The sequence below is a fragment of the Microcaecilia unicolor genome, chromosome 9, assembly GCF_901765095.1.
Source record: "Microcaecilia unicolor chromosome 9, aMicUni1.1, whole genome shotgun sequence".
Lineage (NCBI taxonomy): Eukaryota > Metazoa > Chordata > Amphibia > Gymnophiona > Siphonopidae > Microcaecilia > Microcaecilia unicolor.
Genome location: NC_044039.1, coordinates 87,398,626 through 87,653,383, shown reverse-complemented (window position 1 = coordinate 87,653,383; position 254,758 = coordinate 87,398,626). Strand labels below are relative to the sequence as shown.

Genomic DNA, 254,758 nt, shown 5'->3' with positions numbered 1-254,758 from the left:
TTTAACCAGATATACCTTACATAACTAGTTAAGTGCTAACATTATTTGTTTGCTAGGTTTCTGAATATTGACCCCAAAAATGTTTTACACCCCAACCAAACAGGTTTCAAAAGACATTACAGTAGAGAAGCTAATAGGCATACTTATTTATTTTCAAACTCATTTGGATCAAAAGCTAATACTGCCCGTGCTTCACCCAAACTTCACCCTTATGTACACAGGTTGCATAAACATACGTGCCTTCTTATGGTAATTGTATAAAAGCCCTCTGAGGCATGAAAACTCTTTTATAAAATTATGTCCATAGAAAAGCTTAAAGACAGTACTTTTCACAGAAAATCACTGCAGTGTTTGGCTGTTAAATGGTTATCAATAGAAATCAAACAAAATAAAACATGGAAAAGAAAATAAGATGATACCTTTTTTATTGGACATAACTTAATACATTTCTTGATTAGCTTTCGAAGGTTGCCCTTCTTCGTCAGATCGGAAATAAGCAAATGTGTTAGCAGATAGTATATATAAGAGAAACATCAAAGCATTACTTTGACAGTCTGACAGAGTGGGAGGGTGGGGGTATGCATGGGGACATCAAAGCATTTCATTGATATTCTAACAGAATGGGTGTTGGTAGGTGAGAGGAGAGTAATAAACAGAGAAATACAGCTTTATGGTTTATAATGGGTTAGAAAACCCAGATCCTTATTAAGTCCTGTTTGTTGGGTGTCAAAATATTCAATCATTCTTACTTCAAAGGTCTTACGTTCCTGTATTGTTTTAAAATTACCTTTCAGTATTCTTACTGTGAAATCACTGGTGCAGTGTTCTGATCTTGTGAAGTGTTGGCCCACAGGGGTGGGGGCTTGACTGGCACCGGCTATTTTCATGTGATGTCTGTGCAGATTGAATCTTGTCTTAAGCATCTGGCCTGTTTCTCCAATATAGCATCCTTCATTACATTTTTTACACTGAATGATATATACCACATTGGAAGATGAGCATGTAAAATAGTCCTTTATGTTGAATATTTTTCCTTTGTGAATGACTGTGGGGTCTTGTGAAATGTTTTGGCATAGTTTGCAGCTGGCTGTGTTACACGTAAACGTGTTTTTTTCTTTTTCTGTCTGTGTTGGAAGTTTACTTCTGATCAGCTTGTGTTTTAAATTTGGTGGCTGTCAGAAGGCCAGCACTGGTGGGGATGGGAATATCTCTTTCAGTAATTCATCTTCCTGGAGTAGTGGCTGTAGGTCTCTTATGATTTTCCACAGTTTCTCCAGCTCTGGGTTGTATGTCACTACAAGGGGAATTCTGTCTGTGGCTTTTTTTTCTTCGTACTGTAGCAGATTTTCCCTGGGTGTTTTGAGGGAGGAAGCAATATTACATTTTGAGGGAGGAAGCTGTTAAATGGAAAATGATTTGGAAAAACTGAAAAAAAAATACTTTTTTGAACTTTAAATGTTTATTTCAGACAACCAAGGAACATATCAAGCAATATAGAATTTGCTAACATTTATCCATTCAACTGACCGCCAAAATTAAAACCCTTGGTGTAAGTAATCCCTTCTGCCTTTGAGACTTCATTACATAACCAGACCCTTTACCTTAAAAATAACCTCCATTCCTGCAAAACCCAACCCTCTTCCTGCCTTCACCCTCTCATTCTCTCCCCTCCCCCCAAAGCCCTTAACACCATACCTCCCCTCCCCTTCTATGTATCTTTGACAGGAATAGAATAGTAGCTGATACCCATTATATATTAATTCCTAGCCAGTATTTCCTTTTCACATATATTCTATGTAGAGATACCATTTATTGTCAAACCGTTCTCTTATAAATCATGGCTGTCAACGTGTCATATTGCATTATTTATTCATATTGCATTATTTTCCCTACCTTTGCTCACCACTCCTATATTTGGGGACCTTTAAAGCTCTTCTAATTTCTTGCCTCTAATACCCTCGCTGCTAGGAGCAGTGTCCCAATCAAAGCCAAATCCTTTCACCCCTCCCTCCAGGTTATCATCCTGATTCTGTTAACCCGTAAGAGAAAGTACGCTGGGTCAAGTTGAATAATAATTTGCTCTATCATGTCTCCGATGCACCCTTTCCCAGTATTTTTGAATCTTTCCACATTCCCACCATAAGTGAATAAAGGATCCCCTCTCAACGCACCACATTCAGAATATTTTGATTAATTTCCATTCGATTAGCCTCTTGCATAATAAAGAACCTAAGCTGAAAGAACTGAAAAAGGGGAATGTTAGCCCCCTCCTCCTCCAGCTGCCCCTGTGACTTCATAACCCCATACGGGTTGCCACGATTTGGGTTTCTGCCAGGTACTTATGACCTGGCTTGGCCACTGTTTGGAAACTGGATACTGGGCTAGATTGACCATTGGTCTGACCCAGTATGGCTACTCTTATGTTCAAAAACATTGATAAATTATATAATTCCCCTTTGTGCTTATGCTACCCTAAGTAAGTCGCAAAACTCTCCAGGGGCAACTGAAAGAAAATTTTTAATACATGCCCACTTCCTTCCTGGCTTTCTATATAATTATTTATTTGGTTTTCAAAAATACACAATATAATGTGACCATACAAATCACATTAAATCCATAAGTGAAAAAAAAAACATTTCATTTATCATATAAGGAAACAACGAGAACACTTTTCTGTCCACATAAAAAGAAAAAAGAAATTGGTTCCAAGATTTAGGAAATTAATCAAAATAAAAGGAAAAAAATAACTAAATTAATACAAAGCCGCTACCTCTCTCTCTCATACTCCAGCCTGTTATGTGGGAGGGCATATAACATTCATTTCACCTCTAGCATCTAGGAAATCTTTAAGCTGTTTAGGGTCCACAAATTGAAATTGTTTACCTTCTAACATTAAATTACAAATACAGGGAAAACGTAATACAAAATTTGCTTTAATGGCCTCTACTCTGGGACGCATTTCCAAAAAGGCCCTGCGTTTCAGTTGTGTTGGCCTAGATAAATCTGGAAAAATCCTAACTTTAGAACCCATAAACACGCTATCTAAGTGTCTCAGGGAAAGTCTTAACACTGCATTCCGGTCTGGTTCCAACGCAAAGGTAACCAGCATAGTTGTCCTGTGTGTAATTACTTCTAGGGAACTTTCCAGGAAGGAAGTAAGATTCATTTCTGCCTCCGTCCTTCGTTTAGGTAATTCTCCCATTATGGCTTTAGTGTTCCAGATGTAATAGGCCCGAGTTATAGGAGGCAGTGAGTCTTTATCCATTCCCAGTATATCCATCATATATTTTTTCATCATATCCACTGGGGAGATCAAAGGTGATTTAGGAAAATTGAGTAACCGAAGGTTAAGTCTACGAACTTGATTTTCTAAATATTCTAGGCGTTTGTGTAGAAAATTGCTATCTTTAACCAAAGTGGATTCCAAAATCCCCATTTCTTGAATTTTAGTGTCCAAGCTTCCAATCTCACAGGATTGCTGTGCAGTTACTTGTGCCTGTATCAGAGCGGCTTCAGAAAGAGTTCTAATATCATTAGTATTTTCTTGCAGCATTTTTTGCATAGAGGAGTGAGTGTCATGAACCATATCCCACAGTGACTCAAGCGTCACATTTGAGGGTTTAATTATTTCACCTGTTGTTACCAAGGTGTGGGACGGGGGCTCAGTTCGTAACAGTTTATTCACAATATGTTGTGGTAATACCTTTAAGGCCAAATCGGCCGAAGACGTCTGTTCCTGTGTCCCAGTCCGATTAACTGCAGTCCTACCCTCCAACAGTTGCGGATTAAACACTCCGGTACCCGTTTCTGTTAGGGCTGCTGAGAATATCTCACTCCCTGGTTGTGGTGGAGCCCTGCGTTCCACGGGGCTCAAGGAAGCCCCGTCTCCGCTTCCCATCGACGTCAATACGTCGGGGTATACAGAAGGAGTCGATGTGCAGAGAGGTCCCGGTAGCGCCGTTTGAAATTGCAAGGTAGTCTGCTTCAATCCCGAAGCCGGTCCAGGAGTCGAGGGACCCTCCTTTACCTTTCCCCTTCGCTTCCCCATTAAAACAGGGAGTCGTGGGTCTCGGAAGAGCAGCTAAACACAGCAAACAAACGGAGCCACTACAAGTGCGACCGTTCAGAGCGCCATCTTGGATCCTCTCACCTCCTTCCTGGCTTTCTTGTGAGTCTTTTCTACTCCCTCAATGAGGGGGCCAAAATCAGGTTCTCGCCCATCACGCTCCCGTGGCCTTCTTTGCATCTTGTCTCTACTTGCTATCATCAATTCAAATATTGAATAACAAGAAATATAGCTACATTCTAGCCACATTCCATCCATCCCAAAGGACCCCCTCTAGTCATCTATAAAGGAATCTAATAGCTTTAAGTACTTTTCCCTCCTAATATCTACTTGTTCCCTCCTATTATCTCCCTCCCCTTTTCATGTCGCCAGCCATTGCCATGCTATTTGGACCTTTTTTTTCCACACACACACTCATATGCTTGTTTAGCACTAACAACTATTTCTTTGCTATTAAGGGACACATATATAGCACAGCACCATTTTAGAAGAGCAATACGACCCATCCAGCTCCTAACTAAGTTATTCCACCTATGTAATTTCATCATCATGCATTGGAATGAGGGAGAATGGTTACACTCAAATAGTTATTGCGCTCGGTCTAAATGTTAACCGCTAAATAGTGTAGCCTCCTATTTTCCACCTTAAAAGGTATATGATGTTCTCTCTCTCCTAAGAACATTCCCCCAACAGTAAAGCCTCCATCTTCTCCATATTCACCTTAAATCCTGATACCATAAGGAAGTGTTCTAATTTTTTTTAGGAGAAGAGGAATCGACAACTGAGGATTTTTCATGAAAATCATGGTATCATCTGCATGCATAGAAAGTTTGTGCTCTTCTCCTCCCATCCTAATAGGGCAAATCTAGGGGTTCGAAATGCCAGGGACTCAGTTGCTAAGGCAAACAAAAGTGGCGACAAATACAGTACAAATGGTATTTTTTGTTCACCAGAATTACTACCCTCACTTCTTCAAGGTATAAGCAGAAAAGAATTCTCTCCCACATTAATCTCTCTTCAATCTCTGATGGTATGTGTTTAATCATGAGGAACTAGAACTTGTGCAGAGTGCCAGACTGAAGTTGACAAGCACAGGTGACACAGCTTGCGAGACTGGGAGAATGGGCGTGCAAGTGGCAGATGAAGTTCAATGTTGACAAGTGCAAAGTGATGCATGTGGGTAAGAGGAACCCGAATTATAGCTACGTCTTGCAAGGTTCCGCGTTAGGAGTTACGGATCAAGAAAGGGATCTGGGTGTCGTCGTCGATGATACGCTGAAACCTTCTGCTCAGTGTGCTGCTGCGGCTAGGAAAGCGAATAGAATGTTGGGTGTTATTAGGAAGGGTATGGAGTCCAGGTGTGCGGATGTTATAATGCCGTTGTATCGCTCCATGGTGCGACCGCACCTGGAGTATTGTGTTCAGTACTGGTCTCCGTATCTCAAAAAAGATATAGTAGAATTGGAAAAGGTACAGCGAAGGGTGACGAAAATGATAGTGGGGATGGGACGACTTTCCTATGAAGAGAGGCTGAGAAGGCTAGGGCTTTTCAGCTTGGAGAAGAGACGGCTGAGGGGAGATATGATAGAAGTGTATAAAATAATGAGTGGAATGGATCGGGTGGATGTGAAGCGACTGTTCACGCTATCCAAAAATACTAGGACTAGAGGGCATGAGTTGAAGCTACAGTGTGGTAAATTTAAAACGAATCGGAGAAAATTTTTCTTCACCCAACGTGTAATTAGACTCTGGAATTCGTTGCCGGAGAACGTGGTACGGGCGGTTAGCTTGACGGAGTTTAAAAGGGGTTAGATAGATTCCTAAAGGACAAGTCCATAGACCGCTATTAAATGGACTTGGAAAAATTCCGCATTTTTAGGTATAACTTGTCTGGAATGTTTTTACGTTTGGGGAGCGTGCCAGGTGCCCTTGACCTGGATTGGCCACTGTCGGTGACAGGATGCTGGGCTAGATGGACCTTTGGTCTTTCCCAGTATGGCACTACTTATGTACTTATGTAGCTTCAGTGGAGAAGACTTGCTTAGTGCACTTGGGTGGGTGGTTTTCAACTGGGGGGAGGGGTCTAAAAGATATTATAGTATAGGTTGTCAGGTGGGGGAAGGGGGTATGAGTGGTGTCAAGGGACTGAATGATAGAGGGGGATATGCTTGTAGACCTGGGTGAGTGGGTAGGGAAATTAATAGTGGTAAGTTGTGTGTGGTTTATTGGGGAAGATGAATGGATGTTCTGGGTTCAAGTGAGGGGTAATATCTTGGTGATGGGGGAGAGCCAGAAAGCATACAGTCAGTATGGAAGCCTCTTTAACATGTACAAAACACAGGCAATGGGGTTGGGATGGGATGGGTTAGATGGGATAGCGAGGGTGGCTAAGGGTAGAAAGGAGGGGATCACCGGAGCCGGTGGGGGGAAGAGGGGGTTGGTGGTTGGGAGGCGAGGATAGTAGTGGGCAGACTTATACAGTCTGTGCCAGAGCCAGTGGTGGGAGGCAGGACTGGTGGTTGGGAGGCAGGGAATAGTGCTGGGCAGACTTATACAGTCTGTGCCCTGAAAAAGACAGGTACAAATCAAGGTAAGGTTACACATATGAGTTTATCTTGTTGGGCAGACTGAATGGACCGTGCAGGTCTTTTTCTGCCGTCATCTACTATGTTACTATGTTTACATTCTGCTGTACACATAGCACCTGGAACACAGGGGGCCTGAGAAGCCCCATTAAGTGTAAGAGAGTCATAACATATCTTAAAAAGCAACAGGTTGATATTGCTGTCTTACAGGAAATATGGTAATATAGAGGAGCATTTTCGATAAGTTGTCTGTTCAAATTGGGATGTTTTGCCTATAACATTTTTTAAAACTGTCTATTTTGACAGCCATTTTTGAACAGGAAAAATGTCTGGTTTTCCTGTTAGAAAATGGGCTATAAGAGAGACATCTTAGCCTGAAAATGTCTAAAAAGAGCCATTTTCGAAAGTGATACGTCCAACTTATGAATGCCAAGAAAACGGGCACAGAAACATGTCTGGCATTATTTTGAGAGAAATGGCCATGTCTCTGCAGAGCAGAGAGGCAGCCTAATGGTCAGTGCAGTGGACTTTAGACATTGGCACCCACGTAACTTCTGTATGATGTATTGTGATCCTGCCAGGGTCAGAAAAAATAAAAAAAAATTCTGTACTTAACTGTACACCAGTACATTCACCTTCCAGCCTGTAGGTGTCTCCTGTATTTAAGTACAGTAGGTATTTGGTTGGTTCTGGAGGGCTCACAATTTCCACCAGAAATGAACTGAGTTTGATATGGACCTGGGTCCCCTATGCACATTCCACTGCACTGACCACTAGGATAATCCAGGGACCTCCTTGCTTGTGTATGCCCATAATACATGCAGCTGTCAGACAGCCTGGTATCCACTGTCACTTTCACTTCTTAGGGGGTGGGAGGGGGGTCAGTAACCAGTGGTTATCTGGTCAGTCAGAGCACTTTTTTGTAACTTGGACAGGATTGAATCAGGTCTAGACAAACACGCCCTTTTTGGCCTTGGACATTTCTTCCTGTTCCATTATCGCTGAAAGATGTCCAAATTTTCAGCCCACCTAAGTCCCGCTCTTCTCGTATCTCCGACATGCCCCCCTGCTATTTGGACGAACTTAGTGAAAAACGTCCAAATTTTGCCTTTTGAAAATCACAATTTGGACGTTTTCAGCAGATGGACATTTTTTGGACGTTTTGAGATGTCCATTTGATTTGAAAATAAGTGCCATACTGCTATATGTATAGGGCTCTATCTATAGCACTGCTATACGTATAGGGCTAGATTCTGTTTATGACTCCTAAAAAAAAATATGCGCCCCCCAAAAATAAAATATGTCTAGGTGTATTCTATAAACTATGCCAAAAGTTACACAGTTTATTGAATATGCCTAAATTTAGGCGTAGTTTATAGAATACGCCTGGCGCCCATTTCCTGTGACTATATTTAGTCACGGCCATTTAATTAAAACCTGGTATAAATGCTGATGCCTTATTTATGTGCGGAATGAGCATATTCTATAAAATTCATGTAAATACTAGAATCTACACGCAACATTATCATGTTATCCAAGATCTTTCTGTAATACTAAATGTCTATTTTCTTATATATTTCCACCATTCATGATGTATTGTAAGCCACATTGAGCCTGCAAAGAGGTGGGAAAATGTGGGATACCAATGCAATAAATAAAAATCACTGTATAGAATACTCTTAGAAAGTTGTGTGCATGAATTCTAATTAAAGCCAATTAGTGGCAATAATTTCTTAAGTGGCAATTATTGGTGCTGATTGGTTTGTTAAGTCAGTTAAGTTGCATGCACAAAACAGTACAACCAGATTGGCACCATTAACTTAGGTTGCACTATATAGAATTTGGGGGATAGTGCTACATGCTTTGTTCTGCCACTGGAGGCCCTACTAGATGTCTTTCCTTGCAGGCACTGCATGGCCAGCTTCCATGCTGAAGGGACCTCATGGCACCATTTACAACTTACCTAAGGGCTGGCCATGCAGGTGTTTGCCTGTTTGAGGCATTTTCTGTATCATAGGCACCCTTTATGCAAATTCTGAAATGCTGCTTTCACATTCAGTCATTTTGGGTCATCGGATGTTTATCTCCTGTATGTTTATGATGGAGTTAAGCTGTCATGGCAGCGGGGGGAGGGGGTGTGTGAAGATGGGTGGATTTTTGCAATACATTTATATGTACTGCTATGGTAGATTTTCATCGAGGCATCTATATTCCCACTTCCATGACATATCAAAAAGGTGCTACACATATTTACTTATATAAATTTTAGTGCCTAATTTATAGAATTGCCCCAGTAATGTAGATCATAATTGGAATGTAGTTAGGAAGGAATACAATTTGAGTTCAATGCATGTATTAGTGTATTAAGTTTTTTGTTTTTCCTTTGTTTGTCTCTCTCAGGGGCAGGAGTGTGGAGGGAGCACCCTACTGGAAGCTTAACCTGGAATAGGGAGCTGGAGGAAATCATCGGGCAGAGTGTATGGCTAGAAGCCTTCGAACCCAAAACAGTATGTGATGAAACTGGGAAGTCTGAAAGGAACACGCTGCACTTGAGCCTGGAAATAAATGTGAGCCACTGCTCTGATCACAATTTGAGTTGTATCAGGCCTCCTCCAAAACTGTTTACAGATCCCATTCTGTGTACTAATTACACCCACACCAGATAGATTTTCAAAATGACACAAAGTTAAGCAGATTTTCAGCCATATTTTGTGGACTGTATTGTCTGAAAATCATCCTCAATCTAAGTAGCTAAAATTAGGTTATCCCCTTATTAATGGGGGGAGGGATCCTGATCCATCAATAGAGACTCTCTGTTAGAGGGCCTCCCTGTGCCTGGGTACCTGGGCCAGAGATTCCCTAGACCAGCTAGCCCTGGAGGGGAGGGAAGAAGGACGGGGGGGAGGGGTCAGGGGAATCTGGGGCCCACCAGGGAATTTGTGGGGTGGGTAGAGGACAGGGGTGATGATCAGGGAATGCAGCTGCCTGGTCTCCATTCCTGACAGTGAATAAACCAGTCCCTGCTCCTGCACCGACAGGAAGGGAGACATTTTACTCATAATACAGCGGTGTGCATGTTTTGTTTTGTTTTCTGACACTGCACACTTTTTTAATGCTGCTATAATTTGCATGCCATTACTTTTTTTAAAAATTGTTTTTTGGCATATGTATTTATAATGTACTCCGCAGTTTACACACAGCATTCTAATGTATTACTTACAGTATTAAGGTCTAAGCTGGGGTGAAAACTTTTTTTTTGTATTTAATATTTATGATTTTTAACAATGATCAGGCACATTTTACATTGCTTTAAAGCAATACATTCAAATCTCACACTTCAATAATAATTAGCAATAAAAGAGTCGGTTGGGCCGCTGGACGAAAATGGTGTTAAAGGGGCGATCAAGGAGGACAAAGCCGTAGCGGAGAAATTAAATGAATTCTTTGCTTCGGTCTTCACCGAGGAGGATTTGGGGGGGACACCGGTGCCGGAAAGAATATTTGAAGCGGGGGAGTCGGAGAAACTAAACAAATTCTCTGTAACCTTGGAGGATGTAATGGGTCAGTTCAGCAAGCTGAAGAGTAGTAAATCACCGGGACCTGATGGTATTCATCCCAGAGTATTAATAGAACTAAAAATGAACTTGCGGAGCTACTGTTAGAAATATGCAATCTGTCCCTAAAATCGAGTGTAGTACCGGAAGACTGGAGGGTAGCCAATGTTACTCCGATTTTTAAGAAGGGTTCCAGAGGAGATCCGGGAAATTATAGACCGGTGAGTCTGACGTCGGTGCCGGGCAAGATGGTGGAGGCTATTATTAAGAATAAAATTGCAGAGCATATACAAAAACATGGACTGATGAGACAAAGTCAGCACGGATTTAGTGAAGGGAAGTCTTGCCTCACCAATCTAATGCATTTTTTTGAGGGGGTAAGCAAACATGTGGACAATGGGGAGCCGGTTGATATTGTATATCTGGATTTTCAGAAGGCGTTTGACAAAGTGCCGCACGAAAGACTCCTGAAGAAATTGCAGAGTCATGGAATCGGAGGTAGGGTATTATTATGGATTAAGAACTGGTTGAAAGATAGGAAGCAGAGAGTAGGATTGCGTGGCCAGTATTCTCAGTGGAGGAGGGTAGTTAGTGGGGTCCCGCAGGGGTCTGTGCTGGGTCCGTTGCTTTTTAATGTATTTATAAATGACCTAGAGATGGGAATAACTAGTGAGGTAATTAAATTCGCCGATGACACAAAATTATTCAGGGTCGTCAAGTCGCAGGAGGAATGTGAACGATTACAGGAGGACCTTGCGAGACTGGGAGAATGGGCGTGCAAGTGGCAGATGAAGTTCAATGTTGACAAGTGCAAAGTGATGCATGTGGGTAAGAGGAACCCGAATTATAGCTACGTCTTGCAAGGTTCCGCGTTAGGAGTTACGGATCAAGAAAGGGATCTGGGTGTCGTCGTCGATGATACGCTGAAACCTTCTGCTCAGTGTGCTGCTGCGGCTAGGAAAGCGAATAGAATGTTGGGTGTTATTAGGAAGGGTATGGAGTCCAGGTGTGCGGATGTTATAATGCCGTTGTATCGCTCCATGGTGCGACCGCACCTGGAGTATTGTGTTCAGTACTGGTCTCCGTATCTCAAAAAAGATATAGTAGAATTGGAAAAGGTACAGCGAAGGGTGACGAAAATGATAGTGGGGATGGGACGACTTTCCTATGAAGAGAGGCTGAGAAGGCTAGGCTTTTCAGCTTGGAGAAGAGACGGCTGAGGGGAGATATGATAGAAGTGTATAAAATAATGAGTGGAATGGATCGGGTGGATGTGAAGCGACTGTTCACGCTATCCAAAAATACTAGGACTAGAGGGCATGAGTTGAAGCTACAGTGTGGTAAATTTAAAACGAATCGGAGAAAATTTTTCTTCACCCAACGTGTAATTAGACTCTGGAATTCGTTGCCGGAGAACGTGGTACGGGCGGTTAGCTTGACGGAGTTTAAAAAGGGGTTAGATAGATTCCTAAAGGACAAGTCCATAGACCGCTATTAAATGGACTTGGAAAAATTCCGCATTTTTAGGTATAACTTGTCTGGAATGTTTTTACGTTTGGGGAGCGTGCCAGGTGCCCTTGACCTGGATTGGCCACTGTCGGTGACAGGATGCTGGGCTAGATGGACCTTTGGTCTTTCCCAGTATGGCACTACTTATGTACTTATGTACTAAGAAAGAAAAAATAAACTAGCCAGTCTGACTTCTTAGTCCACAATTATGAAAGGGGATGATCTACTAAAACAAGAAACCAGATCCAAAAAGAAAAAGGATAAAAGGAAATTGACAGTTCCGGGTGACCTGTCCCTTACTGCAGATTTAAGTTGTTGAACTCAAAGCAGCAATTCCCTCTCCCCCCCCCCCCCCCCCCCCCCCCCATAAACACTCTTCAGCTCCTTTCAGTTTTTCTTCAAAGGGAGGGATCCTGCTGCAATAGGGTGACAACTCCTCTGACCCCCTCTTGAAGTCCTAAAGTGCATCCCTCCTTTCCTAAAATTTGCAAAACCAGGAATAGATGCAGGGATTGTTGCTGCCTGCAGTTCCAGCAGGGCATTTACAGTGATGCAGCTTTGGCAGTTTTGATTCTTTTATTTGCTGCATTGTTAACAAAGGGAGAACCTGATTCTGAATGTAGATTGGTCCCTTCTTTGAGAGTGTGGTGAATGAATGAATAAGTGCTGGTAGGCTTTCTGGGCTACTGGCAATCTTGTAAATACCTCATTGGAGTTGGGAGGAGGAAACATGGCCCACTCCTCATCCCAGCTCTGCTGCAGGGGTTTGTATTTCTGAAGGGTGAGGAAATGGAGGTCAGAGGAATTGATGCCTAGTTCCCCTGGGTCTTAGGCCCCTGCATTAACCATTAAGCTGCTCCTCCACTCCCAGTGAGGAAAGCCACAACACCAGTTGAATTTCAGTGACAACAGCACACTTGAGCTCTGTTGGGACAAAGAAAATGCCAGGAAGTAGGCTGGAGCCATAGTTTGTGAGAGAAACTGAGAGAGGGACTTACTGGGAGGGGGGTGGCCTAAGGGAATGTTGGGGGGGGGGGAGGGGCAAGAAGCACAGGCTATTTTTTGTGGCAGCAGATACATTTGGTCATGAATGGATACGTTCTATGTATAGGCATATCAGAGTGCATTGTTACTTTGGTTCCATCCTCCGTCTAATCCCTTCAAGGTAGTTGGTCTGTCTCTGCTGCGGGTACAGTGCCTGGCCCTTTTCTTCAATTCTGTGTAGAAAGGGAGAGGTATAGTTAAAAGGAGACATGTAGGAGGCTATTAGAGCCAAAAGAGCATCTTTTAAACAGCAGCATATGCACCAGCAAGTTAAATGTGAAGCATTGATAAAGAAGGATAAAAGAAGCTTGTCGTAGAGTCAAAAATTCATAACAAAGATTTTTTTTAAGTATCTTAGAAACAGAAAGCCCGTGAGAGTCAGTTGGACTACTGGATAATCAAGGAGTAAAAGGAGCACTCAGGGAGAACAAGGCTGTAAGGGAGAGACTCCTCCCTTACAGCCTTAGACGGAGGATGGAACCAAAGTAACAATGCACTCTGATATGCCTACACATAGAACGTATCCATTCATGACCAAATGTATCTGCTGCCACAAAAAATAGCCTGTGCTTCCTTCCCGTCCACATTAATTGATTTGATTTGCTTACTTTATTTATTTTTTGTCTATTAGATTGTAAGCTCTTTGAGCAGGGACTGTCTTTCTTCTATGTTTGTGCAGCGCTGCGTATGCCTTGTAGCGCTATAGAAATGCTAAATAGTAGTAGTAGTAGAGACTAAATGAATTCTTTGCTTCGGTCTGTACTGAAGAAGAGGTAAGGGAGCTACGAGATAAAGGAACTGAAACATATCTCGGTGAATCTGGAAGATGTACTAAGCCAAATCAACATGCTAAAGAACCTCAAATCACCTGGACTAGATGATGTACACCTCAGGGTACAAGAAATAAATCAAAAATAAAATTGCAGATCTACTGTTGATAATCTATAATCTGTCATTGGAATCATCCACAGTAGACATAAGACATAAGCATCACCACACTGGGACAGACCAAAGGTCCATCAAGCCCAGCACCCTGTCTCAGTGGCCCATCCAGGTCACAATCACCCGACAAGATCCACAGAGCAAAGCATTTTGTACTGCTTGTCCCAGGAATAGTGGATTTTTCCCTATGTCCATTTATAACATTCTATGGCCTTTTCCTTCAGGAAGCCGTCCAAACCTTTCTTAAACTCTGCTAAGCTAACCGCTTTAACCTCATTCTCTGGCAACGAATTCCAACCACATTCTCCGGCAACGAATTCCAGAGTCAAATTACGCGCTGAGTAAAGAAAAATTTCCTCTTATTTGTTTTAAACTTACTGCACTCCAGCTTCATCACATGCCCCCTTGTCCTAGTATTTTTGGAAAGTGTAAACAGACGCTCCACATCTATCTGTTCAACTCCATTCATTATTTTATATACCTCTATCATATCACCCCTCAGCCGCCTTTTCTCCAAGTTGAAGAGTCCCAGCCACTTTAGCCTTTCCTTATAGGAAAGTTATCCCATCCCCTTAATCATCTTTGTCGCCCTTCTCTGCACCGTTTCTAATTCCACTATATCATTTTTGAGGTGCGGCGACCAGAATTGAACATACTACTCTAGTACCTGAAGATTGGAAGATGGCTGATGCAATGCTAATTTTTAAAAAGGGTTCCAGGAGTGATATGGGACTACAGACTGGTAAGCCTGATGTCGGTGTCAGGCAAAATGGTGGAAACTATTATAAAGGGCAAAATTACTGAACACACAGAAATTCATGGCTTTTAATGGGACAGATTCAACATGGATTCAGCCAAGGTAAGTCTTGCCTCACCAGTTTGCAATGTTTTTTCAAAAGCGTGAATAGGCATGTGGATAAAGGTAAGCCAGTTGATTATAGTGTTTCTAGAGTTTCAGAAAACTTTTGATAAAGTCCCTCATGAGAGACTACTGAGAAAATTATGAGATAGGAGGCAATGTTGTGGATTGGGAACTGGTTAAAAAAATAGAGTATGGTTAAATGGCCAGTTCTCTAAATGGAAGAAGATAAATTTTGGAGGGCCACAAGGATCTGTACTGGGTCTGATGCTTTTTAACATATTTATAAATGATCTGGAAATGGGAACGATGAGTGAGGTGATCAGATCAGCAGATGACATAAATATTTTTAAACTTGTTAAATCGCATGTGGACTGTAAGAAATTACAGGAGGACCTTGCCTTGGGAGACTGGACATTGAAATAGCAGATGAAATTTAATGTGGAGAAGCACATTGGGAAGAATAACCCGAGGAAAAGGATTTAGGTGTCATTGTGGACAATATACCTATCAATACACCGATCGTCTACTCAGTGTGGCAGCAGCCAAAAGGCAAAAAGAATGTTAGCAATTATTAGAAAAGAGAGAGAAAAACAGACTGTATGTTGCTGTATGGGCATTGTGTGCAATTCTGGTCACCACATCTCAGAAAGATATAGTGGAACTGGAAAGGTACAGGGAAGGACAAACCAAAATGATTAAGGGGATGGAACAACTGTCATATGAGGAAAGAATAAAGAGGTTAGGGCTCTTCAGCTTGGAGAAGAGATAGCTGAGGGGATATAGTTATTTATTTATTTATTTGTGGCATTTATACCCCGCTCTTTCCCGCTCAATAGCAGGTTCAGTGCGGCTTACAGAGTATGGTACATAGTATCATAGAGATAATACAAAATATGGTACAACGTTACAAGGAGATAATACAAAGTATGGTACAAAGTATCATGGAGATAACACATTTATAAAGAGTGGGACAGTAGTGTGCGATGTGGGGAAGGATTGGAGTGTGGGCATTGTCTGTGGTAGACTTCTATAAAATCCAGAGTGGAATAGGTAAATGTGAATCGATTTTATAACTTTTTTAAAAAGTACAAAGACCAGGGGACATGGTGAAGTTACATAGTAGCACATTTAAAACAAATAGAAAGTATGTTATCACCCGGTTAAGCTCTGAAATACTTTGCTGGAGCAAGTGGTAAAAACAGTTTTAAAAAGGTTTGGACAAATTCTTGGAGGAAAAGTCTATAGACCATTATTAAGGTGTACCTGCAGAAAGTCACCGCTTAATCCTGGGGGTAAGTATCATGGAAACTTGCTATATTTTGTGACTGTCAGGAACTGGTGACCTAGATTGGCCACTATTGGAAAAGGGATACTGGGCTTGATGGACACTTGTTCTGTCTGTTAGGGCAACTCTTATGTTCATACAGTACTTTACATGTTGGCCCATATATTGTCTGCAAATTCCACCCCCCCCCCCCCCCATTTCTATACCATTCCTACAAACTACCATGTGTATAGCCCTGCAGTGTGGGGGCTAATTTTATACAGGACACTTGAATGAAAAGTCCAAAAAAGCATTCGCTTTAAAAGTGGACTTCTAAAATGACCCCTGATGGTGCATAAATGCTCTCACACAAATTTACACTTGCTTTGATGAAGGTGAACGTGTGTGCCTGGGCTCACATATTTTAACATGTTTTGTAAACTAAGCAGATACATTGCAACTCTTGTCCCTGTTCCACCCAAACTACGCCCCTGGGAACACCTAGAATCAGTATGCATATGAGGATGCACCACTTTGTTGGTATGCGTATTTAGGAACAGTTTAAAGTACTTTTTACCATGTGTAAAATCAGTGTTATGTTTCCATACCACTTTCTGTACTAGCTTCTTGTAGTGCTTCGTAGTTCAGTTTCTTTTTCTCCCCTTTTCACCGCCCTGTATGTAATCAGAGTGAGGTATTTACTTTAGGAATACACACAGTGTATACTAATTGTTAAGTTTCTAGCTTTTGTTTACCCTACCTCCCATTTGCTACACAGTTGTACAGTAATAGGGTGTGGTGAATACTCCCTGCTCTGCAAATACCTGTTTGCAGATTTCAGGAAGAGCAGCTGAGACTGATTTAGATTAGTAATTTGAAACCCTGCTGCTTGGTTTTTCATTCTTGGCAACCAGACCTGACATTTGCATTCCAGGAGAAACCTGCAGCAGAACGGAAGTACAGGGCAGTGTTACTGTGTATTATGCTCCCAGGACTTTGGAGTTCCAGGCCATCACAGCAGTGCCGGACAGTTCCATGTACCTGTGTGCCACTGCTCGACCACAGCTTTTGCTCCTTGCCTTATTGCTGCTCCTGTGTATTGGGATATTAAAAAAAAAAAAAGTTTGTTCCAGACAAACTCTGTGGACTTTTCTGCTGATTCATAGTCACAGCTTCAGGACTGAAGTACAGTAAGTGGAATTTTATGGATTTTGTTTTGTTTTTAACGTGCGGCTAAGTTCTGTACCTGTTCATCTCTCAGCATCAGAGGAAGAGACAGAACCCAGCAGGATGAGCACAGTCTGGGAAGGCCTTGCTCCACAGAGCACTACATGTTAGTCTGTGTATGGCTTTTTTTTCCTTATAAAAGGCCTTTTTGTGTTGCAGCTGCTGGGAAAACTTTACCAATCCTGAATATACAGTCTTTGAGGTTTGTGCAGCTGGAACTGTGAAATATGACACCATCATTATAAAGTTTAGCTGGCTACATTAAGCAAATGGAGAAAGTGAGTTTCTCTAAATTCCTGTATAGAGAAGAGACCAGATAATTAAAACAATATTCCTCAAAGATTGTTTCCAAGTCTGGTAACAGTACACTAGAAACACACATGGAAACAAATGAATCTTCTGATGATGGGAGTCTGAAACCCCTGAGTCCAGAGGCCATATCATCTCTCTTTAGTAAATTCTCCATGAAGATGGTTTTTGGACTGAATGACAAACTGGAAGCATCAAAGAAAGAAGATGCTGTGCTAACAGCTGTCAGAGCCCTTGAAATGGAGAACCACGATTCTGGTAAGAGCCAAGAGGTTGCCCGGAATCACCTCAGGGAATCGCTTTTAAAGCCAGAAACACAATATGAGGAAGACAAAGAACATAAATCAGGTTCCTCAAATGCAAACCCTTTGGATTTACAAACTGACAAGTTAGAAAATTTACACATTGATAAAGGAAATTATGTCTTAGCAGATCTGGAGAATTTAGAAACAAAAACACCAAAGGATGTGTGTCTGGGGGAAATGGAAACTGTGTATGCAAACTGCACAGAGCACATGCAGGACTGGCAAACCAGTGTTGGCAGTGATGCAGAAGTCTCTCCGACATCTAGTACTGGAGAGGTAGAGGAACAAGAGGCTCCCCTTGTTCAAAGTACTTTGGTTCACACAACAAATGACACAGACTCAGACAGTGAAAGTCCAGTGCACTTTGTGAGCAGAAATGTAGCCAGTGTCTCTGCATCTGAGCCTGAAACGGTATTGTCTGCATCTATAAATGATGATCCCAAAAGGGAGGCAGAGATGGAAGTGCAGGAGAGCTGTAAGACGAGCACTAATATTACCAACGATGCTGAAACAGAAGTGACCTCAACTACTCCACAATCTCCTACAGTCACATGGGATTCAGAGGGGGTACAAGGATGTCTTGTTGACCATAGTGATTACTCTGAAGGAGACCCCTTAACTTCATCATCAGAGAAGTCATTTCAGCTTCCAGCCTTCTTCAGTGGACTAAAAGTGCACAAAAAGGGACCCATGTCAAATAAAGATACCACAGAGAGAGACAGCAACCTTGCCCAGTTGAACCTAACTCAGCCCATTCAAAAATTAAAAACAGACCCTGAGAGCCCATCGAAAAAGAAGGCAGCTGACCCCAAATCTGGCTCCAGTTTTCTGGAGCAGCTTTCCCAGCTCTTAAACTTTGACCTCCCAAAAAATGAAGAAAAAGTGACTTCCCCTGATGAACCTGAGGTCCAAGAAGATGAGAACAAAAACCAGGATAATGACCTGATGAATGAGACAGAGGTTACATCTTCATCTGAAGGCAACAAGCCAACTTCTGCCGAGACAGCACTAGATGCTTTCAAGTCATTATTCACAAGGCCTTCAAGGAAAGCACCAGTTCTCAACTCTGTTGATCTAGAGACACTGAAGCGCAAACGCCGATTTGAGAGAGAATCTCTGAAAGCCATCTTTGAGAGGTCAAAGTCCCATCCAGCCAGTAGTGACTCAGGGTTGTCAGAGACCAGATTGGTATGTTAAACTCCTCTTATATTTGTCATCTTTCTTTTTTCTTTCTTTATTTAAATTTATTTACTGCCTTTTTGAAGAAATTCACCCAGTGCAGCAAGTATAACCGTACATAAATAACAAACATTTAGAGCAGTAAAAATAGTCAAATAACAGTAGTTTATGGTTTATTAAAATTTGCTATACCGCCAAGGCTAACTGGCAGATCTAAGTGGTTTACAATAATCAAAAGAAAAAGGAACCACCAGAAACAGGAAAGTAACCGCAATATTAATTGACAAGAAGGGAAGGGAAATGGGACTTGATATACCGCCTTTCTGTGGTATTTTTGCAACTACATTCAAAGCGGTTTACATATATACAGGTACTTATTTTGTACCTGGGGCAATGGAGGGTTAAGTGACTTGCCCACAGTCATAAGGAGCTGCAGTGGGAATCGAACCCAGTTCCCCAGGATCAAAGTCCGCTGCACTAACCACTAGGCTACTCCTCCAGAGAGGAATAGCAATCACACCAAGTCATACCTAAAAACAGTGAAAGGGAAGGAGTATGGGATGGGACAAAGGCAGATACTGCAGGATGGGGGAGCAAAGATAGGAGGGAAAGGGGCTAGGGAAATAGCAGGATAACAGTGCCCAACCACAATAACTGTGTTCTATGGTGAGTCAAAGGCCTGAGTAAAAAAAAAAAACAGGCCGTGAATCCAGATTATAGCACAGTATGCTCCTTACACAGTCAACACAATACACATTAAAACGTCTTAAGAGACAGCATAGGAGGTGAGTGGAGATGGAACATTTAGACGGATATAATAGAGTAACAGGTGTTGAAGATTAAGGTAACTGATGTAAAAGAAAATTGCAAGTAGAGTCAAAAAAGGTGCATGAAAATGATCTCAGAGTGTATGTGATAAGCAGGTCCTGCTACATTATGTGCATCTGGTATTAGTTCTTCTGTCTAGTTAGTTGCTTCTTTCATTAAAAGCTTGGGAGAAGTAGAGATAGCCTTGTGTTAGGCAATGCTTTTCTGGGAGCGCATTCTAGAGTGTGGGGGCAACTCTGAAGACTCGTTTGTGGGTAACACATCTGGTGATTTCTTTTGGAGAGGGGGTGGTTAGGGATAAGTCCCTTGGGACGACAATAGCTCTGAGATGTCACTTTGAGCCAGTGACACCTCACTGCCAAACAGGACAATTCTTAATTCACCCTAATGAGTCATAAAACAGGCAGCAGAAAGAAGTAACTTTGCAAAGAATTCCTAAAACCTTCACTTCCAACTCCTAGCAAATAATATAGGATCAGATATTCAGTGGACTGGGAGGGGATATTCAGCAGCATTGAAGCGGGCAATGCTGTTGAATATTTCTTCTGATCTCCATGGCACTATTTTATTAGATATCAAAAATTTAGAGTTGAGCAGGGATATATACAATAACACAACACCTGCTGATTACCATTAGATAACAAGAAACAACAGCACTCACAAATAACTATAAAAGTGGAAGATAGTGTTTCGGTGCGAAACACCCCAAACAGGACTAATCATAAGGGCTACAGCAGTTATAATCACTGGCAACATAACCACTATCTTGTTAATGCCAGGGCGGAGCTGGAAAGTATGTGGGCACCAGCCTTATTCGGTGCCAGTGCCCATATACCTAACTGGGTAGATAAGCCTGCACAAAAAAGCAGTCTTATCTTTGCCGGTTAGGGATGCAGGTACCAGTTCTGACTGGAACCTACATAACTTCTCAGACCGTAGATGAACTTCCCAAAAATCACTAAAAAACAACCTTTTCAGTAAGGCATACCACAACGTTCCATCCTAAATACCAGACAACGAAACGTATACTAGAATTGGACATAATCGAACTCTCTATACCTGACTGCTTCATCTACTTTCACTAATGATGAACTTTAACGCAATACCACTTTATTTCTCATTCCAAAAATAAATTCTCTATACTTGACTGCTTAATCTACTGTCACTTATGAACTTTAACTCAATACCAATTTGTATTCATGCCGGAAATGGCGATCGCCATTATGAAATATTGTAAGCCACATTGAGCCTGCAAATAGGTGGGAAAATGTTGGATACAAATGCAACAAATAATAAATAAATACTCAATGTCAGTGCCTAGATATGGCCCGGCATTGAATATCTAGGTCTAATTCAGCCTACAGCTGTCATCAGCTTTAAAACCTCTCACTGTTATGGTCAGTGGCATATTTAAACTAGGTGCGTCAGTGGCGTTACCACCCCGTTAGACCCACCCCCAGCCTTAAAATCCTCTCCGCTTTAGTCTTCAGCTGGGCAGCCGACCTGCCCTTCCCAAACAGGAAGTTGCATCAGAAGGGGCGGTTCAGGGAGGAAGTCAAGGAGCAAACCACAGGCAGCCTATGAGCGCCACCGCTGGTACCTGGGTGAAAACTAAAGCCAAGAAGATTTTAAGGTATTGCGGGGGGAGGGGGGAGATGTGCCCCCTGTAAAAAGTTCCTGGCTACGCTATTGGCTATGGCTGAATATTTCCCGGATAGTTTTTGAAATTGTTGTTCTGCCAACCAAAGCATTTTATTTGGACCCTTGTGCACACTCTGAAACTCGTAACATTCAGTTACTTCCATACAGCAGCTGTTTATTCAATACAGTGCTGCTGGTAGCCTTATATATGAGCAGTACTAAGGGGTGCTATTTACTGTTTCTTTTTTCCCTATAAACACAAAAGGTGTAGCTCTGTAACAGGGTATGTGCCTTTATAAAATGTACATGTACACTGCAACTCCTGTGCTCCACCTAAATTTAACACCCCCAGGAATACCTATGCCTAGCAAATGTATAAGTATGTACAATCTCAGTATTTATACATGCAGCCTTGTAGGTTTTTTTTCACATGTAAAACTGGCTTTATCTGAGCAATATTCAGCCTGTGGTGGTCAGCAGTATTAAAGTCCCTGAAAGCCGTGGGCTTCACTTGACTCAGATATTCAATATTAGGCCGTGACCTGGGACTGGCATTTGGCATTGAATATCCAGATCATTAGCAGACCCAGAATTTATGCGGATGGCACTGCTGGTATCTGCATACTCAAAGATAGGATTGCTTTTTGTGCGGTTCTTTCTGCCCAATTAGGTATGCTGCCACTGGCACTGAATGTCAGTGGAATCTGCATATATTCTGGGTCTGTCCTCGGATCGCCCCAGTTCTTATTTTCATATGAAATCTTTATTGGATATTTTAATTGTAAACATCTCTGATCTGAAGAAGATGAGTGGTACATCAAGGTTTTTAAATAAACATAAATGTAACCAGACAGTGTTGCAGCGGTCAGAGGGTATATTTAGCAGTGCTGTCCAGTTAAGACCCACTGAATATGCCCACCTCATTCCGCTGATCGGGGTTTGTGGATGCTGGCTTAAACCCATTTGAATATCTACCATTGCCAGATAAATTAGCCCCTAATATTCAATGCCAACCCTTTTCCAGCACCAGCATAAAATATCCAGGGCTGTCCGGATATATAATGGCCACCAGCTGTTATGTGGCTTCCCTCCGATATTCAGCTGGTAGTACTGTGGCTCCACGACAGCCTTTTTGTTGAGGCAGCTGCTAGGGATAGGAGCAAGTAGGGTTCGCTCCTGCCTTTTCACTCCTCGCTGGACCACCAGGGATCTTAGGTAGCCCCAAGTAGGCCTATTGTGACCAGGGGGTTGGGGGAGGGGGATCAGAAGAGCTGTTCTACATTGGATGGGAGGGGGATTAGAAGGGGGCAGCCTCAAGCCTTCACTGCTACTACCCGGAGGATAACTTGGCACCAGCCAATATTCAGACTGGTACCAGTACCCTCACCACATAAAATTAAGACAGCCTTTTTTTCTGTCCCAACTTCATGCAGTTACCTAGATGGTTAGCGGTCACTGCATACGTTGGCTGGATTAATATTCAAACTTAGAAAGTTTGGTAGTGTCTCCTCTCATATGGCTAATTTACATTGGCTTCCATTTCAGGAAAGAATTCTATTTAAATTGGCTTGTTTGATGTTTCAGATTCTTCACAGTTTTGTACCATTATCCCGGTTTTCTGTAAGACTGCACGGTTCTTTTATCCTTTGTTTTCTTTAAAGGTGTGCATTTTTTTAAGATGGCAAATATTTTGTTTTCATCACTTGTAATTCCTTTTTGGAATTCCTTTTCTTCTGTTATTAGATTGGAGACAAATTATTATGCTTTTCAAAAAAAGCTGAAAACTTATTTGTTTGGTAGATTACGATTATCATAAACATTGTTTGTTCTTTTACCTTATTAAGATGTATTTCTGCAGCCCTCGTTCTGTAAACTGCATTGAACCTTTTTTGTAGGGCAGTGGTTCCCAAACCTGGTCCTGGACGCACCCCAGCCAGTCAGTTTTTCTTGACATCCACAATGAATATTCGTGATAGAGATTTGCATGCACTACCTCCACTGTATTCAAATCTATCTCATGAATATGTATTGTGGATACTGAAAACCTCCACCATTTTTTCTATAATGAAATATTTCCTTGGATTACTCCTGAGTCTATGCCCTTTCACGTTCATCCTATGCCTTCCCATTCCAGAGCTTCCTTTCAAATGAAAGACACTTGACTCCTGTACATTTATGCCACAGAGGTATTTAAATGTCTATAACATATCTTCCCCTCCCGCCCTTCTTCCAGATTATACATACTGAGATTTTTAAGTCTGCCCCCATACACTTTACAATGAAGACCATTGATCATTTCAGTAGCTGCCCTCTGAACCAACACCATCCTATGCATATCTTTGATAGATATTTCACATTTGAACCTCAGATGTAACTTTTGAGATTATTATGGAAACTCAGACTGATCAGGTCTAGCTTCACTCCTGATGTTTTTAGAATGATTTTACAAACAGTGGTATTAATTCATGTTGACTATTGTAACATCATGTACATGGGTTGTAAAGAAATCATCTTAAAGGAACTTCAGACATTATTAAACACTGAGAGTGCCACACCATTGCTGTTGAAGTTATGCTGGTTGAATTGCATATTACTTTTAAATTATACTCCTTCATTTTCCTAATTCTGCATGGTTATGCCCCTAGCTATATTCTTCTGCTTGTTGATTTGTCAGAAACTCAAGACCAGAATCCAGGGAATTTTTAATCTTTCATTATAAAAATCTAGGAACATTGTTTGTTTATTTAGCTGAAGATATTTTCGGCAACCTTTTCATATCAGGCTGCAAATAGATGGAATGAGTTACACCAAACTATAAGATACCAGACAAATTTTGGAAATTATAGAAGACTCATTTATATAGTAAGTACATGGATATTAAATAATGTAGCTTGGTTTATTACAGTCAATTTTGTAACTTCCTGGGAATGCCCAGCTTCTTAGCAAGTTAGCCACACTGAACTCAAGAGGTGTCATACTGTAATGTAATCATTTATTGATCTCTTTTCACAACTTTTAGTCTGTGGCACACAAAAGCTATTTTCCAGTCGCTAGGGACAATTCCCCCTTCAAAAGATATAGAAACCATATTTAATAAGTAGGGAATAAATATGGAGTCAAATTTTTTTTTATCAATCATCACTGAATACAGAGTGGTTGTAATATTAAAAGTCTTTAAAGCATTATGTATTACAGCATTAATGGGATGATTGAATGCAGCTAATATGCTACATGGTAAATGACAAGCAAAGCAGTTATCAGCTGTAGTTGTTAACTTTAAAAACTCAGTATGATCTTGTGTTCCAAGAAGATGATTGGCAACAATTTTGATACTAATGATAACACTATTGAAAGCTGAAGTGCTTGAACTTTCTTGAAAGAATAAGAAGCTAAAGTGTCAATCAAAAGTACAGAACGTTCGCTATTTTGTTCAATATTTTCTGTTAATGAGTATAAAATGTTATACAATTTTGCTGAACGAGGAGCTGCAACTATCAAATTAGAAAGTAAGCTTTTTTTTTAGCTGATAGAAGTGTAGATCTATATAAGCGTGCTGTCTGTTTAAAAGACACCAGTGATTCTGACATTCAGTTCCTTCTCCATTTCCATTCCTTACATAAGTATTGCCATACTGACACAGACCAAAGGTCCATCAAGCCCAGCATCCTGTTTCCAACAGTGGCCAATCCACGTCACAAATACCTGGCAAGATCCCGAAAAAGTTCAATACATTTTATGCTGCTTATCCCAGAAATAATAAAAAAAATATAACAAAAAATGGCAACCCTCCACCTCTTTTAACTTGAACCATACACAACAAACTGCCGGTGGAGCAGCTCACACTGATTTATTCTTTGATAAGGGGATGTCTCATACTATCACACAGGCACTTCTTTTTTGTGCTTCTTTAAAGCCTCAGTTTTAGTGACTATGTTATAATCATCGACTACCCCCAACCACTGATAGTGCTGTCAACCAACTCAAAATAAGTGTTCAACAATAAATTAATCCATGTTATAGCAAATAATTCTTCTTTAGTTTATATCAATTTTTTATAAATTTATATGCACTATCATTTGTACCTTATATGCAGAGCTTAAACTAGTGCAGAAACAATGTTTAAACTTGTCATGCAGGAACAATGTTTTGACTTACCTGGCTGAAAACCCCATGCTGCTTTATTGTCTGTAGCTCATGCTGTGGATTCAGCCCTCCTGCATTACTTAGATCTCACTTGTCAGCAGTCCATTAAACAGCTGGTAAATGTCTTGTCCAGGACCTGTTTCTCGGTGCCTCGCTTTGTCAAGGGAACTTGCATATACTTCACCAGCGACTGCAGACAAAGAGTATGAGACATCCCCTTATCAAAGAATAAATAAGTGTGAGCTGCTCCACCGGCAGTTTGTTGCGTATTCCAGAAATAAGCAGTGTTTTTCCCCAAGCCAATTTAATAATGGTTTATGGACTTTTCCTTTAGGAAGCTGTCCAGACCTTTGTTTAAATCCCGCTAAGCTAATGGCTTTTACCACATTCTCTGGCAACGAATTCCAGAGTTTAATTACACATTGAGTGAAGAAACATTTTCTCCGATTCACATTAAATTTACTACTTTGTAGCTTCATCACATGTGCCCTAGTCCTAATATTTTTGGAAAGAGTAAACAAATCATTCACGTCTACCTGTTCCACTCCACTCATTATTTTATATACCTCTATCATATCTTGCCTCAGCCATTTTTTCTCCACGCTGAAGAGCCCTAGATGCTTCAGCCTTTCCTCATAGGGAAGTCATCCCATCCCCTTTATCATTTTCGTTGCCCTTCTCTGTACCTTTTCTATTTCCACTATATCTTTTTTGAGATGCGATGACCAGAATTGAACACAATATTCAATCCTTGTCCCTGTATCGCTCCATGGTGCAATCACACATTGAGTATTGTGTTCAGTTCTGGTCACTGTATCTCAAAAAAATATAGCAGGGATCTGTACTGGGAACGGTACTATTTAACATATTTATAAATGATATGGAAATCGGAATGATGAGTGAGGTGATCAAATTTGCAGATGATACAAAACTATTCAAGGCTGTTAAAACACGTGTGGACCGTGAAATATTGCAGGAAGACCTTAGGAAATTGGAAGACTGGGCGTCCAAATAGCAGATGAAATTTAATGTGGACAGAGGCAAGGTGATGTACATTGGAAAGAATAATCCGAATCGCAGTTACCTGATGCTAGGGTCAGCACTCAAGAAAAAGATCTGGGTGTCGTTGTAGATAATGCGCTGAAATCTTCTGCTCAGTGTGTGGCGGCGGCCAAAAAAGCAAACAGGATGCTAGGAATTATTAGGAAAGGGATGCTGAATAAGACCGAAAATATTATAATGCCTTTGTATCGCTCCATGGTGCATCCGCACCTTGAGTATTGCGTTCAGTTCTGGTCTCCGTATCTCAAAAAAGTTATAGCGGAATTAGAAAAGGTTCAAAAAAGAGTGACCAAAATGATTAAGGGGGTGGAATTTTTCTTGTATGAGGAAAGGCTAAAGAGGTTAGGACTCTTCAGCTTGGAAAAGAGACAGATGAGGGGAGATACGATTTGAGGTCTACAAAATCCTGAGTGGTGTAGAACGAGTAGAAGTAAATCAATTTTTTTACTCGTTCCAAAAGTACAAAGAGTAGGGTACACTCAAGGAAGTTACATGGAAATACTTTTAAAACAGATTGGAGGAAATATTTTTTTACTCAACGAATAGTTGTTACTCTGGAATTCTTTGCCAGAGGATGTAACAGTGGTTAGCTTATCTGGGTAAAAAAAAAAAGTTTGGACAAGTTCCTGGATGAAAAGTCCATAGTCTGCTATTGAGACAGACATGGGGAAGCAACTGCTTGCCCTGGGATTTGTAGCATGAAATGTTGCCACAATTTGGATTTCTGCCAGGTACTTGTGACCTGGATTGGCCACTGTTGGAAACAGGATACTGGGCTAGATGGACCGTTGGTCTGACCCAGTATGGCTATTCTTATGTTCTCAGTTGTTGTGTAAACCAAGGTTCTTTCTTTTCTTCGATATAGCATTATGCTTCCATAGATGGAAGCTTATCTAGCATGGACTTTAAAGAGTCATTCCAAGTTGAAATTTTAGGGGTCAAGATTTTGCCGGCAGGAGTGAGTGTTTTGCTGTCTGCCACCAGCATTACATATGGATATTCAGTGCTGGACCATGTCTGGGCTTTGGCACTGAATATCCAGTTTCTGCGGTACTGACTAACACATTGCCGGTTGTCGATATTTAGGACTTAACTGACCATGTGTTGCCACATAAAGGGGTCCTTTTACGAAGCTGCATCAAAAGAGGGCCTGCGCTGGCATTGGTGCATGTGCTTTTACCACCACCCATTGAGGTGTGGCAGTAAGGGCTCCCATGCTAACCCTGCGGTAACTGGACAGCATGCGGCACTGCCCGATTACCACCAGATACACCGGCGCTACAAAAATTAAAATGGTGCACGCAGGGGGTGGGAATTACTGCCGGTCTTCTGCGGTAGCCCAGCGGTACTTCCATTTTAGTGAGTGGTAAGCCCATGTTGGGCTTACCGCCGCTTTGTAAAAGACACACTGTGTTTTATGTGGCCCCATGCATGCGGTTGCCCTGGCTGGTTAAGTGCTGAATATCGACACTTAGCTAGCCAAGTGCCGACTGCATCCCTGGAATGCCCTCAAATAACCAGCTTTCATTTAGACACGAACCACTAATTTTCAGTGGTGATAACCAGTTTTGCTGCTGAAAATTAGCAGAGAGCCCCCCCGAACAAGCAACTTAACTAGTCAGCTGTTCTCTCTTGCTGGTTAAATTGTTTTGCATATCCACCAGTTCATGGGAGCCAACTTTTCAAAATTATTGAGGGTGCTAAGTCCAGTGGAAATAACCTATCCCTGGACACATACAAGGAATTTTCTCAATATTGGGGATGCTCAAGCACCCACAGCACCAGCTCCTATGCACCAGTTAGCCTCTAAAAGGACAGCAGAAAAATGATGATCTAGGTTCAGAGTTTCTGCTAGCATCTCATGTATGATAAGATTTATAGCTCTTTTATTAGTTTATTTTAAAAATGTAGAACCCGCACCACCTACCATTCTGGGTGCTGCAGTTGGAAGGGCCAGGGGTGGCCGGGTGGGGGGGGGGAGCAACACTTGCCTCTCTCTCCTCCCTCCCTTCATGCGGGCACGCTAGGCATACCTTTGCTGGCAACCAATAAATGGACTGCCACCACTCCCAACATCTTGCTCTGAGCAGCATGCTGAAACTTCTCACACATGCTGGAGAAGTCCCAGCCTGCTGCTCAGAGCTGGAAACAAGGAACTGGGAGCAGCAGCAGTCTACTTACTTGGCTGGCAGGGCTCAGCATCCCCACCAGCAAAGTAAAAGAAAATTCAGCAGGGGGCCCAAGTCCACATTTTGGGAGCCAGTTGTTAAAGTAGCCATGGAGGGCCCTACTTTAACAACCGGCTCCCAAAATTCTTAAAAACTTAACAACCGGTTCTTGCGAGCCTGTGAGAACCTGCTCCAGCACACCACTGCAGATGTGTTTCTCTTTTTTCAGCTGGATTAAAAGGGATTCTGATTCAGTTAGATGGGTGATGGCAATTCTGCATAGATTGATTTTGTCCCAGGTCAGAATTGCTACCCTTCCACCCCATCTCCTTGTATTTTGTTGATGTTGGATGTTGAAACCTGTTAGGCATAGCTGAGACAGTGGTAGTCCCCCAGTTTCATCTAGCAAAGTCTCAGTTATTCCTAAAATGTCTAGATGTTGTTCACAGATGAAATCATGGATCATTGGAGATTTCTTGGTAGCTGATTTGGCATTGACCAGGCCTATGGTTTAAAAGGGTGATCTGTGTCTCCTGGGGTAGGTTGAGTATGATAGTGTGATGATTGGGTTCTAGGCAGGATTTTGACCTCTGGCATTTTTGTCTTCTCTTTAGTTGGAGGGGATTATATGTTCCATTTCCCCACACTATTGGGATCGCCAAAATCTCTTGGACTACTGGGCCAAAGCACATTCTTATGTATTTTTTTCTTTGTTTTTGTTTAAGCCATCTAGATTTGGAGATGGTGTAGGGTAAAAGATTTTATAAATCTTTGCTATGCCTTTTTGGCCTTATAGGCAAAAATGGAACTCAAAAACCATTTTGTATTTAAAATTTCCTTTTAATGGGGTCTCCAGTATTGCACAAGTATGTTCAATAACAGGCAAATTAAAACAATAAGACAGATTGTCCATAGAATCAAGGTAAAGTAGTTGCAAAAGAAGTCATACAGATTATATAGGGGTTCTTTTACTAAGCCGCGTAGGCTCCTACGTGTGTCAATTTTGAATTACCGCCCCAATTTCATTCTTTACACGCATCCACTATATTTTATTTTCCGGTGCGTGGTGCTAAGCGGGCAGTAATCAGCATTGTATGCATGTAAACCATGACTGCCCGGTCAATGCATGAGACCTTACCGCTAGGTCAGTGGGTAGCGGTGAGGTCTCATGCTGAAACGCACGCCAATTTTTATTTTGTCGCACGTCCATTTTTGACCCCCCCAAAAAAAGATCTTTTTTTGCAGGTGCGCTGAAAAATGGACCTGCGTGCGTCCAATACACACATCTACACCAGCGCAGGCCAATTTTTGGCGCACCCTAATAAAAGGACCCCATAGTCTCCTTTGGTCAATATCACACACTTCCAACTGCAACATCATTCACCTTTCTGTCCAGGCTAAGTAGATGAACTCTCTCCTTACTCTATCTCCTCACTGCTTGCTACTCTATAGCCCTTATTTCCTTTTATCAGATGTGTTGTATCTCTGGAGCAACTTTTAGCCCAGTGTCTCCTCTCTCTCTTAGTTGACAAGACAGTATTTCTGTGCTCATATCCTTCTAGTGGTCCCACTACCTCTGGCCCAGGACTCTATATTCCCCAAGTGATATGGTTCCATTGTGTAAACAGGTTAAAGATAGGACCCAAGGTGAATGGTTATCTCTTGTCACACAAGATGTTAGCACTCAGCTTCCAGAATTCATCCCTCGTCTGGAACTGTCTGCTGTCAGCAGCTTCACTCTTCTGAATCTTCCTGACAGAGGATCAGGATCCAGTCTCCTCATGACCAGATTCCTCTTCCTTTGGGCATCTTGTGCCTCGATGTTGGGGGGGGGGGGGGGCAGGAGCCTGAAAATTTAGTATATATGGGAATGCTCTGCTCCTTTGTGCACCAGGGAATACCTATGAATCAAGCTGGTAACCTACAGTATGTGCTTCTTTTGATTTCCTTCATCATTTCCCCTTAGACCCTGGAACAGCGAGTTACGATTCTGTGGGCTGCCTGGGTGAGGTAGCGCACCTGCTGTAGTGCTCCTTATTCAAGCTCAAATGTTATTGGGTCATTTTTCTCAAAATAGACTTTCTACTATTCAGATTTGATTGGTACCTTCTCTGGAGCGGGAACCCACAATGTTCCTCCTGCAACTGCATAGGAAGGCACATTTGGTGTCCTGCTACATCTGTGTTTAAAGGAAGGATATAGTCCTCATGGAACTGCCCCGGAACTGTGTTTGAAAAGCATTTCTGATTTTCAAGTGGATTTTAAATAAAACACACAGGGAGGGAGAGACAGAGGAGGGGTTCTCCTGAAGTTCCTGCAGATACCAGAAAGTGACCCCTGCTCAAAGATATTGGGATCAGCTGTAAAAGTTTAGAAAATTGTTCATCAGCTTGAAAGCATCTGACACCTCTTACCTCCTGGAGACAAACCCAAGTACAGGGATTTTTGCTTGATATCAAAATAGCATAAACATAATGTTTTGGAAAGATTGAATTAAGGGGGCTTTGTGTCGGTGTTTTGAGATCTTGTTTTAAACATAAGGGTGTTGTGTTTTGTAGAGGCACTGTTCACATTTTTCTGGATGTAGCAAAGACAATTCAGGTGTGTAAAGACAAATTTTTTTTCCAAAATTTCCTTGTAAAAGTATGATTTCCTTATCTGGTAAACACTGTGTTTTTCTTGACCCTGCGCTGCTTGAGATGGTCTAACTGGACTAGAAAGTAAGGTTTCCATTTCAGGTCGATTACTGCCAATTTAGGGGTATTACCAATGCTAATGTAGTGGAGGATAATTATTTTTGTTCTCTGCTTAAAATTTCTTTTATTTTTGTTTCACACATTTCTAGCCCACCTATTAATTAGGCAGATTATTATAGCAAAACACATAATCCGAAGAACAAATAAGAACAAGCAGTCTGTACTGCAGATTCCTGAAACAATTAGGATAATCAGGTCAAAACAGTTCATGATCCAGTCCTGGCCTTGCCATGTTTAAAGATAATCTCATTCCACTCAGCTAATAACAACAAATTCAGATTTGCCTAGTTGGTGAGTGCTTAGAAACACTCTTAAGGGTTAGCAGTAAGAATTTGTGTGGTACTTTCTCGTAGCAGGTAAGAGCTACGGGTTAGTTTTGAAATGCATTAGCTTTCTAAGACTTCTAGTCATATTACTGGCAGTGTAGTTTTCTGGACTTAGTCTCTTATTTCTTTTTATTATTAGCAAGAGCAGAGTATTTTGGACTCAGAGGACCGGACTCCTGGAAAACTACAGGCTGTCTGGCCACCACCAAAGCCAAAGGATGAAGAGGAAAAAGTGGGACTAAAGTACACTGAGGCAGGTAAGAAATATAGTTCAAAGATCCTTAGAATATTAGTAATGCTTTAATGATTCTGTTGGGAATTAGCAGCGTTTACATAATTGTTCTGTATCTCTACTGGGCATTATTTGTGTACATTTATATGCTGCTTATCTATAAAAAGTGATCTTCGGAAATACGAAGGCCATAAATACATAAAACGTATCCCATGTACACCTTATTAAAAAAATCAAAGGAAACAATAAAATTATAAACATATAACATATCTAATATATTTTAAAAATTAAACAGATTTTTTTCTAAAGCAGTTGATTTTTTGAAGCTTGGTTTATGTACAATCAGCCAATGGTTATATGCTAATAGGTTTAAGTTGAATATGCAGACGACCCAGATAATGCTTTTGATGAGTCATCCAGTTGATGGTTTTCCAGAGTCTTACATGATATCATTGACAATGTTCAGGTTTGTTTTGTGAAAAAAGTTAGATTGTTAGGAGTGTTGTTGGACCCAGCACTTTCAATGCAAGAGTATGTTCGTAAAATAATCACTACTGTACTTTGTAGATTGAAAGTAATAAGGCAAGAAGTATTAACATCTAGTAACTTTCTAAAGGTGATACAAAGTGTTGTGATACCCCATTGCAATGGGCTATTGTTAGGAATACCAAAGAGAGTTGTTGTTTGTTTCTTTTTTAATCACTCCAATCAGCACAAAATGCAGTGGTGAGATTTTTATTTGGGGTATCCAAGTTTGATCATATTACTCCTTTGTTCATTGCTCTGCATTGGCTACCCATTGAATATCTTGTTCATTTTAAGATCTTGTTACTCATATTTAAAATGCTGTGTAATTTAGTATCTTCTGGGTTAGCCTCATCACTGCATCTTTATCAGCCTTCACATTTTGCACTCCTCATTTTCTCTAAACCTGGAAATTCCTTCGTTTCGTATAGTTTACTTAGACAAATACCGCAACTCGATTTTTTTTTAAATATATAAAGGGACCACAGTTGTGGAACAAACTGCTTAATAATGGTCGATGTTTGCAAAATCTACAGATTTTAAGGCTGCATTAAAAACATTACTGTTCCAGGAGGCTTATGGAATAATGAATTGAGATAGATTAGATATAAAGGTGATTGTTAAATGAACGATGTCAGAGCACAGATTGGACTGCATTATATGATGGGTTTTTGCAATAGATGAGAGCTGTTTGTTGAAACTATTTTAAGTAATTGTTTTGTTTACTGTTGTAGTTTGCTTTTAATATGTATGCAATGGATTATGTACGTATTTAGTAATCCACCTAGAATTTGCAAGATAGAGCAGAAAATAAATGCTATTAAATAAATAAAGCAAAAGCCATAAACAACTGCAAACAAGCCAACAAATAAAACTGAAGCTATGGGCATTTCATCTTAGTAATTCTAATTATCAGAGATATAAAATGGGTCAACAAAACAATTAAAAGTAGGAACCATCACTATAAAACATTCATAAACCCTTTGAACTCTTGGGGGGTGGGGGGAAGGGGGAGTGTCTTCACCAACGCTGATAACAGCTTAAGAAGAGTATAGGCGCATTTCGGTCAAATAATTACCCTAATCATTGGCTATAGGCAACATCTAGAGGCTTATTATGCCTAAGTGGCCCTAAGACTCTTTGTAACAGACAAATTTATTGGTAATATAAAAAATGTATGGATATTGGTAATGCAAAGCAATTGGCAGTTCTTAGTAGCAAAACTTCTCAGTGAGGTGGCAATAGCAGTACAACTTGTAGTTATTCCTGATACAACCTTAGTACAGTAGATTGCGGTTAATCAGGGAAGCCACCTATTTGGTCCAAATCCAGAAAAGCATAAGCATATTTTTAAGGTGGAAAAATGTGTTTATTTGGGACACTACACCATTTAATTGGGCCAGTAGCATCCGCATTTGCACTCTAATCTGTTATTTTCCAGGCCAGTGCAAATGTTTCTGTCCTCCTCCCCCCCCCCCCCCCCTTCCCATACCATTACTGTGTCCTACTCCCAATTCAGACATGGGGTTTGTGCTCTACAGTAATTTTCCACAGTATTACTCACCATATCCATCTCTGTGCAGTCAGCTGATCAGGTGATGTGCATAGAAGGTGGAGCCACCTGGCGTTCCCTTTTTATATCCCAAAACAACCACTTCCTTCCTTTAGCGTCACTTCCTTCCATGCGGTCTTTAATTTCCACTTCACAGAGTAATGTGCAAACCAGATTCAATTCCCATTGTATCCCTTTGTGATTCTGGGCGTTTGTTTTTTGGGGGCAGCCGCTTAATCAGGACAAAGTACCGTGGTCCCGATATGTCTGAATTAATTAGAATCTATTATATTCCCTAATGAACAAACAGTTACCTAAGGAACCATATGCCAAAGGTCCTGAATCACACTTGGAACTTAACAAGGTTTTCTATCTGATCTTGGACCATAAGAAGGAAACCATTGCCCTAACCCGAGTTGTGGGATGCACAGGGAAGAGTCCTTAGCTCCCTCGGTGTGACAGGTCTCACTTGTCCCTCTTGGACTCCAAGCCAATGTTTTACAACTGGCTCTTGGATCAGCCATAGCAGATTGCTCAAGATGTGTAGATAGGATGCCTGTACTCTGCATTATCTGTGTTCTTGGTGGAAGGCTAGCTCGGCAATGATGCTGGGATACTTGATGTATGCCATTCTTAGAAACTTAGTGTAACTGGGACGCTACCCTGTACTGGCTATTATTCAGTACAGCACAATCTTGTAGTTCAGGTAAGGTGTATTTCTGAGCAAATGAACTACATCTTAGATGCCAGAGTAGCGCTCATCCGAGAAAAGTGTCTGAGTCCAAATGCTCTCAGCTAAAGAGTTTCTTTGGTCTTGCATCTCTGCACAGCTTGGCATAGTTTAGCTCAGTTTAGGTAGCTTAGGCTAAAGTCTTTCGCTCTGTCTGGCCTCTCATCTCTGTGTAGGATGGCATAGCCTGGCCTTCCCAGAGCTACTAAACCCCTTATTCCAGCAAGAGTCCATAATTATATGCCAGACATCTAATCCTGCATAAAACAGTTCTCAGAACCAATCAAGCACAGGTGACCACATGAAAAAGGTTATGAGCAATGACTGAAGTTAGAACTAGTATGGAAGAAAAGTAATCAAATTAAAGATAAGCAAACTTGGAAACTTCAAAAAAATTGTTATAAAAATCTTATAAAAACTAAGAGGCAGTACTACTGAGCTAGATAAGTTAGATGTAAAAATGCTATTTAGAGTTGTGATACAACAGAGGTAACACAGATGTGGCTAGATAGTCTGTCCTCTCTCATCCACTGCGGCCCTGTAGCACCGTCTCGCTCCTTCCCCCCGTGCACCTCTGCCGGGCCCACGCTAATAAACTACCATGGGATACACGTGGGACCCAGCTGTCTGCAGCACCACTAGTGCTTTCTGCACCAGTCCCAGAAGTTGACGTCAGAGGAAGCAGACTTGATGCAGAAAGAACTAGTGGTGGTGCAGAGAGCTGGTTCCCACACATCTCCCATAGTAGTTTATTAGCAAGAACACAGCAGAGGTGTAATGGGAGAGAGAGAGCAAAGCTGTGATGCAGGGCCATGGTGGAGGGGAGAGGGAGCGGGCTGTCAGGCTGGGACGCAGCTGAGCCTGACAACAACAAAGTAGGAGGCAGCTGAGCCTGACAACAAGAAAGTAATAGCCAATCAGCAGCTGTTCTGGGCAGGTCTAGAGGGTGGGGATAGGGTTTCCAGGTGATGTCAGACGTAGGCTTGCATCTACATAAGTGTTGCCATACTGGGACAGACCAAAGGTCCATCAAGCCCAGCATCCTGTTTCCAACAGTGGCCAAATCCAGGTCACAAATACCTGGCAACATCCCAAAAAAGTACAAAACATTTTATAATGCTTATCCCAGAAGTAGTGGATTTTCCCCAAGTCCATTTTCCTTTAGGAAGCCGTCCAAACCTTTTTTAAAACTCAGCTAAGCTAACCGATTTACCACATTCTCTGGTAATGAATTCCAGAGTTTAATTACACATTGAATGAAGAAAACCTTTCTCCGATTCATTTTAAATTTATTACATTGTAGCTTCATCGCATACCCCCTAGACCTAGTATTTTTGGAAAGCGTAAACAGACGCTTCACTTCTACCGTTCATCTCCATTCATTATTTTATAGACCACTATCATATCTCCCCTCAGCCGCCTTTTCGCCAAGTTGAAGAGCCCTAGCCACTTTAGCCTTTCCTCATAGGGAAGTCGTCCCGTCCCCTTTATCATTTTCGTTGCCCTTCTCTGCACCATTTCTAATTACACAATATCTTTTTTGAGATGCGGCGACCAGAATGGAACACAATATTCGAGGTGTGGTCGCACCATGGAGCGATACAAAGGCATTATAATGTCCTCATTTTTGTTTTCCATTCCTTTCCTAATAATACCTAACATTCTATTTGCTTTCTTAGCCGCAGCAGCACACTGAGCAGAAAGTTTCAATGTATCATCGACGACACCTAGATCCCTTTCTTGGTCTGTGACTTCTAAAGTGGAACCTTGCATGACGTAGCTATAATTCGGGTTCCTCTTTCCCACTTGCATCACTTTGCACTTGCTCACATTAAACGTCATCTGCCATTTAGACGCCCAGTCTCCCAGTCTCGTAAGGTCCTCTTGTAATTTTTCACAATCCTCCTGCGATTTAACGACTTTGAATAAGTTTGTGTCATCAGCAAATTTAATTACCTCACTAGTTACTCCCATCTGTAGGTCATTTATAAATATGTTAAAAAGCAGCGGTTTCAGCACAGACCCCTGGGGAACCCCAATAACTACCCTTCTCCATTGAGCATACTGACCGTTTAACCCTACTCTCTGTTTGCTATCTTTTAACCAGTTTTTAATCCACAGTAGAGCACTACCTCCTATCCCATGACTCTCCAATTTCCTCTGGAGTCTTTCATGAGTACTTTGTCAAACACCTTCTGAAAATCCAGATACACAATATCAACCGGCTCCCCTTTATCCACATGTTTGTTCACCCTTTCAAAGAAATGTAGTAGATTAGTGAGGCAAGATTTCCCTTCACTAAATCCATGTTGACTTTGACTCATTAATCCATGCTTTTGAATATGCTCTGTAATTTTATTCTTTATAATAGTCTCTACCATTTTGCCTGGCATCAACATCAGGCTCACCGGCCTATAATTTCCCAGATCTCGTCTGGAACCTTTTTTAAAAATCGGCATTACATTGGCCACCCTCCAATCGTCCGGCACCATGCTCGATTTTAAGGATAAATTACATATTACTAACAATAACTCCGCAAGTTCATTTTTAAGTTCTATCAGTACTCTGGGATGAATACCATCTGGTCCAGGAGATTTGCTACTCTTCAGTTTGAGCTACTACTGAAAAAAGTGTGAGCAAAATCCAAATAAATAATAATAGAAAACATGGAGAGAAAGGTGACCAAAATAATAAAGGAAATGTCACAACTGTGCTCTGAAGACAGGTAAGACATTAGGGCTCTTCAGCTTGAAGAAAAGACAGCTGAGAGAAGATACCAAATCCTGAGTGAAATGGAATGGGTAAACTTGAATCACTTGTTTACTCTTTCAAAAAGTACAAGGTAGGGGATACTCCATGAAGTTACTATGTAGTACATTTAAAACAAATAAGAGAAAATATGTTTTCACTCAATTCATAATTAAACTCTGAGATTCACTGTGAGAGTATGTGGTAAAAGCAGTTAGTGGAGCTGTGTGTTTTTTTTTTTAGAGTTTGGTTAAGTTCCTGAAGGAAAAAGCTTGTAAACTAGTATTAATGTAGACTGGGGATAAACTGCAAGAAGTCTTGATACTGCTGCAGAGCTGCCAAGTTACCCATTTCATGTGGGAGAAGTTTTGGCTGGTCCTAGATTTCTGCCAACCTCATCCCGGTGTGCACTGATTTAAATGGATTGAATCATGGACTACTAATACTACACTGCTTTGGGATGTATGTTTAAAACCAGAACCAACGCAAAAGTCTCCCGTCTGGAATGGGTAACCTGGCAGCTCTGCTTGCTGGGTATTTGTGACCTGAATTGGTACTTCTAGAAACAGGATACTGATTTGAAGGACCTTTGGTCTGATCCAGAATGGTAATGTTCATATTATATATTTTTTAGTTTAAATATTGATTGTTTCATTTAGTGTGAGCCACAGTATTACAATGAAAAGACCAAGTACAGTTAAAGGCTATTCCATAGCATCCCACAGATCAATCCAGAGACTTGTGGGTTATGTCCCTCTACCAGCAGATGGAGATAGAGAGAACTTCAGAGGTTTACTATATGTGGTCATGTGCAGTCACCTTAACTTCAGTATTCTTGGGAGATCCAAGATGGCGTCGTAGCGTTTTACTGCACCAGACGCGTTCAGACACTCTCCTCAACTACTGCTGTGAACGGCTCCAGACCTCCGTGGATAATGGGGAAAGGAGAGGAAAGGTGCGGGAGAACCCCTCGACCCCCACCGGGACCTACCTTCATCAGCAGACAACTTTGGAGCAGTTCGGACTGACATCCAGTCCCAGGCAAGCTTCTTCTCCTGCAGTCAGAGCCAACGTGTTAGCGCTGGCCAACATTGTCGATGGAGTCTCTTTGAGCCCCAACCTACGTACGGCTCCCCCACAACCAGGAAGGAACAGCATGGAGTCAAGTCCTGCAGCTCAATCTCCCAATGTAGAGGAGACAAACGCACAGGGAGGGAACTTGCCCATGCGGGGAGAATCGATTAGGAACAGTCAGCTGGATGAACAAATTGCAGCACAGACATTGCCATCACAGATAGTGAGTACATTAAACCAGTCTTTAAAGGCTCCCCTTCCTGCTTTTTCTTTGGGGCTTTTGGCAAACCAGCTGTAATGACAATGGAGTCACTCTAGGACTTGACATTTAACTTACAGTCTTCTTTACAACTATTGATAACCAAAAATATTAGTGAAATTAAGGTATTGTCTGAAGCAGTCCTTATCCAGGCACAGGCAACTGCTCAGTAAACCTCAGAAGTGAAACTTCTAGATGAAAAAATTCAAAAACTGGAATCTTTTAGCCAAGTCTCAGTTAGGGACAGAAATTTTACATTTCGTAGATAGGAATTCTTAGAGAATCAATCTAGGAGATTAAATCTGAGGCTGACCAATTTTCCCAAATCACCTTTGATTACACCGATAGAAATGGTTAAAAAATATTTGGTGGAAATTTTAGGAATGTCTGAGGACTCATTACCTCCGATAACTCGGGCACAGTATTTGCAGAGTTATGTAAAACCTTCATCTGGAATTTCTCAACCCCAAGTAGGAGATAATATGAACCTCACTAGAGGTTATTACCCAGAGGACAACTGTGGTGGTTTCCTTTGCATTGGAGATGGATCGAGATGCTGTGTTGAAACTTTCTTTTCGTCATTTAGATTCCCTCTTCAGAGCATGGCAGTACAGTTTGTTTAGTTAGTCAGGCTTAGGGCTGTTGACTCCATGTTTCTGTGAGAAATGTTACATTTTGAGGCTAGTGCAGGCCTCTCAGGTTTCTCTCTGTTTCCATGGTAATTGTGCACCCTCTGTGCTGCCCTGATGGCATTTGCTCTGTGTATACTGTTTACATCAAACTAGTTTTATTCAGGAGGGTGGCTGGCCTTTCAGCCTGAAGGTTACAGGTTCAAGGCTGGTTTTATCAATCCTATTAGAAACTGTGGGCTCAGCTAGGTTTCCAGTGTGGCATATTTTATTTCATTCTCTCTTATTGCTTGCCTGGCCAAGTAGTTCTTACATGACTGGAACAGTTATCCAAACTCTACAGTACTAAAGATTGCCCTTCTCTCTCTCTCTCTCTCTCTCTCTCTCTCTCTCTCTCTCTCTCTCTCTCTCTCTCTCTTTGCACACTGATACTGGCCACACCTTTGCATACTAGCCTCAGCTACCCCGGTACCTCTAATTGCTTCTATGGTATTTTTGGCATCTTTTCATGGTATGGGGTACCTAAATTTCATGAGGAGTGGTCCAGGAGCTAGTTCAGTGTACAGGTAGCTTAATAGTTGTTGCAATCAGCTGAGAGTAAGCACAGAGCTCTAGGGGTGCTGCTTCACAACCCACTGCAGCTTTGCTATCTGTAGTGCGCAATGGTGCAACAGCCTTATTCTGCTACACCATCTGTCTCTGGTTCTCAGCCGCACTTGTTAGCTCCAATGTGCAGCAGTTATAGTGCATAGTCACACCAGCTAATTCTTGTCTCTATCTGCAAGAAGTTAGTGCTGGCTTAGGCATCAGACCACTGATGTGGCTTCCAAGTCACATTTGGCAACCTGCCTTTTGGAAGTAATCTTGGGACTGGGGAAGATCTAGGGCAGATGGGTAAAGACCTGAGGGACTTCCAAGTCTCGGAGATTGCCAGGGGAGGAGTTTAAGGATGATTTTTAATCCGCTTGGTTTTGTCGTAGGTTTTGTGGGGGCCAGGAAAACCACTTTCAGTTTTCCACTTCCACTATGATAAGCCACCTGGTTGCTGGTAGAATGAGCTCTGTTTCAACTCCAGGTCATCCTATCTATGCCTGCTGCATCTTCCAATGTGATGGAATCTCAGTTTACTCCTCAGGCAGGACTCCTGTACTGGTTTCAGGAAGAGTGGACCAAGATTACCTCAGCTCAGATGTGTCTTAGTTTTTCTATTGCACAGTTACAACCTGGACTTCAATACAGATTTTTCTTGGAGTCTATATGCAAGCTCAAACACTGTCAGGCAGTTCTTGCCACCTTGCCAACGTTTCTTCCTTTAGGCACAGTCGAGTCTGTCCCCAGTTGCAATTGGGGAATGGGAAGTTCCCTTAGCTTTGTAGTTCCAACCAGGGAGCTTCCTTCCAGCTGAGTTTGGACATCATAAGAGTCTAGGGTGTTTACGGTTCAGCTTTTCACAATGGGAACCTTGCAGTGTGTAATAGTTCTGGTGGGGAGAGTTTCTAGCCTCCCTGGACCTCAAGGAAGCTTACTTTCATATTCCCAGTGCTCCTTGCTGCAGAGGGATCTTAGCGATTTATGACCATGTCATTCAGCCTTTCCATGTTGCTGAGGACATTTTTGCAAGGTCATGGTGGCAGCTTTCCTTCGTGAGGATGGATTGCACGTTCATCCATACCTCATGACTGACTGATTTGCGGCTCTATCAGGAGACTCTGCAAACTTCATCCAAGATACCTACTCGTCTCCAGTCCTTAGGATTGGTAATCAGTGTCACCAAGAGTCAGTTGTTTCCCTCACAAATCTTGGCTTATCGGGGAGTGCCCTTCCATAGGCTTGGGAAGTCCTTTCTTTCTTTTGCTCCTCAGCAACAAGTGCCAACCCATGTCAGGTTTTACTTTCTGTACTAGGTCCAGGATATGGGAATAGGTTCAAGTTATGGGCACAATGTTCTCTTTTTTGGATATTCCCCCATGGGCCTGAGTCCGTATCAGACCACTTCAGGGGTTCCTTCTCTGCTTTGGTCCCCATCAAGCCAACTTAGTCTCAATGGGTGATTTCAACACAGCTTTCTGCTGATATTTCTGTCTCCCTGAATGTGGCTATCTGCAGCTTGTAGGCTGCTAGGCTGTGCCATAGCTGGCGGCAACAGATTTTGGATCCCTTCCAGAAGGCAGACAGTCAACCACCTCCTCACTTGCCAGATGTAGAGTCGAGGCCGGCTTATTTGCCAGTTTTCTTCTATGATTTGTTTTGGGCGTCAAATAAACAGACATTTTTGGCAGTCACACCCTGCCATTTGATGTGGTTGCGCTGCTGGGTGGTGAATACAGCTTCTAACAATGGCTGGTTCAGCTCACTTTTCAGGGCAACTATTGTTTGAGGACTCCATGAAGTTGGTGGAAGACCTGGGTGACTTATAGACTCAGCGTCTTCCTGAGGACATGTCTACAAGTTCTTTTCGGTTGGGTCAGGCTCGCCTTTATCTTCGACACCAGGGCTATCGTCCTGGGCAGCCTAGTTTTCTTTAGCAATCCAGTCCAGGCAGGTTCTTGGAACTCCCAACTTCATCCGTTTGAGATCCTCTGGATTTCTACTGGTGACGGGCGCACACTACTGTCTTTTCTGCATACGGTGGTTTCTGCCTTCCATCCCTTTCCACCTTTTTCCCTTCCCACTTCTCGGATGTTCACCATATACTCCTATATTATTTGGAAGTGACCAGCGAGTTCCATTGGTCAACTGTTTGCGTCTTGCTTTGCTCAGGACCATAGGAAGGGTACCATAAGAAGGCTCGCCATTTTTAGATTGGCAGATGTGGGCATATGATGTCAGGAAGAGCAGACCTTTTGTAGAATAGGCGTCAGTTTGAAGCCGAAGAGCTGTTCCGCATGTGCCATTTTATTCAAAATCCTTTTAGGGGAGCAGCTGCTCCCCTTGCACCCCACCTAGCTACGTCTCTGCATAGTGGGGCAATGCCTGGGATGACCCACTGAGCAGAAGTGACTTCCTACATAGCCTTATGCACTGCTAAAGACTGTAGCGGTCTTCTAGTGCTCACGATTTTAAGATTAGCAGATGTAGTGGTGGCGGGATCAGAAGCAGACATATTCAGAACTTGGAGAGCCTTAGGTATCTAGGAAGGTGGCGACTCCTTACGAAGCACCCTCACTGCGGTAGGATCATCAGATTCCTGACCTGCTGAACAGAAATGCCTCCCGGCATACCCTCATATTATGGTCTGGCTGGTCTCAAGAAAGGGAATCTAGTTTCAAGTGCTCCAGTGGCCATTGGCTGAGAGAGACAATTTCTTCAGCTGGCCTCTGTATGGGACAGTCTGTCCCATTGCAGGTGGCAGCGCTTTCTTCCAGAGCGCAGTTGACTTCCTTTTCCGTGTCCCATCTGGCTTTCGTGACTGCCCTTTGCAGTTCAGCCACTTGGCCCTCTGACCTTCCGTGGATTGCTTTTGCAGATCGCCCACTTGATCTGCTGTCCTTCCCTTGCCAGGCTTTGCAGGCTTGGCGTGGCAGTGCTAGGCATTCCAGATTTGACGTGGCAGCGCATGTAACCACGGCCTGTGGATTATTGCTCCAGACTGCTGAGGTTGTAGTACCCCGCCCCCACTTGAGGACTGCTTTGGTACATCACACAAGTCTCTGGATTGATCTGTGGGACGCTATGGATGGTAAAATTAGTTCTTACCTGATAATTTTATTTCCATTAGTCCCAACAGATCAATCCAGAGGCCCACCCTTTGTTGTTCTGGGTTGAGTGTTTTCTTCTAGTTGCCTCGGTTTCATCAGATTCCTTCATTTGATTTTTGGCTACAAAAAAAAAGGCAAAACAAATCAAAGCATAAAGTAAACCTTCTGTTACCCTCCCGCAGGAGTGGTTGAGGAGCTTGCATGGGCTTTATGCAGGCAGGAGAGGACTTCCTCTTTCGTCTTCCACTGCTTTGGTATCGACAGTACTGAAGTTACGGTAACTGCACATGACCACATGTAGTAAACCTCTGAAGTTCTCTCTATCTCCACCTGCTGGTAGAGGGACATAACCCACAGGTCTCTGGATTGATCTGTTGGGACTAATGGAAAGAAAATTATCAGGTAAGAACTAATTTTACCCTGGAGGTTTAGCAAAATATGTATATAGTGTGATAAGGAACTGGCAGTTCACTTGTCAGGCAGAAGGGATGGGTTGAAATTTATACTGCTTTTGTTTGCACTTCAAGAGAAAAGAAACCTGGAGGCGGTATTTTCCTTTAAGAAGCAGGAACTTCCATTCCCAGAAGGCACTTGGGAAAGAGGTCATCAGGATCAGTATCACAAAGTGATACTGTTAAGGAAGTAAACTCCAGGGTAATATCAAAAATTTCTTCAGAAAGGGTGGAGGATGCATAGGAAAGCCTCCCTTTAAAGATGGTAGGCCAGGAGATCACGTGATGAGTTGAAGAGAGCAGACGTGTTGCAGCTCTCCTCTGAGACCTCGCCCTCCCACCTGCACCCGGCAGCGAGGGCCACGGTTCCAAATCACCACCCCAAGAGGAGGAGAGTGAAAGGGACTTTATGGACCAGTTTGTCACTCGATCAGAGTCCAGCATGCCTCCAAAAAGCGGAAAGAAAGAGGAGAAGACTAGAACGCTCGATTCCAAGATGGCCGCGAACCCGACACCAGAAAAAACCCCTGCGGAGTTTACTGAGGCACAGCTGCAGCAACTGACTGTGGTGGTCAAATCAGCAATGGAACCACAACTTCACCAACTATAGCAACTCTCAGGGCAGCTCACCGCTTTTGAATCGCTATTAGCGGAAACTACAAAGCAAACGGGTGAATTAGAACAGCGAATGTCGGCGGTGGAGGATGAGGAGGCCGGAATATTGTCGAGGTTGACGGAACTCACAGAGCTGGTGCAGAAACACTCACAGCTTGTAGACGACTTGGAAAATCGATCGAGGCGAGACAATTTGCGGATTATCGGGTTCCCGGAATCCACTCCGGAACACCACTTACCAGAAGTACTAGAGAAGTGGCTAAAGTCGGAATTTGCCCTGTCGGATAGTGTTGAGCCACTGTGCCTTGAAAGAGCCCATCGTGTGGGACGCAAGACAGGCCCAAATCAGAGACCAAGAGTAATTATGATAAAAGTACACAATTACATCCATAAAGTGGAAATTTTACGTGGGATGCGGCAGAAAAGAGACTCTCTAGTCTTTGAAGGTACTCCTGTTAAAATATTTCAAGACTTTTCCGCTGCACTACAAGAACGACGCCGAGCATTTGGGCCTACTTGTAAATCTTTAGCTCTCACTAAACAAAGATTTGCCTTGATATATTCTGCGATCCTAAAAGTATATCACCAGGAGAAATGGCAGACTTACAGAGCACCACAGGAGGTCCCAGCAGAATTACTTAGATCCCTTCCTCCTTGAGGCTGAAACTTGGACAACCAGAGAAATCTGGGTGACAAAGAGCTCTAATTGTTGGAGTAGTGAGTATTCTAGTGGAACGGGCCAATGTAATTAAGGTTAAACAAATTGCTGTTTTGGAGTGCCGGGTAGTGGGGGAGAGGGGAGGTCATCATCATTGATTTCCATAAGAATTATAGTTGGGTTAATAGTTAGTAACAGGTTGAATAAGGGATTAGGTCAGGGAAGGGGGGAGGGGGGCTGGGTTGGGAAGGGTGTTAGGTTGAGATACATGATTTATGCACATTGTACGGGACTTACTGGGCTCACATGGGACATCTATAAATAATGGGGGATATACACATAAGGTGGCGAATTGGATCACGGGGTTCCTTGGGCGAGGCTGGGCGCCCGAGGAATGGTGTCAACCCTTTAGAATCAGCGATGGAAAAGTTCCACAAATGTAGCAGTTAAGTCCATCCGCTTCTCCACGTGGAACGTGGGAGGTATTTCAACCCCGATTAAAAGAGCAAAAATCTTATCAGCCCTAAATAGGCATAAAACAGATGTGGGTTGCTTACAAGAAACTAGACTCTCGGTGGCAGAACATGCAAAGTTAAAACGCCAGTGGGTGGGGGAAGTACACTCATCCGCATCTGGAGACCGTAAAGGTGGGGTGGCCATATTAATTCGGAAAGGGCTCGCGGCCAAGTCAGAGGTAATTGCAGTGGACCAGGACGGGCGCTATATTCTGATTCGGGTATGGATACAAGACAGGGAATTTGTGATATTGGGTTTATATGGCCCAAATACATATGATCCAAAATTTTTTGCCCAGTTGGTCCAAGTGTGTATGCCCTACCTCTCGAAGCAGCTCATGGTGATGGGCAACTTTAATCTGGTGGCTCAACCACAATATGATTGTTCTAACCCTCGCTCGGCATATAGAGGAGGTCCGAGATCACATGCCCTATCTCACTTCATGCAAACATTAAATTTGGTGGACGCATGGCGTGGTTTCCATCCAACAGAACGAGACTACACCCATGAATCTCGTGCCCACGGGACTTTCTCCCGACTAGATTATATATTGGTTTCTCATACCACCTTCCCATGGGTGTTGAATGTGGAAATTGGCCCGGAGGAGATCTCGGACCACTCCATTGTGTGGATGGATGTGGAATCCTCAGGGTTCTATCAGCAGGAGAGGAGGTGGAGATTTCCAGTTCACCTGTCTCAAGATAAAGATTTTAGATCATATTTAGCTCAGAAATGGGAGGATTATTCCAATAATAATGATCAACATAAAGATCAACCAGACTTATTTTGGGCAACTGCCAAAGCAGTGCTGCGAGGCGATATTATAGCCTATGCCTCAGCACATAACAAGAAAATTGCCTCAGCAATATTAAAGCTAGAAAAAGACCTAAATAGAGCCAAAAAGCAACATCTTAAACACTCTACTGCATCCACAAAGGAACAACTTCACACAGTCCAGGTGGCCCTTAATTCCTTGTTGCACCAAAGAGCCCGACGTTCCATGGCATATCAAAAATATAAATTTCAACGATATGGGGATCGGTCGGGGGCCTTTTTAACGAGGTTGACTCAATCCGGGGGACTGCGGAAACCCATAGTTACCCTTAGAGACCATAAGGGAAAACTCCATAATAAGAGTGAGGAGATAGCTGGAATCCTCAAGAACTTCTTTAGCTCCCTATATGAGTCGTCTCAGACAGTGGGCAGCAAAGAGACCATTCAATTTCTGGACCAGGTAGGCCTACCACACTTGACAGAAGAGGAGCAGGGTGATCTAGAACGTCCCTTAAATCTTAAAGAAATGCAAGATGTGATCAAATCTTTACCTGTTGGATCAGCACCAGGGCCAGACGGATACTCCGGGGAGTTTTATAAGCTGTTACCCCCTTCCTTCTACCCTAGGATACACAAATTTTATGAACAGATCATTGGGGAGGGTACATTTCCATCATACTTTAATAAGGCATTTATTACGTTAATTCATAAACCAGGCCGTCCGGAGGATCAGGCTAACTCTTATAGACCTATCTCCTTAATTAATGTCGATCTCAAGATCCTAGCCAAAATTATAGCTAATCGACTATCAAACATTCTACCCAGATTGGTTGGAGAGGAGCAGGTGGGCTTTGTCAAAACCAGACAAGCGGCTAGTAATGTTCGTAGATTATTACTGGCTATGGCATCTAGCCAACAACACCAAATTCCAACTTGTATGTATTCCCTCGACGCTGAAAAAGCATTTGATAAGATCGAATGGGAATACATATTTACTGTATTGACACACATAGGGATTGGTGGGTGGATTTTTGGGGCCATAAGAGCTCTGTACTCAGACCCGGAAGCAGCAGTGCTAATTAATGGAGTACAGTCCCAATCTTTTCACATAAAAAAGGGTACTAGACAGGGTTGCCCTCTTTCACCATCACTCTTCATATTGGCTATGGAACCCCTGCTGAGGGCCATCAAACACTCGGGAGAGATCCCAGGGGTGCGAGTAGGGGGAGAAACAATTAAGGCCTTGTCCTTCGCAGATGACCTCATGATTATTACCACACAGCCGCAGACTACTCTGGGAAAGTTGCTGGATATGATTCAAGAATTTGGGAGAATGTCAGGTTTTATCTTAAATGTGCATAAATCGGTAGGCCTCAGGGTTTTTCCCACAACTAAGGGCGCACAGGAATTGGGCACTCCTTTATCATGGGCGGAGAATAGAATTAAATACCTGGGTATGTATATAACTCAGGATATGACAAGACTATATCATGAGAATGTAACTCCTTTGATGGAGATGACTTGTCACAGGTTGAAGCTGTGGACAGATTACCCTCTGTCCCTACTAGGAAGAATAGCATTGTACAATATCCTGCTGGTGCCGAAGTGGATTTACATCTTCCAGACGCTGCCTCTCTTCCTCAGGCCTGAAGACGAGAAGAAATTGAATAAGCACCTACAATGTTTCTTATGGAGGAAAAAGCGGGCCCGACTATCCATTAAGTCTCTGTGTGTCCCGGTGGAGCATGGAGGGCTAGGACTGTTGAGCATTCGTTATCTCACTATAGCCAGTAGCATGAGACATATTTCAGACTGGTTTCGGTCAACATCGGTATTCTCGGCTACTCAAATGGAGATGACTCTCACCCGGGATACTCATTTTAGTTGCCTGCTCCATGTGGGAGGAGGTCCATTACCACCCATATTAACAGACTCATATATCCTCCCCACGGCAAAAGCAACCTGGAGGTGGATCTGTCGTCACCATCAGTTTTCAGCAAGAACAACTCCATTTATGGCTATTTGTGGTAATCCAAGCTTTCCACCAGGGAATATCTATCCTGCTTTTGCCAGATGGCGGAGGAACGGGCTAATCTATTTAGTCCATGTACTAACAGAAGAGGGTCAGATGCGGTCGTTTGAGGAGTTACAAAATCAATTCAGACTACTACCCTCGGATCGTTTCCATTATTACCAACTGAGACACTACGTCCATAGCATTCCATGGACAACGCTAACAGAAGATGTGCAGGAAGAGCTGTCCTCCGCCTTTTCTCTGCAATCACAAACAAAAGTGCCAATGCGGATACATCACAGACATATTAGAGACTCAGTACAGGAACCCAACTATTTGGCACTGGCAGCGTCTTGGAGTGAGGAGCTGTCGGTGTCAGTGTCAAGACCAGCTCTCCAAGACTTTGTTCGCAGTATCCAGAGTTCCTGGTGTCGTATCAAGAGATGGATTATAAGTTTATAATGAGGATACATATGTCACCTCGAAGGGCATTCCATGCAGGAGTGTCCCCGGACGGAGCATGCCCTAAGTGTCTGGCCCAGGGCGCTACTCTGGGCCATATGTTTTGGTCCTGTCCCAAGATAACAGCCTTCTGGACTAATTTATTAAAGTATACTTCGACACTGTGGCACACATCATGGAAACGCACTCCCCTTTTATTATTTGGAAAACCATTACTGACCACTCCCATACCAGCAGGATATAAAGGATTTGTACGCAGAGCAACTACAATAGCGAAAGCAGTCATATTGAAAGAATGGATTTCCTCCAAAAGTCCTACCATCCAACAATGGCGCAGTAAAATGATTGACTATATGAGGTTTGAGTGGAGAGAGGCTAAGTCTGACTCCAGGTTTTCAGAATCTGCCTTCTTTCGTGTTTGGACACCCTTTTGGCAAACGCTCACGCCAGCCGGAAAAGGTCACCTTATGAACATGTGAAGCCCTGTGAGAAATTAATGTATATGTTTGCTAACAAGTATCTCACTATCAAGGGAAGGAGGGAGGGGGGAGGTAGGGAGGGAGAAAATGTGAGCAATTTCCTTTCATTTGGCAGAGTTGGCAGCTATATGAAAGATTTAAATGTTCCCAACATAAGTTGCAATGGTTGTTACAACGAGTTCAAATTTTGTATAATGCTTTATTTTTACACTTACTCGGTTGTAATTGATTATCTGACTCACAATAAACAGAAATTGAAATTTAAAAAAAAAGATGGTAGGCCAACAAATTTGGCACAATTCAAGAAAACTTGGGAAAATAGAGAAGATACTTAGCTGGTGGGAAGTGGGAGTAAAATTAAAGCTCAAGTCAAGTCTGGAATTGCAGTGGCAAGGCAGAATGGACAACAACAGGATGAGGCTTCTGGTCATTACCTGCTGTCACTCTGCTTTTTTCTTGATTGAGTTATCTGAAGAGCCAAGATAAGGACTGATAGCATCCAGACAATCATAGTTTGTCAGAGAATGTGAACAGTAAAGGGAGAAATAATGATCTAAGAGTATTAGAAATGGAATTTGCAAGGCTTGGATCTCACTGAGGGCTATAGCTAGAAAAAAAGTATCTCCTTCTTTCTAATTGCTCTTCTTTCCTGAATAGAATACCAGGCGGCCATACTGCACCTGAAGAGAGAACAGAAGGAGGAAATTGAGAAGCTGAAGGTACATACTCTGTTAATGCATTGTGATTACTGTCTTTTGCTGTTGCCTCTGCAATCTTCTTCTTGGGAAGATCTCTGTCACGTTTTAAAATGGAAAAATTAAGATACATTTTAAAATTGTTTTAAATTTCTACAAGAAATGGTTTTTCCATCTTGCTATCATTACTTCAGATGATCAACAGTGACTGACAGCAGATAAAGTTGTCATGTCATTGAATTACATCTTCATAACAATGTGTGACTGTCTTTCCCAGCCCTTCTACTAGAATGAACATAGTAACATAGTAACATAGTAGATGACGGCAGAAAAAGACCTGCACGGTCCATCTAGTCTGCCCACGATAAACTCATGTGTATACCTTACCTTGATTTGTACCTGTCTTTTTCAGGGCACAGACCATATAAGTCTGTGCAGCAGTATTTCCCGCCTCCCAACCACCAGTCCCGCCTCCCATCACCGGCTCCGGCACAGACCCCGTATAAGTCTGCCCTCCCCCATCCTAGCCTCTCAACCACCAACCCCTCTTCCCCCCGCCACCCAATTTCAGCTAAGCTTCTGTGGATCCATTCCTTCTGCACAGGATTCCTTTATGCCTGTCCCACGCATGCTTGAATTCCGTTACCGTTTCATCTCCACCACCTCCCGCGGGAGGGCATTCCAAGCGTTCACCACCCTCTCCGTGAAGAAATACTTCCTGACATCTTTCCTGAGTCTGCCCCCCTTCAATCTCATTTCATGTCCTCTCGTACTACCGCCTTCCCCTCTCCGGAAAAGATTCGTTTGCGGATTAATACCTTTCAAATATTTGAACGTCTGTATCATATCACCCCTGTTCCTCCTTTCCTCCAGAGTATACATGTTCAGGTCAGCAAGTCTCTCTTCATACGTCTTGGAACGCAACTCCCATACCATCCTTGTAGCTTTTCTTTGTACCGCTTCCATTTTTTTAACATCCTTCGCAAGGTATGGCCTCCAAAACTGAACACAATACTCCAGGTGGGGCCTCACCAACGTCTTATACAGGGGCATTAAAACCTCCTTTTTTCTGCTGGTCACACCTCTCTCTATACAGCCTAGCAACCTTCTCGCTACGGCCACCGCCTTGTTGCACTGTTTCATAGGCTTTAGGTCCTCAGATACTATCACCCCAAGATCCCTCTCCCCGTCCGTGACTATCAGGCTCTCCCCACCTAACACATACGCCTCCCTTGGATTTCTACTCCCTAAGTGCATCACTTTGCATTTCTTCGCATTGAATTTTAATTGCCAAACGTTAGACCATTGTTCCAGCTTCTTCAGATCTTTTTTCATGTTTTCCACTCCCTCCAGGGTGTCCACTCTGTTGCAAATCTTGGTGTCATCCGCAAAAAGGCAAACTTTACCTTGTAACCCTTCGGCAATGTCACTCACAAATATATTGAACAGAATGGGCCCCAGCACCGATCCCTGAGGCACTCCACTACTCACCTTTCCCTCCTCCGAGCGAACTCCATTCACTACCACCCTCTGGCGTCTGCCCGTCAACCAGTTCCTAATCCAGTTCACCACTTCGGGTCCTATCTTCAGCCCTTCTAGTTTATTCAAGAGCCTCCTGTGGGGAACCGTGTCAAAAGCCTTGCTGAAATCTAAGTAGATGACGTCCATAGCACGTCCTTGATTTAATTCTCCCGTCACCCAGTCAAAGAATTCAATGAGATTCGTTTGGCACGACTTCCCTTTGGTGAAACCATGTTGTCTTGGATCTTGCAACTTATTGGCTTCCAGGAAATTCACTATCCTTTCCTTCAGCATGGCTTCCATTACTTTTCCAATAACCGAAGTGAGGCTTACTGGCCTGTAGTTTCCAGCTTCTTCCCTATCCCCACTTTTGTGAAGAGGGACCACCTCCGCCATTCTCCAATCCCTTGGAACCTCTCCCGTCTCCAAGGATTTATTAAACAAATCTTTAAGAGGACCCGCCAGAACCTCTCTGAGCTCCCTCAGTATTCTGGGGTGGATCCCGTCCGGCCCCATGGCTTTGTCCACCTTTAGCTTTCCAAGTTGTTCATATACACTCTCTTCCGTGAACGGTGCTCTATCCACTTCGTTTTCAGGTGTACTTTTGCCAGTCCCTCTCGGTCCTTCCCCAGGATTTTCTTCAGTAAAAACAGAACAAAAGTATCCATTTAGCAAATTGGCTTTTTCTTCATCATTTTCTACATAGCGTTTTGCTGTATCTTTTAGTCTCACAATCCCCTTTTTAGTCTTTCTCCTTTCACTAATATACCTGAAGAAGTTTTTGTCTCCCCTCCGTACATTTCTAGCCATTTGTTCTTCCGCTTGCGCCTTCGCCAGACGTACCTCTCTCTTGGCTTCTTTCAGTTTCATCCGGTATTCCTCCCTGTGTTCCTCAGGAGTGACTGGCGGAGATGTTTTGGGATCAGTGTCTCTAAATGGATTTTTCTTGCATGTAGTATAACATACATGAACTTCACTCTTTAATACAATACTTTCTATGGCTTTACAATTACTAGTTGTAATTCACAATGTACTATTTCACATTCAAAAAATGAAGGGGGCAATCAGATCTATCTATACATGCCCAGCTTCTTAAATTTTTTTTTTTGTTACATTTGTACCCCGCGCTTTCTCACTCATGGCAGGCTCAATGCGGCTTACATGGGGCAATGGAGGGTTAAGTGACTTGCACAGAGTCACAAGGAGCTGCCTGTGCCGGGAATCGAACTCAGTTCCCCAGGACCAAAGTCCACCACCCTAACCACTAGGCCACTCCTCCACTTCATGTCCTTAATATTACACTTTTAACAGTCAGCAAGATCAATGAAGTTATTGTAGGATCCAGGGGCATAGCCAGACCTTGGCGGGAGGGGGGTCCAGAGCCCAAGGTGGAAGGGCACATTTTAGCCCGCCTCCCCCACCGCCGACCCTCCCCCGCCACTTTCACCGCCACTGCAAGGTACCTTTGCTGGTGGGGGTCCCCAACCCCCGCCAGCATTAGTCTTCTTCAGCTCCAGTCTCCGGCGCGTTCGCTGATCTGTGCTGTGAGTCCTGACGTCCAGCACGTTCCTTTAAGTGAAACTGCTCAGTTTCACTTAAAGGAACGTGCAGGATGTGCTGGACGTCAGGACTCACAGCACAGATCAGCGAACATTCCGGAGACCGGCGCTAAGAAGGCTAAGGCTGGCGGGGTTGGGGACCCCCGCTAGCAAAGGTACCTTGCGGGGGGGGGGGGGTCGAAAGTGGGGGGGGGTGTCAAAAGTAGAGGGGGCCAGGACTAAATCTGTGGGGGTCCATGCCCCCGTGGCCCCACCTAGCTACGCCCCTGGTAGGATCTATCAGATACATGTGCACACATCCATTTTGGCTGAAAAATTTGAGCCAAGCACTCAATAGGAAGGGTACGTAATCCTCATTAATCCATCCTTACAGAACTTATTTATGCTGGTTGCCGCAATTCCAATCTGAAAAAACTCCAGACTGCACAAAACATGGCTTATAATAGGCAAATCATGCTTTGATCGTGCTCAACCTCTTCGTTTTAACCGACACTGGCTCCCCATTGCAGACCCGTATTACCTTCAAAATCTGCTCATTGACTCACAAAATACTATATGGGGAGGCCCCTGCCTACATGTCAGATTTGATAGATCTACCTTAATCTACATTATCCAAGCTGCAAGTCTGTAAAATATAAACTGCTCTTTTCTCATCTTCTTTCTCCTACGTCAGCCCAAAATCTTGGAACGCTTTACCTAGGCAACTAAAAGTGATTGACGACCACCAGCTATTCAAGAAATCCTTAAAAACATTTTTATTCGAGATAGCTTATCCCCCACTTAATGCTAAGCCTTCACCTTCCTCATGTTGACTATACCCGTTTAGCCACCGACTACTTCCACCTAGTAAAGTATCCTTGTATTATCCTCTTGTTCATTCCAGACCTTCTCACTTTTGTGTCACTACCCTCTATGCATTGTAATCCTTTGCAATTTTGTAAGCCACATTGTGCTCGCTATAGTGGGAAAATGTGGAGTATAAATGTACCAAATAAATAAACTTAGTTTTAGTCCATTTTTATTCACAACATTATTGTAATTTTTATCAACAATTTTTTATCAGAGTTAAAAGAGCTTTTTTTTTTTCAATATATTAAGTACTTAGCTTTTAGCTTAGCTTCTCCATTCTTTCAAAAAGAGAATCAGTAGTGGAGACCAGCTGTCACCGACACAAATTTATGCTTTGCTCATCGCTGTTTCAAGGTAGCCTCCTAAAGGAAAGCATATCCAAAATATAAATCATTTGTTTTCAATTTAAACGTGCATCCAACAAAAAATTCTTTACTGACCAGGGTTTCTCACTGCAACGGCTTCTAAGATGGCCGCTGCGTTTTTCTAAACTTCCTTATATACTACTAATGTCCTCATGTGATATGGTGAGCACAAATCCAAGACCCAGGAATTAAGCTAAGTATCTGCCAATAGGCTAAACTGTCAAATTAATGTCATCTATTCGATTTTTCAATTTAATCCTCTCGGTTCCTAGTGTTTAAAGTGAATATCCAAAATTATTCTCTATAGTTAAGGGTTTTTTTCAAGGTTACCACCCTCCCACCCTTCTGCTATATGATCTATAATTCACCGTCTGAGATCTGATAGCTGATGCTGGTGTTGGATCCAGTGCTGTATCAGCGGGGCCTCCATTTTATTAGTTGAAATCCTGGATTTATGCTCTGTGAGACGTATTTTTACCACTCTTATACTTCTCCCTACATAGATCTTGTTGCAGGGACATTGAATAATATACATTACCATTTTAGTTGTGCAATCAGAATTCATAAAAGATTTAATTTTATAATGGGACTGGGGATCTTCCCATACAGGTCCAACTAAAGAATTCAAGCACCATTGGCAGTGTCCATAGATGTTATGAGATGGAGAATCATAGTAACATAGTAGATGACGGCAGAAAAAGACCTGCACGGTCCATCCAGTCTGCCCAACAAGACAACTCATGTGTGCTACTTTTGTGTATATAAGTCTGCCCAGCACTAGCCCCGCCTCCCAACCACCGGCTCTGGCATAGACCGTATAAGTCTGCCCAGCACTATCCCCGCCTCCCACCACCGGCTCTGGCACAGACCGTATAAGTCTGCCCAGCGCTATCCCTGCCTCCCAACCTCCAGTCCCGCCTCCCACCACTGGCTCTGGCACAGACCGTATAAGTCTGCCCCGCACTATCCCCGCCTCCCAACCTCTAGCCCCGCCTCCCACTACCGGCTCTGCTATCCAATCTCGGTTAAGCTCCTGAGGATCCTTTCCTTCTGAACAGGATTCATATTATTATAATGTTTTTTCCATGATACTAGTTCCCTAATATTTTTAACTCTAGTAAAGGCTATAAGCGGTTTCTCATTAAAAATTTCCTCCATTTGAAGGATATGCCAATGGGACATGATGATTTGTACAATGTATTTAGATAAAGAAGAATATGGTAATACGCAGACCAATTGCTCTTTTTCATCATGATTTCTATAGTTCAGCAATTCTCGCTGAGAAATTCTAGCACGTAAATATGCTTTATGTTTTATCATAGGATATCCGCGTTCCAAAAATCTATTAGTTAGACATTTAGCATGATATTTAAAATCTTCTAATGAAGAGCAAATCCTCCTTAATCACAAGAATTGTCCCACCGGTAAATTACTTCTTAAGTGGTATGGATGGAAACTGTCAAAATGTAAATAATTATTGCGATCTGTCTCCTTACGATATAGGGACATGGAGATTGTTCCTTCCAATTTTTCAATATGAATGTCCAGAAAATTAATATATTGTTGATGACAAGTCACTGGAAAAAGGTACCCTCGTACCAAAAATAGTTACATTTAATCATGAGATTAGCTATTTCTATCAAAAAAGTAGTGGAATTACGAGGAGTTGGTGTTCTCTCCTTTAAAATATTCTCAATAATGAGGAGGGCAGCTTCTTGGGGGATATTCGTATATAAGGCGATAACATCAAGTGTAACAAACCATGCTCCATTCGGGATTTCATGTATTTCACTCAAGAGGCTCAACATATGAGAGGAGTCCTGAACAAAAGATGTAACATTTTTCACTGCAGGTTGAAGAAAAAAATCTATGAATCTTGATAACGGTTCAAGTATGGAACATGCTGTAGATACGATGGGTCTGCCCGGGTGGTGATTCAAATCCTTATGTATTTTGGGTAAAAAATATGTATAAGGTGTACACGGGTGTCAAGTGAACAGCAGGCTACCAAAGAAGGCAGCCCAGTGTTCGTGTGCTCTTTAATATTCTAGGCCAGTGGCTGTAGGAATAAGTAAATGGCCAGATGCCAACTTAGTAATACAACCTATCATGCAAAGCAGAACACTTAAGAATAGCAACAGTGAGTGAGCAAGAATGAACCCAGTCTGTTCTTTGCAAAGTCAATTAGTGAATATTATTATCAGTATTACTGATTCAAAATTTATATGCAGTCTTTTGTGATTGGCTGCATTAGCTGATCGATACTGACTGAATCAATCAGGTAAATATTCTCTACATGGATTTCAGATATAATTGAAGTATGCAAAAAGTCTCCAACTTGGCTGAACAATGTTCATTCTTCAAGGATTTCTTGGGTTTCCAAGCTAGAAACTTCAAGCTAGGTTGGCCTAGGCCTTTGCTGTCCATGTTTATTCAGGTTAGGTGCTGTGATGCACATAAAAAAGGTAGTCTGGGCAATATGCCCCAGGATACCACATAAACAAGTCTACGCTTATTTACAGGCTAGGCACTATCCCTCTTATTCTATATAGCACGCCAAAAGTTATTTATTTATTTTAAAAACTTGTATACCACTTACAGCTAAGTGGTTTCCATAAAATAACATTCATAATAAAATAAACACACACACAATGTTAAATAAACAGCAATAACCTTATATCATCACGCCACAGCCAGATACTACTACTACTACTATTTAGCATATCTATAGCGCTACAAAGCGTACGCAGCGCTGCACAAACAGATAAAAAAACAGTCACAAACAATTGGGTCTTCAGAAGTTTTTTAAACTGTGTAAAGCTACTACAGTGGTGAAGCTGACCAGATAGTGCATTCCACAGGGAGATTCCTGCTGGAACAAAAACTGTAGCTCGTACTGTATATCCGCATGGCAAAATCGCACCACTTCATCAGTAGAAAGCCTAGTGGTTAGTGCAGCAGACTTTGATCCTGGGGAATTGGGTTTGATTCCCACTGCTGCTTCTTGTGATCTAGGGCAAGTCACTTAACCCTCCATTGCCTCAGGTACAAACTTAGATTGTGAGCCCTCCTGGAACAGAGAAATATCCAGTGTACCTGAATGTAACTCACCTTGAGCTACTACTGAAAAAGGTGTGATCAAAATCTAAATAAATAAATAAAATGTATTCATACAATACAATTAAGTCTCGTATACTGCAAATACTGTGAAGTTCAATGCGGTTCACAATACAAGATAGCCGAACAGAATTCAGGAATTACAAATTAATAGAAAATAACAAGGAGATCATAGTTTACATAAATATTTCTTTAAAAGATGCCTTCGGGTATTTATTAAATAAGAACTGACTTTTCTTAATGAAATCAGAAGAGAATTCCAGTGTGTGACTAAATATGGAAGTGTAACATTATAGGGCTGGCCAGACTTATACGGTCTGTGCACTGAAGAGGACAGTACAAATAAAAAAAAAGTAGCACATATGAATTTATCTTCTTGGGCAGACTGGATGGACCGTGCAGGTCTTTTTCTGCCGTCATCTACTATGTTACTATGTTTTTAGAACGATATGGTTTTGGATCTGGAAAAAAAAACCATAAGCATTCCTGTTGGATTTGCAAACCACTTGTTCTGAAGAAAAAAGAATACTACTAAGGTATGATGGAGCAAGGCCCAGAAAGATTTTATAGGCTATAGTATGATGAAATATTTTGATACCCACCAGACAGAACTTAGCAAAGATTTGGGCTTTCTGTCCCACTATAAACTGTAAAATTCTACTGCTTTGTCACTCTCATCTGCCATACATCTCTCTCTGTCTCTCATCCACCCAGTTCTCCCTATTTCTCACCTAACCTACCCCTCCCTTTTCCTGCAAGACTGTCATTGGAATGTTTCTGTGTTTCACTTTATATTCTGATATTTGTCAACATTTTCTTATTTCCAATCTGAAGAAGAAGGGTTACCTTCAAAAGCTAATCAAAAGATGTATTAAGCTAGTCCAATAAAAAAGGTATCATCTTATTTTCTTTTCTGTGTTTTGATTTATTTCTATTTATTACGTTTAAAAGTGGACTAACATGGCTACCACACCACTTTACTCATAGGCTATAGTACAAATCTTAAATTCAATTCGGGCAGCAACAGGAGTCCAATGCAAGGATATTAGCATTGGTGTAACTCTTTCATAAGAATGAGCTGAGAAAATAAGCCTAGCAGCAGTTTTCTGAACTGTTTGTAATCTAGTTAAATGCAGTCTTGTGCTACCCACAAAGAATAGATTACAGTAATTCAATTATGAAGTTAGCAAATTATGAACAACCAGTCTAAAAACTTGAGGATCTAAAAAGGTTTTAATCCTATGTAATTTTCTTATTAAAAGAGAGGATTTCTTAACCAGTGATGATATTTGTGAACCTGATGTAAGTTGACTTAAACAGCACACCTAATATTTTCAATTAAGACTCAAAATTCAATTGTAAACCATGAAAACAAAGGAGAGCATCATTCCAAATATGGTCCACTTGGCCAAGTAACAGAAACTTAGTTTTGTTCAGTTTTAAAAAGTGATCAGCTATTCATTTTTCAAGTAACTTTATACATTTTGCTATATGACACAGTGTATCTGTGGGTGTACTATCCACAGGTATTAATATAGTGATATCATCCACATAAGAGAAAAAACCTTAAAACCAGCAGACGCTTTGTAATAGCCCAATGAGCTCATCAAAACATTGAACGTAATGGGAGACAACGGGGATCCCTTGGGACACCACATTGTAACTTCCAAGCAGAGGAAAGTGTTTTTTGGAAGTTTACCATGTAGGACTTTGAACTTAAAAAGCCCTCAAGCCTCTGCAAAACCTTGTCCTCTATTTCAGTATCACTTAACATTTTTGATATGAGGCTATGATCTACTAGATCAAAGGCACATGATAGGTCAAATTGCAGCAGCACAGCCCTTTGACCTCTGCCTAATATAGATCTTCCCTGGGTCAGAATAGCTCCAATAACTAATTCTGTGCTGTAATGTTTACGAAAGCCAGATTGTGAGGCATGTAAAATATTTATTTATTGGGATTTATTAACCATCTTTATGAAGAGATTCACTCAAGGCGATATATAGTAGTATGGAATTTATCCAAGTAAGATTTTAATTGAGACGTTACTAAACCCTTCACAACCTTAGTAAACAATGGGATAGACACAATGAGTCTATAGTTAGAAACCTCTTGCACACCCACTACAGAATTCTTGATAATAGGCGTAAGCAATATATTATCACTGTTAGATGGAAAAGTGCCCTCTTTGAAATGATCTTCTAGCCATTGTTTCAAAAAAAATGAACAGAAATTCAGGAGCCTCCCTCATGACATTTGGAGGACAACTGTCCAATAGGCAGTAGGACAAGCTGTATTTTTTTTTAAATAAAGTTCTTAGTTCTATTTCATTAATCATTTCAAAATTTGTCCAGAATCTAGCCACAGAGCACCCCAACTAACAGATATAAACTGTTCATAGTCAAAGGACAGAACCCTCAAATCTATTGGATCTGATATTATTTACATTGTTCTGAAAAAAAAGTAGCTAGATTATCAGCTATTGGTAATTCCGTACTTTTAATTGAAGCCAGATTTGATGTTTCCTTGAAATGATGTACCAATTTAAAACGTTTTGCTTCATTCAGTATGTCATTACCTACCAAATTTGAATAATAAGCGTTCTTTTTTGACATGTGGTGGGGGGGGGGTGAGATTCTGGTAGGGAGTAGGTAAGGGAATATGTTAAGGGGTTACAGCTGCCCATACAGGGGAAGCTGATTTTGTTGGGGGATTTAAAAGGGATTGGACAGGGAGATAGATGAGGTAGAAGCCTTTGTCAGGGGGCATTGATGTTTCTGTTTTTCTATGTTAAATAGCACCAGTTCAAGTACAGATCCCTGAAACACACCATTATTTACTTTCCTTTATTGGGAGAAATGGCTATTTAACCCTACCCTCTATTTTCTATCTTTTAATCTGTTCACAATCCACAACAGAATATTCTCCTATCCCATGACTTTTTTTTAATTTTCTCAAGAGCCTCTCAAAGTCTTTCTGAAGATCTAGATACACTACATCAACAGCCTTACCTGTATCCACATGTTTATTAACTCCTTCAAAAAAAGGAATCAAATTGGTGAAGCAAAATATCCCTTGACTGAATCCATGTTAACTCTGGCCCATTAAACCATGTTTGTCTATATGTTCAGCAAAGATGTGTTTTAGTTCCTTCGTATCACCATTCTTAAAAAAAACATTTCTGGCACAGGCAGGTGGGTCTCTTATATCTTATTCAGTAAAGACCTAAGCAAATAATCCTATATAATAATTTGCACCTCCGTCTGGATGCCTGGGTTCATAACACACTTCCCATTGGTCCGCCCTGGGGATGACGTCACAGGGCAGACCAATGGGAAGTGAGAGGGAAGCCAGCATCAGCCAGCATCAGCCAGCGGAGGTGAGTTTCAGCCCCCTGCCCTCTGAGTTCCAGGCCCCCCTCCCCTTCCAGTTGCAGGACACCACCCTCCCTCCCTCCACTCCTGTCTGAGTTCTACGCCCCCCCTCCTCCGAGTTCCACGGCCCCGCACCTCCCTCCCTCCCTCCCTCTCTCTCTCCCCTCCGACTGCAACCACGACCTGTCCTCCGGCAGCCCCTCACCTTCCTGTGTGCCGGCTGTAATTTAAAAATTCTTACCTCGGGGTCTGGCGTCAGCAGTGAAGGCGAGCAGCGCTTCAGACTCCCTTCCCATCTGTCCCAGCTCTGGTCCCGCCCTTCCACAAACAGGAAATGAGGGCGGGACCAGAGGCAGAGCTGAAACAGAAGGGAAAGCACTTCTGCAAACAGGAAATGAGGGCAGGACCAGAGGGAGAGCTGAAAACAGAAGAGAGAGGCAGTCTGAAGCGCCGTGCCATGCCTGCTCGACTTCACTGTTGCTGGCGGACCACGAGGTAAGAAGTTTTAAATAACAGCCGGCACTTACGAAGGCGAGGGGCAGGCGTACATGTCATGATTCCACTCGGAGGGCAGAGAGAGGGAGGGAGGTGCGGGGGTGTGGAACTCGGACGACAGGGGGGGCATGGAACTTGGAGGGGAGGAGAGGGAAGGAGGGGGGTAACAAGTTTTAAATAACAGCCGGCACTTACGAAGGCGAGGGGCAGGCGGACACGTTGTGTTTCCACTCGGAGGGCAGAGAGAGAGAGGGAGGGAGGTGCGGGTGTGTGGAACTCGGACGAGAGGGGGGGGGGGTCCTGGAACTCCAGCAGGAAGAGGGGTCCTGGAACTCGACCGGGTGGGCGGGTCCTGCAACTCGAAGGGGAGGGGGGCCTGGAAAGTGGAGGACAGGGAGGGAGGGACATACGGGGCATGGAACTCGGAGGGGAAGGGGGCTGGAACTCGGAGGACAGAGAGGGACGAATGCGCAGGGGTGTGGAACTCCAAAGACAGCATGGAACTCCGAGGACAGGGAGGGGGGCCTGGAATTCACATGAGAGGGAGGGAGGGAGGGAGGAGGCCATACTGCAACTGCGAGGAAAACCTTGCTAGTGCCCGTTTCATTTCTGTCTGAAACGGGCCTTTTTTACTAGTTAATTCAGTAAATACCAAAGCAAATAATTAATTGTCTATCTGGGAGGTGGTGGAGATGAAAACGGTAATGGAATTCAAACATGCGTGGGATAAACACAAAGGAATCCTGTTAGAAGGAATGGACCTATGGAATCTTAGCGGACATTGGGTGGCAACACCGGTATTTGGAAAATAAAACTGGTGCAGAGCGGACTTCTATGGTATGTGCCCTGAGAAAGGCAGGGACAAATCAAACTCGGATATACGTATATAAAATGAGTTTATCTTGTTGGGCAGACTGGATGGACCATTCAGGTCTTTATCTGCCTTTATTTACTATCTGCTGTGGCCTTGTGCTCCCTGAGAGCCCCTTTTATTCCTTGATGTTCAATGGTCCCAGTAATTCCCTCACATTCTTTCTGCTTCTGATATATCTGAAAAAGTTATTATCGTGAATTTTGCCTCTTTGGCAAGTTTCTCTTCAAATTCTCTTTTAGCCTTCTTTGCCAATGCTTTGCATCTAACTTGCCAGTGCTTATTCTGCTTCTTGTTTTCTTCATTCAGATCCTTTTTCCATTTTTTTAAAGATGTTCTTTTGGCTTTAATAGCCTCAGGTCCATTCCCCTGCCCCAGGTCCAGAGCTCTCCCCATGTACACAGGAATGCCCTTCCACTCTTAAATATCAGTTAACTCACTCCTCACATCCGCTGTGCAGCACACCATTGCCTCTCTGCTGTTATAGGCCATGCCTGCAGCTTCTGGCAGCAGTGCATTAACATCCAAACATGTTGTATTCCTGCCTCCCTCTCTCACTATTAAGCTGAAATTGTCCTCACTGTCCATTACATTACAGAAACATCCCCTAAAAAGGATAAACACTGATTGAGTTAGTCCCATCCAGTCTTATAGTGCATACTTTCAATTCCATGCATCAACTCCCCCCCCCCCCCCCCCCCCCCTGTTCTTATTCAGGCCATCAAGGTACATTTGTGCTTCACTCCTAGTGTTCTCTGTGAGTATCTTCCTGTCCTTCTGGACCAGCAAATGAGCTGGTTACATCAAAGCAAAATGGACCCCTTTCTGGTAGAGTGCCAGAAATTGCTGTCATCTCTTCCTCTGGGCCACCACCTTCACTGAATAATTGTTTAAAAGAAGGATCTCTGTCCTTCATATTCCAGGCACTTCTCCTTATGATAAGCCCTGAGGAGCCTCTTTGTCAGCCAGCACAAATAATGTGCAGTCGCTAGTAATAGCCTTTACTTGGCCTCCCCACTGAGTCCCAATGCATTGCATGCATTCTGTGACAATCCATACCTTGGGACCTAAATCCCAGGCAGTCCAGGAACAATTTTGCAAAAATGTCATAGAGCCCCCAGTCCATCATATGCTCTGGAAAGCCCACTGTGCATAGGTTGTTTCTGACAACTTCTATTCTCTCTCTCCTCAGTTTACTCCAATAGGGTAGCATTATCTTTTTGAAGAACCCCAACCTGTACAGCCAGCCTACTACCTTTTTGTTCTTGTGCAAATATCCTTTCCTCCATGTTTGTGATACATTAGGCTTATATCTTTATATGCTCCTGGATCTCATCTGTAAATGACAATAAGATTGTCCACCAGTGCTACCAAAACACTCCTCAGTATCTCCTGCACAAGGGAACCTGTCATTAGCAGTCCCTCGTTCTCTGTGCTTGCTGCCAATTTTCCTCCTTTTGCTTTATCTCTGTTGCTGACCACCTGGGGTGCTTTCTTGCTGATGCCTGAGCTCTGCAGGCAAACCTTCCTTACACTAGTCTTCAAGCTGTTGATGTGCTTCTGAGACCCAAATCGCTTACCATGGGTAACCTATGTTTGTTGAATGCAATAATAGGGGTTTGTGTTGTGGAACAGATACTTTACCAGACATTTATGCAGTTATATTCAGGTGGTGTTGTGGAAGTCCTGGTGCCACTCATCAGCTCGGCCTCACAGCACCATGTGACCCTATGTGTTCTTAATCAGCATAGGGTATGCCACAAAGAGAATAATTTAGTATTGGTGCAGGATAGACCAAAGGTGAGTTATAATTCAGTCTTCAGTTTTCCTCGATTTTCCACTTCTAACACACAAAATAACACCAAATTATGAGGAAATGTCATGTAATTAGCACTGCTTGGCATTTACATACCAAGTACCCTTTATCACTATTAATACTAAAATGAATTTTGCTGCTGCAGTGTTTAGTCCATCAGTTTGTAGCCATATCACTTTCCATCTCTTTGCAACAGATAATATTTTTATGCAATGTTTTCCTTAATCCCTGCTTCTTTCTTCTTTCAGGCCCAGTTTGAACTTGAGATTTTCAGTGTGCGAGGGGAACAGGCTGTCCGTACGTCCTCACTGGAAGAAGAGATTCATAAGCTAAAAAGTATATTAGAAAACCGTCTCAATGCATGTGGCAATCAGGTCCATGATGCATGTGTCTCCACTGAAGATGACAACCCACCCAAAACCTTCAGGAATGTCTGCATACAAACTGATCGTGAAACCTTCATCAGACCATGTGAAGAGGAGAATAAGACTGCAAAGAACACTCAAACTATTCCCAAAAAACTAAACCTTGCTTCTTTAAACCAGAGTGCAAGCTCCTTGGTGGACAGTAAGGAGATGGGATTCCCAGTATCACAACCAGGCTCTGTCCCACCACCACCTCCACCTCCACCACCCCTACCACACTTTGCAGCTACTTCTGCCCCTCCTCCTCCTCCCCCTCCCCCTCTACCACCACCACTTCCAGGTTCTGGGCCATCCCTGCCACCACCACCGCCACCTCCCCTGTTTTCTGGTGCTGGACCTCCACATGCATTTCCACCACCTGGATTCCTCTTCAGCAATAGCACAGGACCTCGAAAGCCTGCTGTTGAGCCCAGCTGCCCGATGAAACCTTTATATTGGACCAGGATCCAAGTGAAAAACAGCAGGTGATTATCTGAATTTGTTTTATGCCCTGCTCTGGTATGTGATCTATGTGTCTATTATTTTCTTGTGTGGTAAAGCTAATAGACATAAAACTAATAGACGTTCATGAGCTTATCTGAGCTACAGACAGTCATAAAGGAGATATCTGTAGTTGATTTTTATTTAAAAGTCCAAAGGTTCAGCAAAATTTGGGATGTTAAATAATATACGTTCTATTTTCCACCAATTACCTATAAGGTAATAAGAATAAGAATATGTAAGAAAAGGGGGAATTAAATACTATATTTGTTGAATTACATTAACCTGCACTGCAAGGTTTAAAGACATGTGCTCAGAACATAAAGACCACATATTTAACTTTAAAATGTTTATTTACAATACAGGTAATAATGTTACAAGAGAGAGGCAGTTTTTAAGAATCTTTCACAAATGAAATGTGCTTTTCAAGATTAAAAGGTCTGAATTATAAATGGTAACTCACTTCGATAGAGGCTGCTGGGTGGAGTGATGGAGATCCTTGCTGAAATAGAAGTCTTTTCTTGCAGAGTTGTTGTTGTTGCCTGGAGAAAATCATCAGGGTATGTGTGAAGTCCAGCAGAGAGGCAGGAGGCAGATCCCCAGAGAGAGAGCTGGGCATTTTCCAGGCTTTTTATATTTTCTTGCTGGACCCTAGGCTAAAGTGGGGTGTCTGAGAACTGGCTTCATCTGGTTTTGAGATGGGGCATGGTAACTGGTCACATGTTTAATGACATCATAAGACTTTCTGTCTGGACATCTGCTGTGATATACACATCCATAAGGCATCTGACAGGATTCTTTGTCGCTGAGAGTAGGTGGGCTTCTTTTGTCAGATTAGATAGCTAGATGGGCTTTTCAGTCTGACTCATTGTCTGAAAATAGGTGGAGTTTCACTGTCTCTGTGATTACTGTCCATCTTCAGAGTTCTGTTCTTTGGAGATGTGTTGATGGGCTTAGGTATCCACCCAGCTAGTTTTTGTTATCAGTAGTTTCCAGGGGGAAAGGGGGGAAGATGAAAGCCAGACCAGTTTATCTGATTCTGGACCAATAAGTCTTTGCAGCTGTGTTTTTTTATATATATATATTTGTATCTAATCCAGCAAAATCAATAACTCTGATAATTAAACTCATCTCATGCTACAGGGATGCACATACTCACCCCTGAAAAAGAGGCCACAAGCACTACATATTTATGGCTGATACTATCTATGCCATGATTAAGATTCTATAAAGCCATTAGATGACTTTCACCAAAACACTGTGTGACGACCTTTTGTAGAATGAGTGCAACCCTGTAAAAGTGAATAGAAGGATTTCTGTTGACAAATAGGACAGAAACAAAAACAGGAAGAAACCTCTATATTAGGTAAACCGTGAACAAAATCAGAGGTAATCAGCAGAAGTAGTGGAAGGAACCCAGTGGTCACAAAAACAAGCTTTATTATAGCAAAGACCCAACATGGCCAAATCTTCTTGCATCTGAGGTCCCAACACTTTGCACTTTCTGATTGAGGCATTGGTAATGCAGCAAGCAACTTTTTATCCACCTGTCAGAGCTCATAGCATAAGAATTATGAAGGCAAAGCCTGTATTCTCATGACAAATAGGATAGATTCTAGCACACAACTGGGTGACATCATTGTATGGTACCAGGACAGAATAGGTCTCCAAAGCTCAGAACTAATTCTAAAGTTCTGAGAATATATAGACCTTCCTGTACACAGTGGTTTCCTCACTTTGTGTTGTTTTTTTGTTGTGCTCTGCTGAATGGAAACAAAAACAAAGCTCTCTCAGTGAGGATTCTCCTTTCATTTGTGTTCCAACGTTATTTTTCTCTGTAATTAAAAAAGAGAGAGAGAGAGAGAAATTAATCAAGGCTTTATTTCGTCAGCTTTTCTAGTTCCCTGTGGAAGGATGTTGCAGATAGTTAGGGTTCCTCTCCTGCCCTCAGTTTAGTAGAAAGACCCAGAGCTTTGACACACACTCCAGATTACTCATTTGTCCAGCTACAGAGCATAACCATGCTAAGTGTAAGCATTATAGAAGGATATTTCCGCAAGCTCAAAAATATTCTCTCTATAGCCTTTGCAATCATTATGAGGCGAAACAAAAGTTTTCTGCACAGTCTACTAGATCTTTTTCTATAGATGTTGCATATGCCAAAAATACTTGGTTTGGTTTTTAATCTCATTCACTTCATCTTCAATTATGGAATAATTTGCCGCCTTTCTTAGCAACCCACTTTGCTTAGTGTCTGTATAGGCAAGTGCCTAGGGTAAGTCCAGTGGAGTAGGGTCAAGGTACACGATCACATTTAGTGGTTGGCATTGAGGTGTAGGACTCGCTGGTGCTGAGAGGCTGAACAAGCAGATCAGGCTTTTCACAGTTCTCCACACAAATAACTCAGCCGATTCCAATGTACATTATCCGAACCAGACTATAACATGTGGCCAAGAAATTAGTTATGATACCACATGGCACTCTGTTTTCTCAGTCCAAGGACCTGAGCTTTGGAACAAACTACTAACACACCTTTGTCTCTCATCTTCCCTGCAGCAATTTAAAATGGTCCTTAAGACCTTCTTATTTGCAGAGACACCTTTGACTAATCCTGTCCATGTTACTTGTATGAGGGCTCCAGCCACTGACCTGAACTACACAATCCCCTCCCAACTTGTGTTTCCCGCCCCACTTTCCTATTAAACCATGTATTTCATTCCCCCCTTCCTCACAGTCTGTCACTCTGTTTTTCACCCCTCTCCAATTGTTCTTTATCGTAAACTGCCTAGATATTATTTTGATGGGCAGGATATAAGCCCTTAATAAACTTGAAACTATATGTAGTCTCTCCTTCTGTCTCTCCAGTAGCAATTAGAATGTTTCATTCCTTGATCCTACCATGGGGTAGTAGAGGCAGAACAGTTCACAATGTACTCTCTTAGAATTATCAGTGCTGTTTGCAAACACTTGACACTTACAGTTAGCAGGCAGTTGAATAGAGACACGGTGGCTCTGCTGAAAGATGTTATCTCAAAAGACCCTTTGGATGTACCATGAACTGTTGATGAAATCCTGCTGGAGCTGGGGCTGGCTCAAGGGATTGTGGTGCCCTGAGCGACTTTTATATTGGTGTCTCTACTATTGCAATCTGGTATTTCCCCCGCTCTCTCAACCCCACCTACTGGTAATAAAGGGCACCAAAATCCCAAATCCTAGTCTGGCCTTTCCTCCCCCCCCCCCCCCCCCCCCCCCCCACCATGCCTCCAGGGGGAAGGGAAGAGATGAAAGACCAGGATTTTTGTGCCCTTTATCACCGGCACCCTAAGCCAGTGCCTCACCTGATCCATAGGCTGAGCCAGTCCTGCCAGGGGTGATAAAGATGTTATCCTTTTCAGTTCTTGAAATCCCTTAGGTCATGAATGTTGATCCCAGCTCTTATTTGAAAGGCACAGCAGAGCCCAATCACTCCTAAATGATGGAGCATCTTTGAAGAGAAGATAGAAGGAATTGGGGAACCCTCTATTGCAGACAGGTCATGGCACCTGCACATTTCAAACTGTCTCGCTATTAGGCTAGATACTTTGCTGGCAACACAGCTGGAAATCTCTCCCTATCTTTTAGGTTGGACAGGAAGGATCGGACCCAAAGCAGTTATACTCCTAATTGGCGTGAGAGGGATTGTGGACAGGGCATTTGGGTGGCATAGTAAGGCAGCTCAGAAATTCACTTTCTCTTTCTTTTGAGTCTTTAGTTTCAAGGGTTCCCTAATTTTCTTGTAATGTGCAAGACAGCAACTTCTAGTTCTGGTTCATTCACTTCTCTGTCACTTAAGCTATTGCCTTTGTGCCAATCTGGGTGACTTGAGATACTAATATCTGTCACAGAGATGCCAAGTACCCAGTTCCAAGATGGAGATTTTTTGACCAGTCCTGGTTTTGAACTTGTATCCGAAATCAGTGTAGTAGTGCCTGATCTTGTCCATTGAAATCAATTCTGCAAGTCCCATAATGCACCAAGATGGGATGGTCAAAAATCCAGGACTGTCCAAAAATCTACATTACTGAAGCTTGGCAAGAAGGTCTCCCTCACAGACTAAGGATCAGAGACAGCAGATATAGACCCAAGACACTATTACTAGACAGAACGCTTACGTTACAATCAGGAGGGTCTCTGCTGCCATCAGAACCTTCCCACAGATCATAATGGACACTTGTATTGTTCTACAACGTTTCTGCAGGTTCTATAGTTTTCCTGAAACTTCTACCCTTCTCTGGAAAAGCAGGAAGTCAGAAAATTTGTTCAAAGGGCATAGCTTGCCTGTCTGACTGTTGGTGGTGATAGAAGGAATTATGCTGTTGGTGGATTACAACCTTGAACATTATAGTAACAGCCTGAGGACACTGGCAATACTGATGATAATAACAGCATTGAGGATTCATGAAGTCATCACTGCTGAATTTCTCATGATGTTACACATTAATCACCATTATACATTGTAACAGTGGGGTTTCAATGAAATGTACTTAAAAAACCTGCTGGCAGGCATCTGTATCAGAAGCCATCAAGAGTGTCACATGCACATCAAAAGAGCAAGAGTAATGCAGGCCACTATCAGAAGAACAGTGCAGAATGAACATCCCAAGGTACAGGAAGAGGATAAAGCAGCACCAAAATTAGTAGGAACATTCCAAGGCAATATGTGTTAGTCTTTACAAAAGTACTGTCAGAAAAACGCTATGCTTGACTGTTGGTTATACCAGAGTATAGAACATCACTGTGAAGACAGAACTCTTTAACCAAAATCTTCTTTAACACATAGTAACATAATAGATGGCGGCAGAAAAAGACCTGCACGGTCCATCCAGTCTGCCCAACAAGATAAACTCATATGTGCTACTTTTTGTGTATACCCTACTTTGATTTGTACCTGTCCTCTTCAGGGCATAGACCGTATAAGTCTGCCCAGCACTATCCCCGCCTCACCAGCCCCGCCTGCCACCACCGGCTCTGGCACAGACCATATAAGTCTGCCCAGCACTGTCCCCACCTCCCAACCACCAGTCCCGCCTCCCACCACCGGCTCTGGCACAGACCGTATAAGTCTGCCCAGCACTATCCCTGCATCCCACCACCGGCTCTGACACAGACCGTGTAAGTCTGCCCAGCATTATCCCCGCCTCCCAACCACCAGTCCCGCCTCCCACAACCGGCTCTGGCACAGACCGTATAAGTCTGCTCAGCACTATCCCCACCTCCCAACCACCAGCCCTGCCTCCCACCACCAGCTCTGCTACCCAATCTCGGCTATCTCTCAGAGAACTCCTCTGGCTCCACGTCCCCAGGAGAGGTCCGTATCAGACTCCACAAAGTATTCCACCTGATCTACTACAGCAACTTCACTATCGGGATACCCTATCTTCCCTGTTTTGGTGATATCTTTGAATGATACCTTATCTCGAACCATGCACTTTTGAGAAGCTGTCGGCCTTTCCCCAGTTTCTAGTTTAAAAGCTGCTCTATTTCCTTTTTAAATGCCGATGCCAGCAGCCAGAATAGGCTCCCCCTTCCCCAGAATGTTGCCCAGTTCCTAACAAATCTAAAACCCTCCTCCCCGAACCATTGTCTCATCCACACACACAGAGACTCCGGAGCTCTGCCTGTCTCTTGGGCCCTGCGCGTGGAACGGGTAAGCACTTCAGAAAATGCTACCCTAGAGGTTCTGGATTTGAGCTTTCTACCTAAGAACCTAAATTTGACTTCCAGAACCTCTCTCCCACATTTTCCTATGTCATTGGTACCTACATGTACCAAGACAGCAGGTCACAAAATCAAACAAAAGAAATGAAGTGTTGAACAAGAGTTTCTGCCCAGCAGGGCCGCCGAGAGACTGGACCTGGCCCGGGGCAAGGCCGCCCCCAGGGCCCCGCCCTCCTCCGTCCGTCACCGGGCCGGGCCCCCTGCATTGAAATCACAGCCCAGCAGGGCCGCCGAGAGACTGGACCTGGCCGGGGCAAGGCCGCCCCCAGGGCCCCGCCCTCCTCCGTCCGTCACCGGGCCGGGCCCCCTGCATTGAAATCACAGCGCCTCTCACCTCCGTGTGAAAGCACTGCAGGCAGCAGGGCAGCAGATCGCCTCCCTTCGGGCCTCCTTCCCTCCCTCTGTCCCGCCCGAAGCGAGGCAATCTGCTGCCTGCAGCGCTTTCACACGGAGGTGAGAGGCGCTGTGATTTCAGTGCAGGGGGCCCGGCCCGGTGGCAGACGGTCGACAACGGAGGACGAGTGGGACTCTGCCGCCGGGCCCCCACCCTGCCCCCCCCCCCCTCGGCTGCTATGTTGCCCAGCAGCCTGAGTCTGTTGTCAACCAACTCACTCTGTACACAAAGAGGAGCCGGGAGATCTCAGCACCAAGCTGAGAGTAGATGTTGTAAATATTTTTAAAGTGGTGAAAATTTGATGATGTTTCAAAGGTTTTGAAAGGCTTATGCAGGTACAGTGTTAGATTACAGTCATAAAGAAGTACGCTGCAGACAGATTGTCCATGTTCGAAGGAGTTGGGGGAGGCTAACTATCCAGCAAGCCTAGAGGACAAGCTAGCCAATAGGGAGAGTCCCATAAGACACAGGGAACTGGGACTTGTGCTCAGGAAGAGCCTATCACAGAGATCTACAGAATGACAAGAGTTATAGTCCTATGCTATTTAAAGACAAAGGGACTGAACCTGTCTATAAGCTATATCCAGTATAGACACATAAACAACAAGCAACCTGCCACCATGCAAATGGGGGCAGAACAATATGAGATGAATAATACAGCACCAGCATTGTGTGAAAACCCTGGGTTCATCTCTTCTCAGGCATTCCCAACAGTATAATCCTTGCAGGTCTCTTTAGAGTTCAATCCAAGGCCTTACAACTATTCAGTCCAGGTTTTCTGCCTTTATTCATACCCAAAACACAGCAACAGTTCTTAGCAAACAAAAGTTATTAGACTAGAGTTCCTTTACCTTGACATGGCTACAAGGTGTGCACAGTTTGGCATTTATGCTTCAAAACAGTCTTACAGCTTTAAGCCCCTCCACTCTTGTGGGGCTGTCACTGCACCTCCCACATCACAGATCCATTTCCACTTTGATCTCCCACCTCTGCCCTTTACCACTACCTTGTTTTGTCTTTTATTAAGCTTCCCATTCCATTTCTTTTTCTCCTGCAGAGTGCAGCACTCCCTCCTCCAAATATAGCCTCAGCGTCCTGAAGGAGCTCATCGCCCTGCTCCTGTCTCCTCCTCTCCAACAGTTCAGTTTTCAGTCTCGTCTGCTTTCAGCTGCTCTGGGGATAGCCCTTTCCCCCAGCTTCCCTTTGGAGGAGGCATGACATAATTGGGCTTCATCCCTCTCATGCCCCCTTGTGTACCTGGCAGAGTAACTTGGTACCTGGTTAAAAAAAAAAGCCTCGAAAGAAAGGGCCAAACACACAAAAAAAAAAGACAAAAAAAGCCCCTGACAAAATAGCCCCTAGCTAATCAGCCCCTGACAAACAGGGCCTGCCCACAATTTGGCCCCCTGTTAACAGCCCCCCCCCCCCCCCACCAAGAATTTTACCTGTTCTGTTCCTGCAACTGTGTGTCTTCCTATCTCCACGTAGGCAGGACACAACAGAGAGAATGCTTCCAGGGCCAGCCAAAGCAGCTTGTTGACGCTGACAGTGGCCCACGGGAACGTTGGAGGATTGCCGAGGGGAAGGGTGAAAGAGATACTGGACCGTGGAGGGTAGGCAGGAGGAAGAGGGAGACATGCTAGACTATGTTGGAAGGTGGGTGGGAAGGAAGGGTAGGAGAAGCATTTCTAGACCAGTGGCCAATCCAGGTCATAAATGCCTGGCAAGATCCCAAAAAAGTACAAAATATTTTATACTGCTCATCCCAGAAATAGTGGATTTTCCCTAAGTCCATTTAATAATGGTCTATGGACTTTTCCTTTAGGAAGCCGTCCAAACCTTTTTTTTAAACTCCGCTAAGCTAACCGCCTTTACCACATTCTCTGGTAACGAATTCCAGAGTTTAATTACACGTTGAATGAAGAAAAATTTTCTCCGATTCGTTTTAAATTTATTACATTGTAGCTTCATCGCATGCCCCCTAGTCCTAGTATTTTTGGAAAGCGTAAACAGACGCTTCACATCTACCCGTTCCACTCCACTCATTATTTTATAGACCTCTATCATATCTCCCCTCAGCCGCCTTTTCTCCATGCTGAAGAGCCCTAGCTGCTTTAGCCTTTCCTCATAGGGAAGTCGTCCCAGCCCTTTTATCATTTTCGTCGCCCTTCTCTGCACCTTTTCTAATTCCACTGTATCGTTTTTGCGATTTGGCAACCAGAATTGAACACAATATTCGAGGTGCAGTCGCACCATGGAGCGATACAAAGGCATTATAACATTCTCATTTTTGTTTTCCATTCCTTTCCTAATAATACCTAACATTCTATTTGCTTTCTTAGCCACAGCAGCACACTGAGCAGAAGCTTGATGCTCTGGAAGAGGCTGATATTATTTGATGGAAAGCTAAATGTTGCTTTTCCATGACCTATAAACAGATAAAAGATATATTCCGTGTGAGAAAAATTGTGAGAATAAAAAGTGTGAAAATATTTTGTTATTGTACTTGTGAATTGAACAAGTAGACAAACTGTGAAAATTTGAAACTCCTTCAGAGGACTTCTCTGCTTTTTGAAACATTTTAGCAAACTATAAAGGTAAAAGTGGGGAGTCAGGAAAACATAACTAGTTATGTTGTAGGTTTATAGATAGGGGTGCTACTTATTTTTATTTAACCTAGCTATTTAAATAATAAATATAACAAGGTGACCAGAAATGAGGAACACTGTCTCTTACCACACAAACAAAGAGAATAGTTTTATTTATTTCTTTTTTTTTTTTCCTTGTAGTTATTTTTAGCTAGTGTAGTAGATATCAGAAGACAAAAAAAAATCTTCAAGCAATATTCAGGAAAACTTCAACACAAGGCCGCATTTTGATTGGGGTATACCTGTTGCAGGGTTGTCTTAGATTCTCTACAGGGAGAGCTGTTCCAGCAGTTGGTAACAGAACCCACACGAGGTGGAGCCATACTGGACCTGATGCTCACAAATGGGGAGAGTGTTTCTGATGTTACAGTGGGTAATCATTTGGCATCTAGTGATCACCAGAAGGAGTGGTTCAAAATTAAGACATGTTGTGAGGTTTTAATCAAAACTGAAGGTTTTAGACTTCAAAAAACTAATTTTGTCAAGATGGGGGAATACCTAAAAGAGCTGCTAACTGGATGAGAACGGCTTGGGGAAGTAGAAAAGCAGTGGTCAAAACTGAAAAGAGCTATATTAGGGGCAACAAACCTTTTTGTTAGGAAAGTAAACAAACGTAGAGGAAAAGAAGGCCGCTTTGGTTCTCTAAAGTAGAAGCTGAAAAGGTAAGAGAAAAGAGGCTAGCCTTCATAAATTATAAGGTATCACAGAAAGAAGACAACAGGCTAAGAGCAGCTGGTAAAGAAATCAGGCAAGCAAAAATGCATATGGAAGAAGAAATGGCCAATAAGGTAAAATTTGGAAACAAGACATTCTTTAGATATGTAAGTGATAGGAAGAATGGCAAAAGTGGCATTGTGAGGCTCAAAGATGAAGGGGAACAATATGTAGAGGCTGATAAGAAAAAATCAGAATTGCTCAATAAGTATTTATTTCTGTTCTGTGTTCACAGATGAAGAGCCTGGAGTAGGACCATAGAAGACAAATGCCAATAAGAAAGAATGTGTGGTAGAGCCTGACAAAATTTCAGAAGACTGTGTTCTTCTGGAGGTAGCTAGTTAAACTAAAGGTAGACACTGCGATGAGGCTGGATGGGATACATCTGAGGAAAGTTTTTGGTGGCTCCGCTGGCTGAACTTTTCATTGCTTCTCTAGAGTCAGGGAATAGTGCCGGAGGACTAGAGAAGGGTGGAGGTGGTCCCTCGCCACAAAAGTAGAAGTAAGGAGGAGGTTGGGAATTACAGGCCGCTCAGTCTTATCTCAATAGTGAGTAAATTAATAGAAATTTTTCCAAAATTGAGGATAGAGAGGTTTCTGGTAGCAAATGGATTTCAGGACCCGAGGAGGCAGCACAGTTTTAGTAAGGAAGGTCTTATCAGACTAATCTGATTATCTTCTTTGATTGGTTGATCTAACAGTTGGATTTATGGGGAGCACTAAATGTGGTGTACTTAGATTTCAGTAAAGCCTTTGATTGGTGATAAATTGAAGGAAGACCTTAGGAAATTGGAAGACTGGGCATCCAGAAGGCACATGAAATTTAATGTGGACAAATGCAAAGTAATGCACATTGGTAAGAATAACCCAAATTCTCCAAGGACAAGCAGGCTTACTATTCTCACAAGTGGATAAATGCATCCCATGTCACCCAGGTCAGCAAAATGCCTTAGAAAAAGAATGAGAGCTTTCGGAGCGTGACAAGCGCTATACGCATGTGCGAGTGCCTTCCCGCCCGCAGCATGGCCATGTCTTTCAGTTTCATTTTGTCCATGCGAGAAGCAGTGGCTTTATTTTGCTTGCTCCTCATGTCCAGGAGAGAGCTATTTTTGTGCTTTTTGGCGGTGTTTCCTACCCACTTTCCTTCTTTCTCTTTATTTTCTTCAATTTGTTTAAAAAAAAAAAAGTCCCTTACGGTCCCTAGCTTTTTTTTTTTTTTTTTACCCGCGTTTGTTTCTTTTCTTTTTTGGGGCAGACCAGGATTAGGCCTGCTGTTGGGTCTCCTTTTTGTGCTGCCTTTCCCTTTTTTAGGCACCATCGCTACTTTTCATTTCACCAATGCCATTTTTCCTTCCATGTCATCAAAGACTCCCAGTGGCTTCAAAAGTTGTGCCCAGTGCAACTGGACCATCTCAGGAAAAGACACCCATTCTTGGAGGAAGGGAAGGGATTCTGTTCTCTAGGTACTTTCTTGTTTAGAAAAAGACAGGGGGGATGCATCCCATTCTAGACCTAAGGGCCCTGAACAAATTCCTAGTCCAAGAAAAGTTCAGGATGGTTTCCCTGGACACCCTTCTTCCCATGATTCAGGAAAATGATTAGCTATGCGCTCTGGACTTTAAGGATGCATATACACACATCCCGATACTTCCAGCCCACAGGAAGTATATTTGGTTTCAGCTAGGAACACATCACTTTCAGTACTGCGTGTTTCCTTTTAGCCTCGTATAATCTTCCAGGGTCTTTACTAAGTGCCTAGCAGTAGTCACAGCATCGCTATGCAGACTGGGAGTTCATGTGTTCCCTTATCTCGATGATTGGCTGGTTAAAAGCACCTCCAAGGACAGTGCTCGGAAGTCCATGCGGATGACTGTTCAGGTGCTGGAACTACTAGGGTTCATGATCAACTACCCCAAGTCTCACCTCCATCCTGTTCAACAATTGGAATTCATAGGAGCCCTGCTCAATACGAAGAATGCCTGAGCTTACATCCACGGGGCGCGTGTGGACAATCTTTTTTCACTAGCGTCCAAGGTTCAAACATCACAGCAGGTCACAGTTCGACAAATGTTGAGATTGTTGGGCCACATGACTTCCACAGTATATGTTACACCCATGGCACGTCTACTACACATGAGATCTGCTCAATGGACCCTGGCTTCTCAGTGGTATCAAGCCACAGGAAGTCTTGAAGATGTCCTCCAAGTATCCCTGGAGCTTGTGCACTCTCTTCGATGGTGGACAATTCGTTCCAATTTGAGCTTGGGACTTCCATTTCCTCGGCCGCAAAAAGTGCTGATGATGGATGCATCTCTCCTAGGTTGGGGAGCTCATGTAGATGGACTTCACACTCAAGGAGTTTGGTCCCTCCAGGAAATGAATCTTCAGATCAATCTCCTGGAGCTCCAAACAATGTGGAACGCTCTAAAGGCTTTCAGAGATCGGCTGTCCCATCAAATTATTCTCATTCAGACAATCAGATTGCCATGTATTAAACCAACAAGCAGGGGGGCACCAGATCTCGCCTTCTGTGTCAGGAAGCTGTCCAGATGTGGCATTGGGCTTGCCAACACGGCATGTTTCTCCAAGCCACTTATCTGGCGGGCGTAAACGACGACCTGGTTGACAGGCTGTGCAGGATAATGCAACCTCAAAAGTGGTCTCTAAATATGGGCAGAGCCCACAAGATCTTCCAATTGTGGGGCACCCCCTCGATGGATGTTTTTGCCACACAGGTCAAACAAAAGGTCCCTCAGTTCTGTTCCAGGCTTCAGGCCCACAACAGAATAGCATCAGATGCCTCCTCCTACATTGGGGAACAGGCCTTCTGTGTACGTATCCTCCGATACCTCTAGTGGGAAAGACTTTGTTGAAACTCCAGTAAGACCACGGAACCATGATTCTGATCACGCCCTACTGGACTTGGTAGATATGGTTCCCTCTTCTTTTGGAATTATTCTCTGAAGAACCATGGAGATTGAAGTGTTTTCCGACCCTCATCACACAAAACGAGGGGTCACTTCTTCATCTCAACCTCCAGTCTCTGGCTCTTGCGGTCTGGATGTTGAGAGTCTAGAATTTGCTTCCTTGGGTCTTTCGGAGGATGTCTCCCATGTTTTGCTGGCTTTCAGGAAGGATTCCACTAAGAGGTATTACTCTTTTAAATGGAGGAGGTTTGCCATCTGGTGTGACAGCAAGGCTATAGATCCCCTTTCTTGTCCTACACAGACCCTACTTGAATACCTTCTACACTTGTCAGAGTCTGGTCTCAAGACCAACTCCATAAGGGTTCAACTTAATGCAATTAGTGCTTATCATCAGCGTGTAGAAGGTAAGCCTATCTCTGGACAGCCTTTAGTTCTTCGCTTCATGAGAGGTTTGCTTTTGTCAAAGCCCCCTGTCAGACCTCCACCAGTGTCCTTCTCACCCAGCTGATGAAATCTTCTTTTGAGCCACTGAATTCCTGCCATCTGAAGTACTTGACCTGGATGGTTGTTTTCTTGGTGGCTGTTACTTCAGCTCGTAGAGTCAGTGAGCTTCAGGCCTTAGTAGTGGATGCACCTTATACTAAGTTTAATCACAGCAGAGTAGTCCTCCGCATGCACCCTAAGTTCTTGCCGAAGGTGGTGTCAGAGTTCCATCTGAACCAGTTGATTGTCTTGCCAGCGTTCTTTCCCCGACCTCATGCTCATCCTGGTGAAAGCAGCTTCCACACATCTTGGACTGCAAGAGAGTGTTGGCCTTTTACATGGAGTGGATGAAGCCCCACCGACATTCCGCCCAGTTGTTTGTTTCTTTTGATCCCAACAGGATGGGGGTCACCATCAGGAAACACACCATTGCATATCCTTCGTGTCACCATCAGGAAACACACCATTGCATCTCCTTCGCTTGTGTCCAGGCTGGGCTGATTTTGGAGGGTCATGTCACAGCTCATAATGTTGGAGCCATGGCTGCTTCAGTAGCCCACTTGAAGTCAGCTTCCATTGAAGAGATTTGCAAGGCTGCAACATGATTTTCAGTCCACACGTTCACATCTCACTACTGCCTTGAGCAACCATGATAAGAAAAGCCTGCAGATTTTTAAATATTCATTTTCCATTTCTTTGTGGTTTTGTGGATGATTTTGCTGTTTGCTGTTCAGCCGATTTTTGGTAGATAAGACCATTCCTGGGTAGACCGTAGTCTTCATCTTTTTCCACTTGTAGCCACCTGACTGTGAATGGATGGAGCCCTAACTGTTTAGGAATGGTCTTGTAACCCTGTCCAAACAGATGATCGTCAACTATTCTTTCGTAGGTCTTCTGCAATTTCTTGTTTTTATAGCATAATGTATTCCCACTAACTTTTATGGTGGAGACCAAATTTAAAAACCTTTTTAGACTTTTATGTAGGCAAAATGCCAGTACTTATTCATGTAGATTTTCTCTGCAGGGTGGTTCATTTGTTAGTTGATTATTTATGCACCTGAATCTATTTATCTAACTGTGCTTAGAAAACTATGGGTTTGCTTACTGTTTCACTTACTGATTCAGAATTATTTTTATTATTCATAATTTGTATATTATTGTCTCAGTAAATACAAATTGTTTAATATTATTTCTGTGATTGGATAAGACAGTTTTAATTAAACAAGGGTATCTTGGTAAGAACCACCAAGTCTCAATATTAGACTTGAAGTTCACAAACATTTTCTCAGCATTGTAGGTCTTCAGGCTGACTGTAAGTAAGATACAGGAGATAAGATATGTGGTGAAGCTATTATATGGATGCTTTGGTATATTATTCTACAACCACAAACATCTACACCCTCTCATGGGGAGGTCTTCTCATTGCTCAGTCTGTTCCTACAGGATATGCAAAAAAAAAAAAACAAAGAGCCCTCACAACCATAGGTCCAAGATCAGATGGAGGACATCCCACCACTGCTAGATCACTCCTCACCTGTATTGCCACTATGCTGAGACCATTATTCTCTGGTTCCTCCATTACCTCTTACTAGGAGGACAGCATTAATTAGTTTTCCCCGACCAGCACATCCTGTGATCCACCCTCACCAAAAGCATCTGAGTCATCCCTGGAATACTGCCATCCCTGGAATACTTACAGCCTGATTCACCTCCAGAGAATATCATGTTCTACTCAACAAAACCAATCAGTTATACCCTCTTACCATCAAATCTGTTTTGAACACAATTTGCAATTCTATTTTCAATGTAACTGGACTTACACTGTAGAACTCACTACCAGCCTATTTGCATCTGGAGCCTCCTTAATGTTTAAAAGGGTCTCAAAATATTCCTTTTCACCAGTGCCTCTGGAAGCTGAGTAACCCAAAGAAAAGAGAGAGCAGGTGTGGCAGTCTGGGCTGAAGAACACACAATTTTTCCTTTATGATTTTCTGTCTTACATAATTTGTAACTTTTACTTCCTCCTTTGTATCTGTCTCTTATTGTAAACCACTGCTATTTGGCGGTATAGCAAGTATAATTAAACTTGAAATTGGCCAAGCCATGGTAATTAGGTTCAGTAGCGCAGAGAATGAGAGCTTATATGTTTAAAACTGGTTTTTATGCTAGCTAGAGAGCTTGGTTGATAGTTTATCCTTGCCAAGAATTATTTTATTTATTAATTTTTTGAGCATTTCATATACCACATACAAAGTTCCAGTTATTAACAAATCAAATCAGAGATGAATGCAATACATTTTCAAATAAGGACAATACATAATAGGAAGGGCAGCATAGAACAGCAACAAAGATATCATAAACAAGAGTACAGTGGAGCATCAATAGCATGCGGTACATGGGAGGCAAGGACCTTGAACCACTTATTATTGGTGCATGTATAAATGAATCATCATGCCTACTCAAATTGCGGAGACTTGAGGATACCTTTTTTTTTTAACGCAGTGGCAGGGGTAGACTGACTCCCTCCCTCAGCCCTCTCCTCTGGTCCAAGGTCCAGCACTCTCTACCTTAAATCCTTTCTCTGCCCAGGTTTTGGCAGTGGCAGTGATTCACATGGGGGTCTGCCCAAGCTTGGAGATGCTCTCTGCGGTGCCCTTCACTCTTCTGACCTAACTTCCTGCTTCTGCAAGGGCAAGGCACACCACAGAGCTTGGGCAGATGGCCTGTGTGAATTGCTGTTGCTGCTGAAGACCTGTCAAAGAGAGAATTTAAAGTAGGGAGCGCGTATTAACAAGCCCCATGTACAAAACTGGGAGACATGTTGCCTCGCGCATTATCCAGACCCGTGCAATAATGGGTCGCATAGAAATAGTGTTTCGCTGTAACATTATTGAATACATGAGGGACTGTGCATCTGCTTAGCATAAATGAGATCTCCCTGAGACATAAAGACTTATTTTCAAAGCCCTTAGACTTACATGGTTGCATAGTAACTTGACTTTGTAAGCCATCCACAGTCAAATATGCCCTCTTCAAATGACTGGAAGAGAGCAAAGTGAGACAGGGTATACAGTGGGAACCATGACTTAGACCTTGGGCATCATATTCAGAATAGTCATGGGTGTTACAAACCACCCGCCCATTCAGGGAGTGAAATTGCCATTGTGGACTGAGAATTTACTGTAACAGAAGATAACCAACACAATATTATATGCAGTGAGTTGCTCCCATCACCAACACTTGAAAGTATGGTTGGTTGTAAATGCCTATGGTACTGGATAATAGCCTGCATGTCAACCAGCTAGGTTATGTATGTGTTGTGTTTGTTTGTTTTTAGATGGTATAGATGTTTTTATTGTACTATGGGGCTCATTTTCAAAGCACTTAGACTTATAAAGTTGTATAGGTTACTAATCAACTTTATAAAGTGCTTTGAAAATACACTTCTATGTCTCATATTGCCATTTGACTGGATTTGGCAGAATATAAATTGTATAAACAAATAAATAGATACCGAGCCATGTTATAAATGTTCTTTTTGAGACCTTGCCTTTGTTGCCTCTGATTAGTGAACTTGATAAAATTCCTAACCCAGCTCCTCAAGGCTCTTAGTAGATAGTGGAAACATAGAAGGAAGGTGGCCTGCCCCATTCCAGCAATTGTGGCCACTGAGGTTTGAAATGAACTTAAAGCCAGAAAATATGATGAGTTCAGGATCTTGACAATGACTAGGTATGATACGAGACCTGTCTGTCAGAGAACTGAGGTAATCTTCTATATGGCCATAATGACCACTGAGCTCGGTATCTTCAGACTACCTTGTCCTTGAGGAGATTATACAGTATGATGCGTAGATGAAAAATGGACATGGCCCTACCTCGTTAACACATTTTTCCCAGGTTACTTAGTCTGGAAATAAGACAGAGACTGAAAGGATTCAGTGTAGGGGAAAGAGAAGGTAATGGTGAGTGTGTTTGTGTTGAATACATGAGGGCCTGGCTATCCAAGCCCAGCACGCTGACCATGAATTCCCACACTCTCGGATTCATACTGTATCTAGGACAGAGATTCATGCCTGACCATACATGTGCTCAGCCAGCACTAATACATTTTGTGGTGAGATATTGAGAGTAGAGACCATGTGCTGGTCTTGATCTGAGCAAAACTTTCTTGGCATGCCTGATGGATGAGAAACATTGTCTTAGAGAAAGGAGTAATTAATATTTTCTTTCTCAGTAGCTGAGTTCATCATCTGCATACTGTGCTATTATACTGGCATTGTTACATCAAGAAAATGCTCAGCCTTGGAGAAGACTTTTCTTCCAGAACTGAGCCAGGAAGGAGACTTGACTTGCTCTTCTGATCATCCTAGGGAGGGAACAAGTTACACTGTTTGTTTCAGTTTTTCTGGGGTAGGGGGATGTGCATTGCTCATTTGGTCATTGTAGGGAGAGAATAAGTTACACTTTTGATTTTGCTGCAAACTCGTGGAAATCTTTTGAGTTTTAGTAACACTGTTGACCAGATCCTGTGGGATTCTTTTGTTTTCGCTGGCATTTCTAATAGAGTCTTATGGAATTCCCTTGTTTTCACTGACAGTGCTAATCCAAGTTTATGGGTATCCCTAGAAGAACCTAAAATTCATGACACTGAGGAATTTGAGGACTTGTTTTCCAAAGCTGCTTTTCAGGAGAAGAGGAAACCACTGTCAGAGTCATATGAAAAAAAAGTCAAAGCCAAAAAGGTAACTTTATTATTTTTGTATGTCAGAAGTGTGACTAAATAAGAATTGCATTAATGTACAGACTCCTGCAGTTATGAAACAGGATACTTAAAATACTTTCAATCTTACAGTGATCTTCATGTAAACCCACTTGTAGCCACACAGGGAATGCCTGTAGATACACAGCGAGTGTTCATGCATCCCCAGTAAAACAGGAAACATTCACAGACCCACAGTGATGTACCTAGCTTGGTTGCCACCCGGGATGGAGCACTCCCCTCCTCCAAGCATGTTGTTCCCCCCACCCCCCCACCCCCGCCCTCCCTCCTCCAAGCAAGAGGGTGCACTGAGGAGTCGTGCAGCTGTTGCTTCTGCTGGTCCCCTGCCCCAGAACAGGAAGTTGACAACAGAGGGGGCAGGGAACCAGAAGAGTCAACAGCCGCGCAACTGCTCATTGCACCCCCTTGCTGCCCGCATCCGGGGTGGACCTCCTCCACCGCCCCGCCTTGCCCTTGGTATTCTATTGCTTGGAGAAGCATCTGCAGTCACAGAGCAAACCACATAGCAATCCTGAAGCAAGTCCTCACACACAAGCCTGCAGTCTTACAGTAAGCACTTCCAAACCCAACTACAGACTCTCAGCAAATTCTCTCAAATTGTTCATGCTGTGTGTGTGTGTGGGGGGGGGGGGGTTGTTTAGTAATTTTACGAGCAAGATGCCAAGGCTGTCAAAGTGAATAGGCATGTTTATTGGGGGTAATAGTCAGCCCGCGGCAGTAAGCAGCTTGCAAGCCATTTCCAGCCATAGGCTGACCTGATCCCGGATATTCAGTGCAGGGACATTCGCAGCTTCTGGCATTGAATATCCAAGTGTGTGTGCGCTTACTTGGAAGTTAACCGGGTACCGGTCAATATTCAGACCGGTGTCTGGTTAACTCGGAGTATTAAATTATGATAGTTATTTTGCTGTCCTCACTTTATGAGCTTACTTAGCAAGTTAGAGGACTAAATATTGCTGCTAATAATCTAAGTTGGTGTTTTGTCCTATCTCTGCCCCCAGCCCTCTGCTAACCAGCTGGTTAGGCAATTGCAAGTTAGCAGTGATATTCAGCTGCACTATCCAGTTAAGTGCCCTTAAACACTGGCAGCTGTCTAGCTCAGCGGGGTTTAACCAGGAAGGAGCATCTCCTGCCCAATTAAACTCTTTTGAATATCAACCCCATTTTATTTTATATTGGTAACCTATGTGACTTGTGCATTTATAAAATTATCACACAAAAGATGCACACACATTTACACTTGCTGTGAGACAGGAGTACTGTAATTCAAGTGCATGCATGTGTCAACAAGGATAAGCACATATGCATGTATTTTATAATATACTAGTAAAAAAGGCCCGTTTCTGACAGAAATGAAACGGGCGCTAGCAAGGTTTTCCTCGGAGTGTGTATGTTTGAGAGAGAGTGTGTGTGAGAGTGAATTTGTGTGAGAGAGAGAGAGTGAATGTGCGAGTGTGTGTTTGTGACAGAGAGAGAGAGTGAGACTGGGTGCGAGTGTGTGTGTGAGAGAATGAGAGTGTGTGCCAGGGGCCCTCCCTCCCTCCCTCCCAGTTTCAGGGTCATCCCCTCTCTCCCTCCCTCCGAGTTTCAGGGTCCCCCTCCCTCCCTCCCTCCGTCCGAGTTTAGGAACTGTGCAGATAGCGAGTTATGCTAATAGGGAACCAGTTCAGCATTTGCTATTAGGAAATACGGCCTCTCGCTAGTATAAGGAACAGCAAAGTGTAAGGTTTGCTATGTGATAGTCATAACTCATGCAAGGGCATGATGACGATGACCACGCCTAAGCCCCAAAGGTCGTTACTCTCGCAACCAGCAACCTCTTCCAGGAGCAAAGAGCAACAGTTAAACACTGACCTTTCCAAGGAGGTTGGTTTAATGACTTTTCAGTCGAGCAATGGTCACCTTCATGGAGCACCGCTCCTTCTTTCCACCTGCTATTCGTGCTTTCCCTATCTTGCCTGGACCAATCCCTTGAACCCAACTCACTTAAGGGGGCGAGGGCGGCGTAGAGGTGGGTGGGGTTTCCACTCCGGCGGAGGAAGTCCTCTTTTCAACCTTGTCTTCACAGACGCGCAGGCTTGAGATCCGCCTTTGGCACCGCTAGCCAGTTCTTGTTATAGCTACAGCAGCCGTTCACTTATTCGCTATGTCTCTACTTACCGTTGGTAGGGTGGTTACCCGCTTCCTGGCACCTAAGGTAAGAAGTCTCGCGCCCCGCCCCCTCCCAGGTCAGCCCTGCCCCCCAGGGGTGTGGCCACAATGGCAACAGTGGCATCAGCCAGGGCTTCAGAGCCTAGCAGACCAACTCCGAAGAAAGCCACGGACACAGGCAGCCAAACGCATAGAACGTTGGAGGTGAGAATTATTATATAGGATATGATTAAGTTTCAGTCCCACCCTCTTTTTGCCTTTTCTCTGTCCCAGTGTTCTTCTGTGCAAGGTCATTGGCTGCATAGGCGCCCGGTATAAGAGGCTTGGGGAGGCTAAGGAAATGATGTCAGAAGTGTGTTATAAATGGTATTGAATTAAGGTGCATACATACATGGTAACATACATAGTGTATCCATATATGGTAGCATACATGGAACATAATATCTGTGAAACAGATCATGGTATATATATATACCATGTGCATACATACATGATAAAGAAGAATACATTATGGTATTGCAAGAAGGTTCCTGAGTAATAAATTAGTCTGTAACAGACATTAGGTCATTGACTATAGAGAGACCCTATTCGACATAAGGTTTAAAGTGGTAGTGTTTGATCATTAATAGCAAATAGGTTAAGCAGTCATGCGATAAAAGTTCGGTTTTGTATAAATCGTGTATAATGTTATTATTTTGTATTTAAGATGGATGTTTATGGTATGCCTTCTTGAAAAGATCTGTTTTCAGTAGCCTTCGGAAGATGGATAGGTCTTGCATTGTTTTTATGGACTTCGATAGTGCGTTCCATAGCTGCGTGCAGATGTATGAAAAGCTGGTCGCGTATATGGATTTGTATTTTAGCCCGTTACAGTTAAGATAATGGAGATTGAGGAATGTACGTGATGATCTTTTTGCGTTCCTACTAGGCAAGTCTATGAGGTCTGACATGTAGATCGGGGCTTCCCCGTAGACGATTTTGTGGACCAGGGTGCAAACTTTGAACGCAATTCGTTCTTTTAGTGGGAGCCAGTGTAGTTTTTCTCTTAGGGGTTTGGCGCTTTTGTATTTTGCTTTCCCAAATATGAGTCTGGCTGCTGTGTTTTGAGCAGTTTGAAGCTTCTTGATGATTTGTTCTTGCATCCGGCATATATAGCATTGCAGTAGTCTAGATGACTTAGTACCGTTGATTGTACTAGGCTGCGGAATACTTCCCTTGGGAACAAAGGTTTGATTCTTTTAAGTTTCCACATTGAGTAGAACATTTTCTTTGCTGTATTTTTCGCATGGTCTTCGAGTATGAGATTTCGGTCAATTGTGACTCCCAGAATTTTCAAGCTGTCTGAGACCAGGAGTGTGTAGTCTGGGGTGTTTATGGTATTGGGTTTGTTTGTGTTGTATTGTGAGGACAGGATAAGACATTGTGTTTTTTCTGTGTTTAGCTTTAATTGGAATGCGTCCGCCCATGAGTTCATTATTTGGAGGCTGTGTGTGATTTCATTTGTGATTTCGGTTATGTGTTGTTTGAACGGGATGTATCAGGCCGCTATGCTCGCCGCCAAGATTCAATCATACCAGCTGTTCACGAGTGTGCTCTTGAGAGACTCGATACGTCAACTGTCGGGCTTGGTTGAGGCAGTCCCTTCAGAGTTGGCCGAGCCTTTTCGCCAGGTGGTCAGGCAGCAGAAGGCGTGTCGCAGTTTCCTGGCCGGGTACTTTTGATGTGGCATCCAGGATCGCTGCTCAAGGTATAGTGATTCGCAGACTCTCATGGCTGCGAGTCTCTGACCCTGGATCATTCTGTTCAGCAGCGAATGGCGGATGTTCCTTGCCGAGGGGATAGTCTTTTTGGTGAAAAAGTAGAGGATCTAGTTGACCAGATCAAGAAGCACAATGATGCTATGGATTCTCTCTCCCACCGGGCGCCTTCTGCTACTGCCTCCTCATCTAGGAGCTTTTTTGGCGGGAAGAGGAGTGCTCACTACTCCTATTCTAGGCATACACTCCTGCTTCTCGGCAGCCTACCCAGGCTCATTCCCAGCGTGCTCGTTCTCGTCAACAGCGTGCGACTAAGGCCCATTCTGCTTCCCAGCAAAAGCAAGGGACGGGCTTTTGACTGGCTCCAGTTAAGCATAGCCTCAATAAAAGTGTCCGTGCCGGACGACTTGCTAATTGGGGGGAGGTTGATCTTTTTTCACCTAAGGTGGCCTCTCATAACCTCCAACCGGTGGATTCTTCAAATAGTCCGGTTAGGATACACCCTCAATCTGGAAACCTCTGAATTGCCCACCGGGAGCTCAATCTTACAGCTCCTAGCACAAGCAGGTACTTGCAGAGGAACTCTCCGCCCTTCTAAAGGCCAATGCGGTGAAGGACTGGGATTCTATTCCAGGTACTTCTTTGTGCAAAAGAGAATAGGGGGGGATGCGTCCCATCCTAGACCTAAGGGCCTTGAACAAATTTCTAGTCCGGGAAAAGTTTAGGATGGTTTCCCTAGGCACCCTTCTTCCCATAATTCAAGAAGGCGACTGGCTATGCTCCCTTGACTTAAAGGATGCTTACACACACATCTCGATACTCCCAGCTCACAGGAAGTATCTTCGATTTCAGCTGGGAACTCAGCACTTTCAGTACTGTGTTCTGCCCTTTGGTCTGGTGTCTGCGCCCAGAGTGTTCACAAAGTGCCTGGCGGTAGTCACAGTGTCGCTTCGCAGACTGGGAGTGCATGTGTTCCTTTATCTCGATGATTGGCTGGTGTAGAGTACCTTGGAGGCAGGCGCTCTACGGTCCATGCGAATGACTATTCTGGTGCTAGAGCTACTGGGGTTTGTGATCAATTATTCCAAGTCCCATCTCACCCCAGTTCAATAGTTGGAAATCATTGGAGCTCTGTTGAACACAAAGACAGCTGGCTAGCAGATTGCATTTCCTTCACTTATGCCCAAGCTGGGTTGACTCTAGAGAGCCATGTCACGGCTCATAATGTTAGAGCCATGGCTGCGTCAGTGGCTCATTTAAAGTCAGCCTCTATTGAAGAGATTTGCAAGGCTGCAACGTGGTCATCAGTCCACACATTCACATCTCACTACTGCCTTCAGCAGGATACCCGACGCAACAGTGGGTTTGTGCAGTCGGTGCTACAGAATCTGTTTGCGGTTTAGAATCCAACTCCACCCCCCAAACCCTTTTCTGTTCTGTTCCAGACTGCACTCTCAGTTAGTTGCTTATGGTTTCAGGTCAATCTGTGTTATGTCCTCGCCGTTGTGAGGCCCAATTGACCAATGTTCATTGTTTTAAGTGAGCCTGGGTGCTAGGGATACCCCACATGTGAGAACAGGCAGCCTGCTTGTACTCTGAGAAAGCGAAGATACTTACCTGTAGCAGGTATTCTCCGAGGACAGCAGACCCGCCCACCTCCCCTTTGGAGTTGTTGTTGTTTGTTTGCTTAATTTTATGCTTTTTCATTAAACTGAGGTACACACTCGTGCGACGGGCGGGAAATCGTCCGCGCATGCGCGGTGCGTGCGATTCGCACACCAGAACTCTCTGGCAAAACCTTTTGTTTATTTTGCTTGCAAAATTTCCAATTCCTGGGCCACCGCAGACGTCGACCCACGTGTGAGAACAATCAGCCTGCTGTCCTCGGAGAATACCTGCTACAGGAAAGTGTCTTCGCTTTCCAGGGAGATAGGTGTATAGCAGGAGAAAGACAATGATTTTGGTTAATACTGGGTTAGATTGTAGCTGTCTTGGCTTTCTCCTTTTTGAAAAATATAAGCAATTGCAACAGCTTCTGGCAACTGCAACAGAATTTTATTTCCAAATGTGGATGTATCAGGATTATTTCTTCCTTTATTTGAAAAATGTATATATCACCTCTAACCTAGGTGATTTACAAAAATAACATACATAGTAAAAACAAACTCAGGAAAAAAACAATCACATTCCATATATCACAAACAAACTGTCAGCTACTTATACCTCTTTCTCAGTAGATTAAGCAAAGATTGCTCCTACATAAAGGTTTCCACAGACAACTGCATTTTTAATAATTTCTTAACCTAACCCCCATAGTGCTGGGCAGACTTATACGGTCTGTGTCAGAGCCGGTGGTTTGGAGGCGGGGATAGTGCTGGGCAGACTTATACGGTCTGTGCCCTGAAGAGGACAGGTACAAATCAAAGTAGGGTATACACAAAAAGTAGCACATATGAGTTTATCTTGTTGGGCAGACTGGATGGACCATGCAGGTCTTTTTTTGCCGTCATCTACTATGTTACTATGTTATGTCACTGACAGGGCAGAGTCCTGTGGCACACCTCTGTCCACATGCACCTCTTGAGATACTGTCTCCCCACTCTTCTCATGCAACGTATGTCCCAATAAGTAGGACAAAAACTAGCGATATACATCTCCACTTATTCCCAACTGTTGCAATTTCAACAACAACTCCAAATCAACTGAATCAAATGCACTTTTTTCTGTTGTGAGATCTCTTTGGGATCTTGCCAGGTATTTGTGACCTGGATTGGCCACTATTGGAAACAGGATGCTGGGCTTGATGGACCTTTGGTCTGTCCCAGTATGGCAATACTTATGTACTTGTCTCAACTCCATACTTTTGTATTGTGTATTGGAACAGGTTTTCACTTGTTCTTTTACGCTTATTCTCTGTCTCTTTTGTACTGTTTTGATTTTCTATTATTTTTTATGTCATCCAAGTTTTTTTTTTAATTGCAAAATGAACCTGAATTACTGTATCTGCTCTAGTTTTGTACACCATTGCATATAGGCCTAAGTTTTCAAAGTCCCAGGGCATACATACAAAAGAACTTTCTGTAAGGCTCAATGTCTTTATTCTAGGTCATCAAACTACTGGATGGCAAGAGATCACAGGCTGTGGGGATCCTAATCTCCAGTTTACATTTGGATATGAAAGACATCCAGAAAGGTGAATACCTTTGTGATATGATATGATGAACAGGTCTGTATTTAGCTTGTTTTGTTTAATTTATTTTTTAAAAAACTCCAGAAAGGTGAGTACCTGCTTTGCATGTACCACCTCTCCGCTTCCCTCTCTTCCTCTTGGCTTTTATTTATCACTTTTGTCTGAAAATAATAGATGTCACCCTGGAGGAGGTGCATTCTGCTTGTTTAAAATGATGTTCAATTAATTTTAATTGAAATGAGAATCTGGTGTCCTGCAGATTTTCAGGAAAACATACCCAGTTATAATTTTATGCCCAACATGCCACTTGCATATATAAAGTCCAGTTTTCAAATGGCTTAAGCATCTAACTTTGGGATTTTGGTGTATATATCGTGTCCTTTGAACAGGAGCGGACTGAGTGGTTTGGCCCCTGGGCAATGATCACCATTGGGCCTCCCCCAGTCCTGCTGCTGCCTCCCCTCCAATCCTGTTGCCTCCCTCTCCCCCTGCCACTGACCTTTTCCTTTAGTCTTGCAGCTAAATCAGCTATCTGCCGCTGACAATGGAACTTCCCTCTGCAGCGGCCCACACTTGTGGAAAAAGGAAGTGATGTCAGAAGGGCTGGGCTGCAGTAGAGGAAAGTTCCAGCATCAACAGCAGATGGCCAATTTAGCTGCCAGTGCCCCAGCCTGCGAAGGGGGGGGGGGGGATTGGGGACAGGAGAGCAGGAGGGGGAGGAGACGTGGCGTCCCTGTACGTGTCCCAGTTCTGGTTCCAGAGGACAGAGAATGACATCACACATCAGGCATGTAGGAGGGAAGCACTTGGCTTCCCACAGCCCTAGGCCCTTGAGCACTGCCCAATTGCCCGTATGGTCAGTCTGCCCCTGCCTTTGAACATTAATTAGAACATTTATATACCTATTTTTAACAGATTTCTAATAGACACAAGGAAGAAAAGGACTGGCCCACATACAAAGCTGGTGAACCAGACAAGCAAGTTTTATTAGAATGGACCCAACATAGACTGTGTTTCACTACTGCACCTGTGTCAGAGTTTAGTAACATGTTTGATATATCTCTATTTCTAGTAAAAGATCAAAGCAGTTTACAAGGAAAACATTTAAAACCATTGGAGGGAAGGAACGCCAGGTGTTAGATTGTTCAACCGTTGTCACAGTCAAATCGCTTACATTCAGTTTACACAGTTTCCTCAATCCCGTCTGCCGGGTTCTCGGGTCTACAGCATCAGTCCTCATTAGATGTGATATTAAAGGCCAATGAGAAGAAATTAATTTTCAATTAGGTCTTAAACTGAGGGGAAGGAAAGTTCAAATCTTAGGGAGGGTGAAGATCATTCCATAGTTTGGGTGCTATAAATAAAAGAAGGCAGAATGATGTGTGGATTCATAATGTGCAAGTTTTGGGGAGGGAAGAACCAGATGTTGAAAGTCGAATGAGCGCAAGGGCTGCAAGTCTGAATCTAGTTTTAGGTAAAATATGCTGCAACCTGAAAGGGGGGCAGTAGAAGCCTGAAGGAGTTTGACCTTCACCTGGGTCATACTTACAACTGTCCTAGTGAGGAAGCAGCTAGAGAGGCCTGTTTCCACGGCCAGTCCTGCAGGGCGTATAATTACTTAGATCGTTCCATCTATATTACTGTAACCCCGAAGGGTTAAAAACACTTTAATTATCTGGGGGCGCTGGTAGGCCTCGGGTCTGTGCTGTTTTGGCTAGGTCTAGGCGGTGGTGCAGGGGCTGAATGATGATGTTGTAGTGGCATTGGGAACCGGGCAGCAGCAGAGCAGCCACAGAGAGAGAGAGCCGCATGTTGGGAGGAAGCCTCAGGAGTCCAGTGCATGTGGGCGGTGTTTGGCAGCACCGGAGTTTTAGGTTTCTTTTGGAGACAGAGGGGGCCGCATGGGGAAAGAGTCATGGGCGGTCCGGTGTGTGCCGGCATTTCTTTGGGGGCGGAGAGCACTGACATGGAGGTAATGTTGGCATGAAAGCCGGGAGAGCTCTAAGTGCTGCGTCAGCGTCTGATGTCATTGATGACGTCAGGCACTTGTGCATGGGCAAAGGCGCAGGGATCCTGGGTCTTAAAGGATCTGGCCCAATTTTAATAAGCAGAGCCAGTTCCTAAAAGAAGGGGAGGCAGTCTGAGACTGGAGCCGTGAGGAGAAGTGCTCCGGTGCACTCTCCTATCATTTTTTTGTTTTGTGCTAGATGGGCTGGGGAATGTGAACCTACACACGTATCCGAAACAGGCAGGAGGAGAAGAGATGGCACGACCCAGATGCTGGCTCATGGCAGAGCCGTGCAGCAGGTGCATGCTAAGGTATAGAAGAAGATATTTGTGAAACAAGAGAAAAAAAGGTATGAAAATATACTTAGTTTATGCTGTATTGAAGAAGTGTATGTTTTGGAAATGTTTAAGGTGTTGTAGAACTGCATTTGTGTTGTTTGAGTTGATTTGGTGCAGGGGCTCGTGGCATTCAGCTTGAGACCGAGAGTTACATAGGAAAAATTCTAAATGGTAGATTTAGTCAGTTGGGTTTGTGATTAGTTACTGAAAGGACATGTTTAGTGATAATCCGTCCAGAAAAGTTTTTTAAAAATTGCTTTAAACTAGAATAAAATTGTAATTTGAGGCTTGGAATTGTATGTCTGTATGAAGACTGGTTAGTTAATTTCAAAGAGCCCCGCGGTTGATTTTGGCACTAGGTTGACTGAGAGACTGGGCTTGAGGTATCTCACTGAGTTTAAATGATTTAGATATTATCACAAGGACGTAGCCACGGGCGGGCCTGGATGGGCCCAGGCCCAGCCACTTTCCCTCCAGGCCCACTCACCCAACATCCCCTCGCATGTCCTCCCCGCCGGTGCTGATTACCTCTGTCGAAGCGGCCGCATCTTTGAAAGCCCTGCCCGTCTCTAGCCTTCCCTTTGTGAGTTTGTACCCTCAGTCAGTCCCGCCTTCTGACTTCATTTCCGTGAGGGCGGGACTGACTCTGAGGGAACGAACTCTCGAAGGGAAGGCTAAAGACGGGCAGGGCTTTCAAAGACGCAGCCGCTTCGATGGAAGTAATAAAAAAGATTTACATGCAGGGCTTTTCATTTGAGTTTTTTAAGGCAGTGTAGTAGGTATCCGGACCAGTTCTACTGTCAAGTCTGTCTGAAAAGGAAGCGATGGTACCCAACTGAAAGAAAGACCAAGAAAGAAGACTAATTTAAGAAAGCTGGAAGACCTCAGCTACATTGTAATCCAAATTTAAGAGTAATACAAGAAGAATGAAACAAAGGACTTTGAAAGTAATAATACAGACGTTAAAGGAGAGGTGAAAGGGAAATAATAAAGTTATATACTTACCAGCTTCGGCCAAAGTGACTGGTACTATCTGACAAAAAGATTACACAAAGTATCATTCTCATGATATTATTTCAATTCAAATAGCATCAATTTGATTAAGTTATATGTAGAATATTGCTATGCTTATCTGATAAACGTTTCCTTGTGGAAAATTTCAGAATTACTTTGTTCTTTCTGCAAATAGATATTTGAAAAGAACAATAAATGTGTAGTTTTTCTGCTTAACACATTTTCATCTCTGAGTTAAATTTTTTTAGAGGATTTCGTATTCTGTTTACTAGAAATAGAGGTACAGGGTTAGTTTAATACTTGTGTACTTTATCTCTCGTTTAGATTAAACTCATCTGAGGTATACGTATTGAGTAAAGTAAGGTGAGTTTAAACTCTTGAGAATGAGGTCACATGACAGTTAGATCTGTGTCTGAGTTTAAAAACGTACCAGTTGAAGGATTTTTGAAAAAGGTAATATTTAATGAATACACACAAACTGAACTTGCCATATTTAAAATGACCTTGTCTAGTCTCTTCTTCATTGCTAACTGATGATGCCTCTCTTTCTTAAGTAAGCTACTGTGTGTCAATGTGTATTTTTAAAACAATTGTGACTTTGTACAATATGCTAGTGCTTTGTAAGAGTCTTCCTTATGTCTTTGGATAGATTTGAAAACTTCAGTATACATACTATTTTTCATTTGTATTAATTCATTCCTATTGGCCTGCTTTGCCTTGTTATACCCTTCTTAAATACATTTTTTTAGGGTATCCCCTGCTTTGAAATCTAGATAACATCTCTATGGTCTTTTCTTTGAAATCGGCAAAATCACTGCAAAATCTATGAAGATGCAAAAACTGACTATAACAAATTAGCAGTCATCAAGCCATAATTCAGCCTCACCTAACCCTGACCCCAAGGTGGCCCAGACTTTGAGTAGTTAAATTTAACTACTTAGTGAAAACCTATAGCCATTCATACTGGCAAAATTTCAGTCTTTCAGCTGGTTCCTTACTTAGCTGACTAGATTCCTTTGAATATTTATCTCAATCTGAATTAATAAGAATTCACTGCTTTGGATATAAATATATTTTCTAATGTACACCTTTTTACATTGATTTTTTGCAGCTGTGTTAAATTTGGATGATTCCATAGTTGACCTGGAGACACTGGAAGCCCTGTATGAGAATGTAAGTACATCTGCCACTAGAGAGTAGCTAGTCAATTAGATCATTAGATTATCTGACATACCCTCATTTGTATTGGAATTGAAACTGGTTTGGTGGAAAGGAGTCCATCATATCTGCCCACTAGGGCTGTGTAGTTTCTGGAGAATGTATCATAAGCCTGCAGCTGAGAGAATGAAGAACCGCTCTTATCACTGGCATCATCGGAGCGGGCCAGTAGCACTGCAGAAAAGTCAGGAGGTGCTGCAGAAGGTTGGAGAAGAATCAGGTCCCGTTCCAGGCCAGTTAAATGGTTTTGAATATTGGGGAAAAATGTATTTGGATCTGAAAGTTTCTGTAGTTCCTGACTTCTCTAGGGAAACACAACTTAGGAGAAAGGCCTTTTTGGTCCTTAGACCTTAGTTAGTAGCCCTAAGAGAGGGCCCTTTTTCCTACAATATTCGTGTAAATATATTAAGTTTGAGGGTAAAACATATGTGTTTGTGGATCCAATTCATTTAAAGAATTTTGTTGAAACCAGGTCTCGACTGGCCTCATAAGTACAGAAGTATTGCCATACTGGGACAGACTGAAGGTCCATCAAGCCAACATCCTGTTTCCAACAGTGGTCAGTCCAGGTCACAAGTACTGGGCAGGATCCCAAAAAAGTAGAATATATTTTATGCTGCTTATCCTAGAAATAAGCAGAGGATTTTTCCCACATCCATTTTAATAATGGTCTATGGACTTTTCCTTTAGGAAACCATCCAAACCTTTTTTTAAACCCCGCTAAGCTAACTGCTTTTACTACATTCTCTGACAACGAATTCCAGAGTTTAATTCAGGAATGTTTTATATTCTTAACTGTGAGATCCGTGAATGGGCAAAAGACTCGTAGATCATTATGAGAAGGTAAACTTGACTACCTTCTTTGGGACTTTGAGTGGAATCATCAAACTGAACTACATTGGTGCAATCTTTGTGTTGGTTATTGAGTGAGATAGGATTCTGAAAGGTTTTATTGAAAATAGTTTTTTCCTGACATGCCCCCTGCTACTTACAGTAGAAGGGGGGATATTCTTCTTCTCAGACCTAAAATCAATCACTTTCTCTTCTGTCTCTGACAAAGAGCTGAACCAGTATTTTTTAGCATCACCATGTAGAGACTCAAAACTCTAGTTCCAATTGTTCTTTAATGCAAATAATCCGAAAGAAAATACAGTTACAATTAAAATACTCATGTCTGCAGGGGCAGTGACTCTGTTCTTCATTCAGCACCCTCAGACAGGAAAGGCTAGGGAATTCAGCCACACAGGCTTGCTAGCGATAATTGGGATTATACGTTTGGTGAAAATGCAATGCACCTCTGAGGTTTGAAAGGGGCTCAGTAGAAGGATTATAAGTGTAAGTTGCACAGATGAAGATTCTTTTACCTCGGGTACACAATGGGAGGAGACTGCTTACCAGAGCACAGCCAGTAAGAAAAGCTCATGAGACAATGGGGAGCAGATAGCATTTGCTCAAAGGTGACCAATATCAGCAGGACTACCACAGGAAACATAGCAATCCAGTAGTTCACAGCACAAGTGGGTTACAGATATATAACATCATAACATGCTCACCATGGGAAGGAACCTGACTGGAGACCGACCTTGAGACAGCCTGTTGGGTGAAACATGAATTAATGTTGGTGTTATGGGTCTCCTTCTGTGTATATTTCTAAATTAAAGAAAAAAAAGAAGAAAAATTCATTAAAAAAAAGATGTCATTTTGATAAAATGTGGACGTATACTGTTGGTTCAATAACGATTACATATTCTCCCTATTGTCAAATGGCTAAATAGCTGCTTGAGGGTTGAATTATACGATTCTGACAGATCCAATAACATTTTATTATATCTTTTGAATTGTACTTTTGAATATTAGATATTATGGAGTAAGGTTTTAATATGATAGCTACTTTTTTACCTCCTCCTGTTTGAAGAATTATATGTGTAATTTGGATTAGCTTGCCACATTTAAATTGGGGCAGAACACTTTCAGTATAGAATTTGTTTTTCTGAAGTACTACAGGCAATGTATGATCAAATTTTGAGGAAAATTATCCCCATCCCCAATATTCAACCTGCTTCAGTCAGTGGTTTTAAAGCCACAATAGGCTGATATTCAGTGCCAGGGCCATATCTGGGCACCAGCATCAAATATCTGGATTAGCCACCAACCCCAAAGTTATGTTGTGCCAGTCAATATCTGGTGCTGGCACCTGCATAGCCAAGCAGGAAAGAGAGGACTGCCTTTAGTCAAGATTTTCTGTTCACAAATACATGAGATAGACATTCATTCATTGGAAATTCCAGCATGTTTTACAAACTGGAAGGCCCAAATTATCAACGGGAGAAAACAAGGGACATGGATTTCTGTATGGCAGCATTCTTTGCAAATGGCCACACAAGCATCCATACAGAGCAGAGGGGGCAGCCTAGTGGTTAGTACAGTGGACTGTGAACCAAGGGACTTGGGTTCCAATCCCACTTTAACTCTTAATTTGTAATTGTGAGCTCTCCAGGAGCACAACATATCTACTGTATCTGAATGTACACCAATTCTTTAGCCTTTAGGCTTGCAGATGGGTTATATGTTTAGGTATATTAGATATTTGTTTTTCTGGAATGATCACAATTACAAAAACAAACAAAAAAAGAGCTGAGTTGGGATTTGAACCTAGATCCCTTGGTTTACAGTCCCCTCCACTAACCTCTAGGCTACTAGTCAGACGTGCTTCCTGGCTTGTTAAGAATGCCCATAATGTTCAGCAGAACAGTGAAGTTGGCCACGTACGGAACAACAAGGCGGAACTAATCGGAGGAGGAAGCAAAGTTCATTCAGGGACCCGACACGGCCCGTGTTTCGGCAGATGTCTGCGTCAGGGGTCAAAAAAAGTATGTCTGCTATACAGCGCTTCCTGCTTGATGCCATCAATAATAATATGGCAAGTCCAAAGTAATACTCCTCACAATATAAAAGGTGTATGAATGTATTTGCTGAAACACGAGCCCTGTCGGGTCCCTGAATGAACTTTGTTCCTCCTCTTATCGGCTCTGCCTCATTCTGTTTGTGGCCAGCTTCACTGTTCTGCTGCATCTTTGGTTTGTGGTGGTGTTGTTGCCCTCAGGACTGCTAAGAATGCCTATAATACCTGAAACTGTCATAGAGCCTGGTACCCCCTTTCGGTTTTACTTTCAGGGGAGAAGAAGTGGGACAGCTTCCACTGTGTTTCTTGTACTTTCCCATTTTGCCCTAAAGGACCAGTCTATGGTCATTGATGGATTATAGAAAACATGTTGGGACATAAGATATAATAATCAAAGCTATATAATCAGGGAGACCAGTGTGTATTGCTTTATGAATCAACTAGTAAAAAAGGCCCGTTTCTGACTGTAATGAAACGGGCGCTAGCAAGGTTTTCCTCTGAGTGTGTATGTTTGATAGAGTGTGTGTGAGAGTGACTGTGTGATAGGGAGTGAGTGAATGTGTGAGTGTGTGTGTTTGACAGAGAGAGTGAGACAGAGTGTGACAGGGTTGATGCTGCTTTAGTGGGAGTGGGTGGCAGGCGGTTTAGAGTTTGGTCAGCGTTGTTGTGTTGTGTGGGCTGTTTGTAAGAGTGCTGGTAGTTTTTTTTAAGTTTTGAGGAGAGATGCAATGAGTGTGTGCGAGGAACTGAGGGGTGGAGGGGTTACCATTGCTGGGGGGTGGGGTGTCAGTGATTGAGTGTCGAATACATAGAGTGTGAGTACCCATGTATCTATGTCCTGCATCAGTGTGTGTGTGTGAGTTGGGGGTGGGAGAGGGGTGTTAACTGGGATCCTGGTTGGAGGTTGTTTAGCGTTGAGTGAGTGGCGATGTTGTATCCATGTCATGTGTGTGTGTGTGTGAGATTGACAGGGGGAGGGGGGAGGGGGGCTGGGAGGCAAAGGGGGAAAGTGGGAGTGGCCATGTTGTATCCATGTCCTGTGTGTGTGAGATTGACAGGGGGAGGGGGCAAAGGGATCTGGTTTTGGCTGACCTCATGTGTCGGGCAGTGGCGTACCAAGGGGGTGGCGTTGGGGGCGGTCTGCCCCGGGTGCACGCCGCTGGGGGGATGCCGCGCGCCGGTCAGCTACGTTGGTTTCCATGCTCCCTCTGCCCCGGAACAGGTTACTTCCTGTTCCGGGGCAGAGGAAGAATGGAAACCAACGAAGTTGACCGGCCCGCAGCACCCCCCCCCCCCCAGATGCGTGCACCCGGGGGGGAGGTCGCACTGCACCGGGGGGGCGCTGCACCTGGGGGGGGGGGGCGGGGTGCATCGGTGATCCACCCCAGGTGTCAGTGCCCCTAGGAACGCCACTGGTGTCGGGGCTCATTGTGAGGGAAGTGAGATGTGTGTCCATGTTTTTTTTACAGCAGCTTAGCAGTTCTTCTGTTTAGAGATTGACAGGGGGAGGGGTGGGGGGGTTGTAGGGGGGTGGGGTGGTGTGATGGGGGGGAACTGGGATCGTGCATCAGTGTGTATGTGTGTGAGAGGGTTGATGGTGGCAGGGTGTGAAGTGGGATCTGGTTTTGGCTCACCTCATGTGTTTGGGCTAATTCTGAGCCAAGTCAGATGAAAGTCTTTTTTTTTTTTTTTTTTACAGCAAGTTGGGGGTTGGGAAGGGTGGAACTGGGATCGTTCATCAGTGTGTATGTGAGTGAGAGGGTTGATGGTGGAAGGCAGGGGCAGGCTTTGCTAATTGTGAGGCTGCAGTGTATTTCTGTGTTGGTGTGTGTGCCAGTATCAGAGGAGAGTATCAGAGGTGGGGGCAGGGTTTGGAAACTGTGAGGCTGCATCCTTGTATTGCTTTGTGAGACAGATTTTTTTTTTTCAGCCTTACCTTCTTTGTTTGTGCTGGCTGTGGTCGTCTGCCTTCCGTTTACTTGATGGGTTTTTTTTTTTCTATCATTCATCCTGTCTCAGGGGCGTAGCCACGGGTGGGCCTGGGTGGGCCTGGGCCCACCCATTTTGGGCTCAGGCCCACCCAGCAATGGTGCACCTCATAGACGCCAAACCGAAACTTCTGCTTTCCCTCCTCCATCCTCCCAGCCGCTCGCCGGTGCTCCGCAGGCTTTGTTCCCTCCCTGCTCCCTCCGCTGTCATCTCCATCAAGCGGCGCCGGGGCCGTCCGCACGCTGAGTGCTTGCGCTGGCCCCGCCTCTTCAGGAAGATTATCGGAGGTGAGGCTGGCCGGAAGGAAGCGTGCTGACAGACGTGGCTCCGTTGCAGAAATGCAGAGCTGGACTGTGGCGCCGCCCGGAGGGGATGGAAGTGGGGGAGGGCCTGCGCGCTGGCGGGTGACTGGGAGGTGGGAGAGAGCAAAAACCACAGCGGGCGGGTAGCTGGCGGAGGGGGGGAAGGTACAGCATGTCAGCGGGTGGTGGGGAAGGTGCAGCATGTCAGCGCGGGGGGGGGGGGGGGAGACAGGAGCACTGTTGGGATCAGGGAGTGAGGGTGGTGCTAGGTGGGGTGGAGGAATAATTGTTCGATGTGGGGGGAGGGATGGACAGATGCTGGGCAAGGGGAAAGAGAGGGAGAATTGTTGGATATGGGTAGAGTTGGATGGGGAGAGGGAGGGAAAGGCTGCATGGATGGTAGAGAAGAGAAAGGGGAAAATGCTGAACAATGGGGGAGGGGAGAGAGATGGGACAGGAAGATGCTGGTGGTAGGCGGTAAAAGGGATAGGGAGATAGGTTAGAGGGTGAGGATGGGCGAAAGAGGGAACAGATGCTGGGCTGGAAGGGGGGAGGGAGGGAGACAGACACTGGGAATGGTGGAAAGCATGGGGGAGAGGCCCAGGGAGTGGAGATGGCAAGGAAATAAATGAGAGAGCAGTTTTTACAGGCATAGAAATATGGTAATGGTGCGTAGATTGAAGATGGAAAGGAATGATAAGCTGGGAAGGATAGAGATGGGGAATGGGAGAGCTAGTGGGTGAAAGGAAATGGAAATGTGATAGATATCTGAAAAGTAAAAACAAGGAAAAGATTTAGAAAGAGGATGAAATTTGAATGTACAGAGGCAGAAAAGAAAAAAGAAAGAAAGGAAAGAGCTAAAATGGAAAGATCAATATTTCAGAGGCAGGTGTAGTGGGGAAATGAAATGACAGGAGAAAGAAGACAAATGGACAGCCGCTTGAAGAATTAGCAGAAGACAGACAGGAAAGCGGGAAAGAGAAATTGGAACCAACATGATGGAAAAATAAAATGTCCAAAGGTAGAAAAATCATTTTATTTTGAATGTTTTAAATGGAATATGTTAGCTTTGGGAAATGTGCATAGTGGATGTCTTTTTATTGTGTTAAGTAGAAAAGGAAATGCGCTTTTGTTTTTCTCCAGTGTTGCAGTGCATGCTGAGGTTCCCAGTTCAATTTTGTCTACATATTTTTATTTCTAATTTGTGATCCCTTGTTCTGTAATTTGTGAGGGTCTGTCAGTGTGACCGTAATGGCAGATGAAGAGAGTGGAGGGGAGGGGCTTCTTTATTTTCTGCCCTGGTCACCAGCATGGTTAACAGCAGCCCTGACCCTTGCTGTGGCTAGTGGGGATCCCCAAGCCCTGCTAGCTGGGGATCTGTTCCGGGGCTGGCCGGAGCTGCCTTCCACCGAGCTTGGCAGATGGGGGCAGTATCCTGGAGCCTCTGACAACCAAGCATGTATCGGGGTGCTGGCATCAGTGGCTCGAGGAGTTGCTTCTGCCTGCTGGGCTTGGCGGGGAGGAGTTCTGGCCATCTCTGGGGGAGGTCCCCAGATGACGGAGATTGGGGATCCTCATCAGCTAAAGTATTTATATTTTGAGTTGGGAAGTGCTAGGGGAGAGGGGGGAGAGAGAAAATTTTGTGCCCACCCACCTTGTGCTCAGGCCCACCCAAAATTGGTTGTCTGGCTACGCCACTGTCCTGTCTGACTGATTGAGTCGTTATGGGGGGGTGTGGCTTGGTGGGCGACCTTCGACCTTCGTTGTTTCTCCTCGCTGTCCTCTTTAGAGATTGACAGGGGGAGGGTTATAGGGTGTGTGAAGGGGGGAACTGGGATCGTGCTGTGAGACAGAGTTTGTTTTACCTTGTTTCTCTTGGCTGTGCTGCTGTCCGTTCCATTTGCTTCAGCTGGGTTTTTTTTTCTATCACTCATCATGCCTCAGTGAGTGAGTCGTTAGGGAGGGGGTGTGGCTTGGTGGGCGACCTTCTCCAGCTGTCCCTTCCCTTCGTGTCAGCAGGTTTTTTTTTTTGTTTTCGATCACTGAGGCTGCCTCATGCGATTGGTTGAGTGTCATTGCTCCGCCCCCGACATCATAATGTTTGACTCGTGGACGGGGCAGACACTCATGGAGCAAAAAGCGGTCTCAGCAACCTCACTTTAGAATGTTGGGAAAGTGAGGCTTCATTAGAACGTTGGAGGTGCGTTTTATATAGATAGATAGTAAAATTTTAAACTTGATTCTAATTAATGGAAATGCTTCTAAAGTGGAGGATAGTGAGATTTCTGGAATCAAATGGATTACCACTATCCTACGCTTTAGAAGCATTTCCATTAATTTGCTCACCACAGAGGTGTGAATAATCAGCCTGTAGTTCCCATCCCTCTCCTGCTTTTGTGGAGAAAACCACATCTGCCCTTCTCTAATCCCCTGGGACTACTCCAGACTCTAAAGAAACATTGAAAAGGTCATAAGAACATAAGAATTTCCATACTGGGACAGACAGAAGGTCCATCAAGCCCAGCATACTGTTTTTAACAGTATTCAATCCAGGTTTACACGTACCTGGCAAGATCCCAAAACAGTACAATACACTTTTTGCTGCTTATCCTAGAAATAAGAAGTGGATTTTCCCCAAGCCCACCTTAATAATGACTTATGGACTTTTAAGAAGCTATCCAAACCTTTTTTAAATTTCGCTAATCTAACTGCTTTTACTACATTCTCTGACAACAAATTCCAGAGTTTAATTACACGTTGAGTGAAGAAATATTTTCTCCAATTTGTTTTAAATTTACTACTTTGTAGCTTAATTGCATGCCTCCTAGTCTTAGTATTTTTGGAAAAAGTAAACAAGCGATTCACATCTACCTGTTCCACTCCACTCATCATTTTATAGACCTCTATGATATCTCCCCTCAGCCGTCTTTTCTCCAAGCTGAGGAGCCCCCTCCAAGCTGAAGAGGGCAGACAATGGAGCTGCCAGAACTTCCCTGAGTTCTTCAGTCATCTCAGATTTATTCCATCTGGCCCAATTGCTTTCTCTACTTTAATTTGCTGAGATCTTCACAGTCTTCTGAAAATCAATCTGGTTCTACCACAAATTCATTGGTGTTTGTTTTCTGAGGTCCTACTCGTGGCCGTTTATCCGTGAACACAGACATAAATATTAAATAATTCTCCTTTATCTTTAACAGCTTCTATTTGTTGCGCCCCTTCACCCTTGAGCCTCAGAATGCTACTTTGCACTTCCTATTGGCTATTTTTCTTCCATTTGCATCTTTACTTTCCTGACTAAATTTACAGCTTTTCTTAGTTTTTCCAGGTATTGTTGACTGTCTTCCTCATTCTGTGATGTCTTGTAATTTTTGAAAATTAACCTCTTTTCCCTTACCTTTTCATCTACTACATACTTTTTTTAACTTTCCTAACAAAAAGGTTTGTTGCCCTTAAAATAGCTTCCTTCAGTTTTGCCCACTGCCTTTCTACTTCCCCCAGCTGTTACCATTCAGCTAACAACTCCTTGAGGTATTCCCTCATATTGACAAAGTTTTTATCCCCTTGATATTCAGCGCATTTTAATCGATCAGAGCAGCAGCTGACCAGTTAAATAGCACTTAACCAGCTATCTGCCGATATTCAGCAGGGGATAACTGGTTATCCCCGGTGAATATCCCCGGTTAGTGGCTAGCAGATAGCCAGTTATATTGGCCAATATAACCAGCTATCCACTGATTTTTGGCCATGTGAAAACTTGGTATATTTTGGGCCGGTTTAAAGATAAAACAGCCAAGTCTGAATATTGTGACCTAGCTGGATATCTTTAAACTAGCCAAAAATAAACCGGACATTCAATGGCGGTCACCGGAAATGGCCCGGTTTTAAATATCCGGGCTTAGCGCCAACCGTGGGAGTTAGCTGGTCTAACTCCTGTGGTCTTAATATCAGCCCCTACAAAGTCTACAACCTTCAGTCTTGAATACTGAATAAGCCCTCTTCTCCTATCTCTTAATATTGAACCACACCATCCAGTGACCACTAGATTCCAAATGATCACACACTATAACATCATGAACACTCTCCCCATTTGTAAGCATCAGCTGCAGTAAGGCTCCATTCTGTGTGGGTTCCATTACCATCTGCTGGAGCAATTTGCTCTGTAGAGAATTCAAAATGTCCTTACTTCTAGAAGACCCCGCAATAGGGACATCTCGATGAACCTCTGGCATATTGAAATCACCTGTTAGTAGCACTTCCCCTTTCATAGCTATCTTGTGAATTATATCTTTATGCAATTTTTCTGCCAGTGAAGGAAGTCTGTATAACACACCAACATAAATACATCTTCCATTCCTTCTTTCCAGATTAACCCACAGTGCTGCTTCTTCCTGCAATTCTGTCACTTTAATAGTATGCTTAACATACAAATCCACTCCTCCACCCTTTCGTCCTATTCTTTCCTTTGTGAATAGTATTTTTTGTTTGTTCCTATAAGTTTTTATTAAAGAATTGCAAGGCAAAGAAAACAAATCTATGAATGCTGTACAAACTCGATTGACAACCATACAAAGGGGCTATAGCCATACATAGTAGATGATGGCAGATAAAGACCTGTACTTTATCTGCCATCATCTACTATGTTGCTGTGTATGGGGAATAACCACCGGGGAATTCATTGGAGGATAACCAGTTATCCCCTGCTGAATATCAGCAGATGCTGTTCTGACCGGTTAAATAGCGCTGAATATCAGGGGGGATAAGAACTAACTTTGTCAATATGGGGGAATATCTCAAGGAGTTGTTAGCTGGATGGTAATAGCTGGGGGAAGAAGAAAAGCAGTGGTCAGAACTGCATATAAAGACCATTCAGTCTGCCCAACAAGATAAACTCATTACATATGGTATGTGATACTTCAGATGTATACCTGGTCTTGATTTGTCCTTTGTCCTTGCTATTTTCAGGGCATAGACTGTAGAAGTCTGCCCAGCACTGCCCTTGTTCTAAAATTTCTGAATTTAATGTTGAAGCCCCTAAAAAACTCCACTCCAGCCCATCCAAATCTATTTAGCCACAATTAGGGCACAGACCATAGAAGTCTGCCAAGCACTAGTCTTTTTCTCCAACTTCCGAAGCTGAATCTGTCGAGCCACGATCGGAGCGCAGACTGTAAAAGTTTGTCCAGTTCTGGCTTTGCTTCCCAATTGCCAGTGTTGTTTTTGAATCTCCACTAAGCTTCTTTGGATCCATTCCTTCTAAACAGGATTCCTTTGTGTTTATATACATACAAATGTAAACAAATATAAACATACAAATTTTTATCCCCCAAAACCTTCAGGAGGACTGACAGCCTGCATATGAACCCCCTACCCCCACCCCACACACTCCCTTAGACCGATGCATTAAGTCCAATTGTGACCACTCCAGCAGCAGGATCATAACAGCCTTTCTGGTGATCTGTAAGTCTTTCAAGTTCAGTCATTACTTTGACCTGCAAAGACCAGTCCTCCAGAGTAGGGCCTGAAATCTGTTTCCAATGTGCCACTATTTCACACCGGGCTGTGGCAAGGCCCAAACATTTCAATGGCCGCTGCCATTTGAGTCCTTTTGTCGCTCCAGTTCCTAGCAAATAAAACTTAGGACACATCTGGAGTAACTTGCTAACCCTCACGGATAGACTATGCCAGCGTTTCCCAAACTGTGCCACTGCACCCGGATGCACAGCGGCATACTCACAGGAGTGCTGCAGGGCCACAGGGAAGATGGGAGTTCATCCTTCTTAAGGGCACATGCCACAAACACGCTGCAGTTAATCTCGGGGCCCCCCACCACTGGAGTTTGAAGCTGTACAAGGTATATTTCCTTTTTTTTTTTTTTTTTTTGGTGACTGCCTGCTGTATCCAGTGTCACTCCTGCTTTAATGGGTCTGCGCAGCGATTCACACATGCTATTTGCTGCTACCCTGGGGGCAGGAACCAGCAGGCAGCTGAAAACCTGAAACCCCCCCAGAGTTTGAAAGTCCAAATAACATCCAGACCCATCAAACTGGGGGTTTTCAGGTGAATGCAGCACAACAGCAGCAGTGATTCCCACATGCTGCCTGCCACTTCCTGCCTCCTGGGTAGCGGCAGAGTGTGTGACTATATGGAGATATTTGGTCTGTGAGATTTAGGACTAAATTATCTGGTAAACATCTTTCAGAGCCACAAAAGGTCTAAGTTGGTAACCACAGAGAGGAAAGAAATGTGTTTGGATAATTATGTTGCTTTTTATTCACTTTCCAAATTTCTAGTTTTGCAGTGGCCAGTAACTTCAATAGCAGCAGTGTCTTTTCTCAGACTTTCATCGCGTTAACATATACAGAAGTTAGGTTAACAGAGTTACTGTGCGAGTCTGTGGGGGTGGGAAGGAGAGACTCAGAGAGGGGTATAATTGTTGGACAGTTTAATTGTTTGGACCTAACTACTTAATCAGCAGAACTGTTATGTTGTGTAACAGTATTTCTTTTGACTTAGGGGCGTCATGAAAAAATTACTGGCACACTGCCTTGAACCGAGAAAGTTTGGAAACCACTGGGCTATGCAATAATGTTGAATCTGCCCACAAACTCACTCAACATGGAAGAAAGTGCCCCTCTCGCCCTCAGCACCTTTTCTGAACAGTTATTTAAATAGCGAGAGGGCTGACGATAGATATTTGTGCTATACAGTCAGATATGCACAGAAATGTACCTCTGTGAGCATATTAAACATGACTATGGGCTAAACTTACACATGCTAATAGTTTTGCCACAGGTTCCATTTTATGCAGTGGGACCTATTTACAAGTAACACACACACATTAATAGCATTATCACAGTTTACTATGAAGCCTTAAATCTGTGAAAAATGTCCTCTCTGTCCTTCAGTTTCCAGTTGTGAACAATAGCAAACTGTCATTCATACTTCAAATATGCATATCTTTTTCGTCTTAAATGTTTGTAGTTTTACGATTTGTTTTTTCTCACCTCTAATAGCAAGCATGTCAGAAAGATTATTTTTCACTTTAGTGATGGACAGTATATGGTAAGTTACATGTTCCTCTTGTATTGCAGAGGGGCCAGAAAGAAGAACTGGAAATTATAAGGAAGCATTATCAGACCTCAAAGGAAGAGGATTGGAAACATTTGGACAAACCAGAGCAGTAAGAGCTTTAGACCATATCCACACTTCTAATATGTACAGGCATTGCAGGGTAAAAGGGCCAATTTTCAGCTGCCTAAGTGGCTGTATGCTACACGTAGGGACTAGTATTCAGTAATGTAGTTGGTGATAAAATTAACTAAATATTTTTATCCAGTTATTCAGTGGCATACCAAGGGGGGGGGGGGCGGTGGGGGCGGTCCGCCCCGGGTGCACGCCGCTGGGGGGGGGGGGTGCCGCGCGCCTGTCTGCTCCACTCGTTCTTTGCTCCCTCTGCCCCGGAACAGGTTACTTCCTGTTCCGGGGCAGAGGGAGCATGGAACAAGCGAAGCAGACAGGCACGCGGCACCCCCCCCCCCCCCCAGCAGGTAAAAATGCACCCGGGGGGTGTCCTTTCGCTGGGGGGGAGGTGGCTTTTCGCCGGGGGGGGGGCGCATCGGCGATCTGCCCCGGGTGTCAGCCACCCTAGGAACACCACTGCAGTTATTTTGATCCCATATTGGGAGCAATTCTATAAAATAGGCACTAACAGTTATGCGCCTATTCTAGTCATAAATCTTCAAGATCTAGAGACCATTATCATCTACTTTTTCTTTCTTTTACAGGCGTTAGGTACAAGAGATTCCTGGAGAATTCTTTCTGTTATTAGGCTGTGCACTTCTGGTTCTCTCTATCATTAGATTTGCGAGTGTCTCCATCTTATTTTTTTTTCTAACAATTTGAAAACTTATCTATTTAGAATATTTTTGGTCCATCTCTCAAGCTGTTCTCTGGTTTATTCTTTTGTTAATCGCTTTAAACCACTGTTTTGTGGGAGTTAGCAGGATACAACAATCATATTACATTACATAAATGTTTAGAATGATGGCGTTTACATTCTGTAGATACTTGTTTAACTTACATAATGCATAATTGCAAAGGGGCGTAGACATAGGTGGGATTCCAACTTACAGAGTGGAGGAATGGCCTACTGGTTAGAGCACTGGTTTTGACATGCAGAGGTGCCCGGTTCAAATCCCACTGCTGCTCCCTGTGATCTTGGGCAAATCACTTAACCCTCCATTGCATCAGATATAAGCTTAGATTGTGAGCTTTTCAGGGACAGGTACCTGAATGTAATTCACCTTGAGTTACACCTGAAAAAGGTGTGAGCAACATCTAGATAAATAAAAATACATAACTTATAGAATACTGTAAGTTATATACGTATCTTTGACACTTTGGGCACCAACACACCAGCTCTTTGACTGGTGTAGGTGCTCACGCCTAAATTCTGTTCAGTATTTCACCTGTCAAACTACTTTCTATAAAGGAAAGTAGGTGCCTGCATTCCTTTGTAGAACAGGCTTCTACCAGGTGCCACCTTATAGAACTGCCCTGAAATTGTGCCACATTTATTCAGGCAAGTTCTGCTGAATTTATATATTTAATTTGGAAATGCTGCCAATATTCAAAGTGATTTAAGGGGACAAGAAATGCTCCTGCCTGCTTAAATCGCGCTCAGTAGGTTGTCTGCATTATTCAGCGGCAGTGCTGCTGAATGACAGCCCTAACCGGCCATTTTAAAACTGGGCAGGAGAGGGGTGTTCCAGAAGAGAATCAGGGAGGAGCCAAGAGCTATGCAAATGCTGGCAGTATTCATTGCTGGTACCTAGTATGTAGCTAAGTGACCAAATAGGACTGCATAAATAGCAGTCCTAACTTTGGTTGCTTAGGGGGTCTTTTACTAAGCCGTGGTAGCATTTTTAGCGCATGCTAATGATTAGCACGCACTAAACGCTAGAGACGCCCATAGGAATACATGGGCGTATCTAGCGTTTAGCACATGCTAATCATTAGTGCGCGCTAAAAACGCCACCGTGGCTTAGTAAAAGACCCCCTTAGCTAGGCAGGTGCTGGTAATGAATACTAGCTGGCACCTGCAGAGCTGCCGTCGGTGGCCTGCATCTCTCATACCAGCTCCCCTCCCTCCCAACCCCCATCCCCAACTTAGCCACCATTACAGACTCCTTCTCCCCTGTTTCCGATCCCCTCCCCCTACCCACACAGAGAATTCATTAACATTCAGATTAACACACAGAAGCACTTAGCACCTCCTATTTAGGAGGTGGTAAGTGGTCCCATATTAAGTCTGCACTAGCTACACCCACTCTATGCCCATGCCATGCCACCTGATAGCAAAATTCTGAGAAATGTAGTAAAACATGGTTTAACATGCAGAAACAGGCAAACTCCTGCAAACCTTTTAATGCTGTCGAGCGGTAGCCTGTTTCTTAACATTGTTTAGAAAATGGGCCCCTTAATTTGCTTATTGCCAAGTTTAGCTCATTGACTGATTGATTTTATGCTTGCATTTGGTCATTTTGCTATTACTATGCCATTAATAGAATTCTGAGTTGTTTATATCCAAATATATCTGTTGCATACTGCTTGCAGGTGAATCTCTTCTTAAAGGCCATTAATAATTACCAATAAAATAGCAAATTGTTAAGATTTTAAAAAGCATGTGTAGATGGTAAATGGGGGTACTTTTGCAGGATTAATTTTCAAAGTGAAAGCACATGCATAAATTTGTTTTGAATATGTGTGTATGTTATATATGCAACAGCCTGCAAATTTATGCATAATACTATTGTTACCCACTTAGTTAATAAGCGGGCTATAAGACAAATACAAAAAATTAAATAAATTACCCTATTAGGGAGCAATTCTGTAAGCAACATAAAGAACGTAAAACAGCATTTTATATGCTCAGGTAGGCACGTATAAAAATTGCTCAGTGGTATACGCAGGCACAGCAAACAGGAAGGAACCTCTACGAAAAGTAGCACAAACAGGAAGAAAGTAGAGGCTAACCAAAAAAGGACAAACCACCATAGGAGGTGTTGGTTATTCACACTTTATTCAGAGCACCAATAAAAGGACCTGACGCTGGCCGTGTTTCAGCAGATGGGGGGGGGGGGGGGGGGGGAACCGCCTGTCTCAGGGGTTGCAAACAAACTCTAATGATAGAAATATGAGAATACAGCAGTATACCTTGAAAATATGAACAAAATATTACTAAACAGTAAAGTATGAAAATCAATACAGAATATAAAAATGATAAAAATATAAAAATGATACAAATATCTATAAAACCCAGTAGGCTGTATGATAAAACCTAATGCGCATAACTATTGTAGTAAACAACCATATAGTTAAAAGTAAATAAATAAATAAATAAATAGAACAATACACTTTGTACAAACATCTAATGAAAGAGCTGCTCTCTGGAAAAAGGAGGAAACCTACTAATGCTATGAATAAGCAACATCGCCTGTGGTAGTTCGTGCCTTTTGGCCAGCCTCTACTTTTTTCTGTGATATATGCATCTAAATAAGTGCTTAGAAAACAGCCTGTTTTTGTGGGCTACGTGTGCAGGTGTCCCTAGGGCTGGGGAATAGGTGAAGCAATGTTGGGATTGGCACTTACACACATATTTTACTAAATATGCCTGTAAACACAAATTTCTACTAGAACATACAGAACAGGTATAGTTTTGGATAAGCTGTTTGAGACACAACATATGCATCTATATGCTTTCAGAACGTAGGCATCCTAAAGTAAAATTACTCCCTTCCTTTTCGACCAGACCAATGGGTTATGTTCATCAACCAGCAGATGTAGACAGAGAGAAAAAGTAATTCCAAGTGATTCACCCCAAAGGGTATTGTGCAGCCATAGGATCTTCAGTATTCTCACTGTCTCCAAGCGGGTGGTTGGTGGACTGTACAGCTCTTACTTGGGTGCTTTTCAGCCAACTCCTGACCCAGTGTTATCTGATGTCAGTTGAGCAGGGGGTGTCCTCATGGATAGTTTTATCTCCTTTTTAAAGAGTTGGCTGGGGCTTGGGTGGCACTCTGTGGTGCCAGGTCCCTCCCCCCCCCCCCCCTCCTTTATTCTAAGGAGTAATAATGACAAGCTACAGGCTGTGAAAGGATTTTATACTCTGGTAAGACAATATTTTTGTATCCTTAACTTGGTATATATTTTACCTTTAATTTTTGTATTTCTTAGCCATTCTGCCTTGTTTTGTTTTCTACTTAATTTTGAATTGTCGCACCAAGGGCAGGAACTTCCTGCTTAGCGAGTCTCTAATGCTTTCATTTTCATAAGCTCCTTCATCTGAGGATTTAATATGCCTGTATCCTGAAGAGACCTTATTGTTTGATTCCTTTTAGCTGCTGGTGGTTTCACAACTTTTTGTTTACATTTTTCCTCATCCTATTTTTAGCTCATTTACTTCTTTTGTGCTGGTCACTGCCTCTGTTCCCCCCCCCCCCCCTTCAGCCCCCGCACTCCTATTTTGGCTCTGGGCAAATTTCTCAGCTTACTTTCTTTTTCCCAGTTTTGGCTTCACTCAGCTTAAATCTACACCCTAGTTAAGTTTTTATCTGAGTGGAGTTCCCTCTAAGGGTTTGTCCTAACAGACCAATATTTGGTAAGGCACTGTTGGGCCGATGCTCAAAGGTTCACGGTAGTATCAAATTCTACCATGAATCTAGTGCAATAAACTTACTGCAACATGCCCAAAATAATGAACATGCAAACTAATGCTATGTTAAAATTGCAGTATTAATTAGCTGCTCACTATTCTGCGCTAATTTTCCTGTTAATGCCTAAGCACTGATTGGCTCATGCACTAACGGGGGGGAAAAAAAAAGCATGCCAACACAAAAAACTGACCCTGGTCCAAATCTTCCTCCTCCTCCCCCCAAACATCGGGTTCAAATTCCCCCTGCACCTCAAACATCAGGTGACGGCCTTCTGCCTTTAAAATAAAAAATCCCTGGTGGTCCAGTGGACCCCTCCTGGCCTCCCTCACAAAAGTCCCTGGTGGGCCAGTGGACCCCAACCCCCCAAAACAGTAGCCAAAGCCCTGGTGATTCAGTGGGACCCCTGGCCTGACCGAACCCCTTCCCCCCTGAAGTCCACTCTGGTGGCTGTGGCTTAGGCCCAAGCCTAGGCCCACCCTCACCCCATGGCCCCAACATACCTCATAGATATCATGGAGGTAGGAGTAGCCTTCCCTCCTCCCTCCAGACAACGTCATCAAAATTGGATGTACTGGGCAGGCCAATTAGCGCTTAGCAGATAGCTGGTTATATCGCACAATATAACCGGCTATTCACCAATATTCAGCACATTGCTGGCTACGTTTGGTTTCCAAATTAGGCCGCCAAAATAGCAGGCCTATCTTTGGCCAGTTTCAACTAAACTGGCCAGCACTGAATTTTGATTTGGCCAGTTAATTGAAACCAACCAAAAAAACACCTGGGTATTCAGTGCCTGACCGGAAATGGCCCGGCATTGAATATCCAGTTTGAGTACCGACTGCGGGGACCCGGCTTCGTTCCATGGTCTTAATATCTGTCCCAGTGATTTCCCTCAGCCAGATTCCTTCTCTTTTTTTTCAAACCTGAGTCATACAGCTATCATTCTTTCCAAGTACCTGGGCGGTAATGGAGTAGAATAGGATTTTTTTTTCCAGTCACATAGGCTTGTGTCAGAAGTATTCCATTTCTGGACAGGGTTTGCATTTCTCTTGCAATCTCCTGCTTTCACCTCTAGAGGTTTCTAAACTCCATTTCACAGATACCTTATTCTACAGTTCCTTAGTGGTATGCTTATTTATACTACCGTGGCAACCAGCTATATCTATATTCTCTTGTCTACTAGTACTGCACAAATACAGTGCCAGTTCTCTAATTGGTTTTGCCCCTTAGGGTGACCATATAGGATTTTTCCTGTATAACATTGCTGCAGCAATAAACAGTGTTTCACAAAGGCTTCACTGTCTTGCACAGCTGCATCAGTGAATTGTATGGTGTGCCTCTGGCAGCAGACTGACACAGCTGCTGCAGCAGCCCATTGCACAGCACTGCTGAGTGGCTATTCTTCTGTTTGACAGTAGCATTGTCAGCATTCCGTCATATGCCATTGTTTTTCAACAGTGGTTAGCTGCATCTCTCAGTTGCAGGCCAGCACCAGCATGTTCTGTGCTCTTTTTGCTACAGCAGTCTTCCAAGCTACAGCCTAAGTTTAGAGCACTTAGCCGTGACCTGGAGCACTGAACAGAGGTCGCAGGTTCCAGCTTCACACTAGCTCTTTGAAAAGTGACAATAATCACTGCTACTTTGTCAGCATCTTTAGCAGTGCCTTGGTCAGCTATCCTTTCTTTACTGCTACTATCAACTATTTTATCTGGATGTTTTTCTTGAATGGGCAGCTTTCTGTAGTTTAAACAAACAAACAAAAATTCACCTGTATTGATACGTATAATCCTACTCAGAAGTCTTCTTTAGATGCTAATGGTATGTGTATTTTTGTAGATGATTTCATTGTCTGTGCTGTCTACCTGGGTAGTTGCCTATCTTTCATGTCTTCTCAGGCTGAATTGTGTAGTCTTCTTATGACTCAGCTTGCTTCACAAGCTAATATGCCTTTCTTCATAGGCTCAGTAGCTCAACACCTAAATAGCTCTCTCCTCAACCTGATTAGCTCAGTTCCACCTTCAGGCTACTGAAGGACTCGGCTCTCATTTTGACCTCGGTGTTGAAACTCTCCTTTCAGGGTGAGCGGCTCACCTCCCTTGTTGAGCTGTCCATCTCAACTGTCTTGACTCCCTGGGTGATTCGTATTTCCTCTCCAGTATAATAGATAGCTGTCTTTGCAGTATGAATATATCAGCATATTTCTCAGGCTGAATACCACACATACCACATACCACCTTGCATCCAAACCAAAGTTTCAGCGTGCTTGTCTGACATTGCTGTCTGGATGTCTCAACGCCACCTGAAATTAAATATGACCAAAACCAAGCTTCTCATTTTCCTCCCCAAACCCACCTCCCCACTCCCCTCGTTTTCTATTTTTGTTGATGGCTCTCTCATTCTCCCTGTCTCCTCAGCTCGAAACCCTGGGGTCATCTTTGACTCTTCTCTCTCCTTCTCTGCTCATATCCAGCAGATTGCCAAGACCTGTCGTTTCTTTCTTTACAACATCCGTAAAGTCCGCCCCTTTCTTTCCGAGCACTCTACCAAAACCCTCATCCACACCCTTGTCACCTCTCGTTTAGACTACTGCAATCTGCTTCTTGCTGGCCTCCCACTTAGTCACCTCTCCCCTCTCCAGTCAGTTCAAAACTCTGCTGCCCGTCTCATCTTCCGCCAGGGTCGCTTTACTCATACTACCCCTCTCCTCAAGACCCTTCACTGGCTCCCTATCCGTTTTCGCATCCTGTTCAAACTTCTTCTACTAACCTATAAATGTACTCACTCTGCTGCTCCCCAGTATCTCTCCACACTCGTCCTTCCCTACGCCCCTTCCCGTGCACTCCGCTCCATGGATAAATCCTTCTTATCTGTTCCCTTCTCCACTACTGCCAACTCCAGACTTCGCACCTTCTGTCTCGCTGCACCCTACGCCTAGAATAAACTTCCTGAGCCCCTACGTCTTGCCCCATCCTTGGCCACCTTTAAATCTAGACTGAAAGCCCACCTCTTTAACATTGCTTTTGACTCGTAACCACTCGCCTCCACCTACCCTCCTCTCTTCCTTCCCGTTCACATTAATTGATTTGATTTGCTTACTTTATTTTTTGTCTATTAGATTGTAAGCTCTTTGAGCAGGGACTGTCTTTCTTCTATGTTTGTGCAGCGCTGCGTACGCCTTGTAGCGCTATAGAAATGCTAAATAGTAGTAGTAGTAGTATTTCTGAACTGGTCTGGTATAGGACTAAAGGAAAGAAAATTATCATGTAAGACATAATTTTTCCTTCCTTTTCATCCATACCAGACGTCCAGACCAATGGGATGTAGCAAAGCAGTTCCCAATGAGGGAAGGACTCACAATTTTGAAGCCAAAAATATATACTATACCTCTTCCTGAGAGCTTGTAGTTGAGAGACTACAAAGGCCTACAGTAGAGAAAAGAAAGCAACCTTTAGCAGAAATAACAGAGCTAAACTATCCATCCAGAGACAGGATCTGAATGCACTAAGTTAAGATGAAATGAGAAGAATCCAGGTCAGAAAGGGAACTGAATGACTTAGTGAATGGAGAGGAGCTGAGGCAGTCCGCTAGTGAAAGGAGCGGACGCATTCCACCAAAGCAGAAAACTGATATACTTAAGTCTTCTTTTCTAGCTTGGTATATCAGTTTTCTGCTTTGGTGGAATGCTTCTGCTCCTTTCACTAGCGGACTGCCTCAGCTTTAGCTCTGGACTAGTCTGGTATGGACGAAAAGGAAGGAAAAATTGTGTCTTACCTGATAATTTTCTTTCCTTTAGTCCTGTACCAGACTAGTTCAGAAACCCTCCCGGTTTATTCTAATGTGTGATTGGTAATGTCTTTGTTGCCCTTTTCCTTTTGTAGATATCATTGTTTCTGTTTTCAAGTTTCTCTTTTGTGTTCCTTGGCTTGCATCACTTGATTCTGTGATCTCACTGCATGTCAGTAGAGGTTATGCCTGTGTGATTGGAATTGATGCAAATACCACAAATATCTGGTCTTAACTGACAGTATGAATATGAACACCACTGCTTGGCTAATTGAAAAACTGAAGATTGTATGACTGCACAATACCTTTTGGAGCTAATCACTTGGAACTACTTTTTCTTTCTGTTTATATCTGATGGTCGATGGACATAACTCATTGGTCTGGACTGGTCTGGTATAGGACTAAAGGAAATAAAATTATTAGGTAAGACATAATTTTTCTTTAATGTATCATACTATTTTATTGAATTCTTTTCTATGAAACAGATTTCTCTATGAGTTATCCCAGATCCCAAATTTTGCTGAACGCTCCCAATGCATCATCTTTCAGTCTATTTTCTGGGAGGGAATAACCGCTGTGCAGCGGAAAGTGGACATTATCGTTCGGGCATGTAAGGTATGTTCTCTATACAGAAATCCATTAACGCATAAAATCTCACTGTATAACATTACTGACTTGAAACATCATTGTTATCCTAAGATGTCAATATATACAGAGAGCCATTCATCAAAACTTGGTAAATTAAATAGTATTAATTTCATGTCAGTGTAATGTGCATTCACAAAGTACAAATTGTGAAAAAAAGTCAGTAACATACAAGCATTATGCTATCTCAGGCTGAGTTAAGACCAGCATTATGTAAATAGGCCATGTTATTTTCATGTATGTGCAGTAGCACTGTTTCTACTCTTTAAGTATGCATATTGCACATTGCCTCTCCTTTCAGTGCTAAAAGTCAAGAGATGAACTCCTGACTCCAGTGGTAGGTAAGCAAGGATAGAAAAAAGAGTAGACAGTAGCTTGTTTTAAATTCTGAATGCCATGATTTTGGGGATAAATATTTTTCCTGACTTTATTCCCCTGTCTTTTTGTCTGTTGTATTTCTTTGTGAGTGAAAGCTTAGGTGCAAGCTTCTGGCATTTGATCTTGTTGCTCTTTCCATTTTTGCTCTTATTAGAATATGCAAGAAAGGAGCATTTGAGCATGACATTTATGAAATAATAGTGCTAGATGGGCTCAGTGAATTTGCAAGAAAGGTGCAAAAGAAAAGAATGGGTAAGAGAGTGTCTGGCCAACAGGCATAGGGGAGTAGGATTGGGAAGGAGAAGAAACAGGAGCAATCAGATAGTAAAAGAAGGAGGGAAGGAAGTCTGCAGAACTGGCCCCAAAGATGTTGGCAGGAAAACACGCAACAAGACCAGTAGGATAGCAGGTAGAAATCATCTGGCGGTAAACACAAAGACGTCTGTTATATTCCTAGGGTCGTCTCGGCGTTTATCGCCAACTGATTTCTAACCCAAGCTAAAAACGCTACCGTGGCTTGATAAAAGACCCCCTCAATTATTCACTTGGGGGTCAAAGGACAACTGAGAATCAAGTAGTATACCCAAAACTTTAGCCAATTTAGACTCCCCTGCTGTAAGTTAAATGTTTTCTGTTATCTTCAGTGAGCTTTCTTGAGGGATGTTTTTTGTTGTTGTTACATTTGTACCCCGTGCTTGCCCACTCATGGCAGGCTCAATGCGGCTTTAATGGGGCAACGGAGGGTTAAGTGACTTGCCCAGAGTCACAAGGAGCTGCCTGTGCCTGAAGTGGGAATTGACATACAAGACCTCAATGTCTAATGTAGTCAAAATGAAACATGTCCCTTACACTCCTCTGAAATGACCATCATCTCTCTAGAATTATGAATATAAGAAGGTAACTAGGTTCCCCTTGCCTATTTTTGTTAAGAAATTTTTGGCAGTAGCAGTTCCTTAGTTCCTGCTTATGTTATAAAAAATAATTCTAGGGAGATGATGGTCATTTCAGAAGGGTACAAGGGAAATAAGATGCTATAAGTTGCACCCAGAGATCTGAATATGAACTTCTTCATTTTCAAAAGATTTGTCTAGTTAACTTGAGGAGCTAACCAGATCAGTCTTTCAATTTAAAAATTATGGCTTTCTGACTGGTTAAATTTGAACTAGACAGCTCATTGATTAGTTTAAATTTGTTCAGTTAAGCTTGGAACGGATTAGAGGTATATGGAGGTATAGTCTGATAACGCCAATAATTCAATATTTTGTAGTTAGCTTTAAGTGGTGAACCTGAAATGTATAAGTAACATGTCTGTCTTAAGCAGATAAAGATACCTAGTTATAATAACTTTAATCTGCATTATTCAGTGGTGCTGAGTTAACCAGATATCTAGCTCAAAACCTAGTTAAATGTAACTGAATATCTTTTACAGTTAACTATAAAACAATATATTGCTTTTTTTTAGAAACAAATTATTGATGTGGATAAACATTTATTTACTCATGTTACAATTTTGATATTTGCCCCCTATGTGTTCAGTACATTAGAACAGAGCAAAGGGCTAGAATAAGCTGAAACTAAGTGCTGACTGCTTCTGTCACACACTGCCATTGATGTTTCAGGGTTTACAGGATATGAAGAGTGTGAAGGATGTCCTTGGTCTAATCTTGGCTTTTGGTAATTACATGAATGGGGGAAATAGGACGCGTGGCCAGGCTGATGGATATGGTTTAGAGATTCTTCCCAAGCTGAAGGACGTCAAAAGCAGGGTAAGTCACAGGTGTTTTAATATGCTGTAATCAGTAGAAGGAAGGTGAAGAGTTGTATGTATACTCTGAGGGGGTAATTTTATAATGCAGCATATAAACTGGGTAAAACAATTGCAATATAGCTGTAACAATTACATATGTTTATCTCCAAACAACTTTGACCATATCAAAAATCTTTATTAAATATCCAAATACTTATTTAAAACAAATGGGATATATCCACTTGGACTTATTTCAATCTCCCAATTCCTGTACACATTCAACTTATTAATACAATACAGATGGTGTCTCACCCAATCAAAAAATTGTACTTATCTCGTGCAAAAAGCACACAGTATGTTCTCCAAGTACTTCTTACATCCAACTAAATGTCATATACAGTTACCAAGTACACCCATCCAATATAGATAAGTCCTCCAAGATCGGGAATTAAACAACCACCAGATTTCACCTCTAGGTGCTGCAGTACTTCAGTATTTCAATATAGCATGTCAGCCAAAGTAGTTCGGTAGTGGAGTGTTGCATGAATCTCCTTTGAGATAAGTACCTTTTTTTTTGGGTCGGGATTGGGTGAGACCCCAACTATATTGTTGCAGGAATTGATGCATGAATTACCCCTATTGTTAGCAGAATCTGTGGTACTTCAGGAGTCAAACAGCACACACCAGAGTGAGGGAGAAATCTTCTTTATTTGCCAGCAAACATAGTAGGACATCAGCATTAAGTCTCTTCTTCTCTTTCTCAGCTCTCTGTGTCTTTGTGGCTTCTGTCTCAGCTTCTTCTCTTCTGCTGTCTGTCTTCCTTCAGCTCTCTTTCTTCTGTCTGTTCCTTCTGACGTAAGCTGCTTCTACTCCCACTTAAATACCGTGCTATCCCCCTCTCTAGCCCCCCTTACTTTCCAGATGGTAAAGAATAGATTGGTTACCTTGCCTCAGCCAATCATTACTTTAAAAATATCAGTTACATAGGTTTGATATTTCTCAAACTGACCTATGACCTGGGGCCTCTCACGCTAGACATTGTGGCTCCCATCTCTTACATTTTATTATGATTAACTTAGGTTCATTGAGGGGTGAAGGGACATTCTCATATTCCTAATCAACTTCATACTAACTGCTAACTGAACTCTGGCATTCATTAAGGGGTCAAGGGCCAGTCTTACTTAATAGCATACAGCTATAGTCTGTTATTACTTTCAGGACCATTCCTACATTTACCTATAATTAATCAAGACTTTTTCTGACCCTTTTCACCTATCAGCTCCATACATTAAACCAGCCAGGACTGCAGAAAATTCAAACCATATGCTGACCTTTTCACTGCAGCCCTACTCAGAACGTAAGGCAAAGAGTTGAACAAACATTAGATTTAAAAAGGTATTCTACATATTAACTACACAGAATAAACATATTCTAAAATAAGACATATTCTAAAATACACAGAATCAGTATTCCTTATAACAAAATCTACATATCAAGAACTTCTAAAATTATTTAACCAGCTTTAAACTACAGTATGTCTGGCTCATGCTTTGTTCATTCATAATAGTATCCCCTCAAGATTTAATGGTATACAGATGTGTGTGCTAGCATTAGCAATCCATCACTCACAAGGGGTGAAAGAAGTTTCTGTCTCTGACCTTTTTAACCTTTAGCTTAACTAAAGCTAGACTTTCTAAGTAATTAAATCCAGCTTGCATTCCTTCACTTGCAGGATGAAAAGTTGAAATAAAATTTCTTATATATGTATAATTATGCCCATGCTGTCTCATTCCCCCCTTTGAGACTAAAATCAGCTTATGCAGAGATAAGTCTCACAACTCAAACTCTGGAGATTATAGTGATCCTAACTAGGAATAGGCTTGTGAATCACCATTACCCTACTTGTTAAGGTCCGACGGCATACTGCCGAAGCACATGAGGCCAGGAAACAAAACAACAACCCTGCTAAAACTAAGACTATTAGGGAAATGAACAAGGGACGTATCCAGGAGGTCAATGACCACCACCAGGAGGTAAGGTCTAATCCTCCTCGGTAATCCTCCACATTAAGGCTGGCCAACTGTAGGACTTTATCCATAGCATGCCTAACTACATGCGTCCTATTTATGACAATAGTACAGCACTCTGAAGAATTTAGCACTGTGCAGAGGCCACCCTGGGCTGCAAAGAGATAGTCAAGACCCATACGGTTATACCGAGAAACTATACTTAATTCATTAATTTGATCCTGCAATGCATTGACTACCACGTTCAGCTCATGAACTAAAACATGGAGTAGAGACTGAAGTCTCCGGGTAGCCATGCCTAGTTCAGTAATACCCGCTACCGGACCCCCAATTGGAATCCAGGCCGTGGCAGAAAGGGCTACAAGTCTCTTTTTAGTCAGAGGATAAGTAGAGTTAATATACTGGAGGGCTAATTCAATCGCCTCGTCCTCTGTGGCAACGGAGGAAGGTAAGGACAAGGCCTCTCGCTTAGAGCGGTGCGGGGATGGTGGCTTGAGGAGAGGAATAACTTTAGGAAAATAATTCAAGGTTACCAATACACAAAAATCATATGTTGGGGGAAGAATCATGTGGAGGACATTATCACAGAGCCAGTAATGACCAAGGAGAGGGCGAGGAAAGTTCCCAATAAATGTTGGCACAGGATGGACATTAGGATGCCCATAATGCGAGCCCCTATCCCAGGGGGAACTAAGAAGAAATGGAGACTTTGTACACCATAGGTGCCAATCCCCAATTGTGACAGACTGCTCATATGTTGCAACCCTTTCATACCCCGGGGACTTATGAAAGTAGAAAATAGGCCGGGACACTATAGTCTTCTCAGTAGTACGGTTAGGAGCCAGATAATCACCCTGGTCATAATCTGCAGGTATGGTAGTAGGGCACATAGGAGTACCTGGAGAGACTACCCACACAGATTCCCCTTTTTCTGGGAAAACATTAGTATAGTTACAGGGAATGGGAAGAACAGTTGAGATGCTTCTTGTTAAACAAAACACTCCAGAAGCTGGATAGGGAGATGTAAAGACTGGCCTTAGAGAAGATTCAGAGGGGGAGGTAGCATTATAAAAGGACCACCAAGTATAATCCTGGCTCCAAGGGCCTGAACTCGAAAAGTAGGGAGGTATAAGAGCTGGGAGCTGCACAGGGACAGGAACAGCTGGGACATCTGTAGTATAAGGAGAAAATCGGGAACACACAATACAAGGGGAAGTAATCTTTGCCTGGCTAATTAGTTCCTGGACTGAGTGTAACCAAAGGTTAGAGTGAGTTGGGGTATTAGGAAAAAGGAGGCAAGGAGTAGAAAACAACAAAAGCATCCAAACTACTAACATTTTCTTTCTTCCTAATCTAAAACAAATACAGCTAACTAATTAAGCAATAATATTTCAACAATCTGTGCTAATCACAGATTATTCTAATATAATGTTCTCAGTCTTTGAGTTCTTATACCAGTTGGGATAGACCCTCAACTGACAAGGATCAAGCTCTCAAATTCCAAGAAAGCCAGAATCTGGACAGAAAGAGTCTCAGTGTGAAGCCGAAGTTCAGCAGCTCCTGCAGTATGCAGTTGACCCTTCTTTTCAGCTAGTAGATTCTTTGGTTCGGGTCAAGCGCAACTTCAATGGCTCCGCTGGATCACTTTCTGCTCTCCACTGTTTAGGCTCCGTCTGATCCGTGCTGGACTCAGTCTGGTCAGCAGACTTGATTCGAGACCAATGGACCCATGGAGTTATCCCTGCGACCTTCACAGCTGTAGGGGTAGAAAGCAAAACAGTAAAAGGTCCTTTCCATCGGGGCCCCAAAGGCTGGAGCCTCCAGTCTTTCACCCAAACTCTATCCCCTGGCAGGAAGGAATGTACCTGAGCCTGGAAGGGGACAGGGTTTATTTCTCTCACATAAGACTGAAGCTCAGAAATTATCCTGCCCAAGAGGGCTACCTGCTCCTGCACCTGGGCAGACCCTAAAATCCCTATGTCTCCCTTAATTCCCTGCAAAATGGCTGGGGGCTTCCCATACACAATTTCAAAGGGAGAGAGGGCTGTTCCTTTAGTTGGGGTACATCGGAGGCGGAAGAGGGCTAATGGCAGTGCCTGTGGCCATTTCAGTTGGGTTTCCTGACAAATCTATGCTAGGCTATTTTTCAAGGTTCTGTTTGCCCGCTCAACCTGCCCTGAACTCTGGGGACGGTAGGCACAATGCAATTTCCAGGTAATGTGCAATGCGCGGGACAGGGCCTGAAGTGTAGCTTCAACAAAGGCGGGACCATTATCTGAACCTATGGCAAGGGGCAGTCCATACCTGGGGATGACATCCCTAAGGAGGGCTCGAGCTACTTCTGTGGCTTTCTCAGTGACTGTAGGATATGCTTCCACCCACCCAGAGAAAGTACAAACCATGACCAAGAGGTATCGGAGCCTACCGTTCCTGGGCATTTCTGTGAAGTCTATAACTAGAGACTCAAAGGGTGTTAGTCCTCTAGACTGAACTCCTGGTGGAATACGGGGTCCCTGACGAGCATTATTCTGGGCACAGAGAGTACATCGGGCAGAGGCAGTGGCAACCAGACTATCCAATCCTTCCAGCACCACTACTCGACTGAGTAGGCGGGCTAGTGCTGTTTTCCCTAAGTGTGACAGATCATGAGCTTGAGACACTACAGGCCAAGCTAGGTGGCGTGGCACCAGAACTCTGGTATCAGGGAGATGTAACCAGCCATCAGGTCTCCTTACTGCACCTTCCTCTTGAGCCCATTTCTCTTCCATTTGGGTGTACATAGGCGTCCATTCTTGCAATCGAATTTGGAACAGGGGAGTCACAGTACTTGCTAAGGGTCCTCGAGCAGCTTCCTTGGCCACCCGATCAGCATGGCGATTCCCTCGGGCCACTGGAGTATCTATCCTTTGATGTCCCCTGCAGTGAATGACAGCTACCTTCTTAGGGCCTCTAGCAGCTGAAGTATTTCAGGTCCATACTTAACAGGTTGGCCTGCGGCATTTATGAGTCCCTTTTCCTTATACAAAGCTCCATGAGCATGTAGAGTTGTGAAGGCATACTTGGAATCAGTATAAATGTTGGTTACCAGTCCTGCTGCTAGCTCCAGAGCTCGTATGAGGGCCACAAGTTCTGCTTTCTGGGCTGAAGTTCCTTGGGGCAGGGCTCTTGCTTCTATCACCTTGTCCTCTGTCACCACAGCATAGCCTGCCAATCGCTTGGAGTTCTCCACGTAACTGCTTCCATCTGTCAAATAAATTACATCTGGGTCCCTCCAAGGAACATCTTTAAGATCTGGTCGACTGGAGTACACTTCATCCATGGTTTGGATACAGTCATGATCCGGTGGTCCCTCAGATGCTGGCAAAAGAGTGGCAGGATTGAATGTAGCCACTGTTTCCAGGTGTATCCGTGGATTCTCACACAAGCTAGCTTGGTACTTAACCATGCGGTTATTTGTAAACCAGTGGTTGCCCTTATACTCCATGAGGGTGAGAACTGCGTGGGGAACTTTAACAACCAGTTCTTGCCCCAAGGTCAGCTTATCAGCTTCCTGGACCAGTAAGGCTGTTGCTGCAATGGCCCTCATGCAGGCTGGCCATCCTTTAGCCACTCCATCCAGCTGTTTAGACAGGTATGCAACAGGCCTCTGCCAGGATCCCATCATCTGGGTCAGCACGCCCAGAGCAACCCCCTGTCGCTCATGGACATACAATGAGAAAGGTTTCTCCACATCAGGAAGGCCTAACGCAGGGGCTTGGAGTAGGGCTTTCTTTATGGCAATGAAGGATTGTTGAGCAGTAGATCCCCATTCAAATGGTTCCTTGTCACCCCCCTTTGTGGCCTGGTAAAGGGGTTTCGCCATCAATGCAAAATTTGGAATCCAAATTCTGCAGAATCCGGCTGCTCCCAGAAATTCCCTAACTTCCCTTCTGGACTTGGGTTGGGGAATTGCAGCAACTGCTTGCTTCCTACTGACATCCAGTCTCCGACTTCCCTGGGAAATGCAGAAGCCCAGATACTTCACTTCTGACTGACAAAGTTGGGCCTTTGAGCGTGAGACCTTATAGCCTGCATCCAAGAGTAGCTCCAGCAATTCTCTGGTAGCCTCAAAACACTCTTCCTGAGTCACTGCTGCAATCAGGAGGTCATCTACATACTGGAGTAAAACTCGCCTGGAAGGCTCAGATTTAAAAGTCTTAAGGTCTTGCCCTAGGGCTGTCCCAAAAATGGTGGGGGAATTCTTGAACCCCTGTGGCAGGCGGGTCCATGTATATTGAAGCTTCCTTCCTGTTACTGGGTTTTCCCATTGAAAGGCAAAAAGCAGTTGACTGGCGGGGGCCACCCGAATACAAAAGAAGGCATCTTTTAAGTCTAGTGTCGTGAAATGGGTAGCTCCAGAAGGTATCAATCCCAGCAAGACATATGGATTAGGCACTACAGGGTGTAATGAAATAGTGGATTTGTTGACCACTCATAAGTCTTGGACTGGCCGGTAGTCCTCAGTCCCTGGCTTCTGAACTGGCAACAGTGGCGTATTCCATGGAGACTGACAAGGTCGAATAATTCCATGGGATAACAAACGATTCAGATGTGCTTGAATCCCTTCCAGAGCCTTTCGGGGAATTGGGTATTGGCGAAGATGGATTGGCCGGGCACTTGGAAGTAAGTCTACATGAACAGGAGGAATATTTCGGGCCAACCCTGGGGGATTATCTTCTGCCCATACCCCACTGACCTGAAAGCTGTCTGCCAGGGGTAGGTCAACTTGGCCATGCGACTGATGCAGCCACCATTCTTCTTCAAGGGGGCAGCAGAAACTCAATATACCCTTAGGGCTGGATGTCGGGGGCCGGAAGGAGACTGAAGTCTGGCCATCAGAGTCAAAAGAAATTTGGGCCCTAAGCTTGGACAGCAGGTCTCGACCTAACAAAGGGATTGGACAGTCTGGCATATACAGGAATTCATGAGTGACTGTGTGTGAGCCTAATTGGCATCTACGGGTCGTCAGAAAGGGCCTCCGGTTCTGCACCCCCGTGGCTCCCACCACTCGGACAGTTTTTCCAGACACAGGCGCTAATCGCTCCGTCACAACAGAATGTTCAGCTCCTGTATCAATCATGAATGGAATTGAGCGGCTCCCTATAGTTAACTTGACCATAGGTTCCTGGGAGCCCAGTTTGTAGGAACCCGGTCTGTCCTATTCTTCCCATTCTGCCATCTCGGCTATCCCGATGATGTCAGATTCAGGAGGCTCATACCTTCCCTCTCGAACTCGGCCTCGGCTTCCTCGATCTCCTGGTCCCCTTCTCAGTCCCTGGCGCCTCTGGGGGCATTCATCTTTCCAGTGCCCTCTTTCCTTACAGTAGGCACACTGATCCCTCTCCAATCTTGGTCTGGGATTCTCCCCCCTTGGCCGGGATTGATTGAAGGAATCTCGGGGCCTGGCTGGCGGTCCGGGGTCCCACTTTGGCTTCCCATTAGCTAGAGGTCGACCTCGGTTAAGGGTGGAATTAGTAATGGCTGCTGCTAAAAGGTCGGCCTTCTTCTGCATCTTCCGGTCTGCCTCTCGGCGCACCTCCTGATCCCTATTAATGAAAACCTTGGTTGCGATCTCAATTAGCTGGGTGGTATTCATCCCTGCGAATCCCTCCTGACGCTGCAACTTCTTCCGGATATCTGGCATACTCTGGGCCACCAATGCACTATTCACCATTCTCTGGTTTTCTAGTGCCTCAGGGTCAAATGGGGTGTATGTTCTGTAGGCTTCAATTAGTCGCTCTAAAAAGGCCCCAGGGGATTCAGTTGCCCCTTGGAGAATTTCAGAGACCTTTGCCAGATTAATGGGCCTCTTTATGCCTTTCCTCATACCTTCCAGCAAGTCCCGGCAATAGCCAGACAACAGTTCATAATGCTGCTCATTATTTGGATCCCAAGCTGGAGCTGCACGAGGGAACCGAGTTCTAACCCATTCCTCTAGGTCCGGTGTCCTCTCGGGGGCACGCGCTCGCGTGATGGCCTCAGCATTTTGTAAAATCTTCCGCCTCTCCTCAGTTGTGAAGAGGGTCAGGAGAAGTTGTTGACAATCAGTCCAGGTTGGGTTATGGGTGGCCATAATGCTAGCCACTAGGTCCACCACTGCCTGAGGCTTTTCAGTATAAGAGGGGTAATGCGTCTTCCAATTCAGGAGATCGGTGGTTGTGAAGGGTACATACTGGTAGGCCTGTGCCTGCATAACCTGACCCTCATTATTAGGATCCGGTCGAGTGGTGGTTACCTGACGCAGGGGCAGAACTCTCGAGGAGGTGGGAATGGAACCTGAGGCAGAGCTAGGAGCTACCCTCCTATCATGCTCAAAGGTGATTGCAGCAGGTCTAACCCATTCAGTGGAGGCGTGTTGAACCCCTGAGGGATGGGGAGGGGTACTCGTAGACTGAGAGGTGGTCACAGGTGATTCAGTCCATTGAAAGGGATGCCGGGCCCCTAATGAGTGGGTAGGGGTACTAGAAGGAGAGGCTGGGCTGTCGGGAGTTGAGGAGTCAGGGAGTGGAGCCCAAAGCGGGTCTTCAGAGGTTAGCAGGGGAGAATGTGGCAAAGAAGGGTAGAGGCTGGCTGAAAGGTCCACCCTAGGATGTGACGGGGTTTGCACAGAAGAGGAGCTATCCGGAGAAGCCTGTGCTGGAGAAGCTTGGGCTGGGCGGCGTGGATCTCTGGGGGTGGCACGGAACCCCAACAATGGGCCATAAGGTGGTGGCTCAAGATCTGAGGGGTCATCAGAGAGTATGGGTTTTTCGGACAGGGTAGGGGCGGAAGCCACCGATTGGGTGGTAGGCTTCCTGGGGCTCTTTCCCTCTTCCAATTTAGATTTTCTAATCTTTCTTTGAACGCGGCCCAACATGAATTTTACTGGGAATCCCATATAAGTTTTCAACCAAGAGGGAGGGTCAGTCACAAGGCTGTCCCAGGAATCTATATAGGGGAGTTGTTCAGAGTATTCTGGTTCTCCTACAATTATGCTGTAGACCTTCCGGATTACTTCAATATCTAAGCTGCCACTAGAGGGCCACCCCACTCCCATAGATGGCCACTCAACTTCACACAAGGTTCTTAGAGTACTTGAGCTTAAAGTCTGTCCATAATCATTAATTAAAAATCCTTTCTTGAAATTCTTAAGCATACAATCTAGGGGAGTATCAATTTGTCTAGACGATTTCCCTCCCATAATGCTTACAGTTACAACACACAAAAGGGAGGGAGTTTTTGAGAGTGCAGTAAGGGGTCCACACTCTTGAGACACTAGGTAGACAGACAACAATCGCTTCCTTCTGTCACTGGCCAATTGAACTCGCGTTAATTGGAAACGCAGCTATAAGAAGTCCGCACTCATTTAACATTCAAGCATCACACATTCCATACAGAAAATCCCACCCAACAATTTCAAATTTCTCAGATACAGATAAGCTCAAGCGGTTTCGCTTCTAATCTCCACTAGACTAAAAGCTACTAAGGCCTTCGCTGAGAGTTGATCAGACTCCCCTTCCCTCAATTTGTGAGGGGCTGGTTTACAGTTTCCTAGCTAGGATTACAATACAGAATACAGAATACATACCCGGCGAATGTTCCTCAGTCAGTTGGGTGCCGGTTCAGGATCCCACTTCTGACACCAAGAATTGTTGCAGGAATTGATGCATGAATTACCCCTATTGTTAGCAGAATCTGTGGTACTTCAGGAGTCAAACAGCACACACCAGAGTGAGGGAGAAATCTTCTTTATTTGCCAGCAAACATAGTAGGACATCAGCATTAAGTCTCTTCTTCTCTTTCTCAGCTCTCTGTGTCTTTGTGGCTTCTGTCTCAGCTTCTTCTCTTCTGCTGTCTGTCTTCCTTCAGCTCTCTTTCTTCTGTCTGTTCCTTCTGACGTAAGCTGCTTCTACTCCCACTTAAATACCGTGCTATCCCCCTCTCTAGCCCCCCTTACTTTCCAGATGGTAAAGAATAGATTGGTTACCTTGCCTCAGCCAATCATTACTTTAAAAATATCAGTTACATAGGTTTGATATTTCTCAAACTGACCTATGACCTGGGGCCTCTCACGCTAGACATTGTGGCTCCCATCTCTTACATTTTATTATGATTAACTTAGGTTCATTGAGGGGCGAAGGGACATTCTCATATTCCTAATCAACTTCATACTAACTGCTAACTGAACTCTGGCATTCATTAAGGGGTCAAGGGCCAGTCTTACTTAATAGCATACAGCTATAGTCTGTTATTACTTTCAGGACCATTCCTACATTTACCTATAATTAATCAAGACTTTTTCTGACCCTTTTCACCTATCAGCTCCATACATTAAACCAGCCAGGACTGCAGAAAATTCAAACCATATGCTGACCTTTTCACTGCAGCCCTACTCAGAACGTAAGGCAAAGAGTTGAACAAACATTAGATTTAAAAAGGTATTCTACATATTAACTACACAGAATAAACATATTCTAAAATAAGACATATTCTAAAATACACAGAATCAGTATTCCTTATAACAAAATCTACATATCAAGAACTTCTAAAATTATTTAACCAGCTTTAAACTACAGTATGTCTGGCTCATGCTTTGTTCATTCATAATAGTATCCCCTCAAGATTTAATGGTATACAGATGTGTGTGCTAGCATTAGCAATCCATCACTCACAAGGGGTGAAAGAAGTTTCTGTCTCTGACCTTTTTAACCTTTAGCTTAACTAAAGCTAGACTTTCTAAGTAATTAAATCCAGCTTGCATTCCTTCACTTGCAGGATGAAAAGTTGAAATAAAATTTCTTATATATGTATAATTATGCCCATGCTGTCTCAATATGGTGTTAATAAGTTGAATGTTTATGGAGTGGTGAGTCAGATATGTTGTATTAGTTATGTAGGAGTCAGGGTGTATAGGAATTGGGAGGTTGAAATAAGTCTAAGTGGATATATCCCATTTGTTTTAAATAAGTATTTGGATATTGTGAAAATCCTACCCTCCGCCGGAGGGTTTTCGGGATCTTGCCTCCACACAGGCCACTCAGCCGCCCGGCCCACTGCAGTCCACAGGGCAGGGCTCAAAGAAAATAAACTTCAAAAAAGGTAAAAGTCACCACGCTCCTTTATTGTCAGGGATTCACAGTTCAGTAACTTTCAAAAAAACAATCCTGCAGCCCTTCAAAACAATTCTCCTGTTTTCCTCTCAGGGCCCAGGTACAGCAGAAACGCAAAACCAGTTCCCTTCCAACAGCTGCACAAATCAGTTGGAGCCCAGTTAACAGTCCCCACAGATAGGTTCCTCTGTAGTCCAAAACACACCGTTCTGTGGGCCTCAGCCCAAAAAAGAAAAAAAAACAATGTAACTTACTTTCCCCTCCCCCACACAAAAGAAGGTTTGTTTTCCCAACAGTTCAACTCCATAGTGCTTAATGCCTTAGCACTCAGTTCAGACACACAGTCTCTTCACAGAACACAGCCTGAACTCTTTTGGGAAAGAGGAAAGGATCCTACCCATTCAGGGTCACTCTATTACTTCACTGACCCTCCTCCCGCATGATCCTTCCCCTTTCCACTTTCAACCCAGCTCTGGCACCAAGAGTTCACCTGGTTTTTCAGTTTAGTTTTCAAGGCATGAGCCCAAGCAGAAAGGTCCATAGGTTCCCCAGAGTCCGCCTCCTGCTCCTGCTCTCCAGCAGCTTGCCAGTCCATGGACTCATTCTCCTCCACCCTGGTCTGCTGTTCCTCTCTTACTTGATTACGTTCCAGGTGTCCCTCCTTTGCCTTGTCAGAGCCTTCTCCCGGGGAATGCTGGGGCCAATAATCCCTATACCAGGGTTTTCCCCGGGGATGCTGGGAAATGTAGTCCTCCCACCTCCATTTTCTAGGGGTCACTACCTTTTTCCTTCTCTCTCTCTCTCTCTGAGGAATGATTAAAGGTAGGGCTCGGCTCTGTCTCCCTCGGCTCTTGAGCCTCCTTCCTTCTCCCTCCTCCACCTCCATCTGTGCAAACCCCTTATCCTCCCCTTCACAATATTTAATAAAGATTTTTGATGTGGTATGTGGTACTTTTGTACTCGCATACCTCAAGCACAGGAGTACACAAGTTCAGTCCTTGAGAACTGCAAACAGCTTGGTTTTCCAGGATATCCCTAAGAAATATATGCGTTTATCTCCAAACAACTATATATATTTCTTAGGGATATCCTGGAAAACCAAGCTGTTTGCATCTCTCAAGGATTGAACGTGTGTACTCCTGTGCTTGAGGTATGTGAGTACAAAAGTACCTGGTTCTTTGCTCCTAGACAGTTTAATGAGAATTGCTTTCATTATTTATAGGGCATCTTCCATGTGTACAGCTATGTTAAAACAATAGGAAGTAGACTGGCTATCACAGATAGCACAGGAAACAGTGAGATAGGTGCTATGCAATGCAGCAGCTACATGAAAACCCTGAGAATTTACTCTTCCTTCTTACAGGACAGCTCCATGAGCCTCATGGATTATATTGTCAGCTACTACCTGCGCTACTATGATCAGGTCAGAATCTTTTCCTTTTTATCTTACACGGCAAGAATTTCAGGATATTATTCTTTCTGGTTTAAAGGTGAACATCATTTACTTGTGATTAAAAGATGTTGTACTATTTTATGGTTCATAATAATGCAGATTTCCTTAATGTCCCACCAGACCAGTCTAGACACTTGGGTTTATGCTGGCCTACCAGCAGATGGAGACTAAGAAATACTGAGCTGTGATGTCATCACTTAAGAACTCTGTGCAACCTCCTGGCCAGTCAGTATTTCTCCATCTCCAGCAGGTGGTAGGCTTCCCGTGCAACCTCTTCTGGTCTGGTAGGACTTTATTCCCATTTTCTGCTCAGTCATATTAAATAAAAAAGCAACTTAGGCGTGTCTTCTGGCTTCCTAAAAAAAAGAAAAACATTTTAGGGGTGCAGCACCATGGGGTCTCAGGTCCCCACTCTCCATCCCGATCAACCTTTTTCCTTAGACTTTTCTCTGAGTGGAAAACTGAGTTTGATATTCAGCACTTAACCGACTAAGTTTACCAAGTTTCCAAGTTTGTTAGAGATTTACTATCCCGTCCATCAAACAGGGTTGTCTGAGTGCCTTATAATCCAATGGGGATATCTTGAAAACTCCAACTGGTTGGGTGTGCCCTGACGACTGGGTTGAAAACCTCTACTCATTCAGTAGGGGCGACTGACATTGGACTATGGAGGTGTTTTCATTGGTATTTTAGTGACAGCATATGAGGGTTCTGAAGGTGTTCATCTGCGTATTATAGTAACTTCACAAGGGCTGTGCATATGTTCTCATTTGCATTCAGAGAGGACCCATGTAATCTCATGGCATTTCATTTTTATTTTTAAGGAAGCTGGAACTGACAAGAGTGTTTTCCCGTTGCTGGAGCCACAAGACTTCTTTCTGGCCTCTCAAGTAAAATTAGAAGACCTAATGAAAGACCTGAGAAAGCTTCAGAAGGATCTGGAAGGTAATGAGATCCATTCATTGTTTTACTAACATTTGTATCCCTACACAAGCAACAGAAGCTATGGTTGCAGTGCTGCTTGTATCTGTATTTGAGATATCAGATTTTAGAACTATAGTTTTTCCTTGTATCAGTTATTGCAACATTGCTTTGCAGAACTACCTGCAACTATTCTTTAGGCTCTGCAATTAATTCAGAATGTTGTTGCACATGTTCTTTTGAAAAGGACAAGATTTGATCATATTGTGCCATGTTTGCTGGAGTTAAATTGGCTGCCAATTGAGTATAGAGTAAAATATAAAACCATAATAATGGTTTGTAAGTTGATAAAAGCAGCTAGCTTAGCAGGGTTTTAAAAAGGTTTGGATAATTTCCTAAAAGAAAAATCCATAAGCCCTTATTAAATGGACTTGGGAAAATACAGTGCTTACTTCTAGGATAAGTAGCACAAAATCTGTTTTACTTTTGTGGGATCTTGCCAGGTACTTGTGACCTGGATTTGCCACTGTTGGAAACAGGATACTGGGCTTGGTGGACCTTTGGTCTGACCCAGTATGGTAACACTTATGTTCTTATATGTGCACATGTAAATGCCAGTATCCTAGCACCTAAGCGCAGAGATGCGTATACATGGGTGCACAGTTATGCACATGAATTAACAGACATTGCTTAAAAAATGTGTGTAATTGTGTAATCTACAGTGGGGGAAATAAGTATTTGATCCCTTGCTGATTTTGTAAGTTTGCCCACTGACAAAGACATGAGCAGCCCATAATTGAAGGGTAGGTTATTGGTAACAGTGAGAGATAGCACATCACAAATTAAATCCGGAAAATCACATTGTGGAAAGTATATGAATTTATTTGCATTCTGCAGAGGGAAATAAGTATTTGATCCCCCACCAACCAGTAAGAGATCTGGCCCCTACAGACCAGGTAGATGCTCCAAATCAACTCGTTACCTGCATGACAGACAGCTGTCGGCAATGGTCACCTGTATGAAAGACACCTGTCCACAGACTCAGTGAATCAGTCAGACTCTAACCTCTACAAAATGGCCAAGAGCAAGGAGCTGTCTAAGGATGTCAGGGACAAGATCATACACCTGCACAAGGCTGGAATGGGCTACAAAACCATCAGTAAGACGCTGGGCGAGAAGGAGACAACTGTTGGTGCCATAGTAAGAAAATGGAAGAAGTACAAAATGACTGTCAATCGACAAAGATCTGGGGCTCCACGCAAAATCTCACCTCGTGGGGTATCCTTGATCATGAGGAAGGTTAGAAATCAGCCTACAACTACAAGGGGGGAACTTGTCAATGATCTCAAGGCAGCTGGGACCACTGTCACCACGAAAACCATTGGTAACACATTACGACATAACGGATTGCAATCCTGCAGTGCCCGCAAGGTCCCCCTGCTCCGGAAGGCACATGTGACGGCCCGTCTGAAGTTTGCCAGTGAACACCTGGATGATGCCGAGAGTGATTGGGAGAAGGTGCTGTGGTCAGATGAGACAAAAATTGAGCTTTTTGGCATGAACTCAACTCGCCGTGTTTGGAGGAAGAGAAATGCTGCCTATGACCCAAAGAACACCGTCCCCACTGTCAAGCATGGAGGTGGAAATGTTATCTTTTGGGGGTGTTTCTCTGCTAAGGGCACAGGACTACTTCACCGCATCAATGGGAGAATGGATGGGGCCATGTACCGTACAATTCTGAGTGACAACCTCCTTCCCTCCGCCAGGGCCTTAAAAATGGGTCGTGGCTGGGTCTTCCAGCACGACAATGACCCAAAACATACAGCCAAGGCAACAAAGGAGTGGCTCAGGAAGAAGCACATTAGGGTCATGGAGTGGCCTAGCCAGTCACCAGACCTTAATCCCATTGAAAACTTATGGAGGGAGCTGAAGCTGCGAGTTGCCAAGCGACAGCCCAGAACTCTTAATGATTTAGAGATGATCTGCAAAGAGGAGTGGACCAAAATTCCTCCTGACATGTGTGCAAACCTCATCATCAACTACAGAAGACGTCTGACCGCTGTGCTTGCCAACAAGGGTTTTGCCACCAAGTATTAGGTCTTGTTTGCCAGAGGGATCAAATACTTATTTCCCTCTGCAGAATGCAAATAAATTCATATACTTTCCACAATGTGATTTTCCGGATTTAATTTGTGATGTGCTATCTCTCACTGTTACCAATAACCTACCCTTCAATTATGGGCTGCTCATGTCTTTGTCAGTGGGCAAACTTACAAAATCAGCAAGGGATCAAATACTTATTTCCCCCACTGTAGGTGCAAGCATTTACTCTAGTGCTGTGGCTGGTATAAATGGTCATGCCTAAATTATACGTTCATATTCGCACTACTACACTAGTATCCTATAAAGGAAAATGGGCACCTACTTTCATTATAGAGTAGGCTCTAGATAAGCACCTTCTAGGCTCCTAAAAATAGGCACCCTTTTATAGAATTTCCCTCCACGGGGGTAGTTCTCAAAGGAGCCACATAGTTGTAGATGGTGAGATGATGTGTAAGTGGCAGTATTGTAGTCATTTAAACATGTAAATGGCTTCTTTATAGAATAGCATACACAACAAGATTTGATTGCGTGTACTTTGCCAGTGGTCATGTGCATGGTCGGACTTTAGCTGGGGTAGACAGGTATGCACATAAATTACAGAATGCTGTTTGATAATCTGTGAGGAGCATATTTCCTGATCTCACCAGGTACTTGTTAGAAAGTAAACAAATGTTTAGATAGTTTTATGTTTCAATCTTTTAAACACAAGTGACATATCTTCAAATTATTGCATTTACATTTTAAATCACTTTCTTTCTTTCTAAGTTCCCTAACCCACCCCCATTCCCTACCCCCAAGTCCCTTTAACTGAACACCATAACAACATTCCCAAGTAGATAGTTTTATAATTGATACATATTTCAGTTACCTGTTATTGTTTGCTGATTGTACTTTTTCTGTTTCATGGTTCACTTTTTAAGACAATAAACAATTTTCAATTTGTTGATTCTGCCTGTCTGGACTTATAGAGAATCCTGGTGGTTTGTGTGTAGGGTCTGTAATTGCTTTCTGGGAACTATGGGACCACTGAGAATATGGCCTCCAGTATCCTAGAAATCACTGGGGATAATTTGAGAGCAGGAGAATCACCCAGAAGGCAGTTATGACCCAGTCGGTGGGAGGAGGGTGCTAGTGTGGAGCACAAGTGGCAGGTGAAGGCAGACCTGAGGTGTGCTGGGGATAAACCCTCTAAGTGGCAGTGGGATAACCCCAGGCGGGTAGCTAGGCATTTTGTAACACTGATGCTGATCTTAAACTTACCACTCTGCATCTTCAGTTCATATCCTATAGTTCTACCACTTTCTTATCTCTGGAAAGATTTGTTTGTATTTTAATACCTTTCAAGTATTTCATTGCCTATATCATATTTCCCCTCTCCCTCTTTTCTTCAAGTCTCTTTATATATCTTTTGGTATAAACCTTATACCATTTTTATTCCCTTCCTCTGCCCTTCTTCAAGCCTTATGTCCTTCCCAAGATACAGCCTCCAGAACTCTACTTGATACACCAAGTGGGGCCTCGCCAATGACTTGAAAGGAGTTGTTAATATTCTTGTACTTCTGCTAGTAATGCCTCTCACACTGTGGAGCCTAGCATCCTTTGATTTTGGCCACTGTCACATCACATTGTTTCACCACCTTCAGACCCTATAACCCTAAGGTCTCTCTCTCAGTCCATGCATATGAGCCTCTTACCTTCTAATTCATATAGCTCCTTTGGATTTCTACTTCCTAAGTGTATTTACTCTTCACTTCTTCACATTAAATTTCAACTGCCAAACATTAGACCAGCCTTCTAGTTTTTGCAGATCACTTTTCATGTTTTCTACTCCTTCGTGCTCTGTTGCATATCTTACCCATCCACAAAAAGGCAAACTTTTCCTCTAACCTTTTGGCAATGTTAATCACATAGATATTGAATAGAATTGACCTAGTACTGATCCATGAGGCACTCCGCTATACACCCTTCTTTCCTCTGTGTAAATTATATTCACTACCACCCTCTGCTGCCTATCATTTAAGCAATTTCTGATCCAGCTTACCACTTCTGTTCCCATCCCCAGGCCACTCGGTTTATTTATGAGCCTCCTGTAAGGAACAAAAATGAAGGCTTTGTTGACATCCAAGTAAGCCACATCCAGCACTGCCCTCGATCCAGTTCTCTGGTCACCCATTCAAACAATACTATCAGATTCATTTGACAAGATTTACCTTTGATAAAGCCATTTTACCTTGGATCTTGTAATTCTTTGGATTTTAGATACTTGATTACCCTTTTCTTCAGCACCATCTCCATTACCTTACTGACCACCAAGGTAAAGCTCACCAGTCTGTAGTTTCCCACCATTTCTCCATTACCACCTTTGTGAAGAGGGGCCACATCTACTACTTATCATTTCTGTAGCGCTACTAAGTGTACACAGAGCTGTACATTAAACATGTAAGAAATAGTCCCTGTTCAACAGAGCTTACAATCTAATCAAGACAGATAAACAGGACAAATAAAGTATGAGGGAATTGCTGATGGTTGGGAGGCGGGGATAGTGCTGGGCAGACTTATACGGTCTGTGCCCTGAAGTGGACAGGTACAAATCAAGGTAGGGTATACACAAAAAGTAGCACATATGAGTTTATCTTGTTGGGCAGACTGGATGGACCGTGCAGGTCTTTGTCTGCCGTCATCTACTATGTTACTAATGGTGGGAATGATAAAGCAGACATGGGAACTGAGCAAGTGAATAGGAGTTCACTTGCTCAGTTCCCATGTCTGTTTTCTCATTCCCACCTTTTTGAGACTGCTTTTAACTCCTAATAGGAGTTAGAAGTTAAAAGCAGCCTCAAAAAGGTGAGTTTTTAGCTAGATTTAACTACAGCCAGAGACTGAGCTTGACGTATTGACTCGGGAAGTCTATTCCATGCATCTGCTTTTCTCCAATCCTGTGGTACTTCTCCAATTTCCAGGGATCTATTAAACACATCCTTTAGCAGGCCCATCAATACCTCTCTAAAGGGTCCTTTTACCAAGCTGTGGGGAAACGGACCCTGCGCTAGCAGCAGGAGCCATTTAGTATCTTGGGATGTATCTTATCTGGTCCTATCACTGTGTCCACATTCAGTTTTTTAAGTTCTTCATAAACATCATCCCCATAAATATCACTGTCAAACCTTTGTGGACCTTTGCCTGGTTTTTCTTTTGTGCATACCAAACAGAAGTAATTGTTGAGTAATTCCACCCGACCTTCCGCCTTTCACCAATGTACCTGAAAACAAGTCTTGCTAACTCTTGTTACATCTTTAGCCATTGTTTCATCTGCCTTTGCTTTTACTATTCTGATTTTCTTCTCATCTTTACTTGGTACCTTACATTTAAGTGCATTTTCATCCACTTTATTGGACAGACCTGAAATAGGCACCATAATTAGTGCCTTTAGTATGTTTTCCTGTTATAGAAAGTCTCTTTTGTATTATTACATTTTTTTAATTATCAATTATTTAATTTTTAAGCTACAGAGAAGCATATATAAAGTAAACAAAACAAGAAACAAACTTTCAGCCTATTTGTGTGCTCAAACATAAAAATATCTCACTATAGAGATTACTTATTCACAATACTTTATTAACATATTCAGTAAAACAATACAAAATTCAAAAATCTTACATTTCTGCAAGACCATTCAAGTGATGTAGATATTTTATATTTCCTTAAAGATATAGTTAAAGATAATCAATTGGGAACATCAGTCAAACTCTATGTTTTGATTTGTTTGAGAACTAATGAATAACCACGGAAGAATCCTGTCCAATTGACTGACGTGGAAGATAATGGATAGATTTTGTGAAACTCGATCAACAGTCATCGTTTGGTGATGTATTGATTATTGGAGATATCACAGTCATTGAAAACAACAAAGTATTCTACCTTGATTTTTAATTTATTTTCAAAACCTGAAGTGAACCTGAAGAACATTCTTAAGATATTGGAACTGATGATAAATATTAGGATACAGTCTAGGCATGATTGTTAAGGATATGAGATCATATAATATCAAAAGAAGTATATCATGCAGTTGAATATGAATCAGATATATAAATATCTTTAAGGGAATGTAAAAGATCTATATCACTTGAATGGTCTTGTAGAAATGTAAGATTTTGGAATTTTTTATTGTTTTATTGAATATGTGAATAAGTAATTTTGGAATTTAAAGAGAGTCCCTATAGTGAATTTTTGATGTAGATTATCATTAGGAGACTGAATGTTGTTGAAGTCCTTTAGTTGTAATATTTCTCAAACATAAGCAATTAGCTGCAAGAGATGTTTACGACTACCACCCTACAGCCAACTTACCATTCTTCTCTAAGGGGGTCTTTTACTAAGTCGCAGTAGCATTTTAGCTCATGATAGAAGTCAGCTGGCAGTAAACGCTGAGACGCCCATAGGAATGTAATGGAGGTCTCGGCGTTTACCTCCAGTTGATTTGTACCATGAGCTAAAAATGCTTCCACGGCTTAGTAAAAGACCCCCTAAAGTGTCAGAATCTTTAGTTCTGACATGGTTAACAGACAATATTGATACATGTATCCTTCACCCCAATCAAACTGGCTTTTGTGCTTTTTATAATACCGAACAGCCCTTATTGCTATGCTGACTACAATCCAGATTGCACTTTCCCAGAATCTCTCTACCCTATTACTGTCTTATTGATTTTTCTGCAGCATTTGATCTGGTAGATCATGATCTGCTTCTTGGTAGGCTAAGGGACATTGGAATCACAGGAACCGCATGGTCATGGTTTCAGTCCCACTTGATAGATTGCTCCTACCATGTTCTCTGGTGCAATACATCATAGGTGCCGACTCCGTGGGTGCTGTGGGTGCTCGAGCACCCCCAATATTTCATCCACCGGAAGTTCATTCCCTCCCTCCCTCCGAGTTCCAGGGTTGTCGTCCCTCCCTCCGAGTTCCAGGGTCGTCCTCCCTCCCTTCGAGTTCCAGGCCCCCTCCCTCTGAATTTTAAAAGTCATCTTGACTTACCTCGTTGGGGATATAGTGGCCGACAGCAGTGGTAAAAAGCATGCAGGTTCGGCCCTTACTTCAGTTTTCCCTTCTCTCTCTCACTCTCTCAGCTCTGGTCCCGTTACATTTCTGCTACATTTCTTTGAAGGGGTGAATAAACATGGGGATAAAGATGAGCCAGCTGATATTTTGTATCTGGATTTTCAAAAGATATCTACCTGACCTAACTCTCCCTTAGTCTGGCATGAATTAGTTTGCTATCCATTGTAATATCTATCTAATCCATGTAAACTGCACTGAACTCTATTTATTTATTTTAGTGCATTTCTATCCCACATTTTCCCACAAGCGCAGGCTCAATGTGGCATACAGTAGCTCAAGAAAAGTTACAATAAATGAAAGGTAGAAACATAGGATGACAGAGTTAGGTAGAATTCACAGAAAAGACATGGGAAGGAAAAACTGTCCAACAAGAACAATCAGGTAGAAGTCCCACTTCAAACTACAACGGGAGAGTCAAATGGTGGGATTCGTTAATGAATAGACTTTCATAAATAGGAATGTCTTTAAGAACTTCTTAAATAGTTGATGGTCTAATATCCCTTTTAATTGCTTCTACAGTCCGTTCCAAGTCTTGGCACTGGTAAATGGGAAAGACGAAGCAAACATATGTTTGTATCTGACTTTCCTACTGCTAGGATAATGAAGACAGAGAAAGTTGCACGATGTTGACAAAGCATTTCTTGGGGGCAGATCAGTTAGGTCGAGCATGTATTCAGGGGCCTTTCCGTAAACGATCTTGTGCGTTAAAGAGCAGACTTTGAAGATGATGCGATCTTTGACTGGGAGCCAGTGCAGGTCAAAACGCAATGGTTGTGCATGGGCAAAGCGCGATTTGCCTAGTATTAATCTAGCAGCCGTGTTCTGGACTGTCTGGAGTTTTCGTAGTAAATAGTCATGACAACCAGCATATATCCCGCTACAGTAGTCCAGGTGAGAAAGGACCAGCCAGTGAACGAGAGTGCAGAATAGATCTCTAGGTAGCCAATTTCGGATACACTTTAGCCGCCACATTGCATTCTCTTCACGACAGCCTTCACTTGATGGTCCATAAACAGGTGGTTGTCTAGCTTGACACCAAGGATTTTCAGGCTATTTAAGATTGGTAGCTTAAAGTCATTGACATCAAGTGAAGTTGGAATTATTTTATTGTGCTGAGATGAAAGCATGAGACAATGTGTTTTGTCTTTGTTTATCTTAAACTGAAATACTTTTGCCCATGAGGTTAGGATGGAAAAGCTAGCTAATTAGGGGATATTAGCAGTATATAAGACGTCGCTTGAATTGAATTTGACAAAGTACCTCGTGAAAGACCCCTTAGGAAATTAGAAAGTCATAGGATAGGAGTCAGTGTCAAATTGTGGATGAAAAACTGGTTAAAAGATAGAAAACACAGTAGGGTTAAATGGTCAGTATTCTCAATGGAGATGGGTAGATAGTAGGGTTCCCCAGGTTTTGTGCTGGGTTTGCTGCTTTTTATCATATTTATAAATGATCTAGAGATGGGAATAACTAGTGAGGTAATTAAATTTGCCAATGACACAAAGGTATTCAAAGTTGTTAAATCACAAGAGGATTGTAAAAAATTGCAAGAGGACCTTACAAGACTGGGAGACAAATGGCAGATGACATTTAATGTGAGCAAGTGCACCACTGTATGCAGATCTCTCTCATGAATATTCATTGTGGATATCCCAAAAATCTGACTGGCTGAGGTGCCTCCAGGTAACAGAAGAGAGGGTTCAGGAGTTCAAAAACCACAAAAAGTAATAGAAAAAAGCACAGCAGGGCCCTCAAGACTGGAACAATCGAGAATCCTTTTTTTCACAAACACCCAACATGGGCCATGTTTCGGTATAACTGTGCCTGCCTCAGGGGTCCTGGTACTTATTTGCTTTCGAGGCTAACGTGAAAAAGGAAAACAAGCTTCTTAAAATGATGCTGGTACAAGTAAATAGTAGGAATAAAAAATGCCACAGCTTGTCTCTATAATCAAAGCTGCTCCGAGCCTCGGGTGCCTCCAGGCCCAAGTTTGGGAGCCACTGCTTTAGGGGTTGATTTTCAAAATCTATACAAATCTGTATTCACCAGTGCATTCCCTTATTTAGGTACAAAATGGTGGAATTTGCTTCCAAAGGAAATAGGATACATAAACAACTATCTATCCTTTTTAAAAACCTTCCTGTTTAAAAAGGTCCTAGCATTGGATATCACACAGTCTTATACCATATGTTCTTTAAGACAATGCACTTGTCTAAGCATGTTCTTCTGCTACGCAAATATTTTCTTAACCTTGTACATTGTAATGTTCACTTTATATTAACATATATAAGCCTTCAGCAAATGTGAGATATAAAAATAAAACAATTTAACCATCCAGGAGAGGCTCTTGCCCACTTGAATTGCACAGGCTACCCCAACTGTTAATATTTAGTGGCACAAAACCCACTGGTGCTGCTTGGAGTTGAGCAGATGCGGAAGTTATTCGGGCACCACAACCAGGCATGTTAAACCACATTAAAAGATCGAATTGCATTCAAAATCTGCACCTTAACTCATAAAATCATTCATGGAGAGGCCCCATCATATATGTGAGACCTAATTGACTTACCAACACGAAATACCAAAAGTTCATCACGTACTTTCCATATCATCAAGCAGATCAATCCATAGACTGGTGGGTTGTGTCCATCTACCAGCATGTGGAGATAGAGAGCAATCTTTTGCCTCTCGATATGTGGTCATGTGTTACCAGGAAATCCCCAGTATTCTCTCTATCTAGCAGGTGTGTGGTCACACGCAGCAGCTCTGGCTTGGTCTCCACGCCTATTAGGCTTTGTTGAGTACCTGAGGTTGAGGACTCTTCGTGAGCAAGTGCAAACCTGGTGGTGCCAGGTCCCTCCTTTTCTACCCCCTCCCGCTGGCTCCGTTAAAAAAAACGAAAACAAAACATAAGAATCTTGAAGCAGAAAAGATTTTACTTGCAGCTGCTCACTGGGACACAATTCGTTGCAGCTCGGAGCAAGAAGCAGGTAATTTTACATTTTCCTAGCGGGCAGGGGGTTCCCCGAATGTTTCCCTCGTGAATCATGGCGTCAGATGGTAAGGGCACGAATAAGCACTCCCTGGACTGCGATCGCGCGGCTAGTGGGGAGGCGCGGGGATTGGAGGCAGAGAAGCCCTTTTTGGGCACCCTTCCGGACTTTGCTGATTTAGCCGGTTTTTCCTCCGCTGGGGCCTCGGCGGCCTTTCCCGCCTTAGGCGCCCATCCCCCGATGTCCGCCCTTCCGACGTCGGCCGCCCATGCAGCTCGGACGGCCTCTGGTATGACTGCCTTTGAGTTGGGCGGCGGTAAGAAGATGGCGAAGTTTAAGCGCCATGCTTCCCGCGTGGCTCCTTCGTGGAGTGACACGCCGGGCGCCATTTTGGATGCGCAGCGCGCCTCTCCCCCGCTCTATGGAGTGGAGGTTGAGAGTTCCTTTAGGGCTGTGGCCCAGGTTGCAGAGGTGCACAAGCAGGGGCGTTTCTCTCCCGAGTTTATTTTGTTGCTGCATCAGGCCTTTCAACTGCAAAACACTGCTCCTGCTCCCCTGTCAGATATGGGGGAAGAGGCTTCCCTGATCAAGCGCCCTCGGGTGGATCTTCAGGTCTTGGGGGACTCTGTCTCCTACTACTACTATTTAGCATTTCTATAGCGCTACAAGGCATACGCAGCGCTGCACAAACATAGAAGAAAGACAGTCCCTGCTCAAAGAGCTTACAATCCCCGGGTGCACGCCGCTGGGGGGTGTCGGCGCCTCGCTGGTTCCTTGCTCTCTCTGCCCCAGAACAGGTTACTTCCTGTTCCGGGGCAGAGAGAGCAAGGAACCAGCGAGGCGCCGACACCCTCCCAGCGGCGTGCTCTCGGCGGATTGGCCCGCCCACCCGCCCCTCTACCGCCTTCCAGGTATGTTCTCGCGGGCGGGCGGGGGGGTGTTGCACTACGGAGGGGGGAGGGTGCGTCGCACTGCACCCGGGGGGGGGGGGGTGCGCAGCGGCGACCCGCCCCGGGTGTCAGCTGCCCTCGCGACGCCACTGATTGAACATTACACTTTTTCCTACTCCCACTTGTATGTTATGTATTATCATTTTATTTACCCTACCTACCTGTTATTCTTGTACATTAATTGTAACGATATGCTGAACCTCTTACTCTTTTAATGTAAGCCACACTGAGCCTGCAAATAGGTGGGAAAATGTGTGGTACAAATGCAGCAAATAAATAAAACACTGCCTCATTAGCTATCTGGGTCTGGAACTGAATGTTGGCTGTACCCCGATAACTCCAGGCAGCACCAACCACCTGAATATTCAATGCCGGTACCTGGATAGGTGCCGGCACTGAAGATCTCGGCCTAATTCAGCCTGCAGCTGTCAATGCTTAAAAAAACCACACAGCATTTCAGGCTGAATATTGTCCTGTTAGTTTGTAGAAAAATATTCATGTATATGTGCATTATCCAATACAAGGTAGTCTATATTTAGTTACTCAGGACCTGAGATATGGAATCATTTATCACTGGAGTTGAGAGAGGTCTAGCGTTTATTGTTTTGGAAAAAAAATTTAAAACACGGGGCCCGATATTTTAAAGCACTTAATGCCTCTTTTACTAAACCGCGCTAGCGATGCCTGGCACGGCAAATGAGAGGAAACCCATTTAGTTCCTATGGGCTTCCTCTGATTTGCCGCTCCGGAATTGCTAGCGCAGCTTAGTAAAAGAAGCCGTTAGAATATATTCTGTTGGCTGGGTCTAACCAGCAATTTTCAATGGCACTATTCTGATAGCTCTGCTGAAAGTTGATATTATCCTTAAAGTGCAGGGGTGGATAGAGTGGGTGGTAATATTTAGTCCACTATCTAGATTACTTACCTGGGTAACTTAGGACAGCAAATAGGCTTTCCTGACTTATCTAGATAGCAGACTGGATATCACTGCCATCTGGGTACCAGTAGTGGTTGCCCCTTTATCTAGATGGCGGCTGCTTACTATCCAGACAATAGCAGGGATTTTGTTTCTGGAATTTATGATTTACAATTGAGACGTTTCTCTTTTATTGTTATGAATTTGTTATTAATTTACATTGTGTTGTGGTGATTTGTAGGATGATTATTTTTGTTGCATTATTGTATTATTGTTTACGTAAATCCCCGTGATGTCTTGATGGAAAGCAGGTTGTTAAATCCTAATACAACAAACTGAAAGCATACACAGCAGAATAGATCCCCAGAATGAACATGTTCTTTCGGTCATATGTGTACAACTAGAAGGATATCACTTTGATGTTTTATTTACAGCCTGTGAGAAGCAAACAAGCCTGGTATGCAGTGAGTCCCCAGAAGAGCATCTCCAGCCTTTCAAGGATAAAATGGAAACATTTATTCAGAAGGGTAAGCAATTATTCTTTTTAGGGATAGGCACCAACATTGCAAAATGACTGGGGTGCCAAACGCAATACAGTTTGCCTCTCTGGACACAGTTAAGGAGTTGCTTACTATTGGGGTTGCTCTGCACCTCCTAGCACCCAGAGAGGTGTCTTCTATGAATAGGGTTACCAGCTAGCTGTGATGTCAGTCCTTTAGCAATTTGTTTTATATATACTGTGTCCTGAAAAAAGTGAGCTCCCTAATCATTTTGCAATAACAACCATGAACCTGTACTGAATTAATTAAAATTGTACGTGCACAAAGTGACATCTATTTCAAATGATGATGTTTGGTTTCATAGAAATTCACTTTAACGTCACTGAGATGTCAAACTTTAAATAACACTACCCAAAAGTTAGTTTCTAACACAGTTAATGTCAACCTGAAGAGTCCAAATGTTTAAATCTGATCTTTTAGCTCCATATACTTTTTCAACTCTGAGTATTTTAATTAAAACTCGATCTTCTTTTGACATTTTGTTTCTTTATCAACAAGCAATGACATCACGGATTACGGCAGTGACTATGTAAGTAATTAAGTCACATTGGAAACAAAGATTTGTGACAACAGTTTTTTTTTAATTAAAAAGTCTCTGGGATGAGGGATTCCTATGTAATTTGGTGTCAGTGATGCAAATAGATGTCACTTTGTACACGTAAAATTTTAATTAATTTGGTGCAAGTTCAAGGTTGGTATTGCAAAATGTTTTGGGGGCTCACGTTTTTCCAGACACAGTGACATGTCAAAAAGCTGCTTAGCTGTGTAGTGTAAAGATGTGTATCCAGTGTTTGCACTGCATAGCTGAGCAGCTTTCTGACTTTTATCCAGTGTTCAGTCATGTTCTGATTGAGTATAGCCACCTACCAAACTAGGGGGATGATCAGAAGCAAACGCCGGTGCTAGAGGCTGTTAGCGCCATACTAGCACCGGCGTTTGCTACCACCCCATGATCAGAGTCCCCGAGCGCGTGAAACAACAAGCTCGAGGGCTCTGAAAGCAACTAGCCTGCAAATACATGCAAAACAGGGCTAAACATATTCATCCCCAATGATCAGCGACCAGCACACCAAAGATTAGGTTGCTGGCCGCGGCAAACCCTATGCCAGCTCCAAGCTGGCGTTAGGGTTTGCAGACCATTGGGGAGGAATGGTGAGCCCTGTCCAGCGACACGGGGTTGTAGGTCTGGCGGACCTCTGGTCCCCCCGATGATCCCCCTCCCCCATTCAGGGAGGGCTGGAGATCCAGTGAGTCTCCAGCCCCTCCCCCCAACTCCCCTCAACATTTCAAAAAAAGTCTCTGGGCGACCCCCCCCCCCCCCGCGCAAAAAGGCAGCACCCAGTGTATCCTGGGATGCACTGAGTGGGGCTTCACACCATATAAGGGAGAAACTCCCTTATATGGTGTGAAGCCCCGCCCAGCGCATCCCATGATACACTGGGCAGGGCTGGGTACCACCATTTTGTGGCGTCGAAGAAAGAGGAGGAAGGCAGGCTACCTCCCTCCTCCAACCCAAGGTAGGGGGGTGGGGGGAATTCAGACTGGACCACCAGGGACCCTTGCCAATGCTGGTGGGTTGGGGGGGGGCTGGAGATGAGACCCACCGTATCTCCAGCCCTCCCTGAACTGTGTCGGGGGGCGGGGGGACCAGAGGTCTAGCGGACCTCCAGCCTCTTTGTTGCTCGGTGGGGGGGGGGGGGGTTGCTTGCCCACTGGGCCACCAGGGACTTTTTTATTTTTTTTTTTTGAAATGCTGAGGAGAGTAAAGGGGGAGCTGGAGACCCACCGGATCTCCAGCCCTCCCAGAACCTGGGGGGGGGGGGGGAGATTGTCGGTGGAACTGGAGGTCCACCAGACCAGCTTCCATTTTGCCTTGCTTGGGGCAGGGGTAGTTGGGATCTGGTGGTCCCATGGACCTCCAGCCCCTGTGTTTGACAGGTTTAGGCTTTTGATAGCCCAGACCTGTCAAACAAGTGTGGGAGGATTATGCTGAGCGCATGCTCAGGCACAATTCTCCCACACTTCCACCCCATGATCAGAGAGAATTGCGTGCTTAAATTTGCATGCAATTACCTCTGATCATAGGTCTAATAACACCCCGCACTGGTCTAGCGCTATTTTTAGAGCGCTGTTTAGAACAGCACGGGGCTTTTGATCATCTGTCTGTTAGCGCACTCAGGTAAGCTGCCTTGTTGGTATATTCATAAAGCGATCAGTCAGTGTAATAAACATAAGGTTCCTTGTCATCAAGCAGATGAAGCCATTACGTATGGGTTGTGTCCATCAACCAGCAGGGGGAGATAGAGAGCACTCAACTTTTCTCAGTGCCTCATGGCCAGCTAGCTCCACTGCCTCTTCAGTATTCTCTATCTCCCCAAGCAGAGTGGCTGCAGCTTCTTCGAGCTCCATCAAAATCTGCCTGGGGGTGGCTCCTGGCTTGCCTGTTGTTAGCCGGGGTGTTAGAGGCTATAGCAGCTTCAGTTTGAAGGCACATACGTCAGCCCTTTCCCTGCCTTACCCATGCCCCCGTGGATGTGGACATATTAGCTTGCTTTTCCCTGTCCTTTCCCACTCAGTGGATTCAGGCACATTGATTCGTCTTACCCTGCCTTTCCCACTTATCTGAGCCTCCGGAGTGTTTTTATTTACCTCTTTTGCCTCTGCTTTCCTCACAGCGTTAAAAATAAATAAATAATTAAAGTCACGTTGCGCTTTAGCGCAGCGATCTTGGAAAAGAGGTTTTTTTTTCTTGAGATTCTTCTGCAGGACCGGAGCTGTGATACTCGGTCCAGTGAGGTAAGAGTGTTTTCTGACTCCTCCGGGGTGGGCTCGCGATCGGGACGTTTTTGGCGTGAACCGCCATTTTTGAATTTTACCGCCATTTTCAGCGATGGCTGTGAAGACTGTAAAGCGCTGTTCTAAATGTGGCAAGCGCAAATCAGCAACGGGGCTCTGTAATTCGTGCTGTACAGACGGTAGAGCCGACCCGAGCATGGCGAGCGGCGATCTTTCGCGCTCTGAGCTGGCAGCGGACGCCATTTTGGATTTTCCACATGGCGCGGCCTCCGTTGCAACGGAGAGCCCTGAATCCGGGGGGGGGGGGGGTCCTCTGAGTGAGGCTAATAATAGAGCTGATAGCCCTGGGCAGGATCCGGGCGGTCAAGGAGCGGTTTTCTCCCCTGATTTTGCTTTAATGCTGCATAGGGCATACATGCTTAAAAGATCTCTTCCACAGGGATCTTCGGACCCTCTGCCTGCCCCCCCCCCCCCCCCCCGGTGGATCCTGGCCTTTTGGAATTGGCTTTGCCTGTTTCTTATCCTCCTGATAAACGCAGAAGGGCTAATTCCCCTTCTGAGTGTGCCGCACCCCCCTTTTCCCCCCTGTGGTCAGGCTATGAGGATTCTGAGGGGTCTAGCAGAACTTCTTGGGCTGAGGAGCCAGAGTCGGGTGCAGAATTGCCACAGGAGCTTGATGATCCCTCTGCGGTGAGGATTTTCCACCGCGAGGAGCTGCCAGCGCTTATTTCAGATGCCTTACAGCCCTCTCGATTGAAGATCCTGGGAGTGGCACAGCCACTCCAAGGATGGCTAGCACCAGAAAGCCTGCTCGAGCCTTTCCTTTGCATGACTCCATCCAAGAGCTTATTTCGGCTCAATGGGCTGACCCCGAGGGACCTTTGAAGGTTACCAGGGCCATGGGTCAATTATACCCTCTGAGTGAGGAACATTTGGCTCGTTTTGCAATGCCTGAAGTGGATGCCCTGGTCACGGCTGTGACAAAGAGAACTACTCTCCCTGTTGAAGGAGGTCTTGCCCTGAAGGATGTTCAAGACCGCAGGCTTGATTCAGCTCTGAAGCGGTCCTTTGATTTGGCAGGTCTCACTGTTCGGGCATCTGCATGCAGTTGTTATGCTGCTAGAGCCTGCCTGACTTGGTTTCAGCAGGCAGTAGAACAGCCCGGTGATGGAGCAGATACCTTATCTGAAGTGGCTCCGCGGATGGAGTCGGCCTTGTCCTTTTTGGCTGACGCCCTTTATGATATGGTCAGAGCTTCGGCTAAGCAAATGGCTGTAGCAGTGGCGGCTCGCTGCACTCTTTGGCTACGACATTGGGCAGCGGACATGGCCTCTAAGCAAAGGTTGGTGAAGTTGCCCTTTCAAGGCCTTATCCTGTTTGGTGAGGAGCTAGAAAACATTGTTAAAGGCCTGGGGGATTCCAAACCTCAGCGCTTGCCTGAAGATAGGCCGAAGCCTTCCTCTAAGGATCAGGCGGTCCACTCCTCTTACAGACCTCGCTTCCGTGAAGCTAGAAGGTACTGCCCAGGGCGTGCTGCTGGGTTCACTTTGCGTGCCCGCTTTCAGCAGAGAAACTCCTTTCGCTCGGACAAACGTTCCGCAGCTGCCGGTTCAAGGCCTGGAGTTCAGGGGCAACCCTCTCAATGATGGTGCGCCGGCCCTCTCCTCGTTTCCTGTCATCGGAGGAAGAATTTCCCTCTTTTTCGAGGAGTAGGCCAAAATCTCCGCAGATCAGTGGGTCTTGGACCTGATCAGAGACGGATACCAAATAGAATTCGATGCCCCGGTGAGAGACATGTTTGTGGAGTCCCGATGCGGTTCTGCCGCCAAACGGGTGGCGGTAGAGGAGACTCTGCACAGTCCATGCCAGATAGGGGCTGTGACCCCGGTGCCTCCCGCCGAACAAGGTCTAGGCCGCTACTCCATTTACTTTGTGGTGCCACGAAAAGGCGTGTCTTTTCGCCCGATCCTAGACTTAAAAGAGCTAAACAAGTCCTTAAGAGTGCGGCATTTTCACATGGCAACCCTGCACTCCGTCATTGCAGCGGTACAGCCAGGAGAGTTTCTCGCGTCTCTGGACCTGAAAGAAGCTTACTTGCACATACCAATTTGGCCCCCGCACCAGAAGCTTCTGCGGTTTGCGGTGTTGGGACAACATTTCCAGTTTCAGGCCTTGCCTTTTGGCCTCGCCACAGCTCCCCGAACCTTCTCCAAGGTAATGGTGTTAGTAGCTGCCTTTCTCAGGCGAGAGGGTATCCGGGTTCACCCGTACCTAGACGACTGGCTTATCAGAGCAGACTCAGAAAAAGAGAGTCATCTAGCTACAGCCAGAGTGGTTTCAGTCCTTCAATCTCTGGGCTGGGTCGTCAATATGGCCAAAAGTTACCTGAGCCCCTCGCAATCTCTAGAATATTTGGGGGCCAGGTTCGACACAGCCTCGGGCTATGTGTTTCTTCCCGAACAAAGGCGATGCAAGCTTCAGAATCAGGTCCGTCTGCTCCTGAGGATGCCCCACCCGCGGGCTTGGGACATTATCCAGCTGTTGGGATTGATGACGGCCACCTTGGAAGTGGTGCCAAGGGCGAGAGTGCACCTGAGACCTCTACAGTATTCTCTACTTCAACGATGGTCTCCAGTATCTCAGGATTATCAGTGCAGACTTTCTTGGTTCCCTGTGGCCTGCCTCAGTATGGAGTGGTGGCTCTCGGACAGCATGTTGCGGCGGGGAATGCCGCTGGCGCTCCCCGATTGGTGTCTAGTGGTGACAGATGCCAGCCTGAAGGGCTGGGGCGCACATTGCCAGGGGAAGCATGCCCAGGGTCTGTGGACGCCCGACGAGTCGGAGTGGTCTATCAACCGCCTGGAGTTGAAAGTGGTGTTTCTGGCTCTTCTGGCCTTTTAAGTGACCCTGGAAGGATTGGCTGTCCGAGTGATGTCGGACAACACGACAGCAGTGGCCTACATAAATCGACAAGGCGGCACTCAGTGCAGAGCTCTAGCCGCGCAGGCCGAACAAATTTGCCACTGGGCCGAGCTGCATCTACAGTCCCTGTCAGCAGCTCACTTTGCAGGTCAGAGCAACGTGCAAGCCGACTATCTAAGCAGGCATCAGATCGATCCAGCGGAGTGGAAACTAGCAGACGATGTATTCCTGCAGATATGTGCCAAATGGGGCAAGCCAGTGATGGATCTTATGGCGACCAGTTCCAATGCCAAAGTCCCGTGCTTCTTCAGCAGACGGAGGGATCCTCGCGCTGCCGGGTTGGATGCCTTGGCTCAACCCTGGCCCCTGGGCTTGCTGTATGTCTTCCTTCCGTGGCCCTTGATAGGGCGAGTGCTCCTGCGGATTTGGCTGCATCCAGGAGAAGTGTTGCTCATCGCCCCGGATTGGCCCAGGAGGCCTTGGTATGCGGACCTCCGACAGATGCTGTTGGAGGCTCCCTTTCCGTTACCTCTGGTTCCGCACCTGTTGTCACAGGGTCCGGTGGCCATGGAGGAGGCCTGCCGCTTTGGTCTTATGGCATGGCGATTGAGAGGGTGCAATTGAGAGATAAAGGCTACTCAAATAAGGTAATTTTCACTCTCCTGCAGGCCCGTAAGCGCTCCACTTTCATGGCTTATGCCAGGATTTGGCGCCAGTTTGAAGTTCTGGTGTGTTTCAAGAGCGCTTTCTCCGTTGCGGGCTCCTGTCTCGCCGATTCTGGACTTTTTGCAGGATGGTGTACACAAAGGCTTGGCCTATAATTCCCTGCGGGTGCAAGTGGCAGCATTGGCCTCCCTGCGTGGCAAGGTTGAAGGCGTGTCCTTAGCTGCTCATCCAGATGTGGCACGGTTTCTTAGAGGGGTGCTTCGGCTCCGTCCTCCCGTGCGGGCACCTTGTCCAGCTTGGAACCTGGGGTTAGTATTGAAGGCCCTTCAGGGGGCTCCCTTTGAACCGCTTCGGCATGCTTCAGAGAAAGATTTGACACTGAAGGCCGTCTTTTTAGTGGCCATTACCTCGGCGAGACGGGTGTCAGAGCTCCAGGCGCTGTCCTGTAGAGACCCTTTTCTGCAATTCTCAGGGTCAGGGGTCACGGTTCGGACCGTGCCTTCCTTCATGCCTAAGGTGGTTTCAGCGTCTCACCTAAACTAGCCTGTTTTTCTTCCCTCCTTTGTTGAGGAGGAGTTTCCAGGTTCATTTGGGCAGTTGCACCTTTTGGATGTGCGCAGGACTCTGTTGCAGTATCTGCGAATTACAAATTCTTTCAGGACCTCTGATCATCTTTTTGTGCTGTTTGCAGGTCCTCGCAAAGGGTCTTCAGCGTCTAAAGCCACTATTGCCCGTTGGCTCAAAGAAGCTATCTTTTCAGCATATCTGCTGTCTGGCCGGGCTCCACCTGAAGCCTTTAAGGCACATTCCACAAGAGCGATTTCCTCTTCCTGGGCGGAAACTGGAGCACTATCTCTTCATGAGATTTGCAGTGCTGCAACATGGGGCTTCTAAGCTCTCTTTCGCCTGACATTACAGGCTGGATGTGGCTGCCAGGAGGGATGCGCGTTTTGGAGCACAGGTGCTAGCGCGTGGTGTGGCTTGTTCACACCCTATTTAGGGATTGCTTTGTTAGATCCCATACGTAATGGCTTCATCTGCCTGATGACAAGGAAGGGAAAATTAGGTTCTTACCATGATAATTTTCTTTCCTTTAGTCATAGCAGATGAAACCATGAGCCCTCCCTGTATGATTGTCTGTATTGCAGTGATTCTGATTTTAGGTGCTGTTCTTGTTTCCTGAAGTTATATTCCTTCCTTGGGGAGTCGGAAAACAGTCTTCAGGATTCTTGTTCCAGTTATAGGAGGATGTTCATTCCCTCCAGTTCATGTTTTGGGAGGATGAGTTTATTCCCTCCAGGAGGATGCAAGTATTCCCTCCGTTTATACGAAGTGGAGGACGAGTTTATTCCCTCCAGGAGGATGAGTTCATTCCCTCCTTTTTTAAGTTTATGCCCTTGTTAAGGGGCCATTGTTCGCTGTGAGGAAAGTTCATGTTATTCCCATTGCGGTTTGCCATACTGCTTTGGAAGCTTCAAATACTGAAGAGGCAGTGGAGCTAGCTGGCCATGAGGCACTGGGAAAAGTTGAGTGCTCTCTATCTCCCCCTGTTGGTTGATGGACACAACCCATACATAATGGCTTCATCTGCTATGACTAAAGGAAAGAAAATTATCATGGTAAGAACCTAATTTTCCCATTCACCCTATGCCTGCAGAAATTCCTACAACCTTAAGAAATAATTCTTTCATTTTCTAAATTCTGTTTTACAGTTTTCTATCATGTCCACTGGCGTTTTATGTTTTTGTAAAATGTATAAAGTTACTGCAGTGACTGGATTTATCATGACTCCTCATGCTTCTTCTTTTTCTCTGAGGCAGTGCTCTATCTTGCCTTAAGAGCTAGATTTATTAAAGAGTCTTACTGTGTTAGCATGCCATACAGCAGTTAACATGCATTATTAGTAAATAGGTCCTATTGCATAAAATAGGACCTGCAGTAGATAACATCCATGAATGCATTTGAACATGCAATAATATAGTAGTAGCACCTTTTACAACACCTAGCATGGTTATTGATTTCCTGGTGCAAGTATCATAATGACAAATCAATGATTTCTTCATGTCCTACATGTCTCTTTAGCTCTCCATTTTCTACTCCTGGGCAAATTCTACACAACTGTGCATTACAGAATTTGTGCAGGATTTCCCCAGGGCACAAAATTTATCTTGCCCCACTCAGAATTTGCCTTGAGGAGTGAAGGTGACTACCTGGTTCAAGTGCAGCAGCTGCACACGCTTATCTACACCATATAGCGCTTCTAGCTTGCAATCAGCATGGTGCAGGAAACCCTGTGCTGCTCTCACAAGACTTGAGAACAAGAATTTTAAGGACCATGTTGATGACCTGTTGGCACAGCCTCGACATGCAGGAAAGCCGTGGCTGCAGCTCTATTTCATAGTAACATAACAACAACAACAACAACAATCATTTCTAAAGCGCTACTAGGGTTACGCAGCGCTGTACAATTCAAACATAGAAGGACAGTCCCTGCTCAAAGAGCTTACAATCTAAACGACAAGAGAACAAACTAAGGACAAGTGAACAATCTAGAGGACGAGTGAACAGTTAATCTGATAGGGTGGATAGATTGGGGTATTTTATATTTCTCGAGCGGTTAGGCGCCGAAGGCAGCATTGAAGAGGTGAGTTTTAAGCAGAGATTTGAAGATGGGTAGGGAGGGGGCCTGGCGTATGGGTAAAGGAAGATTATTCCAGGCGTAGGGTGAGGCAAGGCAGAATGAGCGGAGCCTGGAGTTGGCAGTAGTGGAGAAGGGTACTGAGAGAAGGGCTTTGTCCTGTGAGCGGAGGTTGCGGGCGGGAACATAGGGGGAGATGAGGGTGGAGAGGTAGTGAGGAGCCGCGGCCTGAGTGCATTTATAGGTAAGGAGGAGGAGCTTGAATTGTATGCGATATCTGATCGGAAGCCAATAAAGTGATTTGAGGAGAGGGGTGGTGTGAGTATAACGGTTTTGGTGGAATATAAGACGTGCAGCAGCGTTCTGAATGGATTGAAGGGGGGATAGATGGCAGAGTGGGAGGCCGGTGAGGAGTAAGTTGCAGTAATCGAGGCGAGAGGTAATGAGAGCGTGGACGAGAGTTCTGGTGGTATGCTCAGAGAGGAAAGGGCGAATTTTGCTGATATTGAGGAGGAAGAAGCGACAGGTCTTGGCAGTCTGTAGATGACGGCAGAAAAAGACCTGCACGGTCCATCCAGTCTGCCCAACAAGACAAACTCACATGTGCTACTTTTTGTGTATAACTTACCTTGATTTGTACCTGTCCTTTTCAGGGCACAAACCATATAAGTCTGCCCAGCACTATCCCCGCCTCCCATCACCGGTTCTGGCACAGACCGTATAAGTCTGCCCAGCACTATCCCCGCCTCCAAACCACCAGTCCCGCCTCCCACCACCGGCTCTGGCACAGATCGTATAAGTCTGCCCAGCACCATCTCCGTCTCCCGTCACCGGCTTTGCCACCCAATCTCGTCTAAGCTCTTTAGGATCCATTCCTTCTGAGCAGGATTCCTTTATGTTTATCCCACGCATGTTTGAATTCCGTTACCGTTTTCGTTTCCACCACCTCCCACGGGAGAGCATTCTAAGCATCCACTACTCTCTCCGTGAAAAAATACTTCCTGACATTTTTCTTGAGTCTGCCCCCCTTGTCACACTGTTTCGTCGCCTTCAAATCCTCAGATACTATCACCCCAAGATCCCTCTCCCCATCCGTACCTATCAGACTCTCCCCGCCTAACACATACGTCTCCCATGGATTTCTACTCCCTAAGTGCATCACTTTGCATTTCTTCGCATTGAATTTTAATTGCCAAACCTTAGACCATTCTTCTTGCTTCCGTAGGTCCTTTTTCATGTTTTCCACTCCCTCCGGGGTGTCCACTCTGTTACAGATCTTAGTATCATCCGCAAATAGGCAAACTTTACCTTCTAACTCTTCAGCAATGTCACTCACAAATATATTGAACAGAATCGGCCCCAGCACCGATCCTTGAGGCACTCCACTACTCACCTTTCGCTCCTCCGAGCGAATTCCATTCACCACCACCCTCTGGCGTCTGTCCGTCAACCAGTTCCTAATCCAGTTCACCACTTCGGGTCCTATCTTCAGCCCATCCAGTTTATTTAAGAGCCTCCTGTGGGGAACCGTGTCAAAAGCTTTGCTGAAATCTAAGTAGATTACGTCCATAGCTCGTCCCTGATTCAATTCTCCTGTCACCCAATCAAAGAATTCAATGAGATTCGTTTGGCACGATTTCCCTTTGGTAAAACCATGTTGTCTCAGATCTTGCAACTTATTGGCTTCCAGGAAATTCACTATCCTTTCCTTCAGCATCGCTTCCATTACTTTTCCAATAACCGAAGTGAGGCTTACCGGCCTATAGTTTCCAGCTTCTTCCCTATCACGACTTTTGTGAAGAGGGACCACATCCGCTGTTCTCCAATCCCTCGGAACCTCTCCCGTCTGCAAGGATATATTAAACAAATCTTTAAGAGGACCCGCCAGAACCTCTCTGAGCTCCCTCAATATCCTAGGGTGGATCCCATCCGGTCCCATGGCTTTGTCCACCTTTGGTTTTTCAAGTTGTTCATACACACTCTCTTCCGTGAACGGTGCTCTATCCACTTCAATCTCATTTGTACTTTTTCCAGTCCATCGCAGTCCTTCTCCAGGATTTTCTTCTGTGAAAACAGAAGTATCTATTTAGCAAATTTGCTTTTCTTCATCATTATCCACATAGCGGTTCCAACAACGATAGTGCCAGTCAGGAGAAATGGAGTTTGGGGACAGAAGATAAGGAAGGAAACTATTGGGGGAGAGCTAGAGGATAAGGAAAAATGGGAGAGAGAGAGCCCAAGATTAGTACAGAATGCATGGACGTGGAGATAAAGTGGAAGGAGAAAAGGGGGTACCTGTGGCGGGGTGGGGGGGAAGCTGGAGGCAACAGAGGGTAACGGGACATGAGAAAAGAGAGATGAGCTAGGAGAGGCAAAGTTAGGGGATGTGTGGAAGAAAAGTTGACACTGGGTAAGGGAGCATATGGTGTGATTTGGGGATGAAGAAGAACTAAGTACTGTATCCAAGCAGCACCTTCTATTTGTTAGGAACTATAAAGTAATAAATACAGTGACTAAAATCAGGAGCTAAAAGGCACTTAGTTGGAGAGAAAGTGACATCGTCGGCACAGATGGATGTATACGCATAGAGCTCCGTCCCCCATTTCTTGAAGTTGTGAGCTCACCATACAGCGACTTGAAAGTGGTTGGAAAAATTCAAACCCTTCCGAGAAAAACTGCACTGGCTCCCAATCAAAGAACGTATTGCTTTCAAAATCTGCACCCTGGTTCATAAAATTATCTACGGCGAAGCCCCAGGATACATGACAGACCTCATAGACCTACCAACCAGAAACACAACAGGATCAACACGAACATACCTAAATCTCCACTACCCAAACTGCAAAGGACTCAAATACAAATCAACCTATGCATCCAGCTTTTCGTACATAAGTACACAACTATGGAACGCATTACCAAAGCCGTGAAAATAACTTATGATCACCTAAACTTCCGGAAATCATTAAAAACTAACCTGTTCAAAAAGGCTTACCCTTACGACCCAACTTAAATGCCTGTACCCGGCAACACAACAAAACCAAAGCTCGTAATGGACATATAACTCTTCCACTCTACGATTCTCTAATGTGTCTGTACACACGAACTGTATTCTACCACAACATTACTGTATTTGTTCATAGCAGAATTGGCGAACGCCTTTATGGTACTATGTAAGCCACATTGAGCCTGCAAATAGGTGGGAAAATGTGGGATACAAATGTAACAAATAAATATTTTGCAGAGGAAAAGGCTTATCAAGATTCCAGTTTCACTGCAGGAGCAATGGAACGTAAAAGGATAGTGCCGGAACTCTCTGATTCAAAGCAACAGCAAATGGAAAGTACATTTATAGGAATGCAGAACTATCATATATTATTCCATACATCTTCAAGTTCAGGGGATTCAGGGTACCAAAACCGCTAGTGGTTCCAGTAAAAATCTGAAACCAGGGGCGTATCTGGACTCCGGCGGTAGGGGGGGCCAGAGCCAGAGGGAGGGGGCACATTTTAGCGCCCCCCCCCCCCGCCGCCCCCCCCCGCCGCCGAGCCCCCACCGCCACCAATGACTTAGTCTCTCCACCCCCCTCCCGCCGCCAACCCTCCCCCGCTGCCGTTCTTACTTTTGCTGGCGGGGGACCCCAACCCCCGCCAGCCGAGGTCTGCTTCCACCTGCCGCTGCCTTCAAACCTTCTTCTTCAGCCGGCGGGGGACCCCAAACCCCCGCCAGCCGCCCCGCGCTGTTTAAAATTCATCTTCGGCCTCCGTGGCCGTGCTGCTGGGATAGGCGGCGCTGTTGAAATCCACTTCGGAGTCTGACGTCGCAGCACGTACAACGTACAACGACGTCAGACTCCGAAGTGGATTTCAACAGCGCCGCCTATCCCAGCAGCACGGCCACGGAGGCCGAAGATGAATTTAAACAGCGCGGGGCGGCTGGCGGGGGTTTGGGGTCCCCCGCCGGCTGAAGAAGAAGTTTTGAAGGCAGCGGCAGGTGGAAGCAGACCTCGGCTGGCGGGGGTTGGGGTCCCCCGCCAGCAAAAGTAAGAACGGGCACGGGGGAGGGTTGATGGCGGTAGGGGGGGCCAGGGCAAAATCTGCGGGGGCCCAGGCCCCTGAGGCCCCACGCAGATACGCCCCTGTCTGAAACACGGCCCGTGTCAGGTCTCGCTCTCAATAAAGGACGGCAATTATCTCTTTCGTGGAGGCCCAGTGTTCCTTTTTTTGTTCCAGTAAAAATCTAACATTTATAGGAATGCAAAACTATCATACATTAGTCCATACATCATCTATATGCTCAGACATCTGCATGCATCGCATTCACTTCCCTGTTCTCTTCCAAACATGTTTATGTCTAATAAAAGTTTCCTGCATCTGGTAAAGACAGCATTTAGTCATTTTCCATCTTATTTAGTATACTAATATTTAACCTCTAATATTCCTCTCTATGAATGGGTGGTGGGGGGGACCATTAGTTTCACATATAACCTTAAATAGAGAGGTGTGGTAGCCGTGTTAGTCCACTCTTAAAGGTTATCAAAAGAAATCAAACAAAATAAAACGTGGAAAAGAAAATAAGATGATACCTTTTTTATTGGACATAACTTAATACATTTCTTGATTAGCTTTCAAAGGTTGCCCTTTTTCCTCAGATCGGAAATAAGCAAATGTGGTAGCAGATAGTATATATGAGAGAAACATCAAAGCATTACTTTGACAGTCTGACAGAGTGGGAGGGTGGGGGTATGCATGGGGACATCAAAGCATTTCATTGATATTCCAACAGAATGGGTGTTGGTAGGTGAGAGGAGGGTAATAAACAGAGAAATACAGCTTTATGTTTTATAATGAGTTAGAAAACCCAGATCCTTATTAAGTCCTGTTTGTTGGGTGTCAAAATATTCAGTCATTCTTATTTCAAAGGTCTCTGGTGCCCCCCTGCAGACTATCAGTTGGCGCCCCCCCCCCCCCCCCCCCCCCCACCAGTTTGGCACAAGATGCAAAGGAAATAGGAGCTGAAAGATGGAGTGCAGATCTTTTCAAGAAGGCATACCGTAATCATCCATCTTAAACACTAAATAATAACACTACACAGGATCTATCCCTCCCCATCTTCAAATCCTTGCTTAAAGCCCACCTCTTCAATGTTGCTTTCGGCACCTAACCATTGGACTAACCAGGAAACCCAGATTGCCCCAATTTGATTGACTGCATTCTTGTCCCTTAAGATTGTAAGCTCCTTTGAGCAGGGACTGTCCTTCTTTGTTAACTTGTACATTGCTGCATAACCATAGTAGCGCTTTAGAAATGTTAAATAGTAGTAGTACTATACAAAACCGAAAGCCTATCACATGATTGATTACCCTTCTTGCTACCTATATTTAAGCACTACCACTTCAAACCTCATGTCGAATAGAATCTCTCTATAGCAGATGACTACTGCTTATCATTTAAAATCCATTTTATTACTCATCAGCTTATCTTCCTTGTTCCTTTCCTCCTGCCTTGGTCTCCCCCCCCCCCCCCCCCCCCCCCCCACAGAAATTTCCTCCTTGTTTTTCCAATCTTTCTCTTTGCCTTTCTGTTCCATCAGTTCTTATTTTCCTTTCCTGCCCTTACTCTCCCCTCCTTCATTCCTCCCTGATTCTAGCTTGTTCTCCACCCCCCCCCCCCCCCCCCACAGAAATTTCCTTGCCTGCCTTGTCTTTCTTTTCTTCTTCCCCAGCTGGCCTGGTGGTTCCAGTTCCCCCACCCAACCTGCAGCCTCAAATGTACTTAAAGTAGGCCCACCACGCCACGCCAGCCAGCAGCCATTATAATGAAAAGTACAACAACAAGGGCAGGCAAAACCTTACCAATGATGTCCAGTCCACGCCACTGCTACAGAACAGCAGCGGATCCAAGCAGCGCGGTGCCGGCTCGCCTATCCTCTCTCCTGTAGGGCAGCACTAACGTGGCGTCGGCACTCGGCTCGACAACACCCCTCCCCCCATAGGCGGTCGGTGGCCCAACTGTTTGGGGAGGCTAAAGGGGCGGGGTTAGGGGTGGGGCTAGGGTGGAGCTTAAATCCATAATTGTCTGATCACACACAGAAAAAAATAAATAAATGTCACAATTAATACCTTTTATTAAATTTAGATATTAGTTATGTATCATATGTCAAAGAATAAAGTGGTTGCTCAAAGCATATACTAACCACAATCGCTGAACAGCAAAACACTATGCACAACTTTGTGCAAAAACACACTCTGAACCTTACTGTACCATAAATATTACACTGGGCAGAAACTAATACACCAATATACCACCCATACGGAAAATGCAGACCGTCAACAATATTGAAACAAGGGATCATAATATCACAATTCTCATGTAGAGCCACAAAACATCCTAATTCATGTTTAATGTGGGATAAAATGTCATAAATAAGTAAATAAACTTTTAATGTTGAACACCTAATTCTCAAAGTGGACATATTCCAAACACTATAATGAAAATAAAATGATCTTTTCTACCTTTGTTGTCTGGTGACTTTGTTTTTCTGATTGTGCTGGCCCAGTATCCGATTCTGCTGCTATCTGTCCTCTTAACTTCGTTTCCAGGGCTTCCTTATTTGTTTACTTTCCGCCTTTCTTCTTCATTTCTTGTCCTCTGCAAACTTGACTGTCCAGTGGATCCAGCTTTTGCCTATTTTCTTCATCCATGTGCAGTTTTTCTACTCTCTTCCTTTTCCATCATCTCATCTCCTTCCTCACTCCACCCTCCCCTCCATCCACCCATGTCCAGCAACTCTCTTCTCCCCTGCCCTCTCCTCTCCCCTTCATCCACCATGTGCAGCAACCCTCCTCTCCCTTCCATCCACCCATGTCCAGCAACCCTCCTCTCCCCTGCCCTCTCCTCTCCCCTTCATCCACCATGTGCAGCAACCCTCCTCTCCCCATGTCCAGCAACCCTCCTCTCCCATGTGCAGCAACCCTCCTCTCCCCTTACCTCCATCTACCCATGTCCAGCATCCAGCAACCCTCCTCTCCCCTGCCCTCTCCTTTCCCCTTCATCCACCATGTGCAGCAACCCTCCTCTCCCCTTCCCTCCATCCACCCATGTCCAGCAACCCTCCTCTCCCCTGCCCTCTCCTTTCCCCTTCATCCACCATGTGCAGCAACCCTCCTCTCCCCTTCCCTCCATCTACCCATGTCTAGCAACCCTCCTTTCCCCTGCCCTCTCCTCTCCCCTTCTTCCACCATGTGCAGCAACCCTCCTCTCCCCTTCCCTCCATCTACCCATGTCCAGCAACCCTCCTCTCCCCTGCCCTCTCCTTTCCCCTTCATCCACCATGTGCAGCAACCCTCCTCTCCCCTTCCCTCCATCTACCCATGTGCAGCAACCCTCCTCTCCCCTGCTCTCTCCTCTCCCCTTCTTCCACCATGTGCAGCAACCCTCCTCTCCCCATGTCCAGCAACCCTCCTCTCCCATGTCCAGCAACCCTCCTCTCCCCTGCCCTCTCCTTTCCCCTTCATCCACCATGTGCAGCAACCCTCCTCTCCCCATGTCCAGCAACCCTCCTCTCCCATGCCCAGCAACCCTCCTCTCCCCTGCCCTCTCCTTTCCCCTTCATCCACCATGTGCAGCAACCCTCCTCTCCCCTTCCCTCCATCTACCCATGTCCAGCAACCCTCCTTTCCCCTGCCCTCTCCTCTCCCCTTCTTCCACCATGTGCAGCAACCCTCCTCTCCCCTTCCCTCCATCTACCCATGTCCAGCAACCCTCCTCTCCCATGTCCAGCAACCCTCCTCTCCCCTGCCCTCTCCTTTCCCCTTCATCCACCATGTGCAGCAACCCTCCTCTCCCCTTCCCTCCATCTACCCATGTCCAGCAACCCTCCTTTCCCCTGCCCTCTCCTCTCCCCTTCTTCCACCATGTGCAGCGACCCTCCTCTCCTCTCCCGTCTGCCCTTGTTTCCTTCCTGCACCCCCCCCCCCCACGCCGCCGTACCTTTAAATATTATATTTTTGCTGAAGTCGCGGGCAGCACCGGCATTGAAGGCATCAGCAGGCTCATCGCGCTTCCAGCAGCCTTCCCTCGCAAGTCGGATGATGGCTCCGCCCCCTTCTGACGTATTTCCTGTTTCTATGAGGGCGGAGCCATCATCCGACTTGCGAGGGAAGGCTGCTGGAAGCGCGATGAGCCTGCTGATGCCTTCAATGTCGGTGCTGCCCGCAACTTCAGCAAAAATATAATATTTAAAGGTACGGAGGGCGGCGGGGGGGCGGGGAAGTGGCGGGCTAGCCTCCCCAAGCCTCTTATACGGGGCGCCTATGCCCCCCCCCCCCAAAGTCCTCCAGAGTTGGACTGCCTGCGAGGCTCCAAGCGCAAGCGTTGAAGAGCTGGGGGGCGATGCTAACAGTCACCAATGGAACGAGGCAGCGCTGCGCACGGGAAGGCAGCAACCAGAGCCAGCAGCGGCGCATGTGCATATAGGCGCCAACGCGACTACGCGAGAGAGGTGAGGTTTACATTTATATTTTTTAATTGACTCGGCCGGCGGCGGCGCCCCTGAAAGGCAGGCGCCCCCCTGCCATGCTTACCCTGCTGAGTGGGTTAGCACGGCCCTGCGTTCCTGTATTGTTTTAAAATTACCTTTCAGTATTCTTACTGTGAAATCACTGGTGCCGTGTTCTGGTCTTGTGAAGTGTTGGGCCACAGGGGTGGGGGGCCTGACTGGCACCGGCTATTTTCATGTGATGTCTGTGCAGATTGAATCTTGTCTTAAGCATCTGGCCTGTTTCTCCAATATAGCATCCTTCGTTACATTTTTTACACTGAATTATATATACCACATTGGAAGATGAGCAAGTAAAATAGTCCTTTATGTTGAATATTTTTCCTTTGTGAATGACTGTGGGGTCTTGTGAAATGTTTTGGCATAGTTTGCAGCTAGCTGTGTTACACGGAAACGTGCCCTTTTCTTTTTCTGTCTGTGTTGGAAGTTTACTTCTGATCAGCTTATGTTTTAAATTTGGTGGCTGTCGGAAGGCCAGCACTGGTGGGGATGGGAATATCTCTTTCAGTAATTCATCTTCCTGAAGTAGTGGCTGTAGGTCTCTTATGATTTTCCTCAGTTTCTCCAGCTCTGGGTTGTAGGGGAAGGACCGAGAGGGACTGGCAAAAGTACACCTGAGAATGAGGTGGATAGAGCACCGTTCACAGAAGAGAGTGTGTATCAACAACTTGGAAAGCTAAAGGTGGACAAAGCCATGGGGCCGGACGGGATCCACCCCAGAATACTGAGGGAGCTCAGAGAGGTTCTGGTGGGTCCTCTTAAAGACTTGTTTAATAAATCCTTGGAGACGGGAGAGGTTTCCGAGGGATTGGAGAATGGCGGAGGTGGTCCCTCTTCACAAAAGTGGGGATAGGGAAGAAGCTGGAAACTACAGGCCGGTAAGCCTCACTTCGGTTATTGGAAAAGTAATGGAAGCCATGCTGAAGGAAAGGATAGTGAATTTCCTGGAAGCCAATAAGTTGCAAGATCTGAGACAACATGGTTTCACCAAAGGGAAATCGTGCCAAACGAATCTCATTGAATTCTTTGACTGGGTGACAGGAGAATTAAATCAAGGACGTGCTATGCACGTCATCTACTTAGATTTCAGCAAGGCTTTTGACACGGTTCCCCACAGGAGGCTCTTAAATAAACTAGATGGCCTGAAGATAGGACCTGAAGTGGTGAACTGGATTAGGAACTGGTTGACGGACAGACGCCAGAGGGTGGTGGTGAATGGAGTTCGCTCGGAGGAGGGAAAGGTGAGTAGTGGAGTGCCTCAGGGATCGGTGCTGGGGCCGATTCTGTTCAATATATTTGTGAGTGACATTGCCGAAGGGTTACAAAGTAAAGTTTGCCTTTTTGCGGATGACACCAAGATTTCCAACAGAGTGCACACCCCGGAGGGAGTGGAAAACATGAAAAAAGATCTGAAGAAGCTAGAAGAATGGTCTAATGTTTGGCAATTAAAATTCAATGCAAAGAAATGCAAAGTGATGCACTTAGGGAGTAGAAATCCAAGGGAGACGTATGTGTTAGGCGGGGAGAGTCTGATAGGCACGGACGGGGAGAGGGATCTTGGGGTGATAGTATCTGAGGACCTGAAGGCGACGAAAGTGCGACAAGGCGGTGGCCGTAGCTAGAAGATTGCTAGGCTGTATAGAGAGAGGAGTGACCAGCAGAAGAAAGGAGGTTTTAATGCCCCTGTATAAGATTTTGGTGAGGCCCCACCTGGAGTATTGTGTTCAGTTTTGGAGGCCGTATCTTGCGAAGGATGTTAAAAAAAAATGGAAGCGGTGCAAAGAAAAGCTACGAGGATGGTATGAGATTTACATTCCAAGACGTATGAAGAGAGGCTTGCTGACCTGAACATGTACACCCTGGAGGAAAGGAGGAACAGGGGTGATATGATACAGACGTTCAAATATTTGAAAGGTATTAATCCGCAAACGAATCTTTTCCGGAGATGGGAAGGCGGTAGAACGAGAGGACATGAAATGAGGTTGAAGGGGGGCAGACTCAGGAAAGATGTCAGGAAGTATTTTTTCACGGAGAGGGTGGTAGACGCTTGGAATGCCCTCCCGCGGGAGGTGGTGGAGATGAAAACGGTAACGGAGTTCAAACATGCGTGGGATATGCATAGAGGAATCCTGTGCAGAAGGAATGGATCCTCAGAAGCTTAGCTGAAATTGGGTGGCGGAGCAGGTGGGGGGAAGAGGGGGTGGTGGTTGGGAGGCGAGGATAGGGGAGGGCAGACTTATACGGTCTGTACCAGAGCCGGTGATGGGAGGCTGGAAATACTGCTGGGCAGACTTATATGGTCTGTGCCCTGAAAAGGACAGGTACAAATTCAAGGGCAGACTGGATGGACCATGCAGGTCTTTTTCTGCCGTCATCTACTATGTTACTATGTATGTCACTACAAGGGGAATTCTGTCTGTGGCTTTTTTTTCTTTGTACTGTAGCAGATTTTCCCTGGGTGTTTTGAGGGAGGAGGCAATATTCTTGGAGATTTTGGGGTTGTAGCCTTTCTGTTTGAAGGATGCAGTCAGGGTTTCAAGGTGTCTGTCTCTATCCTCTGGGTCCGAGCAGATACGGTGGTATCTTGTGGCTTGGCTGTAAATAATGGATCTTTTTGTATGTGAAGAGTGGAAGCTGGAGTTGTGGAGGTAGCTGCATCTGTCTGTGGGTTTCTTGTATATAGATGTTTGTATACAGCCATCACTGATTGAGACTGTGGTGTCCAAAAAATTGACTTTTTCTGGGGAGTAGTCAATTTTGAATCTGATTGTAGGATGGTATGTATTGAAGGAATAGTAAAATTGTTTCAGAGTTTCTTCCCCCTTCGTCCAAATCATAAAAATGTCATCGATGTACCGGTAGTATTTTAGAGGTTTGGTCTGGTATGTATTCAGAAATATAACCTTAAAATCATGCTTAGCCACCAGCACTTATCTGGGTCCCAGCTGATATGTGGCGAGTCCCAATAAGACCTTATTGGCTGGGACCTGGGTAAAGGGGCCTGTCACATGAGCTGCCTTAAAACAGCTCATATGACAGGTTCTCTGACCACACCTCCCCCCGAACCAACAAGAAAGCTCCCCCCTGATTCCCATCCCTTGATCCAAGAGGAACCTCCCCCCCCCCCCCCCCCCCCCCCCCACCGTGCTGCTCAGATCACCTCACCCTCAGACCTACTTCTACTATTTAACATTTCTAAAGCGCTACCAGGGTTACGCATTGCTGTACAATCTAACAAAGAAGGACAGTCCCTGCTCAAAGGAGCTTACAATCTAAAGGACAAAAAAGTGCAGTCAATCAAATTGGGGGCAGTCTAGATTTCTTGGATAGAGGTTCAATGGTTAGGTGCCAAAAGCGACATTGAAGAGGTGAGCTTTGAGCAAGGATTTGAAGATGGACAGGGAGGGGGCTTGGCGTATGGGCTCAGGGAGTTTATTCCAAGCATAGGGTGAGGCGAGGCAGAAAGGGCGGAGCCTGGAGTTGGCGGTGGTGGAGAAGGGTACTGAGAGGAGGGATTTGTCCTGTGAGCGGAGGTTACGGGTAGGAGCGTAAGGGGAGATGAGGGTAGAGAGGTAATGAGGGGCTGCAGATTGAGTGCATTTGTAGGTTAGTAGGAGAAGCTTGAACTGTATGCGGTACCTGATCGGAAGCCAGTGAAGTGACTTGAGGAGAGGGGTGATATGAGCATATCGGTCTAGGCGGAAGATAAGACAGGCTGCAGAGTTATGAACGGATTGAAGGGGGGATAGATGGTTAAGTGAGAGGCCAGTGAGGAGTAGGTTGCAGTAATCAAGGCGAGAGGTGATGAGAGAGTGGATGAGAGTTCGGTTGGTGTGCTCGGAGAGGAAGGGGCGAATTTTGTTGATGTTATAGAGAAAGAAGCGACAGGTCTTGGCTGTCTGCTGGATATGGGCAGAGAAGGAGGAGTTGAAGATGACTTTGAGGTTGCGGGCAGATGAGACGGGGAGGATGAGGGTGTTGTCGACTGAAATAGAGAGTGGAGGGAGAGGAGAAGTGGGTTTGGATGGAAAGACAATGAGCTCGGTCTTGGCCATGTTCAGTTTCAGGTGGCAGTTAGACATCCAGGCAGCAATGTCGGATAAGCAGGCTGATACTTTAGCCTGGGTTTCCGCAGTGATTTCTGGTGTGGAGAGGTAAAGCTGGGTGTCATCAGCATAAAGATGGTATTGGAAACCATGAGATGAGATCAGCGAGCCCAGGGAAGAGGTGTAGATTGAAAAAAGAAGGGGTCCAAGGACAGATCCCTGAGGAACTCCAACAGAGAGCGGGATGGGGGTGGAGGAAGATCCATGAGAATGTACTCTGAAGGTACGGTGGGAGAGATAAGAGGAGAACCAGGAGAGGACAGAGCCCTGGAACCCAAATAAGGATAGTGCAGCAAGAAGTAAATTATGATTGACAGTGTCAAGAGCGGCGGATAGGTCGAGGAGGATGAGGATGGAGTAGTGACCTTTGGATTTGGCAAGGAACAGGTCATTACAGACTTTAGTGAGTGCCATTTCTGTCGATTGTAGAGGGCGAAAACCGAATTGAAGCGGATCGAGGATGGCATGAGAGGAGAGAAAATCAAGGCAGCGGCTGTGAATGGCGCGTTCAAGTATCTTGGAGAGGAGGAAGGGTAGGAAGGAGATGGGGCGGTAGTTGGAAGGACAGGTAGGGTCTAGTGATGGTTTTTTGAGAAATGGTGTGACTACAGCATGCTTGAAGGTGTCAGGGACAGTTGCAGTGGAGAGAGAGAGGTTGAGGATATGACAGATGGGGGGTGAGTGACAGTAGGAGAGATGGTGTTTAGTAAGTTGGTGGAGATGGGATCAGAGGAACAGGTGGTGCATTTCGAGGAGGAAAGAAGGTGGGCGGTTTTCTCCTCGGTGATATCAGGAAAAGAGGAGAAGGAGGCCTGGGTTGGTTGGTTGAGGGAGTGGGTTAAAGGGTGAAGAGGAGGAGGTGGCTTGGTAGTGAATTGGAGGTTGATCTTCTGCACCTTGTCACGGAAGTAGTCAGCTAGTGATTGAGGAGAGAGTGGGGGGGGGAGCAGAGGGCACTTTGAGGAGGGAGTTAAGGGTGGCGAAGAGATGACGAGGGTTGGAGCCGAATTAGTCAATTGGGTGTAATAGACCTCCTGTCAGAGGTGTTCCCTGGTAGTCCAGTAGGATGGGGCAGGAGTGGTCCCCCTCCTGCTCTTGCTTCATCTTGGCTGTGGGTTCAAAATGGCTATGATGACCCCTTAGCAGTAGTCATGCGGTACTACCACAGGGGAGTAACCTTCCAGCTAAGCGCTAATTATGGGCCATTGTTGATGCCCTAATTAAACCTTCTATCCTCCTAATTGACTTAGATGTCTATAAATCAAACATTAGTCCTGGAGTGGGTAGGATTTGGGAGTTTGGGGTGGAGGAGAGAATGAAACTCTGAGAGACTTACGTTAACTGCTATCTGTGCCCTAACCTGATTTTATATGAAGAAATAGACTTTAAGCTCTAAATATGCTCTAAAACTGCTTTTATATGAAACACTAGCAGAGATTTATGTTAGTGCTCTAACCTGGATTTATCTGAAAATACTCAACTGCTAGCTGTGCTCTAACCTGATTGTATAAATAAACACTAAATAGAGACTTTAAATGCTAAACTACCTTTGTTAAATAATCAGAGTAATTTAAAGAAAGACACTGAAATTAACTTTTCCTAAGTTTAAAACAAAATTTCCTACTAGGTAAATAGCCAGTGCACTTTTCCTCCCCACAGCAGCAAATTCAACCTTTTCTCTTTTTTCATTGGTTCCCAAACCCCTCCTAGAGGATTGCTAGCCAGTCAGGTTTTCTGGATAGATTTGTATGTACTGCCTTCATTGCTGTTTTCTTTCATGTATATTCATTGCAGAAGGCCTGGAAAGCTAACTGGCTGGGAGTCCCCCAGGGGATAGATTTAAGATTCACTGGTATGTTTTACAAAGGCAACATAGGCATCTGTATTCTTTTTCAAACAGGATCCTGCATACATTTCTACTTGTTCCTGTAGTGGATGTAAATGTGTACTTGCCCAAACTACAATTCCTTCTCCCTGAACACGTACATGCAAATCATGCAAAAGTAGGCACACATTTTCCATATATATACTTTTCATGTGGTCACGCAATTTTTATTTTTTTTAAACCCTTTTCTGAAGTAAAACAGACAGGGAAAAGACATTTTTTAAAATTACTCTCAAAGAAAAATGGTAGTTTTACCAAAATTCATGTAAACTTTACAGTCTGCATTTAAGAATCCACTTCAGACTGCTGATGTACAAAATGAAAGCAGTTTTCTTGGAATGGCCTTCCCTGGGGGCACTGAAGAAGAATGTATAAGTCCTAAAGAGAAATTACCCCACCTGTACTAGAGAGGCAAATACTGTTAGGATTTATACAGGACAGTAATATGAACGTTTTGTCTTTGCAGCTAAAGAAGAAAATAAGATGAAGACAAAGCATTGGGAAGATGCACGAAGTAGGTATGAGCTCTTCTCTTTGCTTTATCCCTTTGGTCTTTTGGAGACTGGAAGCAGATGCAGGCAGCAGGCACTTCTTTCCCACTGACCTCTGACCCTCCTCGTCTCAGCTCCCAGTCTCAGTATTCGTACCATGGTATGATAGAGGCATTGTGACATTCTCTGTTTTATTCTCCATTCCTTTCTTAAATCCTTATTTTGCTTTCTTGGCTGCTGCTGCACACTGAGCAGAGGATTTCAACATATCAACAACGACACCTAGATCCTTTTCCTGGGTGGAGATTCCTAATGTAGACCCTGTATCATGTAGCTATAGCTTGCCTGGAAGACTAAACTAGGTCCTGCAATGCCTTCTAGACAGTGCAATTTTTCTAGCAAAAAAGGTGCCGGTACTCAAATGCTAGGCCACCCTTCAGGGGTGGGGTGATCACTGAGGGACCCAACCCACAATAGCCAGGCCCCCTGCAACCAGTCACAGAATCTATGACAAGGCAGAATTGGTGTGTTGAGCTTGAGTTCTTTCATTAAAACTTGTGGTCCATGGGTCAATTTTAGCAGACACTGGAAAAGGTGCCGATACTCAGTACCCCCTCAAAAAAAGCACTGCTTCTAGAGGCTATCTGTTAATGCTGTGGTACAAAGTTCAAGTTTTAAAAATAGGGGGAAAAGAGAACATAAGCATTGCCATATTGGGAAAAGACCAACGGTCCATCAAGCCCAGCATCCTGTCTCTGACAGCGGCCAATCCAGGCTTCAAGAAACCGGCAACCCCCTCCCCCCCCAAAAAAAAATTTTTTTTTTTTTAAAATTTTTAATAATGTTCAATGGACTTTTCCCTCAGGAATCTGTCCAAACCCCTTTAAACTCCGTAAGGCCAGATGCTGTCACTACATTTTCCGGCAACGAGTTCCAGAGTCCAACTACACGCTGAGTAAAGAAAAACTTTCTCCTGTTCATTTTATATCTACCATATTCTAGCTTCGTCTTGTGTCCCCTGGTTCTATTGTTGTTTGAAAGTGTAAACAAACGCTTCACATCTGTTCGTTCTACTCCACTCATTATCTTGTAGACTTTTATCATATCACCCCTCAGCCGCCTTTTCTCCAAGCTGAAGAGCCCTAACCTTCTCAGCCTTTCCTCATAAGGAAGTCGTTCCATCCCTTTTATCATTTTCATTGCCCTTCTCTGCACCTTCTCCAATTCCTTTATATCTTTTTTGAGATGCGGCGACCAGAATTGGACACAATATTCGAGGTGCAGTCACACCATGGAGCGATACAACGGCATTATAACATCCTCGTGTTTGTTTTTCATCCCTTTCCTAATAATACCCAACATTCTGTGCGCTTTCTTAGCCACCGCAGCACACTGAGCAGAAGTTTTAAACGTCTTATCCACAATAACTCCCAGATCCCTTTCTAGGTCTGTGACTCCTAATGCAGAACCTTGCATGGCATAGCTGTAATTCGAGTTCCTCTTACCCACATGTATCACTTTGCACTTGTCAACATTGAACTTCATCTGCCTCTTGGACGCCCAATCCTCCAGTCTCGCGAGGTCCTCCTGTAATCTTTCACACTCCTCCTGCGACTTGACGACCCTGAATAATTTTGTGTCATCTGCGAATTTAATTACCTCACTAGTTACTCCCATCTCAAGGTCATTTATAAATATGTTAAAAAGCAGCTGTCCCAGCACAGACCCCTGCAGGACCCCACTAACTACCCTTCTCCATTGAGAATACTGACCATTCAATCCTACTCTCTGCTTCCTATCTTTCAACCAGTTCTTAATCCATAGTAATACCCTACCTCCGATCCCATGACTCCAGGAGTCTTTCATAAGACACTTTGTCAAACACCTTTTGAAAATCCAGATACACAATATCCACCGGCTCCCCATTGTCCACATGCTTGTTCACCCCCTCAAAAAAATGCAGTAGATTGGTGAGGCAAGACTTCCCTTCACTAAATCCGTGTTGACTTGCTCTCATCAGCCCATGTTTTTATATGTGCTCTGTAATTTTATTCTTAATAATAGCCTCTATCATTTTGCCCGGTACGACGTCAGACTCACCAGTCTATAATTTCCCGGATCGCTTCTGGGACCTTTTTTAAAATCGGCGTAACATTGGCTACCCTCCAGTCTTCCAGTACCACACCTGATTTTAGGGATAGATTGCATATTACTAACAGTAGCTGTACAAGTTCATTTTTCAGTTCTATGGAGATTAGTTGATAAAGTTTGCTTTTTTATATATTTTTATTCACCTATCACTAACTTGCAATTTCTCCTTTAAACCCCAATCTTTTCCTAAAGCACAAAGCAAAATAGTGTTCACTTACTAGAGAAATGTCCTCTTCTCTCAGAACTTCTCAGAAAGAAAGTTAAGTGGGACCTTTCCTCTTTATATAGTTTTGAATCTTAGGGGACTGCTTCAGACAGACCCTTTCAAGCTTACTCAGTAATCAGGTTGCCTTTAGTAACCTCTGCAAATATTCTACTTCCTCATACTTTAACAACTAGTTGAGGTCAGTGGCAGTGCAACCTCTCCAGCAACCAAATGACAGAAATTAACTGCCTGTCAGAACAGGATTTCAGCCTTCCTACTGTCCTTTTAAAGTTCTTTGGCTGTTAAGTTTCTACCTCTAGAAAAAGTTTCAGTTTAAAACTATGGGAAAAGTGTCTACTTGTAGAGAAAATTTCAGTTTAAAACTATGAGGAAAGGGTTGTACACTATTGAAACTAGTTAATAATGCTTGCTTTTTTTCTCTTTTTTTTTTTTCTTTCCCCACTAAGATTAAACTAGGTCCTGCAGTGCCTTCTAGAGGCTATCTGTTAATACTGTGGTACAAAGTTCAAGTTTTAAAACTAAGAGGGAAAGAGTATGGAGATTAGTTGATAAAGTTTGCTTTTATTATATTTTTATTCTGCCTATCACTAACCTACAATTCCTCCTTTAAACCCCAATCTTTAAGTTCCCAAAGCACAAAACAAAATAATGTTCCCTTACCAGAGAAATGTCCTCTTCTCTCAGAACTTCTCAGCTTCTTATAATAGTGAACAACTTTCCGAGCAGGCAGTTCTTTATGCAAATTAGCTCCATCTCTCTTTGGCTGGAGCTAGAGAATATGTTTATCAGTTCATCTCAGCAACACTTCTCTCACAGCTGAATTTGATTATCCTTTATCCCCTCTACTTCCTCTCTCTGTCTTAGGAGATTTGAATAAAGGCAACATAGGGGTTTAACTGTTATGTCCATGAAAAACCAAAGCTAGCTCTTTTCTCTTAGTGGCTTGAGCATAGCTTTCCACAGCCTCCACACCCTGGATAGGACTACTCACTCTACAGCATTTTTAACCACTTTGGTTCCTATCCTCCACCCCCAGCTGTTAAATAAAAATCAGTACTAGGTGTTGTACTAAAAAAAAAACAACAACAAACAAACATTACCAACCAGTTCGCTCTGCTGGCTTCCCCCATCAGATCAGTTTTTAAGTTTGCACAAACAGTACCTTATTCATTCCTTTTCTTTGGCTCTGGATTAACAGGCTTCCTTCACAAAGCTTCTCTGCCATGGTCCTTCCAGGCAGTGGTGTACCTAGCTTGTGCGACACCCAGGGCAGTTCACCGATGTGCCACACTCCCAAAGTGCGTCACCCCACCACCTTTCCTTCTAGCAAGGGGGTGCACAGAGCAGGTGCGCAGCTGTTGTCTTTGCCAGTCCCCTGCCCCGGAACAGGAAGTAATGTCAGAGGGGGCAGGGGACTAGAAGAGCCAACAGCCACACGCCTGCTCTGTGCACCCCTTTGCTGCCAGCCCCTGGGGCGGTCCGCCGCCACCACCCCACCCTTGATACCTACTGCTTCCAGGTCCCAAATTCTGGCTTCTCCCTTGTCCTTCTCACAGGCTGTGAGGTTCTTCTCCCTTCATTCATGTAGAGAGATTTATGTGCTGTACTGGGAAACTAACACTTCCCTCTCCCAGCTCCTCTGGGCCACTCAGCTGGCTAATCTCCGGGTCATATGGTTAGTTGGAATGTGAACCTAACTCTACCCAGTCTTGCTTTGTGTACAAAACTAGTTTGCTTGCCGTAGATACCAAAGTAGGGTGTTCTTCCCCATCCTCACCTTTAAAGGGACATGCACACTTCTGAGCATTGGCCCATTGGGGTTCAAGGAAAAGAACTCCCACTGTAAGCCAACAGCGCAGAAACCTAGCTTGCCAATGCTCAAAGTAAATGGTATTCTAATTCTATGCAAGCTGTAAAAGCAAAAGCAATAGAGGGGAACATGCTAGGCACATGTTCAGAAGAGTTTTGCAGTAAGCTCAGCTCTTGTGCACATGTGCCTGGCAACCCCGAAAGTGAATCACACATTGACGTCTGTTTTCTGCACTTTTAAATATAAGCATTTAAACGCTGTAAACATGTGCCAATGTATGTTTTCACTTTTGGGTTTACTCTGATTCACACACATTCGTCTCTCACTACCAGTGCTTAGGGGCTTGCACGGGCTTCCTTCTGCTTCCAAATTATATAAAAACTGGCAGATTTTAAAGAAAGAATCATAAGAAACCCTCTCTTCAAACACCCTAATACCTGCTCCAAACTGGTTTTATTTTTTCAACGGTAAGGTGGCTTCGTTTTGTGCACTGTTCTCTGAGCATTGGAATGGAATAGGAAATGACCTCATTAACATCAATTTGACTATGTTAGCATGCTATTTGCACTAATCTTTGGTGTGCACATTGCCTCCCACTCTAGAGCCACTGAACATTCTGCGCTCACTAATGTGGGTACTAGTCCAGCCCTAATCATCTCTAGCGCCTGTGTTTGGTTCTCAGCTTCAGCCCCCAACTGTGGTACAATTTTCTCTGCATAGGCTCCATGGCTGTCCTAGAACAGGCTTTGCTCCCTGTCATATAGTGCAGTTGTCAAATAGATATTTGCAGATAATGGAGGTTCAGATATAATGTATGTGCTGAAATGGGAGTACTGTTCTCGTGTCCAGTCTCAATTTAAAAGACAACTGTGCAAGGTTTCCCTTTGAAAATGGGCTTCTAGGCTCATAGAGAAAATATTTATGTGCATTTGCAAGCTACATGACCCATTTCAAAGTTTTCTTCATTTCTTTTAAGATTTAATACTTGAGATTTCAAGTGTACATAGACTCACAAGGAGGTCTCATCATGTGTATGACATCCACACTGAGATTTTGGAACAGTGCAGGTAGTCATATAAGTGGCTTTAAATGAAGATGGCCTTTCATAAAATGACTTACTAAAGATTGGGAAGTGTGATCTGCACCAAGATGAACAGTGAATTTGCTTATAAGCCGGATTCAGATAGATGACGCCTGAGCCCAAATTCCCCAGGTGTAATATTAGGGGAGGGTACAGTTTCCCCATAAAATCATTTGCTCTGCTGTTTTGTTTTTATCCATAGCTTTGATGAGATGATCAATTACTTTGGGCTGAAGCCAAAGCCTGGGGAGAAAGAGATTGTCCCAAGCTATGTATTCACCGTCTGGTACGAGTTCTGCAATGACTTCAAGACTATGTGGAAACGAGAGAACAAATCCCTGTCTGCAGAAAGGTATGGTTCTTATCCCTCTGAGCCTATCAGAAGTGTAGGTCTGTTCCTAAGAGCAACAGTTCTTCTCCTCTTGAGGCAGAATAAGACTAAGAATATTATTATGCCTCTGTATCACTCTATGGTGCGACCTCACCTTGAGTATTGCATTCAATGTTGCCCAGAGTCATTATAAGAAGTTGATGACTCCAGGTTTGTTTTTCTCTAACATGGAGTAGTTTAAGCTGTTTATTTTTATGTTTTTTAGGCTGAGAGTGGCACAACAATCTGTGAGCAAGCTAACAGCAGAAAAGAAGGTGGAAACTAAAAAGATCAACCCCACAGCCAGCCTGGTAATGGCTTTACTCTTTATGGTGACTTGCCTGTATGGAGAAGCACATGTACTGTATTCACTGTGTAGTATATACACTGCAGAATGTTGGCAGGTGGTATATATGTACTACACAATTTAATATGCATACTGCACACATATATAAGCTTTTACTCGTGGGGAAGTTCTACAAAATACAATTAGGAATTCTGCATCAAAATGTTTAAAATTCTGTGCACATTATTTTCAAATTCTCACATTCTGGGCTTGAATTACTAAAGTGTGCTACCACATTAGTACACGCTAATGCTTTCAATGCATGTTATTAATAAATCCCCTTGCATGAAATGGAACCTGCAGTAAATATTATGTTAAATACGCAATAGCACCTTTCAGTAAATCCAGCCCTTTATTTGTAATTGTTTTTTTGTGTGCAGAATTCTCCCCATCATAAGGGTTGGGTCTTCCCCACCACAAGCCTGACACTTCCTCCCCTCTCTTTCTCTGTCATTAGGGTCAACCCTGTCGAGCAATCTCTCTCTCCAGTTCCACCCTCCCCAACTTAGCCAAGTACTCCATTGCCAACTCCCTCCATAGAGGCAGTCCCAGAATTCTCTGCTCCCTCTCCAGGATGGACACTTTCCAGCTTTCTCCCTTTTCTCCCATGCTCTTTCCAAACCTGTCTCACCAGCTTTCTGTCCCTCTCTCTGCTCCCCTGGCCAACCTCAGCCACACCCCCTGGCTAGGTAGACTGTAGTATACCCCCAGTACTCTCCATCCCTCCTAACAAGTTCTTCAGTTCTCTTTGTCACCAGACTTGTTCTTTCTCTCCATTTTTTTCTCATTCCTGAGCTCTCTTACCTCCATCCCCAGGCACATCCCCAGTGATTTATCTGTCTCCTCCTTGCTCTCTGTCCCCTCTTGGCACACACACCACCAGCTTGCTCTCCTCTCCCCCAGTACCAGTGCGTTTTGTCTAGCAAAAAAGGTGCCGGTACTCAAATGCTAGGCCACCCTTTAGGGGTGGGATGATCTCTGAGGGACCCACCCCACAATAGCCAGGCCCCCTGCAACCAGTCACAGAATCTCTGACAAGGCAGAATTGGTGTGTAGAGCCTGTTTCAATAAAACTTGGGGTCCATGGGTCAATTTTAGCAGACAATGGAAAAGGTGCCAGTACTCTGTACCCCCTCAAAAAAAGTCCTGCCCAGTACACACAACACCAGCTTGCTTTCTTCCCTTCCCTTCTCCAAGCATACCACTCAGCTTACTTTCTCCTTCCCCCAGGCACCCCCTCTCCAGTTTGTTCTCTCCTCTCTGTTGGGCACACAACACCAATTGTCTCTCTGCTCCTCCCTCCCCCAGAACACATAACCCCAACTTGCTTTCCCTTCCAGGTACACAGTAACAATTTATACCTACTCATCACATCAGACATCCATCGAAAGGAAGAGTATGCCCTTTTGTTCCCTTACTTCTCCTCTACTACCCAGAATCAGACTGTGGCTGTTCAGACATGCAGTGTGCTATGAGGTTCAAATCAGCAGTCTGACTCCTGGCATCAGAGGAGGAGGATGTGGCTCAACATGCATCTGCTGTCCTCTTCCTCTTGGCAGGTGATTGGCATAACAGGGCAGTGCTAATTGGTATTGGGTAGTAACGGAGGGGTCACTGAACCATGTGGGCCTCTGCACAGGCAGGAGATTCTACACAAATTCTGCACACTCCAGTTGCACAGAATTCCTTCAAATATCAAATTGCATATATATATGATTAGCATTTCTATTCTTAAGATTTGTAAATTGCAAATTTGGATGTTTGATTAGAGGTTTTTGAGGGTACAAGAAAGAAATCAGTGTTTACTGATTCTTGCAGCTGCCTGTGTGGTGCCACATCTGAGTTTGCTTGACCGGCATTTCGGCCATCTTGTTGTGGCTTTTTTCAGGGTGAGATATAACCCTGAAGCACTTCTAATACCACTATAAAGAGATGATGGTGAAACAGGGGTTCCTTACAAGTAGTTTTATTTCATTTTGCAAGAATCTTGATACCAGCTGCAGAAGCCTAAGAGAACAGTGTTTATTCTTCACAACATAGGTGACATTGCTGATACCTTTTCTAGTGGAATCAAATACCTATATTTGTATAACTAAGGAATCTAGTGTGAAAAAGTCATAAATTAGAATAACAAAGTGGAGGATCCAAGATAGGCCCAGGAAGGGGGGAGAGGGTACTAGGTGAAGAAGGTTTTTCCCCAGTGTTTGTCCAATAAACACTTATTTTTGCACTGGGGGTGTTTTATTGGTGTCTGTTGGTTAAAACCTAACATCAGAGGCCACAAGTAGAAGACAGTTTTTTTTGGGGGGGAGGGTTGTCTTTGATGCTAGAGGAGACTATTTGCAGGACTTTAATCTTACTGAGTTAGTCACTATACCTACCCATACAGTGGCCAAATACTTGATCATGTTATCACCCAGTCAGCTTCTGCCTCGCTCATCTTCCAACCTTCTCTCTCTCCCATTCCTTGATCATACCACTCCTTAATTTCCTTTTCCATCTTGGCACCTACTACCTCAACCAGCCCTCATCTTCCAGTAAGGTCCTGTACATCCAGAAAGTTTCATAAACTTACCTCGGACAGTTTTATCCAACACTGTGGGGATTCTCTTCCTTGCCTTTCAATGAATAGATTTCCATTTGGAATGCTACACTCGGGTGCATCATTGGATAAATCATGTTCAGCTCTGTCCCACTCCCCCATAAATCAAAGCTCCCAACCATGGTATCATCATGGTTTACATCTCCATTGACGTCATGTCCGCAGAGCTGAACATATCTGTCGGAAAAATCCTACAGCATTGACTCTTGAGAGTCTTTAGGATTCACTCTAGTCTCCATAAGAATAGCCTTGTGAAGGTTAAATTTATCTAACTTACTTTGTGATCAACACTCTTCCAAGCTTTGTAGCACATTGACATGCCTCACTAGTCCATCCACCTTTAGCACACCTTCCCAACTTTCAGCTGAGGATTTTACTTCTGTTTTTTTTTTTATAATACTTCTAAGCTTAGGCAGGTACATGCTTCCTCTCTATCTCCTCCTCCACCAATATTTTCCTCCCCTGTCTCTCCCTCTTCTTTCTCCACTATTTCCTCAACCTATCTTGCTTCTTTCAGTCTTCCCGCTCATCTGGCTAAAACAATTTCCTTCATTAAACCCTCATCACCTTTCAATGACCCTTTCCCTGCTTTTCTCTTAGTCTAGTTTCTTCAAACACTGCTTCCTCTTCTTCATGGTTACAAACAGTCTGACCACTGGTCTTTTTCCAAGCCCCCCTTGGAAACAAGCTACCGTTTTGCTCCTCATCAAGGATTTACCCCTCCTCAGTTGCCAATTATAGACCAATTTCAAATTTACCCTTTGTTTCCAAAATAGTTGAAAAAATTGTTGCAGTCCAGTTGTCTGATTATCTGGATCAGACCAACGCATTACATCCCCATCAAACAGGATTTCATTCCTACTATTCCACAGCACACATGCTTCTTGGTCTGGTGAACTATGTGAAATTGATTCTTGATGGAGGTAGGGATGTCATTTTGTTTTCTCTTGATATGACCGCAGCCTTTGACACAGTTATTGTCGAGCAGGTTGCATCAGAGCAAAATAAAAACCCCAAGATAGCAAGGGGATTGCCAATGAGAGCAAGGACAGGCACCTGAAAAAATAGAAAACAAAAAAGCATTACTTTTAAGCCCACCACACAAACGATGGGGCTACTCAAATACACTTACCTCAAACTGGTCTGTGATGCGACAGAAAAGCCAGAAGGAAAATGCTACAGGCACAGTGAAGCAAGGTACAAAGCCAATGCAAAGAAAGACTAGGGCCACCTATAGAACAACAAGCAAGCTATCTTTTTACGGCACTTTGACAGCATGTTTTGTCGTACTTTATGACACACCGATGAGCTGTCCTACACAAGGACGCACACGATGGCGCACCCCACCTATGCACATGTGTGTTGTTCCTGGTTTTTTTGGCACAGATTAATGCTTGTGCGCCCCAGCAGCTTAGCATGTTTTACTACGCTGTTTAGAGGGGGTTAGCACTACTATAGCGCTGCTTATATCTGCATGTATTAACTCTGATCATGACCACGCTACTATGGTGGTGGAATGGCGGTATTTTGAGAGCGCTATCCTGAATAGCGCTGGGTTTTGATCATCGGCCCGTTAGTGATTTGCGTTCCACCTTAGAATCTGGTAAATACATTCTTCTTATTTCATTTATCAGCAGCTTTTGACCTTATTAATCATTCTCGTCTTCAGTCTGTAGGCTTAACAAATACTACACTCAAATGGTTCACTTCCTTCCTTTCTGAAAGAGTTTACTCAGTAATAACCCCCAATGGTCAATCAAAACAGATTCCCCTTACCTGTGATGTACCCCAGGTATCGATCCTTTCTCCACTTCTATTTAATATCTTCATCAGCCCTCTAGCAACTTTGTTGCAAGATTCGAATATTCATTTTTTAAAATATGCTGATGATATTTTTCTGATTTATCCCATCTCTCCTTTAAACACTGAACTTGGCTCCTGTGGGCAAACAGTTCTTAACTCACTTTCTAATTGGTTGCTTACTCAGAAGCTTCTCCTTAACCTCTCAAAAACAATGATTTGTTTGGTCAGTAGATCCTTTAATATCCCACTTGACCAAGTTCTCTTTTTAATTTGTCACTCATACCAGTTAACTCATGTCATCACTTAGGTATTATTATCAATTCAGAAGTTTCCTTTGTAAAACAGATTTCACAAGTAATTAAAAAAGGATTTTTCTGGCTTCACCATTTATATTCCATTTGACATTTTGTTGATTTTGCTTCACTGCACACCTTAATACATGCCTTTATAATTTCCAGACTCGATTATTGTAACACCATTTATGCAGGTTTGCCACAAACACAATTATGTCGTCTTCAAACACTTCAAAACTCAGCCGTTCCGACCCAATCACCCTGCTTTTCTTCAAATTACATTGCTTGCTCATCAGATATATTTGTTACTGGTACTCATTTTTACCCATAAAGCCATTCACTTAAGCAATCCCATTTACCTTTCTTCACTGGTTATCCCTACATTCTCTCCCATCAGCTTTGATCTCGTGATTCTAAGAGGTTAATGCTCCCTCCCTCTAAGAAAGCATTCCATGAAGTTGCCCATGAAGTTGCCCCCCCCCCCAAATATTAGGGCAGAACTCTCTTTACCTAAATTTAAGTCATGCCTAAAAAGTTATCATTTTCAATTGGCATTTAATACCACTCAACAATAGTGGGTGAAATTAGGGAAACTGTGTTTTTATATAATTTTATTCTTCTCTTTTTTCCCACTCCCCATTTTTTTCCTTTTTTATGATTGAATTGTATCTTTCCTATTTAAAATGGCTTTCTGTTTCTTAGTTTTTAGGTATTAATTTATGTTTTATTTGTAAATCACTTTGGCCTCCAATGAGTAAAGGAGGTATATCAAGTTCAATAAATATAAACAAACATAAATATAAACAAGGCAAGCTAATAAGAGTCCCATAAGACATAGGGAGCTGGACATGTGTTTTAAAGAGCCTATTACAGGCAACTACAGTATTGGAGGGATTTGTAGTTAAAGAGCACAACCCAATTCCCTGCCTCCATGCAAATGGGAGCAAAAAAAAGTCCTATTGCTTTTAGACCCTTTTCTCACCTATCATTTATAGGCAGATTAAAAAAGAAAGTGGCAACAACTGAGTTAGTGCATTTTCTGGAGAATAATGATCTTCTAGCTATGGGATAATCTAGGTATTGTATAAGCCATAGCACTGAGATTGCTCTCATCATTGATTGTGGTTTTGCACCACATTAGCTTTATCTAACTATTTAACCACAACATCACTTTGTATTTGTCTGTACTGGAGTCCGCAAGTGCCTCTCCAGAACTATGTAAGCCACATTGAGCCTACAAATGAGTGGGAAAATGTGGAATACAAATGTAATAAATAAATAACCTTCCTAGAAGCTTGGATGCTGCTTCTAATTTCATTATCTTACTGGATCTGTCAGCCAACTTTGATACCATGCATCATGAATTGTTGTTATCCCACTTACAGGGCAATGGTATCAGGAGTAAAGCATTGGTTGGTTTTCTTACTTTTTAAAAGAGATGAGATGGCTCTGATTTATCTTGGCCTTGGACCCTAACTTCAGGTATTTCACAGGATTCACTCCTGGCACTTGTTTTATTTAATTAGAATATGGATCCTTTTAATCGGATCTTTGATTCAGCCCAGACTAGATACATGATGTACACAGATTTAATGTAAACTCAGAGAGAACTATTGTGGCATGTGTTTCTAGGTTGAGTCAATGCCTGAATGAGACTGTGTGTTGACTAGTTCAAACTCTTAAGTTAAATCAAATTAAAATGGAGATGTTACAGATGCTAAGACCCCACATGCATGTTATGTATTGAGATTCAGCTAGATATTCAAGTATTAATTATTAGTGAGAAAGTGAAGGTGCTGGGAGTATGGTTGACTCATTCTTAACTATGATGATGCAAATCAGTACTACTTTCAAATCATGTTTTATTCATCTCTGGATTATTCAGTACTTATGCGCTTATATAGAAATCAGATTTGCTTATGATCATGTACAAAGTAATTACAACCCAGTTTTCCTTGCATTGACAACCATACCTTGTCTTTCTGAGAAATAGTCAAAATTCTAGGTGTCATTTTTGACACTAAACTATCGTTCAAACCTCAGATTGATGCTCTGCCTTCTTTTCCCTTCATCGGATCCATGCCTTGCGTTAGTTTCTGGACCATTCACTCATTCGTACATTGCTTCTCTCTGTTGTCATTTCCCACCTCAACTACTGTAAATCCCTTTATGCTTGTTTTCCTCTCTACTCCACTAATCGTCTCCAGTTAATCCAATCAACCACTGTTAAACTTCTGCATTTTTCTCATTGTTTCAGCCATGTTACCCCCTTTCTCCGACAGGAACATTGGCTTCCAGTCATAGCCCAGATAAAGTTTAAGATTGTTTGGTCTTTACAGCATGCTGTCCCTCTGCCCCAGTTTATCTCCATTCTGTATTGATCCCTTATACCCCTACATGATCCCTGCATTCTTCTACTGCTAATCTTCTGGTTGTACCCTCTCTTCCCTATTTCCATCTGACTTTATTTATTTGGATTTATTTACCGCCTTTTTGAAGGAATTCACTCAAGGCGGTGTAGAGTAAGAATAAATCAAACATGAGCAATAGGCAATTACAGCAGTAAAAATATCCAAATAAAAATACAAAGTATGGCATAGTATACTACTTACAATGTCAACACAATATGTTAATAGAACATTTTAATTGACAGTGAAGGTTATAAGCAAAGATGGAACATATAGATAGGTAAGAGAGTAAGAAGAGTTAGAAAATAAGGTGACTAATAAAAGGTGCACATGAGGTCAGAGAGATGGTTAAATAATATCTCAGCTAGGGTAGGAGTGGATAAACATGTCCTGCTGCAGTATGTGCAGCCCGTGCCACTCCTTGTATGTGTGAGTGAGGCTAACAAGTTAGTTACTTCTTCCATTAAAGGCCTGGTTGAAGAGCCAAGCTTTCACCTTCTTCCTGAAGTACAGATAGTCTTGTATTAAGCGGAGCCTTTCAGGCAGTGCATGCCAGAGTGTAGGAGCTACTCTGGAGAAGGCTTGCTTGCAGGAATCACATTGTGTAATGTATTTTGGAGAGGGTGTGATTAGTGATAGTCCTTGAGAAGACCTTAATATTCTTAGCAGTGTGTAGAGAATCATCCTATTCTTCAGGTACTCAGGGCCATTTCCTTTAAGGGCCTTGAAGATCAGACAAAGGGTTTTAAATTTAGCCCTATGTTGTACTGGTGGCCAGTGAAATTTTTGCAAAAATGGTGTGATGTGTTCACATTGCTTGCAACCTTCTACGAGTCTTGCTGCAGCATTCTAATCAATTGGAGCTGGTGCAGGCCCTTTGTAGTCAGACCGTTGTATAGTTCATTGCAATAATCTAGTCGATGTTATCATGGCATGCACAAATGGGATAAGATTTACCTTATCGATGTAAGGAGAGAGGCAGCGTAACTGTCGCAAATAGTAGAAGCAGCTCAAGAGCTTGGATTTGGGGAATCAGAGTAAGTGTTAGATGTAACTGTCCAAGGTTCCTGACTTGTGATTTGAGGGGGAGTTCGTACTTCCCAAAAGAGATTTTGATGTCAGGTATGTATGCATGTGTTAGGGACCCAGAGAATCTCGGTTTTACTTGCGTTCAGGCAACGTTTGTAGTGTTCAGCCCATTCTTGAATTGATGTTAGGTGATCAGTTTATCCAAGGTTGTAGGTAAGTCAGGCTCAATGGGTATGAGTAGCTGCACATCATCCGCATAGATGTAGAAGTGAGTGTCCAAATCAGCTCAGCTAGTGGCTTGAGGTAGATATTGAACAGAATAGGTGACAGTTGCGATCATTGTGGTACCCCATAGGTCAATGCCCATGGTGGCAATAAGTTGCTGCCAAACATTATGAATTGTTGCCTTACTGATAGGATCTGAACTAGGCAAGTACTGTTCCATTGATACCTGTTTCTGTTAGTCATGCTAGCATGATATCATGATCCACAGTGTCAAAAGCTGCTGAGAAAACTAACAGTACTAACACTGAGGCGAATCCCCTGTCTCGGTTTCTGTACTAACACTGAGGCGAATCCCCTGTCTTGGTTTCTGTGAAGATCATCTTGTAGGGATACGAGGACCATTTCTGTTCCATAGCCAGGTCTGAATCCTGGTTGATATGGATCTAGCCAGTTTCTCTTTTCCAGTCAATCATGAAGTTGAGCACAGACTGTTCTATAAGTTTCCCTAGAAATGGGGTGTTGGATATTGGCCGGTAACTTTCAAGTTTGTCCTGGTCAGGGTTGTGTTTCTTTAGTAAAGGGTGAACTACTGCCCTGTTTAATGCTGTTGGTAGTTGCCCATTAGAAAGAGAGGCATTCACAATTTTAGTGGTGCCTTCTATGAGGCCCATACTTGCCTGCTGCACTATCTTTGATGGGCAGGGGTTGAGGGAGCAGGTAGTTGGTCGAAGGTCTCCTAAGATTTTGTCAAAGCTTTCCTCTGTCATTGGATTAAAAGCGTCCCATCTGTCTCTGTCAGGAGAGGGTGAGTTTGTGCACTCCTGGTTAACTGATTGGAGACTGGGTGGGATTGCCTGTAAATCCTTGCAGAAATTTTTAATTTTGTTGGCAAAGTATGCAGCAAAATCATTGCGGTTCAGATTTGACTGAGCAGGCAGCTTCTGTTGTGGGGGTTACAGTAGGCTGTTTACTATACTGAACAGCTGCTTGGTTGAATTGGCAGTCTGCGCAATGCATTGAAAGAAATATTGCTTTTTGGTTGCTCTTAAGGCTTGACGATACTTTGTCATGTGCTTGCTACAGTTTAGCCTATCTTCATCCAGGCAACTCCTTTCGAGTTTCTGTCCTTTGTACTTAAGGATTCGAAGTTTTGGAGAAGACCAAGGTGAGCATTTTTTAGTGGTGCCATTTTCTCTAAGGTCTTGGCTAAGTGTGTATTCCAAATGTCAACCTGTTCTGATACTGTGTTTGTCTTTTCATCCACATGTGGATAGTCCTATGCTTCTGGGAAATTCTCAACGGTCAGGTTTTTTTCTTTTTTCTCTGATCTCCTTCCAAACTCTGGGAGGTGCCATTTGGTTCAGGTGGTCACTTAGGGAAACTTTAATTAGAAAATGGTCTGACCATGATAGGTTTCTCCTGAGAAACCTCTTTTAGCTTTCTGGGGCCCTCTCTCTGGAATGCTCTTCCTTCGCATCTTTGTCTAAAACCTTCTTAACCAAGATTTAAATCCCTGCTAAAAACCCACCTTTTCTCTGAAGCTTTTGGCTGACCTGCTTCCTGTCCACCCTTCCCTGCTGTATCTTACTCAGGAGAATTTTTGATTTTACTATTGTAAACCGCGCAGTAGCCACTGTGGACCCAGTGTGGTATATTGAGCCTCTGTAATAAATAATTAAATAAATAAATCTCTTTATTATCGGTGTTTCCATATTTAGCATATTAAGAATACAGCAGCCTGTGTTCCAGGAATTAACTTGGAACATATTAAATAAATACTTAAATTTTTGTGCATCAAGTTCAACATAATAATCATGATTTCTAAAGCCCCTTTGTATATCTGCTCTTTTGTTGAACAATGTTTCTATAAGGCCATTTATTTATTCTACTAATCAGATTTTCTTGCAGATGCCTACATATGTTCAAATGGTGGCTCTTGTAGTTAGTCTCTTTGGAACTTGCTTCCCCTTTTTATAATGTTTAATGAAATTTCAGGGTTTTTAAAAATGTAAATATGTGGTTTTGATTTTGTTTAGTGGTATTAATATTGTGTAACTAGTAAAAGAGGCCTGTTTCCAACAGAAATGAAACGGGTGCTAGCAAGGTTCCATGCCCCCCTCCCTACCTCTCATCTGAGTTCCAGCCCCCCTCCCCTCCGAGTTCCATGCCCCCCTACCTCCCTCCCTCTCCTCCGTGTTTCAGGCACCCCCCTGCCCTTTGAGTTCCAGGACCCCCCTGCCCCCCTCCCCTTCAAGTTCCAGGACCGACCCCCTCCCCTCTGAGTTCCAGGATCCCCTCCCTCCCCTCTGAGTTCCACGCCCCCCTCTCCTTCGAGTTCCGCGCCTCCCTCCCTCCCTCTCTCTCCCCTCCGAGTGCAAGCACGACCTGTCCTCTGGCAGCCCCTCGCCTTCCTGTGTGCTGGCTGTAATTTAAAAATGCTTACCTCTGGGTCCGGCGTCAGCAGTGAAGACGAGCGGCGCTTCAGACTGCCTTCCCATCTGTCTCAGCTCTGCCTTTGGTCCTGCCCTCATTTCCTGTTTCTGGAAGGGCGGGACCAAAGGCAGTGCTGAGACAGATGGGAAGGCAGTCTGAAGCGCCACTCGCCTTCACTGCTGACGCCGGCCCCCGAGGTAAGAATTTTTAAATTACAGCCGGCACGCAGGAAGGCGAGGGGCTGCCGGAGGACAGGTCGTGCTTCCGCTCGGAGAGAGGGAGGGAGGCGCGGGGGCGTGGAACTCGGAGGGGAAGGAGGGAGGGAGGGCTGCAACTCGAAGGGGAAGGGAGCGTCCTGCAACTCAAAGGGGAGGGGAGCCTGTAACTCGGAGGGGAGGAGAGGGAGGGAGGTAGGGGGGCATGGAACTCGGAGGAGAGGGGGGAGGAGGAGAGGGGGGCCTGGAACTCGGAGGGAGGACAGGGGGGAGGGGGGCGATTCTCTGCTCACCTTCAACGTTCTGTGGCTGGCTGGTGCTGGCTTCCCTTCCCTCTCACTGATCCGCCCTCTGATGTCATCGCCAGGGCGGACCAATGGGAAGTGTGTTACAAACCCAGACATCCAGACAGAGGTGCAAATTATTATATAGGATTTTGCAGTAGTAAGCCACACAATAAAGGTAGTAGAGAAAATTGAGAAATAAAAGTTCAGTCACACAATATTAGTGGTTGTTAGATAGTAGTCTTTAAATACCAGATAAAGTTTTTAGAGAAAGATGTTATAATAAAGTTATTCTTCTTAAACAGAAAGAGCGGCTGCGACAGAAAGAGGCAAATGTTGAGCAGCACCTGAGAGAATCCCCAGCGCAATAATGACTCCAAGACTCAAGGCAAGGCAAAAGGTCCACCTGCCCCGTTTCAGGAGGAATATGTGTCCTGAATGTCCAAGTGGCTGAAGCCTCCCAAAATGACCAGCAAATGACTTTTCTAATGTGGTATCAGTAAATGATTTGTCATTCATTAGGTTGAACACTCAGGTTTCATGTACACGTTGTTCATATGGCTTAAAGAGACTAAAATGTAGCACTTTTCTTGAAGGATTATTTAAGACCTGCTAAACAAATGCAGAAGAACAAACTTTACTTGGGAATGTGACACAAATCACCAAGGACAATTACCTCTTTCTAAGCATAATTTTATGTACTTGATGAACAGTTTGTCTTGTAAAGCTAACTCTGCTGTAGAAATTCCATGTTATTTGATTCCAAAATAAAGTCCCTGAAATAATATACATGTCATTTCTAAAGGATACAACTTAGTCAAGCAGTGCATCTTTAGAAGGAGAGCATTTCCCCTGGAACTGCACCATTCCTCCTGTGCCTTGTGTTTTGCATTCCACCAGATCAATGGCAGTTTATGGGTCATCTCCATAGTAACTGGTGAAACTCCTAATTAGCATGTCAAGTTATCTAAGAAAAAGATCACCTGAGCGCAACTCAGGATCACAAAGGAAAAATGAGGTCTTACCTGCTAATGTTCTTTCCTTTAGTCCCACCAGACCAATCCAGAATATGTGGGTTATTCCTGCTCAGCACTGGCTAGAGTCAAAGAAAAAAGTCCTGTGTATTTTGCCCAAGAAGGGCATTTTAAATGACAAAGCAATGGATCACCTGTTTTCCTATTCTTTTAAGTTATCATATGTCACTACTGGGGGGCCCCCTAGTGGGGTTTGTTCCGGTCCTAACACTTCCACCGGAGCCAAGGACTGCTTGAGTGGAGTCTCCTTTTCTGTAGTAGAAAGGGATGGCCCTGAGGTATTCCTTTTCTGCTATGGCTGAGCTACCTTGCCCTTTACTTTAACCTCTCAGTTATCAGTGACCCACGTGGCCACCAATAACCAAGCCTTCACAAGGTTTGACTAAACAAAATACCATTTATTCTGGGTATCACAACTTTCATTTACTTAAACAATGCTGCTGTCTTTATCTTCCAGAGAATAACATAATGCAACAAAAGTATTTATTGGCTTCCCAGCACAATTATATAATAGAAAGTCAACTAGACCTTTACTCCTTGTTACAACCCAGGGCGATTCTAACCTCCTTTTTCACTCTCAGGTAGCTCCACACCTTATTCACAACCCAGGGCTATTTCAAACCCTCCTTACAATCAAGGGCAGTTCCAACCCTCTTCTAGGCTACCAAGTACAATCTTCCTAGGTTTTTTTCTTCCAGACTTTTCCCTAGTTTGGTGATCTTGGCTTTTACCTGCCCTCAGGCCTTTTATTCCTTTTGGGACTATCAGTAACCCATGGATTTTCAGCCAGTCCTCTCTCCTTGGCATTTAGTCCTGCTAGAGTATTTCCAGCCACACCCCTTTCCTGGAACTACTATGATGATTGCTTCTTCCCAAATGGAAAAGGTAATAAGCTAGACCTCTGCATTACATTGCCCAGTAGATGCAGCTTCCTTCCCAGGCTGCCTGCTGAGCCTCTCTCACGTCTGGTTCACACCTCCCCCTCTCCCAAGGTTCTTGTTAAAGGGATTTTTGCTGGAAGCAGATGGCACACCTCTCGGGTAAAGACTTATTTTAACCTTTGTTTCTGCTTTTCTTTTGGACCTTTTGAGTTCTAACTGGGTATAGGAAGTGGTTACTTCTAACCTCCATGAGCCCAGGGGTCCTGACCCAGCTGGTGAGTCATACATATTAATACTATTTATTGTTAAACAGGCTTTAGAAATTTAAACTTTTGGAGAAAATTGAATGTTGAACATGAGGAGAAAATAACAGTTCACACCAGAACAAAAGAGCAAAGTTACAGCAATTTAAAACTGTTTAAAAACTGGTGATATAATAGGGAGGGTCTCTGAACTGGTCTGGTGGGACTAAAGGAAAGTAAATTAGCAAGTAAGACATAATTTTGTCTTCCATAATATCCTCACCACACCAGTCCAAAACCTGTGAGATGTAGCAACCCACTTCTCAAGATGGGTGGGATTGTGAAACACTTACTGGAATAAGTTCTGCCCCAAACACAAAGCGCTCGCACTGCTATCCAATCAAAAATGCCTTGCAGATGTATAAAGAGATGACCTTGCCACCTCTGCAGTTGTTGACCAAATTCATCACTGAAAGGAAATGGCCCCGAGTATCTGAAGAATAGGATGATCCTCCACACACTGCCAAGGACACTAAGGTCCTCCCAAGGACTTTCACTAACTACACCCTCTCCAAAAGACATTACACAATGTGATACCCGCAAGCAAGCCTTCTCAGGAGTAGCCCCCACACTCTGGAATGCATTGCCTGAAAGGCTCCGCTTAACACAAGACTATCTCTACTTCAGGAAGCTGCTGAAAGCTTGGCTCTTCAACCAAGCTTTTAACGGAAGAAGTAACTAACTTGTTAGTCTCACTCACACACACAAGGATTGACTCTGGCTGTACATACTGCAGTGGGACATGTTTATCTACTCCTACCCTAGCTGAGATAATATTTAACCATCTCTCTGACCTCACGTGCAACTTTCTTCAAATCAATCACCTTACTTTCTAATTCTTCCTACTTTCTTACTCGTCTATATGTTACAACTTTGCCTTACCCTTCACTACCAATTCTAATGTTCTAGTACATATTGTGTTGTCATTGCAAGTAGTATACCATGATTCTAATGTTGTATTACCACGTGGTGTTCAAAATATTCTGCTTCCAACAACTGCTGCTGTAAATCACACTTGTTTATTCTTACTTTTATTAAGAGGACCTCAGATCTTCCCAGCTTGGCTGTTCTATTCAGAACTCTTTTGCATGATATTTTCTTACATGCGCTCAAGCTGTTTTCTGGAAGTATTTATTATCACTGGTCCTATATTTGCTATCCAATTCTTTCAGAGGTCAGGATTCTAAATCACTGAAAAAAACTCCCACTCGGAGAAAAACCAGTGATTCCTGCCCTCTGAAACACAGCTTCCCCTTGTGTCAAGCAGAATATTTTCTGCAACTGATTCTGTCCTACATTTACATTTAAATAGGGTTGAATGCAGTGCTCAATCTCACAGCTTTTTGTTTGTAGGATCTCTATTCTCCCCAAACATATAAACAGTCTGTACTTAGCTTCAGGGTTTTCCGTGAACCGCCAGTTACAAGCTGTTCCATGAACCACCAGCTACAAGCTGCATGTCACTGCTTCTTTCCTCTTTCCCATTGTGATGTATTCTGATTCCTTCTGTCCCTTCAACAAGAACGTCTCGTTTCGCTGCTCTCACTGCTGCGTCAGGAAGGAAACACTATCTCTGACATCCTCCTTGCATTTTTTCAAAATGGCTACTGACATCCTCCTTGCATTTTTTCAAAATGGCCGCGGTTTTTGTAACAAACGCTCAAGCTTGTTCTTATCCAATCAGCTATTCCATTATATTTAAAGGGCTATTGCTTTCACTTCTAGTACTTGAAAAACAACTTTCTAGAAAAACGCTTTCCATTCTACATTTTTATTTAAACCATATGGTTCTATTGTGTTGTACTGGTAAATTAGCTTTTGTTCTTTTTGCCACAATTTTGATTTTATATCCCCCCCCCCCCCTTCTTTCCCTGTTGTATCTGTTCAATCACCATGAATTTCAGTTGATCAAATGTGTGTCCTGTTGTAATGCAATGCTGTGACATTGGTGCTTCCGGTCTTCTGTGAGTTATGCCATGTCTGTGTTCTATCACTCTTGTCTTAAACGTTCGTGAGGTGTGTCCTATGTAGATTTTTTCACATGGGCATACACAGGCATAGATCACATTCATGGACTCACAATCTGTGTTTCCTCTGGTGGTTAAGCTTTTATTTCCATTGTTCCATATTAATTGAGAACCTTCAATCATATTCTGACATACACTGCACCTTCCACACTTCCTGTGGATTCCCAGTTTCTGTTCATATTTCGACCACACATCTGAATTACATAATGTATCCTGGAGATTAGTGTTTCTGCTATAAGATATCATTAATCTCTGATCTTTAAATTGCTCTTTTGTCTGTAATATCTTCCAGTGTTTTCTAATGATAGTAGCCACCTTCCTAGACTGGTCATTATACTTGAGAATACAATTTAAGTCAGTGGTCTGATGTTTTATTTTTGATCTCAGAAGCCAATCCCTATTGTTATATCCTGCTCTCTTCCAAGCTTTCCGCACTATTTTTGATGGATAGCCTCTCTCCAGCAATCTCTTTTGTAATTCCTTCGATTTTTCATTATATACTTGAGTGGAATCGCAGATTCTCCGATATCTCAAAAACTGAGAGAATGGGAGACTCGTCACCAAATGTTTAGGATGCATGCTGTTAAACGCCAAAAAAGAGTTTCTATCAGTTGGTTTAGTGTAGATGTTTGTATGAATTGTTTTTCCTTCCTTGTGCATCCATATATCCAGGAAATTCATTTCAGTTTTGTGTACCTGATATTCAAATTTAATTGTCGCATGGCATTGGTTCAATTCCTCTACAAATAGCCCGAACACCATTTCTGTATCTTCCCAAAGTACAAAGATATCGTCTATATAACGACCCCAGTATTTTACCTTATTAAATTTTTGGGACTTATAGATGAATCTTTTTTCGAACCCTGCCATGAATAGGTTAGCTATCGAGGGGGCAAACGTGGCCCCCATCGCTATTCCTGATGTTTGCAGATATAATTTTTCATCAAACACAAAAAAGTTGTTTTCTAATGCCAATTTTGTTAATTGACATAAAAATTCCGACGGAACTTGCCATGGTCTGGCCCTTGATTCCAAAGCTTCCTGTATTGCTTCTAAAGCTTCACATTGAGGAATAGAGGTGTACAATGTGCATACATCCAATGATGCTAATATTGTAGTGTTGGAAAGTTCCACCTTTTTTATTTGGTTCAAAAAATCGGTGGAATCTTTTATATATGCCAGTATTTCTTCCACCAAAGGACGCAGAAAGACGTCTACATATTGGCAAATACGTTCTGAGATAGAATTACGTGCTGAGACTTGAAAAAAATGCAAGGAGGATGTCAGAAATAGTGTTTCCTTCCTGACGCAGCAGTGAAAGCAGCGAAACGAGAAGTTCTTGTTGAAGGGACAGAAGGAATCAGAATACATCACAATGGGAAAGAGGAAAGAAGCAGTGACATGCAGCTTGTAGCTGGTGGTTCATGGAACAGCTTGTAACTGGCGGTTCACGGAAAACCCTGAAGCCAAGTACAGACTGTTTATGTTTGGGGAGAATAGAGATCCTACAAACAAAAAGCTGTGAGATTGAGCACTGCATTCAACCCTATTTAAATGTAAATGTAGGACAGAATCAGTTGCAGAAAATATTCTGCTTGACACAAGGGGAAGCTGTGTTTCAGAGGGCAGGAATCACTGGTTTTTCTCCGAGTGGGAGTTTTTTTCAGTGATTTAGAATCCTGACCTCTGAAAGAATTGGATAGCAAATATAGGACCAGTGATAATAAATACTTCCAGAAAACAGCTTGAGCGCATGTAAGAAAATATCATGCAAAAGAGTTCTGAATAGAACAGCCAAGCTGGGAAGATCTGAGGTCCTCTTAATAAAAGTAAGAATAAACAAGTGTGATTTACAGCAGCAGTTGTTGGAAGCAGAATATTTTGAACACCACGTGGTAATACAACATTAGAATCAGAATATTTCACCAGTGGTCCCTATCTAGGCATTATTGAAGTAGTATACCATGCCATACTTTGTATTGTTGTTTGAATATTTTTACTGCTCTAATTGCCTCCTGCTCATGTTTGATCTATTCTTACTGTAAACCGCCTTGAGTGAATTCCTTCAAAACGGCGGTACATAAGTCCTAATAAATAAATTAGACATCCAACAAATGTAAAGATTGAACTCTTCTCCACATTCCTGCCTACAAAATGAAGGAAATACGAGAAAGATCTTCATGGAAACAGCCACCACATTTTGAAAGAAGAAGGGAACTGTTTTGATCAAAACCTACGAGAACAGGAGAAAGGAATGTTTGCACAGTAAAGGCTGACGCTCAGAATTGTGGCATGAAAAGAGAGCTCCTAGAAAGATTGATTTCATGGTGTGAATCCTCAATGTCACTCTATTAAGGGGTTGAAAAAGCAGAAGTCTTTGCACCTTGAGAAACAAATTCAACTCACTCAGGACAGAGACAGTGTACAGAAAGATCAATACATACATAATTCAGCTAAACGAGGACCTTACCAATGGGCCTGAAAGCATGAGAGAGGTGCAACCTGAATCTTTAAGGCCCCCCAAGCTAATCTTCCTGGAGGTCCATTCTGAAAGAAACACCAGGATGAGCAGGAACAACTTAGCAAGAGGGAAAACGCTCTCTATGTGCAGCACAGCTCAAGAGTTGACATAGTCCCAAGTACTCTACAGAAGTATGTAGCTTCCTAGCTTGAATCAGTGTGGCAAAGTCCTCCAAGTAATCATGGTGACTGAAGCATAACCATTGAAGAGTGAAAGAATGGAACAGGATTCTCCATGACAACCAGACCCTGAAACTGAAGTCTGTTTGTTTAATTTGGACAGTTGCAGTGGTTGACCAAACTTGAAATAAGTTAGATGGACAAGTTGAGTTCTCCTGTGCCAGACAAGACCAATAGAATTAATGGACCTGAGTAAATTGGAATTGTCTGGATCACCTGGCCTAACCTTGGGAGAAACAGGAATTCCTGGAGCTTCCTTTGAGACCAAGAGTGCAAAAACGCATCCTTACATTGGAAAAGGAAGGGTTAACCTAGGGCAGGGGTAGGCAACTCCGGTCCTCGAGAGCCGCAGGCAGGTCAGATTTTCAGGATATCCACAATGAATATGCAGGAGATAGATTTGCATACCATGGAGGCAGTGTATGCAAATCAAGTTCATGCATATTCATTGTGGATATCCTGAAAACCTGACCTGCCTGCGGCTCTCGAGGACCGGAGTTGCCTACCCCTGACCTAGGGGTTGGTTATTGTCATGAGATCTAGAAACATACAGCACCAACTGACTGAAGGTCTGCTGAGAAAATTGGTTTAAATGTTCTATACTCCTGTGTATAGGCACTTCTAATAGCAGTGGAAGAGCATCTCCCCCAAAGAAGCAGAAGCTGTGCCTTCCTGGCCACCACAAAGTTGTCGTACTTTTTTGTTTATTGATGGCTACAACTACAGTCACTATGGTGGCAAACAGCTTTATTGGTCTAATGAGAAGATGATATCTAAGGCATGAAGAGCTAGACGAACTGAAGGTATGCTACGAATGTTTTCTCTCCAAGCACTAAACCTGGCAGATCCTGCTTAGCTGTGTCTGCTACTGTACCCCAGAGGTTAGCATTATCTGCTGTTCAATTTAACTTGTATATGACTTCAAACTGTCAAGTTTTGTCTTATCTTGGTCTGCAGCCTTGTCTTTATGCAGATGACATTCAATTCTATTTTCCTATTAGTGATGATTCTTTGCATTTCCTTACTATGTTGCAGATGGTGCAGAGCAGAATGAAGGTTAATCACCTTAAATTACATCTTGCCAAGACTCAGGTGCTGCTTCTCTGTCATATAATAATATAACTGAAAGGATGCCTTCTGTTGTCTTTCAGTTCAGAGGAGCCCTACCTAAAGCTGCGCTGAGGAGGCAATCACCTGCAGATAAAACCATAAGACCAGACATGCAGTTAGCGTTAGTCCAGAGATCCAAACGTGCTTCACTCCTAAGTATTCCAGACTTTATAGTAATGGCGGTTTTTCATCTTCCCGCCAAAACTCCTATCAGCATTCACCGATTTCAACTAAATTATTCCAAGTTTACATATAAGCAAATAATTGCAGCAATTCAAGACTTCTGAGGCAGGCCCTTTGGCCAAAACACGGCTGTGTTGAGTCTATAGGTTGATCAATAAACTCTATGTTCAAGAGCATTGTCCAGTCCTCCTCTTTTGAGTCACCTTTGCTCTTTCCTATGTGTTTGCAAGTCTGCAAGGTTTTTGTTCTGTGCATTTATCATCTTACCCCAAGGGTTAGCATTATCTGCTGTTTGATTTAACTTGTACATGACTTCAAACTTGAGTTTTGTTTTATCTTGGTCTGCAGCCTTGTCTTTATGCAGATGACATTCAATTCTATTTTCCTATTAGTGATGATTCTTTGCATTTCCTTACTTTGTGTTTGCGAATGGTGCAGAGCTGGATAAAGGTTAATTTATTTTTTTGTTACATTTGTACCCCGCGCTTTCCCACTCATGGCAGGCTCAATGCGGCTTACATGGGGCAATGGAGGGTTAAGTGACTTGCCCAGAGTCACAAGGAGCTGCCTGAAGTAGGAATCGAACTCAGTTCCTCAGTTCCCCAGGACCAAAGTCCACCACCCTAACCACTAGGCCACTCCTCCGTTTAAATCACCTTAAATTAAATCTTGCCGAGATTAAAGTGCTGTTTCTCTGTCATATAATAATTCAACTGAAAGGATGCCTTCTGTTGTCTGTGTTGATGATATTATGATGCCTATTGTTTTTGATTGTAAGTATTTTGGTATCCTTGTGGATACCTCTTCCGTTAAGTTACAGATAAAGAGTACAATTCAAAAAAAAACTTTGTATAAATTGAAACTGATTAGGCATTTGAATTTTTAATCTGAAGTTTAATTTTAGAACTGTTCTACAAGTGATGATTACTCCTATTTTGGACTCCTAACTATATGTTACATGTTTTACAGCTAGTTTAAAATGGCTCTGCTACTGTTGTGGCGGGAGTGTCAAGATATGAGCATATTATGTCTGTTTTGAAGAACCTATACTGGCTCCCCATCCCATGACGTGTCGTTTAAATAAAGCCCCTTTGGCTATTGCTTCTGCTCTTCAAATTTATAGATATACATGGAGCCTACGCTCAGCTGATGAGATGCTTTTAGATATGTCTTTATTTAAGCATATTAGATTGGATATATTTCTTTCTTCTATTTTTTATATTGAAGGCACTTTTTGGAACTAAGGCACATAAGCTCCATAATACAGTTCAGAAAGCAATTGAAGGCCTTTTTATCTACCAGGCATTCTCTGTCTAATTTGTTGGTTCAGATCAACCTCCTGGAGCTCCGAGCGATCTGGAACGTGCTGAAAGCCTTCAGTGATCAGCTGTCCTACCAAATTATCTAAATTCAGACAGACAATCAGGTTGCAATGTATTACATCAACAAGCAGGGGGGCACCGGATCTCGCCTTCTCTGTCAGGAAGCAGTCAGGATGTGGCATTGGGCACACCAGTATGGCATGCTTCTCCAGGCCACATACCTGGCAGGCGTAAACAACAGTCTGGCCGACAGGCTGAGCAGACTCATGCAACCACATGAGTGGTCGCTCCATTCCAGAGTGGTTCGCAAGATCTTCCGAGAGTGGGGCACTCCCTCGGTAGATCTTTTCGCCTCCCAGACCAATCACAAGCTGCCTCAGTTCTGTTCCAGACTTCAGGCACACGGCAGGCTGGCGTCGGATGCCTTTCTCCTCCATTGGGGGACGGGCCTCCTGTACGCTTATCCTCCCATACCTTTGGTGGGGAAGACCTTACTGAAGCTCAAGCAAGACCGCGGCACCATGATTCTGATCGCGCCCTTTTGGCCCCGCCAGATCTGGTTCCCTCTTCTTCTGGAGTTGTCCTCCGAAGAACTGTGGAGATTGGAGTGTTTTCCGACTCTCGTTTCGCTTCTGCACCCCAACCTTCAGTCTCTGGCTCTCACGGCCTGGATGTTGAGGGCGTAGATTTTGCTTCATTGGGTCTGTCTGAGGGAGTCTCCCGTGTCTTGCTTGCCTCTAGAAAGGATTCCACTAAAAAGAGTTACTTTTTCAAGTGGAGGAGGTTTGTCGTTTGGTGTGAGAGCAAGGCCCTAGAACCTCGTTCTTGTCCTGCACAGAACCTGCTTGAATACCTTCTACACTTATCAGAGTCTGGTCTCAAGACCAACTCAGTAAGGAATCACCTTAGTGCAATTAGTGCTTACCATTATCGTGTAGAGGGTAAAGCCATCTCTGGAGAGCCTTTAGTTGTTCGATTCATGAGAGGCTTGCTTTTGTCAAAGCCCCCTGTCAAGCCTCCTGCAGTGTCATGGGATCTCAAAGTCGTCCTCACCCAGCTGATGAAACCTCCTTTTGAGCCACTGAATGCATGCCATCTGAAGTACTTGACCTGGAAGGTCATTTTCTTGGTGGCAGTTACTTCAGCTTGTAGAGTCAGTGAGCTTCAAGCCCTGGTAGCCCATGCTCCGTATACTAAATTTCATCATAACAGAGTAGTCCTCCACACTCACCCTAAGTTCCTGCCAAAGGTGGTGTCGGAGTTCCATCTTAACCAGTCAATCGTCTTGCCAACATTCTTTCCCAGACCGCATACCCGCCCTTCTGAACGTCAGTTGCACACATTGGACTGCAAACGAGCGTTGGCCTTCTATCGGGAGCGGACACAGCCCCACAGACAGTCCGCCCAATTGTTTGTTTCTTTTGACCTCAATAGGAAGGGGGTCGCTGTCAGGAAACGCACCATCTCCAATTGGCTAGCAGATTGCATTTCCTTCACTTACGCCCAGGCTGGGCTGGCTCTTGAGGGTCATGTCACGGCTCATAGTGTTAGAGCCATGGCGGCGTCAGTGGCCCACTTGAAGTCAGCCACTATTGAAGAGATTTGTAAGGCTGCGACGTGGTCATCTCTCCACACATTCACATCACATTACTGCCTCCAGCAGGATACCCGACGCGACAGTCGGTTCGGGCAGTCGGTGCTGCAGAATCTGTTTGGGGTTTGAATCCAACTCCACCCTCCAGGACTCGATTTTATTCTGTTCAGGCTGCACTCTGTTAGTTGTTCTTCGTAGGTCAATTTCTGTTATGCCCTCGCCGTTGCGAGGTTCAATTGACCTGGTTTCTTGTTTTGAGTGAGCCTGAGAGCTAGGGATACCCCAGTTGTGAGAACAAGCAGCCTGCTTGTCCTCGGAGAAAGCGAATGATACATACCTGTAGCAGGTGTTCTCCGAGGACAGCAGGCTGATTGTTCTCACCTACCCTCTCTCCTCCCCTTTGGAGTTGCGTTTTTTCCTTGTTTCTTAGCTTGTCATTAAACTGAGCGGGAACGGTCAAGCACGGGCAGGAAGACAGCCGCTCATGCGCGGTGGGCGTGCCCTGCGTGCGGGACCTCCCGCGAGATTTTCACTCCGGTTTGAGGGGCTGCCGTGGACGTCAACCCAGTCGTGAGAACAATCAGCCTGCTGTCCTCGGAGAACACCTGCTACAGGTGTGTATCATTCGCTTTTTAGCCCATAAAGGTCATGGAGACAACACTACCAGTACTGTGCCTTTTCCTAAGTTTCATGCTGGATCTGTAAACGTAGGTGCTGCACATTGCCAGCTGAAAACCCAGGACTGAGACATGAAATGCTATTTTAGTAGATTACAGCCTGTAATCCTGTAGATTCTGATTCTGTAAAGGAGGTATCTAAGACATCCACTTTAGGAAGAATAAGCTTGTTTGTCAGGTACTAAGTGAAAGAGATTAGCCATTGATGTCCCCATGCATAGCCCTGCTTGTGGAGTACCCAAGTCTGCTAAATTAGAATGTGAAAGATTTGAATAATAGGGAAAACTTACAGGTTCTTACCAAAATTTTAGAAACTCTTATAAGCAACCAACTGGCTCAATATGTGGACAAACGTATTTTTGTTTACATCCCTCACGCTTTGGGTTTCAATCCAAGCATAGCACCGAGACTTTACTTTAGTTACTGAGGTTAAGAGTTGCTTTAACTTGGGTGAACAGATCATTTTGCTCCAGTTTGACATCTTGACGGCATTTGATTCAGTAGACCATTCATTATTGCTGAGCAGGTTAAGTGAATTTGGGATGACTGGGCCCATGTTGAATTGGTTTAAAGAATTTTTATTCAATAGAACATACAGAGTCTGTAAAAACGGGACATTTTCTCACAACTGGCAGCCGAAATGCGGAGTACCTCAGGTCTCCCCCCCGTCCCCAATCCTATTTAATCTTTTTATGAGTCCCCTTAGTTCAGCTAAGTTACACCAGAGTGAACATCTTTTTTTATATGTAGATGATATCTTTGTTTATTCCAGTATGTGCTACTGTTAATGATACATTTAGTAAAATATCATCTTGTATTATTAAGCTTCAAAATTGGGCTGCTAATAATTTGTTAAAAGTTAATGCTACTAAAACCAAGATTCTATGGTTTAGGAATCCTAATACTTAAGTCCAATAGCTATTTCTCTATCATCAGGGATATCAAGGGTTTTAGGTATTATTCTAGACTCTTTTCTTACTTTTGAACTTCAAGGTGTACATCTTTGGAAAAAAAAAACTTTTTTCAAATGAGACAACTCTGATCGACTAGATCATATTTTCATCACTTTGCCTATCTAGTTCAAATGCTGATACATCATTTAGATTATTGCAATTCTCTATATATTTGAATAGGCCCGCCCTAAAAGCAAGTGTTTTTAAAATAGCCTGTATTATGTTTTTAATTTTACAAGGAGATGCTCCAGAACCATTAGTTGATCTGCTTTCTCGATATTTTTACTGCTGGTCTCTATCGACTATTGAGATCTCCTTCTGTTAGAGATATTCACTATAAGCGTATACTTAAGTCTGTTTTCTTTTCAGGTCGTTTATGTCTGGAACGCCATACCTAGTTCCATTAGAATGATTACAAACTATATGCTTTTTTGTAAATGACTGAAAACTTTTATTCTGATTCATTTTAACAATGTAATCTTATATCTTTTTATATTCTGTCTTTCCCCATTAATATTTGGGGGGGGGGGGGTTCTTTGTAAGTCGCATAGGATCTATATAGGGATTTTAAGTCCTATGTTAGATTAGATCCCCCATAATATAGATTCCTTGTGTTTTAACTGCTCCATTAGGGAATTAGCTCCGGTCCTAAAGATTCATTGGAGGATAAAGACCACAGCCAAAATAATTGAAACTTCTACTCATCAAACAAACCAATCTATTTGCTGCCTTAATGAGTATCCCAGACTTGAAAACAGAGGGAAGGTTCTCAGTGCACTGGGCTCCCTTAGGGCACTGAAAATAAAGAAGACTATGAGAAAAAGACTATACAATCTCCAGGGAAAAAAGAAACCCTGCTCCCATGGTTCATATGATATTGACTGAGGCTACTAAACAATACCCTAGGAACCTCTGAAGCAGACAAGAATTCCTTTTGGGAGCCAACATAATCAGGTTAGTAACTAGTCCCCCTGGTAACGGTTTTTGTTTGAAGCTGCTGCAAAATAGATGGATTTTAAATTGGATGAGTTTCTCGCACTTTTCACAGTGTGCAGCAGGCTTGAAGAGGCATTCTTAAAAGAGCTCTTTCCTGTGTTAAAACTAACAAAATGCTGATCTCTGGGCTCCCCCATGATCAGGACTTAAAGGGAGTCCAGCATCACAAGCGACACCATGCTCAGATGTACTCTGACAGTAGCTGTAAGAGCATTATGCACTCCACAAGGCCTTCAGTTCTGAACATAGCTCACAAATTACCACAGGCGCATGATCAGCCCCTCTAAGCAAGACCAGTGCTTCAGCCTAAACACCTTTGATGAATGTTGTTTCCACCAGCAAAGGTTGCTGAAAATGGGTCCCCCTTCCTCCAGCAAATTGCAGTGTGAGTGAAAGTTCTCATCTCTTACCACAGTACTGTAAACTGAAGAAAACTGCAGCAAGTCTCTTTATACGTGCAGGCATTTAAAAAGTTTTATATTCCTCTCGGAGTAAAAGAAGAACCAGCAGGGAGGAGGGTAGAAGCGTGAGAAACTCAGAATTCTCTGAGTTGCACCCATGCTCCAGCACACCAATCTTCATTTTCACTCTTCTTTTTTTTTTTAAGGACTTCAAGACCTCCAAGTACTCCCTTGCTCAACTGAAGCTCAGCTCACCAGATGCTCAAGAGCTGCCATCTCTACTCAATCCAGAAACTGCACAGTCTGCCCATCTCCATCTGCTGGAGACAGTGAAATACTGAAACCCTAAAGCTTCACAGTTCCCTTATTGAACACATTACTTGTTTTTATCCACTGATGGGTGGGAATAACCCACAGTTCTGGATTGGTCTGATGAGCAGTCTAAGTAAAGATTTATTTTGTAAATAGAAAATGTTACTTTTACTTGTAGTACAGGCCAAAAACTAACTTGGCTACAAAATATATTTCTAGAAAGACAGGATATTGCAGTTCTAAGCATCACTCAGCTGGACTTGCACATGACATAATACAGAAAATGTTCCTAGCTAGCCCTTAGCTTCAGGGGGGGGGGGGGGGTTTAACTTCCAAATTGTGGTGACTCGTAAGTAAGACTTATCCAAAAAGTCCTTTTTCAGATACAGCCTATTGCTGAAATGTGGACCTTCACTGGACTTATATTCTAAAGACATTTTTGAAAGTTAAGTTTAAAGTTATAATATTTGAACAATCTCTAGTAAAGTTGATTAAATAATTTTCTAGTTGGTGCACACTTTCACTTATTGCAATGCAAGTTTTTTTTTTCTCAGAGACCAATGATTATATGTGACATCCAAATTAAAGCTGCAGAAGTTTTGAGGTCTCTCTTTCCTTTATTTTATTATTTTTTAACAGCAATTTTTATATGTATGTGGGTTGATTGAAATTGCTGAGCTCTGGAGGTTTCTATGGAACTTTGGAAGGCTAAGTGCTTTGAAAATATGCCTCTATGTTACTATGTTTAGCTGTAGTAAACAAAGACCTATTTGCGCATATCGGCCTTCTTTTCACAATATAAAGTGGAATCTGCTATACTGGCATTTGTCACTAACTCACGCAAGACAATTTCTTACATTTGTCAGACAAAATGTTAACTCTAACTTTTCCAGATCTACACAGCAAACTTGTAGAACAATAGGAGTGTCCAGTATAATCAGTAGGATGGCTCTGGTGCTGGCAGAGACCCTCCTGTGACAATAAAACAAACACTGTCCAATAATAGTGTCTTAGGTCTGAATCTCCTGCCTCTGACCTTTATCCTGTGATGGAGACTTCTTTACTAAGCTTGAATAACATAGGACTCAGAAAAATAAGTACAGAGCCTATCTCAGTCACCTAGACTGTGATAGGAAAAGTGCTTGAAATAGAACCTAGAAAGTTAATGTCTTGCACGTTGCAGGGAAATCGGGGAGCCCCTGCATACCAGAGACTCACTGGAAGGAGAAGGGGATTTGTGAGCTGCCTTTGTCTACCAACCAAATGCCCTATCTGTACTCTTTATGGCACAGATAATATCTATAGCAGAAGGAGAAAAATTCTTATCACCTAACAGGAGTACAACTGCCTTGGGTTTGAACCTCCCTGTGATACCAGTTTAAAAAATAGGGAGTTTCAGCAGCTTGGGCAGAAAAGTACCTGGAATAATAGCTCATTTGCTGGGTCAGATTCTTGATTCAGCACAACACAATGGCCCCAATGTTCCAGCGCTGTACAGAACAGTACTGCAAAATGCCACCCCAAGAGTGCCCCAAAATAACTTCCTAATACTTGATGCTGAAAGTATGCAAATGATATGCGCACAGCATCAAGCATTAGGAAGTTAAGCAGCAGGATTGTGCCAGGGGCATGTGCACAAGAGGTGTGTATAAACAAAGCTCTTGTGCTCATGCCCAGTCTGACAGCAGGACAGGTCCTTTTGAAGCAGTGTGTCATACCAGTGTGCCACAGGGAGGTCACTGAGATCTGATGCTCCAGCACCTGGGTTCTGCTTCCATCAACCAGGAGAGACTCCAGACGGGGGTTCCTGAGCAGCAAGCCACTTACTTTTCACCCTAGTAGCAACCAATGTAGGGGAATTAAAAGGCAGCATTTACATGAGCATAACCTTCTCCTTCCCTACCCCCCCCCCCCCCACCACCCCCACACACACTTCTTTGGGGTTCTTTCACCAACCTCCTTCAAAACTAAGTGAAGGCAGGAGAAAGAGGACCTCCACCCTATCCTTTATTGGACAATAAAGGGCACCCTTCTTCAGGGCACTGTTTTCTGAGCAAACGCAGGTGCTAGTCCGGCACTAATGGCGTCTAGCCTACCTGTGTTTGCTTCTGAGCATTGGGACCCTTGTGTCAGGAGACAGTTTGATGTGTACAGGTGTCAGGACCATAGCCCTGTCTGATAATCAAGGGAATCGGGGAGCCCTCCATCTTCTCTTTCATGCTACTCTACTATTGGAAGAGAATTACAAAGGATTTATTGGACTGTGCAATTCTAAAGAACTGAGATCACTATCTGGGTTTAAAAAAGGTTTGGACAAGTTCCTGGAGGATAAGTCCCTAGTCTGTTATTGAGATGGACATGGGGGAAGCCACTGCTTGCTGTGGGATTGGTAGCATGGAATGTTGCTACTAATTGGGTTTCTGCTAGATACTTGTGACCTGGATTGACCACTGTTGGAAGCAGGATACTGAACTAGATGGACCATTGGTCTGACCCAGTATGGCTATTCTTCTGTTCAGCGCTGAAAGGATAACATCTCTATACCCCAAAAGGATTCCATCAAGAGTTAAGGAACATCTAAAAGTACCTTTTAGATAACATCTGTCAACAGAGCTACTGTGTCTCTATTCAACTACCTGTTAATTTTTAAGTGTTAACAACCTGTAAACAGCACTGATAATTCTAAAATAGTACATTGTAAACTATTCTGACCCCTGTCACCCTGTGGTAGGAGATAGGAGTAGAAGGAAAGAAGTAAAGAGATACTTTATATATGCTAAATATTGCCACTGTTTGAATGTAAATTAAAGAATTTTCATTAAAGCATTCTGGTTCAGACAAAATACTTTGGTGTTGGCTGTGTTTGCAAGGAGAACTGTAAACATCTGAACTGCCTATTCAGCTTCCAAGTTTGTCAGTCCTGGCAGTGCTCGCTCATCCAATAAATGTGATTGCATACCCTGTCCCTACTCCACTGGGCTTACCTTAAGCAACTGCCTAACCACCAACACATGGGTTATAATCACCATCAAAGAGTGTTCGTTCCTCATTTTAAAGTTCAAATCAAAGCATGTAGTTTTTCTGTAATGGTCTTAGTCTCCCTTATGTTGGGACTGCAAGAAATTAATGCATCAGTAATGCCTGCATTAATCCTTCAGGGTCCAATTAAAAAAAGTAGTGTAAAGAGCTTTCTCCAGTGAGGTCAAGAGGCCTTTTCAATACGATGTCTAAATCTGACTTGGGATGGTTTGCAGAAAACATCCAAAAATCAAGTGGTGAACATAACTGTTTTCAAACCTGAAAAATGTCTATCTTTTTGTTTTGAAAATGGCCATTTCCTAGATGTTTTGTACTTAGTGCGTCTATCTTTTTGGACCATTTTTGAAAAAAAGATCCTAGTGAAAAATGCACAAAATCAAGCCATTGGGATCTAGGAGGAGCCAGCATTCTTAGTAGATTGGCCACACAGACATCCCAGTAGCACACTGCAGTGAACTTCACATAAAAGGTCCCAGGTACATATCTTACCATTACCTGCTTATATTGTATGGGGAGCCCTCCAAAACCCACCAAAAACTTACTGCACCCAACTATACACCACTACAATAGCTCTTATGGTTGCAGGTGTCACCTATATGTAGGTACAGTAGGTTTTTGGTGGGTTTTGGAGGGCTCACACTTTCCACTACGTGTAACAATTAGAGTGGATTATGGGCCTGGGTCCCATTCTCCACAGTGCACTGCACCGATCACTAGGCTACTCCAGGAACCTGCTTGCTACTCTAATAGGACTGGCCATAACATCTGAGGCTGTCATAGAGGCTGGTATATACTGTTTCATTCACATCTATGGGGGGTGGGAGGGGTCAGTGACCACAGGGGGAGTAGGGGGGCGTCATTCCTTTATTCCTCCAGTGGTCAAATGGTCATTTAGGGCACTCTTTGTGGCTTAGTCATTATTAAAACAGGTCTAGCACAAAACACCCAACTTTTAGTCCTGGATGTTTTTGTTTTGTTCCATTATGGCAGAAAAACATCCAAGTGTTAAGAACACCCAAATCTCACCCTTAACATGCCCACAACACACCCCCTTGTGATTTGGATGTACTGCAGACAAACAGCATAGAAAAACATAAAATAATGAGTTTTGAAAATAGTGATTTGGACGTTTTTGCAAGAAAAATGTCCATCTGCCGACTTATGCCACTTTTTGGATGTGTTTCTCTTTTGAAAATGAGCCTCATAGTGAGTTACTGGGCAGAATAAATATTTGTGATTCTGGCAGTACAAGCAGAGAATATTCCACTGGCTCATGTTACTTGTGTGCAGAAGTATAAGCCTATATAATACTAGTAAAAAGGCCCGTTTATGAAAGAAATGAAACGGGCGCTAGCAAGGTTGTCCTCTAATGGCAAATATGTTTTTAAGGGACCTGTTAGGAGAGAGTATGTGTGAGAGAGTGAATGAGTATGTATCAGAGATTGAGTATGTGTCAGAAAGAGAAAGAGAGAGAGGCAGAATGTGTGTGTCTGTCTGCGTGAGTGAGAGTGTAGTGTTTGTCCTGTGTGCACCAATTATGCTCTGTCCCCTGCATTCATCCATATGCAGCAAACGCCCTCTGTGCCCTGCCCCCTCCATCCATCCATGTGCAGCATCTCCCCTGCCCCTTCCATCCATTGTGGTGCAGCAATCCTCCTCTTTCCTTTGCCCTCCCTCCCAGTTCCAGGCCCCCGTCCCTCCCTCCCTCCCAGTTCCAGTCCCTCCCTTTGAGTTCCAGGCCTTCCTCTATCCCTCCCCTCTCTCTCTCCTTTCCATCCCTCTAACTTCCAGGGTCCCCCCCTCCCTCCAGGGCCATCTCCCCTCTCTCTCCCTCCGAGTTCCAAGGCCGTCCCCCCTTCTCCCTCTGAGTTCCAGGGCTGTCCCCTCCCAGTTCCAGGGTCCACCCTCACGTCCAGTTCCAGAGTCCCCCTCCCTCCAAGTTCCAGGATCGCTGTCCCTCCCTTCCTATTGCAGGCCCCCTCCCTCCGTTTTTTTAAAGTCATCTTCACTTACCCCGTCGGGGTTACAGCGGCCGGCAGCAGCGGTACAACGCATGCAGGCTCGGCCCTTCTGTCTCTCTCAGCTCTGGTCCCGCCCTCATTTCCTGTTTCTGAAAGGGCGGGACCAGAGCTGAGAGACAGAAGGGCAGAGTCTACACGCGTTGTACCACTGCTGCCGGCCACCATAACCCCGACAGAGTAAGTGAAGATGACTTTTCAAAATCGGAGAGAGGGGGCCTGGAACTGGAAAGGAGGGACGACGATCCTGGAACTGGGAAGGAGGGACGATGACCCTGGAAGAGGGAGGGAGGGACGGACGGAGAACGTTGGGGTGAGGCCTCTGGGCCCACCGGTCCAACGGCCACGTGGTCGGACCCTCTCCCCCCGATCCCCTATCAGGGAGAGGGGGTTGGATGAGCTGTGAGGTTCCCCCCCCCCCCCGGGTTCTCGTCATAATGGGGCCAGTGATGTCAGCCTGGGGTATGGAGCCTAGCAGACCAACTCCAAAGAAGCCACGGACACAGGCAGCAAGACGCATAGAACGTTGGAGGTGAGAATTATTATATAGGATTAGTGTAGAAACACTTTGTCACCCAGACCAGGACAGTATATTATTTAGAGTCTAGGAGCATGTATAGTGGTTGTGACAGTGTCACTGAAAATAAAAACCCCACTCTACCTGGACAGCAAGACCAGGAGACTTGCTAAATCCTCTCAATAGTTCAGTTTTATTTTGTTCCATTTGGGCACCTCAGGACCTTCCTCCAACTCAATACTACCACCAGGGCTTTTTTTGAGGGGGTACTGAGTACCGGCACCTTTTCCATTGTCTGCTAAAATTGAACCATGGACCCCAAGTTTTAATTAAAGAGCTCAGGCTCTGCACACCAATTCTGCCTTGTCATAGATTCTGTGACTGGTTGCAGGGACCTGGCTATTGTGGGGTGGGTCCCTCAGTGATCACCCCACTCCTGAAGGGTGGCCTAGCATTTGAGTATCAGCACCTTTTTTGCTAGAAAAAATGCACTGACTACCACAGGGTAAAGGAAGAAGAACTACAGAAATCATCTTGTCAGTCATCAGTCCCATAGGAACAACTTTCTATCCCCTGGACAAAGCAATATCTGTTATGATGACAGTCTCAGGAACCTCAAGCCTCCAACAGAGATAAGCTGCTGACACTGTAAGTATTAAATTTTTTTACTGCCTATTGGATGCAGAGCGGAACAGTACTAAGAAGGAGGAGGGTAGGGAGAGTCTGCATATGCTCTCATAAATATTCAAGAGGGATTCAAAGGAGAGACATTGTAAATAATTCATCTGCCTCTGCTAAGGTAATTGTCCCTTTTTGACTGCAACAATAGGTTCAGTAAAGTCAGTAGTTCGGAGCACCCTTCTGGAATGGCCTCCTTTGTTTAAAGAATGTGTGTGTGTGGGGGGGGGGGGGGTGGATTTTCCCGTCCAGCCTCCTGGATCAATCCAGTCCCAGTCCCTTGCCTTGAGATGATGATACATGTATTGTGTACCAGGCAGAATCTCAAATTCCAGGCTTATATTAGGCAGCAGTCTATGTGAACTCTAACCACTAGTAGAAGCCCCCAACTTACGCTTACTTCTCCAGTGCAGTAATTTCCATCCATTTCAAACCCAAGACATACCTATATAACAAATATGCTGTTCAGCACAAGGAGAGGATTCATAGGGCCAAACAAACATAGGCCTAGACAGAAGTTGGGACGACTCAAAGAAGGGGCTCTATAAAGCAGGACTTGGCTCTCTATATACCATGTGTACTGCCTATAATTCTCTCACTATGTGGTTCATGGTGTATATTGGAAGGAGTGAGACATCTGTGTATTTAAGAACCATCAATAATGTCTGGACCAGTTCCAAGGTGGCTGTTTGAACCGGTCGCACGTCTCCACGCTTCCTGATAATATCGTTATGCCTAAACAAAGAGGGAAAGCGGCGGCGGCCACTGCTCCCCCGGGCCGACATACCTCTTCGTCGAGTGGCCCCATTGATTTGTTTGTGCGGAGACTGGCGGTATCCACAGGATCGGAGGGTGGCAGATTGGTGGCGTCAGCGGCGAATAGAGGTCCTGAGATGTTGCCCCTGCTTGAGGTTACCCTCAGCCCCAATCAATGGGCTCCTCCCCCGCAACCCCAGAGTGTTTCCAGTAATGGTGTCGTCTCCAAAGCTGCCTGGAATTGGCGTTGCGAGTGAGCCGGCAGGAGCTGGGGAAATCTTCCTGGAGAGTGAAGGAGTTGAGGGAGACAGAAGCCCTCAATCAACCCTGGAGAATGTAAACTTAATTGCAGGAGGAACGATGGAAAAAGTTAGAGGTTCAGAAGGGGAGAAATTACACACCGAAGGGCTACAAATGCAAGGTACTTTGTCTTTATCCTTCTTAGAAGAAAAACCAGCGGTGATTACCCTGGAGAGTCTTTGGGCCTTAATTACTAATTTGGGTAAAGCCATATGTCCTCAAATTCAGGGCCTTGAGTCCCGGGTCAAAAAAATTGAAGAGAATGCTGTGGGTTTGGAATCAGAAAGGAAAGAAACATTGGTTAAGATAAACTCTGTGGTTAAAAATTTGGAGAAAACGCGAGAACTGCAAATCAATATTGTAAAAGATGTTTCAAACATGAGAAGAAAAATTGAGAACTTGGAAAATGTTCAAAGATCAAAAAATTTGAGATTTTATAATTTCCCTAAGGTAGTTACTATTACCCCAACAGAAATAATTAATAGATATTTGAAAGAAATTTTGGGATTCACAGATGATATTTTGCCTCCAATGACTCAAGTTTATTATCTGCCTACTAAGATTACTGATGAACCTGTACAACAACGATCAAACACTGGATGTTTCTGCAATTTTAGAAACACCAACAGCAGACTTAACGATTTCTGCAACTTTATTAGTTACTTTAGCCTTGGATATGGATAAAACATTAATTATGAAAAAATTCTTCAAAAATAGAGAGAAACATTTCCTGGGACTTAAGGTCCGCATATTTCCTGATGTATCTAAAGATACTCAAAAGAAGCGTAGACAGTTTCTTTTGTTAAAGCCAGGGGTGCTCCAACTGGGTGCCACTTTTCTTTTGCGTTATCCTTGCAAATGTATAATTTGTCATCAGTCAGTTAAATATGTTTTTTATGAATCTGTACAACTATCTGAATTTATAACCGCCAGAAGCTCTTTGAGGGGAAGCTCTTTAATGGATAAGGATACTGATATATAGACCGGTTTAGTTTTCTTTAATTGATTTAGTAGTAAAGTCTCCTAGCTGTAAATCTTGGATCAGTATTGTGGACTTGAGAGTACTTAGTCAAAAAATTTAATTTTGTGATATTTTCTTTAACTTTATAATCCGACAAATGTACCTTTTCTGTTTCAAATGTAATGTTTGTTTAATATTTTGAAACCAATAAATATATAATGTCTGGACCAATGCTCCCTCTAAGTGCAGCATATGAGCAATTGCTCATACATTTTATTTATTTATTTTTATTACATTTGTACCCCACGCTTTCCCACTCATGGCAGGTTCAATGCGGCTTACGTATTGTATACAGGTACTTATTTGTACCTGGGGCAATGGAGGGTTAAGTGACTTGCCCAGAGTCACAAGTAGCTGCCTGTGCCTGCAATGGGAATCGAACCCAGTTCCCCAGGACCAAAGTCCACCACTCTAACCATTAGGCCACTTCTCCGCTCCATTTTAGAGTGTTGCTCCCAGATTTTACATGGTTGCTCACAAAAATTTTGTGTGTGCACAATATACAGAAATGCATTGCTAATTCTGCAGAGCTCCCAGGTCTTCTGGCTAAAGTTATGCTGCCTGTTTTTGAGGGATCCATTGCAGAAATTAGGGCTGCCTGTTTTCTGCATCCCTACTTGCTGACTTCTAGGGGGAGGGAAAGAGGGGAAATACAGGAAGGCTTGTGTATCATGAATTTTAGAAATGCATCTAACTCAATAATATCACATTGCTGAAGAATTCATGAAAGTATGAGAATTTGGTACATCAACAGTGCAGGATGAGAGAGAGAGAGAGAGACAGACAGACAGAATAACCCACCATTTTATCAGACCCCCTCGGGGAAAAGATAATTTATTGTGATTCAGCAAAGAGAAAAACACCCCAATATATTTAGTCATATGAATGTATAGTGCAAAGTGATTTTTTTAACATTAGAATGTAAAAATGTAGGTATATCAAATAAATTGGTTTACAGCCACTCTTTCAATTGTTTATACTGGTACCATCAAAAATACTGCTAAAATAGCAGTAAAGTTTACATCTCACAGCAAAACTAAAAATTGAAAATTCTTATTTAGCATCAGTTTACATAAAGCAGAACCTAGGTATTATCTATAACATCCTAATGTTATAAATACAGCTGTTTTGATTCACATCTGTGCAGTACTAAGCATGTTGTGTTCTCAAGGTGTTACATAGAAATGCTTCCACTTCTCTTGGATTAGCATTTGCTTCAGTCATTTACCAGCTCTTACAACACTTCCTCCTTGCTTTTGTCTTCTGCAGAAAAATGAGGGGCAGACTTCTTAGCTACCACACTGTCAAGCCTCTGTCCCTGCAGGAATGGATTCACACTCTGCAAAACAGGACAGTGGAGGTAATCAGTGAATGGCTAAGGCAGGGAGCGAAATGAGGTACATAAGAAAATACTTCAGAACAAAGCATGTTGAGAGTAATTTTAGAACTGGCTGCCTAGGCAGAGAGGCTAAGTGACACATAGGAGTCTATGGCGCTTATTTTCGAAGCATATGGATGTCTCAAAATGCTGAAACGGACGTCCATGTGCTTGAAACATCCAAATCCTGATTTTGCAAAGGCAGGATTTTGACATCTGACACTACTGTACGTCCACATAGCAAGGGGGAGGTGTTATGGGCGTCAAGGCCCACAGGTGAACTGGGGGGAGGGGCAAAACATTCCCCCCCCCCCCACCAACATGTTAAAAATATTAGCTTTGCTGGCGGGTTTTCCAAAGCCCCACCAGCCAAAGAAATTGGCTGCTTCCCTCCTTGTGCTTCTGGTTAAGAGTGAGCAACGTACCTCCAGCCACTGATGCCGGCACTCCTTGCATATGCTCTGTTCGTGGAAGAACTGAATATGCTTGGGGAGTTCCAGTGTTGGTAGCTGGAGGCACATTGCCGACTTTCTCTTTCCTGCAGCAACACAAGAAGGTGGGGAGCAGCAGCGAGTTTCTTTGGTGGCATCTCCGCCAGCCATTTTACCAGGTGCTGCAGGCTTGGAGGAGGCCTCAGCCCAAAGCCACCCTGTAGCTATGCCATGGGTAGGCATGTTTTGGGAAGGACCAGGGATGGCCCAAAATCAGGATGTCCAACTGCGTTTACCGAAGGGAAGAAAATGTCCACGTCCAAGAAGAACATCCTTAGACCTGTTTCAATCACATCTAGGGTGCAAAAAGGTGCTCTGATTGAGCAGCTGGCCACTAGAGAGATTAAGGCATGACACCTCCTTAATCCCTCAGTGGTTGCTGTCCCCCCTCCCTCTCCCCTGGAAATGAAACTGATAAGGAATACCAGTCTCTGTTACAGCTTCAGGTATTATGGGCATTCTGAACAGAGCTGCATACAGATTAAGGAGTTGTCTATTGGTTAGTGCAGTGGACTGTAAACCAAGGGACCCAGGTTCAAATCCCACTTTCCCTCTTTTTTTTTTTTATTATGTTTTAAAATGTGTGCCCTCCAGGAACAGAAAAATACGTAGTGTACCCAAATATATAGGCCACCTGCAAGCCTGAAGACTAAGAAGTAGTGTACATTCAGGTAAAGTAGGTATTTTTATGTTCCTGGAGGGATCACAATTACAAAAAAAAAAAAAAAAAAAAGAGTGGTGCCAGCAGCAGGGCAGCATATGGAAATCGCTGCCACTGCCGTAACACTAGGGATATGCTGCTCCTGAAGAGTGTTGCCTGAGGCCTCTGCCTCAGGTGGCCTAATGGTCGGGCTGCCCCCACTCAGCATGCTTTTTTTTGGCACCCAAATTTGGGCACCATTTAGTGAATCTAGTCTTATGCACGTAACTGCGAGAAGGGCATATACCTGGGTGGAGCATAGGCCTGCCACTAAGAGATGTGAACAGTGTATAGCATACTATCAGTAGCATGCGCTGCATGGTACACTTAGAGGGGCATAATCGAACGGGGGCGCCCATCTCTAAGGGCGTCCTGGCGAAGGGGCGGGGAAACCCATATTATCGAAACAAGATGGGCATCCATCTTTCGTTTCGATAATATGGTTGGGGACGGCCAAATTTCAACATTTAGGTCGACCTTAGAGATGGTCGACCAAAATATTGAGATGGTCGACCTTAGAGATGGTCGTCCCCAGTTTTCGGCCATAATGGAAACCGAGGACGCCCATCTCAAAAACGACCAAATCCAAGGCATTTGGTCATGGGAGGAGCTAGCATTCATAGTGTACTGGTCCCCCTGACATGCCAGGACACCAACCGGGCACTGCAGTGGACTTCACAAATTGCTCCCAGGTGCACAGCTCCCTTACCTTGTGTGCTGAGCCTCCCAACCCTCCCCCCCCCCCCCAAAAAAAAAAAAACCCACTCCCCACAACTGTACACCACTACCATAGACCTAAGGGGTCTCTTTCTTTACAACATCCGTAAAAATCCGCCCCTTTCTTTCCGAGCACTCTACCAAAACCTTCATCCACACCCTTGTCACCTCTCGTTTAGACTACTGCAATCTGCTTCTTGCTGGCCTCCCACTTAGTCACCTCTCCCCTCTCCAATCGGTTCAAATCTCTGCTGCCTGTCTTGTCTTCCGCCAGGGTCGCTTTACTCATACTACCCCTCTCCTCAAGTCGCTTCACTGGCTCCCTATCCATTTTTGCATCCTGTTCAAACTTCTTCTACTAACCTATAAATGTACTCACTCTGCTGCTCCCCAGTATCTCTCCACACTCGTCCTTCCCTACACCCCTTCTCGTGCACTCCGCTCCATGGATAAATCCTTCTTATCTGTTCCCTTCTCCACTACTGCCAACTCCAGACTTCGCGCCTTCTGTCTCACTGCACCCTACGCCTGGAATAAACTTCCTGAGCCCCTACGTCTTGCCCCATCCTTGGCCACCTTTAAATCTAGACTGAAAGCCCATCTTTTTAACATTGCTTTTGACTCGTAACCACTCTCCTCCACCTACCCTCCTCTCCTCCTTCCTGTACACATTAATTGATTTGATTACTTTATTTTTTGTCTATTAGATTGTAAGCTCTTTGAGCAGGGACTGTCTTTCTTCTATGTTTGTGCAGCGCTTCGTACGCCTTGTAGCGCTATAGAAATGCTAAATAGTAGTAGTAGTAGTAAGGGTGAAGGGGGGCACCTACATGTGGGTACAGTGGGTTTCAGGTAGGTTTTGAAGGGCTCACATTTACCAGCACAAGTGTAACAGATAGGGGGAATGGGCCTGGGTCTGCCTGCCTGAAGTGCACTGCACCCACTAAAACTGCTCCAGGGACCTGCATACTGCTGTCATGGAGCTGGGTATGACATTTGGGGCTGGCAAAAACATTTTTTTTAATTGTTTTTTTTTAGGGTGGGAGGGGGTTGGGGACCACTGGGGGAGTAAGGGGAGGTCATCCCCAATTCTCTCCAGTGGTCATCTGGCCAGTTTGGGCACCTTTTTGAGGCTTGGTTGTGAAACAAAATGGACCAACTAAAGTCGACCAAATGCTCGTCAGGGACGCCCTTCTTTTTTCCATTATCAGCCGAGGACACCCATCTCTTAAGCACGCCCCAGTCCCGCCTTCGCTATGCCTCCGACACGCCCCCGTGAACTTTGGTCGCCCCCGTTTCTTTTTTTTCCTTTTTGGTGTCTGTGAAGAAACAGTGTGTTTTAAGCCTGTAAAATGTATTGGATATTTTCCTGCATTAATTATGTCCTGAAGTGTATTTCTCCTATTTGGCCAGCAGGTGGTGTTTCTTTGCTATAAAGCTGTTACAGAGAAATGAATGTTCTTTTCTTTAGTTTTAGCACACAAACTGGAAACAAAAAGCACTATATTTTTGAAATGTTCTTGTTCTGGGCTCTGATTGGCCCAGGAGCTCATTTTCATTTGAAATGTACTGGCTTTTGCTCCAGTCTTAAGCCAGGAAGAAAAGAGAGACAGATCTCTTTGCTAAGGCCCTGTAATCAGTTACATTTGATAACTTGTGAGCAGCTATGTGTCCTGATCTTACCAGGTACTTTTTAGAAAGTAAACAAAAATGTAGTTAGTGTTATAACTGATCCATATTTCAGTTAGCTGCTATTGTTTGCTGATTACTCATTTTTTTGTACACTGTTCAATTTTTAAGACAATGAGCAATATTTAGTTTATTGCCTCTCTGGAGTGATGAATCCTGGTGGTTTGTGTATTGGGTCTGTGAGCGATTTCTGGGAACTGTGGGACCACTGGGAGTGTGGCTCCAGTAACCTAAAAATCACTGGGGTATTTGAGAGCATAGACTCGCCCAGAGGTGGTTGTGACCCAGTTGGTGGAAGGAGGGTGCTAGTATAGAGCACAAGTGGCAGGTGCAGGTGGACCTGAGCAGTGCTGAGGATAGACCCTCTAAGTGACCGTGGGGTAACCCCAGGCAGGTGGCTAGGTGTTTCATGACACTGTTTTACACTAATAATATGATGGGAAAAAAACCAATTGGGCATTGTAACAAGATATGAATTCCAATAAGAAACTACTTATCACTTTCTTCACAGATGTTTATATAGAACTCTGAAAGTTTCCATTTACACCTTAAAGATTTGGTATGTGTGTATCTGTTAATTAAGACTTATGCTGTGTAACAGTTATTTACTCATACTTATTCCATTTCTTTTTAACATATGAGTTATCTTATTTTATATATCTTTAATCTTTTTGTATGTGTAATAAATGGTGTTTTTTTTTAATATATATCTTTGAGCTGGTCATACATCCACAATGTATGGCAGCACCTCATTGCCACCATGGTACCACAAGGATCAATACTGTCACCTATTCTGTTCAGTATGTACCTCAAGCCACTAGCCAAGCTGATTCGGTCAATGGACACTCAGTTCTACATCTACACAGATGATGGGCAGTTACTGATACCCATTGAACCTGACTTACCCACAGCCCTGAATAAACTGATTACCTAACATCAATTCAAGAATAGGCTAAGCACAACAAACTTTGCCTGAACCCAAGTAAAACCAAGCTTCTCTGAGTACCTAACACAAGTGGGCACATATCTGACATCAAATTCTCTTTTGGAATGTGCGAACTCCCCCTTCAAATCACAAGTCAGAAACCTTGGAATACAGTTAGATCCAGCACTTACGCTGATTCCCCAAATCCAAGCAACCTTCAAGAGCTGCTTCTACTGTTTGCGAACCTCTCCAAAAGACATTACACAATGTGACACCTGCAAGCGAGCCTTCTCCGGAGTAGCCCCTACACTCTGGAATGCACTTCCTGAAAGGCTCTGCTTAACATAAGTCTATTTCTACTTCAGGAAGCAAGCGAAAGCTTGATCTTTCTGGTAGCATGACAAAGAAGGCTCTTGCTGTTATATCCTCCCGGTTAAACCTGTCTATGGAATACTCAGATACGCCTTCATGCACCCTCTGTGAACTGGAGTGCCTGGTAGCTATTAGGAACCATGTAGTTTCTAAATAGGAGAGTATGGGGAACTTTTTCTTACTGACTGTTCATTTTGATAAAAGTTTCTCTTTACTTATATTGTTTTTTTCTATAGAGCTAGCTTTGGGAATAGGCAATATGTCTGTGCATCCTACCTTTTTCTATCTGGGTCAATGAGGGCCCTTGTCTCTTACCTCTCTATTGTTGTTGCATGGCCTGGGGGAGGGGGAGGGGTAGGCTGGTGGGGTTTGGAGGATTCCGTAAATGATTAGAAGTATTCTAATTCTTCACTTGATTATTCTGTATTAAACCACTTTTTTTTCTGTTCCTTAATATATATATTTGGTCTTCCCACATTTGCGGGGTTATCTAGTTTAAGGATTACTTGGCTTATTTGTTTCTTGTTGATCTATATTGTAAAAAGATTTGTTTGCCCTGTTTTTGTACTTGATATTGTTGTTGGATTCGGTAAAGACTCTCCCAGTCTTGTAAGGTCCTCTTGCAATTTTTCACAATCCACTTGCAGTTTAACAACTTTGAATAACTTTAACTTTGTCTCATCAGCAAATTTAATTACCTCATTAATTATTCCCATCTCTAGGTCATTGAGAAATATGTTAAAAAGCAGCAGTTCCAGCACAGACCCCTGAGGAACCCCACTATCTACCCTTCTCCATTGAGAATACTGACCATTTAACCCTAATCTCTGTTTTCTATCTTTCAATCAGTTCTTAATCCACAATAGGACATTACCTTGACTTTCTGATTTCCTTAGGAGTTGTTCATGAGGTACTTTGTCAGATACCGTTTGAAAATCCAGATGCACAATATCAACTGGCTCACATTTATACACATGTTTATTCACCCCTTCAAAGAAATGTAGTAGATTGATGAGGCCAGATTTCTCTTGACTAAATCCATGTTGGCTTTGTCTCATTAATCCATGCCTATGTATATGCTCAGTAATTTTGTTCTTTATAATATTCACTATCATTTTGTGCAGCACCAATGTCAGGCTCACCGGTCTATAATTTCCTGGATCTCCTCAGGCTCAGTTCTTCCAAGTCCCATTCAGTGTCTGCTCCCCTTCCCCTCCCCATTGAGTCCCAGCCATCTTCTGCTTCCTTCCCCCCCCCCCTTGAGTCCCATCCAGCTTCTTCTCCCCTTCCCCTTGAGTCCCATCTATCTTCTGCTCCCCTTTCCTTCTTTATCTATCCTATCCAATTTCTGCTCCCCTTCTCCATCCAAGTCCCACCCAACTTCTGTCCCCTTCCCCTTGAGTCCCTTCCACCTTCTGTTCCCTTTCCTCTTTAAATCCCATACAGCTTCTGCTTCCATTCATCTTCCCCCAGCGTCCCATACAGCTTCTGCTCCCCTTCTCCCTAATATCTGCCTGTCAGTTCACCTCCACCCTCAGCATCTCCTTATCACTCTCTGTAGGTCCAGGACCATCTCCATCTCTCTTCCCTCTCTCCTTCTCATTGTCCCGCATCTATTTCTCCCTCCACCCATGATCTAGCATCTCCTCCTCTCAACTCCCCACCCTTGATTCATCATTTCCTTCTTTCTCTCAACAACCCCCTCCCCCCCCCCCACTACACACCTCATGCCCTCAATCTGGCATCTCCCCTGCTCTCTCAAAACCCTCCACCCTGGTTACCTTAGAACTTGTTTTTCCTGTAGAAGATGCCAGCAGCAATAGAGTGTCATATACACTGCCTGTATCCTGTTTAGGTGCTTTACCTCTGCTGTTGCAATTTACCTACACCAAAACAGGAAGTTGCATCAGATAGGTGGGATGCAGCAGAGGGAAGGTACCAAAGAGGTCCACAGCCAATGAATGTGACTCTTCACTGCCAGTGACCTCTTATGGAAAAACAAGTTCTAAGGTAATGAGGGGGAGAGTGCCATGAAAGATAGGGGGAGGTGTGGGTGGAAGTTGATAGCGGGGTGGGGATGCCGTATTATGGCATACAGCTTATGGGTGCTGGTTCTGGTTGGGGTAGCAAAGGGGTGGTACTTGAAACCCATACCACCCCGTATAATGATGATGAAAAATACTCTTGAGACCTAAAAAAGCCTACATCGAGCCAATGCCAAAAATAAAGGAAGCTTTAAAAACAACTGAAAAATATCTAACTAGGAATGATTTGTGAGATCACCACATGATGGTGACAGGACTTACATGGAATTTTCATTATTATTAAACAAATTTCATAGGAGGAGAAAAAAAACATCCAATCAGCGCCATAGAAAGTGAATGACTGATGTGGTCCTGCATGACAGAGAAAGGAGGGAAGAGGCAAGCACATGTAGTTAAGCTATGGAGAGGATACTGCACAGGCATTATCGGATGATATCACCCATCTCTCTGTGAGGATTTCAATACCCATAAGTACATAAGTACTGCCACTCTGGGAAAAGACCAAAGGTCCATCAAGCCCAGCACTCTGTCTCCGACAGCGGCCAATCCAGGCCCCAAGAACCTGGCAAAAACCCAAAATTTAATAACGATCAATGGACTTTTCCTTCAGGAATCTGTCCAGACCCCCTTTAAACTCAGCAAGGCCAGCTGCCGTCACTACCTTCTCCAGAACCTCACTACGCGCTGAGTAAAGAAAAACTCTCTGATTTGTTTTAAACCTACCACATTCTAATTTCATCTTGTGTCCCCTGGTTCTATTATTGTTAGAAAGCGTAAACAAATGCTTCACATCTGTCCGCTCTATCCCACTCATTATTTTGTAGACCTCTATCATATCACCCCTCAGCCGCCTTTTCTCCAGGCTAAACAGTCCTAGCCTTCTTAACCTCTCCTCATAAGGTAGTCATCCCATCCCTTTTATCATTTTCGTCACCCTTCTCTGCACCTTCTCCAATTCCTTTATATCTTTTTTGAGATGAGGCGACCAGAACTGAACACAATACTCCAGGTGCGGTCACACCATGGAGCGATATAACGGCATTATAACATCCTCATGCTTGTTTTCCATCCCTTTTCTAATAATTCTCAACATTCTGTTCACCTTCTTAGCCGCTGCAGCACATTGAGCTGAAGATTTCAACGTCCTATCCACGATGACTCCCAGATCCCTTCCTTGGTCCGTAACTCCTAAAGTGGAACCTTGCACGACATAGCTGTAATTAGGGTTCCTCCTTCCCACATGCATCACTTTGCACTTGTCAACATTGAACTTCATCTGCCATTTGGACACCCAATCCCCCAGTCTCACGAGGGCCTCTTGTAATCTTTCACACACCTCCCGCGACGAGACAACCCTGGATAACTTTGTGTCATCTGCGAATTTAATTACCTCACTAGTTACTCCCATCTCAAGGTCATTTATAAATATGTTAAAAAGCAGCGGTCCCAGCACAGACCCCTGAGGGACCCCACTAACTACCCTTTCTCCATCGAGAATGATGACCATTCAACCCTACTCTCTGCTTCCTATCTTTTAACCAGCTCTTAATCCATAATAATACACTGCCTCTGATCCCATGACTCTCCAGTTTCCTCAGGAGTTTTTCATGAGGCACTTTGTCAAACGCCTTCTGAAAATCTAGATATACAATATCCACCGGCTCCCCTTTGTCCGCATGTTTGTTCACCCCCTCGAAAAAATGCAGTAGATTTGTGAGGCAAGACTTCCCTTCACTAAATCCTTGCTGACTTTTTCTCAGTAGCCCATGCTTTTGTATGTGCTCTGTAATTTTATTCTTAATAATAGCCTCTACCATTTTTCCCGGCACCGACGTCAGACTCACCGGTCTATAATTTCCCGGATCTCCTCTGGAACCCTTTTTAAAAATCGGCATTACATTGGCCACCCTCCAGTCTTCTGGTACCACACCTGATTTTAGGGATAAATTGCATATTACTAACAGTAGCTCCACAAGTTCATTTTTCAGCTCTATTAATACTCTGGGATGAATACCATCCGGTCCCAGTGATTTACTACTTTTCAGTTTGCAGAACTGCCCCATTACATCCTCCAAGTTAACAGAGAAATCATTTAGTCTTTCCGACTCGTCCGCTTCAAATGCCTTTTCCGGCACCGGTATCCCTCCCAAATCCTCCTTGGTGAAGACCGAAGCAAAGAATTCATTTAATTTCTCCGCTACAGCTTTGTCTTCCCTGATTGCCCCTTTAACACCACAGTTGTCCAGAGGCCCTACCTATTCTTTAGCTGGCTTCCTGCTTTTAATATACCTAAAAAACAACCTTTTACTATCCTGCTTATAATCCAAAGAGAAAAACGCCTATATTGCGACCCAAATCGGGAGATAGACGTTTATCTCCCAAAAACGAATAAATCGGTATAATCGAAAGCCGATTTTGGACGTTTTCAACTGCACTCCGTCGCGGATGCGGACAAAGTTGATGGGGGCGTGTCAGAGGTGTGGTGAAGGCGGGACTGGGGCGTGGTTATCGGTCGAACAGAGATGGGCGCATTTCACCGATAATGGAAAAAAAGTATGCGTTTTTAGCTAGAATTTAGGACACTTTTCCTGGACCCTGTTTTTTCACGAATAAGGCCCCAAAAAGTGCCCTAAATGACCAGATGACCACCAGAAGGAATCGGGGATAACTTCCCATGACTCCCCCAGTGGTCACTAACCCCCTCCCCACCACAAAAAATGATGTTTCACAACTTTTTATTTTCACCCTCAAATGTCATACCCACCTCCCTGGCAGCAGTATGCAGGTCCCTGAAGCAGTTGTTAGGGGGTGCAGTGGACTTCAGGCAGGTGGACCCAGGCCCATCCCCCCCTACCTGTTACAATTGTGCTGCTTAATGCTTAGTCGTCCAACCCCCCCAAACCCACTGTACCCACATGTAGGTGCCCCCCTTCACCCCTTAGGGCTATAGTAATGGTGTAGACTTGTGGGCAGTGGGTTTTGAGGGGGATTTGGGGGGCTCAACACACAAGGGAAGGGTGCTATACACCTGGGAGCTCTTTTACCTTTTTTTTGTTTTTGTAAAAGTGCCCCCTAGGGTGCCCGGGTTGGTGTCCTGGCATGTGAGGGGGACCAGTGCACTACGAATCCTGGCCCCTCCCACGAACAAATGCCTTGGATTTATTCGTTTTTGAGCTGGGCGCTTTCATTTTCCGTTATCGCTGAAAAACAAAAACGCCCTGCTCACACATTGTTGAATAAAACATGGACGTCTATTGTTTTCGAAAATACGGTTCAGTCCGCCCCTTCACGGACCCGTTCTCGGAGATAAATGCCCATGGAGATAGACGTTTTCGTTCGATTATGCCCCTCCATGTGTTTTTGCTTCTAACGCTAACTTTTTTTCAAAGTCCCTCTTAGTCCTTCTTAGCCCTCATCATCTCCTTTTTGCATTTGGCTTGACATTCCTTATGTTATATCTTATTGTCTTCATATCCTGCTTGTCTGGAGAAATCTTTGTACAAAAGGTGCCTTTGTGTGCTGCAAAACCTAAGTTTTTTGCAGAATCACATTTTTTGCCTTTCCAAGCTTCTCATCTACAGTGCTCTCAAAAAAGTCTGTCAAAAATGCCCGTAATGTAGTCTTCATTGTTCTTACTGACCTCATATTCTATGGTAGAAAGAAAATAACTGAAGAGAACATGCACAGTAATTTACCCTTCTTTTCCTCTTCACTCCTCCTTTCATCTTCTCAAATAACAATTTCTTGTTCTGAAAAAGACATTAAAAGGCTTATATTATAATAGTCTCAGTATTTCATAGAATCATTTAGGAGATGAAACAAGAAATAAATTATGTAAGAAAATGTACTATGACCCAATATTTAAAGGTAACAAGGTCAATTCAGCAGTCCTCGGACTACATAGCTAAACATTTTAAGTTATGCCAATTTTCAATGATGTTAGCTATATAAGAAATGCCACTAAGAATCCACATACAACTTTACATGAATCTTTTTTATATAAAATCATATCTGCCATTTGTTTGTTTATATTTATATGTATATCAGTGGTTCCCAAACCTGATCCCGGAGGCACCCCAGCCAGTCAGGTTTTCAGGATATCCACAATTCAAGAGAGAGGTTTTCATGCAGTGGAGGCAGTGCATGCAAATATCGCTCATGAATATTCATTGTGGATATCCCAAAAACCTGACTGGCTGGGGTGCCGCCAGGACCAAGTTTGGGAACCACTGATGTATGTTATCTGTTCAGTGACTGACCACACCCCAGTTTAAAAGGCCAATGTTAACCATTAACCCCCTAATTCTATAAAGTTAGGCACTCTACATTTAGAGTGCAAAGTTGTGCATCCAATTTATAGAATGTCAGTTTACACACCTAACTTAATTGTTTAATTAGATGCTAATTGGCTTTAACAACCAATAATTGCCAATTATTGTTCTAAGTGACACTAATTGGCATTTAGATGTGAACTGACCTTAGTCAGTATTCTATAAACTGGGCTGCAATTTCCTTAGTGCAGAAGTGCAAGGGGGCATGGTCCTGGGAAGGGCAGGGGTGGGCCTCTAGGATTTACATGTATGGGTTATAAAATACTAGCAATTACATGCCTAACAGCCTACAGTTAAACATAACCATTTACACCAGCCATTTGGCTAGCATAAGTACGGAAGTGCAGACAGGCTAGTATTCTATAACAGCCGTTCTGCAGCCATTATTAGAAGTCGCGCTTAGTGTGCATCATCCCGGTGCATAAATTTTGGCGATTTTGAGAATTTATCCCTAAATGACCTAATTTTCTTTTCAAAATGCATTTATCCAGGCACTGACATTGATCACATATATGGGCTCATTGCTCTGGGTGACAAAGACCTTCTCAATGCTTCTTATAAATCTTTAACCCTGGCTATCCCAAATCATATCCTGATTGATTTTAACCATGCTTCATTGAAATCACTTATTTGTCCTTTGTGCATTTTTGATACATTTTATGGTTCCTGGGGCTAGCATCTTTGAAACAAATATAATCTCTCGCATGTGGTTGTTGGTTTATCATATCTCTCACCACTGCTGAAACATTTCCATTGGCTTCCTCTCTCTTACCAAATACAGCAAAAGATTTTGACAGTAACTCAAAGTTCTTCACAGAGGGATCCCCTCCTGTCTGTCGTCATTGATTGTTCATATAGACCTATGCATATGTTTCAATCTTCTACTGGTAACCATTTATCCATTTCTTCTGTCACCGGTTCCACTCACCACTCTGTTTTTTTTCTTTATTGCCCCTTTGCTTTGGAACTCCCTCCCACCTGAAGTTTCCTCTTCATGTTTTAAGGCTTCCCTTAAGACCCAACCTTTTCAATATGGCATTTGATGGTGTCCCATAGATTGGGCAACGGACTCAGTGATACAATGGTGCTTGTTCTTCTCCCTTCTACAACTTTACCCCTTCTTAATCTTTCTTATCCCTTTCCTATTAATTTTGGTTGCAGCATATCAAATTCATGGTCAACATTTGAGTAAACCAGCAATCTAACAGTGGTGCAAACTGACATTTTACTTGCTATCAACCTTATGGTGTCTCCCCTCCCTCTCTGAGATGCATCATAGCATGTGATATGAATGCAACACAAGAAAAAACAGCACATCTTGTAAATTCATAATGGACCTGTTTCATGGAAGGGAGAATAAGCTGATGGAAGTCAAAGAGAACGGAGGAAGCATGTAGAAGTATAAGGAATAACCATGGAAGCAAGGTAAGATGGAGAACCAGAATGAAGGATTTTGTGAGTAATACAAAAAATGTTAAACCAAATGCCAAACTTTACTGGAAGCCAGTGCAGTCTAATTAACAGAGGGGGAAACTGAGTCAATTTTACGAGTTTTGCATAGAAAATGGACAGCAGCATTGTGAAGGGTTTGCAGCTGCTGAGCCTGATAAGCTGGTAACCCAGAATAGACCGCATTACAATAATCCAATCAGAACAGACTATAGGCTTTCTTGAGCAGGAATCATTTGTCTTATATCCAGTGCATATTTTCTAGCGAAAAAGGTGCAGGTACTCAAATGGCAGGCCACCGTTCAGGGGTGGGAGTGATCACTGAGGGACCCACCCCACAATAGCCAGGCCCCCTGCAACCAGTAACAGAACCTATGATAAGGCAGAATTGGTATGTAGAGCCTGAGCTCTTTCATTAAAACTTGGAGACCATGGGTCAATTTTAGCAGACAATGGAAAAGGTGCCGGTACTCAGTACCCCCAAATACCCCCTCAAAAAAAGCCCTGCTTATATCTGTTTCCCTCAGAGTAAACCACATCTACCATAATAATTTGTCACTTCCCACTCAATCAGTTTCTAACCTAACTAGTCACTTAGAGCCCATACTAAAGACCCCCCCCCCCCTCCAATATTCAGCAGGCAGCACTGTTGATATCCGCTGCCGGCATTAAACCTGGATGTTCAATGCCGGGCCATATCTGGCTGCTCTGAAAATTGGGACACCAACCCTGAAATATCTGACTTGCACTCTGCTGACCAGTCATTTTCAGTGAAAATAACTGGTTGTGTGCCACTGGAAATGACGGGTTAGCTGCCGACAAGCATTCTACCACTCTCCCTTGACTTAACTCATGTGTCAGTCAGCCATAGAAATTAATCTAAGTCATCTGACAAGACCTACCCTCTAGTAAAACCATGCTACCTTGGGTCCTGCAATCTACTAGATTCCAGAATCCTCACTATTCTCTGTTTTAAAGTATTTCCATTTATTTACTCACCTTGACTAACCAGCCTGTAGGTCCCAAAATTCTCCTTACTTCCACGTTTGTAGAGACGAAATACATCTGCCCTTCTCCAGTCCACCAGGACCACTCCCAACACTACCTCTGAATTTGCATTTGATAAATAACATAATTTAGGAAGCATCTTAAAATATAAATTTCAGCTTATCCAAATTCTGAATAAGGGTATTATTATGTTATGGAGACTATTAAATCTAAACAACAACTTTGCACCAAAGAGATTAGTGAGAGTAGATGAGGAGGAAAAAATCCTCAGAGCTTATGTGAGCACTATCATAGTCTGGTGCTCTCTCGTTCAGTCATTGGCTTTTTTTTAAACTTCCATTTTCTCTCTCTCCTCTTCTTTCAAAAAATTATCATATCAGTACTTATTTTGCTTGTAACTCCCATCAGTTTGTCTGATGTTGGCCAGTATTTTGAAGTACTTCTCCGCTGCCTCAAGGACTTCAAACTGGATCATTTGATAGAGTTTCAATGCAATTTTTAGTCAAATCCAACTAACTAGCCACCTGAGCAAACATCCAAGTTTTGGGTTTTTTTTTTAAATATTTACTTCTTTTTTTAACCTAATATTCATATAACTTCCATTAAAGTACATTGTTAATTTGATCTGCATATTTGTTGAGATTGTGTATTCATTCAATTCAAACTTTTCAACTGACATACCATTATTGAATTTTCATCCAATTATATGTATTATTGCTCTACATTATCAATACATTTATAAGAACTGTCTATTATCATATAGTTTCTCATATGGAATGGAAGTTGAAAAACATTGTTATCTTGTATTGTATTGGATGTTTGTTATCCTTAAAATTTTAATATGTACTTTAATTCAAATGCAGTGGGTCTAAAATAATATAAGAATTATTTCCAGATGTGACCAGGCACTTATAGGGACATTTCAAAAAGACTCACCCACTGCCAAAACCCTCATTTTTAGCTGCAGTAAGGCCTCACATCTCGATTGAGTAGGTCTGGCCACATCCGGAAAAACAAATATATTCTGCTCACAGAAAGGTGCATTTTTCTTAGGAAAATAAGCTTTCAGAATCTGCATCTTTTGCTCCAACAAGCCAAACAGTACCAATAAGGTTGCTCTTTTAGTGATATTTTCCTGAGAAGCCTCAAGAAATTTAGTTATAGCCTTGTTAAGTTTAACTATATTTACTGTAATAAATTAATTTCCTGAAATCTTTTATCTATCTTGTCTATGTGTATTGACTAGATTGTAAGCTGTACAAAGAAAGCACTGCCCACTGTCCCCTCATTCTATAACAGGTCACCTACAGTTAGGCGCCAATTACACATGAACATTATAGAATATTAGCTCTTACATGCATGTCTGTTACAGTCAGTGCATAAGTGTTATCCATGCTCTCAGCAGTAGCCTACAATTTTAGAATGCAACTCGTTTAGCACATAAATGCAAGGGGGCATTCAGAGGGAGTGGGGGATGGGCATGACCAACATTTACATGCGTAGCTGTCAGAATTCAAAACTGTAAAGAAGAGTCCAGTAAATCTCTATAGCAACACACACTTAATTTTTTCAATTTTTTTATGATACTGAAAAAAAATGTATATATAAAAAGAGGAAAAGACCTCAAAACAGACCGCTTACTTTTTCTTTTTTTTTTTTTAACTTATAAATTTTTTATTGAAACATCTCAGTTACAACATAGAGCCTCCGGCTCCAAGCAAGTTACAACTGTTATTTTATCTTAACTCTTAGCTTTACATAACCATTTATCCCCCCTTTCCCCCCTCCCTTCCCTCTATTTTTTCTTTTCATTAAACTTTATTTGATTCATCCTTTTAAAGTCTCTAATGCTTTATTGTAGAAAAAAAGTGATCAAACAAAATAGACCTCTTTTTCTGTAATAAAGCATTAGAGAATTTTTTAAAGGATAAATCAAATAAAGTTTAATGAAAGAAAAAATAAAAAATAAAATGACAAGGTTTTTATGACCAGTGATGAACACCACGCCCCTGATTAAAGCCGTTTTGAGGTCTTTTCCTCATTTTTTTATATATTAAAAATTGTTTTCAGTATCATAAAAGAAATTAAAAAATTAAGTGTGTATTGTTATAGAGATTTACTGGACTCTTCTTTACAGTTTTGATCATCAGAAGTTTAGAGTCTCAGATTGTTTCCTCCTTGTTTGTAATTAACTTACAGAATTGACATGGCATAAGTAAGTGTGCTTAAACATGCATGTCGACTTACTGGTGTCAGATGCAGTTATAGAATCAGCACTCAGCATGCTGCCATCTTGGCACCTAACTTTTGATGCCCTTTGTAGAATTGCTTCTGTGTGTATCTCTATAGTGCAGGGCACATTTAGTAGTACCATTGAAATAATTGCTAGTAATAATATCCCACAGCAAAACCCTTAAATTCACGTTTCTGACATTTTCCAGCTTCCCAGGACCTTATTTTCAGTTAGGTAAAGTATATAATAGAGGTCATACTAACTGCAGAAATTCAAGCATATAATGGTGCTCATTTTCAAAGCACATAGACTTACAGGTTGCATGGGGCCCGATATTCAGCCAGCAGCAGGCAGCGTGTTTTCTGTCCACTGCTGGTGTTAAAACTGGATATTGATTGTCGGGCCATATTTGGCGATTGGCACTGAATATCTAGTTTTATTTTGGCCACTAAATAGGTAACCAGCTATTGCCCAATGGTTCCCAAACCTGATCCTGGAGGCACCCCAGCCAGTCGGGTTTTTAGGATACCCACAATGAATAGTCGTGAGACAGATTTGCATACCAAGGGGGCAGTGCATACAAATCTCTCTCATGGATATTCATTAAGGATATCCTGAAAACCTGACTGGCTAGGGTGCCTCTGGAACCAGGTTTGGGAACCATTGAGGTATGCTGATATTCAGCGCTAACCGGTTTAGCAGTCAAACATAGGCCTGCTTATTAAACGGCCTATTTTAACCATTCAACATAGCCAGTTTGGTAGGCGGTTAACGGCTAACTACTAACCAGGATATTCAGCGGGAGCTAACCGATTATCTCCCACTGAATATCCGCGGTTAGGTGCTTAAACACTAACCAGCCACGAGTTGTTCCTGGCCAGTTAAATAGTTTTGAATATTGGGGGGTTAGTAACCTATGTAAGTCTATGTGCTTTAAAAATGAGCCTCAATACATTCTAGGAAGGTTGAGCAATAATAGTTACTAGTCTAAGGCTTCAGCACTGTTGATATTTTGAGTGATGACAAGGATGTAATTCTGGGTTGATAATTTTGCAGACCCAGAGCTCCATAGAAAAAATTAAATGACATAATCGCCTGGTAGCATCCATCCCACTTGTAGACCCAGAGCGCCATAGAAAAAATTAAATGGCATAATTATCACCTGGTAGCATCCATCCCACTTGTAGTTAAGCTAATGGAAAGTTTAGTTACCAAACAACTTACCGATTACTTAAATAATTTCTCAATATTACATGCATCTCAGTCAGGATTTCAAGCTAAGCCACGCGAAAAATGTAACAAAGAAAATGTCCCACACAATGTGGAAACTCAAAAGAGTTAAACCTTTCTTCCCAAGGGAGGTATTTCCTCAACTTGGTGCAATCAATGGTGTTGAGCCACTTGGACTACTGCAATTCCATTTACACTGGATGCAAAACACAAATCATTAAGAAACTCTAAACTGCCCAAAACACTGCAGCCAGACTTATATTTGGAAAAGCGAAATACGAAAGCGCCAAACCCCTTAGAGAATAATTACACTGGCTTCCACTAAAAGATCGAATTACCTATACCCTGGTTCATAAAATTATTCATGGAGAGGCCCCGTTATATATGTCAGACCTCATAGACCTACCAGCAAGGAATACAAAAAGATCATCACGCACTCTCTTGAACCTCCATTACCCCAGTTGCAAAGAACTTAAATATAAATCAATATATGCATCTAGCTTCTCCTACATCAGCACGCAACTGTGGAATGCACTACCAAAAGCCATAAAAACAATGCTTGATTTGGTAGACTTCCGTAAATTACTAAAGACTAACCTGTTCAAAAAGACTTATCTAAAGGATCATTCACAAATGACCTGATATCTAAACTTTACCAGAACAAGATAACATTGAACTCTTATTTGTTATTTCATTCATATTATCACTATTGGACGTTAAACAATTCATTTCAGGCATTAGAGAGCAAGGGGTAATGTATATCTACTTACTTATAATGTATTTTATATTTTCTGTACTTTAAATGATATAATATTCTGCTCCACCACCCCTACTCACCAAAATGGCCATTGCCTCGACCTCGTCCTCTCCTCTTCAGGCTCACCCTCCAATTTCCACGCCTCAGCCCTTCCTCTCTCTGATCATCACCTGATCACCTTCACACTTCTTCACCCTCCCCCCTCAGCCCCGCCCAACATTAACCACTACTTCCAGGAATCTCCAGGCTATTGACCCTCCCGCCTTATCCTCTAGTATTTCTAATCTCCTCCCCTCCATCATGTCCTCCGAGTCTGTCGACAAGGCTGTCTCCGCTTACAATGCCACTCTCTCCTCTGCTCTGGACACCCTCGCACCATCCATCTCCCGTCCCATAAGGCATACTAATCCCCAGCCCTGTGCCCGATCTACTGAACGCCTCTGGAGGAAATCTCGCACCTATTCAGATTTCCTTCATTACAAATTCATGCTATCCTCCTTCCAGTCCTCCCTATTCCTTGCCAAACAGGACTACTACACCCAATTGACCAATTCTCTCAGCTCCAACCCTCGTCGTCTCTTCGTCACCCTTAACTCCCTCCTCAAAGTGCCCTCCGCTCTCACCCCCACCCCACCCCCTTCACTCTCTCCTCAATCACTGGCTGACTACTTCCGCGACAAGGTGCAAAAGATCAACCTTGAGTTCACTACCAAGCCACCTCCTCCCCTTCACCCTTCAACCCTCTCCCTCAACCAACCAACCCTGGCCTCTTTCTCCTCCTTTCCTGATATCACCGAGGAGGAAACCGCTCGCCTTCTTTCCTCCTCAAAATGCACCACTTGTTCCTCTGATCCCATCCCAACCAACTTACTGAACACCATCTCTCAGACTGTCACCCCCTCCATCTGTCATATCCTCAACCTCTCTCTCTCCACTGCAACTGTCCCTGACACCTTCAAGCACGCCGTAGTCACACCTCTCCTCAAAAAACCATCACTTGACCCTACCTGTCCCTCCAACTACCGCCCCATCTCCCTCCTACCCTTCCTCTCCAAAATACTTGAGCGCGCCGTTCACAGCCGCTGTCTTGATTTTCTCTCCTCTCAGGCCATCCTCGATCCGCTTCAATCCGGTTTTCGCCCTCTACACTCGACAGAAACAGCACTCTCTAAAGTCTGTAATGACCTATTCCTTGCCAAATCCAGAGGCCACTACTCCATCCTCATCCTCCTCGATCTATCCGCCGCTTTTGACACTGTCAATCATGATTTACTTCTTGCCACACTGTCCTCATTTGGGTTCCAGGGCTCTGTCCTCTCCTGGTTCTCCTCCTATCTCTCCCACTGAATCTTCAGAGTACACTCTCATGGATCTTCCTCCACCCCCATCCCGCTCTCTGTTGGAGTTCCCCAGGGATCTGTCCTTGGACCCCTTCTTTTTTCAATCTACACTTCTTCCCTGGGCTCACTGATCTCATCTCATGGTTTCCAGTATCATCTTTACGCTGATGACACCCAGCTGTATCTCTCCACACCAGCCATCACCGTGGAGACCCAGGCCAAGGTATCGGCCTGCTTATCCGATATTGCTGCATGGATGTCCAACCGCCACCTGAAACTGAACATGGCCAAGACCGAGCTTATCGTCTTTCCACCAAAACCCACTTCTCCTCTTCCTCCACTCTCGATCTCAGTTGATAACACCCTCATCCTCCCCGTCTCATCCGCCTGCAACCTCGGAGTCATCTTCGACTCCTCCCTCTCCTTCTCTGCGCATATCCAGCAGACAGCCAAAACCTGTCGCTTCTTCCTCTTTAACATCAGCAAAATTCACCTTTTCCTCTCTGAGCACACCACCCGAACTCTCATCCACGCTCTCATCACCTCTCGCCTGGACTACTGCAACCTACTCCTCACTGGCCTCCCACTTAACCATCTATCCCCCCTTCAATCCGTTCAGAACTCTGCTGCATGTCTTATATTCCACCTGAACCAATATACTTATATCACTCCTCTCCTCAGGTCACTGCACTGGCTTCTGATCAAATACCGCATACAGTTCAAGCTTCTCCTTCTTACCTACAAATGCACTCAGTCTGCAGCCCCTCGTTACCTCTCCATCCTCATCTCCCCTTACGTTCCCGCCCGAAACCTCCGCTCACAGGACAAATCCCTCCTCTCAGTACCCTTCTCCACCACCGCCAACTCCAGGCTCCGCCCATTCTGCTTCGCCTCTCCCTATGCTTGGAATAAACTTCCTGAGCCCTTACGCCAAGCCCCCTCCCTACCCATCTTCAAATCCTTACTCAAAGCCCACCTCTTCAATGTTGCTTTCGGCACCTAACCTTTATACCTTTCATGAAATCTAGACTGCCCCAATTTGACTACCCCTACTTGACTGACTGTACATTTGTCCTTTAGATTGTAAGCTCTTTGAGCAGGGACTGCCCTTCTATGTTAAATTGTACAGCGCTGCGTAACCCTAGTAGCGCTTTATAAATGTCAAAAAGTAGTAGTATTTTTCATTCCAGAATGGCGATCACCATTACGGCACAATGTAAGCCACATTGAGCCTGAAAATGGGTGGGAAAATGTGGGATACAAATGCAGCAAATAAATAATTAAGCACATTTACTCACCCAATTGCCCAAGTCTAGGAAGTCATGCTCGGGATCGAAGAAGCGCTGTTGAAGCTGGTAGTCCCTGCTGAACTCTGCCGTATCTGATGAGTTTTCTAAACAGCCATCATCACCTAGAAGTAATGTTGGAAACTGTATAAGGCAGCAAAAGTGTACAAGATAAAAACAGATGTCAGCAAATAAGAACCAATTGGTCAATGAAACTCCAACTGTATTTTCTCTCCTTGCCTCATTATTATAGTCCCTTTGGCTAGATTCTATATATGGCACCAAACAAATTGGCACCAAAAACAGCGCTGTTCTGTAAACTGCACTTAATGTTAGGTGCGGTTTATAGAGCAGTGCTTATTCTCAGGGGTCATGTGTAAATTTAGGTTACGCCATTTGCACCAAAAAAACATGGCACAAATTTCCATGCCTAAATTTATGCATTGAGTCCCCATACTCTACAGTTACATGCGCAACTCAAAAAATGCCCTTGATCCACTCTGAAATGCCCATGACCCTCCCACTTCCATGCCCCTTTTTTGTGCCATGCCTAAATTTACACATCTATGCAATTGCTTGTTAAAAGCCAATTAGTCACTAATTGGTTCATTATGTAATTAAATTGTACACACAATTTTTAGAGAATTCGGGGGTTTATGTCTATATAAAGCACGACTGACTTTTGCCATGGTTTTGTCTCTTAACAACCTCTACTAGAAATCTGTTAACATTTCCATCCCTTCTCTCAGTGCTTTCTCACATTCTTTTATAGCTTTCTTCCTTCAGCTGCACATGACAGCTCCTTACCCTAAACCTTTCATGCCATTAAAAATGATTTGGATTTCTCTCGCACCTTTTTATTTGTAGCTCAAGGCACATTATCTAGGCGTGAGTTTATAAAAGATTACCCTGTATATGCCAGATTGGCAAAGTAAAATGAAGAAAATGTAAAGTTGGTTACTGTTATATTTTTAAGGCTAAATATCTTGGCTTTATCTCCTATAGAAAGAAGAGTAAATAAATTAGTCAATGCCCTAAGAGCAAGGGTTTTATTATGTGAACTGTTTTTTGATGAGAGGTTCTTAGAAGACATTTCCAGCCTATCACAGCAATTTCAGCCACTGGGCAGCCAGAGGCTCACATTTTCCCAAGCTTCCTGCACAAGCAGAAATTCCATGCCCAGAGCTTTTTGCTCTATTTCCTGAATTTTGCATACACCAGTCCTGAGAAAGAAAGAAAAATAATAATAATAATCTGCTGCCTCTGAATTCCTAGTCTTGATGGCTTGCCTGCTTCCAAAACCCTGCCTAATTAATCTTGTTTTTAAAATACTTTGAAAGGGAAGGGATTTGGGGATTTAGCTAAAGCCTTTTTCAGTAGTAGCTCAAGGTGAGTTATCTTCAGGTACAGTAGGTATTTTCCTATTCCAAGAAGTCTTACAATCTGAGGGGCATGGGAGACGAGGGGAGAATCGCAGGACACGGATGGGAGGGCAGGGCAGAGGAGAATCGCTGGACATGGAGGGGAGGCCAGAATCACGGGATACGGAGGGGCCGGCAGGGCAGAGGAGGATCGCTGGAAATGGAGGGGAGGCCAGAATCGTGGGACACGGAGGGGACAGCAGGGCAGAGGAGAATCACTGGACATGGAGAGGAGGCCAGAATCATGGGACACGGAGGGGACGGCAGGGCAGAGGAGAAGCGCTGCACATGGAGGGGAAGTCAGAATCGCTGCACATGGAGGGGAAGTCAGAATCGCGGGACCCGGAGGGGATGGGAGGGTAGGGAAGAATCGCTGGACATGGAGGGGAGGGCAGGGAAGAGAGGAGAAATCGCTTCACCGAGAGCCTTAAAAACAATCATCATTACAAGATGGCCTTGCTAGCGCCCGTTTCATTTTTTTTTAGAAACGGGCCTTTTTTACTAGTATATATATATAAATAATATAACATATAGAACTGATCAACTCAATAGTTTAGCAATAATACATGGCATTAAAGAAAATGTCATCCCTATATGCATCCTACTGCATCAATTGTTATGGACTAATGAATGTATTTTCAACATTTAAAATTAAAAACAACAAAAGAGGATTTTTTTTTGGGACTTATGAAAACATAACCCAGTTCATGTGCTCTAGAAGGGAAAATATTTCCAAGGTTCTTTTTTCTTCTTTATTTAATCTCTTTTTAAAAAGATCTTTAACATTTTTGTTTCATATTTTTATAGAAGTTTGTTTACCTTGCGCAAGCTTAAATAACGATTTGTATTATTTAATATATGCATAAAACTAACCCATTTGGAAACATTGCCCCTGAGAGCAAAATTCTTTCACTATGCTTACCAGGGTTCTTTCCATTCAAGTTAAAATCACCCAAGACAACTAAGTTAGTACAGACAATTCATCTATTGACGGTGCAGTTACTAGTGGTGGATAATAAAGTATAAAGATGGATTTACAAAAACATTAAGTAGTATTGCTTCAGAATATGAATCGATTCAAGCATTTCCTTGTAACTTCCTTGACTGTCCCCTAGTCTTTGTACTTTTGGAAAGAGTATAAAATCAATTTACTTATAGCACTCAGGATTTTGTAGACCTCAATCATATCTCCCCCTCATCCATCTCTTTTCCAGACTGAAGAGCCCTAACCTCTTTAGCCTGTCCTCATTCCAGAGGAGTTCCATCTCCTTTATCATTTTAGTTTAGTTACTCTTCTTTGAACCTTTTCTAATTCTGCTCTATCTTTTTTGAGATACGGCAAACAGAACTGAACGCAATACTCATCCATGGAGCAGTACAGAAGCATTATAGCATTTTTTTTGCATTATTCACCATCCCTTTCCTAATAATTCCTAGCATCCCGATTGCTTTTTTGGCCGCCACCGCACACTGAGCAGTTTTTCAATATAAAATCTCTTTCTTGATAATGTTGGGGCATACCAGATATAATGGTGTAGGATAATTGTCAGGTTAAGGCTCAAGTACAAGAAAAGTACAGATTTACCTGTTTTTTCAACTGGACAAGGATTTGGAGGGTATGGATACCCTTGATTGTTGCTGAAGTCCTTTGAGGCATTGTCACCTGTCAGTTCAGCCACTACATTAGGAATATTACCATATGGACCCAAGTGCTGAAGGCCCTCATGAGCACCACCTATTGAAGACATAGAAGTTATTGCACATCATCTTTCTTAGGAAAAGATTAATAGAAAACTTTCTACATTTTTCTTCTGAAAAATCTAAATAAAAAAATTGCAAAAACCTCAACAATTTCACTCAAGCAACTACAAAAGTATTTGTCAGGTAAATTTGTCAAGTTAATGCAAATAAGGTTAGGCATGCAGCCGCAAGACAAATATAGGGAGGTGTGAACTCATATGACAGCACAGAGGCACAATTTATGAACAGTAAAAAAAAAAAATAACAACATCACTGACAAACATGAAAATTCAAAGTAGTAGCTTTTTGTTAATGCAAGAAAACAACCAATAACTTTATATGAGAGTTTCTGTACCTTGCATCCTTTGGGGGCCCATGAGATTCATAGCTTGGTGTGCAGTATACTCTACCCGGGGCCTGGCAATGCCCAGTTGTTCCATAACTCCATGGAGGAGGCGTTGAATATCAGCTTCTGTCACTCTATCTGCCGTCCTTGGAACGTGACAAGAAATCAGGGCCAATTCCAAAATCAGCAGAAAGATCACATTTGAAATAAAACCTCGGGTAATTTTTGTATCCATTATTTATCTGTAAACAATTAGAAAAAAAGATAAACCATGATGTGAAATCAAGCAAAATACTATAGTCTAACCACTAGAAAGTTCTGGAAAACTACTTTTAGTCTTAGTCAACTAACAGAACCTCTAACCCTATGGCTCCATCCTGTCTCTTGTAGTTTCTACTGCACAGCCGCCACCCAGTTAACTACTAGTTGACTTCAAAAGTGGTAGTTAGTTTATTATACTTATTCAATGATTTTGAGAAAAGGGAAAGGTAAAATTTTATCTTTGTTTGCAGTAGGTAATAAGTTGGGCTGTTGTTTGAAACGAAATGTCAACCACTGGTAATAGTGCACCTTCTTCTTAAAGAGTCACCTAAAGTTAGGCACCAGGATGATGCTTGCTAAGCATGATTTCTCTAACAGCAGTTCTGCATGGAATTGTCTTTATAAAATACTAGCTTATGCTGCATTCTCGCACCCAAGGCTAGCGTAAATGCTGGTGCCGAAGTCCCAACTGTTAGGCCTGGTAATAATAGTATTCTATAACCCCTGCCTAATTTCCAGGCATGCCTCAGATAAGTCCATGCCCCACCCAGTTTGGAGGTAAACACGATGGCAATTAGGTGCAGTGGTTATAGAATAGGACATAAGGCATTTCCATGTGAAACTACTAACTGGCTCCAATTAGCACTCGCTAGGATTAATTGACCTTTAGCACCAATTAACCTATTAAGTTACATACAAAAATTGAAACTACATGCAAAATTCCATGCCTAACCTTGGGCATCATTCATATGATGCCCCACTTGGAGTATTGTGTTCAGTTATGGAGGCCGTATCTTGCTAAATATGTAAAAAGACTGGAAGCGGTGCAAAGAAAAGCTACAAGAATGGTATGGGATTTGCATTGCAAATCATATGAGGAGAGACTTGCCAACCTAAATATGTATACCTTGGATGAAAGGAGAAACAGGGGTGTGATGATACAGATGTTCAAATATTTGAAAGGTATTAATCCACAAACAAACCTTTTCCAGAGACGGGAAGGCGGTAGAACTAGAGGACATGAATTGAGGTTGAAGGGGGGCAGACTCAGGGGTCATGACTAAATAGATATGGATAGGCTGGAGGGTAAATTTTAAGGAGCTTCGATGTTAGCTTCAGAAATTTTAGTAAAAGAATAGTGCTGGGCAGACTTCTACGGTCTGTGCCTTGAAAATGGCAAGAACAAATCAAACTCAGGTATACATATAAAATATTGCATGCCATGTATAATGAGTTTATCCTGTTATATATATATACTAGTAAAAAAAGGCCCGTTTCGGAAAAAAATATGAAACGGGCGCTAGCCAGGTTGTCCGTGTAGTGTGTATCTTTGAGTGAGTGTGTGAGAGAGAGTGACTGTGCGATTGTGTGTCAGAGTGAGATTGAGACTGGGTGCTTGTGTATCTGTGAGTGAGTGTGTGTGTTTCAGAGTGACTGTGTGCGAGTGCGTATGTGAGTCACAGTGAGAGTGAGTATGTTTCCCCCCTCCTACTCCTCTCTTCCCCTTTGCCCCCCCTCCTCTTCCTCCCTTCTAAACCCTTCTTCCCCCCCCCCCCTCTCCCTCCCCCCCTCCTCTTATGATAGCTAGAATAGCATCCCTTCCCTTACAGGCTGCAATGTATTGATGTTATTGAGCCACATATATCTTTGCTCCAAACCTTTAGCCTTTCTGTGATAAAATATAGCCTGTTTGTATTGCAAACATTAGGCATAGAGAAATACATCTAGGGCAAGGAATCTGTAGTTTCTGAATTTTCCCTGCACCCTGAAATTTTAGTAAGTATTTACTTTCAAAAAATAATTAGCCATAGTGATATCTAAATGTGTAATTGGCAGATTTATTTTTCACAGTCTCCGCTGGTTTGGTAGTCAGTACCCCACCTCTTCTTTTTTACGCTTTCAGACACGGGGGGAAGTGTTGCTTGCTTGTTCCATTGCCATGTGCGCAATGCGCAATTCAGAGCTCCCACCTACCTAGGATGGTCACCAGGGGACAATTGTCCATTTTATATGCTTAAAAACTTGCCATGAAGTTTTTTGTTTTGTTTTTTTAACCTGGCTCCACTTATGGACAGAGAAGTCATTGCAATTGGCTCACTTCCTTCATTTTTTAGGAGCTATCATGCTAATCCCAATCATTACAAAAACCCTAAGGTGGGAAACAGGATCCTTCAAATTACAGACCCATAGCAAATATTTAATTATTTGCAAATTTACTAGCGTCTCTGGTAGCCACAGTTGGTAGACTACCTAGAACATCATAATCTGCTACCTTCATCACAATCTGGTTCCAAAAGGGATATAGAACTTGTCATCTGTCTAGATCTCTGAGGGTACAATGGAACAGAAACTTAATAAATGAAACTACAAATTTAAATTAATACTTTTTTAACAAGCTTGTTAAATTTATGAACCTATGCTGAAACTATTTTAGTGGAATAGCCCCCTTCCCCCTAAACTCATATTGAAGCACTGAGGAAAACCTGAAACCACTCTTTCCAACTCTTTCTGTATTCACACCAGAGTGATCCATTGTTTTCTTTTCCCTAAGGAAAAGTAACAGAATCCACCATCTTCATCTCAACATGACAAACACAAATACAAGCAGAATTATGGACTACAAATATCATAGTACATTGAAGATCTAAATTGAATACCAGGAATGGCCAAGGATCTGTCATTCCTTCTGGGTGTAGAGGGTGGGGACTAGGGTTTCCAATTCCAAGTGATGTCAGACACTGGCTTGCATCTGATTGGGCCTGAACTTCCTGTCCCAGCTCAGCTGTTTTCAGAACCGGAAGTTCGGGCCCAATTAGATACAAGCCATGTCTGACATCACTTGGAAAGCATGTGGAGGGTGGAAAAGCAAAGGTATGGAAAAAAATACATATATTTTTTTTTAACTACTTTCCAAATTTGAGTTTGTTACTAAGGGGCCCTGCAATGTCCTCGGTGTGAAGATTTGCCACATGCCGAGGCCCCTTTTACCACAGCAGGGGTTTGTGAACAAAAGGAAATAGAAATGGCTAAGCGGTAAGTATATACTTGCCACATGGCCATTTCCTGGGGGAGCCCTTACTGCCTCCTATTTAGCCCCTGGCATAAAAAATCATTCTGGCATACCGGAAATGGTGCTAAGTGGGGTCAACACTACCACCGGCTCCCATAGTGAGTTGGTGATAATGCTGGATTGGCACTTTGTAAAAGGGCCCCTAAGTACTAAAGCACAGCTTAAATGTAACGAATTACAAGTAAAAAAAAATATATGGCCAAAAAAGGTAATTTGTTACAAGTAAAAAGTACTGCAAATTGTACTTAAGTACTGTTGTGAAATAACTGTACTTTGTTATTACCCATCTCTGTCTGTTACTGATGGTAATATACACACTGAATACACTCCAGGGAATCATTTGCCAAAAAATCAAAATAATATTGAAAATATGTTCTATTTAATTCTGGAAATATATATATAACTACACATTCCTAGGATGTACATTCAAATATAAAATATTAAAATCAAATTTTCTTTAACTCAGATTCTTAGAAATACACTATTATGGTTTTAAGAACTTTTGAAATTAAACTGAATCCTCAAGCCAGACTCTGCATACAATGAAACACTAAAGAAAGAGAAAACTGACACATGGTCCCCTGTTGTGTGCAAAATATAAAGATAGCAGGTAAATATTTCAAAAACTGATGTATTTCAATCACATTATAAATTAACAAATAAAAATGGAAAATAAGGTAATACCTTTTGTATTGGACTAATGTAATACATTTTTCAATTAGCTTAGAGGCGCCAAAACCTCCTTTTTCAGAATATGCTGCAGTTACGGTATATTATCCTGACATGAGGAAGGTTTTGACCTCCAAAACTATTTAAAAATGTACGAAGTTAGTCCAATAAAAATGTAATCACTTATTTTCCATTATTTGGTTGTTTATTTGAATGGAATAGCATGGCTACCACGCTACTAAATTTAAAATCAAATTATTTTTTCTACTTTGGTTGTCCCATTCTCTGCTTTCCTCTGTCTTCTCTTAACATTCATGTAAGGATTTTGTGTCCATTTGTCATTTTTCTCTCTCTCCCCTTGCCTTCTTCACATCCTCCACTACATCCATCTCCAACGTTGATGCTTTCCTGTCAGCTTTCTTCCATTTGTCTCCCCCTCTTCATTCATTCTTACTATCCACTCTTCAATTTCCTTCTTTTTACTGGCTACCTACAGCTTTCCATTTCTTGTCCCTTCCATTCTCCTTCCTCTTATTCCCTAGTCTTTAACTATCCTCTCCCCCTTCCATCCATCTCCCGTCTCTCCATCCCTCTAGCTTCTCCTTTCTCTCTATCCCTTCTTCCCTATCTTACTAATCTTCCATCCAGTGTCTTGCCTCTTTCCCCATTTCCATCCAGTGCCCCCTCTCATACATTTCCTTTCTTTCCCCTTTACATCATGTTCCTCCTCCTCTCTTTTCCCCTTCCATTCATCTACCCTCTCTTGCCCCACTTTCATCCAGTATCTGCCCTCTCCCCCTCCATCCAGTATGACCCCCTCTTTCTTCCCCTTCTGTCCAGTGTCTCTCTTCCCATCCAGTTTCTCCCCTCTCTCCCCTTCTAGCCAACATATTTCCTTTCTCCCAACCCCCATTTCTATCCTGTATGTACCCTCTGTCTCCCCACCCCCCATTCCAATCAGCATCTCATCTCTCCCACTCCCTCCCCTGGCATCTTCAATTTCCCCCCAGGACCTGCAACTAACAATACAAGTTGTGGAGTTGCAGCCTGTATATGTGGGCCTGCTGACTCTGCCGATTTCACGCTCTCTAGAACAGGAAGTGACAGTGGAGGGAGGTGAGGCCAGCAGAGTTGGCAACATGTGTTTACAGGCTGTGGCCCCACAGCTCTTTTGTGTTGGTTGGTTTGCTGCTGCTGCTGCTCTTTAAAGGTGGGGAAGATCTTAGCTAGGGCTAGGAAGGCTTAGCCTCCCCAAACCTCTTATACCAGGGTGCCTATGACAAGCAGCTAGGCTGCACTTAGCTTACAAAATAATGACTTGGAATTTATGAAAACTAGGTGGTAGCAGCATATCTATATGCATAACAACAACTTAGACAGACACCAAATTAAGGAAGTATTCCATATTAAGAATAAAGAAGCATCAGAGGCTGGGACACAATGATCTTTTTTTTAAATTGGCAAATTATTACATGTTCACTTTCTCCAAATTGGATGATATGGAATTATCATGCTTCAGACTCTATCATAGCTCAGCTTCAAGGAGATTCATATTTTAATGAGCTAAAGGCGCATCTATGCTGGCTGAGTTAATAGGAATCTTTATTTTAGCAATAAGCTGAACAAATGGGGCACCCACTGAAAGCACAGGATGCACTGCGCTTTAAATTACAAAAAAAGATTTTGAAACAAGAATATTAGCTGAATATTTTTGTACTAAAACTGCAATCTGCTATGCATCTATTGGATTAAGATAATTATTTTGGCTGTATTTCCTTAATTTATCCCAGTAACAAGTTCCCATTTCTGTTACCTCTATATATATTAACCACATGCTGTTAGTGCTTCCCAAAATAATGAATATATAACTACAATACTGGAAATATAAACTGCAAAAATGTTTTTACTGTAGAATCGGGAAAGACCAATTGAATCTGTGAATTGCTCATGTTGCATTGGTATCATTGCATCTTTGTTTCTTTTAACATGTACAGAAGACAAATTGCCATTGATAAATCTATTTTGTGTTTTATCAAATAAACAAATTCCAGTTTAAACATTTATATCTTAGGCTTTAGGGTATTATTTTGCATACAGAGCATCAGTAATGACAGACAAAAATCACAAGGGCGTTTTGGAATTCTTTTCACTCACAAGAAGGATCCATGCAGAGAATAAAATGCACTTACCAACTGAAAATGGAGCCCGTCAGCAAGAAGACAGACCTATACAAATGTGCAAAGGAAGGAGAGACAGGATGGGCAATGCTGTACTGAAACAAGGAGAGTGTTGGTATAACTGAGCAAAATGTCCAAAAGACAAAGAATGAAAAGGGAAGCACTGTAGCAAGAGTGCTACAACCATGAGAAGCAGAGAGAAACCTTAGCCAGCAGTTCTGAGGATAGGTGATGGGAAAGCAGAATCTGTTGCCTTGGCTACAAGTTCCTTGACGTCACCATTTCATATCAATACTTCTCTCATTGCTGCTACCATTTGCCTTTTCTCTGAAGGTGAGAGGCAGGGGTGAAGATGAATTGAAGCAGAGTTAGCTGCTTGAATTTAATATCAGTGCCTTCACCTTCTCCTATATTAATATCTGGTCTTTTCTGCCATGGCTTCTCCTTTTCTTTGCCTTAGGGCCTCTAGGGCTAATGCAATAAAACATGAATAAATATGCCCCTGGTATGATGGCTGCTTGTGTACTCTGTTGGGGGGGAGGGGCAGATTGAGGGAACATTACAATGTAGGGAGACTTTACCTGAGAGAAATATAATGAATGGTTGAGTTAAACTGTACTAACAAATATGGTTTTGTTTTGGGGTTTTTTTTTACATATTCTTTTTGCAGGATAGAATCAGGGAAAGGAGAAAGCAAGCATAGTAAACATTTAAACAATATTCAAGTTCATGTGAGCATCACATACAACTTGATCAATCAGGAAGCAGAAGTGCCTTATTTTACAGAATGCCATTTTTCTTTTTGACAATCTGGATGCAATCCATTCGTATCCCTTACATTTGGCATTGTAGGAAGGTAAAAAAAAAATAATTTTCATCTCCTGCCATCATGGTCCACAATACCTGGCTGAAATTTCTTTAAAACAAACAAAAAAATGTCCATTTCATTGACTATATATACAGTATTTTAGAACAATCCAATAACAAGCAAATGCGAGAACTACCTACACCCAAGGTCTGGCCCAAGGGTATCTGACAACCTAGGCAAACTTTCAGCTGTATGTTTATCGATCAAAGCTCTCCCCTTGCAGTGTCCAGCATCCCTATCCTTCCCTTCCCCACCCCCCATGTTGTCCAGCATCTCTTTCTCCTTCACCAAGGCATTCAGCATCTGTTGTTCATTCCTTCTCTCCCTACAATTTCCTCTGCTGAATGAGATGTTCAGTGGCATAACTCCCTTCCAGGGCCACTGAGATACAAAAGCAGGTCTGGGGCAAATAGTCTGTCACCATCTGTCAGAAAACCATCTGTCAGGAAACCATTTCCAAATGCATGGGAACAAAAGGTCCCATGTACCAAAAGGGAAAGCACAAACGAATTAAACAGCCGAGCCAAAAGCTTTGACTGTTTTGCTCTGCTGAAAACGAGAGACTACTGGTCCCACGTGATCAAATCAGTGGGAAGATACCTATGCATTTGCGGTTAGCAGCTGCTAAAAAAAACCTCAGCAATTTCTAGAATGATGGGTAGGATATGGAGGGCTCCATCAGATGACGTCACCCATATGCAGTACGTAGTGTCCTGCTTGTCCTCAGAGTGAGCGCCATCTATCACTACCCTCTGTCACCTTCCACACAACTAGTTCCTAACCAAACCAGTCACCAAGGCCACTCAGTTTATTTTTAAGTCATCTACGATTCACATCACATCTAGTGCTCTGTCTTGATCCAACGATTTGGTCACCCAGTCATAGAAAGGGGAGGTGTTGCTGCTGGGAGATTTCAGCCTGTCAGATGAGGATTAGAAAGTTCCATCTGTGGAATCAGAAAGAAGTAGAGAGATTGTGGATGTTTTTCAAAGTACTCTACTCAAATTGTGAAGGAACCTATGATGGAAGGAGCAACACTGGATCTGGTGTTCACAAATGGGGAAAGTGTGTCCAAGTGGGAGCCCACCTGGGCAGTAGTGATCATCAGTTTGGTTTGATATAACAGCTAAAACTGAGGGCAGCCATACAAAACTCAAAGCCCTGGATTTCAAACATGCCGACTTTAGGAAAAGGGGGGAGTACCTGAAGAAAGAGCTGACAGGATGGGAGGACATACAAGAAGTGGAAAGACAGCGGTTCAGTATGAAAGGAACTATAAAGCGAATGCTACATACCTGTAGAAGGTATTCTCCGAGGACAGCAGGCTGATTGTTCTCACTGATGGGTGACGTCCACGGCAGCCCCTCCAATCGGAATCTTCACTAGCAAAGTCCTTTGCTAGCCCTCGCGCGCCGATGCGCACCGCGCATGCGCGGCCGTCTTCCCGCCCGAAACCGGCTTGAGCCGGCCAGTCTCATATGTAGCAAGACAAAGATCAGGGAAGACACAACTCCAAAGGGGAGGCGGGCGGGTTTTGTGAGAACAATCAGCCTGCTGTCCTCGGAGAATACCTTCTACAGGTATGTAGCATTCGCTTTCTCCGAGGACAAGCTGGCTGCTTGTTCTCACTGATGGGGTATCCCTAGCCCCCAGGCTCACTCAAAACAACAAACATGGTCAATTGGGCCTCGCAACGGCGAGGACATAACTGAGATTGACCTGAAAAATTTACCAACTAACTGAGAGTGCAGCCTGGAACAGAACAAACAGGGCCCTCGGGGGGTGGAGTTGGATCCTAAAGCCCAAACAGGTTCTGAAGAACTGACTGCCCGAACCGACTGTCGCGTCGGGTATCCTGCTGCAGGCAGTAATGGGATGTGAATGTGTGGACAGAAGACCACGTCGCAGCTTTGCAAATCTCTTCAATAGTGGCTGACTTCAAGTGGGCTACCGACGCTGCCATGGCTCTAACATTATGAGCCGTGACATGACCCTCAAGAGCCAGCCCAGCCTGGGCGTAAGTGAAGGAAATGCAATCTGCTAGCCAATTGGATATGGTGCGTTTTCCTACAGCCACTCCCCTCCTATTGGGATCAAAAGAAACAAACAATTGGGCGGACTGTCTGTTGGGCTGCGTCCGCTCCAAATAGAAGGCCAATGCTCTTTTGCAGTCCAATGTGTGCAGCTGACGTTCAGCAGGGCAGGAATGAGGACGGGGAAAGAATGTTGGCAAGACAATTGACTGGTTTAGATGGAACTCCGACACAACCTTTGGCAGAAACTTAGGGTGAGTGCGGAGGACTACTCTGTTATGATGAAATTTGGTGTAAGGGGCCTGGGCTACCAGGGCCTGAAGCTCACTGACTCTACGAGCTGAAGTAACTGCCACCAAGAAAATGACCTTCCAGGTCAAGTACTTCAGATGGCAGGAGTTCAGTGGCTCAAAAGGAGGTTTCATCAGCTGGGTGAGAACGACATTGAGATCCCATGACACTGTAGGAGGCTTGACAGGGGGCTTTGACAAAAGCAAACCTCTCATGAAGCGAACAACTAAAGGCTGTCCTGAGATCGGCTTACCTTCCACACGGTAATGGTATGCACTGATTGCACTAAGGTGAACCCTTACAGAGTTGGTCTTAAGACCCGACTCAGACAAGTGCAGAAGGTATTCAAGCAGGGTCTGTGTAGGACAAGAGCGAGGATCTAGGGCCTTGCTGTCACACCAGACGGCAAACCTCCTCCACAGAAAGAAATAACTCCTCTTAGTGGAATCTTTCCTGGAAGCAAGCAAGATACGGGAGACACCCTCTGACAGACCCAAAGAGGCAAAATCTACGCTTTCAACATCCAGGCCGTGAGAGCCAGGGACCGGAGGTTGGGATGCAGAAGCGCCCCTTCGTCCTGTGTGATGAGGGTCGGAAAACACTCCAATCTCCACGGTTCTTCGGAGGACAACTCCAGAAGAAGAGGGAACCAGATCTGACGCGGCCAAAAAGGAGCAATCAGAATCATGGTGCTTCGGTCTTGCTTGAATTTCAACAAAGTCTTCCCCACCAGAGGTATGGGAGGCTAAGCATACAGCAGACCCTCCCCCCAGTCCAGGAGGAAGGCATCCGATGCCAGTCTGCCGTGGGCCTGAAGCCTGGAACAGAACTGAGGGACTTTGTGGTTGGCTCGAGATGCGAAGAGATCCACCAAGGGGGTGCCCCACACCTGGAAGATCTGTCGCACTACACGAGAATGGAGCGACCACTCGTGAGGTTGCATAATCCTGCTCAACCTGTCGGCCAGACTGTTGTTTACGCCTGCCAGGTATGTGGCTTGGAGCACCATGCCGTGACGGCGAGCCCAGAGCCACATGCTGACGGCTTCCTGACACAGGGGGCGAGATCTGGTGCCCCCCTGCTTGTTGATGTAATACATGGCAACCTGGTTGTCTGTCTGAATTTGGATAATTTGGTGGGACAGCCGATCTCTGAAAGCCTTCAGAGCGTTCCAGATCGCTCGCAGCTCCAGAAGATTGATCTGCAGATCGCGTTCCTGGAGGGACCAGCTTCCTTGGGTGTGAAGCCCATCGACATGAGCTCCCCAGCCCAGGAGAGACGCATCCGTGGTCAGCACTTTTTGTGGCTGAGGAATTTGGAAAGGACGTCCCAGAGTCAAATTGGACCAAATCGTCCACCAATACAGGGATTTGAGAAAACTCGTGGACAGGTGGATCACGTCTTCTAGATCCCCAGCAGCCTGAAACCACTGGGAAGCTAGGGTCCATTGAGCAGATCTCATGTGAAGGCGGGCCATGGGAGTCACATGAACTGTGGAGGCCATGTGGCCCAGCACTCTCAACATCTGCCGAGCTGTGATCTGCTGTGACGCTCGTACCCGCGAGACGAGGGACAACAAGTTGCTGGCCCTCGCCTCTGGGAGGTAGGCGCGAGCTGTCTGAGAATCCAGCAGAGCTCCTATGAACTCGAGTTTCTGCACTGGGAGAAGATGGGACTTTGGGTAATTTATCACAAACCCCAGTAGTTCCAGGAGGCGAATAGTCATCTGCATGGACTGCAGGGCTCCTGCCTCGGATGTGTTCTTCACCAGCCAATCGTCGAGATATGGGAACACGTGTACCCCCAGTCTGCGAAGTGCCGCTGCTACTACAGCCAGGCACTTTGTGAACACCCTGGGCGCAGAGGCGAGCCCAAAGGGTAGCACACAGTACTGGAAGTGACGTGTGCCCAGCTGAAATCGCAGATACTGTCTGTGAGCTGGCAGTATTGGGATGTGCGTATAGGCGTCCTTCAAGTCCAGAGAGCATAGCCAATCGTTTTCCTGAATCATGGGAAGAAGGGTGCCCAGGGAAAGCATCCTGAACTTTTCTTTTACGAGATATTTGTTCAGGGCCCTTAGGTCTAGGATGGGACGCATCCCCCCTGTTTTCTTTTCCACAAGGAAGTACCTGGAATAGAATCCCAGCCCTTCCTGCCCGGATGGCACGGGCTCGACCGCATTGGCGCTGAGAAGGGCGGAGAGTTCCTCTGCAAGTACCTGCTTGTGCTGGAAGCTGTAAGACTGAGCTCCCGGTGGACAATTTGGAGGTTTTGAGGCCAAATTGAGGGTGTATCCTTGCCGGACTATTTGCAGAACCCACTGATTGGAGGTTATGAGAGGCCACCTTTGGTGAAAAGCTTTCAACCTCCCCCCGACTGGCAGGTCGCCCGGCACTGACACTTGGATGTCGGCTATGCTCTGCTGGAGCCAGTCAAAAGCCCGTCCCTTGCTTTTGCTGGGGAGCCGAGGGGCCTTGCTGAGTTGCACGCTGCTGACGAGAGCGAGCGTGCTGGGGCTTAGCCTGGGCCACAGGCTGTCGAGAAGGAGGATTGTACCTACGCTTGCCAGAAGAGTAGGGACCAGTCTTCCTTCCCCCGAAAAATCTTCTACCTGTAGAGGTAGATGCTGAAGGCTGCCGGCGGGAGAACTTGTCAAAAGCGGTGTCCCGCTGGTGGAGCTGCTCTACCACCTGCTCGACTTTCTCTCCAAAAATATTATCCGCACGGCAAGGCGAGTCCGCAATCCGCTGCTGGATCCTATTCTCCAGGTCGGAGGCACGCAGCCATGAGAGCCTGCGCATCACCACACCTTGAGCAGCGGCCCTGGACGCAACATCAAAGGTGTCATACACCCCTCTGGCCAGGAATTTTCTGCACGCCTTCAGCTGCCTGACCACCTCCTGAAAAGGCTTGGCTTGCTCAGGGGGGAGCGCATCCACCAAGCCCGCCAACTGCCGCACATTGTTCCGCATATGTATGCTCGTGTAGAGCTGGTAGGACTGAATCTTGGCCACGAGCATAGAAGAATGGTAGGTCTTCCTCCCAAAGGAGTCTAAGGTTCTAGAGTCTTTGCCCGGGGGCGCCGAAGCATGCTCCCTAGAACTCTTAGCCTTCTTTAGGGCCAAATCCACAACTCCAGAGTCATGAGGCAACTGGGTGCGCATCAGCTCTGGGTCCCCATGGATCCGGTACTGGGACTCGATCTTCTTGGGAATGTGGGGATTAGTTAGAGGTTTTGTCCAGTTCGCCAGCAATGTCTTCTTAAGGACATGGTGCATGGGTACTGTGGACGCTTCCTTAGGTGGAGAAGGATAGTCCAGGAGCTCAAACATTTCAGCCCTGGGCTCGTCCTCCACAACCACCGGGAAGGGGATGGCCGTAGACATCTCCCGGACAAAGGAAGCGAAAGACAGACTCTCAGGAGGAGAAAGCTGCCTTTCAGGAGAGGGAGTGGGATCAGAGGGAAGACCTTCAGACTCCTCGTCAGAGAAATACCTGATGTCTTCCTCTTCCTCCCACGAGGCCTCACCCTCGGTGTCAGACACAAGTTCACGAACCTGTGTCTGCAACCGCGCCCGACTCGACTCCGTGGAGCCACGTCCACGATGGGGGCGTCGAGAGGTAGACTCCCTCGCCCGCATCGGCGAAGCTCCCTCCGCCGACGTAGTCGGGGAGCCCTCCTGGGAGGCGACGGCAGTCGGTACCGCATGCGGCACCGACGCCGGTGACCTCACCTCGGGCGATGGACCAGCCGGCGCCACGCTCGACGGTACCGGAGGCGCAAGCACCGCCGGTACCGGAAGGGTAGGGCGCAACAGCTCTCCCAGAATCTCTGGAAGAACGGCCCGGAGGCTCTCGTTCAGAGCGGCTACAGAAAAAGGCATGGAAGTCGATGCAGGCGTCGACGTCAGAACCTGTTCCGGGCGTGGAGGCTGTTCCGGGCTGTCCAGAGTGGAGCGCATCGACACCTCTTGAACAGAGGGTGAGCGGTCCTCTCGGTGCCGATGCCTGCTGGGTGCCGACTCCCTCGGCGACCCAGAGCTCTCGGTGCCGACACGGGAAGGGGACCGGTGTCGATGCTTCTTAGATTTTTTGCGAAGCACGTTACCGGCGCTTCCCGGCACCGACGAGGACGTAGAATCCAGCCGTCTCTTCCTCGGGGCCGAGACCGAAGAGGGTCGATCTCGGGGGGGCTGTACCGCAGGAGCCCTCAGGGTAGGGGGAGACCCACCCGAAGGCTCACCGCCACCAGCAGGGGAGTGGACAGCCCTCACCTGCACTCCAGACGAAGCACCACCGTCCGACGACATCAGCAGACGAGGTCCCGGTACCACCGACGTCGATGCAGTCACCCGATGTCTCGGCGCCGATGCAGAGGGTCGATGCCTCGATGCACTCGATGCACTGGCCGCCGAGGATGAAGGTCTGGACGCTGCAGACGTCGATGCACTCGATACCCCCGGTGCCGATGCCGACGAAGAGCCCGAGAACAAAAAGTTCCACTGGGCTAACCTCGCTACCTGAGTCCGCTTCTGTAAAAGGGAACACAGACTATAGGCCTGAGGGCGGTGCTCGGCCCCCAGACACCGAAGACACGAAGCGTGCCTGTCAGTGAGCGAGATTACCCGGGCGCACTGGGTGCACTTCTTGAAGCCGCTGGAAGGCTTCGATGTCATGGGCGGAAAAATCACGCCGGCGAGATCGAAAGACGAAATGGCGAAATTTGGCACCAGCAGAAAAAAGCGGGAAGGAAATTTCGACCGGGGCCTAAGTAAGGCCTACCCCGACGACGAAAGAAAACTTACCGGGGTGAAAAACTCGAACTAGAGGAAGGGAAAAAGCCAAAAGAGGTTTTTTCCAACACTTTTGAAGCGAAACAAGTCGAAAACGACGCGCGAGGTCGACTTTTTCGGGGCACGAAACGGAAACACAACCGTCCCGAGCGCGGAGAAAAGAAGACTGGCCGGCTCAAGCCGGTTTCGGGCGGGAAGACGGCCGCGCATGCGCGGTGCGCGAGGGCTAGCAAAGGACTTTGCTAGTGAAGATTCCGATTGGAGGGGCTGCCGTGGACGTCACCCATCAGTGAGAACAAGCAGCCTGCTTGTCCTCGGAGAAAAATAGCTACAAAATGTTACTTCAGGAGAGTAAATAAGAGCAACAGAAAAAGGAAACCAATATGGTTTTCCAAACAAGTGGCTGAAAAATAAAGGCAAAATAGTTGGTGTTTATGAAATACCGAAAAACTCAAGAGGAACACAGAAAAGAATATGGGTTGAAAATGAAAGCAGCAAAGAGATACACAGCTGGCAAAAGCACAAGCGGAAGTACAAATGGCTAGAAATGTAAGGGGGTGACATGAATTTTTTTCAGGCATGTTAGTAAAAGGAGAAAGGCAAAAAATAGAATTGTAAGACTGAAAGATGCTGTGAACTGCTATGTAGAGGGAGATGAGAAAAATGTGAACATGCTAAACAAATACTTCTGTTCTTTGTTAATGGAAGAAAATCCTGGAGAAAGACCACTATGGGATGATAAATGTATATATGAGAATGGAGTAGATAGCAGGGGCGTAGCCAGACTTCAGCGGTAGGGGGCGGTCCAGAGCCGAGGTGAGGGGGCACATTTTAGCCCCCCCCCCCACCGCCTACGCCGACACCCCCCCACCATTGCCAACACCTCCAACAACTTTGACCCCCCCCTGCCGAGGACCCTCTCGACCCCCACCCGCCATCGTCGTCACCTACCTTTGCTGGCGGAAGACCCCAACCCCCGCCAGCCGAAGTCTTCTTCCTTCGATGGTTTCTCAGTCTGATGTCCTGCACGTACAACGTGCAGGATGTCAGACTGAGAAACCAAACGGGGTTGGGGTCCCCCGCCAGCAAAGGTAGTAGGCGGCAGGTTGGCAGTGGGAGGGGGGTTGAGAGGGTCACCTGTAGGGGGGTCCAGGGCCAAATCTATTACCTGAGCAAAGGACTGGGTGTAGTCATACTGTGATCAGGAGATAAGCTGCTAATAACTGTACTACCTCGTAACATAGTGTAACCTGACTAGTCGTTGGTGTAATTTTATCTGGTAACCAGTAAGAATTAGAGCTTAGTAGTGACGTATGATTGTAATTTTTATCAGCCAGTAATTTTGTATTCAGCCAAAGCTTTGCCAGAGTTCATATATATATTTTGCATATATTCTATATTTTCTTATCTATGATATCTATAATAAATCTAATATATATTCCAGCCTGCGTTTTCAGTTGCAGTTCTTTCTAACGGAAGTATTTGGCCAAGTTCCAAGGTTCCCACCCCTAGGCCGAGTACAGGATAATTTGCTTGCAGATAGTTCTGTTTGGGGAACCTGGGACACAGGTAATTTATTATCTGTGGTCATCCTACATTACAGTCCTTTGTCCCTGTCAAATTCTTTTGCTAAGCTGCACCATTATGATGCTGAAAAAAGAAGTACTGTTGTGGAACCAGAGTCAATGAAAGTAGCACAACCCAAGAAACATCCCCCAAACAATGACAGATTGGTGAAAAGCAGAAAACTCTTACTGCTCAGAGACTCCATTATCAGAGGCATTAACTTAGGAACACAGTTCAAGGGTTCCAACCTAGTGATATGCCTTCCAGGATCTTCAGCTACGAGATGTACCGACCAAATACTGAAAGTGATCTGAGAAGAGAGAAAGGCTTCAAATACTGATGTTGTAATTCACCTGGTGATACAAGTTTACAGCACAGAGAGCATTTCAGAAGCTTGGGGCGGGACTGAAATCTTTGGTTCAGCTGTGGCTTCTTCTGAAGTAATTTCCATGTGGAGGAAGGGAGAGGAAAGACTACGCAAAACAGTGGATTTCAATAGGTGGCTTGAGCCTTGGTGTAAAGAAGAAAGTTTTAGACACATAGGAACATGGGGTAATACGTGGAAAAATAACAGGCTGTATTGTAATGATGGGCTACATCTTTCTATGATGGGAAAAAGGATCCTTGGGGAGAAATGCAGACGGTATGTTTCTAGACATTTAAATTAGAAGGCAGGATGACAAAAGGAAACAAGGGAATTCAGAACGTCACCCCCAGAATAAACATGATGGCAGAGGGAAAGGTCATCTAAATATAGAAAACTACCTAAACTCACTATGCACATGGAAAGCAATGAGCACAAATGCTCGTAGTCTAGGTAAAAAGGTTCAAGACTTGAAAGCTCTAATGTTTGAAGAAAACTTGGGTAGTGTTGCTATTACAGAGACGTGGTTCAATGATTCCCATGAAAGGGATGTGACTATAGAAATGATAAATAGTAATAGTAGTAGTAGTACTGGGCTACAAACTTTTCATAAAGGACAGGGAGGGCCAAACGGGTGGAGGAGTGGCGTTGTATGTGAGAGACAATAGAGCGGCTGAAATGCGGGGAACCTAGAGAAAGGAAGAAGCTTTATGGATCGACCTGGAAAGAGAAGATGGAACCTGTATTCACACAGGTGTTATCTACAGACCTCCGGCACAAATGGAGAAGCTACACAAGGATCTGACAGAAGATATTCAAAAGACTGGTATGAAAAGGGGAGGTGCTACTGTTGGGAGATTTCAACTTGTCTGATGTGGATTGGAATGTCCCGTCTGCAGAATTGGGAGATTGTAGACACCTGTCAAAGTGCCTTGCTCAGACAAATGGTGAAGGAACCCACAAGGGAAGGGGTCGATGCTGGATCTGGTACTCATGAATGGAGAAAGTGTTTCTAATATCTGGCTGGGTACCCAACTATGTAATAGTGATCATCACACAATATGGTTTGATATAAGGGCAAAGGCAGAGTGTGGACGCACAAAACTCAAAGTACTGGATTTCAGGCGTACTGATTTTGATAAAATGGAATACCTGAAGGAGGAGCTGTTGGAGTGGAAAATCGTAGGAGTGGAAAATCAGTATTCAAAGCTAAAGGCTTCTATAGATTTTGCGACTGATCTTTACGTGAGAAAAGTAAACAAAAAGAAGAGAAACAGGAAGCCTATATGGTTCTCCAAACAAGTAACTGAAAAAATAAGAGCAAAAGAGGCTTTGTTCAAGAAATACAAAAGAACGCAACGAGAAGATCACAGAAAAGATTATCGGATTAAACTCAAAGAAGCGAAGAGGGAAATACAGCTAGTGCAAGCGGAAGAAAAAATGGCTAAAGATATAAAGAGAGGTGACAAGACCTTTTTCAGATATATTGGAGAAAGGAGAAAAAATAGGAATGGAATTTCGAGACTGAAAGATAATGAGAATGGCTATGTGGAGAGTGAGGAGGATAAAGCGAATTTGCTAAACAATTACTTCTCTTTGGTGTTCACAGAGGAAAATCCTGGTGAAGGACCGCAGTTGGCTGCCAAGGGAATATCTGGGAATGGAGTGGATATTGCGCTGTTTACGGAAGAAAGAGTTTATAAACAGCTGAATCTGAATGTGAACAAAGTTATGGGACTTGATGGGATACATCCCAGGATACTGAGAGAGCTCAGGCAGGTCTTGGAGGGACCTCTTAAAGATTTATTTAATAGATATTTAGAGACGGGAGAGGTTCCGTGAGATTGGAGACGAGTTGATGTGGTCCCTCTTCACAGAAGTGGAGACAGGGAAGAAGTGGGAAACTACAGACCGGTAAGTCTCACATCGGTGGTAGGAAAAATAATGGAGTCACTGATAAAAGAAAGGATAGTTAACTTTCTTTCTAGAAGCCAACGGGTTACAGGACCCGAGGCAACATGGCTTTACCAAAGGAAAATCCTGCCAAACGAACTCATTGACTTCTTTGACTGGGTAACCAAAGAACTGGATGAAGGACATATGCTAGATGTAATCTACTTGGATTTCAGCAAAGCCTTTGATATGGTCCCCCACAGAAGACTCATGAATAAGCTGAAAGGGCTGAACTTAGGACCAAAAGTGGCAATCTGGATAGGAAACTGGTTGACCGACAGGTGGCAGAGGGTGGTGGTAAATGGAACGCGATCGGAGGAAATTAAGGTGAGCAATGGAGTTCCTCAGAGGTCGGTGCTGGGGCCTATTCTGTTTAATATATTTGTGAGAGATATTGATGAAGGGTTGGAAGGAAAGGTTTGCCTTTTTACGGATGACACAAAGATAGCCAATAGAGTGGATAATGTGGAGGGAGTAGAAACAATGATAAGGTATCTCCAAAAGTTAGAAGAATGGTCTATGGTCTGGCAGTTAAAATTTAATTCCAAGAGTGATGCATTCAGGGTGCAAAAACCCAAAAGAAAGGTATCGGATAGGAGGGGAGAGATTAGTAAGCTCAACTCAAGAGACCTTGGGGTGTTGGGGTCCGAGGAGCTGAAGGTAAATAAACAATGTGACAAAGCGACAGCCGTGGGCAGAAGGATGCTAAGCTGCATAGAAAGGGGTATAACCAGCATAAGAAAGGGGGTGTTGATGCCCCTCTACAAGTCATTGGTGAGGCCCCAGTTCTAGTATTGTGTTCAGTTTTGGAGGCCGTATCTTGCTAAAGACTGGAAGCGGTGCAAAGAAAAGCTACAAAAATGGTATGGGATTTGCATTGCAAACCATACGCGGAGAGACTTGACAACCTGAACATGTATACCTTGGAGGAAAGGAGAAACAGGGGCAACATGATACAGTCGTTGAAATATTTGAAAGGTGTTAATCCGCAAACCTTTTCCGGAGACGGGAAGGTGGTAGAACTAGAGGACATGAATTGAGGTTGAAGGGGGGCAGACTCAGGAGTAATGTCAGGAAGTATTTTTTCACGGAGAGGGTGGTAGATACGTGGAACCCTCCCGCGAGAGGTGCTGATGAAAACGGTAATGGAATTCAAACATGCGTGGGATAAACACAAAGGAATCCTGTTTAGAAGGAATGGATCTATGGAATCTTAGCGGAGATTGAGTGGCGATGCCGGTAATTGGAGAGTAAAACCAATGCTGGGCGGACAACTACGGTCTGCACCCTGATCGTGACTGAATAGATATGGATGGGCTGGAGTGTAAATTTTAAGGGGATGCGACGTGAGCTTCAGAACTGTTAGCACAGGAAAACAGGGCTGGGCAGACTTTTACGGTCTGTGACCTGAGAAAGGCAGGGACAAATCAAACTCAGGTATACATATAAAGTATCACATACCATGTAAAATGAGTTTTTCTTGTTGGGCAGACTGGATGGACCATACAGGTCTTTATCTACCTTCATTTACTATGGGAAACTGGAAGACTGGTCATCCAAATGGCAAATGAAAATTAATGTGAACAAATGCAAAGAGATGCATGTTGGGAAGAATAATCTGAATCATAGTTAACTGATGATAGGGTCCACCTCAGGAGTCATCACTCAAGAAAAACATCTAGGTGTCATTGTAGACAATACACTGAGATGTTCTGTTGTTAAACCAGGAATGGAAGAGCTGGGGGACATGTTTTTCCCATAGTTGCCATGTAAATACTTGGTTAAACTCCATTTTCTCAAATATATTTTCTTTTCTCTGATGAAGCTTTCGAACTTTTTAGCAGCTAAAAGGTTGTCTATGGGCAGCAGCCCACCTCTTGTTACCGCAGATGTTGATCCTCTAGAGTAATATATGTGCCGAATCTTTAACTTGTGGGCTTATTCCTTAATTTTAATCTCCATTTGCTGTAATTTTGAGATCACAATAGTTTAGTTCTTTGAGCTGATTTTTGATTGAACTGAATTGGTGTTATGTTACACTTTCTTTTGTTTAGATTTTCATATGTAGCCCTATTTCTCTAAAAGGTATACTTGGAATGTATGATCTAATTTTTTTTAATATGAGCAACAAATAAAAGCTATCTATAATGTAATATAAAATTGTATAAATTAAAAAAAAACCCTTTTCTCTGTCTCATGTTGAACAGAGCGCCAAGGAAATCCAAGATCTGGGATGGCACCAACTTGCTCTTGTCTGCATTGATCATCCATCCTAGTTCCTCTAATAACTTTACCATGCGCCCCATGGCCTCTACACTTTCCTAGACTTTGCTCTGATCATCCAGTTGTACAAATATGGATGAATTAGTACGCCTTGCCTGAAAGCTGTTGACAACTACCATGACCTTGGAAAATGTCTGCTTGGCTGTCACTAGCCTGAAAAGGAGAGCACAAAACTGATAATAATGGCCTAAGATTGCAAAACAGAGATATCAATGATGATCTGCTCAAGTGAACGGCGATGATCACATATTTGAGCATCTCCATCTGAAAATCCAGAAACCTCAGGGCCCTGTCGCCTTGCTTCAGAACCAGAAGCTTCCTTCCTTCTTAGTTATCACAAAATAGAATATCTGCCTAACCCACATTCCCTCTGGAAACTGTGATCACTGCCTCCACATTCACCAACCTTGCCAAGGGCACTCAAACCATTTGTTGTTTTTATCGAAGATTGTCATGGGGAAACCACAAAGGCATCTAAAATATATAGTAACATAGTAGATGATGGCAGAAAAAGACCCGCACGGTCCATCCAGTCTGCCCAACGAGATAAACTCGTGTATACCTTACCTTGATTTGTACCTGTCTTTTTCAGGGCACAGACCGTATAAGTCTGGCCAGCACTATTCCCCGCCTCCCAACCACCAGTCCCGCCTCCCACCACTGGATCTGGCACAGACCGTATAAGTCTGCCCACCACTATCTTCGCCTCCCCACCACCAACCCCTGTTCCCCCCACTGGCTCCACCACCCAATTTCAGCTAAGCTTCTGAGGATCCATTCCTTTTGCACAGGATTCCTACATGTATATCCCACGCATGTTTGAATTCCGTTACCGTTTTCTTCTCCACCACCTCCCGCGGGAGGGCATTCCAAGCATCCACCACTCTCTCTGTGAAAAAATACTTCCTGACATTTTTCTTGAGTCTGCCCCCCTTCAACCTCATTTCATGTCCTCTCGTTCTACCACCTTCCCATCTCCGGAAAAGATTTGTTTGCAGATTAATACCTTTCAAATATTTGAACGTCTGTATCATATCACCTCTGTTCCTCCT

At 43.8% G+C, this 254,758-nt stretch overlaps 2 protein-coding genes across 4 annotated transcripts; one reads left to right on the top strand and one right to left on the bottom strand.

Moving 5' to 3' along the window:
• The first annotated feature begins 16,808 nt into the window (after positions 1–16,808).
• On the top strand, positions 16,809–186,156 carry FMN1 (formin 1). Of its 3 annotated transcripts, XM_030214200.1 has the most exons (18): positions 16,815–17,016; positions 17,213–18,855; positions 31,910–32,027; positions 49,845–49,906; positions 64,098–64,738; positions 82,277–82,421; positions 89,473–89,560; positions 94,029–94,090; positions 106,420–106,508; positions 115,311–115,440; positions 117,468–117,614; positions 130,114–130,173; positions 131,028–131,148; positions 143,638–143,730; positions 167,799–167,850; positions 173,294–173,443; positions 173,688–173,772; positions 185,405–186,156. In XM_030214200.1, the coding sequence occupies exons 2-18, from the start codon at positions 17,434–17,436 to the stop codon at positions 185,468–185,470; spliced, it is 3,531 nt and encodes a 1,176-aa protein (XP_030070060.1). In that variant the 5' UTR covers positions 16,815–17,016; positions 17,213–17,433; the 3' UTR covers positions 185,471–186,156. The 3 variants fall into 3 exon arrangements, with proteins under 3 accessions (XP_030070061.1, XP_030070060.1, XP_030070059.1); XM_030214199.1 differs by having other exon boundaries at positions 16,815–18,855; XM_030214201.1 differs by lacking the exons at positions 173,688–173,772; positions 185,405–186,156 and having other exon boundaries at positions 16,809–18,855; positions 167,799–167,846; positions 173,294–173,388.
• A 22,612-nt stretch (positions 186,157–208,768) lies between these two features.
• Positions 208,769–239,747, bottom strand: LOC115477873 (neuroendocrine protein 7B2-like). The gene is made up of 6 exons (XM_030214992.1): positions 239,568–239,747; positions 233,388–233,620; positions 232,878–233,027; positions 229,884–229,996; positions 219,933–219,986; positions 208,769–209,259 (listed from the first exon to the last, which is right to left on the bottom strand). Exons 2-6 carry the CDS (start codon positions 233,611–233,613, stop codon positions 209,155–209,157), a joined length of 648 nt encoding a protein of 215 aa, XP_030070852.1. The 5' UTR covers positions 233,614–233,620; positions 239,568–239,747; the 3' UTR covers positions 208,769–209,154.
• Positions 239,748–254,758: the final 15,011 nt, after the last annotated feature.

What these genes read in the sequence shown, in the direction of transcription:
- FMN1 (XM_030214200.1), top strand. Translation starts at nt 17,434, where the DNA reads ATGGAAACAAATGAATCTTCTGATGATGGGAGTCTGAAACCCCTGAGT. An exon ending in GGTTGTCAGAGACCAGATTG is followed by an intron (nt 18,856 to 31,909) that starts GTATGTTAAACT and finishes TTTTATTATTAG; the next exon opens with CAAGAGCAGAGTATTTTGGA. An exon ending in TGGGAAGATGCACGAAGTAG is followed by an intron (nt 167,851 to 173,293) that starts GTATGAGCTCTT and finishes TTTTATCCATAG; the next exon opens with CTTTGATGAGATGATCAATT.
- LOC115477873 (XM_030214992.1), bottom strand. Translation starts at nt 233,613, where the DNA reads ATGGATACAAAAATTACCCGAGGTTTTATTTCAAATGTGATCTTTCTG. An exon ending in GGGCCCCCAAAGGATGCAAG is followed by an intron (nt 233,028 to 233,387) that starts GTACAGAAACTC and finishes TGTCTTCAATAG; the next exon opens with GTGGTGCTCATGAGGGCCTT. An exon ending in TTGTCCAGTTGAAAAAACAG is followed by an intron (nt 229,997 to 232,877) that starts GTAAATCTGTAC and finishes CATTACTTCTAG; the next exon opens with GTGATGATGGCTGTTTAGAA.